Source organism: Hemitrygon akajei, chromosome 3 (assembly GCF_048418815.1).
Source record: "Hemitrygon akajei chromosome 3, sHemAka1.3, whole genome shotgun sequence".
Lineage (NCBI taxonomy): Eukaryota > Metazoa > Chordata > Chondrichthyes > Myliobatiformes > Dasyatidae > Hemitrygon > Hemitrygon akajei.
This window is the reverse complement of record NC_133126.1, coordinates 109,741,142-110,029,499: the sequence shown is the minus strand read 5'-3', so window position 1 is coordinate 110,029,499 and position 288,358 is coordinate 109,741,142. Positions and strand designations below refer to the sequence as shown.

The 288,358-nt window shown below is 47.6% G+C and overlaps 1 long non-coding RNA gene and 1 other non-coding gene across 2 annotated transcripts; both read right to left on the bottom strand.

The window, feature by feature from the left end:
• Positions 1 to 84,869: 84,869 nt before the first annotated feature.
• On the bottom strand, positions 84,870 to 244,092 carry LOC140723567 (uncharacterized). The gene is made up of 3 exons (XR_012097925.1): positions 243,912 to 244,092; positions 92,722 to 92,923; positions 84,870 to 85,119 (listed from the first exon to the last, which is right to left on the bottom strand). It is a non-coding gene; the product is annotated as an uncharacterized lncRNA (long non-coding RNA).
• LOC140725826 (U1 spliceosomal RNA) lies at positions 162,332 to 162,495 on the bottom strand. The gene has a single exon (XR_012098477.1). It is a non-coding gene; the product is annotated as a U1 spliceosomal RNA (small nuclear RNA).
• Positions 244,093 to 288,358: the final 44,266 nt, after the last annotated feature.

Here is a 288,358-nt window from a genome sequence, read left to right as displayed (position 1 = left end):
AACGGGGAGTCTGTGTGTTCCCAGTGACGAAGCGGGAGTCTGTGTTCCCAGTGACGAACGGGGAGTCGGGGTTCCCAGTGACGAACGGGGAGTCGGTGTGTTCCCAGTGACGAACGGGGAGTCGGTGTTGGCAGTGACGAACGGGGAGTCGGTGTTCCCAGTGACGAACGGGGAGTCTGTGTGTTCCCAGTGACGAACGGGGAGTCTGTGTTCCCAGTGACGAACGGGGAGTCTGTGTTCCCAGTGACGAACGGGGAGTCTGTGTTCCCAGTGACGAACGGGGAGTCGGTGTTCCCAGTGACGAACGGGGAGTCGGTGTTCCCAGTGACGAACGGGGAGTCGGTGTTCCCAGTGACGAACGGGGAGTCGGTGTGTTCCCAGTGACGAACGGGGAGTCGGTGTTCCCTGTGACGAACGGGGATTCGGTGTTCCCTGTGACGAACGGGGACTCGGTGTTCCCAGTGACGAACGGGGACTCGGTGTTCCCAGTGACGAACGGGGAGTCGGTGTTCCCAGTGACGAACGGGGAGTCGGTGTTCCCAGTGACGATCGGGGAGTCTGCGTTCCCAGTGACGAAGGGGAGTCTGAGTTCCCAGTGACGAAGGGGGTGTCTGCGTTCCCAGTGACGAACGGGGAGTCTGTGTGTTCCCTGTGACGAAGGGGGAGTCTGTGTGTTCCCAGTGACGAACGGGGAGTCTGTGTTCCCAGTGACGAACGGGGAGTCTGTGTTCCCAGTGACGAACGGGGAGTCGGTGTTCCCAGTGACGAACGGGGAGTCTGTGTGTTCCCTGTGACGAACGGGGAGTCTGTGTGTTCCCAGTGACGAAGCGGGAGTCTGTGTTCCCAGTGACGAACGGGGAGTCGGTGTTCCCAGTGACGAACGGGGAGTCGGTGTGTTCCCAGTGACGAACGGGGAGTCGGTGTTGGCAGTGACGAACGGGGAGTCGGTGTTCCCAGTGACGAACGGGGAGTCGGTGTGTTCCCAGTGACGAACGGGGAGTCGGTGTTGGCAGTGACGAACGGGGAGTCGGTGTTCCCAGTGACGAAGGGGGAGTCTGTGTGTTCCCAGTGACGAACGGGGAGTCTGTGTTCCCAGTGACGAACGGGGAGTCTGTGTTCCCAGTGACGAACGGGGAGTCGGTGTTCCCAGTGACGAACGGGGAGTCTGTGTGTTCCCTGTGACGAACGGGGAGTCTGTGTGTTCCCAGTGACGAAGCGGGAGTCTGTGTTCCCAGTGACGAACGGGGAGTCGGTGTTCCCAGTGACGAACGGGGAGTCGGTGTGTTCCCAGTGACGAACGGGGAGTCGGTGTTGGCAGTGACGAACGGGGAGTCGGTGTTCCCAGTGACGAACGGGGAGTCTGTGTGTTCCCAGTGACGAACGGGGAGTCTGTGTTCCCAGTGACGAACGGGGAGTCTGTGTTCCCAGTGACGAACGGGGAGTCTGTGTTCCCAGTGACGAACGGGGAGTCGGTGTTCCCAGTGACGAACGGGGAGTCGGTGTTCCCAGTGACGAACGGGGAGTCGGTGTTCCCAGTGACGAACGGGGAGTCGGTGTGTTCCCAGTGACGAACGGGGAGTCGGTGTTCCCTGTGACGAACGGGGATTCGGTGTTCCCTGTGACGAACGGGGACTCGGTGTTCCCAGTGACGAACGGGGACTCGGTGTTCCCAGTGACGAACGGGGAGTCGGTGTTCCCAGTGACGAACGGGGAGTCGGTGTTCCCAGTGACGATCGGGGAGTCTGCGTTCCCAGTGACGAAGGGGAGTCTGAGTTCCCAGTGACGAAGGGGGTGTCTGCGTTCCCAGTGACGAACGGGGAGTCTGTGTGTTCCCTGTGACGAAGGGGGAGTCTGTGTGTTCCCTGTGACGAAGGGGGAGTCTGTGTGTTCCCTGTGATGAAGGGGGAGTCTGTGTGTTCCCTGTGACGAAGGGGGAGTCTGTGTGTTCCCTGTGACGAAGGGGGAGTCTGTGTGTTCCCTGTGACGAAGGGGGAGTCTGTGTGTTCCCTGTGACGAAGGGGGAGTCTGTGTGTTCCCTGTGACGAAGGGGGAGTCTGTGTGTTCCCAGTGACGAACGGGGAGTCTGCGTTCCCAGTGACGAACGGGGAGTCTGCGTTCCCAGTGACGAACGGGGAGTCTGCGTTCCCAGTGACGAACGGGGAGTCTGCGTTCACAGTGAAGAACGGGGAGTCTGTGTGTTCCCAGTGACGAAGGGGGAGTCTGCGTTCCCAGTGACGAAGGGGGAGTCTGCGTTCCCAGTGACGAAGGGGGAGTCTGCGTTCCCAGTGACGAAGGGGGAGTCGGTGTTGGCAGTGACGAACGGGGAGTCGGTGTTCCCAGTGACGAACGGGGAGTCTGTGTGTTCCCAGTGACGAACGGGGAGTCTGTGTTCCCAGTGACGAACGGGGAGTCTGTGTTCTCAGTGACGAACGGGGAGTCTGTGTTCCCAGTGACGAACGGGGAGTCGGTGTTCCCAGTGACGAACGGGGAGTCGGTGTTCCCTGTGACGAACGGGGAGTCGGTGTTCCCTGTGACGAACGGGCAGTCGGTGTTCCCAGTGACGAACGGGGAGTCGGCGTTCCCAGTGACGAAGGGGGAGTCTGAGTTCCCAGTGACGAAGGGGGAGTCTGCGTTCCCAGTGACGAACGGGGAGTCTGCGTTCCCAGTGACGAACGGGGAGTCTGTGTGTTCCCTGTGACGAAGGGGGAGTCTGTGTGTTTCCTGTGACGAACGCGGAGTCTGTGTGTTCCCAGTGACGAACGGGGAGTCTGCGTTCACAGTGAAGAACGGGGAGTCTGTGTGTTCCCAGTGACGAAGGGGGAGTCTGCGTTCCCAGTGACGAACGGGGAGTCTGCGTTCCCAGTGACGAACGGGGAGTCGGTGTGTTCCCAGTGACGAACGGGGAGTCGGTGTGTTCCCAGTGACGAACGGGGAGTCGGTGTGTTCCCAGTGACGAACGGGGAGTCGGTGTGTTCCCAGTGACGAACGGGGAGTCGGTGTTGGCAGTGACGAACGGGGAGTCGGTGTTCCCAGTGACGAACGGGGAGTCTGTGTGTTCCCAGTGACGAACGGGGAGTCTGTGTTCCCAGTGACGAACGGGGAGTCTGTGTTCCCAGTGACGAACGGGGAGTCTGTGTTCCCAGTGACGAACGGGGAGTCTGTGTTCCCAGTGACGAACGGGGAGTCGGTGTTCCCAGTGACGAACGGGGAGTCGGTGTTCCCAGTGACGAACGGGGAGTCGGTGTGTTCCCAGTGACGAACGGGGAGTCGGTGTTCCCTGTGACGAACGGGGATTCGGTGATCCCTGTGACGAACGGGGAGTCGGTGTTCCCAGTGACGAACGGGGACTCGGTATTCCCAGTGACGAACGGGGAGTCGGTGTTCCCAATGACGAACGGGGAGTCGGTGTTCCCAGTGACGATCGGGGAGTCTGCGTTCCCAGTGACGAAGGGGGAGTCTGAGTTCCCAGTGACGAAGGGGGAGTCTGCGTTCCCAGTGACGAAGGGGGAGTCTGCGTTCCCAGTGACGAACGGGGAGTCTGTGTGTTCCCTGTGACGAAGGGGGAGTCTGTGTGTTCCCTGTGACGAAGGGGGAGTCTGTGTGTTCCCTGTGACGAAGGGGGAGTCTGTGTGTTCCCAGTGACGAACGGGGAGTCTGTGTTCCCAGTGACGAACGGGGAGTCTGTGTTCCCAGTGACGAACGGGGAGTCTGTGTTCCCAGTGACGAACGGGGAGTCTGTGTTCCCAGTGACGAACGGGGAGTCTGCGTTCCCAGTGACGAACGGGGAGTCTGAGTTCCCAGTGACGAACGGGGAGTCTGTGTTCCCAGTGACGAACGGGGAGTCTGCGTTCCCAGTGACGAACGGGGAGTCGGTGTTCCCAGTGACGAACGGGGAGTCTGTGTTCCCAGTGACGAACGGGGAGTCTGTGTTCCCAGTGACGAACGGGGAGTCTGTGTTCCCAGTGACGAACGGGGAGTCTGTGTTCCCAGTGACGAACGGGGAGTCTGCGTTCCCAGTGACGAACGGGGAGTCTGCGTTCCCAGTGACGAACGGGGAGTCTGAGTTCCCAGTGACGAACGGGGAGTCTGTGTTCCCAGTGACGAACGGGGAGTCTGCGTTCCCAGTGACGAACGGGGAGTCTGCGTTCCCAGTGACGAACGGGGAGTCTGCGTTCCCAGTGACGAACGGGGAGTCGGTGTTCCCAGTGACGAACGGGGAGTCGGTGTTCCCAGTGACGAACGGGGAGTCGGTGTTCCCAGTGACGAACGGGGAGTCGGTGTGTTCCCAGTGACGAACGGGGAGTCGGTGTTCCCTGTGACGAACGGGGAGTCGGTGTTCCCTGTGACGAACGGGGAGTCGGTGTTCCCAGTGACGAACGGGGACTCGGTATTCCCAGTGACGAACGGGGAGTCGGTGTTCCCAGTGACGAACGGGGAGTCGGTGTTCCCAGTGACGATCGGGGAGTCTGCGTTCCCAGTGACGAAGGGGGAGTCTGAGTTCCCAGTGACGAAGGGGGAGTCTGCGTTCCCAGTGACGAACGGGGAGTCTGTGCGTTCCCTGTGACGAAGGGGGAGTCTGTGTGTTCCCTGTGACGAAGGGGGAGTCTGTGTGTTCCCAGTGACGAACGGGGAGTCTGTGTTCCCAGTGACGAACGGGGAGTCTGTGTTCCCAGTGACGAACGGGGAGTCTGTGTTCCCAGTGACGAACGGGGAGTCTGCGTTCCCAGTGACGAACGGGGAGTCTGCGTTCCCAGTGACGAACGGGGAGTCTGAGTTCCCAGTGACGAACGGGGAGTCTGTGTTCCCAGTGACGAACGGGGAGTCTGCGTTCCCAGTGACGAACGGGGAGTCTGCGTTCCCAGTGACGAACGGGGAGTCTGTGTTCCCAGTGACGAACGGGGAGTCGGTGTTCCCAGTGACGAACGGGGAGTCGGTGTTCCCAGTGACGAACGGGGAGTCGGTGTTCCCAGTGACGAACGGGGAGTCGGTGTGTTCCCAGTGACGAACGGGGAGTCGGTGTTCCCTGTGACGAACGGGGAGTCGGTGTTCCCTGTGACGAACGGGGAGTCGGTGTTCCCAGTGACGAACGGGGACTCGGTATTCCCAGTGACGAACGGGGAGTCGGTGTTCCCAGTGACGAACGGGGAGTCGGTGTTCCCAGTGACGATCGGGGAGTCTGCGTTCCCAGTGACGAAGGGGGAGTCTGAGTTCCCAGTGACGAAGGGGGAGTCTGCGTTCCCAGTGACGAACGGGGAGTCTGTGTGTTCCCTGTGACGAAGGGGGAGTCTGTGTGTTCCCTGTGACGAAGGGGGAGTCTGTGTGTTCCCAGTGACGAACGGGGAGTCTGTGTTCCCAGTGACGAACGGGGAGTCTGTGTTCCCAGTGACGAACGGGGAGTCTGCGTTCCCAGTGACGAACGGGGAGTCTGCGTTCCCAGTGACGAACGGGGAGTCTGCGTTCCCAGTGACGAACGGGGAGTCTGAGTTCCCAGTGACGAACGGGGAGTCTGTGTTCCCAGTGACGAACGGGGAGTCTGCGTTCCCAGTGACGAACGGGGAGTCTGCGTTCCCAGTGACGAACGGGGAGTCTGAGTTCCCAGTGACGAACGGGGAGTCGGCGTTCCCAGTGACGAACGGGGAGTCTGCGTTCCAAGTGACGAACGGGGAGTCGGTGTTCCCAGTGACGAACGGGGAGTCTGTCTGTTCCCAGTGACGAACGGGGAGTCTGTGTTCCCAGTGACGAACGGGGAGTCTGTGTTCCCAGTGACGAACGGGGAGTCTGTGTTCCCAGTGACGAACGGGGAGTCTGTGTTCCCAGTGACGAACGGGGAGTCGGTGTTCCCAGTGACGAACGGGGAGTCTGTGTGTTCCCTGTGACGAACGGGGAGTCTGCGTTCCCAGTGACGAACGGGGAGTCTGAGTTCCCAGTGACGAACGGGGAGTCTGCGTTCCCAGTGACGAACGGGGAGTCGGTGTTCCCAGTGACGAACGGGGAGTCTGTCTGTTCCCAGTGACGAACGGGGAGTCGGTGTTCCCAGTGACGAACGGGGAGTCTGTGTTCCCAGTGACGAACGGGGAGTCTGTGTTCCCAGTGACGAACGGGGAGTCTGTGTTCCCAGTGACGAACGGGGAGTCGGTGTTCCCAGTGACGAACGGGGAGTCTGTGTGTTCCCTGTGACGAACGGGGAGTCTGTGTGTTCCCAGTGACGAAGCGGGAGTCTGTGTTCCCAGTGACGAACGGGGAGTCGGTGTTCCCAGTGACGAACGGGGAGTCGGTGTGTTCCCAGTGACGAACGGGGAGTCGGTGTTGGCAGTGACGAACGGGGAGTCGGTGTTCCCAGTGACGAACGGGGAGTCTGTGTGTTCCCAGTGACGAACGGGGAGTCTGTGTTCCCAGTGACGAACGGGGAGTCTGTGTTCCCAGTGACGAACGGGGAGTCGGTGTTCCCAGTGACGAACGGGGAGTCGGTGTTCCCAGTGACGAACGGGGAGTCGGTGTTCCCAGTGACGAACGGGGAGTCGGTGTGTTCCCAGTGACGAACGGGGAGTCGGTGTTCCCTGTGACGAACGGGGATTCGGTGTTCCCTGTGACGAACGGGGACTCGGTGTTCCCAGTGACGAACGGGGACTCGGTGTTCCCAGTGACGAACGGGGAGTCGGTGTTCCCAGTGACGAACGGGGAGTCGGTGTTCCCAGTGACGATCGGGGAGTCTGCGTTCCCAGTGACGAAGGGGAGTCTGAGTTCCCAGTGACGAAGGGGGTGTCTGCGTTCCCAGTGACGAACGGGGAGTCTGTGTGTTCCCTGTGACGAAGGGGGAGTCTGTGTGTTCCCTGTGACGAAGGGGGAGTCTGTGTGTTCCCTGTGACGAAGGGGGAGTCTGTGTGTTCCCTGTGACGAAGGGGGAGTCTGTGTGTTCCCTGTGACGAAGGGGGAGTCTGTGTGTTCCCTGTGACGAAGGGGGAGTCTGTGTGTTCCCTGTGACGAAGGGGGAGTCTGTGTGTTCCCTGTGACGAAGGGGGAGTCTGTGTGTTCCCTGTGACGAAGGGGGAGTCTGTGTGTTCCCTGTGACGAAGGGGGAGTCTGTGTGTTCCCAGTGACGAACGGGGAGTCGGTGTGTTCCCAGTGACGAACGGGGAGTCGGGGTGTTCCCAGTGACGAACGGGGAGTCTGCGTTCCCAGTGACGAACGGGGAGTCTGCGTTCCCAGTGACGAACGGGGAGTCTGCGTTCCCAGTGACGAACGGGGAGTCTGCGTTCCCAGTGACGAACGGGGAGTCGGTGTTCCCAGTGACGAACGGGGAGTCGGTGTTCCCAGTGACGAACGGGGAGTCGGTGTTCCCAGTGACGAACGGGGAGTCGGTGTGTTCCCAGTGACGAACGGGGAGTCGGTGTTCCCTGTGACGAACGGGGAGTCGGTGTTCCCTGTGACGAACGGGGAGTCGGTGTTCCCAGTGACGAACGGGGACTCGGTGTTCCCAGTGACGATCGGGGAGTCTGCGTTCCCAGTGACGAAGGGGGAGTCTGTGTGTTCCCTGTGACGAAGGGGGAGTCTGTGTGTTCCCAGTGACGAACGGGGAGTCTGTGTTCCCAGTGACGAACGGGGAGTCTGTGTTCCCAGTGACGAACGGGGAGTCTGCGTTCCCAGTGACGAACGGGGAGTCTGCGTTCCCAGTGACGAACGGGGAGTCTGCGTTCCCAGTGACGAACGGGGAGTCTGCGTTCCCAGTGACGAACGGGGAGTCTGAGTTCCCAGTGACGAACGGGGAGTCTGTGTTCCCAGTGACGAACGGGGAGTCTGCGTTCCCAGTGACGAACGGGGAGTCGGTGTTCCCAGTGACGAACGGGGAGTCTGTGTTCCCAGTGACGAACGGGGAGTCTGTGTTCCCAGTGACGAACGGGGAGTCTGTGTGTTCCCAGTGACGAACGGGGAGTCTGTGTTCCCAGTGACGAACGGGGAGTCTGTGTTCCCAGTGACGAACGGGGAGTCTGCGTTCCCAGTGACGAACGGGGAGTCTGAGTTCCCAGTGACGAACGGGGAGTCTGAGTTCCCAGTGACGAACGGGGAGTCGGCGTTCCCAGTGACGAACGGGGAGTCTGCGTTCCCAGTGACGAACGGGGAGTCGGTGTTCCCAGAGACGAACGGGGAGTCTGTCTGTTCCCAGTGACGAACGGGGAGTCGGTGTTCCCAGTGACGAACGGGGAGTCGGTGTTCCCAGTGACGAACGGGGAGTCTGTGTTCCCAGTGACGAACGGGGAGTCGGTGTTCCCAGTGACGAACGGGGAGTCTGTCTGTTCCCTGTGACGAACGGGGAGTCTGCGTTCCCAGTGACGAACGGGGAGTCTGAGTTCCCAGTGACGAACGGGGAGTCTGTGTTCCCAGTGACGAACGGGGAGTCTGCGTTCCCAGTGACGAACGGGGAGTCGGTGTTCCCAGTGACGAACGGGGAGTCTGTCTGTTCCCAGTGACGAACGGGGAGTCTGTGTTCCCAGTGACGAACGGGGAGTCTGTGTTCCCAGTGACGAACGGGGAGTCTGTGTTCCCAGTGACGAACGGGGAGTCGTGTTCCCAGTGACGAACGGGGAGTCTGGGTGTTCCCTGTGACGAACGGGGAGTCTGTGTGTTCCCAGTGACGAAGCGGGAGTCTGTGTTCCCAGTGACGAACGGGGAGTCGGTGTTCCCAGTGACGAACGGGGAGTCGGTGTGTTCCCAGTGACGAACGGGGAGTCGGTGTTGGCAGTGACGAACGGGGAGTCGGTGTTCCCAGTGACGAACGGGGAGTCTGTGTGTTCCCAGTGACGAACGGGGAGTCTGTGTTCCCAGTGACGAACGGGGAGTCTGTTTTCCCAGTGACGAACGGGGAGTCTGTGTTCCCAGTGACGAACGGGGAGTCGGTGTTCCCAGTGACGAACGGGGAGTCGGTGTTCCCAGTGACGAACGGGGAGTCGGTGTTCCCAGTGACGAACGGGGAGTCGGTGTGTTCCCAGTGACGAACGGGGAGTCGGTGTTCCCTGTGACGAACGGGGATTCGGTGTTCCCTGTGACGAACGGGGACTCGGTGTTCCCAGTGACGAACGGGGACTCGGTGTTCCCAGTGACGAACGGGGAGTCGGTGTTCCCAGTGACGAACGGGGAGTCGGTGTTCCCAGTGACGATCGGGGAGTCTGCGTTCCCAGTGACGAAGGGGAGTCTGAGTTCCCAGTGACGAAGGGGGTGTCTGCGTTCCCAGTGACGAACGGGGAGTCTGTGTGTTCCCTGTGACGAAGGGGGAGTCTGTGTGTTCCCTGTGACGAAGGGGGAGTCTGTGTGTTCCCTGTGACGAAGGGGGAGTCTGTGTGTTCCCTGTGACGAAGGGGGAGTCTGTGTGTTCCCTGTGACGAAGGGGGAGTCTGTGTGTTCCCTGTGACGAAGGGGGAGTCTGCGTTCCCAGTGACGAACGGGGAGTCTGCGTTCCCAGTGACGAACGGGGAGTCTGCGTTCACAGTGAAGAACGGGGAGTCTGTGTGTTCCCAGTGACGAAGGGGGAGTCTGCGTTCCCAGTGACGAAGGGGGAGTCTGCGTTCCCAGTGACGAAGGGGGAGTCTGCGTTCCCAGTGACGAAGGGGGAGTCGGTGTTGGCAGTGACGAACGGGGAGTCGGTGTTCCCAGTGACGAACGGGGAGTCTGTGTGTTCCCAGTGACGAACGGGGAGTCTGTGTTCCCAGTGACGAACGGGGAGTCTGTGTTCTCAGTGACGAACGGGGAGTCTGTGTTCCCAGTGACGAACGGGGAGTCGGTGTTCCCAGTGACGAACGGGGAGTCGGTGTTCCCTGTGACGAACGGGGAGTCGGTGTTCCCTGTGACGAACGGGCAGTCGGTGTTCCCAGTGACGAACGGGGAGTCGGCGTTCCCAGTGACGAAGGGGGAGTCTGAGTTCCCAGTGACGAAGGGGGAGTCTGCGTTCCCAGTGACGAACGGGGAGTCTGCGTTCCCAGTGACGAACGGGGAGTCTGTGTGTTCCCTGTGACGAAGGGGGAGTCTGTGTGTTCCCTGTGACGAACGCGGAGTCTGTGTGTTCCCAGTGACGAACGGGGAGTCTGCGTTCACAGTGAAGAACGGGGAGTCTGTGTGTTCCCAGTGACGAAGGGGGAGTCTGCGTTCCCAGTGACGAACGGGGAGTCTGCGTTCCCAGTGACGAACGGGGAGTCGGTGTGTTCCCAGTGACGAACGGGGAGTCGGTGTGTTCCCAGTGACGAACGGGGAGTCGGTGTGTTCCCAGTGACGAACGGGGAGTCGGTGTGTTCCCAGTGACGAACGGGGAGTCGGTGTGTTCCCAGTGACGAACGGGGAGTCGGTGTTGGCAGTGACGAACGGGGAGTCGGTGTTCCCAGTGACGAACGGGGAGTCTGTGTGTTCCCAGTGACGAACGGGGAGTCTGTGTTCCCAGTGACGAACGGGGAGTCTGTGTTCCCAGTGACGAACGGGGAGTCGGTGTTCCCAGTGACGAACGGGGAGTCGGTGTTCCCAGTGACGAACGGGGAGTCGGTGTTCCCAGTGACGAACGGGGAGTCGGTGTGTTCCCAGTGACGAACGGGGAGTCGGTGTTCCCTGTGACGAACGGGGATTCGGTGTTCCCTGTGACGAACGGGGACTCGGTGTTCCCAGTGACGAACGGGGACTCGGTGTTCCCAGTGACGAACGGGGAGTCGGTGTTCCCAGTGACGAACGGGGAGTCGGTGTTCCCAGTGACGATCGGGGAGTCTGCGTTCCCAGTGACGAAGGGGAGTCTGAGTTCCCAGTGACGAAGGGGGTGTCTGCGTTCCCAGTGACGAACGGGGAGTCTGTGTGTTCCCTGTGACGAAGGGTGAGTCTGTGTGTTCCCTGTGACGAAGGGGGAGTCTGTGTGTTCCCTGTGACGAAGGGGGAGTCTGTGTGTTCCCTGTGACGAAGGGGGAGTCTGTGTGTTCCCTGTGACGAAGGGGGAGTCTGTGTGTTCCCTGTGACGAAGGGGGAGTCTGTGTGTTCCCTGTGACGAAGGGGGAGTCTGTGTGTTCCCTGTGACGAAGGGGGAGTCTGTGTGTTCCCTGTGACGAAGGGGGAGTCTGTGTGTTCCCTGTGACGAAGGGGGAGTCTGTGTGTTCCCAGTGACGAACGGGGAGTCGGTGTGTTCCCAGTGACGAACGGGGAGTCGGGGTGTTCCCAGTGACGAACGGGGAGTCTGCGTTCCCAGTGACGAACGGGGAGTCTGCGTTCCCAGTGACGAACGGGGAGTCTGCGTTCCCAGTGACGAACGGGGAGTCTGCGTTCCCAGTGACGAACGGGGAGTCGGTGTTCCCAGTGACGAACGGGGAGTCGGTGTTCCCAGTGACGAACGGGGAGTCGGTGTTCCCAGTGACGAACGGGGAGTCGGTGTCTTCCCAGTGACGAACGGGGAGTCGGTGTTCCCTGTGACGAACGGGGAGTCGGTGTTCCCTGTGACGAACGGGGAGTCGGTGTTCCCAGTGACGAACGGGGACTCGGTGTTCCCAGTGACGATCGGGGAGTCTGCGTTCCCAGTGACGAAGGGGGAGTCTGTGTGTTCCCTGTGACGAAGGGGGAGTCTGTGTGTTCCCAGTGACGAACGGGGAGTCTGTGTTCCCAGTGACGAACGGGGAGTCTGTGTTCCCAGTGACGAACGGGGAGTCTGCGTTCCCAGTGACGAACGGGGAGTCTGCGTTCCCAGTGACGAACGGGGAGTCTGCGTTCCCAGTGACGAACGGGGAGTCTGCGTTCCCAGTGACGAACGGGGAGTCTGAGTTCCCAGTGACGAACGGGGAGTCTGTGTTCCCAGTGACGAACGGGGAGTCTGCGTTCCCAGTGACGAACGGGGAGTCGGTGTTCCCAGTGACGAACGGGGAGTCTGTGTTCCCAGTGACGAACGGGGAGTCTGTGTTCCCAGTGACGAACGGGGAGTCTGTGTGTTCCCAGTGACGAACGGGGAGTCTGTGTTCCCAGTGACGAACGGGGAGTCTGTGTTCCCAGTGACGAACGGGGAGTCTGTGTTCCCAGTGACGAACGGGGAGTCTGCGTTCCCAGTGACGAACGGGGAGTCTGAGTTCCCAGTGACGAACGGGGAGTCTGAGTTCCCAGTGACGAACGGGGAGTCGGCGTTCCCAGTGACGAACGGGGAGTCTGCGTTCCCAGTGACGAACGGGGAGTCGGTGTTCCCAGTGACGAACGGGGAGTCTGTCTGTTCCCAGTGACGAACGGGGAGTCGGTGTTCCCAGTGACGAACGGGGAGTCGGTGTTCCCAGTGACGAACGGGGAGTCTGTGTTCCCAGTGACGAACGGGGAGTCGGTGTTCCCAGTGACGAACGGGGAGTCTGTCTGTTCCCTGTGACGAACGGGGAGTCTGCGTTCCCAGTGACGAACGGGGAGTCTGAGTTCCCAGTGACGAACGGGGAGTCTGTGTTCCCAGTGACGAACGGGGAGTCTGCGTTCCCAGTGACGAACGGGGAGTCTGCGTTCCCAGTGACGAACGGGGAGTCGGTGTTCCCAGTGACGAACGGGGAGTCTGTCTGTTCCCAGTGACGAACGGGGAGTCTGTGTTCCCAGTGACGAACGGGGAGTCTGTGTTCCCAGTGACGAACGGGGAGTCTGTGTTCCCAGTGACGAACGGGGAGTCGGTGTTCCCAGTGACGAACGGGGAGTCTGGGTGTTCCCTGTGACGAACGGGGAGTCTGTGTGTTCCCAGTGACGAAGCGGGAGTCTGTGTTCCCAGTGACGAACGGGGAGTCGGTGTTCCCAGTGACGAACGGGGAGTCGGTGTGTTCCCAGTGACGAACGGGGAGTCGGTGTTGGCAGTGACGAACGGGGAGTCGGTGTTCCCAGTGACGAACGGGGAGTCTGTGTGTTCCCAGTGACGAACGGGGAGTCTGTGTTCCCAGTGACGAACGGGGAGTCTGTGTTCCCAGTGACGAACGGGGAGTCTGTGTTCCCAGTGACGAACGGGGAGTCGGTGTTCCCAGTGACGAACGGGGAGTCGGTGTTCCCAGTGACGAACGGGGAGTCGGTGTTCCCAGTGACGAACGGGGAGTCGGTGTGTTCCCAGTGACGAACGGGGAGTCGGTGTTCCCTGTGACGAACGGGGATTCGGTGTTCCCTGTGACGAACGGGGACTCGGTGTTCCCAGTGACGAACGGGGACTCGGTGTTCCCAGTGACGAACGGGGAGTCGGTGTTCCCAGTGACGAACGGGGAGTCGGTGTTCCCAGTGACGATCGGGGAGTCTGCGTTCCCAGTGACGAAGGGGAGTCTGAGTTCCCAGTGACGAAGGGGGTGTCTGCGTTCCCAGTGACGAACGGGGAGTCTGTGTGTTCCCTGTGACGAAGGGGGAGTCTGTGTGTTCCCTGTGACGAAGGGGGAGTCTGTGTGTTCCCTGTGACGAAGGGGGAGTCTGTGTGTTCCCTGTGACGAAGGGGGAGTCTGTGTGTTCCCTGTGACGAAGGGGGAGTCTGTGTGTTCCCTGTGACGAAGGGGGAGTCTGTGTGTTCCCTGTGACGAAGGGGGAGTCTGTGTGTTCCCAGTGACGAAGGGGGAGTCTGTGTGTTCCCAGTGACGAACGGGGAGTCTGCGTTCCCAGTGACGAACGGGGAGTCTGCGTTCCCAGTGACGAACGGGGAGTCTGCGTTCCCAGTGACGAACGGGGAGTCTGCGTTCACAGTGAAGAACGGGGAGTCTGTGTGTTCCCAGTGACGAAGGGGGAGTCTGCGTTCCCAGTGACGAAGGGGGAGTCTGCGTTCCCAGTGACGAAGGGGGAGTCTGCGTTCCCAGTGACGAAGGGGGAGTCGGTGTTGGCAGTGACGAACGGGGAGTCGGTGTTCCCAGTGACGAACGGGGAGTCTGTGTGTTCCCAGTGACGAACGGGGAGTCTGTGTTCCCAGTGACGAACGGGGAGTCTGTGTTCTCAGTGACGAACGGGGAGTCTGTGTTCCCAGTGACGAACGGGGAGTCGGTGTTCCCAGTGACGAACGGGGAGTCGGTGTTCCCTGTGACGAACGGGGAGTCGGTGTTCCCTGTGACGAACGGGCAGTCGGTGTTCCCAGTGACGAACGGGGAGTCGGCGTTCCCAGTGACGAAGGGGGAGTCTGAGTTCCCAGTGACGAAGGGGGAGTCTGCGTTCCCAGTGACGAACGGGGAGTCTGCGTTCCCAGTGACGAACAGGGAGTCTGTGTGTTCCCTGTGACGAAGGGGGAGTCTGTGTGTTCCCTGTGACGAACGCGGAGTCTGTGTGTTCCCAGTGACGAACGGGGAGTCTGCGTTCACAGTGAAGAACGGGGAGTCTGTGTGTTCCCAGTGACGAAGGGGGAGTCTGCGTTCCCAGTGACGAACGGGGAGTCTGCGTTCCCAGTGACGAACGGGGAGTCGGTGTGTTCCCAGTGACGAACGGGGAGTCGGTGTGTTCCCAGTGACGAACGGGGAGTCGGTGTGTTCCCAGTGACGAACGGGGAGTCGGTGTGTTCCCAGTGACGAACGGGGAGTCGGTGTGTTCCCAGTGACGAACGGGGAGTCGGTGTTGGCAGTGACGAACGGGGAGTCGGTGTTCCCAGTGACGAACGGGGAGTCTGTGTGTTCCCAGTGACGAACGGGGAGTCTGTGTTCCCAGTGACGAACGGGGAGTCTGTGTTCCCAGTGACGAACGGGGAGTCTGTGTTCCCAGTGACGAACGGGGAGTCGGTGTTCCCAGTGACGAACGGGGAGTCGGTGTTCCCAGTGACGAACGGGGAGTCGGTGTGTTCCCAGTGACGAACGGGGAGTCGGTGTTCCCTGTGACGAACGGGGATTCGGTGTTCCCTGTGACGAACGGGGAGTCGGTGTTCCCAGTGACGAACGGGGACTCGGTATTCCCAGTGACGAACGGGGAGTCGGTGTTCCCAGTGACGAACGGGGAGTCGGTGTTCCCAGTGACTATCGGGGAGTCTGCGTTCCCAGTGACGAAGGGGGAGTCTGAGTTCCCAGTGACGAAGGGGGAGTCTGCGTTCCCAGTGACGAACGGGGAGTCTGTGTTCCCAGTGACGAACGGGGAGTCTGTGTTCCCAGTGACGAACGGGGAGTCTGCGTTCCCAGTGACGAACGGGGAGTCTGAGTTCCCAGTGACGAACGGGGAGTCTGTGTTCCCAGTGACGAACGGGGAGTCTGCGTTCCCAGTGACGAACGGGGAGTCGGTGTTCCCAGTGACGAACGGGGAGTCTGTGTTCCCAGTGACGAACGGGGAGTCTGTGTTCCCAGTGACGAACGGGGAGTCTGTGTTCCCAGTGACGAACGGGGAGTCTGCGTTCCCAGTGACGAACGGGGAGTCTGCGTTCCCAGTGACGAACGGGGAGTCTGAGTTCCCAGTGACGAACGGGGAGTCTGTGTTCCCAGTGACGAACGGGGAGTCTGCGTTCCCAGTGACGAACGGGGAGTCTGCGTTCCCAGTGACGAACGGGGAGTCTGCGTTCCCAGTGACGAACGGGGAGTCTGTGTTCCCAGTGACGAACGGGGAGTCGGTGTTCCCAGTGACGAACGGGGAGTCGGTGTTCCCAGTGACGAACGGGGAGTCGGTGTTCCCAGTGACGAACGGGGAGTCGGTGTGTTCCCAGTGACGAACGGGGAGTCGGTGTTCCCTGTGACGAACGGGGAGTCGGTGTTCCCAGTGACGATCGGGGAGTCTGCGTTCCCAGTGACGAAGGGGGAGTCTGAGTTCCCAGTGACGAAGGGGGAGTCTGCGTTCCCAGTGACGAAGGGGGAGTCTGCGTTCCCAGTGACGAACGGGGAGTCTGTGTGTTCCCTGTGACGAAGGGGGAGTCTGTGTGTTCCCTGTGACGAAGGGGGAGTCTGTGTGTTCCCTGTGACGAAGGGGGAGTCTGTGTGTTCCCAGTGACGAACGGGGAGTCTGTGTTCCCAGTGACGAACGGGGAGTCTGTGTTCCCAGTGACGAACGGGGAGTCTGTGTTCCCAGTGACGAACGGGGAGTCGGTGTTCCCAGTGACGAACGGGGAGTCGGTGTTCCCAGTGACGAACGGGGAGTCGGTGTTCCCAGTGACGAACGGGGAGTCTGTGTGTTCCCTGTGACGAACGGGGAGTCTGTGTGTTCCCTGTGACGAACGGGAAGTCGGTGTTCCCAGTGACGAACGGGGAGTCGGTGTTCCCAGTGACGAACGGGGAGTCGGTGTTCCCAGTGACGAACGGGGAGTCGGTGTTCCCAGTGACGAACGGGGAGTCTGTGTTCCCAGTGACGAACGGGGAGTCTGTGTTCCCAGTGACGAACGGGGAGTCGGTGTTCCCAGTGACGAACGGGGAGTCGGTGTTCCCAGTGACGAACGGGGAGTCGGTGTTCCCAGTGACGAACGGGGAGTCGGTGTTCCCAGTGACGAACGGGGAGTCTGTGTGTTCCCAGTGACGAACGGGGAGTCTGTGTTCCCAGTGACGAACGGGGAGTCTGTGTTCTCAGTGACGAACGGGGAGTCTGTGTTCCCAGTGACGAACGGGGAGTCGGTGTTCCCAGTGACGAACGGGGAGTCGGTGTTCCCTGTGACGAACGGGGAGTCGGTGTTCCCTGTGACGAACGGGCAGTCGGTGTTCCCAGTGACGAACGGGGAGTCGGCGTTCCCAGTGACGAAGGGGGAGTCTGAGTTCCCAGTGACGAAGGGGGAGTCTGCGTTCCCAGTGACGAAGGGGGAGTCTGCGTTCCCAGTGACGAACGGGGAGTCTGTGTGTTCCCTGTGACGAAGGGGGAGTCTGTGTGTTCCCTGTGACGAAGGGGGAGTCTGTGTGTTCCCTGTGACGAAGGGGGAGTCTGTGTGTTCCCAGTGACGAACGGGGAGTCTGTGTTCCCAGTGACGAACGGGGAGTCTGTGTTCCCAGTGACGAACGGGGAGTCTGTGTTCCCAGTGACGAACGGGGAGTCGGTGTTCCCAGTGACGAACGGGGAGTCGGTGTTCCCAGTGACGAACGGGGAGTCGGTGTTCCCAGTGACGAACGGGGAGTCTGTGTGTTCCCTGTGACGAACGGGGAGTCTGTGTGTTCCCTGTGACGAACGGGAAGTCGGTGTTCCCAGTGACGAACGGGGAGTCGGTGTTCCCAGTGACGAACGGGGAGTCGGTGTTCCCAGTGACGAACGGGGAGTCGGTGTTCCCAGTGACGAACGGGGAGTCTGTGTTCCCAGTGACGAACGGGGAGTCTGTGTTCCCAGTGACGAACGGGGAGTCGGTGTTCCCAGTGACGAACGGGGAGTCGGTGTTCCCAGTGACGAACGGGGAGTCGGTGTTCCCAGTGACGAACGGGGAGTCGGTGTTCCCAGTGACGAACGGGGAGTCTGTGTGTTCCCAGTGACGAACGGGGAGTCTGTGTTCCCAGTGACGAACGGGGAGTCTGTGTTCTCAGTGACGAACGGGGAGTCTGTGTTCCCAGTGACGAACGGGGAGTCGGTGTTCCCAGTGACGAACGGGGAGTCGGTGTTCCCTGTGACGAACGGGGAGTCGGTGTTCCCTGTGACGAACGGGCAGTCGGTGTTCCCAGTGACGAACGGGGAGTCGGCGTTCCCAGTGACGAAGGGGGAGTCTGAGTTCCCAGTGACGAAGGGGGAGTCTGCGTTCCCAGTGACGAACGGGGAGTCTGCGTTCCCAGTGACGAACGGGGAGTCTGTGTGTTCCCTGTGACGAAGGGGGAGTCTGTGTGTTCCCTGTGACGAACGCGGAGTCTGTGTGTTCCCAGTGACGAACGGGGAGTCTGCGTTCACAGTGAAGAACGGGGAGTCTGTGTGTTCCCAGTGACGAAGGGGGAGTCTGCGTTCCCAGTGACGAACGGGGAGTCTGCGTTCCCAGTGACGAACGGGGAGTCGGTGTGTTCCCAGTGACGAACGGGGAGTCGGTGTGTTCCCAGTGACGAACGGGGAGTCGGTGTGTTCCCAGTGACGAACGGGGAGTCGGTGTGTTCCCAGTGACGAACGGGGAGTCGGTGTGTTCCCAGTGACGAACGGGGAGTCGGTGTGTTCCCAGTGACGAACGGGGAGTCGGTGTTGGCAGTGACGAACGGGGAGTCGGTGTTCCCAGTGACGAACGGGGAGTCTGTGTGTTCCTAGTGACGAACGGGGAGTCTGTGTTCCCAGTGACGAACGGGGAGTCTGTGTTCCCAGTGACGAACGGGGAGTCTGTGTTCCCAGTGACGAACGGGGAGTCTGTGTTCCCAGTGACGAACGGGGAGTCGGTGTTCCCAGTGACGAACGGGGAGTCGGTGTTCCCAGTGACGAACGGGGAGTCGGTGTTCCCAGTGACGAACGGGGAGTCGGTGTGTTCCCAGTGACGAACGGGGAGTCGGTGTTCCCTGTGACGAACGGGGATTCGGTGTTCCCTGTGACGAACGGGGAGTCGGTGTTCCCAGTGACGAACGGGGACTCGGTATTCCCAGTGACGAACGGGGAGTCGGTGTTCCCAGTGACGAACGGGGAGTCGGTGTTCCCAGTGACGATCGGGGAGTCTGCGTTCCCAGTGACGAAGGGGGAGTCTGAGTTCCCAGTGACGAAGGGGGAGTCTGCGTTCCCAGTGACGAAGGGGGAGTCTGCGTTCCCAGTGACGAACGGGGAGTCTGTGTGTTCCCTGTGACGAAGGGGGAGTCTGTGTGTTCCCTGTGACGAAGGGGGAGTCTGTGTGTTCCCTGTGACGAAGGGGGAGTCTGTGTGTTCCCAGTGACGAACGGGGAGTCTGTGTTCCCAGTGACGAACGGGGAGTCTGTGTTCCCAGTGACGAACGGGGAGTCTGTGTTCCCAGTGACGAACGGGGAGTCTGCGTTCCCAGTGACGAACGGAGAGTCTGAGTTCCCAGTGACGAACGGGGAGTCTGTGTTCCCAATGACGAACGGGGAGTCTGCGTTCCCAGTGACGAACGGGGAGTCGGTGTTCCCAGTGACGAACGGGGAGTCTGTGTTCCCAGTGACGAACGGGGAGTCTGCGTTCCCAGTGACGAACGGGGAGTCTGCGTTCCCAGTGACGAACGGGGAGTCTGCGTTCCCAGTGACGAACGGGGAGTCTGCGTTCCCAGTGACGAACGGGGAGTCTGAGTTCCCAGTGACGAACGGGGAGTCTGCGTTCCCAGTGACGAACGGGGAGTCTGCGTTCCCAGTGACGAACGGGGAGTCGGTGTTCCCAGTGACGAACGGGGAGTCGGTGTTCCCAGTGACGAACGGGGAGTCGGTGTGTTCCCAGTGACGAACGGGGAGTCGGTGTTCCCTGTGACGAACGGGGAGTCGGTGTTCCCTGTGACGAACGGGGAGTCGGTGTTCCCAGTGACGAACGGGGACTCGGTGTTCCCAGTGACGAACGGGGAGTCGGTGTTCCCAGTGACGAACGGGGAGTCGGTGTTCCCAGTGACGATCGGGGAGTCTGCGTTCCCAGTGACGAAGGGGGAGTCTGAGTTCCCAGTGACGAAGGGGGAGTCTGCGTTCCCAGTGACGAACGGGGAGTCTGTGTGTTCCCTGTGACGAAGGGGGAGTCTGTGTGTTCCCTGTGACGAAGGGGGAGTCTGTGTGTTCCCTGTGACGAAGGGGGAGTCTGTGTGTTCCCAGTGACGAACGGGGAGTCTGTGTTCCCAGTGACGAACGGGGAGTCTGCGTTCCCAGTGACGAACGGGGAGTCTGCGTTCCCAGTGACGAACGGGGAGTCTGCGTTCCCAGTGACGAACGGGGAGTCTGCGTTCCCAGTGACGAACGGGGAGTCTGAGTTCCCAGTGACGAACGGGGAGTCTGTGTTCCCAGTGACGAACGGGGAGTCTGCGTTCCCAGTGACGAACGGGGAGTCGGTGTTGGCAGTGACGAACGGGGAGTCGGTGTTCCCAGTGACGAACGGGGAGTCTGTGTGTTCCCAGTGACGAACGGGGAGTCTGTGTTCCCAGTGACGAACGGGGAGTCTGTGTTCCCAGTGACGAACGGGGAGTCTGTGTTCCCAGTGACGAACGGGGAGTCGGTGTTCCCAGTGACGAACGGGGAGTCGGTGTTCCCAGTGACGAACGGGGAGTCGGTGTTCCCAGTGACGAACGGGGAGTCGGTGTGTTCCCAGTGACGAACGGGGAGTCGGTGTTCCCTGTGACGAACGGGGATTCGGTGTTCCCTGTGACGAACGGGGACTCGGTGTTCCCAGTGACGAACGGGGACTCGGTGTTCCCAGTGACGAACGGGGAGTCGGTGTTCCCAGTGACGAACGGGGAGTCGGTGTTCCCAGTGACGATCGGGGAGTCTGCGTTCCCAGTGACGAAGGGGAGTCTGAGTTCCCAGTGACGAAGGGGGTGTCTGCGTTCCCAGTGACGAACGGGGAGTCTGTGTGTTCCCTGTGACGAAGGGGGAGTCTGTGTGTTCCCTGTGACGAAGGGGGAGTCTGTGTGTTCCCTGTGACGAAGGGGGAGTCTGTGTGTTCCCTGTGACGAAGGGGGAGTCTGTGTGTTCCCTGTGACGAAGGGGGAGTCTGTGTGTTCCCTGTGACGAAGGGGGAGTCTGTGTGTTCCCTGTGACGAAGGGGGAGTCTGTGTGTTCCCAGTGACGAAGGGGGAGTCTGTGTGTTCCCAGTGACGAACGGGGAGTCTGCGTTCCCAGTGACGAACGGGGAGTCTGCGTTCCCAGTGACGAACGGGGAGTCTGCGTTCCCAGTGACGAACGGGGAGTCTGCGTTCACAGTGAAGAACGGGGAGTCTGTGTGTTCCCAGTGACGAAGGGGGAGTCTGCGTTCCCAGTGACGAAGGGGGAGTCTGCGTTCCCAGTGACGAAGGGGGAGTCTGCGTTCCCAGTGACGAAGGGGGAGTCGGTGTTGGCAGTGACGAACGGGGAGTCGGTGTTCCCAGTGACGAACGGGGAGTCTGTGTGTTCCCAGTGACGAACGGGGAGTCTGTGTTCCCAGTGACGAACGGGGAGTCTGTGTTCTCAGTGACGAACGGGGAGTCTGTGTTCCCAGTGACGAACGGGGAGTCGGTGTTCCCAGTGACGAACGGGGAGTCGGTGTTCCCTGTGACGAACGGGGAGTCGGTGTTCCCTGTGACGAACGGGCAGTCGGTGTTCCCAGTGACGAACGGGGAGTCGGCGTTCCCAGTGACGAAGGGGGAGTCTGAGTTCCCAGTGACGAAGGGGGAGTCTGCGTTCCCAGTGACGAACGGGGAGTCTGCGTTCCCAGTGACGAACAGGGAGTCTGTGTGTTCCCTGTGACGAAGGGGGAGTCTGTGTGTTCCCTGTGACGAACGCGGAGTCTGTGTGTTCCCAGTGACGAACGGGGAGTCTGCGTTCACAGTGAAGAACGGGGAGTCTGTGTGTTCCCAGTGACGAAGGGGGAGTCTGCGTTCCCAGTGACGAACGGGGAGTCTGCGTTCCCAGTGACGAACGGGGAGTCGGTGTGTTCCCAGTGACGAACGGGGAGTCGGTGTGTTCCCAGTGACGAACGGGGAGTCGGTGTGTTCCCAGTGACGAACGGGGAGTCGGTGTGTTCCCAGTGACGAACGGGGAGTCGGTGTGTTCCCAGTGACGAACGGGGAGTCGGTGTTGGCAGTGACGAACGGGGAGTCGGTGTTCCCAGTGACGAACGGGGAGTCTGTGTGTTCCCAGTGACGAACGGGGAGTCTGTGTTCCCAGTGACGAACGGGGAGTCTGTGTTCCCAGTGACGAACGGGGAGTCTGTGTTCCCAGTGACGAACGGGGAGTCGGTGTTCCCAGTGACGAACGGGGAGTCGGTGTTCCCAGTGACGAACGGGGAGTCGGTGTGTTCCCAGTGACGAACGGGGAGTCGGTGTTCCCTGTGACGAACGGGGATTCGGTGTTCCCTGTGACGAACGGGGAGTCGGTGTTCCCAGTGACGAACGGGGACTCGGTATTCCCAGTGACGAACGGGGAGTCGGTGTTCCCAGTGACGAACGGGGAGTCGGTGTTCCCAGTGACTATCGGGGAGTCTGCGTTCCCAGTGACGAAGGGGGAGTCTGAGTTCCCAGTGACGAAGGGGGAGTCTGCGTTCCCAGTGACGAACGGGGAGTCTGTGTTCCCAGTGACGAACGGGGAGTCTGTGTTCCCAGTGACGAACGGGGAGTCTGCGTTCCCAGTGACGAACGGGGAGTCTGAGTTCCCAGTGACGAACGGGGAGTCTGTGTTCCCAGTGACGAACGGGGAGTCTGCGTTCCCAGTGACGAACGGGGAGTCGGTGTTCCCAGTGACGAACGGGGAGTCTGTGTTCCCAGTGACGAACGGGGAGTCTGTGTTCCCAGTGACGAACGGGGAGTCTGTGTTCCCAGTGACGAACGGGGAGTCTGCGTTCCCAGTGACGAACGGGGAGTCTGCGTTCCCAGTGACGAACGGGGAGTCTGAGTTCCCAGTGACGAACGGGGAGTCTGTGTTCCCAGTGACGAACGGGGAGTCTGCGTTCCCAGTGACGAACGGGGAGTCTGCGTTCCCAGTGACGAACGGGGAGTCTGCGTTCCCAGTGACGAACGGGGAGTCTGTGTTCCCAGTGACGAACGGGGAGTCGGTGTTCCCAGTGACGAACGGGGAGTCGGTGTTCCCAGTGACGAACGGGGAGTCGGTGTTCCCAGTGACGAACGGGGAGTCGGTGTGTTCCCAGTGACGAACGGGGAGTCGGTGTTCCCTGTGACGAACGGGGAGTCGGTGTTCCCAGTGACGATCGGGGAGTCTGCGTTCCCAGTGACGAAGGGGGAGTCTGAGTTCCCAGTGACGAAGGGGGAGTCTGCGTTCCCAGTGACGAAGGGGGAGTCTGCGTTCCCAGTGACGAACGGGGAGTCTGTGTGTTCCCTGTGACGAAGGGGGAGTCTGTGTGTTCCCTGTGACGAAGGGGGAGTCTGTGTGTTCCCTGTGACGAAGGGGGAGTCTGTGTGTTCCCAGTGACGAACGGGGAGTCTGTGTTCCCAGTGACGAACGGGGAGTCTGTGTTCCCAGTGACGAACGGGGAGTCTGTGTTCCCAGTGACGAACGGGGAGTCGGTGTTCCCAGTGACGAACGGGGAGTCGGTGTTCCCAGTGACGAACGGGGAGTCGGTGTTCCCAGTGACGAACGGGGAGTCTGTGTGTTCCCTGTGACGAACGGGGAGTCTGTGTGTTCCCTGTGACGAACGGGAAGTCGGTGTTCCCAGTGACGAACGGGGAGTCGGTGTTCCCAGTGACGAACGGGGAGTCGGTGTTCCCAGTGACGAACGGGGAGTCGGTGTTCCCAGTGACGAACGGGGAGTCTGTGTTCCCAGTGACGAACGGGGAGTCTGTGTTCCCAGTGACGAACGGGGAGTCGGTGTTCCCAGTGACGAACGGGGAGTCGGTGTTCCCAGTGACGAACGGGGAGTCGGTGTTCCCAGTGACGAACGGGGAGTCGGTGTTCCCAGTGACGAACGGGGAGTCTGTGTGTTCCCAGTGACGAACGGGGAGTCTGTGTTCCCAGTGACGAACGGGGAGTCTGTGTTCTCAGTGACGAACGGGGAGTCTGTGTTCCCAGTGACGAACGGGGAGTCGGTGTTCCCAGTGACGAACGGGGAGTCGGTGTTCCCTGTGACGAACGGGGAGTCGGTGTTCCCTGTGACGAACGGGCAGTCGGTGTTCCCAGTGACGAACGGGGAGTCGGCGTTCCCAGTGACGAAGGGGGAGTCTGAGTTCCCAGTGACGAAGGGGGAGTCTGCGTTCCCAGTGACGAACGGGGAGTCTGCGTTCCCAGTGACGAACGGGGAGTCTGTGTGTTCCCTGTGACGAAGGGGGAGTCTGTGTGTTCCCTGTGACGAACGCGGAGTCTGTGTGTTCCCAGTGACGAACGGGGAGTCTGCGTTCACAGTGAAGAACGGGGAGTCTGTGTGTTCCCAGTGACGAAGGGGGAGTCTGCGTTCCCAGTGACGAACGGGGAGTCTGCGTTCCCAGTGACGAACGGGGAGTCGGTGTGTTCCCAGTGACGAACGGGGAGTCGGTGTGTTCCCAGTGACGAACGGGGAGTCGGTGTGTTCCCAGTGACGAACGGGGAGTCGGTGTGTTCCCAGTGACGAACGGGGAGTCGGTGTGTTCCCAGTGACGAACGGGGAGTCGGTGTGTTCCCAGTGACGAACGGGGAGTCGGTGTTGGCAGTGACGAACGGGGAGTCGGTGTTCCCAGTGACGAACGGGGAGTCTGTGTGTTCCTAGTGACGAACGGGGAGTCTGTGTTCCCAGTGACGAACGGGGAGTCTGTGTTCCCAGTGACGAACGGGGAGTCTGTGTTCCCAGTGACGAACGGGGAGTCTGTGTTCCCAGTGACGAACGGGGAGTCGGTGTTCCCAGTGACGAACGGGGAGTCGGTGTTCCCAGTGACGAACGGGGAGTCGGTGTTCCCAGTGACGAACGGGGAGTCGGTGTGTTCCCAGTGACGAACGGGGAGTCGGTGTTCCCTGTGACGAACGGGGATTCGGTGTTCCCTGTGACGAACGGGGAGTCGGTGTTCCCAGTGACGAACGGGGACTCGGTATTCCCAGTGACGAACGGGGAGTCGGTGTTCCCAGTGACGAACGGGGAGTCGGTGTTCCCAGTGACGATCGGGGAGTCTGCGTTCCCAGTGACGAAGGGGGAGTCTGAGTTCCCAGTGACGAAGGGGGAGTCTGCGTTCCCAGTGACGAAGGGGGAGTCTGCGTTCCCAGTGACGAACGGGGAGTCTGTGTGTTCCCTGTGACGAAGGGGGAGTCTGTGTGTTCCCTGTGACGAAGGGGGAGTCTGTGTGTTCCCTGTGACGAAGGGGGAGTCTGTGTGTTCCCAGTGACGAACGGGGAGTCTGTGTTCCCAGTGACGAACGGGGAGTCTGTGTTCCCAGTGACGAACGGGGAGTCTGTGTTCCCAGTGACGAACGGGGAGTCTGCGTTCCCAGTGACGAACGGAGAGTCTGAGTTCCCAGTGACGAACGGGGAGTCTGTGTTCCCAATGACGAACGGGGAGTCTGCGTTCCCAGTGACGAACGGGGAGTCGGTGTTCCCAGTGACGAACGGGGAGTCTGTGTTCCCAGTGACGAACGGGGAGTCTGCGTTCCCAGTGACGAACGGGGAGTCTGCGTTCCCAGTGACGAACGGGGAGTCTGCGTTCCCAGTGACGAACGGGGAGTCTGCGTTCCCAGTGACGAACGGGGAGTCTGAGTTCCCAGTGACGAACGGGGAGTCTGCGTTCCCAGTGACGAACGGGGAGTCTGCGTTCCCAGTGACGAACGGGGAGTCGGTGTTCCCAGTGACGAACGGGGAGTCGGTGTTCCCAGTGACGAACGGGGAGTCGGTGTGTTCCCAGTGACGAACGGGGAGTCGGTGTTCCCTGTGACGAACGGGGAGTCGGTGTTCCCTGTGACGAACGGGGAGTCGGTGTTCCCAGTGACGAACGGGGACTCGGTGTTCCCAGTGACGAACGGGGAGTCGGTGTTCCCAGTGACGAACGGGGAGTCGGTGTTCCCAGTGACGATCGGGGAGTCTGCGTTCCCAGTGACGAAGGGGGAGTCTGAGTTCCCAGTGACGAAGGGGGAGTCTGCGTTCCCAGTGACGAACGGGGAGTCTGTGTGTTCCCTGTGACGAAGGGGGAGTCTGTGTGTTCCCTGTGACGAAGGGGGAGTCTGTGTGTTCCCTGTGACGAAGGGGGAGTCTGTGTGTTCCCAGTGACGAACGGGGAGTCTGTGTTCCCAGTGACGAACGGGGAGTCTGCGTTCCCAGTGACGAACGGGGAGTCTGCGTTCCCAGTGACGAACGGGGAGTCTGCGTTCCCAGTGACGAACGGGGAGTCTGCGTTCCCAGTGACGAACGGGGAGTCTGAGTTCCCAGTGACGAACGGGGAGTCTGTGTTCCCAGTGACGAACGGGGAGTCTGCGTTCCCAGTGACGAACGGGGAGTCGGTGTTCCCAGTGACGAACGGGGAGTCTGTGTTCCCAGTGACGAACGGGGAGTCTGTGTTCCCAGTGACGAACGGGGAGTCTGTGTTCCCAGTGACGAACGGGGAGTCTGCGTTCCCAGTGACGAACGGGGAGTCTGCGTTCCCAGTGACGAACGGGGAGTCTGCGTTCCCAGTGACGAACGGGGAGTCTGAGTTCCCAGTGACGAACGGGGAGTCTGAGTTCCCAGTGACGAACGGGGAGTCTGTGTTCCCAGTGACGAACGGGGAGTCTGCGTTCCCAGTGACGAACGGGGAGTCTGTCTGTTCCCAGTGACGAACGGGGAGTCTGTGTTCCCAGTGACGAACGGGGAGTCTGTGTTCCCAGTGACGAACGGGGAGTCTGTGTTCCCAGTGACGAACGGGGAGTCGGTGTTCCCAGTGACGAACGGGGAGTCTGTGTGTTCCCTGTGACGAACGGGGAGTCTGTGTGTTCCCAGTGACGAAGCGGGAGTCTGTGTTCCCAGTGACGAACGGGGAGTCGGTGTTCCCAGTGACGAACGGGGAGTCGGTGTTCCCAGTGACGAACGGGGAGTCTGTGTGTTCCCTGTGACGAACGGGGAGTCTGTGTGTTCCCTGTGACGAACGGGAAGTCGGTGTTCCCAGTGACGAACGGGGAGTCGGTGTTCCCAGTGACGAACGGGGAGTCGGTGTTCCCAGTGACGAACGGGGAGTCTGTGTTCCCAGTGACGAACGGGGAGTCGGTGTTCCCAGTGACGAACGGGGAGTCGGTGTTCCCAGTGACGAACGGGGAGTCGGTGTTCCCAGTGACGAACGGGGAGTCTGTGTGTTCCCAGTGACGAACGGGGAGTCTGTGTTCCCAGTGACGAACGGGGAGTCTGTGTTCTCAGTGACGAACGGGGAGTCTGTGTTCCCAGTGACGAACGGGGAGTCGGTGTTCCCAGTGACGAACGGGGAGTCGGTGTTCCCTGTGACGAACGGGGAGTCGGTGTTCCCTGTGACGAACGGGCAGTCGGTGTTCCCAGTGACGAACGGGGAGTCGGCGTTCCCAGTGACGAAGGGGGAGTCTGAGTTCCCAGTGACGAAGGGGGAGTCTGCGTTCCCAGTGACGAACGGGGAGTCTGCGTTCCCAGTGACGAACGGGGAGTCTGTGTGTTCCCTGTGACGAAGGGGGAGTCTGTGTGTTCCCTGTGACGAACGCGGAGTCTGTGTGTTCCCAGTGACGAACGGGGAGTCTGCGTTCACAGTGAAGAACGGGGAGTCTGTGTGTTCCCAGTGACGAAGGGGGAGTCTGCGTTCCCAGTGACGAACGGGGAGTCTGCGTTCCCAGTGACGAACGGGGAGTCGGTGTGTTCCCAGTGACGAACGGGGAGTCGGTGTGTTCCCAGTGACGAACGGGGAGTCGGTGTGTTCCCAGTGACGAACGGGGAGTCGGTGTGTTCCCAGTGACGAACGGGGAGTCGGTGTGTTCCCAGTGACGAACGGGGAGTCGGTGTTGGCAGTGACGAACGGGGAGTCGGTGTTCCCAGTGACGAACGGGGAGTCTGTGTGTTCCCAGTGACGAACGGGGAGTCTGTGTTCCCAGTGACGAACGGGGAGTCTGTGTTCCCAGTGACGAACGGGGAGTCTGTGTTCCCAGTGACGAACGGGGAGTCGGTGTTCCCAGTGACGAACGGGGAGTCGGTGTTCCCAGTGACGAACGGGGAGTCGGTGTTCCCAGTGACGAACGGGGAGTCGGTGTGTTCCCTGTGACGAACGGGGAGTCGGTGTTCCCTGTGACGAACGGGGAGTCGGTGTTCCCAGTGACGAACGGGGACTCGGTGTTCCCAGTGACGAACGGGGAGTCGGTGTTCCCAGTGACGAACGGGGAGTCGGTGTTCCCTGTGACGATCGGGGAGTCTGCGTTCCCAGTGACGAAGGGGGAGTCTGAGTTCCCAGTGACGAAGGGGGAGTCTGCGTTCCCAGTGACGAAGGGGGAGTCTGCGTTCCCAGTGACGAACGGGGAGTCTGTGTGTTCCCTGTGACGAAGGGGGAGTCTGTGTGTTCCCTGTGACGAAGGGGGAGTCTGTGTGTTCCCTGTGACGAAGGGGGAGTCTGTGTGTTCCCAGTGACGAACGGGGAGTCTGTGTTCCCAGTGACGAACGGGGAGTCTGTGTTCCCAGTGACGAACGGGGAGTCTGTGTTCCCAGTGACGAACGGGGAGTCTGCGTTCCCAGTGACGAACGGGGAGTCTGCGTTCCCAGTGACGAACGGGGAGTCTGAGTTCCCAGTGACGAACGGGGAGTCTGCGTTCCCAGTGACGAACGGGGAGTCTGCGTTCCCAGTGACGAACGGGGAGTCGGTGTTCCCAGTGACGAACGGGGAGTCTGTGTTCCCTGTGACGAACGGGGAGTCGGTGTTCCCAGTGACGAACGGGGACTCGGTATTCCCAGTGACGAACGGGGAGTCGGTGTTCCCAGTGACGAACGGGGAGTCGGTGTTCCCAGTGACGAACGGGGAGTCGGTGTTCCCTGTGACGAACGGGGAGTCGGTGTTCCCAGTGACGATCGGGGAGTCTGCGTTCCCAGTGACGAAGGGGGAGTCTGAGTTCCCAGTGACGAAGGGGGAGTCTGCGTTCCCAGTGACGAACGGGGAGTCTGTGCGTTCCCTGTGACGAAGGGGGAGTCTGTGTGTTCCCTGTGACGAAGGGGGAGTCTGTGTGTTCCCAGTGACGAACGGGGAGTCTGTGTTCCCAGTGACGAACGGGGAGTCTGTGTTCCCAGTGACGAACGGGGAGTCTGCGTTCCCAGTGACGAACGGGGAGTCTGCGTTCCCAGTGACGAACGGGGAGTCTGCGTTCCCAGTGACGAACGGGGAGTCTGCGTTCCCAGTGACGAACGGGGAGTCTGAGTTCCCAGTGACGAACGGGGAGTCTGTGTTCCCAGTGACGAACGGGGAGTCTGCGTTCCCAGTGACGAACGGGGAGTCGGTGTTCCCAGTGACGAACGGGGAGTCTGTGTTCCCAGTGACGAACGGGGAGTCTGCGTTCCCAGTGACGAACGGGGAGTCTGCGTTCCCAGTGACGAACGGGGAGTCTGAGTTCCCAGTGACGAACGGGGAGTCTGAGTTCCCAGTGACGAACGGGGAGTCTGTGTTCCCAGTGACGAACGGGGAGTCTGCGTTCCCAGTGACGAACGGGGAGTCGGTGTTCCCAGTGACGAACGGGGAGTCTGTCTGTTCCCAGTGACGAACGGGGAGTCTGTGTTCCCAGTGACGAACGGGGAGTCTGTGTTCCCAGTGACGAACGGGGAGTCTGTGTTCCCAGTGACGAACGGGGAGTCGGTGTTCCCAGTGACGAACGGGGAGTCTGTGTGTTCCCTGTGACGAACGGGGAGTCTGTGTGTTCCCAGTGACGAAGCGGGAGTCGGTGTTCCCAGTGACGAACGGGGAGTCGGTGTTCCCAGTGACGAACGGGGAGTCGGTGTTCCCAGTGACGAACGGGGAGTCTGTGTGTTCCCTGTGACGAACGGGGAGTCTGTGTGTTCCCTGTGACGAACGGGAAGTCGGTGTTCCCAGTGACGAACGGGGAGTCGGTGTTCCCAGTGACGAACGGGGAGTCGGTGTTCCCAGTGACGAACGGGGAGTCGGTGTTCCCAGTGACGAACGGGGAGTCGGTGTTCCCAGTGACGAATGGGGAGTCTGTGTTCCCAGTGACGAACGGGGAGTCTGTGTTCCCAGTGACGAACGGGGAGTCTGTGTTCCCAGTGACGAACGGGGAGTCTGTGTTCCCAGTGACGAACGGGGAGTCGGTGTTCCCAGTGACGAACGGGGAGTCGGTGTTCCCAGTGACGAACGGGGAGTCGGTGTTCCCAGTGACGAACGGGGAGTCGGTGTGTTCCCAGTGACGAACGGGGAGTCGGTGTTGGCAGTGACGAACGGGGAGTCGGTGTTCCCAGTGACGAACGGGGAGTCTGTGTGTTCCCAGTGACGAACGGGGAGTCTGTGTTCCCAGTGACGAACGGGGAGTCTGTGTTCCCAGGGACGAACGGGGAGTCGGTGTTCCCAGTGACGAACGGGGAGTCGGTGTGTTCCCAGTGACGAACGGGGAGTCGGTGTTCCCTGTGACGAACGGGGAGTCGGTGTTCCCTGTGACGAACGGGGAGTCGGTGTTCCCAGTGACGAACGGGGACTCGGTGTTCCCAGTGACGAACGGGGAGTCGGTGTTCCCAGTGACGAACGGGGAGTCGGTGTTCCCAGTGACGATCGGGGAGTCTGCGTTCCCAGTGACGAAGGGGGAGTCTGAGTTCCCAGTGACGAAGGGGGAGTCTGCGTTCCCAGTGACGAACGGGGAGTCTGTGTGTTCCCTGTGACGAAGGGGGAGTCTGTGTGTTCCCTGTGACGAAGGGGGAGTCTGTGTGTTCCCTGTGACGAAGGGGGAGTCTGTGTGTTCCCAGTGACGAACGGGGAGTCTGTGTTCCCAGTGACGAACGGGGAGTCTGCGTTCCCAGTGACGAACGGGGAGTCTGCGTTCCCAGTGACGAACGGGGAGTCTGCGTTCCCAGTGACGAACGGGGAGTCTGCGTTCCCAGTGACGAACGGGGAGTCTGAGTTCCCAGTGACGAACGGGGAGTCTGTGTTCCCAGTGACGAACGGGGAGTCTGCGTTCCCAGTGACGAACGGGGAGTCGGTGTTCCCAGTGACGAACGGGGAGTCTGTGTTCCCAGTGACGAACGGGGAGTCTGTGTTCCCAGTGACGAACGGGGAGTCTGTGTTCCCAGTGACGAACGGGGAGTCTGCGTTCCCAGTGACGAACGGGGAGTCTGCGTTCCCAGTGACGAACGGGGAGTCTGCGTTCCCAGTGACGAACGGGGAGTCTGAGTTCCCAGTGACGAACGGGGAGTCTGAGTTCCCAGTGACGAACGGGGAGTCTGTGTTCCCAGTGACGAACGGGGAGTCTGCGTTCCCAGTGACGAACGGGGAGTCTGTCTGTTCCCAGTGACGAACGGGGAGTCTGTGTTCCCAGTGACGAACGGGGAGTCTGTGTTCCCAGTGACGAACGGGGAGTCTGTGTTCCCAGTGACGAACGGGGAGTCGGTGTTCCCAGTGACGAACGGGGAGTCTGTGTGTTCCCTGTGACGAACGGGGGAGTCTGTGTGTTCCCAGTGACGAAGCGGGAGTCTGTGTTCCCAGTGACGAACGGGGAGTCGGTGTTCCCAGTGACGAACGGGGAGTCGGTGTTCCCAGTGACGAACGGGGAGTCTGTGTGTTCCCTGTGACGAACGGGGAGTCTGTGTGTTCCCTGTGACGAACGGGAAGTCGGTGTTCCCAGTGACGAACGGGGAGTCGGTGTTCCCAGTGACGAACGGGGAGTCGGTGTTCCCAGTGACGAACGGGGAGTCTGTGTTCCCAGTGACGAAACGGGGAGTCGGTGTTCCCAGTGACGAACGGGGAGTCGGTGTTCCCAGTGACGAACGGGGAGTCGGTGTTCCCAGTGACGAACGGGGAGTCTGTGTGTTCCCAGTGACGAACGGGGAGTCTGTGTTCCCAGTGACGAACGGGGAGTCTGTGTTCTCAGTGACGAACGGGGAGTCTGTGTTCCCAGTGACGAACGGGGAGTCGGTGTTCCCAGTGACGAACGGGGAGTCGGTGTTCCCTGTGACGAACGGGGAGTCGGTGTTCCCTGTGACGAACGGGCAGTCGGTGTTCCAGTGACGAACGGGGAGTCGGCGTTCCCAGTGACGAAGGGGGAGTCTGAGTTCCCAGTGACGAAGGGGGAGTCTGCGTTCCCAGTGACGAACGGGGAGTCTGCGTTCCCAGTGACGAACGGGGAGTCTGTGTGTTCCCTGTGACGAAGGGGGAGTCTGTGTGTTCCCTGTGACGAACGCGGAGTCTGTGTGTTCCCAGTGACGAACGGGGAGTCTGCGTTCACAGTGAAGAACGGGGAGTCTGTGTGTTCCCAGTGACGAAGGGGGAGTCTGCGTTCCCAGTGACGAACGGGGAGTCTGCGTTCCCAGTGACGAACGGGGAGTCGGTGTGTTCCCAGTGACGAACGGGGAGTCGGTCGTGTGTTCCCAGTGACGAACGGGGAGTCGGTGTGTTTCCCAGTGACGAACGGGGAGTCGGTGTGTTCCCCAGTGACGAACGGGGAGTCGGTGTGTTCCCAGTGACGAACGGGGAGTCGGTGTTGGCAGTGACGAACGGGGAGTCGGTGTTCCCAGTGACGAACGGGGAGTCTGTGTGTTCCCAGTGACGAACGGGGAGTCTGTGTTCCCAGTGACGAACGGGGAGTCTGTGTTCCCAGTGACGAACGGGGAGTCTGTGTTCCCAGTGACGAACGGGGAGTCGGTGTTTCCCAGTGACGAACGGGGAGTCGGTGTTTCCCAGTGACGAACGGGGAGTCGGTGTTTCCCAGTGACGAACGGGGAGTCGGTGTGTTCCCTGTGACGAACGGGGAGTCGGTGTTCCCTGTGACGAACGGGGAGTCGGTGTTCCCCAGTGACGAACGGGGACTCGGTGTTCCCAGTGACGAACGGGGAGTCGGTGTTCCCAGTGACGAACGGGGAGTCGGTGTTCCCTGTGACGATCGGGGGAGTCTGCGTTCCCAGTGACGAAGGGGTGAGTCTGAGTTCCCAGTGACGAAGGGGGAGTCTGCGTTCCCAGTGACGAAGGGGGAGTCTGCGTTCCCAGTGACGAACGGGGAGTCTGTGTGTTCCCTGTGACGAAGGGGGAGTCTGTGTGTTCCCTGTGACGAAGGGGGAGTCTGTGTGTTCCCAGTGACGAAGGGGGAGTCTGTGTGTTCCCAGTGACGAACGGGGGAGTCTGTGTTCCCAGTGACGAACGGGGAGTCTGTGTTCCCAGTGACGAACGGGGAGTCTGTGTTCCCAGTGACGAACGGGGAGTCTGCGTTCCCAGTGACGAACGGGGAGTCTGCGTTCCCAGTGACGAACGGGGAGTCTGAGTTCCCAGTGACGAACGGGGAGTCTGCGTTCCCAGTGACGAACGGGGAGTCTGCGTTCCCAGTGACGAACGGGGAGTCGGTGTTCCCAGTGACGAACGGGGAGTCTGTGTTCCCTGTGACGAACGGGGAGTCGGTGTGTCCCAGTGACGAACGGGGACTCGGTATTCCCAGTGACGAACGGGGAGTCGGTGTTCCCAGTGACGAACGGGGAGTCGGTGTTCCCAGTGACGAACGGGGAGTCGGTGTTCCCTGTGACGAACGGGGAGTCGGTGTTCCAGTGACGATCGGGGAGTCTGCGTTCCCAGTGACGAAGGGGGAGTCTGAGTTCCCAGTGACGAAGGGGGAGTCTGCGTTCCCAGTGACGAACGGGGAGTCTGTGCGTTCCCTGTGACGAAGGGGGAGTCTGTGTGTTCCCTGTGACGAAGGGGGAGTCTGTGTGTTCCCAGTGACGAACGGGGAGTCTGTGTTCCCAGTGACGAACGGGGAGTCTGTGTTCCCAGTGACGAACGGGGAGTCTGCGTTCCCAGTGACGAACGGGGAGTCTGCGTTCCCAGTGACGAACGGGGAGTCTGCGTTCCAGTGACGAACGGGGAGTCTGCGTTCCCAGTGACGAACGGGGAGTCTGAGTTCCCAGTGACGAACGGGGAGTCTGTGTTCCCAGTGACGAACGGGGAGTCTGCGTTCCCAGTGACGAACGGGGAGTCGGTGTTCCCAGTGACGAACGGGAGTCTGTGTTCCCAGTGACGAACGGGAGTCTGTGTTCCCAGTGACGAACGGGGAGTCTGCGTTTCCCAGTGACGAACGGGGAGTCTGCGTTCCCAGTGACGAACGGGGAGTCTGAGTTCCCAGTGACGAACGGGGAGTCTGAGTTCCCAGTGACGAACGGGGAGTCTGTGTTCCCAGTGACGAACGGGGAGTCTGCGTTCCAGTGACGAACGGGGAGTCGGTGTTCCCAGTGACGAACGGGGAGTCTGTCTGTTCCCAGTGACGAACGGGGAGTCTGTGTTCCCAGTGACGAACGGGGAGTCTGTGTTCCCAGTGACGAACGGGGAGTCTGTGTTCCCAGTGACGAACGGGGAGTCGGTGTTCCCAGTGACGAACGGGGAGTCTGTGTGTTCCCTGTGACGAACGGGGAGTCGAACGGGGAGTCTGTGTGTTCCCAGTGACGAAGCGGGAGTCGGTGTTCCCAGTGACGAACGGGGAGTCGGTGTTCCCAGTGACGAACGGGGAGTCGGTGTTCCCAGTGACGAACGGGGAGTCTGTGTGTTCCCTGTGACGAACGGGGAGTCTGTGTGTTCCTGTGACGAACGGGAAGTCGGTGTTCCCAGTGACGAACGGGGAGTCGGTGTTCCCAGTGACGAACGGGGAGTCGGTGTTCCCAGTGACGAACGGGAGTCGGTGTTCCCAGTGACGAACGGGGAGTCGGTGTTCCCAGTGACGAATGGGGAGTCTGTGTTCCAGTGACGAACGGGGAGTCTGTGTTCCCAGTGACGAACGGGGAGTCTGTGTTCCCAGTGACGAACGGGGAGTCTGTGTTCCCAGTGACGAACGGGGAGTCGGTGTTCCCAGTGACGAACGGGGAGTCGGTGTTCCCAGTGACGAACGGGGAGTCGGTGTTCCCAGTGACGAACGGGGAGTCGGGTGTGTTCCAGTGACGAACGGGGAGTCGGTGTTGGCAGTGACGAACGGGGAGTCGGTGTTCCCAGTGACGAACGGGGAGTCTGTGTGTTCCCAGTGACGAACGGGGAGTCTGTGTTCCCAGTGACGAACGGGGAGTCTGTGTTCCCAGGGACGAACGGGGAGTCTGTGTTCCCAGTGACGAACGGGGAGTCTGTGTTCCCAGTGACGAACGGGGAGTCTGTGTTCCCAGTGACGAACGGGGAGTCGGTGTTCCCAGTGACGAACGGGGAGTCGGTGTTCCCAGTGACGAACGGGGAGTCGGTGTTCCCAGTGACGAACGGGGAGTCGGTGTTCCCAGTGACGAACGGGGAGTCTGTGTTCCCAGTGACGAACGGGGAGTCTGTGTTCCCAGTGACGAACGGGGAGTCTGTGTTCCCAGTGACGAACGGGGAGTCTGTGTTCCCAGTGACGAACGGGGAGTCTGTGTTCCCAGTGACGAACGGGGAGTCTGCGTTCCCAGTGAGGAACGGGGAGTCGGTGTTCCCAGTGACGAACGGGGAGTCGGTGTTCCCAGTGACGAACGGGGAGTCTGTGTTCCCACTGACGAACGGGGAGTCTGTGATCCCAGTGACGAACGGGGAGTCTGTGTTCCCAGTGACGAACGGGGAGTCGGTGTTCCCACTGACGAACGGGGAGTCTGTGTTCCCAGTGACGAACGGGGAGTCTGTGTTTCCCAGTGACGAACGGGAGTCTGTGTTCCCAGTGACGAACGGGGAGTCTGTGTTCCCAGTGACGAACGGGGAGTCGGTGTTTCCCAGTGACGAACGGGGAGTCTGTGTGTTCCCAGTGACGAACGGGGAGTCGGTGTTCCCAGTGACGAACGGGGAGTCGGTGTTCCCTGTGACGAACGGGGAGTCGGTGTTCCCAGTGACGAACGGGGAGTCGGTGTTCCCAGTGACGAACGGGGAGTCTGCGTTCCCAGTGACGAACGGGGAGTCGGTGTTCCCAGTGACGAACGGGGAGTCGGTGTTCCCAGTGACGAACGGGAGTCTGTGTTCCCAGTGACGAACGGGGAGTCGGTGTTCCCAGTGACGAACGGGGAGTCGGTGTTCCCAGTGACGAACGGGGAGTCGGTGTTCCCAGTGACGAACGGGGAGTCTGTGTGTTCCCAGTGACGAACGGGGAGTCTGTGTTCCCAGTGACGAACGGGGAGTCTGTGTTCTCAGTGACGACGGGGAGTCTGTGTTCCCAGTGGACGAACGGGGAGTCGGTGTTCCCAGTGACGAACGGGGAGTCGGTGTTCCCTGTGACGAACGGGGAGTCGGTGTTCCCTGTGACGAACGGGCAGTCGGTGTTCCCAGTGACGAACGGGGAGTCGGCGTTCCCAGTGACGAAGGGGGAGTCCTGAGTTCCCAGTGACGAAGGGGGAGTCTGCGTTCCCAGTGACGAACGGGGAGTCTGCGTTCCCAGTGACGAACGGGGAGTCTGTGTGTTCCCTGTGACGAGGGGGGAGTCTGTGTGTTCCCTGTGACGAACGCGGAGTCTGTGTGTTCCCAGTGACGAACGGGGAGTCTGCGTTCACAGTGAAGAACGGGGAGTCTGTGTGTTCCCAGTGACGAAGGGGGAGTCTGCGTTCCCAGTGACGAACGGGGAGTCTGCGTTCCCAGGACGAACGGGGAGTCGGTGTGTTCCCAGTGACGAACGGGGAGTCGGTGTGTTCCCAGTGACGAACGGGGAGTCGGTGTGTTCCCAGTGACGAACGGGGAGTCGGTGTGTTCCCAGTGACGAACGGGGAGTCGGTGTTGGCAGTGACGAACGGGGAGTCGGTGTTCCCAGTGACGAACGGGGAGTCTGTGTGTTCCCAGTGACGAACGGGGGAGTCTGTGTTCCCAGTGACGAACGGGGAGTCTGTGTTCCCAGTGACGAACGGGGAGTCTGTGTTCCCAGTGACGAACGGGGAGTCGGTGTTCCCAGTGACGAACGGGGAGTCGGTGTTCCCAGTGACGAACGGGGAGTCGGTGTTCCAGTGACGAACGGGGAGTCGGTGTGTTCCCTGTGACGAACGGGGAGTCGGTGTTCCCTGTGACGAACGGGGAGTCGGTGTTCCCAGTGACGAACGGGGACTCGGTGTTCCAGTGACGAACGGGGAGTCGGTGTTCCCAGTGACGAACGGGGAGTCGGTGTTCCCTGTGACGATCGGGGAGTCTGCGTTCCCAGTGACGAAGGGGGAGTCTGAGTTCCCAGTGACGAAGGGGGAGTCTGCGTTCCCAGTGACGAAGGGGGAGTCTGCGTTCCCAGTGACGAACGGGAGTCTGTGTGTTCCCTGTGACGAAGGGGGAGTCTGTGTGTTCCCTGTGACGAAGGGGGAGTCTGTGTGTTCCCTGTGACGAAGGGGGAGTCTGTGTGTTCCCAGTGACGAACGGGGAGTCTGTGTTCCCAGTGACGAACGGGGAGTCTGTGTTCCCAGTGACGAACGGGGAGTCTGTGTTCCCAGTGACGAACGGGGAGTCTGCGTTCCCAGTGACGAACGGGGAGTCTGCGTTCCCAGTGACGAACGGGGAGTCTGAGTTCCCAGTGACGAACGGGGAGTCTGCGTTCCCAGTGACGAACGGGGAGTCTAGCGTTCCCAGTGACGAACGGGGAGTCGGTGTTCCCAGTGACGAACGGGGAGTCTGTGTTCCCTGTGACGAACGGGGAGTCGGTGTTCCCAGTGACGAACGGGGACTCGGTATTCCCAGTGACGAACGGGGAGTCGGTGTTCCCAGTGACGAACGGGGAGTCGGTGTTCCCAGTGACGAACGGGGAGTCGGTGTTCCCTGTGACGAACGGGGAGTCGGTGTTCCAGTGACGATCGGGGAGTCTGCGTTCCCAGTGACGAAGGGGGAGTCTGAGTTCCCAGTGACGAAGGGGGAGTCTGCGTTCCCAGTGACGAACGGGGAGTCTGTGCGTTCCCTGTGACGAAGGGGGAGTCTGTGTGTTCCCTGTGACGAAGGGGGAGTCTGTGTGTTCCCAGTGACGAACGGGGAGTCTGTGTTCCCAGTGACGAACGGGGAGTCTGTGTTCCCAGTGACGAACGGGAGTCTGCGTTCCCAGTGACGAACGGGGAGTCTGCGTTCCAGTGACGAACGGGGAGTCTGCGTCCCAGTGACGAACGGGGAGTCTGCGTTCCCAGTGACGAACGGGGAGTCTGAGTTCCCAGTGACGAACGGGGAGTCTGTGTTCCCAGTGACGAACGGGGAGTCTGCGTTCCCAGTGACGAACGGGGAGTCGGTGTTCCCAGTGACGAACGGGGAGTCTGTGTTCCCAGTGACGAACGGGGAGTCTGTGTTCCCAGTGACGAACGGGGAGGTCTGCGTTCCCAGTGACGAACGGGGAGTCTGCGTTCCCAGTGACGAACGGGGAGTCTGAGTTCCCAGTGACGAACGGGGAGTCTGAGTTCCCAGTGACGAACGGGGAGTCTGTGTTCCCAGTGACGAACGGGGAGTCTGCGTTCCAGTGACGAACGGGGAGTCGGTGTTCCCAGTGACGAACGGGGAGTCTGTCTGTTCCCAGTGACGAACGGGGAGTCTGTGTTCCCAGTGACGAACGGGGAGTCTGTGTTCCCAGTGACGAACGGGGAGTCTGTGTTCCCAGTGACGAACGGGGAGTCGGTGTTCCCAGTGACGAACGGGGAGTCTGTGTGTTCCCTGTGACGAACGGGGAGTCTGTGTGTTCCCAGTGGACGAAGCGGGAGTCGGTGTTCCCAGTGACGAACGGGGAGTCGGTGTTCCCAGTGACGAACGGGGAGTCGGTGTTCCCAGTGACGAACGGGGAGTCTGTGTGTTCCCTGTGACGAACGGGAGTCTGTGTGTTCCCTGTGACGAACGGGAAGTCGGTGTTCCCAGTGACGAACGGGGAGTCGGTGTTCCCAGTGACGAACGGGGAGTCGGTGTTCCCAGTGACGAACGGGGAGTCGGTGTTCCCAGTGACGAACGGGGAGTCGGTGTTCCCAGTGACGAATGGGGAGTCTGTGTTCCCAGTGACGAACGGGGAGTCTGTGTTCCCAGTGACGAACGGGGAGTCTGTGTTCCCAGTGACGAACGGGGAGTCTGTGTTCCCAGTGACGAACGGGGAGTCGGTGTTCCCAGTGACGAACGGGGAGTCGGTGTTCCCAGTGACGAACGGGGGAGTCGGTGTTCCCAGTGACGAACGGGGGAGGTCGGTGTGTTCCCAGTGACGAACGGGGAGTCGGTGTTGGCAGTGACGAACGGGAGTCGGTGTTCCCAGTGACGAACGGGGAGTCTGTGTGTTCCCAGTGACGAACGGGGAGTCTGTGTTCCCAGTGACGAACGGGGAGTCTGTGTTCCCAGGGACGAACGGGGAGTCTGTGTTCCCAGTGACGAACGGGGAGTCTGTGTTCCCAGTGACGAACGGGGAGTCTGTGTTCCCAGTGACGAACGGGGAGTCGGTGTTCCCAGTGACGAACGGGGAGTCGGTGTTCCCAGTGACGAACGGGGAGTCGGTGTTCCCAGTGACGAACGGGGAGTCGGTGTTCCCAGTGACGAACGGGGAGTCTGTGTTCCCAGTGACGAACGGGGAGTCTGTGTTCCCAGTGACGAACGGGGAGTCTGTGTTCCCAGTGACGAACGGGGAGTCTGTGTTCCCAGTGACGAACGGGGAGTCTGCGTTCCCAGTGAGGAACGGGGAGTCGGTGTTCCCAGTGACGAACGGGGAGTCGGTGTTCCCAGTGACGAACGGGGAGTCTGTGTTCCCACTGACGAACGGGGAGTCTGTGATCCCAGTGACGAACGGGGAGTCTGTGTTCCCAGTGACGAACGGGGAGTCGGTGTTCCCACTGACGAACGGGGAGTCTGTGTTCCCAGTGACGAACGGGGAGTCTGTGTTCCCAGTGACGAACGGGGAGTCTGTGTTCCCAGTGACGAACGGGGAGTCTGTGTTCCCAGTGACGAACGGGGAGTCGGTGTTCCCAGTGACGAACGGGGAGTCTGTGTGTTCCCAGTGACGAACGGGGAGTCGGTGTTCCCAGTGACGAACGGGGAGTCGGTGTTCCCTGTGACGAACGGGGAGTCGGTGTTCCCAGTGACGAACGGGGAGTCGGTGTTCCCAGTGACGAACGGGGAGTCTGTGTTCCCAGTGACGAACGGGGAGTCTGTGTTCCCAGTGACGAACGGGGAGTCGGTGTTCCCTGTGACGAACGGGGAGTCGGTGTTCCCAGTGACGAACGGGGAGTCGGTGTGTTCCCTGTGACGAAGGGGGAGTCTGTGTGTTCCCTGTGACGAAGGGGGAGTCTGTGTGTTCCCAGTGACGAACGGGGAGTCTGCGTTCACAGTGAAGAACGGGGAGTCTGTGTGTTCCCAGTGACGAAGGGGGAGTTTGCGTTCCCAGTGACGAACGGGGAGTCTGCGTTCCCAGTGACGAACGGGGAGTCGGTGTTCCCAGTGACGAACGGGGAGTCGGTGTGTTCCCTGTGACGAAGGGGGAGTCTGTGTGTTCCCTGTGACGAAGGGGGAGTCTGTGTGTTCCCTGTGACGAAGGGGGAGTCTGTGTGTTCCCAGTGACGAACGGGGAGTCTGCGTTCACAGTGAAGAACGGGGAGTCTGTGTGTTCCCAGTGACGAAGGGGGGAGTCTGCGTTCCCAGTGACGAACGGGGAGTCTGCGTTCCCAGTGACGAACGGGGAGTCTGCGTTCCCAGTGACGAACGGGGAGTCGGTGTGTTCCCAGTGACGAACGGAGAGTCGGTGTGTTCCCAGTGACGAACGGGGAGTCGGTGTGTTCCCAGTGACGAACGGGGAGTCGGTGTGTTCCCAGTGACGAACGGGGAGTCGGTGTTGGCAGTGACGAACGGGGAGTCGGTTTTCCCAGTGACGAACGGGGAGTCTGTGTGTTCCCAGTGACGAACGGGGAGTCTGTGTTCCCAGTGACGAACGGGGAGTCTGTGTTCCCAGTGACGAACGGGGAGTCTGTGTTCCCACTGACGAACGGGGAGTCTGTGTTCCCAGTGACGAACGGGGAGTCGGTGTTCCCAGTGACGAACGGGGAGTCGGTGTGTTCCCAGTGACGAACAGGGAGTCGGTGTTCCCTGTGACGAACGGGGATTCGGTGTTCCCTGTGACGAACGGGGAGTCGGTGTTCCCAGTGACGAACGGGGAGTCGGTGTTCCCAGTGACGAACGGGGAGTCGGTGTTCCCAGTGACGAACGGGGAGTCTGTGTTCCCAGTGACGAACGGGGAGTCTGTGTTCCCAGTGACGAACGGGGAGTCTGTGTTCCCAGTGACGAACGGGGAGTCTGTGTTCCCAGTGACGAACGGGGAGTCTGCGTTCCCAGTGACGAACGGGGAGTCTGAGTTCCCAGTGACGAACGGGGAGTCTGCGTTCCCAGTGACGAACGGGGAGTCGGTGTTCCCAGTGACGAACGGGGAGTCTGTCTGTTCCCAGTGACGAACGGGGAGTCTGTGTTCCCAGTGACGAACGGGGAGTCTGTGTTCCCAGTGACGAACGGGGAGTCTGTGTTCCCAGTGACGAACGGGGAGTCGGTGTTCCCAGTGACGAACGGGGAGTCTGTGTGTTCCCTGTGACGAACGGGGAGTCTGTGTGTTCCCAGTGACGAAGCGGGAGTCTGTGTTCCCAGTGACGAACGGGGAGTCGGTGTTCCCAGTGACGAACGGGGAGTCGGTGTTCCCAGTGGCGAACGGGGAGTCTGTGTGTTCCCTGTGACGAACGGGGAGTCTGTGTGTTCCCAGTGACGAACGGGGAGTCGGTGTTCCCAGTGACGAACGGGGAGTCTGTGTTCCCAGTGACGAACGGGGAGTCGGTGTTCCCAGTGACGAACGGGGAGTCGGTGTTCCCAGTGACGAACGGGGAGTCGGTGTTCCCAGTGACGAACGGGGAGTCTGTGTTCCCAGTGACGAACGGGGAGTCGGTGTTCCCAGTGAGGAACGGGGAGTCGGTGTTCCCAGTGACGAACGGGGAGTCGGTGTTCCCAGTGACGAACGGGGAGTCTGTGTTCCCACTGACGAACGGGGAGTCTGTGATCCCAGTGACGAACGGGGAGTCTGTGTTCCCAGTGACGAACGGGGAGTCGGTGTTCCCACTGACGAACGGGGAGTCTGTGTTCCCACTGACGAACGGGGAGTCTGTGTTCCCAGTGACGAACGGGGAGTCTGTGTTCCCAGTGACGAACGGGGAGTCTGTGTTCCCAGTGACGAACGGGGAGTCTGTGTTCCCAGTGACGAACGGGGAGTCGGTGTTCCCAGTGACGAACGGGGAGTCGATGTTCCCAGTGACGAACGGGGAGTCTGTGTGTTCCCAGTGACGAACGGGGAGTCGGTGTTCCCAGTGACGAACGGGGAGTCGGTGTTCCCTGTGACGAACGGGGAGTCGGTGTTCCCAGTGACGAACGGGGAGTCGGTGTTCCCAGTGACGAATGGGGAGTCTGTGTTCCCAGTGACGAACGGGGAGTCTGTGTTCCCAGTGACGAACGGGGAGTCGGTGTTCCCTGTGACGAACGGGGAGTCGGTGTTCCCTGTGACGAACGGGGAGTCTGTGTTCCCAGTGACGAACGGGGAGTCTGTGTGTTCCCAGTGACGAACGGGGAGTCTGTGTGTTCCCAGTGACGAAGCGGGAGTCTGTGTTCCCAGTGACGAACGGGGAGTCGGTGTTCCCAGTGACGAACGGGGAGTCTGTGTGTTCCCTGTGACGAACGGGGAGTCTGTGTGTTCCCAGTGACGAACGGGGAGTCGGTGTTCCCAGTGACGAACGGGGAGTCGGTGTTCCCATTGACGAACGGGGAGTCTGTGTTCCCAGTGACGAACGGGGAGTCTGTGTTCCCAGTGACGAACGGGGAGTCTGTGTTCCCAGTGACGAACGGGTAGTCGGTGTTCCCAGTGACGAACGGGTAGTCGGTGTTCCCAGTGACGAACGGGGAGTCGGTGTTCCCAGTGACGAACGGGGAGTCTGTGTTCCCAGTGACGAACGGGGAGTCTGTGTTCCCAGTGACGAACGGGGAGTCGGTGTTCCCAGTGACGAACGGGGAGTCGGTGTTCCCAGTGACGAACGGGGAGTCGGTGTTCCCAGTGACGAACGGGGAGTCGGTGTTCCCAGTGACGAACGGGGAGTCTGTGTTCCCAGTGACGAACGGGGAGTCTGTGTTCCCAGTGACGAACGGGGAGTCTGTGTTCCCAGTGACGAATGGGGAGTCGGTGTTCCCAGTGACGAACGAGGAGTCTGTGTGTTCCCAGTGACGAACGGGGAGTCAGTGTTCCCAGTGACGAACGGGGAGTCGGTGTTCCCTGTGACGAACGGGCAGTCGGCGTTCCCAATGACGAACGGGGAGTCGGCGTTCCCAGTGACGAACGGGGAGTCTGCGTTCCCAGTGACGAAGGGGGAGTCTGAGTTTCCAGTGACGAAGGGGGAGTCTGCGTTCCCAGTGACGAACGGGGAGTCTGCGTTCCCAGTGACGAACGGGGAGTCTGTGTGTTCCCTGTGACGAAGGGGGAGTCTGTGTGTTCCCTGTGACGAAGGGGGAGTCTGTGTGTTCCCAGTGACGAAGGGGGAGTCTGCGTTCCCAGTGACGAACGGGGAGTCTGCGTTCCCAGTGACGAACGGGGAGTCGGTGCGTTCCCAGTGACGAACGGGGAGTCGGTGTGTTCCCAGTGACGAACGGGGAGTCGGTGTTCCCAGTGACGAACGGGGAGTCTGTGTTCCCAGTGACGAACGGGGAGTCTGTGTTCCCAGTGACGAACGGGGAGTCTGTGTTCCCAGTGACGAACGGGGAGTCGGTGTTCCCAGTGACGAACGGGGAGTCGGTGTGTTCCCAGTGACGAACGGGGAGTCGGTGTGTTCCCAGTGACGAACGGGGAGTCGGTGTTGGCAGTGACGAACGGGGAGTCGGTGTTCCCAGTGACGAACGGGGAGTCTGTGTGTTCCCAGTGACGAACGGGGAGTCTGTGTTCCCAGTGACGAACGGGGAGTCTGTGTTCCCAGTGACGAACGGGGAGTCTGTGTTCCCAGTGACGAACGGGGAGTCTGTGTTCCCAGTGCCGAACGGGGAGTCGGTGTTCCCAGTGACGAACGGGGAGTCGGTGTTCCCAGTGACGAACGGGGAGTCGGTGTTCCCACTGACGAACGGGGAGTCTGTGTTCCCAGTGACGAACGGGGAGTCTGTGTTCCCAGTGACGAACGGGGAGTCTGTGTTCCCAGTGACGAACGGGGAGTCTGTGTTCCCAGTGACGAACGGGGAGTCTGTGTTCCCAGTGACGAACGGGGAGTCGGTGTTCCCAGTGACGAACGGGGAGTCGGTGTTCCCAGTGACGAACGGGGAGTCTGTGTGTTCCCAGTGACGAACGGGGAGTCGGTGTTCCCAGTGACGAACGGGGAGTCGGTGTTCCCAGTGACGAACGGGGAGTCGGTGTTCCCAGTGACGAACGGGGAGTCGGTGTTCCCAGTGACGAACGGGGAGTCTGTGTTCCCAGTGACGAACGGGGAGTCGGTGTTCCCTGTGACGAACGGGGAGTCGGTGTTCCCAGTGACGAACGGGGAGTCGGTGTGTTCCCTGTGACGAAGGGGGAGTCTGTGTGTTCCCTGTGACGAAGGGGGAGTCTGTGTGTTCCCTGTGACGAAGGGGGAGTCTGTGTGTTCCCAGTGACGAACGGGGAGTCTGCGTTCACAGTGAAGAACGGGGAGTCTGTGTGTTCCCAGTGACGAAGGGGGAGTTTGCGTTCCCAGTGACGAACGGGGAGTCTGCGTTCCCAGTGACGAACGGGGAGTCGGTGTTCCCAGTGACGAACGGGGAGTCGGTGTGTTCCCTGTGACGAAGGGGGAGTCTGTGTGTTCCCTGTGACGAAGGGGGAGTCTGTGTGTTCCCTGTGACGAAGGGGGAGTCTGTGTGTTCCCAGTGACGAACGGGGAGTCTGCGTTCACAGTGAAGAACGGGGAGTCTGTGTGTTCCCAGTGACGAAGGGGGAGTCTGCGTTCCCAGTGACGAACGGGGAGTCTGCGTTCCCAGTGACGAACGGGGAGTCTGCGTTCCCAGTGACGAACGGGGAGTCGGTGTGTTCCCAGTGACGAACGGGGAGTCGGTGTGTTCCCAGTGACGAACGGGGAGTCGGTGTGTTCCCAGTGACGAACGGGGAGTCGGTGTGTTCCCAGTGACGAACGGGGAGTCGGTGTGTTCCCAGTGACGAACGGGGAGTCGGTGTTGGCAGTGACGAACGGGGAGTCGGTTTTCCCAGTGACGAACGGGGAGTCTGTGTGTTCCCAGTGACGAACGGGGAGTCTGTGTTCCCAGTGACGAACGGGGAGTCTGTGTTCCCAGTGACGAACGGGGAGTCTGTGTTCCCACTGACGAACGGGGAGTCTGTGTTCCCACTGACGAACGGGGAGTCTGTGTTCCCAGTGATGAACGGGGAGTCGGTGTTCCCAGTGACGAACGGGGAGTCGGTGTGTTCCCAGTGACGAACGGGGAGTCGGTGTTCCCTGTGACGAACGGGGATTCGGTGTTCCCTGTGACGAACGGGGAGTCGGTGTTCCCAGTGACGAACGGGGACTCGGTGTTCCCAGTGACGAACGGGGAGTCGGTGTTCCCAGTGACGAACGGGGAGTCGGTGTTCCCAGTGACGATCGGGGAGTCTGCGTTCCCAGTGACGAAGGGGGAGTCTGAGTTCCCAGTGACGAAGGGGGTGTCTGCGTTCCCAGTGACGAACGGGGAGTCGGTGTTGGCAGTGACGAACGGGGAGTCGGTGTTCCCAGTGACGAACGGGGAGTCTGTGTGTTCCCAGTGACGAACGGGGAGTCTGTGTTCCCAGTGACGAACGGGGAGTCTGTGTTCCCAGTGACGAACGGGGAGTCTGTGTTCCCAGTGACGAACGGGGAGTCTGTGTTCCCAGTGCCGAACGGGGAGTCGGTGTTCCCAGTGACGAACGGGGAGTCGGTGTTCCCAGTGACGAACGGGGAGTCGGTGTTCCCACTGACGAACGGGGAGTCTGTGTTCCCAGTGACGAACGGGGAGTCTGTGTTCCCAGTGACGAACGGGGAGTCTGTGTTCCCAGTGACGAACGGGGAGTCTGTGTTCCCAGTGACGAACGGGGAGTCTGTGTTCCCAGTGACGAACGGGGAGTCGGTGTTCCCAGTGACGAACGGGGAGTCGGTGTTCCCAGTGACGAACGGGGAGTCTGTGTGTTCCCAGTGACGAACGGGGAGTCGGTGTTCCCAGTGACGAACGGGGAGTCGGTGTTCCCAGTGACGAACGGGGAGTCGGTGTTCCCAGTGACGAACGGGGAGTCGGTGTTCCCAGTGACGAACGGGGAGTCTGTGTTCCCAGTGACGAACGGGGAGTCGGTGTTCCCTGTGACGAACGGGGAGTCGGTGTTCCCAGTGACGAACGGGGAGTCGGTGTGTTCCCTGTGACGAAGGGGGAGTCTGTGTGTTCCCTGTGACGAAGGGGGAGTCTGTGTGTTCCCTGTGACGAAGGGGGAGTCTGTGTGTTCCCAGTGACGAACGGGGAGTCTGCGTTCACAGTGAAGAACGGGGAGTCTGTGTGTTCCCAGTGACGAAGGGGGAGTTTGCGTTCCCAGTGACGAACGGGGAGTCTGCGTTCCCAGTGACGAACGGGGAGTCGGTGTTCCCAGTGACGAACGGGGAGTCGGTGTGTTCCCTGTGACGAAGGGGGAGTCTGTGTGTTCCCTGTGACGAAGGGGGAGTCTGTGTGTTCCCTGTGACGAAGGGGGAGTCTGTGTGTTCCCAGTGACGAACGGGGAGTCTGCGTTCACAGTGAAGAACGGGGAGTCTGTGTGTTCCCAGTGACGAAGGGGGAGTCTGCGTTCCCAGTGACGAACGGGGAGTCTGCGTTCCCAGTGACGAACGGGGAGTCTGCGTTCCCAGTGACGAACGGGGAGTCGGTGTGTTCCCAGTGACGAACGGGGAGTCGGTGTGTTCCCAGTGACGAACGGGGAGTCGGTGTGTTCCCAGTGACGAACGGGGAGTCGGTGTGTTCCCAGTGACGAACGGGGAGTCGGTGTGTTCCCAGTGACGAACGGGGAGTCGGTGTTGGCAGTGACGAACGGGGAGTCGGTTTTCCCAGTGACGAACGGGGAGTCTGTGTGTTCCCAGTGACGAACGGGGAGTCTGTGTTCCCAGTGACGAACGGGGAGTCTGTGTTCCCAGTGACGAACGGGGAGTCTGTGTTCCCAGTGACGAACGGGGAGTCTGTGTTCCCACTGACGAACGGGGAGTCTGTGTTCCCAGTGATGAACGGGGAGTCGGTGTTCCCAGTGACGAACGGGGAGTCGGTGTGTTCCCAGTGACGAACAGGGAGTCGGTGTTCCCTGTGACGAACGGGGATTCGGTGTTCCCTGTGACGAACGGGGAGTCGGTGTTCCCAGTGACGAACGGGGACTCGGTGTTCCCAGTGACGAACGGGGAGTCGGTGTTCCCAGTGACGAACGGGGAGTCGGTGTTCCCAGTGACGATCGGGGAGTCTGCGTTCCCAGTGACGAAGGGGGAGTCTGAGTTCCCAGTGACGAAGGGGGTGTCTGCGTTCCCAGTGACGAACGGGGAGTCTGTGTGTTCCCTGTGACGAAGGGGGAGTCTGTGTGTTCCCTGTGACGAAGGGGGAGTCTGTGTGTTCCCTGTGACGAAGGGGGAGTCTGTGTGTTCCCTGTGACGAAGGGGGAGTCTGTGTGTTCCCTGTGACGAAGGGGGAGTCTGTGTGTTCCCTGTGACGAAGGGGGAGTCTGTGTGTTCCCTGTGACGAAGGGGGAGTCTGTGTGTTCCCTGTGACGAAGGGGGAGTCTGTGTGTTCCCAGTGACGAACGGGGAGTCTGCGTTCCCAGTGACGAACGGGGAGTCTGCGTTCCCAGTGACGAACGGGGAGTCTGCGTTCACAGTGAAGAACGGGGAGTCTGTGTGTTCCCAGTGACGAAGGGGGAGTCTGCGTTCCCAGTGACGAAGGGGGAGTCTGCGTTCCCAGTGACGAAGGGGGAGTCTGCGTTCCCAGTGACGAAGGGGGAGTCGGTGTTGGCAGTGACGAACGGGGAGTCGGTGTTCCCAGTGACGAACGGGGAGTCTGTGTGTTCCCAGTGACGAACGGGGAGTCTGTGTTCCCAGTGACGAACGGGGAGTCTGTGTTCCCAGTGACGAACGGGGAGTCTGTGTTCCCAGTGACGAACGGGGAGTCGGTGTTCCCAGTGACGAACGGGGAGTCGGTGTTCCCTGTGACGAACGGGGAGTCGGTGTTCCCTGTGACGAACGGGCAGTCGGTGTTCCCAGTGACGAACGGGGAGTCGGCGTTCCCAGTGACGAACGGGGAGTCTGCGTTCCCAGTGACGAAGGGGGAGTCTGAGTTCCCAGTGACGAAGGGGGAGTCTGCGTTCCCAGTGACGAACGGGGAGTCTGCGTTCCCAGTGACGAACGGGGAGTCTGCGTTCCCAGTGACGAACGGGGAGTCTGTATGTTCCCTGTGACGAAGGGGGAGTCTGTGTGTTCCCTGTGACGAAGGGGGAGTCTGTGTGTTCCCTGTGACGAAGGGGGAGTCTGTGTGTTCCCAGTGACGAACGGGGAGTCTGCGTTCACAGTGAAGAACGGGGAGTCTGTGTGTTCCCAGTGACGAAGGGGGAGTCTGCGTTCCCAGTGACGAACGGGGCGTCGGTGTGTTCCCAGTGACGAACGGGGAGTCGGTGTGTTCCCAGTGACGAACGGGGAGTCGGTGTGTTCCCAGTGACGAACGGGGAGTCGGTGTGTTCCCAGTGACGAACGGGGAGTCGGTGTGTTCCCAGTGACGAACGGGGAGTCGGTGTGTTCCCAGTGACGAACGGGGAGTCCGTGTTGGCAGTGACGAACGGGGAGTCGGTGTTCCCAGTGACGAACGGGGAGTCTGTGTGTTCCCAGTGACGAACGGGGAGTCTGTGTTCCCAGTGACGAACGGGGAGTCTGTGTTCCCAGTGACGAACGGGGAGTCTGTGTTCCCAGTGACGAACGGGGAGTCTGTGTTCCCAGTGACGAACGGGGAGTCTGTGTTCCCAGTGACGAACGGGGAGTCGGTGTTCCCAGTGACGAACGGGGAGTCGGTGTTCCCAGTGACGAACGGGGAGTCGGTGTGTTCCCAGTGACGAACGGGGAGTCGGTGTTCCCTGTGACGAACGGGGATTCGGTGTTCCCTGTGACGAACGGGGAGTCGGTGTTCCCAGTGACGAACGGGGACTCGGTATTCCCAGTGACGAACGGGGAGTCGGTGTTCCCAGTGACGAACGGGGAGTCGGTGTTCCCAGTGACGATCGGGGAGTCGGTGTTCCCAGTGACGAAGGGGGAGTCTGAGTTCCCAGTGACGAAGGGGGAGTCTGAGTTCCCAGTGACGAACGGGGAGTCGGTGTTCCCAGTGACGAACGGGGAGTCTGTGTGTTCCCTGTGACGAACGGGGAGTCTGTGTGTTCCCAGTGACGAACGGGGAGTCGGTGTTCCCAGTGACGAACGGGGAGTCGGTGTTCCCAGTGACGAACGGGGAGTCTGTGTTCCCAGTGACGAACGGGGAGTCTGTGTTCCCAGTGACGAACGGGTAGTCGGTGTTCCCAGTGACGAACGGGGAGTCGGTGTTCCCAGTGACGAACGGGGAGTCGGTGTTCCCAGTGACGAACGGGGAGTCGGTGTTCCCAGTGACGAACGGGGAGTCTGTGTTCCCAGTGACGAACGGGGAGTCGGTGTTCCCAGTGACGAACGGGGAGTCGGTGTTCCCAGTGACGAACGGGGAGTCGGTGTTCCCAGTGACGAACGGGGAGTCTGTGTTCCCAGTGACGAACGGGGAGTCTGTGTTCCCAGTGACGAACGGGAGTCTGTGTTCCCAGTGACGAACGGGGAGTCGGTGTTCCCAGTGACGAACGGGGAGTCTGTGTGTTCCCAGTGACGAACGGGAGTCGGTGTTCCCAGTGACGAACGGGGAGTCGGTGTTCCCTGTGACGAACGGGCAGTCGGCGTTCCCATGACGAACGGGGAGTCGGCGTTCCCAGTGACGAACGGGGAGTCTGCGTTCCCAGTGACGAAGGGGGAGTCTGAGTTTCCAGTGACGAAGGGGAGTCTGCGTTCCCAGTGACGAACGGGGAGTCTGCGTTCCCAGTGACGAACGGGGAGTCTGTGTGTTCCCTGTGACGAAGGGGGAGGTCTGTGTGGTTCCCTGTGACGAAGGGGGAGTCTGTGTGTTCCCTGTGACGAAGGGGGGAGTCTGTGTGTTCCCAGTGACGAACGGGGAGTCTGCGTTCACAGTGAAGAACGGGGAGTCTGTGTGTTCCCAGTGACGAAGGGGGAGTCTGCGTTCCCAGTGACGAACGGGGAGTCTGCGTTCCCAGTGACGAACGGGGAGTCGGTGTGTTCCAGTGACGAACGGGGAGTCGGTGTGTTCCCAGTGACGAACGGGGAGTCGGTGTGTTCCCAGTGACGAACGGGGAGTCGGTGTGTTCCCAGTGACGAACGGGGAGTCGGTGTGTTCCCAGTGACGAACGGGGAGTCGGTGTTGGCAGTGACGAACGGGGGAGTCGGTGTTCCCAGTGACGAACGGGGAGTCTGTGTGTTCCCAGTGACGAACGGGGAGTCTGTGTTCCCAGTGACGAACGGGGAGTCTGTGTTCCCAGTGACGAACGGGGAGTCTGTGTTCCCAGTGACGAACGGGGAGTCTGTGTTCCCAGTGCCGAACGGGGAGTCGGTGTTCCCAGTGACGAACGGGGAGTCGGTGTTCCCAGTGACGAACGGGGAGTCGGTGTTCCCACTGACGAACGGGGAGTCTGTGTTCCCAGTGACGAACGGGGAGTCTGTGTTCCCAGTGACGAACGGGGAGTCTGTGTTCCCAGTGACGAACGGGGAGTCTGTGTTCCCAGTGACGAACGGGGAGTCGGTGTTTCCCAGTGACGAACGGGGAGTCTGTGTGTTCCCAGTGACGAACGGGGAGTCGGTGTTCCCAGTGACGAACGGGGAGTCGGTGTTCCCTGTGACGAACGGGGAGTCGGTGTTCCCAGTGACGAACGGGGAGTCGGTGTTCCCAGTGACGAACGGGGAGTCTGTGTTCCCAGTGACGAACGGGAGTCTGTGTTCCCAGTGACGAACGGGGAGTCGGTGTTCCCAGTGACGAATGGGGAGTCGGTGTGTTCCCTGTGACGAAGGGGGAGTCTGTGTGTTCCCTGTGACGAAGGGGGAGTCTGTGTGTTCCCTGTGACGAAGGGGGAGTCTGTGTGTTCCCAGTGACGAACGGGGAGTCTGCGTTCACAGTGAAGAACGGGGAGTCTGTGTGTTCCCAGTGACGAAGGGGGAGTCTGCGTTCCCAGTGACGAACGGGGAGTCTGCGTTCCCAGTGACGAACGGGGGAGTCGGTGTTCCCAGTGACGAACGGGAGTCGGTGTGTTCCCTGTGACGAAGGGGAGTCTGTGTGTTCCCTGTGACGAAGGGGGAGTCTGTGTGTTCCCTGTGACGAAGGGGGAGTCTGTGTGTTCCCAGTGACGAACGGGGAGTCTGCGTTCACAGTGAAGAACGGGGAGGTCTGTGGTGTTCCCTGTGACGAAGGGGGAGTCTGCGTTCCCAGTGACGAACGGGGAGTCTGCGTTCCCAGTGACGAACGGGGAGTCTGCGTTCCCAGTGACGAACGGGGAGTCGGTGTGTTCCCAGTGACGAACGGGGAGTCGGTGTGTTCCCAGTGACGAACGGGGAGTCGGTGTGTTCCCAGTGACGAACGGGGAGTCGGTGTGTTCCCAGTGACGAACGGGGAGTCGGTGTTGGCAGTGACGAACGGGGAGTCGGTTTTCCCAGTGACGAACGGGGAGTCGGTGTTGGCAGTGACGAACGGGGAGTCGGTTTTCCCAGTGACGAACGGGGAGTCTGTGTGTTCCCAGTGACGAACGGGGAGTCTGTGTTCCCAGTGACGAACGGGGAGTCTGTGTTCCCACTGACGAACGGGGAGTCTGTGTTCCCAGTGACGAACGGGGAGTCGGTGTTCCCAGTGACGAACGGGGAGTCGGTGTGTTCCCAGTGACGAACGGGGAGTCGGTGTTCCCTGTGACGAACGGGGATTCGGTGTTCCCTGTGACGAACGGGGAGTCGGTGTTCCCAGTGACGAACGGGGACTCGGTGTTCCCAGTGACGAACGGGGAGTCGGTGTTCCCAGTGACGAACGGGGAGTCGGTGTTCCCAGTGACGATCGGGGAGTCTGCGTTCCCAGTGACGAAGAGGGAGTCTGAGTTCCCAGTGACGAAGGGGGTGTCTGCGTTCCCAGTGACGAACGGGGAGTCTGTGTGTTCCCTGTGACGAAGGGGGAGTCTGTGTGTTCCCTGTGACGAAGGGGGAGTCTGTGTGTTCCCTGTGACGAAGGGGGAGTCTGTGTGTTCCCTGTGACGAAGGGGGAGTCTGTGTGTTCCCTGTGACGAAGGGGGAGTCTGTGTGTTCCCTGTGACGAAGGGGGAGTCTGTGTGTTCCCTGTGACGAAGGGGGAGTCTGTGTGTTCCCAGTGACGAAGGGGGAGTCTGCGTTCCCAGTGACGAACGGGGAGTCTGCGTTCCCAGTGACGAACGGGGAGTCGGTGTGTTCCCAGTGACGAACGGGGAGTCGGTGTGTTCCCAGTGACGAACGGGGAGTCGGTGTTCCCAGTGACGAACGGGGAGTCTGTGTTCCCAGTGACGAACGGGGAGTCTGTGTTCCCAGTGACGAACGGGGAGTCTGTGTTCCCAGTGACGAACGGGGAGTCTGTGTTCCCAGTGACGAACGGGGAGTCGGTGTTCCCAGTGACGAACGGGGAGTCGGTGTGTTCCCAGTGACGAACGGGGAGTCGGTGTGTTCCCAGTGACGAACGGGGAGTCGGTGTTGGCAGTGACGAACGGGGAGTCGGTGTTCCCAGTGACGAACGGGGAGTCTGTGTGTTCCCAGTGACGAACGGGGAGTCTGTGTTCCCAGTGACGAACGGGGAGTCTGTGTTCCCAGTGACGAACGGGGAGTCTGTGTTCCCAGTGACGAACGGGGAGTCTGTGTTCCCAGTGCCGAACGGGGAGTCGGTGTTCCCAGTGACGAACGGGGAGTCGGTGTTCCCAGTGACGAACGGGGGAGTCGGTGTTCCCACTGACGAACGGGGAGTCTGTGTTCCCAGTGACGAACGGGGAGTCTGTGTTCCCAGTGACGAACGGGGAGTCTGTGTTCCCAGTGACGAACGGGGAGTCTGTGTTCCCAGTGACGAACGGGGAGTCTGTGTTCCCAGTGACGAACGGGGAGTCGGTGTTCCCAGTGACGCACGGGGAGTCGGTGTTCCCAGTGACGAACGGGGAGTCTGTGTGTTCCCAGTGACGAACGGGGAGTCGGTGTTCCCAGTGACGAACGGGGAGTCGGTGTTCCCAGTGACGAACGGGGAGTCGGTGTTCCCAGTGACGAACGGGGAGTCGGTGTTCCCAGTGACGAACGGGGAGTCTGTGTTCCCAGTGACGAACGGGGAGTCGGTGTTCCCTGTGACGAACGGGGAGTCGGTGTTCCCAGTGACGAACGGGGAGTCGGTGTGTTCCCTGTGACGAAGGGGGAGTCTGTGTGTTCCCTGTGACGAAGGGGGAGTCTGTGTGTTCCCTGTGACGAAGGGGGAGTCTGTGTGTTCCCAGTGACGAACGGGGAGTCTGCGTTCACAGTGAAGAACGGGGAGTCTGTGTGTTCCCAGTGACGAAGGGGGAGTTTGCGTTCCCAGTGACGAACGGGGAGTCTGCGTTCCCAGTGACGAACGGGGAGTCGGTGTTCCCAGTGACGAACGGGGAGTCGGTGTGTTCCCTGTGACGAAGGGGGAGTCTGTGTGTTCCCTGTGACGAAGGGGGAGTCTGTGTGTTCCCTGTGACGAAGGGGGAGTCTGTGTGTTCCCAGTGACGAACGGGGAGTCTGCGTTCACAGTGAAGAACGGGGAGTCTGTGTGTTCCCAGTGACGAAGGGGGAGTCTGCGTTCCCAGTGACGAACGGGGAGTCTGCGTTCCCAGTGACGAACGGGGAGTCTGCGTTCCCAGTGACGAACGGGGAGTCGGTGTGTTCCCAGTGACGAACGGGGAGTCGGTGTGTTCCCAGTGACGAACGGGGAGTCGGTGTGTTCCCAGTGACGAACGGGGAGTCGGTGTGTTCCCAGTGACGAACGGGGAGTCGGTGTTGGCAGTGACGAACGGGGAGTCGGTTTTCCCAGTGACGAACGGGGAGTCTGTGTTCCCAGTGACGAACGGGGAGTCTGTGTTCCCAGTGACGAACGGGGAGTCTGTGTTCCCAGTGACGAACGGGGAGTCTGTGTTCCCACTGACGAACGGGGAGTCTGTGTTCCCAGTGACGAACGGGGAGTCGGTGTTCCCAGTGACGAACGGGGAGTCGGTGTGTTCCCAGTGACGAACGGGGAGTCGGTGTTCCCTGTGACGAACGGGGATTCGGTGTTCCCTGTGACGAACGGGGAGTCGGTGTTCCCAGTGACGAACGGGGACTCGGTGTTCCCAGTGACGAACGGGGAGTCGGTGTTCCCAGTGACGAACGGGGAGTCGGTGTTCCCAGTGACGATCGGGGAGTCTGCGTTCCCAGTGACGAAGGGGGAGTCTGAGTTCCCAGTGACGAAGGGGGTGTCTGCGTTCCCAGTGACGAACGGGGAGTCTGTGTGTTCCCTGTGACGAAGGGGGAGTCTGTGTGTTCCCTGTGACGAAGGGGGAGTCTGTGTGTTCCCTGTGACGAAGGGGGAGTCTGTGTGTTCCCTGTGACGAAGGGGGAGTCTGTGTGTTCCCTGTGACGAAGGGGGAGTCTGTGTGTTCCCTGTGACGAAGGGGGAGTCTGTGTGTTCCCTGTGACGAAGGGGGAGTCTGTGTGTTCCCTGTGACGAAGGGGGAGTCTGTGTGTTCCCAGTGACGAACGGGGAGTCTGCGTTCCCAGTGACGAACGGGGAGTCTGCGTTCCCAGTGACGAACGGGGAGTCTGCGTTCACAGTGAAGAACGGGGAGTCTGTGTGTTCCCAGTGACGAAGGGGGAGTCTGCGTTCCCAGTGACGAAGGGGGAGTCTGCGTTCCCAGTGACGAAGGGGGAGTCTGCGTTCCCAGTGACGAAGGGGGAGTCGGTGTTGGCAGTGACGAACGGGGAGTCGGTGTTCCCAGTGACGAACGGGGAGTCTGTGTGTTCCCAGTGACGAACGGGGAGTCTGTGTTCCCAGTGACGAACGGGGAGTCTGTGTTCCCAGTGACGAACGGGGAGTCTGTGTTCCCAGTGACGAACGGGGAGTCTGTGTTCCCAGTGACGAACGGGGAGTCGGTGTTCCCTGTGACGAACGGGGAGTCAGTGTTCCCTGTGACGAACGGGCCGTCGGTGTTCCCAGTGACGAACGGGGAGTCGGCGTTCCCAGTGACGAATGGGGAGTCTGCGTTCCCAGTGACGAAGGGGGAGTCTGAGTTCCCAGTGACGAAGGGGGAGTCTGCGTTCCCAGTGACGAACGGGGAGTCTGCGTTCCCAGTGACGAACGGGGAGTCTGCGTTCCCAGTGACGAACGGGGAGTCTGTATGTTCCCTGTGACGAAGGGGGAGTCTGTGTGTTCCCTGTGACGAAGGGGGAGTCTGTGTGTTCCCTGTGACGAAGGGGGAGTCTGTGTGTTCCCAGTGACGAACGGGGAGTCTGCGTTCACAGTGAAGAACGGGGAGTCTGTGTGTTCCCAGTGACGAAGGGGGAGTCTGCGTTCCCAGTGACGAACGGGGAGTCGGTGTGTTCCCAGTGACGAACGGGGAGTCGGTGTGTTCCCAGTGACGAACGGGGAGTCGGTGTGTTCCCAGTGACGAACGGGGAGTCGGTGTGTTCCCAGTGACGAACGGGGAGTCGGTGTGTTCCCAGTGACGAACGGGGAGTCGGTGTGTTCCCAGTGACGAACGGGGAGTCCGTGTTGGCAGTGACGAACGGGGAGTCGGTGTTCCCAGTGACGAACGGGGAGTCTGTGTGTTCCCAGTGACGAACGGGGAGTCTGTGTTCCCAGTGACGAACGGGGAGTCTGTGTTCCCAGTGACGAACGGGGAGTCTGTGTTCCCAGTGACGAACGGGGAGTCTGTGTTCCCAGTGACGAACGGGGAGTCTGTGTTCCCAGTGACGAACGGGGAGTCGGTGTTCCCAGTGACGAACGGGGAGTCGGTGTTCCCAGTGACGAACGGGGAGTCGGTGTGTTCCCAGTGACGAACGGGGAGTCGGTGTTCCCTGTGACGAACGGGGATTCGGTGTTCCCTGTGACGAACGGGGAGTCGGTGTTCCCAGTGACGAACGGGGACTCGGTATTCCCAGTGACGAACGGGGAGTCGGTGTTCCCAGTGACGAACGGGGAGTCGGTGTTCCCAGTGACGATCGGGGAGTCGGTGTTCCCAGTGACGAAGGGGGAGTCTGAGTTCCCAGTGACGAAGGGGGAGTCTGAGTTCCCAGTGACGAACGGGGAGTCGGTGTTCCCAGTGACGAACGGGGAGTCTGTGTGTTCCCTGTGACGAACGGGGAGTCTGTGTGTTCCCAGTGACGAACGGGGAGTCGGTGTTCCCAGTGACGAACGGGGAGTCGGTGTTCCCAGTGACGAACGGGGAGTCTGTGTTCCCAGTGACGAACGGGGAGTCTGTGTTCCCAGTGACGAACGGGGAGTCTGTGTTCCCAGTGACGAACGGGGAGTCGGTGTTCCCAGTGACGAACGGGGAGTCGGTGTTCCCAGTGACGAACGGGGAGTCGGTGTTCCCAGTGACGAACGGGGAGTCTGTGTTCCCAGTGACGAACGGGGAGTCGGTGTTCCCAGTGACGAACGGGGAGTCGGTGTTCCCAGTGACGAACGGGGAGTCGGTGTTCCCAGTGACGAACGGGGAGTCTGTGTTCCCAGTGACGAACGGGGAGTCTGTGTTCCCAGTGACGAACGGGGAGTCTGTGTTCCCAGTGACGAACGGGGAGTCTGTGTTCCCAGTGACGAACGGGGAGTCGGTGTTCCCAGTGACGAACGGGGAGTCTGTGTGTTCCCAGTGACGAACGGGGAGTCGGTGTTCCCAGTGACGAACGGGGAGTCGGTGTTCCCTGTGACGAACGGGCAGTCGGCGTTCCCAGTGACGAACGGGGAGTCGGCATTCCCAGTGACGAACGGGGAGTCTGCGTTCCCAGTGACGAAGGGGGAGTCTGAGTTTCCAGTGACGAAGGGGGAGTCTGCGTTCCCAGTGACGAACGGGGAGTCTGCGTTCCCAGTGACGAACGGGGAGTCTGTGTGTTCCCTGTGACGAAGGGGGAGTCTGTGTGTTCCCTGTGACGAAGGGGGAGTCTGTGTGTTCCCTGTGACGAAGGGGGAGTCTGTGTGTTCCCAGTGACGAACGGGGAGTCTGCGTTCACAGTGAAGAACGGGGAGTCTGTGTGTTCCCAGTGACGAAGGGGGAGTCTGCGTTCCCAGTGACGAACGGGGAGTCTGCGTTCCCAGTGACGAACGGGGAGTCGGTGTGTTCCCAGTGACGAACGGGGAGTCGGTGTGTTCCCAGTGACGAACGGGGAGTCGGTGTGTTCCCAGTGACGAACGGGGAGTCGGTGTGTTCCCAGTGACGAACGGGGAGTCGGTGTTGGCAGTGACGAACGGGGAGTCGGTGTTCCCAGTGACGAACGGGGAGTCTGTGTGTTCCCAGTGACGAACGGGGAGTCTGTGTTCCCAGTGACGAACGGGGAGTCTGTGTTCCCAGTGACGAACGGGGAGTCTGTGTTCCCAGTGCCGAACGGGGAGTCGGTGTTCCCAGTGACGAACGGGGAGTCGGTGTTCCCAGTGACGAACGGGGAGTCGGTGTTCCCACTGACGAACGGGGAGTCTGTGTTCCCAGTGACGAACGGGGAGTCTGTGTTCCCAGTGACGAACGGGGAGTCTGTGTTCCCAGTGACGAACGGGGAGTCTGTGTTCCCAGTGACGAACGGGGAGTCGGTGTTCCCAGTGACGAACGGGGAGTCTGTGTGTTCCCAGTGACGAACGGGGAGTCGGTGTTCCCAGTGACGAACGGGGAGTCGGTGTTCCCTGTGACGAACGGGGAGTCGGTGTTCCCAGTGACGAACGGGGAGTCGGTGTTCCCAGTGACGAACGGGGAGTCTGTGTTCCCAGTGACGAACGGGGAGTCTGTGTTCCCAGTGACGAACGGGGAGTCGGTGTTCCCAGTGACGAATGGGGAGTCGGTGTGTTCCCTGTGACGAAGGGGGAGTCTGTGTGTTCCCTGTGACGAAGGGGGAGTCTGTGTGTTCCCTGTGACGAAGGGGGAGTCTGTGTGTTCCCAGTGACGAACGGGGAGTCTGCGTTCACAGTGAAGAACGGGGAGTCTGTGTGTTCCCAGTGACGAAGGGGGAGTCTGCGTTCCCAGTGACGAACGGGGAGTCTGCGTTCCCAGTGACGAACGGGGAGTCGGTGTTCCCAGTGACGAACGGGGAGTCGGTGTGTTCCCTGTGACGAAGGGGGAGTCTGTGTGTTCCCTGTGACGAAGGGGGAGTCTGTGTGTTCCCTGTGACGAAGGGGGAGTCTGTGTGTTCCCAGTGACGAACGGGGAGTCTGCGTTCACAGTGAAGAACGGGGAGTCTGTGTGTTCCCTGTGACGAAGGGGGAGTCTGCGTTCCCAGTGACGAACGGGGAGTCTGCGTTCCCAGTGACGAACGGGGAGTCTGCGTTCCCAGTGACGAACGGGGAGTCGGTGTGTTCCCAGTGACGAACGGGGAGTCGGTGTGTTCCCAGTGACGAACGGGGAGTCGGTGTGTTCCCAGTGACGAACGGGGAGTCGGTGTGTTCCCAGTGACGAACGGGGAGTCGGTGTGTTCCCAGTGACGAACGGGGAGTCGGTGTTGGCAGTGACGAACGGGGAGTCGGTTTTCCCAGTGACGAACGGGGAGTCTGTGTGTTCCCAGTGACGAACGGGGAGTCTGTGTTCCCAGTGACGAACGGGGAGTCTGTGTTCCCAGTGACGAACGGGGAGTCTGTGTTCCCAGTGACGAACGGGGAGTCGGTGTTCCCAGTGACGAACGGGGAGTCGGTGTTCCCACTGACGAACGGGGAGTCTGTGTTCCCAGTGACGAACGGGGAGTCTGTGTTCCCAGTGACGAACGGGGAGTCTGTGTTCCCAGTGACGAACGGGGAGTCTGTGTTCCCAGTGACGAACGGGGAGTCGGTGTTCCCAGTGACGAACGGGGAGTCTGTGTGTTCCCAGTGACGAACGGGGAGTCGGTGTTCCCAGTGACGAACGGGGAGTCGGTGTTCCCTGTGACGAACGGGGAGTCGGTGTTCCCAGTGACGAACGGGGAGTCGGTGTTCCCAGTGACGAACGGGGAGTCTGTGTTCCCAGTGACGAACGGGGAGTCTGTGTTCCCAGTGACGAACGGGGAGTCGGTGTTCCCAGTGACGAATGGGGAGTCGGTGTGTTCCCTGTGACGAAGGGGGAGTCTGTGTGTTCCCTGTGACGAAGGGGGAGTCTGTGTGTTCCCTGTGACGAAGGGGGAGTCTGTGTGTTCCCAGTGACGAACGGGGAGTCTGCGTTCACAGTGAAGAACGGGGAGTCTGTGTGTTCCCAGTGACGAAGGGGGAGTCTGCGTTCCCAGTGACGAACGGGGAGTCTGCGTTCCCAGTGACGAACGGGGAGTCGGTGTTCCCAGTGACGAACGGGGAGTCGGTGTGTTCCCTGTGACGAAGGGGGAGTCTGTGTGTTCCCTGTGACGAAGGGGGAGTCTGTGTGTTCCCTGTGACGAAGGGGGAGTCTGTGTGTTCCCAGTGACGAACGGGGAGTCTGCGTTCACAGTGAAGAACGGGGAGTCTGTGTGTTCCCTGTGACGAAGGGGGAGTCTGCGTTCCCAGTGACGAACGGGGAGTCTGCGTTCCCAGTGACGAACGGGGAGTCTGCGTTCCCAGTGACGAACGGGGAGTCGGTGTGTTCCCAGTGACGAACGGGGAGTCGGTGTGTTCCCAGTGACGAACGGGGAGTCGGTGTTCCCAGTGACGAACGGGGAGTCGGTGTGTTCCCTGTGACGAAGGGGGAGTCTGTGTGTTCCCTGTGACGAAGGGGGAGTCTGTGTGTTCCCTGTGACGAAGGGGGAGTCTGTGTGTTCCCAGTGACGAACGGGGAGTCTGCGTTCACAGTGAAGAACGGGGAGTCTGTGTGTTCCCAGTGACGAAGGGGGAGTCTGCGTTCCCAGTGACGAACGGGGCGTCGGTGTGTTCCCAGTGACGAACGGGGAGTCGGTGTGTTCCCAGTGACGAACGGGGAGTCGGTGTGTTCCCAGTGACGAACGGGGAGTCGGTGTGTTCCCAGTGACGAACGGGGAGTCGGTGTGTTCCCAGTGACGAACGGGGAGTCGGTGTGTTCCCAGTGACGAACGGGGAGTCCGTGTTGGCAGTGACGAACGGGGAGTCGGTGTTCCCAGTGACGAACGGGGAGTCTGTGTGTTCCCAGTGACGAACGGGGAGTCTGTGTTCCCAGTGACGAACGGGGAGTCTGTGTTCCCAGTGACGAACGGGGAGTCTGTGTTCCCAGTGACGAACGGGGAGTCTGTGTTCCCAGTGACGAACGGGGAGTCTGTGTTCCCAGTGACGAACGGGGAGTCGGTGTTCCCAGTGACGAACGGGGAGTCGGTGTTCCCAGTGACGAACGGGGAGTCGGTGTGTTCCCAGTGACGAACGGGGAGTCGGTGTTCCCTGTGACGAACGGGGATTCGGTGTTCCCTGTGACGAACGGGGAGTCGGTGTTCCCAGTGACGAACGGGGACTCGGTATTCCCAGTGACGAACGGGGAGTCGGTGTTCCCAGTGACGAACGGGGAGTCGGTGTTCCCAGTGACGATCGGGGAGTCGGTGTTCCCAGTGACGAAGGGGGAGTCTGAGTTCCCAGTGACGAAGGGGGAGTCTGAGTTCCCAGTGACGAACGGGGAGTCGGTGTTCCCAGTGACGAACGGGGAGTCTGTGTGTTCCCTGTGACGAACGGGGAGTCTGTGTGTTCCCAGTGACGAACGGGGAGTCGGTGTTCCCAGTGACGAACGGGGAGTCGGTGTTCCCAGTGACGAACGGGGAGTCTGTGTTCCCAGTGACGAACGGGGAGTCTGTGTTCCCAGTGACGAACGGGTAGTCGGTGTTCCCAGTGACGAACGGGGAGTCGGTGTTCCCAGTGACGAACGGGGAGTCGGTGTTCCCAGTGACGAACGGGGAGTCGGTGTTCCCAGTGACGAACGGGGAGTCTGTGTTCCCAGTGACGAACGGGGAGTCGGTGTGTTCCCTGTGACGAAGGGGGAGTCTGTGTGTTCCCTGTGACGAAGGGGGAGTCTGTGTGTTCCCTGTGACGAAGGGGGAGTCTGTGTGTTCCCAGTGACGAACGGGGAGTCTGCGTTCACAGTGAAGAACGGGGAGTCTGTGTGTTCCCAGTGACGAAGGGGGAGTCTGCGTTCCCAGTGACGAACGGGGAGTCTGCGTTCCCAGTGACGAACGGGGAGTCGGTGTTCCCAGTGACGAACGGGGAGTCGGTGTGTTCCCTGTGACGAAGGGGGAGTCTGTGTGTTCCCTGTGACGAAGGGGGAGTCTGTGTGTTCCCTGTGACGAAGGGGGAGTCTGTGTGTTCCCAGTGACGAACGGGGAGTCTGCGTTCACAGTGAAGAACGGGGAGTCTGTGTGTTCCCTGTGACGAAGGGGGAGTCTGCGTTCCCAGTGACGAACGGGGAGTCTGCGTTCCCAGTGACGAACGGGGAGTCTGCGTTCCCAGTGACGAACGGGGAGTCGGTGTGTTCCCAGTGACGAACGGGGAGTCGGTGTGTTCCCAGTGACGAACGGGGAGTCGGTGTGTTCCCAGTGACGAACGGGGAGTCGGTGTGTTCTCAGTGACGAACGGGGAGTCGGTGTTGGCAGTGACGAACGGGGAGTCGGTTTTCCCAGTGACGAACGGGGAGTCGGTGTTGGCAGTGACGAACGGGGAGTCGGTTTTCCCAGTGACGAACGGGGAGTCTGTGTGTTCCCAGTGACGAACGGGGAGTCTGTGTTCCCAGTGACGAACGGGGAGTCTGTGTTCCCACTGACGAACGGGGAGTCTGTGTTCCCAGTGACGAACGGGGAGTCGGTGTTCCCAGTGACGAACGGGGAGTCGGTGTGTTCCCAGTGACGAACGGGGAGTCGGTGTTCCCTGTGACGAACGGGGATTCGGTGTTCCCTGTGACGAACGGGGAGTCGGTGTTCCCAGTGACGAACGGGGACTCGGTGTTCCCAGTGACGAACGGGGAGTCGGTGTTCCCAGTGACGAACGGGGAGTCGGTGTTCCCAGTGACGATCGGGGAGTCTGCGTTCCCAGTGACGAAGAGGGAGTCTGAGTTCCCAGTGACGAAGGGGGTGTCTGCGTTCCCAGTGACGAACGGGGAGTCTGTGTGTTCCCTGTGACGAAGGGGGAGTCTGTGTGTTCCCTGTGACGAAGGGGGAGTCTGTGTGTTCCCTGTGACGAAGGGGGAGTCTGTGTGTTCCCTGTGACGAAGGGGGAGTCTGTGTGTTCCCTGTGACGAAGGGGGAGTCTGTGTGTTCCCTGTGACGAAGGGGGAGTCTGTGTGTTCCCTGTGACGAAGGGGGAGTCTGTGTGTTCCCTGTGACGAAGGGGGAGTCTGTGTGTTCCCAGTGACGAAGGGGGAGTCTGCGTTCCCAGTGACGAACGGGGAGTCTGCGTTCCCAGTGACGAACGGGGAGTCGGTGTGTTCCCAGTGACGAACGGGGAGTCGGTGTGTTCCCAGTGACGAACGGGGAGTCGGTGTTGGCAGTGACGAACGGGGAGTCGGTGTTCCCAGTGACGAACGGGGAGTCTGTGTGTTCCCAGTGACGAACGGGGAGTCTGTGTTCCCAGTGACGAACGGGGAGTCTGTGTTCCCAGTGACGAACGGGGAGTCTGTGTTCCCAGTGACGAACGGGGAGTCTGTGTTCCCAGTGCCGAACGGGGAGTCGGTGTTCCCAGTGACGAACGGGGAGTCGGTGTTCCCAGTGACGAACGGGGAGTCGGTGTTCCCACTGACGAACGGGGAGTCTGTGTTCCCAGTGACGAACGGGGAGTCTGTGTTCCCAGTGACGAACGGGGAGTCTGTGTTCCCAGTGACGAACGGGGAGTCTGTGTTCCCAGTGACGAACGGGGAGTCGGTGTTCCCAGTGACGAACGGGGAGTCTGTGTGTTCCCAGTGACGAACGGGGAGTCGGTGTTCCCAGTGACGAACGGGGAGTCGGTGTTCCCTGTGACGAACGGGGAGTCGGTGTTCCCAGTGACGAACGGGGAGTCGGTGTTCCCAGTGACGAACGGGGAGTCTGTGTTCCCAGTGACGAACGGGGAGTCTGTGTTCCCAGTGACGAACGGGGAGTCGGTGTTCCCAGTGACGAATGGGGAGTCGGTGTGTTCCCTGTGACGAAGGGGGAGTCTGTGTGTTCCCTGTGACGAAGGGGGAGTCTGTGTGTTCCCTGTGACGAAGGGGGAGTCTGTGTGTTCCCAGTGACGAACGGGGAGTCTGCGTTCACAGTGAAGAACGGGGAGTCTGTGTGTTCCCAGTGACGAAGGGGGAGTCTGCGTTCCCAGTGACGAACGGGGAGTCTGCGTTCCCAGTGACGAACGGGGAGTCGGTGTTCCCAGTGACGAACGGGGAGTCGGTGTGTTCCCTGTGACGAAGGGGGAGTCTGTGTGTTCCCTGTGACGAAGGGGGAGTCTGTGTGTTCCCTGTGACGAAGGGGGAGTCTGTGTGTTCCCAGTGACGAACGGGGAGTCTGCGTTCACAGTGAAGAACGGGGAGTCTGTGTGTTCCCTGTGACGAAGGGGGAGTCTGCGTTCCCAGTGACGAACGGGGAGTCTGCGTTCCCAGTGACGAACGGGGAGTCTGCGTTCCCAGTGACGAACGGGGAGTCGGTGTGTTCCCAGTGACGAACGGGGAGTCGGTGTGTTCCCAGTGACGAACGGGGAGTCGGTGTGTTCCCAGTGACGAACGGGGAGTCGGTGTGTTCCCAGTGACGAACGGGGAGTCGGTGTTGGCAGTGACGAACGGGGAGTCGGTTTTCCCAGTGACGAACGGGGAGTCGGTGTTGGCAGTGACGAACGGGGAGTCGGTTTTCCCAGTGACGAACGGGGAGTCTGTGTGTTCCCAGTGACGAACGGGGAGTCTGTGTTCCCAGTGACGAACGGGGAGTCTGTGTTCCCACTGACGAACGGGGAGTCTGTGTTCCCAGTGACGAACGGGGAGTCGGTGTTCCCAGTGACGAACGGGGAGTCGGTGTGTTCCCAGTGACGAACGGGGAGTCGGTGTTCCCTGTGACGAACGGGGATTCGGTGTTCCCTGTGACGAACGGGGAGTCGGTGTTCCCAGTGACGAACGGGGACTCGGTGTTCCCAGTGACGAACGGGGAGTCGGTGTTCCCAGTGACGAACGGGGAGTCGGTGTTCCCAGTGACGATCGGGGAGTCTGCGTTCCCAGTGACGAAGAGGGAGTCTGAGTTCCCAGTGACGAAGGGGGTGTCTGCGTTCCCAGTGACGAACGGGGAGTCTGTGTGTTCCCTGTGACGAAGGGGGAGTCTGTGTGTTCCCTGTGACGAAGGGGGAGTCTGTGTGTTCCCTGTGACGAAGGGGGAGTCTGTGTGTTCCCTGTGACGAAGGGGGAGTCTGTGTGTTCCCTGTGACGAAGGGGGAGTCTGTGTGTTCCCTGTGACGAAGGGGGAGTCTGTGTGTTCCCTGTGACGAAGGGGGAGTCTGTGTGTTCCCTGTGACGAAGGGGGAGTCTGTGTGTTCCCAGTGACGAAGGGGGAGTCTGCGTTCCCAGTGACGAACGGGGAGTCTGCGTTCCCAGTGACGAACGGGGAGTCGGTGTGTTCCCAGTGACGAACGGGGAGTCGGTGTGTTCCCAGTGACGAACGGGGAGTCGGTGTTCCCAGTGACGAACGGGGAGTCTGTGTTCCCAGTGACGAACGGGGAGTCTGTGTTCCCAGTGACGAACGGGGAGTCTGTGTTCCCAGTGACGAACGGGGAGTCGGTGTTCCCAGTGACGAACGGGGAGTCGGTGTGTTCCCAGTGACGAACGGGGAGTCGGTGTGTTCCCAGTGACGAACGGGGAGTCGGTGTTGGCAGTGACGAACGGGGAGTCGGTGTTCCCAGTGACGAACGGGGAGTCTGTGTGTTCCCAGTGACGAACGGGGAGTCTGTGTTCCCAGTGACGAACGGGGAGTCTGTGTTCCCAGTGACGAACGGGGAGTCTGTGTTCCCAGTGACGAACGGGGAGTCTGTGTTCCCAGTGCCGAACGGGGAGTCGGTGTTCCCAGTGACGAACGGGGAGTCGGTGTTCCCAGTGACGAACGGGGAGTCGGTGTTCCCACTGACGAACGGGGAGTCTGTGTTCCCAGTGACGAACGGGGAGTCTGTGTTCCCAGTGACGAACGGGGAGTCTGTGTTCCCAGTGACGAACGGGGAGTCTGTGTTCCCAGTGACGAACGGGGAGTCTGTGTTCCCAGTGACGAACGGGGAGTCGGTGTTCCCAGTGACGCACGGGGAGTCGGTGTTCCCAGTGACGAACGGGGAGTCTGTGTGTTCCCAGTGACGAACGGGGAGTCGGTGTTCCCAGTGACGAACGGGGAGTCGGTGTTCCCAGTGACGAACGGGGAGTCGGTGTTCCCAGTGACGAACGGGGAGTCGGTGTTCCCAGTGACGAACGGGGAGTCTGTGTTCCCAGTGACGAACGGGGAGTCGGTGTTCCCTGTGACGAACGGGGAGTCGGTGTTCCCAGTGACGAACGGGGAGTCGGTGTGTTCCCTGTGACGAAGGGGGAGTCTGTGTGTTCCCTGTGACGAAGGGGGAGTCTGTGTGTTCCCTGTGACGAAGGGGGAGTCTGTGTGTTCCCAGTGACGAACGGGGAGTCTGCGTTCACAGTGAAGAACGGGGAGTCTGTGTGTTCCCAGTGACGAAGGGGGAGTTTGCGTTCCCAGTGACGAACGGGGAGTCTGCGTTCCCAGTGACGAACGGGGAGTCGGTGTTCCCAGTGACGAACGGGGAGTCGGTGTGTTCCCTGTGACGAAGGGGGAGTCTGTGTGTTCCCTGTGACGAAGGGGGAGTCTGTGTGTTCCCTGTGACGAAGGGGGAGTCTGTGTGTTCCCAGTGACGAACGGGGAGTCTGCGTTCACAGTGAAGAACGGGGAGTCTGTGTGTTCCCAGTGACGAAGGGGGAGTCTGCGTTCCCAGTGACGAACGGGGAGTCTGCGTTCCCAGTGACGAACGGGGAGTCTGCGTTCCCAGTGACGAACGGGGAGTCGGTGTGTTCCCAGTGACGAACGGGGAGTCGGTGTGTTCCCAGTGACGAACGGGGAGTCGGTGTGTTCCCAGTGACGAACGGGGAGTCGGTGTGTTCCCAGTGACGAACGGGGAGTCGGTGTTGGCAGTGACGAACGGGGAGTCGGTTTTCCCAGTGACGAACGGGGAGTCTGTGTTCCCAGTGACGAACGGGGAGTCTGTGTTCCCAGTGACGAACGGGGAGTCTGTGTTCCCAGTGACGAACGGGGAGTCTGTGTTCCCACTGACGAACGGGGAGTCTGTGTTCCCAGTGACGAACGGGGAGTCGGTGTTCCCAGTGACGAACGGGGAGTCGGTGTGTTCCCAGTGACGAACGGGGAGTCGGTGTTCCCTGTGACGAACGGGGATTCGGTGTTCCCTGTGACGAACGGGGAGTCGGTGTTCCCAGTGACGAACGGGGACTCGGTGTTCCCAGTGACGAACGGGGAGTCGGTGTTCCCAGTGACGAACGGGGAGTCGGTGTTCCCAGTGACGATCGGGGAGTCTGCGTTCCCAGTGACGAAGGGGGAGTCTGAGTTCCCAGTGACGAAGGGGGGTGTCTGCGTTCCCAGTGACGAACGGGGAGTCTGTGTGTTCCCTGTGACGAAGGGGGAGTCTGTGTGTTCCCTGTGACGAAGGGGGAGTCTGTGTGTTCCCTGTGACGAAGGGGGAGTCTGTGTGTTCCCTGTGACGAAGGGGGAGTCTGTGTGTTCCCTGTGACGAAGGGGGAGTCTGTGTGTTCCCTGTGACGAAGGGGGAGTCTGTGTGTTCCCTGTGACGAAGGGGGAGTCTGTGTGTTCCCTGTGACGAAGGGGGAGTCTGTGTGTTCCCAGTGACGAACGGGGAGTCTGCGTTCCCAGTGACGAACGGGGAGTCTGCGTTCCCAGTGACGAACGGGGAGTCTGCGTTCACAGTGAAGAACGGGGAGTCTGTGTGTTCCCAGTGACGAAGGGGGAGTCTGCGTTCCCAGTGACGAAGGGGGAGTCTGCGTTCCCAGTGACGAAGGGGGAGTCTGCGTTCCCAGTGACGAAGGGGGAGTCGGTGTTGGCAGTGACGAACGGGGAGTCGGTGTTCCCAGTGACGAACGGGGAGTCTGTGTGTTCCCAGTGACGAACGGGGAGTCTGTGTTCCCAGTGACGAACGGGGAGTCTGTGTTCCCAGTGACGAACGGGGAGTCTGTGTTCCCAGTGACGAACGGGGAGTCGGTGTTCCCTGTGACGAACGGGGAGTCAGTGTTCCCTGTGACGAACGGGCCGTCGGTGTTCCCAGTGACGAACGGGGAGTCGGCGTTCCCAGTGACGAATGGGGAGTCTGCGTTCCCAGTGACGAAGGGGGAGTCTGAGTTCCCAGTGACGAAGGGGGAGTCTGCGTTCCCAGTGACGAACGGGGAGTCTGCGTTCCCAGTGACGAACGGGGAGTCTGCGTTCCCAGTGACGAACGGGGAGTCTGTATGTTCCCTGTGACGAAGGGGGAGTCTGTGTGTTCCCTGTGACGAAGGGGGAGTCTGTGTGTTCCCTGTGACGAAGGGGGAGTCTGTGTGTTCCCAGTGACGAACGGGGAGTCTGCGTTCACAGTGAAGAACGGGGAGTCTGTGTGTTCCCAGTGACGAAGGGGGAGTCTGCGTTCCCAGTGACGAACGGGGAGTCGGTGTGTTCCCAGTGACGAACGGGGAGTCGGTGTGTTCCCAGTGACGAACGGGGAGTCGGTGTGTTCCCAGTGACGAACGGGGAGTCGGTGTGTTCCCAGTGACGAACGGGGAGTCGGTGTGTTCCCAGTGACGAACGGGGAGTCGGTGTGTTCCCAGTGACGAACGGGGAGTCCGTGTTGGCAGTGACGAACGGGGAGTCGGTGTTCCCAGTGACGAACGGGGAGTCTGTGTGTTCCCAGTGACGAACGGGGAGTCTGTGTTCCCAGTGACGAACGGGGAGTCTGTGTTCCCAGTGACGAACGGGGAGTCTGTGTTCCCAGTGACGAACGGGGAGTCTGTGTTCCCAGTGACGAACGGGGAGTCTGTGTTCCCAGTGACGAACGGGGAGTCGGTGTTCCCAGTGACGAACGGGGAGTCGGTGTTCCCAGTGACGAACGGGGAGTCGGTGTGTTCCCAGTGACGAACGGGGAGTCGGTGTTCCCTGTGACGAACGGGGATTCGGTGTTCCCTGTGACGAACGGGGAGTCGGTGTTCCCAGTGACGAACGGGGACTCGGTATTCCCAGTGACGAACGGGGAGTCGGTGTTCCCAGTGACGAACGGGGAGTCGGTGTTCCCAGTGACGATCGGGGAGTCGGTGTTCCCAGTGACGAAGGGGGAGTCTGAGTTCCCAGTGACGAAGGGGGAGTCTGAGTTCCCAGTGACGAACGGGGAGTCGGTGTTCCCAGTGACGAACGGGGAGTCTGTGTGTTCCCTGTGACGAACGGGGAGTCTGTGTGTTCCCAGTGACGAACGGGGAGTCGGTGTTCCCAGTGACGAACGGGGAGTCGGTGTTCCCAGTGACGAACGGGGAGTCTGTGTTCCCAGTGACGAACGGGGAGTCTGTGTTCCCAGTGACGAACGGGGAGTCTGTGTTCCCAGTGACGAACGGGGAGTCGGTGTTCCCAGTGACGAACGGGGAGTCGGTGTTCCCAGTGACGAACGGGGAGTCGGTGTTCCCAGTGACGAACGGGGAGTCTGTGTTCCCAGTGACGAACGGGGAGTCGGTGTTCCCAGTGAGGAACGGGGAGTCGGTGTTCCCAGTGACGAACGGGGAGTCGGTGTTCCCAGTGACGAACGGGGAGTCTGTGTTCCCAGTGACGAACGGGGAGTCTGTGTTCCCAGTGACGAACGGGGAGTCTGTGTTCCCAGTGACGAACGGGGAGTCTGTGTTCCCAGTGACGAACGGGGAGTCGGTGTTCCCAGTGACGAACGGGGAGTCTGTGTGTTCCCAGTGACGAACGGGGAGTCGGTGTTCCCAGTGACGAACGGGGAGTCGGTGTTCCCTGTGACGAACGGGCAGTCGGCGTTCCCAGTGACGAACGGGGAGTCGGCATTCCCAGTGACGAACGGGGAGTCTGCGTTCCCAGTGACGAAGGGGGAGTCTGAGTTTCCAGTGACGAAGGGGGAGTCTGCGTTCCCAGTGACGAACGGGGAGTCTGCGTTCCCAGTGACGAACGGGGAGTCTGTGTGTTCCCTGTGACGAAGGGGGAGTCTGTGTGTTCCCTGTGACGAAGGGGGAGTCTGTGTGTTCCCTGTGACGAAGGGGGAGTCTGTGTGTTCCCAGTGACGAACGGGGAGTCTGCGTTCACAGTGAAGAACGGGGAGTCTGTGTGTTCCCAGTGACGAAGGGGGAGTCTGCGTTCCCAGTGACGAACGGGGAGTCTGCGTTCCCAGTGACGAACGGGGAGTCTGCGTTCCCAGTGACGAACGGGGAGTCGGTGTGTTCCCAGTGACGAACGGGGAGTCGGTGTGTTCCCAGTGACGAACGGGGAGTCGGTGTGTTCCCAGTGACGAACGGGGAGTCGGTGTGTTCCCAGTGACGAACGGGGAGTCGGTGTTGGCAGTGACGAACGGGGAGTCGGTGTTCCCAGTGACGAACGGGGAGTCTGTGTGTTCCCAGTGACGAACGGGGAGTCTGTGTTCCCAGTGCCGAACGGGGAGTCGGTGTTCCCAGTGACGAACGGGGAGTCGGTGTTCCCAGTGACGAACGGGGAGTCGGTGTTCCCACTGACGAACGGGGAGTCTGTGTTCCCAGTGACGAACGGGGAGTCTGTGTTCCCAGTGACGAACGGGGAGTCTGTGTTCCCAGTGACGAACGGGGAGTCTGTGTTCCCAGTGACGAACGGGGAGTCGGTGTTCCCAGTGACGAACGGGGAGTCTGTGTGTTCCCAGTGACGAACGGGGAGTCGGTGTTCCCAGTGACGAACGGGGAGTCGGTGTTCCCTGTGACGAACGGGGAGTCGGTGTTCCCAGTGACGAACGGGGAGTCGGTGTTCCCAGTGACGAACGGGGAGTCTGTGTTCCCAGTGACGAACGGGGAGTCTGTGTTCCCAGTGACGAACGGGGAGTCGGTGTTCCCAGTGACGAATGGGGAGTCGGTGTGTTCCCTGTGACGAAGGGGGAGTCTGTGTGTTCCCTGTGACGAAGGGGGAGTCTGTGTGTTCCCTGTGACGAAGGGGGAGTCTGTGTGTTCCCAGTGACGAACGGGGAGTCTGCGTTCACAGTGAAGAACGGGGAGTCTGTGTGTTCCCAGTGACGAAGGGGGAGTCTGCGTTCCCAGTGACGAACGGGGAGTCTGCGTTCCCAGTGACGAACGGGGAGTCGGTGTTCCCAGTGACGAACGGGGAGTCGGTGTGTTCCCTGTGACGAAGGGGGAGTCTGTGTGTTCCCTGTGACGAAGGGGGAGTCTGTGTGTTCCCTGTGACGAAGGGGGAGTCTGTGTGTTCCCAGTGACGAACGGGGAGTCTGCGTTCACAGTGAAGAACGGGGAGTCTGTGTGTTCCCTGTGACGAAGGGGGAGTCTGCGTTCCCAGTGACGAACGGGGAGTCTGCGTTCCCAGTGACGAACGGGGAGTCTGCGTTCCCAGTGACGAACGGGGAGTCGGTGTGTTCCCAGTGACGAACGGGGAGTCGGTGTGTTCCCAGTGACGAACGGGGAGTCGGTGTGTTCCCAGTGACGAACGGGGAGTCGGTGTGTTCCCAGTGACGAACGGGGAGTCGGTGTGTTCCCAGTGACGAACGGGGAGTCGGTGTTGGCAGTGACGAACGGGGAGTCGGTTTTCCCAGTGACGAACGGGGAGTCTGTGTGTTCCCAGTGACGAACGGGGAGTCTGTGTTCCCAGTGACGAACGGGGAGTCTGTGTTCCCAGTGACGAACGGGGAGTCTGTGTTCCCAGTGACGAACGGGGAGTCGGTGTTCCCAGTGACGAACGGGGAGTCGGTGTTCCCACTGACGAACGGGGAGTCTGTGTTCCCAGTGACGAACGGGGAGTCTGTGTTCCCAGTGACGAACGGGGAGTCTGTGTTCCCAGTGACGAACGGGGAGTCTGTGTTCCCAGTGACGAACGGGGAGTCGGTGTTCCCAGTGACGAACGGGGAGTCTGTGTGTTCCCAGTGACGAACGGGGAGTCGGTGTTCCCAGTGACGAACGGGGAGTCGGTGTTCCCTGTGACGAACGGGGAGTCGGTGTTCCCAGTGACGAACGGGGAGTCGGTGTTCCCAGTGACGAACGGGGAGTCTGTGTTCCCAGTGACGAACGGGGAGTCTGTGTTCCCAGTGACGAACGGGGAGTCGGTGTTCCCAGTGACGAATGGGGAGTCGGTGTGTTCCCTGTGACGAAGGGGGAGTCTGTGTGTTCCCTGTGACGAAGGGGGAGTCTGTGTGTTCCCTGTGACGAAGGGGGAGTCTGTGTGTTCCCAGTGACGAACGGGGAGTCTGCGTTCACAGTGAAGAACGGGGAGTCTGTGTGTTCCCAGTGACGAAGGGGGAGTCTGCGTTCCCAGTGACGAACGGGGAGTCTGCGTTCCCAGTGACGAACGGGGAGTCGGTGTTCCCAGTGACGAACGGGGAGTCGGTGTGTTCCCTGTGACGAAGGGGGAGTCTGTGTGTTCCCTGTGACGAAGGGGGAGTCTGTGTGTTCCCTGTGACGAAGGGGGAGTCTGTGTGTTCCCAGTGACGAACGGGGAGTCTGCGTTCACAGTGAAGAACGGGGAGTCTGTGTGTTCCCTGTGACGAAGGGGGAGTCTGCGTTCCCAGTGACGAACGGGGAGTCTGCGTTCCCAGTGACGAACGGGGAGTCTGCGTTCCCAGTGACGAACGGGGAGTCGGTGTGTTCCCAGTGACGAACGGGGAGTCGGTGTGTTCCCAGTGACGAACGGGGAGTCGGTGTGTTCCCAGTGACGAACGGGGAGTCGGTGTGTTCCCAGTGACGAACGGGGAGTCGGTGTGTTCCCAGTGACGAACGGGGAGTCGGTGTTGGCAGTGACGAACGGGGAGTCGGTTTTCCCAGTGACGAACGGGGAGTCTGTGTGTTCCCAGTGACGAACGGGGAGTCTGTGTTCCCAGTGACGAACGGGGAGTCTGTGTTCCCAGTGACGAACGGGGAGTCTGTGTTCCCAGTGACGAACGGGGAGTCTGTGTTCCCACTGACGAACGGGGAGTCTGTGTTCCCAGTGACGAACGGGGAGTCGGTGTTCCCAGTGACGAACGGGGAGTCTGTGTGTTCCCAGTGACGAACGGGGAGTCTGCGTTCCCAGTGACGAACGGGGAGTCTGCGTTCCCAGTGACGAACGGGGAGTCTGCGTTCACAGTGAAGAACGGGGAGTCTGTGTGTTCCCAGTGACGAAGGGGGAGTCTGCGTTCCCAGTGACGAAGGGGGAGTCTGCGTTCCCAGTGACGAAGGGGGAGTCTGCGTTCCCAGTGACGAAGGGGGAGTCGGTGTTGGCAGTGACGAACGGGGAGTCGGTGTTCCCAGTGACGAACGGGGAGTCTGTGTGTTCCCAGTGACGAACGGGGAGTCTGTGTTCCCAGTGACGAACGGGGAGTCTGTGTTCCCAGTGACGAACGGGGAGTCTGTGTTCCCAGTGACGAACGGGGAGTCGGTGTTCCCAGTGACGAACGGGGAGTCGGTGTTCCCTGTGACGAAGGGGGAGTCTGTGTGTTCCCTGTGACGAAGGGGGAGTCTGTGTGTTCCCTGTGACGAAGGGGGAGTCTGTGTGTTCCCAGTGACGAACGGGGAGTCTGCGTTCACAGTGAAGAACGGGGAGTCTGTGTGTTCCCAGTGACGAAGGGGGAGTCTGCGTTCCCAGTGACGAACGGGGAGTCTGCGTTCCCAGTGACGAACGGGGAGTCGGTGTGTTCCCAGTGACGAACGGGGAGTCGGTGTGTTCCCAGTGACGAACGGGGAGTCGGTGTGTTCCCAGTGACGAACGGGGAGTCGGTGTGTTCCCAGTGACGAACGGGGAGTCGGTGTGTTCCCAGTGACGAACGGGGAGTCGGTGTGTTCCCAGTGACGAACGGGGAGTCGGTGTTGGCAGTGACGAACGGGGAGTCGGTGTTCCCAGTGACGAACGGGGAGTCTGTGTGTTCCCAGTGACGAACGGGGAGTCTGTGTTCCCAGTGACGAACGGGGAGTCTGTGTTCCCAGTGACGAACGGGGAGTCTGTGTTCCCAGTGACGAACGGGGAGTCTGTGTTCCCAGTGACGAACGGGGAGTCTGTGTTCCCAGTGACGAACGGGGAGTCGGTGTTCCCAGTGACGAACGGGGAGTCGGTGTTCCCAGTGACGAACGGGGAGTCGGTGTGTTCCCAGTGACGAACGGGGAGTCGGTGTTCCCTGTGACGAACGGGGATTCGGTGTTCCCTGTGACGAACGGGGAGTCGGTGTTCCCAGTGACGAACGGGGACTCGGTATTCCCAGTGACGAACGGGGAGTCGGTGTTCCCAGTGACGAACGGGGAGTCGGTGTTCCCAGTGACGATCGGGGAGTCGGTGTTCCCAGTGACGAAGGGGGAGTCTGAGTTCCCAGTGACGAAGGGGGAGTCTGAGTTCCCAGTGACGAAGGGGGAGTCTGCGTTCCCAGTGACGAACGGGGAGTCTGTGTGTTCCCTGTGACGAAGGGGGAGTCTGTGTGTTCCCTGTGACGAAGGGGGAGTCTGTGTGTTCCCAGTGACGAACGGGGAGTCTGTGTTCCCAGTGACGAACGGGGAGTCTGCGTTCCCAGTGACGAACGGGGAGTCGGTGTTCCCAGTGACGAACGGGGAGTCTGTCTGTTCCCAGTGACGAACGGGGAGTCTGTGTTCCCAGTGACGAACGGGGAGTCTGTGTTCCCAGTGACGAACGGGGAGTCTGTGTTCCCAGTGACGAACGGGAAGTCGGTGTTCCCAGTGACGAACGGGGAGTCGGTGTTCCCAGTGACGAATGGGGAGTCTGTGTGTTCCCTGTGACGAACGGGGAGTCTGTGTGTTCCCAGTGACGAACGGGAAGTCGGTGTTCCCAGTGACGAACGGGGAGTCGGTGTTCCCAGTGACGAACGGGGAGTCGGTGTTCCCAGTGACGAACGGGGAGTCGGTGTTCCCAGTGACGAACGGGGAGTCTGCGTTCGCAGTGAAGAACGGGGAGTCTGCGTTCACAGTGAAGAACGGGGAGTCTGTGTGTTCCCAGTGACGAAGGGGGAGTCTGCGTTCCCAGTGACGAAGGGGGAGTCTGCGTTCCCAGTGACGAAGGGGGAGTCTGCGTTCCCAGTGACGAAGGGGGAGTCGGTGTTGGCAGTGACGAACGGGGAGTCGGTGTTCCCAGTGACGAACGGGGAGTCTGTGTGTTCCCAGTGACGAACGGGGTGTCTGTGTTCCCAGTGACGAACGGGGAGTCTGTGTTCTCAGTGACGAACGGGGAGTCTGTGTTCCCAGTGACGAACGGGGAGTCGGCGTTCCCAGTGACGAACGGGGAGTCTGCGTTCCCAGTGACGAAGGGGGAGTCTGAGTTCCCAGTGACGAAGGGGGAGTCTGCGTTCCCAGTGACGAACGGGGAGTCTGCGTTCCCAGTGACGAACGGGGAGTCTGTATGTTCCCTGTGACGAAGGGGGAGTCTGTGTGTTCCCAGTGACGAACGGGGAGTCTGCGTTCACAGTGAAGAACGGGGAGTCTGTGTGTTCCCAGTGACGAAGGGGGAGTCTGCGTTCCCAGTGACGAACGGGGAGTCTGCGTTCCCAGTGACGAACGGGGAGTCGGTGTGTTCCCAGTGACGAACGGGGAGTCGGTGTGTTCCCAGTGACGAACGGGGAGTCGGTGTGTTCCCAGTGACGAACGGGGAGTCGGTGTGTTCCCAGTGACGAACGGGGAGTCTGTGTTCCCAGTGACGAACGGGGAGTCTGTGTTCCCAGTGACGAACGGGGAGTCGGTGTTCCCAGTGACGAACGGGGAGTCGGTGTTCCCAGTGACGAACGGGGTGTCGGTGTTCCCAGTGACGAACGGGGAGTCGGTGTGTTCCCAGTGACGAACGGGGAGTCGGTGTTCCCTGTGACGAACGGGGATTCGGTGTTCCCTGTGACGAACGGGGAGTCGGTGTTCCCAGTGACGAACGGGGACTCGGTATTCCCAGTGACGAACGGGGAGTCGGTGTTCCCAGTGACGAACGGGGAGTCGGTGTTCCCAGTGACGATCGGGGAGTCGGTGTTCCCAGTGACGAAGGGGGAGTCTGAGTTCCCAGTGACGAAGGGGGAGTCTGAGTTCCCAGTGACGAAGGGGGAGTCTGCGTTCCCAGTGACGAACGGGGAGTCTGTGTGTTCCCTGTGACGAAGGGGGAGTCTGTGTGTTCCCTGTGACGAAGGGGGAGTCTGTGTGTTCCCTGTGACGAAGGGGGAGTCTGTGTGTTCCCAGTGACGAACGGGGAGTCTGTGTTCCCAGTGACGAACGGGGAGTCTGTGTTCCCAGTGACGAACGGGGAGTCTGTGTTCCCAGTGACGAACGGGGAGTCGGTGTTCCCAGTGTCGATCGGGGAGTCTGTGTTCCCAGTGACGAACGGGGAGTCTGTGTTCCCAGTGACGAACGGGGAGTCGGTGTTCCCAGTGACGAACGGGGAGTCGGTGTTCCCAGTGACGAACGGGGAGTCGGTGTTCCCAGTGACGAACGGGGAGTCGGTGTGTTCCCAGTGACGAACGGGGAGTCGGTGTTCCCAGTGACGAACGGGGAGTCGGTGTTCCCTGTGACGAACGGGGAGTCGGTGTTCCCAGTGACGAACGGGGACTCGGTATTCCCAGTGACGAACGGGGAGTCGGTGTTCCCAGTGACGAACGGGGAGTCGGTGTTCCCAGTGACGAACGGGGAGTCGGTGTTCCCAGTGACGATCGGGGAGTCGGTGTTCCCAGTGACGATCGGGGAGTCGGTGTTCCCAGTGACGAAGGGGGAGTCTGAGTTCCCAGTGACGAAGGGGGAGTCTGAGTTCCCAGTGACGAAGGGGGACTCGGTATTCCCAGTGACGAACGGGGAGTCGGTGTTACCAGTGACGAACGGGGAGTCTGTGTGTTCCCTGTGACGAACGGGGAGTCTGTGTGTTCCCAGTGACGAACGGGAAGTCGGTGTTCCCAGTGACGAACGGGGAGTCGGTGTTCCCAGTGAGGAACGGGGAGTCGGTGTTCCCAGTGACGAACGGGGAGTCTGTGTTCCCACTGACGAACGGGGAGTCTGTGATCCCAGTGACGAACGGGGAGTCTGTGTTCCCAGTGACGAACGGGGAGTCGGTGTTCCCACTGACGAACGGGGAGTCTGTGTTCCCAGTGACGAACGGGGAGTCTGTGTTCCCAGTGACGAACGGGGAGTCTGTGTTCCCAGTGACGAACGGGGAGTCTGTGTTCCCAGTGACGAACGGGGAGTCGGTGTTCCCAGTGACGAACGGGGAGTCTGTGTGTTCCCAGTGACGAACGGGGAGTCGGTGTTCCCAGTGACGAACGGGGAGTCGGTGTTCCCTGTGACGAACGGGGAGTCGGTGTTCCCAGTGACGAACGGGGAGTCGGTGTTCCCAGTGACGAACGGGGAGTCTGTGTTCCCAGTGACGAACGGGGAGTCTGTGTTCCCAGTGACGAACGGGGAGTCTGTGTTCCCAGTGACGAACGGGGAGTCGGTGTTCCCTGTGACGAACGGGGAGTCGGTGTTTCCTGTGACGAACGGGGAGTCTGTGTTCCCAGTGACGAACGGGGAGTCGGTGTTCCCAGTGACGAACGGGGAGTCGGTGTGTTCCCTGTGACGAACGGGGAGTCGGTGTTCCCAGTGACGAACGGGGAGTCGGTGTTCCCAGTGACGAACGGGGAGTCGGTGTTCCCTGTGACGAACGGGGAGTCTGTGTTCCCAGTGACGAACGGGGAGTCGGTGTTCCCAGTGACGAACGGGGAGTTGGTGTGTTCCCAGTGACGAACGGGGAGTCAGGGTGTTCCCAGTGACGAACGGGGAGTCGGGGTGTTCCCAGTGACGAACGGGGAGTCGGTGTTCCCAGTGACGAACGGGGAGTCGGTGTTCCCTGTGACGAACGGGGAGTCGGTGTTCCCAGTGACGAACGGGGAGTCGGTGTTCCCAGTGACGAACGGGGAGTCGGTGTTCCCAGTGACGAACGGGGAGTCTGTGTTCCCAGTGACGAACGGGGAGTCTGTGTGTTCCCAGTGACGAACGGGGAGTCTGTGTTCCCAGTGACGAACGGGGAGTCGGTGTTCCCAGTGACGAACGGGGAGTCTGTGTGTTCCCAGTGACGAACGGGGAGTCGGTGTTCCCAGTGACGAACGGGGAGTCGGTGTGTTCCCAGTGACGAACGGGGAGTCGGTGTTCCCTGTGACGAACGGGGATTCGGTGTTCCCTGTGACGAACGGGGAGTCGGTGTTCCCAGTGACGAACGGGGACTCGGTATTCCCAGTGACGAACGGGGAGTCGGTGTTCCCAGTGACGAACGGGGAGTCGGTGTTCCCAGTGACGATCGGGGAGTCGGTGTTCCCAGTGACGAAGGGGGAGTCTGAGTTCCCAGTGACGAAGGGGGAGTCTGAGTTCCCAGTGACGAAGGGGGAGTCTGCGTTCCCAGTGACGAACGGGGAGTCTGTGTGTTCCCTGTGACGAAGGGGGAGTCTGTGTGTTCCCTGTGACGAAGGGGGAGTCTGTGTGTTCCCTGTGACGAAGGGGGAGTCTGTGTGTTCCCAGTGACGAACGGGGAGTCTGTGTTCCCAGTGACGAACGGGGAGTCGGTGTTCCCAGTGACGAACGGGGAGTCTGTGTTCCCAGTGACGAACGGGGAGTCTGTGTTCCCAGTGACGAACGGGGAGTCTGTGTTCCCAGTGACGAACGGGGAGTCTGTGTTCCCAGTGACGAACGGGGAGTCGGTGTTCCCAGTGACGAACGGGGAGTCGGTGTTCCCAGTGACGAACGGGGAGTCGGTGTTCCCAGTGACGAACGGGGAGTCGGTGTGTTCCCAGTGACGAACGGGGAGTCGGTGTTCCCAGTGACGAACGGGGAGTCTGTGTTCCCAGTGACGAACGGGGAGTCGGTGTTCCCAGTGACGAACGGGGAGTCTGTGTTCCCAGTGACGAACGGGGAGTCTGTGTTCCCAGTGACGAACGGGGAGTCTGTGTTCCCAGTGACGAACGGGGAGTCGGTGTTCCCAGTGACGAACGGGGAGTCGGTGTTCCCAGTGACGAACGGGGAGTCGGTGTTCCCAGTGACGAACGGGGAGTCGGTGTGTTCCCAGTGACGAACGGGGAGTCGGTGTTCCCAGTGACGAACGGGGAGTCGGTGTTCCCTGTGACGAACGGGGAGTCGGTGTTCCCAGTGACGAACGGGGAGTCTGCGTTCCCAGTGACGAACGGGGAGTCTGAGTTCCCAGTGACGAACGGGGAGTCTGTGTTCCCAGTGACGAACGGGGAGTCTGCGTTCCCAGTGACGAACGGGGAGTCGGTGTTCCCAGTGACGAACGGGGAGTCTGTGTTCCCAGTGACGAACGGGGAGTCTGTGTTCCCAGTGACGAACGGGGAGTCTGTGTTCCCAGTGACGAACGGGGAGTCGGTGTTCCCAGTGACGAACGGGGAGTCGGTGTTCCCAGTGACGAACGGGGAGTCGGTGTTCCCAGTGACGAACGGGGAGTCTGTGTGTTCCCTGTGACGAAGGGGGAGTCTGTGTGTTCCCTGTGACGAAGGGGGAGTCTGTGTGTTCCCTGTGACGAAGGGGGAGTCTGTGTGTTCCCAGTGACGAACGGGGAGTCTGTGTTCCCAGTGACGAACGGGGAGTCTGTGTTCCCAGTGACGAACGGGGAGTCTGTGTTCCCAGTGACGAACGGGGAGTCTGTGTTCCCAGTGACGAACGGGGAGTCGGTGTTCCCAGTGACGAACGGGGAGTCTGTGTTCCCAGTGACGAACGGGGAGTCGGTGTTCCCAGTGACGAACGGGGAGTCTGTGTTCCCAGTGACGAACGGGGAGTCTGTGTTCCCAGTGACGAACGGGGAGTCTGTGTTCCCAGTGACGAACGGGGAGTCGGTGTTCCCAGTGACGAACGGGGAGTCGGTGTTCCCAGTGACGAACGGGGAGTCGGTGTTCCCAGTGACGAACGGGGAGTCGGTGTGTTCCCAGTGACGAACGGGGAGTCGGTGTTCCCAGTGACGAACGGGGAGTCGGTGTTCCCTGTGACGAACGGGGAGTCGGTGTTCCCAGTGACGAACGGGGAGTCTGCGTTCCCAGTGACGAACGGGGAGTCTGAGTTCCCAGTGACGAACGGGGAGTCTGAGTTCCCAGTGACGAACGGGGAGTCTGCGTTCCCAGTGACGAACGGGGAGTCTGCGTTCCCAGTGACGAACGGGGAGTCGGTGTTCCCAGTGACGAACGGGGAGTCTGTGTTCCCAGTGACGAACGGGGAGTCTGTGTTCCCAGTGACGAACGGGGAGTCTGTGTTCCCAGTGACGAACGGGGAGTCGGTGTTCCCAGTGACGAACGGGGAGTCGGTGTTCCCAGTGACGAACGGGGAGTCTGTGTGTTCCCTGTGACGAAGGGGGAGTCTGTGTGTTCCCTGTGACGAAGGGGGAGTCTGTGTGTTCCCTGTGACGAAGGGGGAGTCTGTGTGTTCCCAGTGACGAACGGGGAGTCTGTGTTCCCAGTGACGAACGGGGAGTCTGTGTTCCCAGTGACGAACGGGGAGTCTGTGTTCCCAGTGACGAACGGGGAGTCGGTGTTCCCAGTGACGAACGGGGAGTCTGTGTTCCCAGTGACGAACGGGGAGTCTGTGTTCCCAGTGACGAACGGGGAGTCGGTGTTCCCAGTGACGAACGGGGAGTCGGTGTTCCCTGTGACGAACGGGGAGTCTGTGTTCCCAGTGACGAACGGGGAGTCGGTGTTCCCAGTGACGAACGGGGAGTCGGTGTTCCCAGTGACGAACGGGGAGTCGGTGTGTTCCCAGTGACGAACGGGGAGTCGGGGTGTTCCCAGTGACGAACGGGGAGTCGGGGTGTTCCCAGTGACGACCGGGGAGTCGGGGTGTTCCCAGTGACGAACGGGGAGTCGGTGTTCCCAGTGACGAACGGGGAGTCGGTGTTCCCTGTGACGAACGGGGAGTCGGTGTTCCCAGTGACGAACGGGGAGTCGGTGTTCCCAGTGACGAACGGGGAGTCTGTGTTCCCAGTGACGAACGGGGAGTCTGTGTTCCCAGTGACGAACGGGGAGTCGGTGTTCCCAGTGACGAACGGGGAGTCTGTGTTCCCAGTGACGAACGGGGAGTCTGTGTTCCCAGTGACGAACGGGGAGTCTGTGTTCCCAGTGACGAACGGGGAGTCTGTGTTCCCAGTGACGAACGGGGAGTCGGTGTTCCCAGTGACGAACGGGGAGTCGGTGTTCCCAGTGACGAACGGGGAGTCGGTGTGTTCCCAGTGACGAACGGGGAGTCGGTGTTCCCAGTGACGAACGGGGAGTCGGTGTTCCCTGTGACGAACAGGGAGTCGGTGTTCCCAGTGACGAACGGGGAGTCTGCGTTCCCAGTGACGAACGGGGAGTCTGAGTTCCCAGTGACGAACGGGGAGTCTGTGTTCCCAGTGACGAACGGGGAGTCTGCGTTCCCAGTGACGAACGGGGAGTCGGTGTTCCCAGTGACGAACGGGGAGTCTGTCTGTTCCCAGTGACGAACGGGGAGTCTGTGTTCCCAGTGACGAACGGGGAGTCTGTGTTCCCAGTGACGAACGGGGAGTCTGTGTTCCCAGTGACGAACGGGGAGTCGGTGTTCCCAGTGACGAAGGGGGAGTCTGTGTGTTCCCTGTGACGAAGGGGGAGTCTGTGTGTTCCCAGTGACGAACGGGGAGTCTGTGTTCCCAGTGACGAACGGGGAGTCTGTGTTCCCAGTGACGAACGGGGAGTCTGTGTTCCCAGTGACGAACGGGGAGTCGGTGTTCCCAGTGACGAACGGGGAGTCTGTGTTCCCAGTGACGAACGGGGAGTCTGTGTTCCCAGTGACGAACGGGGAGTCTGTGTTCCCAGTGACGAACGGGGAGTCGGTGTTCCCAGTGACGAACGGGGAGTCGGTGTTCCCAGTGACGAACGGGGAGTCTGTGTGTTCCCTGTGACGAAGGGGGAGTCTGTGTGTTCCCTGTGACGAAGGGGGAGTCTGTGTGTTCCCTGTGACGAAGGGGGAGTCTGTGTGTTCCCAGTGACGAACGGGGAGTCTGTGTTCCCAGTGACGAACGGGGAGTCTGTGTTCCCAGTGACGAACGGGGAGTCTGTGTTCCCAGTGACGAACGGGGAGTCTGTGTTCCCAGTGACGAACGGGGAGTCGGTGTTCCCAGTGACGAACGGGGAGTCGGTGTTCCCAGTGACGAACGGGGAGTCGGTGTTCCCAGTGACGAACGGGGAGTCGGTGTGTTCCCAGTGACGAACGGGGAGTCGGGGTGTTCCCAGTGACGAACGGGGAGTCGGGGTGTTCCCAGTGACGAACGGGGAGTCGGTGTTCCCAGTGACGAACGGGGAGTCGGTGTTCCCTGTGACGAACGGGGAGTCGGTGTTCCCAGTGACGAACGGGGAGTCGGTGTTCCCAGTGACGAACGGGGAGTCGGTGTTCCCAGTGACGAACGGGGAGTCTGTGTGTTCCCAGTGACGAACGGGGAGTCTGTGTTCCCAGTGACGAACGGGGAGTCGGTGTTCCCAGTGACGAACGGGGAGTCTGTGTGTTCCCAGTGACGAACGGGGAGTCGGTGTTCCCAGTGACGAACGGGGAGTCGGTGTTCCCAGTGACGAACGGGGAGTCGGTGTTCCCTGTGACGAACGGGGAGTCGGTGTTCCCAGTGACGAACGGGGAGTCGGTGTTCCCAGTGACGAACGGGGAGTCTGTGTTCCCAGTGACGAACGGGGAGTCTGTGTTCCCAGTGACGAACGGGGAGTCGGTGTTCCCTGTGACGAACGGGGAGTCGGTGTTCCCTGTGACGAACGGGGAGTCTGTGTTCCCAGTGACGAACGGGGAGTCGGTGTTCCCAGTGACGAACGGGGAGTCGGTGTGTTCCCTGTGACGAACGGGGAGTCGGTGTTCCCAGTGACGAACGGGGAGTCGGTGTTCCCAGTGACGAACGGGAGTCGGTGTTCCCTGTGACGAACGGGGAGTCTGTGTTCCCAGTGACGAACGGGGAGTCTGTGTTCCCAGTGACGAACGGGGAGTCTGTGTTCCCAGTGACGAACGGGGAGTCGGTGTGTTCCCAGTGACGAACGGGGAGTCGGTGTGTTCCCAGTGACGAACGGGGAGTCGGTGTTCCCAGTGACGAACGGGGAGTCGGTGTTCCCTGTGACGAACGGGGAGTCGGTGTTCCCAGTGACGAACGGGGAGTCGGTGTTCCCAGTGACGAACGGGGAGTCTGTGTTCCCAGTGACGAACGGGGAGTCTGTGTGTTCCCAGTGACGAACGGGGAGTCTGTGTGTTCCCAGTGACGAACGGGGAGTCGGTGTCCCCAGTGACGAACGGGGAGTCGGTGTCCCCAGTGACGAACGGTGAGTCGGTATTCCCAGTGACGAACGGGGAGTCTGTGTTCCCAGTGACGAACGGGGAGTCTGTGTGTTCCCAGTGACGAACGGGGAGTCTGTGTGTTCCCAGTGACGAACGGGGAGTCGGTGTGTTCCCTGTGACGAACGGGGAGTCGGTGTTCCCAGTGACGAACGGGGAGTCGGTGTTCCCAGTGACGAACGGGGAGTCGGGGTGTTCCCAGTGACGAACGGGGAGTCGGGGTGTTCCCAGTGACGAACGGGGAGTCGGGGTGTTCCCAGTGACGAACGGGGAGTCGGTGTTCCCAGTGACGAACGGGGAGTCGGTGTTCCCTGTGACGAACGGGGAGTCGGTGTTCCCAGTGACGAACGGGGAGTCGGTGTTCCCAGTGACGAACGGGGAGTCGGTGTTCCCAGTGACGAACGGGGAGTCGGTGTTCCCAGTGACGAACGGGGAGTCTGTGTTCCCAGTGACGAACGGGGAGTCTGTGTGTTCCCAGTGACGAACGGGGAGTCGGTGTCCCCAGTGACGAACGGGGAGTCGGTGTCCCCAGTGACGAACGGGGAGTCTGTGTTCCCAGTGACGAACGGGGAGTCTGTGTGTTCCCAGTGACGAACGGGGAGTCTGTGTGTTCCCAGTGACGAACGGGGAGTCGGTGTCCCCAGTGACGAACGGGGAGTCGGTGTCCCCAGTGACGAACGGGGAGTCGGTGTCCCCAGTGACGAACGGGGAGTCGGTATTCTCAGTGACGAACGGGGAGTCGGTGTGTTCCCAGTGACGAACGGGGTGTCTGTGTTCCCTGTGACGAACGGGGAGTCTCTGTTCCCAGTGACGAACGGGGATGAAAGGTTGATTTTCATGCTATCATGCTATGATTGTTTTGTTTTGATTAGCCTTCAATACTTGAATTTATAGTTATAGCTTCAGGTCAGAGAAGATTCATGATCCTTTTACCCAGCAATCCCAATATTTCTATGATTCCCTTTGATTCACTGTATTTCTTTTCACAGACTTCCAACATTTTCAGGTTTTGCTTTGATTTTTTTTTGTGTATTCTTTGCTCTTCCACTCAAAGCAGTACCTCCTGCATGTCCAGTAGTTTGTAGCATAAATTCCCTTCAGTGTTTAAGAAGAGCCTTTGACAATTTCTTAGAACTATAAGCAAACCAGTGGATACCAATTCACCAAGGTAGGAAGGAAACATTGTAAGGTGGTTCTTAAACCTAGAGAGACAGAGGGGACTGCTGTTGGATTTGTGGAGGATGGAGCCATATCTTTCATACAATCAATTATTGAATAAGAAGAAAGGTGGGTGGAAGTCAAATTAGGAATTATAGAGAGTATGGAAGAGCATTATGGAACTTAAAGAAGTTATGGAGATGGGAAATGTCAGAGAAAGGATGGAAACTGAAGAACGATCATTCTGACAGAACCCTTATCTTGTTCATACATCTCTACTCACCCTTCTCCTCTCAGAGAATGCAAAAGCAGAGTTCTGGCACCCCAACTGCCTTTGCACTCAGCAGTTCATCCTTTACCAGAAATATTCCATTCCTTACTGTGCTCTTTCAGTACCATTTACTAATCTCCATTGCAGAGCACATTCCCATGCAACCCCAGGAAGTATAACTCCTGTCCTTTCACTACTTCCCTTTCTACTATTCATGGTTCAAAACTTTCAGTCCAGATAATGCAGCTGTGTGGCCTCTTCTGTACTGGATTAGTGATTGATTTGTGGATTACTGTCAATCTACAGGAATGACCCTGGACTCCCAGTTGCCTTCCACTTTAATTCCCTATCCCATCCCTACTCTGGCCTCTCTGTCTGTGACCGCCTATATTTTTGCAATGAGTCCCAAGGAATCTTGGGAAACAATACTTCATCTTCTCTCTGGAGATGCTGTAGCCTTCAGGACTTAATATCAACCTTTCTAACTTTAGCTTTTTTGCACTTTTTTCATTTCTATCAGAACAGACTATTTTCACTGTCATTTCTCTCTTTCCTCTTTCTTTCATTTGTCATTTGTTGCAGTAGACCAAGCTAAACTATAAAGCATTACCCAGATTTCACAACAGTAGCAACGCATTATATACTTACTGCCTATTTCATGTCTTCGTTATTTCATCCTATTACCAAGATTCTCCTTATTCTACCAAATACCCTTCTCTACATTCCCTATTTTGTTTTCTTTTTTTATCAGGTCTTTAACGTGAAACATTAACTTTTTCTCTGCATAGATGCTACCTGGTCTGCTGAGTATTTCCATCATTCTGTTTATTCTCAATTTTCAGCATCTGCATTTTTTTTTCACTTTTTTATTGAGTTATGAAAGCAAAAACATAGATGAAAAGAGCATTACAAAGGTTAAGAAAAATGAGAACCTGGCTCTTCCCCCTTGCTTAACAGTCCTGAAGATGGGTCTCAGCCCAACGCGATGACTGTTTATTCTCCTCCACAGATGCTGTCTGATCTGCTGAGTTCTGACAAAACTTTTTTTGTGTGTTGCTGAAGATTTCCAGCATCTGCAGAATCTCTTGTGTTCAGGATGTATACTTTCTGTTATTGTTGCCAGAAACCCTCTGTTGAGAGGGCAATAGAATTACCATATCTATTGTTGATATCTTCTGTCAGAATTGAAAACTCAATAGTCTGAACTCATAGAGTTATACTCTAGAAAAACAGACCGCTCAACCAAACATCCATGCCAATCAAGATATCTTCCTAGGCTAGCCCCTTTTCAGAATCAGAATCAGGTTTAATACCACTGGCAAATGTCATGAAGTTTATTGTTTTGTAGCAGCAGTACATTGTACAACATAACAATAAATGGTGGGGTGTCACAGTAGCGTAGTGGTAGATGCAACACAATTACAGCACAAAGCATTTGAGTTTGGAGTTCAGTTCCAGCATCCTCTGTAAAGAGTCTCTGTATGTCCTCCCCTGGAATGTGTGGGTTTTCTCTGGGTGCTCCAGTTTCCTCCTACAGTCCGAAGACGTACCGGGCAGATTCATTGCTCATTGAACATTGTTCTATGATCTGGGTAGAGTTAAATTGGGGCTGTAGGGGTTACAATAAGAAGTGTAAATATACATAGACATACACACATACGTATACACACGCACACACATATATATAATAAGTTGTGCAAAAAGGGAGGAAAATACTGAGGTAGTACTTATGGGTTTATTGTTCATTCAGAAATCTGGTGGCAGAGGGAAACAAGCTGTTTCTGAAATATTAAGGGTATGTCTTTTGGCTCCCGTTCCTCCTCTTTGATTGTAGCTAAGAGAAGAGGGCACATCCAGGGTGATATAGGTCCTTAATGATGGATACTGCCTTTTTGAGTCATCGCCTTTTGAAGCTTCCTGGATTCAGGAGAGGCTGCTGCCCATGATGAAGCTGGCTAAGTTCAGATCTTTCTGCTTTTTTCTGGCCTTGGGCAGCAGCCACTCCAGACAGTGATGCAACCAGTTAGAATGCTCACCACGGTACATCTGTAGAAACTTGAGAGCGTCTTTGATGACGTTCCAATTCTCCTGAAACTCAGAATGAAATACAGCTGCTGTCATGCTTTCTTTGTAATTGCATCAATATGTTGGGCCCAGGAAAGATCGCCAGAGATGTTGATACCCAGAAACTTGAAACTGTCCTTTTACATATGTGCAGAAACTAAAGGCCACAGCACCAATGGAAAGGACCAAAAGGTCTACTTCTACTCCCAGCATATAGGCAGAGACTAAAGAATGCAGCACCTGTGGGAAGACCAAGAACATATGGTCAAGGAAGGCGGAGGAGTGCTTACAAGACTGCTTTGAGTCCATGGACTTGAAAATATTCAGGGATTCTCTATGAGTCTGAACAAATATGCCACAGTTGTCACCAACTTCATCAAAACATACATGGATGAGTGTGTGCCTTTGAAAACATACTAGACAGACCCAAATCAAAACCCATTGATGAGTCAGGAAATTTGTAGTCTGTTGAGGGCTAGATTCGGAGCAAGAAGACTGCGAGTGAACGGCTGATTTTTTGGAGTGAAGGAAATGTTTTACCACTCGGTAAAAGAGAGGCGAGTCTGCGCAGGTGCATGACATCAGCCAGTAGAACACGAAGGGTTTAAAAAGAAGACCACTCTATCTAGCAGGCAGTGTTCAGAGCCGGCAGCAGAGTGGTAGGGCTTTGGCTCAACGGGCTTAGGTGGTAACGGGATGAGGTGAGGTAGGTTTAACTGTGTTATTTGAGGAAAGAAGGAACTATGTGTGTGAGGCAGTTTTCTGTTCTTAGTGTCAGATGTGGGAGGTCCTGGAGTCTCCCAGCCTCCCGGACGGCATATCTGCACCCTGTGTGTTGAGCTGCAGCTCCTGAGGGATGGAGTTAGGGAACTGGAGTTGCAGCTCGATGACCTTCATCTGGTCAGGAAGAGCGAGGAGGTGATAGAGAGGAGTTATAGGCAGGTGGTCACACCGGGGCCATGGGAGATGGACAAGTGGGAGTAGGGGAAGAGTCAGGTACTAGAGAGTACCCCTGTGGCTGTACCCCTTGACAATAAGTACTCCTGTTTGAGTACTGTTGGGGGGGACAGCCTACCTGGGGGAAGCCGCAGTGGCCGTGCCTCTGGCACAGAGTCTGACCCTGTGGCTCAGAAGGGTAGGGAAGGGAAGAGGAAGGCAGTAGTGATAGGGGAACTCTATAGTTAGGGGGTCAGACGGGCGATTCTGTGGACACAGGAAAGAAACTCAGTTGGTAGATTGCCTCCCAGGTGCCAGGGTCCAGGATATTTCAGATCGCATCCAAGATATTCTGCAGTGGGAGGGAGAACAGCCAAAGGTCATGGTACATATTGGTACCACTGACATAGGTAAGAAAAGGGAAGAGGTCCTGAAAAAAGACTACAGGGAGTTAGGCAGGAATTGAGAAGCAGGACCACAAAGGTAGTAATCTCAGCATTACTGTCTGTGCCACGCAACAGTGAGAATAGGAATAGAATGAGGTGGAGGATAAATGCACGGCTGAGGGATATTAAGAAAGAGGATGTGCTGGAGCTTTTGGAAAGCATCAAGTTGGATAAGTTGCCGGGACTGGATGAAATGTACTCCAGGCTACTGTGGGAAGCGAGGAAGGAGATTGCTGAGCTTCTGGCAATGATCTTTGAATCATCAATGGGGATGGGAGAGGTTCCTCAGGATTGGAGGGTTGCGCATGTTGTTCCTTTATTCATAAAAGGGAGTAGATATTGCCCAGGAAATTATAGAGCAGTGAGCCTTACCTCAGTGGTTGTTAAGTTGATGGAGAAGATCCTGAGAGGCAGGATTTATGAACATTTGGAGAGGTATAATATGATTAGGAATAGTCAGCATGACTTTGTCAAAGGCAGGTCGTGCCTTACGAGTCTGATTGAATTTTTTGAGGATGTGACTAAACACATTGATGAAGGAAGAGCAGTAGGTGTAGTGTATATGGATTTCAGCAAGGCATTTGATAAGGTACCCCATGCAAGGCTTATTGAGAAAGTAAGGAGGCATGGGATCCAAGGGGACATTGCTTTGTGGATCCAGAAATGGCTTGCCCACAAAAGGGGAAGAGTGGTTGTAGACGTGTCAAATTCTGCATGGAAGTTAGTGACCAGTGGTGTGGCTCAGGGATCTGTTCTGGGTCCCTTACTCTTCGTGATTTTTATAAATGACCTGGATGAGGAAGTGGAGGGATGGGTTAGTAAGTTTGCTGATGACACAAAGTTGGAGGTGGTGTGGGTAGTCGAGGGCTGTCAGAGGTTACAGTGGGACATTGATAGGATGCAAAACTGGGGCAAGAAGGGCTATTTTATTACAATGGAAAGATACCTCTGTCCCTACATTAATTGAATGGTTTTCTCAAGTAATGTTATGTCTCAGTTTGGAAAAAATTAGTAGAACTTTTGATCCTCGATTCGATTTTGAGAGAAGATGGGGCTCTTTTGCCAAATATTATCATTTAATTTGAATTATTTTATATGGTTTCCTTCCAATCTTATTCTATATAAACATGAATTGGCAGTTGATGATTCTTTTTCTTTATATATATAGATGATGGTAAGACGTATTGCTCTGGGGGTTGATTCCTAATGGGCTTTTTTCCCCTTTTTTGTAGTTAGTGGGTTTTTTTTAGTTAGTTGGGGTTCTCTTTTTTTCCTCCTTTTCCTTATATAAAAAACTTTTTTTTTCATTTTCATATATTACGATCAGCTTTTTTTCTCTTCAGCTTTATTAATTGTATATATATCAATTTGTTGAAGTTTTATATCATTTCATAGCTGTAGAAGATTATGTACCAATAAAAAGATTCTAAAAATGAAAATGACAAAACTGGGCTGAGAAGTGGCAGATGGAGTTCAACCCAGATAAGTGTGAAGTGGTTCATTTTGGTAGGTCAAATATAATGGTAGAATATAGTGTTAATGGTAAGACTCTTGGTAGTGTGGAGGGTCAGAGGGATCTTGGGGTCTGAGTTCATAGGGCACTCAAAGCAGCTGCGCAGGTTGACTGCTGTTAAGAAGGCATATGGTGTATTGGCCTTCATCATTTGTGGAATTGAACTTAGGAGCCGAGAGGTAATGTCGTAGCTATATAGGACCCTGGTCAGACCCCACTTGGAGGACTGTGCACAGTTCTGGTCGCCTCACTACAGGAAGTCTGCAGAAGCCATAGAAAGGGTGCAGAGGAGATTTTCAAGGATGTTGACTGGATTGGGGAGCATGCCTTATGAAAATATGTTCAGTGAACTTGGCCTTTTCTCCTTGGAGCGAAGGGGGATGAGAGGTAACTGATAGAGGTGTATAAGATGATGAGAAGCATTAATCGTGTGGATAGTCAGAGGCTTTTTCCCCAGGGCTGAAAGAGGACACAGGTTTAAGGTGCTGGGGAGTAGGTACAGAGGAGATGTCAGGGGTAAGTTTTTTTTTTACACAGAGTGGTGAGTGCATGGAATGGGCTGCCGGCAACGGTGGTAGAGGTGGATACAATAGGGTCTTTTAAGAGACTTAGATAGGTACATGGAACTTAGTAAATAGAGGGCTATAGGTAAACCTAGTAATTTCTAAGGTAGGGACATGTTCGGCACAACTTTGTGGGCTGAAGGGCCTGTATTGTGCCGTAGGTTCAGTGTTCTGTCTGTGGCATTCAAGACTGGGGATCCAGAACTATACAAGAAATCCAGGTACAACCTATCTTAAGAGCAAAAATAGCAACTTTGATTGAGGTTAGAGACAGAATCGGATGCATATCGGCTCTGGCCAGGCCATTACTTGCTACACAGCAAAACCTAACATCACGAATTGCTGTGGTGCTTCACTCCAAAATGAACTCAATGCTTTTATGCACACATTGGAAGGGAGAATAAAACTACATCTCCCAATAAAAATATGGCATCCAGTGACCCTGAGTCTCGGTCTCAGAGGCCGATTCCAGAAAATCTTTCAAGAGGGTAGACCCTCACAAGGCTTCAGACATTGATGTTGTACCTGGAAGGGTTCTGAAAACCTGTGCCAATCAACTGGTGGAAGTGTTCAATTTCTCGCTGCTGCAGTTGGAGGTTTCCACCTGCTTCACAAAGGCAACTTTCATACCAGTACCCAAAAAGAGCAGGGTGAAATGCCTCAAGGACTATCAGTGGCACTTACCTCTACTGTGACCAAGTGCTTTGAGAGATCGGTCATGGTTAGAATCAACTACTGCTGAAGCAAGGACCTGGACCCACTGCTATTTTCCTATCACCACACAATAGGTCTACAGTGGATGCAGTCTCACTGGCTCTTCACTCAGCCTTGGATCGCATGGACAATTGTAATATTTATGTTTATTGACTACAGATTGGCGTTCAACACAATCATAACATCAGTTCTAATCAAAAAGCTCCAAAACGAGTTTCTTTACCTCCCTCTGCAAATGCATCCTTGCCTTCCTCATCAGGAGATGATAGTCTGTGTGGATTGAAAATAACATCTCCTCACTGACAATCAGCAATGTCACACTGCTCTTCTCTCTCTTCACCCATGACTGTGTGACTAGGCACAGCTTAAACAGCATCTATAAATTTGCTGATGACACAACTAAGGTTGGCAGAATTTCTGATGGTGATGATGAATTGATTGTGGATTTTAGGAGGGGTAAATCGGCTAACACACGCCAGTTCTCATTGAGGGATCAGAAGTGGAAAGGATGAGCAGTTTCAGAATCAGAATCAGGTTTAATATCACCACTATATGTTGTGAAATTTGCTAGTAATAAAAATCTATAAATTACAATAAGTATTTATAAAAATAATTTAAATAAAAAGAGGGGAGAAAAATTCTGAGGAAGGGTTCCTGGGTTCATTGTCCATTTAGAAATCTGATGGCTGAGGCAAACAAGCTGTTTCTAAAACATTGAGTGTGTGTCCTTAGGCTCCTGTACTTCCTCCTTGATTCCTTGATGGTAACAAAGAGAAAAGGACCCATTCTGGGTGACGGTGGTCCTTAATGATGGATGTTGCTTTTTGAAGCATCGCCTGTGTGTCCCAGATGTGGGGGAGGCTCACACCCATGATGGAGCTGGCTGAATTTACACCTTTCTTCATTTTCCGATCCTGTGCAGTTGACCCATTAATACCAGACGGTCAGGCAATCAATTAGAATGCTCACCAGAGTACATCTGTAGAAATTTGCGGGAGTCTTTGGAGACATACTAATTCTCCTCAAACTCCTAATGAAACATAGCCACTGTCATGCCTTCTTTGCAATTGCATCAATATGTCGGTCCCAGGATAGATCCTCAGAGACGTTGACACCCAGAAACTTGAAACTGCTCACCCTTTCCGTTCTGGTCCCTAAATGAGGATTGGTGTGTGTTCCCTCGACTTAACTTTTCTGAAGTCCACAATCAATTCCTTTATATTACTGACATTGAGTGCAAGGTTGTTGCTGTGACACCATTCAACCAGTTGATCTGTCTCACTCCTGTACGCCTCGTCATCATCAGAAATTCTGCCGACAGCAGCTGTGTATAGAGGATACCTGAGCTACACAGTTGTGAGTATAGGGAGAGTAGAGCAGTGGGCTGAGCACGCATCCTTGAGGTTGATTGTCAGCGAGGAGGAGACATTATTTCCAAACCACACAGACCGACATCTCTCAGTAAGGAAGACAAGTCTCCAGTTACTGTTTACTTCACCCCTCCCCCCCATCCTCCCGTTTTCACCTCTCACCTTGTGTTTCTTCCTCCCCTCCGCCCACCCTCTAACTCTGACTCCTCATCTTTTTCTCTCCAGTCCTGATGAAGGATCATGGCTGGAAACATTGACTGTTTTCTCTTTTCATTAGATGCTTCCTGGCCTGCTGAATTCCTTCAGCTTTTTGTGTGTGTTGCTTGGACTTCCAGCATCCGCAGATTTTCTCTTGTTGCAGGGGCAGGTTTTGAAGCTTGTTAATTGCAACTGAGAGTATTATTGTATTGAACATGAGCTGCTGTCAATAAACAGTAGGTATTGGTATTGTCCAGGTAGTCTGATGCTGAGTATAGAGGCAATGACATTGCATCTGCAGTGGGTCCAGGTCATTGCTTCTGCAGGGGTTGATTATAGCCATGACTGACTTCTCAAAGCACTTCATCACAGTAGATGTGAGTGCAACTGGGCAATAGCCATTGAAGTAGCTCACCCCGCTCTTTGTAGGCACTTGTATGATTGTTGCCCCTTAAAAGTAGATGGGGACCAGAGAGATTGCAGCAGTGAGAGATTGAGGATGTCCTTGAACAGTCCCACCAATTGGTTGGCACAGGTTTTCAGAGCCCTAGCAGGTACATCATCAGGGCTGTACCTGAAGGTTCACCCTCATGAAAGATGTTCCGATGTCGGCCTCCGCGACAGAGATCACAGATGCTGCAGGGATGGCTTTATTCTCTCTTTCTGAGCACACATAAAAGGTGTTGCATTCATTTGGGAGTGAAAAATCACTGCTTTTGCTTTGTAGAAAGTAATGGCCTGTGAACCCTGCTGAGGCTGTGTTTTCCTTTGAAATAATTTAATGTTTTGAAGCTACAAAACTTAACACCAATATTTTCATAAAAGCTCATGATTGCACCTGCTAGAAATCTGAAATAAAAATCAGAAAATTTGGAGAGAGTCAGCAGGCCAGGCATATACGCGGAGAGAGAAGTAGAGGGAACTTCAGCTGAATAATCTTTCATCAGACCAGGCTGTTGGCCTGTGGAATTGATCAAGGTACTCTGGGGTTAATGTGGGTGTCTGTTTATTTATATGTCTTATTTATTTATTATTATTTTTGTATCATATTTGTACAATTTGTTGTCTTTTGCACATTGGTCATTTGTCTGTCTTTGTGTACAGTTTTTCATTGATTCTATTGTGTTTCCTTGTATTTACTGTGAATGCCTGCAAGAAAATGAATCTCAAGGTAGTATATGGTGACATATATGTACTTTGATAAATTTATCAAAGTGCACACTGTTGTTGCTGAAGATTAGTTACAGTATCTCACTCTGCACCCTGCATTAACCCCCAGATGACCATAGGTGTGATGCCTCAACATAAGTAATACAAACTGGATGAGTCATATGCAAATACAAACAGGCAAATCAAGGGCTGGAAAAGCAAATTACACAGATGCGGGTTGTGGTGAACTACATATACCTGTCTGGACACGCCCCCTGCTGACTGCTCCTGTGGCCCCTCCCACAGACCCCGGTATAAAGGCGATTGAGGCCTGAGCCCGGCCCTCAGTCTCCAGGATGTAGTATGGTGGTCAACTACTGCTTTTTCTTTCTTCCAGTCAATAAAAGCCGATATCTCGTCTCACGTCTCAGAGAGTTATTGATGGTGCATCACGGGTGATCTGAAATAAAGACAGAGAATGCTGAGAATCCATAACTGATTAGGCAACACGAGGAAGAATTAATGTTTGGAATGTATTTATTTCGAGATACTGTGCAGAATAGGCCCTTCTGGCCCAGTGAGCCACGCCACCCAGCAGCCCTCCTATTTAACACTAGCCTAATCACCGGACAATTGACAATGACTAATTAACCTACAGCTTCAGAACATGGGAGGAAACCCACATGTTCCACAGGAAGAACGTTCAAACTCCATTGCATACAGTGTTGGAATTGAATTCAGAACTCTGATGCCCCGAGCTATAATAGTGCTGCTAACTGCTCCACTACCGTAGCGCCCTAGAGTAAATAGCTGCTTATTTTTATTGTTAATTTTATTTTTCTCTATAAAAATAAACTCTTTCTATAAAGAGTTCTCAACCAAAAAAAAACAAATTACTTGCTATACTTGCCTCTTAGATTTCTGTGTTTCATGTACAAGAATTCCTAGTCCCCAGGCACCAGAAACACTGCAGACTCTCAACACTTAAATAATAATCTTTTTCTATTCTTCCTAACAAAGTTGACATTCCCCAAATTCCTCTTTATCTACCTGATTTTGGCCTACTCCCTTAGCCTAGCAACTGTACATCTCTTTGCTGACTCTTCATGCTATTTTCTTCCTAACGTTTCATCATCAGTAAAATAGGCTGCATCCAAGTACCCAACATGGAGATGTAAACCCAGCATGTGTTCTCATGACACCTTCCTTGCCTGCCAATTAGACAATTGCCTGTTTATCCCCATGTTCTGCTTTCTGTTAGTTAGCCAGTTCCCCCTCTGCAAAATTAACTGCGCTTTAAATGACAAACTTTTGAAATGCCTTTTGGTTCCTCTTTGTTCCCCTTGCTGATTACATTCTCAAACACCTAGATTTGTCAAATATGATACCGCTTTCATGAACCATAATTCTGCTTAATTATATTAGAAGTTTGTAAGTAAGTTGCCAATTTTTTTATAATCAGCTAAATAATGACATTAGACATTGCAAAGGCATTTTATTTTATAAAGGGATTATTTAATTGTATTGTCTTTGCTTCTTTCTTCTCTCTGTCTAATTATTTACCCTTTGTACTTGTGACATTGTGTTGTAAGAAATTAACTCTGAAGTGCTCTATTAAGTCTGTTTGCTGTTGACTTTTTCACTCTATATGAAAATTACAAATGCTATTATTATAACTCTATCTTTCTAAAAAAAATTATTACTTTTTTCTTTTTATTTTGTTCTACTTATGGGTACTCCACTCCCTTTTAACTTACCTTTAATATTTCTTGCTTCAACCAGCCACCTTCTACATTCTGCTTTCCTGATCTTATGCAAACTATTTCTATTGAACTGAGACCTCCATTAATTAATAGATACCCCTCACCAACATTAGCCCAACACCTTGATTTTCCTATTTGTCACGATCCTAGTCTGTGATATGCTGCAGCCTTATTTGTCACATATTTATGTACTTTAACAGAGAGTGAGGAAACAAAGCTTGTCAGATTGAAGCTCAATGTCAAATCTATTAAACAAACTCTAATGTGATCATATATCTGATTATGATGGAACAGATGGTCCATTACCTTAACACAACAGTTACACATTTAAAATAAAAACCAAACAATCAATTTTAAGTGAAAAGTGACCAGACCTTGTAATTTATATTTACTAATCCTAGAATGGTGGAAAATATACAATAAATTGACTTTTTTAAAGCCTTCAAATACTGATGGAGATACTATGGAAATAAGCTTAGTTAACATGGGGGATAGAGCTTAACCTCAGACCAGTCCAAACCTTATACTTATGGATGTGAAGACTCATTCCTATTCACCCTCTGGACTCAGCCTGTTCATTTCTCCCTGTGGAAGATTTTATTTGGCAACGTTATTAATGCTTATGCACTTGTGATGCCTTTGTTGAGGAACCTTACATCATTTCATGTCCTGAACCAGCTAGAAAAGATGAATCACCTATTCTCAAGATTCAAGATTCAAAGTGCATTTATTATCAAAGAATGCATGAATTATACAACTCTGAGGTATAATTTCTCAAAGCTATGACCAAGGAGAAACAGATGAGGTTTGTGTGGCTGAGATTTTGAGACACTGACCCTGTCACTATAACAGAATCTATCTGAACTAAGCTACGACCAAAGCTAAAGGGATATGATGACACTAAAAAAAGATACTAGATGCTAGAGAGCTTCAACTTTGAATGTTCACAAAAGTGAAAGCAACCAAGAGTGAGGAAAAGTACTGAAGGCAGCAAGAGGACATATAAAGAACCTAGTTCTGGATTTGATAATAAACCAAATGGAAATATACCAAGGTCATTGAAAAATAAGAAAAAAATGATACACCAAGAGCTATACAAACTCTTTACTTGTCCATCAGTTAAATCACAGTGCCTGTGGCAGAAGGCAAAATACAAAGGAATGAAAAGCTCAGATTTAATACACGGAGTAAACAGAGCAGCTGGTACATTGAGATGGCAGTGAACTAGGCAAAAATAAGAACAGTGTGACTAACAGGGAGTTCTCCAAGAGGAACATGGAAGTTACTAAAGGACTATGGTCCAATGATTGAAAGAGAGAGTATCAATAACCAACTACTCATGGTCAAATGAGAGCATAGTAAAGGATGTAAGACTTAGGTGGGAGTTGTTAACAAATCTGCTGGTGGTGGTGGTGGCGGCGGCCCGCCCCCCTCCCTTCATCGGCCGTGGTCGACCATGGGTACTGCGCCTCTGGTAGTCATCGGTTTGTCCAGCAGTGTCGACTGTAGCTCTTGAGGCCCATCTTGGAACGGTAGGCTCTGCCACAGTTGCTGCATGTGTAGGGCGATGTGGAATTGTTGTCTGCCGTGTTCTTCGTTTAGCTCTCCACTCCTCAAACTGACTCGGGATCACTCTTTCACCTTGCTCTAGGTGTTCAACAGGGTGCTCTAGGCACACAGGGTTGAACAGCTGCCCATCAGACCTGGTGTGAATGCCTTCTGTCGACGTCCAAAACGCATGCTTCAATAGCATAGAAAAGAAGATGCCGAATAATGTTGGGGCCAACATGCATCCTTGTTTGACTCCATTACGAATACCGAAGGGTTCTGATGAGCTGTCATTGTACTGAACAGTACGATGTCATCATGGAATGACTTGATGATACTTTGGACTTTCGGGGAACAGCCAATCTTGAGGAGAATCTGAAAGAGCCCATCCCTGCTGACAAGGTTAAATGCCTTGGTCAAGTCGATGAAAGCCACATAGAGAGATTATTAATAACCGACTACTCATGGTCAAATGAAAGCATAGTAAAGGCTGTAAGACTTAGGTGTGAGATGTTAACAAATCTCCTAGCAGTGGTGGTGTAGTTGTACAATATATACAGTCCCTTCAGAAGTTTAGCAAAGCTTGTGGCAAAGACAAACATTTATAATGAAAAACTTTAATTTTTACATTGCTTTGGAGATGATAAATATCTCCAGTCACAAAGGCAAAGTACTTGTGGAATGTTTCCAGGAAGGTCTAATGAAACCATGCCCTCAGTTTTAAGCCACCCATGATTGCCAAGAGAGAGTAAGCCAATGGAGATGGCAGGAGGTGCGAAAGACAAATACCAGGAACTGATACCCAAATTCACCACCTTTCTCATGGCTGGAGTTAAATATATTTTCGATTGCCTAATCATTTAGAAGACAGGATCCTTAACACACTTAAGACTGGTCTCTAATGACACATTTAAGTTGCTCAGTTTGAACTGGGCAGATTCAGCAGGCAATGGGAAAGGCAATTGTGAAAGGGGAGAGAGGAGCTCTTGGCTTCAAAAGGTAAGTTGTGCATTTCTTGACTTTGAGTCTTGCAGCTGGCCTTCTCCCCTAGACCTGAAAACCATCCCAACCCAACATAAATTGATTGTACCTTGCTGGATTCTTTATCTATTTTCAGCCTAACCTGTTCCTTCCCTGCCTCCCTGTAAAATCTGAGCCCTATATGTGTTTGATATGATAAGAGAATCAGTTGTGATATATTTAATAAAGACAGAATTTATAATCTGGCCTGTCAGTGAGAGAGCATCAAACAAAAATAACCAGCACATGGCATGGTTTGACATGAAGTTTGAGACAGAGACAGAAAGTACAATAAGGAAAACTTTAAACTTAAGTGAGACTGATCCTCAGGTGTAAGGCATAAGCTAAGCAACATTAAATAGGGGAGAGCTGTTTGCAGGTGAATACATAAATATGACATCTACAGAGATCAGAAAGGTAGTTATATTACCGCATAAAACCAAGAAAACCATAAACTTTCTCTTGTACTGTCAGACAACATGGTCAACCAACGAACCATAAAATAAATGAAAATGCCTTACATGAATACCAGGAACAACAATAATCTGGGCAAAGGAAGGATACATCAAAGTTTCACAGGCAAAATACTAAAATATTCCAAATGGGAGATGTGCAAGTAATATAGAAGCTACTAAGCATATGAGAAGTCAGAGGAGCTGAGGGAATTTTGAATTAGTTAAGGAAAGGAGCAGCTAGTAGGTAACAGTCAAGGTACAACACGTTGGATAATTGGTAGTTCATAACGGTTTACTTAGAAGAGGGAGAAACTAAACAGTGCTAAAAAGGGAAGGTAGAAATCTTGAAAACTGAGGATCCTATTGAGTGTACTATATGTAAAAATATGACAATGGTCAAAATATAGGATTTCAGACATTTCCAAGTTTTGGAATTAAAAAGTGCTGAAGTGCTCATTTAAAACTCTTGATTCAGAGATTGAGCAGTAAGAAAGAATGTTTGCAAATGTAATTTCACTGGTTGAAAACAATCGGACTAAGAAAGCAGGTAAAGACATTCCTAGTTAGAACAAGAGATATAAAGACCTAGGAATTAGACCACGTCAGTAAACAATTTGTGCCCCATGCAATTTAATTTCAAAGAAAACTGGGGACATTGCAAGTCTATGATTTGAAACTGAAGCTGAAGTTGTTCATATGTAGAATTGTTGGGATGCTGAGAGCACCATATACTAAGATAGTCTGTAGGTAGTTGGGTGACTACTCGGAGAGGTAAGGGGATGAGATAGATAGTTCAGGGTCTCCCTGCAGTTGTTCCTTTCAACAAGTATAAAACGTGCTTACTTCTGGGGGTGTGGGAGAGGGGCAGACCTTTCTAGCTGCAGCAGAAGTAGCCAGGCTGGTGGCACTGGGACCATCTTTGACGCTTCATGGGTAAGGGTGGCAGTAGTAAGAGACTCAATAGTTAGGGAGTGAGATAGGAAATTCTGTGGCCCCAAAAGAGATGCCAGGATGGAATGGTGCCAGGGTCAGGATATGTCAGAGTGGCTGAAAAACATTCTCAAGAGGGAGAGTGAATAGCCAGAGGATGTGGTACAGGTTGGTGCCAGCAACATAGGTAGAACATGGAATGATATCCTGCACAGTGAATATGGGAGTTAAGAGAGAACCTGAAAAACAGACCTTAATGTTAGTAATCACTAGTTACTCCTTGGTTTCTATTTATGCTAGTAAAGACATAAATAGAAAGATAGCTCGGATGAATGTGTAGCTGATTGACTCTTTGCAGGGATTCAAGATCTTTGATCATGGGGATCTCTTCTGGGGTAGGTATGACCTATACAAGAGAGAAAGGTTGACCCTAGAGAGTGACCAATATTCTCAATGGAAGATCTGTTAGAGCTACTCAGGTGGGATTAAACTGCAGTGGAGGGGTGGATATGAGAAATCGGGATAATACTGTAGCCAATGAAAACAAGGTCATTAGGATAGACAGGAGCACAGTAAAGGAGTGAAAGGACCATTGGTTTGAGCTGCAGTTATTTCAATGCAATAGGCTTGACAGGTAAGGCGGGTGAACTCAGGGTCTACGTTGGCTTTGGGAGCAAGATTATCATAGCCAGGACAGAAATGTGGATGAGGAAAGAGCTGGATTGGCAGTTCAGTGTTCCAGGAATCAGATACTATAGTTGCAACTGATGTGTAGGCAAGAGAGGCATGGAAGGGGATGTAGAGATCATTCAGTGAGACCATATGGGTAGAATTTAGAAACAGAAAGGGAATGCACTGATGCAGTTGTATTCTAGGTCCCACAGTAGTCAGTAGGAATTAGAAAGCCGGATAGGCAGAAATATTGCAGATAGTTGTAAGCATAATAAGGTAATATTAATGGGAAATTTTAACTTCCCTTATTTTGACTGAGCCAACCACCATGTAAGCAGCTTGGACAGTAGGGAATTTGTGTCCAGGAAAGTGATTTAGATGGGGCAAAATTTCATAGGTGCATCCAGGAGGCTTTCTTAAATCAGTATGTCGAAAGGTCTAACAAAAGGACAGGTTGTACTGGATCTGGTGTTGGATAATGAGCCTGGCCAGGTGAGAGACCTTTCAGTGGGTGAGCAGATAGGGAAGAGTGACCACAACTCCTTAAGTTTTAATTAATCACACGTGTTCTGGAAAAAGATCACTTCAGCCTGTAATTTCCCTTGTGGAGTTGAGCTTTCAAACCACCTGTACAACTGGGCATCTTCGCAGTCTGAACTGAAGACAGTTCATTGAGCTGTGGACAGGCCAAATTGAGGGGATGGGGCCCGAGCCCAAGAGTGAGGAATGAACCGGTTTGGCCATTGCTGGAGTGGGCTTGGAGCCTAATCAAAGAGGCAGATTTGAAGTGAAATGAGACGAGGCAGTGTTGAGGCAATGGGGCCCAGGCCCGAGAGTGAGGAAAAAGCCAATGCTTAATGATTTAAGCAGCAGGCCAGACTGAAAAGGTGGGTGTTGGGGCCAGAGGAGCAGGACAGGCCAGTGTTCAGTTCACTGCTCAGTGAGGTTTACTCGTCCCTGTGCTATACTGAGGCTGGAGCATGCAACTAGCAGGCTCCTGGACTGGCTACAGTGAAGACTGTCAACTCACTATCATGAACTTTACTTCTGAATGTTATTTGCTTACTTTTTATTGTTTACACAATTTGTTTTGTACACGGGGTGTTTGTTGATCTTTTTAATAGGTCCTATTGGGTTTCTTTGTTTTGCAGCTGACTGTAAAGAGCCGAATTTCAATGTTGTATTTTGGACACATACTTTGACAATAAATGAATTTGAACTTTGAAGCTTTAAGATAGCTATAGATAAGAATATGTATCCTTGCAAGAGAGTATGGAACAGGAACAGGGCAAAATGTGAGAGCATTAGGCAGGACTAGTGAAAGTTCCTTGGCAACAGCTGCTTTTGGGCAAGTCCACATCTGACATGCAGAAGATGTTTAGAGACCATCTGCACAGAGTACAGGACAGGTATGCTCCAGTCAGAAAGAAGGACAAAGATAGCAAGGATGTTGAGAGAGGTGCTGAATTTAGTCAAGAAGTAAAAGGAAAGTATGTAAAGCTTGGGAAGCTAGATCAAGCAGAGCCCTGAAGGATTAGAAAGAAGCCAGAAAAGAAACTGAAGAGTATTAGGAAAGCCAGGAGGGGCCATGAAAAAACCCTTGGCAAGTAGGATTAAAGAGAATCAAGACATTCTAGACATATATCAAGAACAAGAGGATAACTAGGGAGAGAGTGGGACTATCAAGGATAAAGGGGGGAACATTTGCTAGGATGCAAAAGATATGAGTACTTTTCACATTTAAGGTGAAAAACATAAACAAAAGAAGTAAAAAAGACATTTCAGTGGCTATCTGGAAGATATCAACTGAGGGAACGTTGTACGATGGCACCATTTTGATCAGAGATGTATATAAAGCCATGATGCAGTTTCAAAACCCTACCCAAAATTCCCTTTTCATCCATCAACTTCAACAAATATCCACACCTTTCCTTAATATCCGCTCCTTTGTCCTGTTATTTCACACAAAAATTTAAAAGAATAACAGCCCTTGTTATAACACCAATAGTTATCCCATAATACTAAATGGTTGCCTACATTCCTCTCAGCATCTGGAATGGCCACCATCCTCCTCCTGGAGTGTAATTGTGTGATACTGATCCCCTACTTATTTACTCTCTTTGGTGGCTTCTCAGATTGGTTTGCCAATATAGTTATATTTTTTGATTCATTATTGATATAAGAACATTATTCTTGCCCTGTTAGGGCATAAGTGCCTGTTTTTCTGACAGATCTCCATTTCTTGTTCTATAGAAGCTGACTGACTTATTGAGTGTTTCCATTTTTTTTATATTCACCACTTCTCATCTCTGCAGCCCTTTGTCTGTCTGAGCTTATCCCAGCCGTGGAATGGACACTTCAAACCTTCCTTGAGAACATCTGATTTAAGCAACAGACTTAACTGTAGCTCTCCAGCTCTCTTCCCACATTCACGATTGGAAGGGGGACAGACATTCCTTTTGTGGAAGATCGACAGGATCACAAAAGAATGCAGTAGAAATTGCAAAAGTGAAACAGCGCAATGATGCTTAATGTAACCAAGAATGGATGTGATGAGAGCAGTCTGCAGGAGAAAGTGTTGGGGCAGATTTTTCAGAGAAAATTATGGTAATTCAAGCAAAATGATTTTTCAATGAGCAGGAAATGTCTTCTGACACTTCACTACAGCTAAGGGAATCAATACCAATAATGCGCATGGCTTTCAAGCTGCTGGAGCCATTTGTATTAAATGAATGTTAATGCAGCTGGAAATATCTGTTGAGTAAACACTTTGCCCTTATTCCACACTGCACTGTGCTTACATTAATGTGACTTGTTTTTCCACGTGGTAATTACTTCGGAATACCTGCAATAGGACTGATTATGCTATGATCTGCTGGCAATTACCAGCCCTATTTCTTGGCTTTTCATGGTGGGAGACACTGTGCTCAAGTACTCTTTCATCAACCTGCACTTTATCTTCCCACTGATGCTGTAATAACTTTGATCTCTCGATGAACCTCAGAATTCTACTGGTATCATCCCAGTCAGTGTAGACAGTACCATTGTGATTTGGCATAGTTGGGCTGTGTGTCTATTTCTGTCGGTCATTATTCTACTCCTGAATGTACTGGCTTTTGACCTGAAGCTACCCTTGGCTCAGTGTGGTGTGTCCTGGTTACTCCCAGGGAAAGGAAGGGAAGAAGAGAATGAAAGAGGAGGGAAGAAGAAAAGAATGGGAAGGGAAAGGAAGTGTAGAGAGGAGGGGAGAAGTGAAGGGGATGAAAGTGAAAGGAAAGAAAGGAATGTGAAGGTGAATGGGAGAAAAGTGAATGGAGAAGAGAAGGAAAGTGAAGGGAAGGGGAGGAAAGTGAAGGGGAGAAAGGGGGAGCAGCATCTCCAGTAAGGCAGGGTACATTCATTGCTACACTGAAGCTTCAATCACAGAAATCTGTGTGTGACAGGAATGAATGGGATTTAAATTCTCAAATGTATGATTTTGCTGGCAATTGAACCAGAGACGACAGCAACTGCCATGTGTCCATCTACAAACAGCTCTGTAGTTACTCAGACTGCTTATCCAGCATCTCCTGAACTCTTACCACTAATACAGACAGCTGAATGAAAACTACGGATCACTTTCCAAGTCTTACAATCTCAACTTAGAAATATCACCATTCATTCCTCTTCACTGGATCTAGACCCTGAAAATTCCTCACTAAAGCTCTGTAGGAGCTTATTTTTTTTAGCCGAGGTTTGAAAAAGTGTCTCATTGCCGCCTTCTCTAATGCAGGAAGAGTTGGGCAATAAACACTGGCCTTGTCTGGAATCTTGAAAATGAGTCTTTTACTCAGATCAATGAACTGCACATTCCTACCCATGTTACCTCCGTTGTTTGTCGCTGTCTCTCAACCACCAATTCACTTGCTGTGCACCATCAGGTACCTTCAACCATCAGACTTCAAACAACATAGCTTCTTGAGTCTGAGAGATCCAATTACATTTATATTTTGTGAAGCAAACATAATCTCACCAAATAGACAACATGATCATATCAAGAATACCATTGTCAGTTTTGGTCTCCATACTGAAGGAGGTATTTACTTGGAGAGAGTACAAAGAAGTTTACTTAATGATTTATGGGATAAAGGGAGTTAGCTAATAGGTTATGTTGAGCATGGTGGGTTTATACTCATTGGAATTTAGAGTCATATAGTGTTAGAGAGATACAACCCAGAAACAGGCCCTTCGGTCCACTGAATACATGTCTATTTTCAACCACCAATCTACATTAAAGTGATTTTGTTATTCATCAGATCCCCTCCATTCTGACAATGCTGATTTACAGTGACCAGTTGAGACCATGCTTGCTTTACACTGCTTTTGGAATTGTGCAGAAAGCAGAGAGCTTGCAGGAAACCTGTGCAGTCACAGGTAGAACTTGCAAATTCCACACAAAAGAAGGAGAGGTGATCTGGCAAAAATGCATAAGATCCTGAGGGATCTTGACAAGGGTAGGTGCTGAGAAGATGCTTTTTCTAGTTGGGATATCTGGAAATGGAGGCTCGGTTTCAGGATAAAGGAATTCCCACTTAAGATTGAGGTGAGCAGGAACTTTTATTAGCAGATGGCTATGAATCTTTGGAATTTCCTACTCCAGAGGGAGATGAAGGGACTCAATTGGGAACTGGCAGGAAAATGGAGCCACAGAAGATTCAAATGCATCACATCCATTAGTCTCTCCTTATTAGCTGGTTACATATAAACTTAAATTTATCAGATTTATCAAATATAATTTCCATTTTATAAATCCATACTCATTCATTCATTAATCATTTTCTGAATACCTTGCTATCAGCTGCTTAGTAATAGATTCTAGCATTTTACTTACAACTGATACAGATCAAGAGGTCAGTCATTCACTATTTTCTCTCTGGCAGTGAGGGTTACTTTTACTATGTCCAAACTATTGGAATGTTGTAGCATCTTTGTTATGCTAATCTTCTTTACCTCCTTCTACTGACTGTCAAACCCTTACCCTGAGATTCCTTCCCACAAGCCGTGCATTTCTCCAATACTTCTTCCTCAGTAAAGCTCTTCCGTAAAGTGCATCGCTCTACGTTATAGCTCCTTTTGACAAGTGATTTTCCACTCTCTTAAGTTTTTATATTAAAGATCCTGTATAAATCCAGGCTTTTGCAATCATTTGCAAAAGTGACACTTACACATGAATGAACTCAAAATGAAAGAAATATTTTAAGTGCCATCTTTCACCTCTAAAGCAGCAGCAATGTTCAGGCAAATGACTTAGATCATACAGACAGCCATTGCTATTTTCCATCTCCTCTTTATTATATCCTAATATATTAAACGTTTTCAGGCTCAGATCATTTGTGATAGTTTCTTCTGATAAAGTGCACTTCAAGTACATGAAACACAAAAAGATATTCTGTCCTGTGACTTTCTTCAGATAATGGCCATTAAATTCATAACTTTCTTGCGAAGTGACTTAGTTTTGGTCATATATGTTCTCTCATGTCTGTTGAGAGCCTGATTTTGGTGATGATTCTGTTACGCTTAGGTATGGAAAATCAGAAATGTGCCTTGGTGTTTAGTTCAGTAGAAGGCATAAGGTTTCCTGAAGAAAACGTTCTATCATTCTCCACACCTTTCATCTACTAGAGTTAGAATGCAATTGTCAAACCCATAAGGCCAATTTTCCCTATCAGACTTGCATCTCTCCAACTCTTTCTTCTTGTTGGAGATGTTCTATAAAATTTATTTCTATGACCATTCTTTCTGAATTAGTTTGTGGCCTCAAAGTCCAAGGGAAAACCTCACTTCTGTCCTTAACATTTGGGGATTGATGTCCACAATTTTTTTGGAGTATGTCTCATTAACATCTTATTCCTGTCAGTTTCAGTCATGTAATTTGAATCAGATCAAATTAAGTACAAACCTAAGGTAAGATTTCCTTTCAGACACAAAATAAGCCTTTAGGTCTCCCTGTAAATGTTGGTAAAAGAGAAATAATTTTCTGTGGCTGCCTTTGGTAATTGAATTCTGTTAATGATTAATCACAATGCAAGTCCTCTTGGGCCATCTCATTTGTAGTTTGTTCATATACTCTCCTTCAAGACAAAAGTTCAGCTGAAAATCTAAATTACAGACTCCTAACGTAGAACCTTCATAATAGGACTCAATTAAGCAAGAGTACAGACAAGGAAACTTATTGTGACAACTTCTAATAACAGTTTTTGCACTAATCATTGCAATAAATAATTCATACCTGCTCCAAATGACACACTATTAAAGAATAATAATGATTTTTCAACCGGAAAGCTAACCCTCATCTATTATCTTTTAGAAAACAGCTATTAGGTAGCAGTAATTACAAAGCAAGTTACACATTTAAGGATGTAATTAGGAAAATGAATAGTAAACTCTAAGAATGGTCAGGTTTGTCCTTTCAGTGTGTATTACTGGTTTCAAAATGATGTTTGATTTCCAATGCATTTTTATTCTGTTTAATAATATTAATCAAATAATTCTTCTTCACTGTTTAAGAGGTAATGGAGGGGTATATGGAATCCAAGTTCTTGAAATTGTAGTTGTGTAGCTGTGTGTGCTGGTATTATCTATCCTTAGCTATAGAGCTGGATGATAATCAAAGGAAGCTGGTAGTAACACAATATTGTCCTCACCAAAGGAGCTGCTGTAGAGATAGTTGACAGCTTCAAGGTCTTTAGCATCCATATTAACAACAACCTTACTTGGTCCGTTCACACTGATGCAGTGATCATGAGAACATGTCAGCGTGTGCACTTGATTAGGATTCTGAGAAGATTTGAGTGGCTCATGAGGGTTCTCTCAACCTTCGACAGATGCGCTATAGAAAGTACCCTGATGGGTTGCATCTCAGCCTAGTATAGCAACTGCTCTGCTTTGGATCAGTGTTTACAGAGAGTGGTAAACTTGGCCTCATCTATCACAGGCTTATCCCCTCATTCTAACCAGTCAATCTTCAAGGCAATTTACTTAGGAAGCCTGACAATATTATCAAGGATACCTGTTACTCTGCCCATTCTCTTTTCTCTCTTTAACCTTAAGAGAAAACGTATAGAAGCTTGAAAGTCCAGACATCCAGTATTAACAACAGCCTTGTCCCCAAAGTCATCAGACTCCTGAACCAATGACTTCTATTAAACCTCCTTCCCAGTTATGCTGCTCACATTCTTGTACCCTTAGCACGACCTCTCTTGGTTATTTGGTATTGTCTTCTTCAGCAATTACCTTACACTACTTCAGATTGCACTATAGCCTTGGTACTGTCCTGCTGCTTTCTGCTCATTGTTGTACTTATGCTTGTATGTATTATTGCCTTGCATACTGCCTGCTCTGTGAGATCCATGCAGATAACGTATGTCATTGCACCCCGTAGTGTGAAGCAATAAACTCAAGTGAATGTGAATTGCAATCTGATTCTAAATCAATAGCTGGGAAGTAGACTGATTTGGCTGAGCTATTTTTCAAGGGAAATGCATATAAATATATTTTAAAAAATCAAATTCAAAATGATATAGTAAATTTGAAATGGTTTAATGAATAAATAAAATATGGAATTTCTGTTGTGCATTTTCTACAATCTCAGGGATTCCCTAAGTGTTTCGGCAGTCAATAGAGCATTTTAAATCATTTGTTTTTGGAATTTAGAAACACATTTCAAGAAATGCACAGGTGATAATACTAGCAGCTGGTTTTCCCACACAAGTACTGACCAGGCCTGAATCAGCTGACTCTGCACTCTCGGGGTGGGTGACAAAAACACGGATCGTTACCTCCCACAAACTGCACTTGGATGAATGAAGTAGAATTCCGATGTGGGCTAAATGTTGGTGAGGTATTAGGAGGAACCTCCTGTTTAGTCATGCTACAAGAAGTGGAGGAGCAGTGTGGGTGAGGGGCATACATTCTTCTCCCATTGATGGCTCCAGTATTCAGCTCACCCCAAGCCAATAAGGCCTTTGACTTTTTTCCAACCTCCCAATGAACTCACATTACTGTGCTTTAGTCATTCTCCTCAACATTGTCCTTATAATAATATGGAATAATTTTAAGCTTTTGGGCAGGTGTGCGGTGTTGTGTATGAGGGGTGGGGGCTGATAAGAAAGAAGCATCATATAAACAAGAAATAGGGATCATACCTCAATGCTCTCACTTGCATTGAAGAAGCCATGATGGGTGATCAATCCCTTCTCAAGAGGTGAAGGGTGTGACTTCTTCATCTACTTCTTCTTGTGAAGTTTAATGGCAGTTGGCAGACCAGCATAAAGTGGATTACTATCACCTGCTGTGTGTAAGTGGGGAGCAAAGAGACAGGGAGCGTACCCATTAAACCACCCCCCCTCCCAAAAAAAACTCAAGTAACATGAAAAGGTTGAATATTTTTCAGAAAGTCAAATACGTACTTATATACATTCCGATGGCAGTGATATCCTAACAAACTTTCCATGTCTCTCCCAAATATCTCAATTGAGCAATTAAATGTTTCCTCTGCACATCATAGGAGCTCCATTCAAACAATATATGCAGCACTGTTTCTTGAAAGGTGCACTCCACACAGATGCCAGTATCATGCATATTAATTCTGTACAGGGAATTATTCAACCTAGTATGCCCAATACGTAAATGTATAAGTGTAACTTCTTCTCTCCTTTTATACCCATCTCCTGGTTGAGTTCCCAACATCCTCTGAAGTTTATATAACTACCACTTTTTTGTTTCCTTATTCCAACTTTGTTACCACAGTGATCAAATTAACTTTTTTAAGTATGCCTTTCACCACTACAATTACATTCTTGATTTTAAGTGATTGCTTGGCCAGAATATGCTCCATGACCAATTTCCTCTCTGAAGACAGGTGGGGATATACAGTCTACTCACAAGTGACAGGTAGAGCAACCAATCCATTCCCAGGTAAGAGGCAGCATGACCAATCCACTTCCAGTTGACAAGTAAAGCAACCATTTGCAGCTAACAGGCTGGGCAGCCAGGTTATTCCAAGGTGACACGTAGACTAGTCAACCTGCTCTTAGGAGGCAGGTAGAACAACTGATCTCAGGAAGTGTGCTGTCATGTCAAAGGGATGTTTTCATTCATAAACTGATTTCTTTGCATCAGGACATAACTTGGTAAGGGGTAAATTACTGCTGTGTCCCGAAACTCCCCAAGGGCAATAATTGTTCTCCAAGACTTAAATGTTACTCTTAAATGTATTTTTCAGGGGACAGGTGGTTTGGAATAAAATGACAATAGTGGAATAATCTGTTACTTAAGAACAAAACTATGACCAGTTCATGCCAATTGACTGAATAGTGCTTTCCTTGTATCTAGAATTTCCTTTTGACATACAATGAGGCCCTTCAGTTTATCCAATCTATGCAACCCCAATCCTATGTCAATGATTTCCCTCATAGCCAATTCTGTCAATACTCCATGATTTTCATTCCACAGACCTACATTAGGAGTAAATTATAGCAGCCAATAAATCTTTGGGACATGGGCAAAATTGGTTCACATGTGGTCAAAGGAAGAATGTGTAAACAGGACAAGGTTTTAGCACTGTATGCAGGACGCTGGAACTGTGAGGCAGCTTGTTATGTCACCCTTATTACTGTTCTCTTTCATTGATTGTTACCCGAGGACTGGAGCAAAACAAGGAGATCTCAGGCCATTATCTCACCTCCTGCTGTGGTGTGGCGCTATGCATGTCTTGCCAAGTTTCACAGTTACATAAACAGAAGCAGCCCACGTGCAGCCACTTTGAGCTTGCCCTGCTGACTGCCAGCATGTTTTCTGTTTACACTCTAGAAAAGGTGAGAGTTGGAAAGGAAGACGGTGATGTGACTGGGGAGAAGGCTGAGTAATCCCATAACCATGGTGTTCACACCTCAACACAAGCTGTCACATCCTTGGCTGAAATCAAGAGAATCCTGGAAGGAACAACATTGTGAATCTATCACTGTTTTCAGTCACCATTATTCACCAGCCTCTCTGTTCCCTTTCACCTTCCCCTGGAATTAAAGCAATCCTAACAGTTAGATTCCAGGCTTAGGGAGCAGGCCTTTTCCACTGTTGTATCCACAAATTGTGCTGCTTAGGGTATTTATTCCCACTTTCCAAAGTCAAAGTTGAGATTATTGTCTTAATCACAAGTACCTGGATGCACAGGTGCAATGCAAAACTTACTTGCAGCAGCATCTCAGACACATAGCATCAAATACATAATATTCACACAAAATACAAAAACTAAACAGAAGCTCAGTAGCCACTTTATTAGGTACACCTGTACACCTGCTTATTACTGCAAAATCTAAGCAGCCAATCATGTGGCAGCAACTCAACCCATAAAAACCTGTAGACATTGTTAAGAGTTTCATTTGTGCAAATCAAACTTCAGAATGGTGAAGAAATGTGATCTAAATAACCTTGACCATGAAATGATTGTTGAGTATCTCAGAAGCTGCTGATCTCCTGGGATTTTCACATATGACAGTCTCTAGAATTTACATAAAATAATGTGCAAACCAAAAATAAAGCATCCGGTGAGCTGCAGTTCCGTGGCTGTAAACACCTTGTTGATGGGAGAGGTTAGAACGGCCAGACTGGTTCAAGCTGACAGGCAGACAAAAATAACCATTTGTTACAGTGGTGTGCAGAAGAGCATCGCTGAATGCACAACGTGTTGAATCTTGAAGTGAATAGAACACAGAACAGTACAGCATAGGAACAGAACCAGCTAAAAAGCAAATCAAAAACACCCAAACATTAATCCCTGCTACCTACACAATGTCCATATCCCTCCATCTTCCTCACATCCATGTTCCTATCTAAATGTTTCTTAAAAACCTCATGTATTGGCCTCTACCACCATAGCAAGAAGTGCATCCCAGGAATCCACCACACTCTGAGTATGCTTTCTGGTATTAGACATTTCAACCCTGGGAAACAGATACTCAATGTCTACTCTTATAATCTTACAAACCTCTATCAGATCACTCCTCAGCCTTGACCATTCAGAGAAAACAACCTAAGTTTATCCAACCTCTCATGCCCTCTAAACCAGCAGCATCCTGGTAAACCTCTTCTGCACCCTCTCCAAAACCTCAACACCCTTCCTATAGTGGGGTGACTACATGTGATACTCCAGATGTGGTTGAGCCATAGTTTTGTAAAGTTGCAACATAACCTCTTGACTTTTGAACTCAGTGCCTTGACTAATATTTTCAAGCATCCCATAAGCCTTCCTAACCACCTTATTGACCTGTGTATCAACTTTCAAAGAATCATGAACTTGGATCCGAAGGTCTCTTGCTCAAACAACACTGTTAAGAATCTTGCCCTTAACAATATTCTGTCTCCTTGCATTTGCCCTACCAAGGTGCAACACCTCACATTTATCGAGGTTAAACTCCATCTGCCATTTCTCGGTCTATATCTGCAACTGATCTATATTGTGCTGTATACTTTGCTAATCTTTTACACTATCCACAACTCCTCCTGTCTTGGTATCATCCATAAATTTGCTAACCCACTCATCTACATTTTCATCCAGGTCATCTATATACATCACAAACAGCAGAGGTTTGAGCACAGATCCCTGGGAGCACCATTAATTACAAGCCTCCAGCTTGAATCAGTCCCTTCAATCACTACCTCCTGTCTTCTTTGTGCAAGCCTGTTTTGAATCCAAACAGCCAATTTGCCACACACCCCATGCATCTTAATCTTCAGGATGAGCCTCCCATGAGGGACTTGGTTTTCAGCAGAAGAAGACCACAATCTATATTAGCGATAGGAGGTAGCTAAAACATTGAAGTTCATCAGATATGACTTTCCTTTAACAAACCAACATTGACTTGCCTTGTTTAATCCATAGCTCTCTGTTAATTATAGAATCATAGAGTTTTATAACATCAAACAAACCCTTTGGACCAACCTGTCCAAGCTAACCATCTGGGCTTGTCCCATTTGCCTACAAATCCTTGCAAACATGCATTTTTCTAAAAGTCTTTTAAATGTTGCAATTAAACCCATCTCTATCACCTGCTGTTTTGCAGAATTCTTTTTCCAATTATCTGTCTACCAGCAAAACTCAAGTTGATTAGAACTACTCCATCTATTTCTTTCTCCCTCTTTAATTAGCCATCTTCAATCCACCAAAAACTTGTAGTAAAGAGGATTGGTAAATAAAAGTCAGAGCCTTTGATATTCAGATAGATTTTATCTCAGTCTGGTGCATAATCCATCTTTAAGGATGTTTTACCCTTTAATATGTCCTTGTACAATACTTCACATTCTCTCCCTATTGTCATTGCCTCATCCTCTTGTCAATGAAGACAGTCACATCTTTTGCCTCCACTTTTTGTGGGTCTGCATTAGGACCTCTTGTCCTTGTTATTTTCTATTCCTGTAAGTATATAGACATGAAAGGAATTCTATTATGCCCTTTAATATTCTGCCTTTTGAAGAAGTTCTAGGTCTGCAATGATGCAAGTTACTTTAAAGGGAATTTGGAGGGTAACTATCAGGGCAATGATGATGTCATTTTCAGGTGAAAAACCCAGACACCATCTTCTATTCTCTCATTGAACTCTCATTTTCAGCTATTTCAAATACACTAAACATTAAGTTCCACTTGCTTGTGAAATGGAACAGTACAATTCAAGGTACACTATGTTAGGCAGCTTATCAGTGTTGATAAGTATGATGTTTCTACCAAGAAGTTCCAGTGTGTTAAAGTGAAGAGACAGTTACTGCATTAGTGTCCCTTCATGCATTACTGTGAGGGAGGCTGGTAAGCACAGAGGGAAATTAAATGGAATAAGCTATAAACAAACTTCAATCATTTTTTCTGAAGTTATCCTCTAAGTTGCTCATCATTATCTCCCGTACAGTCAAAACTCCTTGGATTCCTGTTCTCACAGAGCTTCACAGAATCAGGGCTGCTCTCCTTTCATCTGCTTGCTGCCACAAGATCAAAGAGAATTTCAGATGCAACAAGCAGACCCAGTATCAGAGAGCATTTTATAAGCACCCCTCAGTATTCTGTCGGAGTAGACTTCATACAGCTCTGTTACATCTAGAAGAAAGGCAAAGACAGAAGAAGACTCAGATCTTAAGCAACAGCTGGCCCATCAGTAAAAAGGCCCTCTTCAACCTTGGGGCAAGAAGGAAAAGTGCAAGCAAGAAAGTTTCTTTTATTCTTCATCACACTTCAACATTTCCTTAGTGAGACCTGCTGGTGATTTTAATTCTTGTGTCAGGAATCTGGGCAACAAAATTAAATTGAATTGTAACCAACTGAAACTGTAATCAATTGAAACATTAGTACGTGCTGCATGACCGAATGCTTGAATGTACAGTATACACTGGCAGTAATACTTGCATGCTCCTTGCAGCACATAATGTTTTATGCAGAATATCTGTACCTGATACACTGTACACATGGAGAAGCAATACATGGTGTGTAGAGAGCACAAGGAAAGCAACGATCCCGTAGAAACTACTTATGTTTTTATCTTGGCAGAGAAGGAAGTTGGCCACTCCTCAGGGCAGAACGCCCAGCTCACTGCACTTTCATTCAAAGGGCTACTCTCCACTTTCCACTTTGTTAAGGATTATGTTGTACCTAAATCTGAAGATAACATGGCACACAGGGGTGAATCCATGCTGCAAAATATACTTTTGTTGAAGTGCACACTCACATCCTCAGTTGTTACTAAATAATAAGCCTCCTTTCCAATTCTGATGAAAGATTAGTGATGTTTCTCCTTAGCCAATAGCAAAACCTCCGCACAGTCCCATCAAGTATACTCACTTCCTACCAGTGTCCAACCCACTGGCTTTTCGGATCTGGGAAAAATCTTGAGCACCCAGGTAAAAATCATGTGATCTTGGAAGACTGTGCAAACTCCATACGAGCACCAGCGGTCAGGATTATACCCAGGTGACAGGAGCCCTGAGGCAGTAGCTTGACTAGATTAGACACTGCTCCTTGCAGATTTAATGTTCTGCCAGCTTCCAGAACAACATCACAGCCCAATCACCCAAATTTTACTCTGAATTTGGTTCTAAAAGTTTTAAACCTAATTTTATTTCAGCTATTGCAGTTAGCATGATCTTTAACAACTTCCATTATGCTTTGATACTTGACCTTATGGTATTTTAATAGGGTTACTATATACCATATTTGCTTTGACAAGTCTGGAGGGCGGAGCTTAGTCATGACGGCACTAAATGATGACACCTTTGCTTGCATCTTCGAAAACACATCTATTTCCATCTTTAATATTTCTATTTTTCCATTTCAAGGTTCTTTTGAAGACCCTGACCTGGAGTTACATACTGACTTTGGTTCTTTCTGGGAATGGGACCCACTCTCGGGGTTTCAGGACTGGTTGTTATTTGACATGCCAAGGACGTGGTCTAAGAGCTTACTCGCCTTCAGAGGTCCAAGATCATGTGGCTCTGGAGATGGGCGGATCGGAGGTTGGTGTCTCAGCAGGAGATCGGTGTGTCATGGGAGTCAGAAGTTCTATAGCTGTGTACCCAGAGACCCGAGACCTTTGGGCACAGAGCTCGGAAAAAGCAATGCAATGGACTTTTAACATCGTAAACCAATGAGTTGTTTGTTATGTGTCCCCTCTCGCTGTGAAATGGTGACACCTCTTTCTCCCTTATTAGGGAGAGAGAGAGAGCCTGTGGTATGTCAAATACTGAGTGAACAAGCAGTCCTTGGGGTAACTACAAGTCTGTGTCTTTGCTATTGCTTTGCTGCACACTTGAGTGCTCGGTGGTGAGTGCTGATGCTTTTTCTTTTGCCAGTGGGGGGAGGGGGATCATTGCTTGCTGCTGCTTATGCACAGGAGGGAGGGGAGCTGGGGGGGGGGTTCTTTGGGATTCTAACATTTATCTGTCATTCATTCTTTTGGGGCACTCCTCTGTTTTTGTGGATGGTTGCGAAGAAAAAGCATTTCAGGGTGTATATTGTATACATTTCTCTGACATTAAATGTACCTTTGAAACAATCATTGCAATACAGCTGTCATTATAAAACAATATTAACAATTTGAATATTTGAAAATAGGATTAAATATTTTAAATATTTTACTATCCTTTTATGATCTTCCATTAATGACCATTTTGCCCAAGGGGTCTTGGTGACAACCTCAGTGGATTTGCAGGTGGACAGGATATTGCCAGTTGTAGGGTGGGAATAAAGGAGGAGAGCTTATTTTCCTGGACCATACTCCAAGGAGGATTTGTCTTCAGGAGTAGAGATAACACTTGAAGTGTGAGGAATAGAAGATGATGAAGAATGACTCTGAATATTTAAAGAAACAATTCATCAAAAATAGGCAACAGGATTGTTTTTAACTCATTTTATAAGGTCATAAGATCATAAGACACAGGAGCAGAATTAGGCCTTTTAGCCCATCGTGTTTGCTCCACCATTTCATCATGGCTGATTTATTATCCTTCTCAACCCCATTCTCCTGCCTTCTCCGTAACCTTTGATGCTCTATCAACTCGACGTTAAATATTCTCAATGACTTGGCTCCCACAGCCATCCGTGCAATGAATTATACGGATTCACCACTCTCTGGCTTAAGAAATTCCTCCTCATCTCTGTTCTATATTGATATCCCTTTATTCTAAGGCTGTATCCTCTGGTTCTAGACTCACCCATTATAAGAAACATCCTCTTCACATCCACTCCATCTGGGCCTTTCAATATTTGATAGGTTTGAATGAGATCCCCCCCCTTCATTCTTCTAACCTCCAGTGAGCATAGGCCCGGAGCCAGCAAGTACTCCTCATATATTAATACTTCCATTCTCAGAATCATTCTCATGAAGCTCCTCTGGATACCAATCCCAGCACATCCTTTTTAAAATAAGGGGCACAAAATTGCTCACAATACTCCAAGTGAGGCCTCACCAGTGTCTTATAAAACCTCAGCATTATATCCTTACTTTTATATTGTAGTCCTCTCAAAATGAATATTGCACTTGCCTTCCTCACCTCCAACTCAACCTGCAAAATAACTTTTAAGGACTCTGAAGTCTATTTGCACCTCTGAATTTTCTTCTTGTTTAGCAAATAGTCTCTCCCTTAATTTCTTCTACCAAAGTGCATACACTTCCATGCACAGTATTCCATCTGCTACTTCTTTGCTCATTCTTCTAAACCATCTAAGTCCTTCTGCAGGCTCTCTGCTTCTTCAACACTACCTGCCCTTCCACCTATCATCTGCAAACTTAGCCACAATGCCATCAATTCTGTCATCCAAATCATTGACATCTAGCGTGAAAAAGGTCCCATTACTGACCACTGCTGAACACCACTAGTACTGGCAGCCAACCAGAATAAACCTCCTTTATTCTGACTCTTTGCTTACTGCCAGTTAAACAATCTTCTGTCTATACTAGCATTTTCCTGTGGTGCCCTATTTTGTTAAGCAGCTTCATGTGCAGCACCCTGTGAAAGGCCTTCTGAAAATCCAGGTAAACAACATCCACCACTTCTCCTTTGTCTATCTTGTCTGGTATTTCCTCAAAGAATTCCAACAGATTCGTCAGAAAAGATTTCCACTTAAGGAAACCATGTGGACTTTGGCCTATAGAATCAGAGAGGACAGAAAAATTCTTATTTGGGGAAAGGCAAATTATGAGGCTATAAGGCTAGAACTTGCGGGTATGAATTGGGATGATGTCTTTGCAGGGAAATGTACTATGGACATGTGGTCGATGTTTAGGGATCTCTTGCAGGATGTTAGGGATAAATTTGTCCCAGTGAGGAAGATAAAGAATGATAGGGTGAAGGAACCATGGGTGACAAGTGAAGTGGAGAATCTAGTCAGATGGAAGAAGGCAGCATATGTAAGGTTTAGGAAGCAGGGATCAGATGAGTCTATTGAGGAATATAGGGTAGCAAGAAAGGAGCTTGAGAAGGTGCTGAGGAGAGCAAGAAGGGGTCATGAGAATGCCTTTGTGATAAGGTAAAGGAAAACTCAAAGGCATTCTTCAATTATGTGAAGAACAAAAGGTTGACAGGCGTGAAGATAGGACTGATTAGAGAAAAGGGTAGGAAGATGTGCCTGGAGGTTGTGGAAGTGAGTGAGGTCCTCAATGAATACTTATGTATAACCATATAACAATTACAGCACGGAAACAGGACATCTTGGCCCTTCTAGTCCGTGCCGAACATTTAATCTCACCTAGTACCACTGACCCGCACTCAGCCCATAACCCTCCATTCCTTTCTTGTTCATATACCATTCCAATTTTACTTTAAATGACAATACGGAACCTGCCTCTACCACTTCTGCTGGAAGCTCGTTCCACACAGCTACCACTCTCTGAGTAAAGAAATTCCCCCTCGTGTTACCCTTAAACTTTTGCCCTCTAACTTTCAACTCATGTCCTCTTGTTTGAATCTCCCCTACTCTCAATGGAAAAAGCCTATCCACGACAACTCTATCCCCCTCATAATTTTAAATACCTCTATCAAGTCCCCCCTCAACCTTCTACACTCCAAAGAATAAAGACCTAACTTGTTTAATCTTTCCCTGTATCTTAGGTGCTGAAACCCAGGTAACATTCTAGTAAATCTTCTCTGTACCCTCTCTATTTTGTTGACATCTTTCCAATAATTCAGTGACCAGAACTGTACACAATACTCCAAATTCAGCCTTACCAATGCCTTGTACAATTTTAACATTACATCCCAACTCCTATACTCAATGCTCTGATTTATAAAGTCCAACATACCAAAAGCTTTCTTTACCTCCCTATCCACATGAGATTCCACCTTCAGGGAACTATGCACCCTTATTCCTAGATCACTCTGTTCTACAGCGTTCTTCAATGCTCTACCATTTACCATGTATGTCCTATTTGGATTATTCCTAACAAAATGTAGCACCTCACACTTATCAGCATTAAACTCCATCTGCCATCGTTCAGCCCACTCTTCTAACTGGCCTAAATCTCTCTGCAAACTTTGAAAACCTACTTCATTATCCACAACGCCACCTACCTTAGTATCAACTGCATACTTACTAATCCAATTTACCACCTCATCATCCAGATCATGAACGTATATGACAAACAACATTGGACCTAGTACAGATCCCTGAGGCACACCACTAGTCACCGGCCTCCAACCTGCCAAACAGTTATCCACACTACTCTCTGGCATCTCCCATCCAGCCACTGTTGAATCCATTTTACTACTTCAATATTAATACCTAACGATTGAACCTTCCTAACTAACCTTCCATGCGGTATTCACTTCTCTTCGGTATTCACCAGTGAGAGGGAACTTGATGATGGTGAGGACAATATGAGTGAGGTTGATGTTCTAGAGCATGTTGATATTAAGGGAGAAGAGGTGTTGGAGTTGTTAAAATACATTAGGACGGATAAGTCCCCGGGGCCTGACAGAATATTCCCCAAGCTGCTCAACGAAGTGAGGGAAGAGGTTGCTGAGCCTCTGGCTAGGATCTTTATCTCCTCGTTGTCCACAGGAATGGTACCAGAGGATTGGAGGGAGACGAATGTTGTCCCCTTGCTCAAAAAAGGTAGTGGGGATAGCCTGGGTAATTATAAACCAGTGAGCCTTACGTCTGGTGGGAAAGCTGTTGGAAAAGATTGTTAGAGATAGGATCTATGGGCATTTAGAGAATCATGGTCTGATCAGGGACAATCAGCATGGCTTTGTGAAGGGCAGCTCATGTCTAGCAAGCCTGATAGAGTTCTTTGAGGAGGTGACCAAGCATATAGATGAGGGTAGTGCAGTGGATGTGATCTACATGGATTTTAGTAAGGCATTTGACAAGGTACCACATGGGAGGCTTATTCAGAAAGTCAGAAGGCATGGGATCCAGGGAAGTTTGGCCAGGTGGATTCAGAATTGGCTTGCCTGCAGAAAGCGGAGGGTCGTGGTGGAGGGAGTACATTCGGATTGGAGGGTTGTAACTAGTGGTGTCCCACAAGGATCGCTTCTGCGACCTCTACTTTTCGTGATTTTTATTATCGACCTGGATGTGGGGGTAGAAGGGTGGGTTGGCAAGTTTGCAGATGACACAAAGGTTGGTGGTGTTGTGGATAGTGTTGAGGATTGTTGAAGATTGCAGAGAGACATTGGAGAGGATGCAGAAGTGGTCTGAGAAGTGGCAGATGGAGTTCAACCCAGAGAAGTGTGAGGTGGTGCACTTTGGTAGGACAAACTCCAAGGCAGAGTACAAAGTAAATGACAGGATACTTGGGAGTGTAGAGGAGCAGAGGGATCTGGGGTACATGTCCCCAGATCCCTGAAAGTTGCCTCACAGGTAGATAGGGTAGTTCAGAAAGCTTATGGAGTGTTAGCTTTCATAAGTCGAGGGATAGAGTTTAAGAATCGTGGGGTAATGATGCAGCTCTGTAAAACTCTGGTTAGGCCATATTTGGAGTACTGTGTCCAGTTCTGGTCGCCTCACTAGAGGAAGGATGTGGAAGCATTGGAAAAGGTACAGAGGAGATTTACCAGGATGCTGCCTGGTTTAGAGAGTATGCATTATGATCAGAGACTAAGGGAGCTAGGGCTTTACTCTCTGGAGAGAAGGAGGATGAGAGGAGACATGATAGAGGTATACAAGATATTAAGAGGAATAGATAGAGTGGACAGCCAGCACCTCTTCCCCAGGGCATCACTGCTCAGTACAAGAGGACATGGCTTTAAGGTAAGGGGAGAAAAGTTCAAGGGGGATATTAGAGAAAGGTTTTTTACTCAGAGAGTGGTTGGTGTGTGGAATGCACTGCCTGAGTCAGTGGTGGAGGCAGATACACTAGTGAAACTTAAAAGACTACTAGACAGGTATATGGAGAATTTAAGGTGGAGGGTTATATGGGGGACAGGGTTTAAGGGTCAGTACAACATTGTGGACTGAATGGCCTGTACTGTGCTGTATTGTTCTTTGTTCTTTGATCATATGTTTCTGAGTGCCTTGAACCCTCATCCCTCATTATGGACTCCAACATCTTCTCAACTTCTGAAGTCAGGCTAGCTGTGTTGGTCATGGTGGATTTAAAATATGCAAGAAAACGTTGAACTCAAATGAGTAAATGACAATGGAAGCAGACAAATCAATTGTCTTTGTTCTTGCCATATGCGTGAATATGGAGGTTGCCATTTTGTGGAACTGTTTTACGTCCTCCATTTTGTCAGATGGAGTTGCTTTGCTTTCTGTGTTTTAATGTGGATGCATTGATGTTTCAGGTAATCTGCTGAACTGGAGATAATTTCCAAAGAAGTTATTTGTGAGGTGTTCTTTGGTTGGACATAACATGCAGGTTTGTGAGTGTTGGGGTTGGTGCCTGCCTGGAGTGATTGGATCTGGTTACTGAAGAGAACAAACAGCTATAAATTACTGACTGTCTCTTGCTGGGAAGAGGGCCATAAATGGATGCTGGCCTTAAACACGTTTAAGGTCAATCAGATAACCTACAGCTGGAATGCAATATTTGAATTGGTAAAGAATGAATATAAAAGTCAACACTCCAAGTGTGCTATCAGCAATAACTCTCTCATGAGAACCCACCACCGCAAGGAAGAACCACTACGCTAGGGGCTGGGAAAGAAAGAATCGATCACCTGGCTATTGGAGATCCTCTACTAGAAACGTAGAAAACCTACAGCACAATACAGGCCTTTCAGCCCACAAAGCTGTGCCGAACATGTCCTTACCTTAGAAATTACCTAGGTTTACCCATAGCCCTCTATTTTTCTAAGCTCCATGTACCTATCCAGGAGTCTCTTGAAAAACCCTATTGTATCTGCCACCACCACTGTTGCCGTGAGCCCATTCCATGCATTGACCACACTCTGCGTTAAAAAAAACTTACCCCTGACATCTCCTCTGTACCTACTTCCAAGCACCTTAAAACTGTGCCCTCTTGTGCTAGCCATTTCAGCCCTGGGAAAAAGCCTCTGACTATCCACATGATCTATGCCTCTCATCATCTTGTACACCTCTATCAGGTCACCTCTCATCCTCCATCGCTCCAAGGAGAAAAGGCCGAGTTCACTCAACCTATTCTCATAAGGCATGCTCCCCAATCCAGGCAACATCCTTGTAAATCTCCTCTGCACCCTTTTTATGGTTTCCACATCCTTCCCGTAGTAAGGTGACCAGAACTGAACACAGTACTCCAGGTGGGGCCTGACCAGGGTCCTATATAGCTGCAACATTACCTCTTGGCTCCTAAATTCAATCCCACAATTGATGAAGGCCTGATTATTTCAGTGTTATAAATTGGAAAAGTGGTCTGAGTGAGTATTGGAATAGAGGAAACAGTAGAATTCATGTTCTTAGCTGTTGGCCTGGAGTCAACATAGTTACATTATTGTTTGTGTAGAGACAATAAAGTGCGAGCTCCAATTAATTATGAGTTGCATGGTGAATTTCCCAACCAAATTCCATTGACGAATGGTTAACAACTGGCCTATAATTTCCTTTCTTCTGACCCCCTCCCTTCTTAAAGAGTGGAGTGAAATTGCAATTTTCCAGTCTTCTGGAACCATTCCAGAATGTAGTGATTCTGGAAATGTCTCTAGTGCCTTCACAATCCCTTCTACTACCTGTTTTAGAACGCTGAGGTGTATTCCATATTGTCCAGATGACTTATCTACCTTAAGATCTTTCAGTATTCCATGCACCTTCTCCTCACACTACACTCTCTTCTGCTCCCTGACACTCTTGAGTTTCTGGCATTCTGTTAGAGAATTCCACAGTAAAGACTGAAGCATAGACTTATTCAGTTTGTTTGCCATTTCTTTGTTCCCCATTACTACCTTTGTTTTTCAGCAATCCAATATCCACTATCACCTCTCATTTACTTTTATATCCTCTTATATTATTACCTAGGTTACCTTCATATTTCATCTTTTCCCAATCCTCTAACTTCCCACTATTTATTATATGTTCTTCTTTTGCTTTTATGCTGTCTTTGATTTCTCTTGTTAGCCATGGTTGCCTTACCCTCCCTTTAGAATACTTCTTATTTAACATGCATCTATCCTGTGCTTCTGAATTGCCCCCCAAAAAACAGCCATTGCTGTTCTGCCATCACTCCTGCTAGTATTACTTTCCAATCAATTTCAGCAGCTTCCCTCTTACGCTTCTGTAATTCCCTTCACTCCGCTGTAATACTGATACATTCGACTTTATCTTCTCCCTCAAAAACTGCAGGTGAATTCTATCATAATGTGATCACTGTCTCCTACAGGTTCCTTTACCTTAAGCTCCCTAATCAAATCTGGTTCATTACACAATATCCAATCCTTGTGGGCTCAACCACAAGTTGCTCTAAAGAGACATCTTGAAGGCATTCTACAGATACCCTCTGTTGGTATCCAGCACCAACATGATTTTCCCAATCTACCTGCATTTTGAAATCCCCCATGACTATTGTAATAGTGTCCTTTTTACATGCATTTTTCTATCTCCCATTGTAATTTATATAGCACATCCTGGCTACTTTTTGGAGACCTGTATATAACTTCCTTCAGGGTCTTTTCACCCTTGCAGTTTCTTAACTCTATCCACAATCATTCTACATCTTTTGATCCTATGTCCTCTCTTTCTAAGGATTGGATTTCATTTTTTACCAATACAGCCACCCCACTTCCTCCGACTACCTGCCTGTCCTTTTGATACAATGTCTATCCTTAGACGCTAAGCTCCCAACTGTGATCTCCTTTCAGCCACGAATCAGTGATGCCCAACACATCGTACCTGCCAATCTCTAACTGCGCTACAAGATCATCTACCTTATTCTGTATACTGCTTGAATTCAAATATAGCATCTTCAGTCCTGTAGACAGACAGCAGACAGACATACTTTATTGATCCCGAGGGAAATTGGGTTTCGTTACAGCTGCACCAACCAAGAATAGTGAAGAAATATAGCAATATCCATCAGTCTTTTCAATTTTGACCCCACATTACACTTCAACTCAACCAACACATTGCAATTGTGTCCTAACATTTCCTTGTCATTCCTCTCAGTCTCACTGCACACTGAATCTACTTGTATACCAATTGCCCCATCCTCTGTTCTATAATTCTGGTTCCCATCCACCTGCCAAATTAGTTTAAACCCTCGCCAACAACTCCAGCAAACTTGTCTACAAGGATATTGGAACCCCTGGTTTCAGGTATCACCTGTCCATTTTCTATAGGTTATGTATTCCCTAGAAGAGATCCCAATGATGTAGAAATCTGAAACCCTGCCCCCTGCACCAGTTCTTCAGCCACTCATTCATCTGTACCATCATTCTGTTCCTGCTCTGATGAGCACATGGTACTGGGAATAATCCAGAGGTTATTACCATGAAGGCCCAGCTCTTTAGCCTCCTTCCTAACGCCCTATACTCACTGTGCAGGACCTCTTCCCTTTTGTCATTGGTGCTGATGTCCACCATGACCACTGGCTGCTCACTCTCCCTCTTGAGAGTCTTCTGCAACTGCTCTGAGAGATCCTGGACCCTGGCACATGGGAGGAAACACACCATCCTGGACCCTGGGTCATGGGAAGCAGCACACCATCCTGGTATCTCTTTCATGGAGACAGAATTTCCTGCCATCTGTCTAACTATCGGATCACCTACCACTATCGCTGTGTCTGAATTTATCCTTCCCAGCTGAGTCTCTGATCCAGCCACAGGGCCACTGGCCGGCTGCTTCTGCTGTGTCATCCCAGCAGTATCCAAAGGGGAGTACTTGTTGCTGAGGAGAATGGCCACGGGGAACCCTGCACTGACTGCTTACCCCCCTTATTTCTCCAGGTGTTCACCCATCTTCTACCTGAAGCCTGCTCCCTGGGTGTGACCTCCCCAGTAAAAGTCTCACCTATGAGATTTTCTGCCTCCTGGAGGTCCTGAGTACATCCAGCTCTAGTTCCAGTTTCTTAACCTTGTCAGTCAGGAGCTGAAGTTGGGTGCACTTCCTGCAGATATAGTCATCAGGGACACTGCCAGGTATCCAGAAATCCCACATCTCACAGGAGGAGCATTCCACTGCCTCAACTATCATCATGCCTACACTTGTTACTCCTCTAACTTCTCAAGCTTAAGTTCGAGCCTGCTCCTGTTGAGCCAAAGCCTAGCCACTCTTAGACTATCCACTCCAACAATGGCTGCTGCGTAAATGGCCACTCTGCTGACACCTTGTTCTTTTTATTGGCCCCCAATCTAGTCCCTAAGGGATCGTTATGATTGCAGCCCACCAATAAGTTCCAAGAGGCCTCGAGCTCACACTGCCTCACCAACAAACATCTCACAATAATTGCAGCCCACCAAAAAAACAATTAACTTCCCTGTGTACTTATCAATTTCCCTTACGTACGATGGAGCACAAATATACGTATTAATTAGTCCTGACGAAGGGTCTCGGCCTGAAACGTTGACAGTGCTTCTTTCTATAAATGCTGCCTGGCCTGCTGTGTTCCACCAGCATTTTGTGTGTGTTGTTGTTTGAATTTCCAGCATCTGCAGATTTCCTCGTGTTTGGTCTTCACCATCAATCTTCTTTGCTGTGGTAATGGTTGGACACCACTTTATATGCCTAACCTGGGATAAGACATGATTTTCTGATCAAGTGTAAGGTTGTGTTAATCACATTATCCTGCTTGAGGTTTTTGGATAATAAGTAGAGAGTGTTTGAAAAGAGAGTTGTTGCAGTTAAGGGTTAAAGTCTTGTCAGGGTCAAGTCACACTGAGTCAGTGGCAGAATAGTCTGAGTGGTCAATGTGCCTCATGTCATCTACAGTTAGAGGATAAGCAATGTTATAGGAATAAATAATTTTGGTTAAAATGCAAGTTAAAAGGCAAAGTGAGCCTACTATTCCACAGATGGGGGGGGGGGGGGGAGGACAAGGGGCAAGTTCTCTGAATGGAGTGTGAGCCAGGCACTGAGTCACTCAGTGACTCCCACTTATTGACACTGGAAGCCTCTGTCTGCAGCCGTGGTTGCGGAAGAGGGGTTGAAGATGAAATGAGAGAACAACATGGCACAATGAAAGAAATAGTAAGTTTGGAAAGTTTCCAAATTACAAACTAAAAGAAGTATGATTCCACATGAGTGGAGATAGATTGAACATTATTTGCTTATGAATGGTATGAGGCAGGAAGTGGAATTAACAGATAATGCTACAGTGAGAGTGGGTAAGGAGGGAAGGGTGTGTAGAGTCGAGGGCACAAAGTGTTGCTGCAGGGTACAGTCTTGTGGGGTTATTATTCAGGGGTATGAAGCCCATTTGTTTATTAAACTACAGAGAGTCACAATGGAGATACTGGAGACTGCAGCAGCAAACAATCTGCAGGCCGAGGGGCATCCCCATAGGGACAGAAGGTCATACTCCTGTAAAGGGGGTTTCTTCTTTTTCTTTGTTACTGTGTATGTAATCAAAATGGCGTCTTTGTTTTGTTAACAGTAGGAATGCTGGCGCCTTTGTTAAAAGTAGGAATGCTGGCGTCTTTGTTATGATAAGTGCTGGAAGCTTGTTTGGGACTGTAAACTGATTGTTGGCGGGGATTTTGGGGAGTCGGCGCGATGGAGTGAGAGAGAGAGGACGGGATGCTGGAAGCTGGGCGACGGAACGGACCCCGAGCGGGAGTCCCCGGCCCAAGGTTTTCGGTGAGGAGAGGAGACGGAGACAGAGGAGTGTGGAGCGTCTGGTTGACCACCGTGGGTGGTCCCAGGAGGCGGGTCGAGGAGTTCGGAGGGGATCGAATGCCAGAAGACTTCAGTAATTGAGCTCCAACGGTTGTGCACGAAGTGGTTTGGACTTTGATAAGTTTGGCGCCTTTTCTTTTTTTTTCTTCGTCATATATATTGTATCGTTAGTAATCGCTTAGTTATAGTAATCTTTATAAATTGTACTCATTTAATCACACATGGTGTACTGTCTGTTTTTGGGTGAGGCGGGGACATCACACAGCATCCACACCAGCTGATTACCCAGTTTGGCGGGGCCGAAGGCTGCTCCCCCTAGACGAGAATGAGCTGAGCGAGCCTGAGGCGACCCAGGGGTTACATTGTGGGGTGCTCGTCCGGGATTGATTTCTGTGGAAGCTGTGTGATCGCCCTCTTTAAATTATGTCTGCGGCGAAGAGCTGGTGTGCCTTTGTGGGTGTGCGATTGCCGGTTATCTCTGCATGTGTGTTGGGTGGGGTGGCTGCTGTTGGTAGCCCGGAGATCGTTGTTCGAGTTCCGACTAGCGCTGACGAAAAGGTGGTGGGGCCATGGGCTGTCCATGCTGTTAAGAGTGCGAGGAAGGTCTGGTTGGAATGTTTCAGCAGTGGTAGGCGCCGCCCGGTTGTTGGAATAATGTCCAGCCCTAAAGGGGCGGAGACGTGGGCGGAGCAGACCTCTCAGTTGTTGGGTGAGTGGCAGTGCTTGGCTGAGGGAAAGCGACAGGGATTGGCTGAAAGTTTGAGTAGGCGGGCTGGTGACGTTGTTAGAACTGTCGGGCGCAATTACCTCGAAGTGACAGCTGCCAGTTCTGGGAAAGTGTGGGAAAATGCGTGTGGTTCGACTGGAAGTCAAATGCCGCAGCTGGGGGGCTTCTCATATCCGTGGCAGGAGATTGGTGGGAAGTTTTTAGGGTATCCCTTTTGGTTAGGAGGGCAGATAAATTGCTTACGGAGCCAGGGGGATCTGTCAAGGGGATCAGTTGTTCCGTTGATCCGAGAGGTGTCGGGAAACTTAGAGGAGGCCCAGTGGGGGAACGGCTTGGGGTCTCTGGGGGAGCACGTTCCCAGCAATGTACCAAGGAACTCCCGCAAGGAACAGACCCTATCCCTGAAGGCTCAGAGGGACCACGCACTCAGGTGTTGTTACGGATGGATGGAAGTCAAGTTAAAGCCATCCTCGGCACCGGGGCACCGATTAAGTTGCTGTACAGTTTGTTTTATAACCGTTTTTGGAAGCCTTTACCCTTGACGACATTGATGGCACTGGAGATTTGGGGTACCAGTGCCGGTGATTATAAAGACGACGGTTGTTGGTCAGTGAAAATGGAGTTCTTAGAGGCAAATGTGGAGGTGACTGAGGTTCGTGAATTGTTAATGCTGATGTGTCTGGACACTGTTGAGACGGGCAGCGTTTCGGTTATGGAGAGAACCAATATCCTGTTGGTGCGCTTGGGGGCCTGCCCGGAGGAGACGGGTGAGCGCTGTTTGGAGGCATTATCGATGCACCCAGAGTTTCGAGCTGCTTGTGCGGATGTGTGTAGCAGCATTGGGCCGATACCAAATTCAAACAAGAGCCGGTGGTGGTATGGCCTGGGGGAGTATCTGAGGGTGAGACCCTCTTAGTGGACGCTGCGAAATACCACCAGGGAGGGGAGTTGACTGCTGAAGACACCTCGGTGGAGACAGAGGTTGCGGCGACTGGCCCCTACAGCCGTGGCAGACGTAGGCAGCGTGTGTGTGGATTATATTGGGCCGTAGAGGCGATGGCCTATCTGAGTGGTGCGAAGAGGTTTAAGGTGCTGGATCTGAGGAGTGGATGTTGCCAGATCCCGATGAGTGAGGCCGACAAGGAGAAGACGGCGGTTATAAGTTCCCTAGGAGTCTTCCGGTCCGAAAAGATACCACAGGGTATCTCCGGAGCCCTTGCAACCTTCCTGCAGGGCATGTTGAAGATCATGGGGGATGTGGAGGCGATTGGAGTTTTGGTGTATGTGGATGATCTCTTGGTATTTGGATTTGCCTCAGGAGAATATGAAGTGAGGGTGTTGCAGGAGCGGCTATGAACTACAGAGTTAAAGTGTTTTCTGGACACGTGCCAGGGCTGGCGAAGGTCGCAGCTCGTGAGTGTCTGTCTCTACGGAATCAAGTTTGAAATGAAGACTGAGAGACCAGAGAGAGTGATCTGGAACCATTTGAAAGACTTACAAGTTGGAGAGAACGAAGAAAGTTGTTTGACTGAGGGCCACAGCAAACTGAGAGCCTGGAGAAGGGAGTTTGCGGAGGTGAAGAAATTGCGGACAAATCTCGGAAGGGGGAAGCGGTAGCTTGAAGGGAACCTGAAGATGACCATCGACAGTTCAAATGAAGTGCAAAACCTAAAGGTTGATCTGGAAGAAGTCATGAGGAGAAAAAAAGCTGGAGAGAAGTGCAGTGAATACTGAACTGGAGGGTGACCCATCTTTAACTGCTGCTTTTCAGGTCGGGGTGGAAGAAGCTGTTGGAGTAACTGCATTCCAGATTGAGATGGCCGGGATGCGGGAGTCAGAACTGCTGAGCCAGGGGCCAGAGAAGATGATAATCTCAATTGCAGGAGGCTGAAGAGACTGCAGGAGCAGTGCAGGTCACGTGTTTCCGTTTGGAGAAGATCAAATAGCAGCTACCGATCAAAGAAATGAGGAAGAATACGGATTCAAAGGCTGATGTGCTGGATGTGTGGTACATGCTGCCTTTTGCTGACTTTCCCTCGATTGAGGAAGAGACCTTTGGCCCTTCTTCCACTGAGTCAGGTGTAGTGGGGAGGGTTAGCTGTGTGCAGTGTGGGGCATGAGTGAGAGGTTGAAAGAGGAGTTGGTAGTGGACCCAAGGTATCCCCCGCTGTGTCCTAGCCTAAGGGTTTAGGTGAGGGGGGTATGGAGGTCTCAGAAGGGTTAGGGAACGCCCAGATAGTTGGCCTATATAGCGCCTAAGGAACAGGGCGTGAGGTTTACTGTGTGGGGAGGAGATGTCACTGCTTGTGCTTGGGTTATGGTGTGTTGGCAGGAAAGGTGACGAGTTATCTAATAGTCATGAGGACATGACTTTTATTTGGTGGGGGGAGAGTGTAAAGGGGGTTTCTTCTTTTTCTTTGTTACTGTGTATGTAATCAAAATGGCGTCTTTGTTTTGTTAACAGTAGGAATGCTGGCGCCTTTGTTAAAAGTAGGAATGCTGGCGTCTTTGTTATGATAAGTGCTGGAAGCTTGTTTGGGACTGTAAACTGATTGTTGGCGGGGATTTTGGGGAGTCGGCGCGATGGAGTGAGAGAGAGAGGACGGGATGCTGGAAGCTGGGCGACGGAACGGACCCCGAGCGGGAGCGGGGGTCCCCGGCCCAAGGTTTTCGGTGAGGAGAGGAGACGGAGACAGAGGAGTGTGGAGCGTCTGGTCGACCACCGTGGGTGGTCCCAGGAGGCGGGTCGAGGAGTTCGGAGGGGATCGAATGCCAGAAGACTTCAGTAATTGAGCTCCAACGGTTGTGCACGAAGTGGTTTGGACTTTGATAAGTTTGGCGCCTTTTCTTTTTTTTCTCTTATTCATATATATTGTATCGTTAGTAATCACTTAGTTATAGTAATCTTTATAAATTGTACTCATTTAATCGCATAAGGTGTACTATCTGTGTTTTTTGGGCGAGGCGGGGACATCACACAGCATCCACACCAGCTGATTACCCAGTTTGGCGGGGCCGAAGGCTGCTCCCCCTAGACTAGAACGAGTTTGAGCGATGCCTGAGGCGACCCAGGGGTTACACTCCATAGGCAGTATCTATGGAGAAAAACGCAGAGACGACCGCGTCTGTATATGCGGCTCGACCCAAGGGGTTCCTCTGCTCCAGACGCCAGCATCCTCAGCTCTATGTTTCAGCATCAGTGGGGTAGTGAGATGAAGAATTGTTGTGGTTTCAGGCTGACGCTCTGCATCAGGTCAGAGAGTTGTAACATGGAAGCAAGGCCATTAACCCGATCAAAGATTTGATACAACTGAGGAGGACCCTCATTATGTGGAAAGCTTCTGGCTGCAGGAGAGGCTGGAAGCTATCTGCTGATGCTTTTTCCTCAGCAGCTGGCGGTTGCCTGCTCTGTTGCTATGGGTTATGCTGTGGCTGATGAGGCTTCTGTAGTACACAAGTGGGCAGTTTCAGCAGTGCACACTCCTGCTGCCGATTCCAGTGGATTCCTGTATGTTCTTGGCATAGGGCTTCAGGGTTCTCACTACCATTCCAATACTCCTTATGCATTTTTGACAGTCCTGGTGCATGGATTACCAAGAAATAATAGGGATGTTCCCCAGAATGCGTGGCTAATGTCCCTCCCCACAGATCTCCCACCTGGTACTTATCCCTGCAAGCGTAAGTGCTATACCTGTCCCTACACCTCCTCTCTTACCACCATTCAGGGTCCCAAACAGTCCTTCCAGGTGAGGCGACACTTGTGAGTCTGTTGAGGTAATCTATTGCATCCGGTGCTCCCGGTGTGGCCTCCTCTACATCGGCGAGACCCGACGCAGATTGGGGAATCGTTTCATCGAGCACCTCCGCTACGTCCGCCACAACCGACAGGATCTCCCGGTTGCCACCCACTTCAACTCTCCTTCACATTCCCATTCAGATATGTCCATACATGGCCTACTCTACTGCCATGATGAGGCCAAACTCAGGTTGGAGGAGCAACACCTCATATACCATCTGGCTAGTCTCCAGCCCCTTGGTATGATCATCGAATTCTCCAACTTCCGGTAACTTCCTCCCTCTCCCTTCCACCATCCCACTTTCACTCTGCCTCCTCTTCTAGCTGCCTATCACCTTTCTCATGATTCTGTCTTCTTCTACTACCCATAGTGCTTTCCCCTTACATTCCTTCACCTCTCCAGCCTATCCTCTCCCTGCTTCCCCTCCCCCACCCCTTGATCTTTCCTCTGATTGGTTTTTCACCCGGCACCTTCCCCACTCCCCCCACCTTCTTTATAGGGCCCCTGCCCCCTCCTCCTTCAGTCCTGACGAAGGGTCTCAGCCCAAAAAGTTGACTGCTCATTTCAACAGATGCTGCCCGACCTGCTGAGATCATCCAGCTTTTGTACGTGTTGACTTAACTGCTGGGTATTCCAGCATTTTTAATTTCAGATCTGCTGTGTTTTGCACAACCTGCAGTCCCCCTCATGATGAGCCGACACCTGAATATTTGATGCTCGTCATTTCACTGATCCATGTAGTAGCACACTCCACATTCAAACTACTCCCTGGGTAAAGTCCCCTGTTAGATTTATAACTGATGATCACATCCAAGGCTTTTGATCTTCATTCAACAGTTAAACATTCAGGGTTTGCACAAAGCAGGAGCTGTTTCCTGGCTGGGGGGCAGGAGCAGGAGTCATTGGATTATGGAAACGTATGGCAGAGGGAGGTGGCCATTTACTAGACAAGTCCCTGATTGTGACGGGATGCATCCAAGGTCACTGAAAGAAATGGCTGAGCAGACATATGTAGAAGTTATAGTAGAGGTTACCTCATTAAATGTAGTTAGGACACAGATTTTTGCATAGTAAAAGGATCAATGGTTATGGAGAAAATGTAGGTAGGTGGACCTGAGTCATCAGCCATGATCTCATTGAATTGGTACAGGCTCAACTGGCCAGATGACCAACTCCTGCTCCTGGTTCTTACGTTCTTATGTTTGTAGAAGAATGCAAAATAATTGTGAAGAGGATTGAGCACCTGTCAGGAGAAAGAGGCCAGAGGCAGCATTAGGGATTTAATAGGTCCTATTATGGTGCAATCATTTGTCATATTTTATATCACAGATTTAGTAATCTCATGTAACCTTGTCAGTAATATCATTTGTAATGCATCTATTGATATCATTTTACTTATGGCACTTGTTTGAGTTTTAATAAACTGTGTGAAAAAGTAAACACAAGGAAGTCTGCAGATGCTAGAAATCCAAGGCAACACACACAAAATGCTGGAGGAACTCAGTAGGTCAGGCAGCATCTATGGAAATGAATAAACAGTCAACATTTCGGGCCAAGACCCTTCTTCAGGACTGTAGAAGAATTTGGGTTGAGCTGTTCTGTGAACATTATCTCAGTTTTCTCATCCAATGGTTTCAGACTTAACTCTGAGAGAAACTACCTTCATTATCTTAGTTGATGGGGACTGAATTGTGACATAGATCACAATTTGTGTCTCAGCAGTGCATTTCTCAACAAGGGACTTCATCTCATGAGCAGACATTATAGCCTGAGGGGGCTGAAGAGAGCTGGTCTATGCAGAGTAGTACTCATGATCTTCTGAAGATGCATAGTTGGGAGCATCCTAACGTGCTGCATCACAGCATGGTACAGAAACTGCTCTGTGCTGGACAGGAGGGCTCTACAACTGGAAGTCAAAACTGCCAGTGCATCACTGGTGCCAGCCTAACCACCATCAAGGACAGGAGCCAGACAAAGGCCAGTAATATCATGATGGATTGTACTGACCCTGCTCATCGAATGTTCACCCCACTCCCATCAGAGAAGTGGTTACTCAGCACCCACACCAGGGCCACCAGACTTAAAAAGAATTACTTCCCCCAAGCCATCAGGCTGATCAATACTTCCACCCCATTAACACTCCCCACCACCACTACAAACATATGACCTAGTGTCACTTTACGTCAGTACATACCATCAGTCTTTGTATATAACAAATACTTGTTCATTCTGCTTCATAGGATGACTTTTATATTTCTCCTGATGAAGGGTTTCGGCCCGAAACATCGTCACTACCTCCTATCATAGATGCTGTCTGGCCTGCTGAGTTCTGCCAGCATTTTGTGTTTATGTTGTTGATTGTTGTGTTGGTTCTGTTTATTGTATATGTTATGCTGCATCAGATACAGAGTCACAATCATTTCTCTCTCCTTTACACTTATCTGCATTAAACAATCTTCAATCTTGAAGTGGAAGAGTGGCTTGCAAAGAATTTTATGCTTTGCAGAGTTTCAGGCAGTGACAGGCTACACTGACAGATTGCCTGAGATTCCCCGTAAGAACTTGCAACTGAAGCCGCATTTGGGATTTAGCTGGCTCCAGGCTATGTCCATCATTCCTCAAACTGCTTTACTGTCATGCAGACATTCAGCACAGAAACAGAACTTTTGGCCCACCAAGTCTGTGCCAACCATTTGGCGCACATCCACAATTTGACAGCAATCCACAAATTTATTCCCCCACATTCCTCTCAGCGATTGCTGGGTTCTACATTTATTTACAGAGACTAATTAACCACCCAAGCAATGAAATTGGTACAGTTTATGGTCTCCGTGATACAAAATGGACATTTGTACTGTTATATGATCAATCTGATACATAATGGGCACCTGTGATTTGTATGCTGTTTGTGATACACAGTGGATATCTGTGATGGTGTATTGTCTATGTGATACACAGTGGATATCTGTGATGTTGTATTGTCTCTGTGATACACAGTGGATATCTGTGATGTTGTATTGTCTCTGTGATACACAGTGGATATCTGATGTTGTATAGTCTCTGTGATACACAGTGGATATCTGTGATGGTGTATTGTCTCTGTGATACGCAGTGGATATCTGTGATGTTGTATTGTCTGTGTGATACACAGTGGATATCTGTGATGTTGTATTGTCTATGTGATACACGGTGGATATCTGATGTTGTATAGTCTCTGTGATACACAGTGGATATCTGTGATGGTGTATTGTCTCTGTGATACGCAGTGGATATCTGTGATGTTGTATTGTCTCTGTGATACACAGTGGATATCTGTGATGGTGTATTGTCTATGTGATACACAGTGGATATCTGTGATGTTGTATTGTCTATGTGATACACGGTGGATATCTATGATGTTGTATTGTCTCTGTGATACACAGTGGATATCTGATGTTGTATAGTCTCTGTGATACACAGTGGATATCTGTGATGGTGTATTGTCTCTGTGATACGCAGTGGATATCTGTGATGTTGTATTGTCTCTGTGATACACAGTGGATATCTGTGATGTTGTATTGTCTGTGTGATACACAGTGGATATCTGTGATGTTGTATTGTCTGTGTGATACACAGTGGATATCTGTGATGTTGTATTGTCTGTGTGATACACAGTGGATATCTGTGATGTTGTATTGTCTATGTGATACACAGTGGATATCTGTGATGTTGTATTGTCTGTGTGATACACAGTGGATATCTGTGATGTTGTATTGTCTATGTGATACACAGTGGATATCTGTGATGTTGTATTGTCTATGTGATACACAGTGGATATCTGTGATGTTGTATTATCTGTGTGATACACAGTGGATATCTGTAATGTATTGTCTCTGTGATACACAGTGGATATCTGTGATGTTGTATTGTCTATGTGATACACAGTGGATATCTGTGATGTTGTATTGTCTATGTGATACACAGTGGATATCTGATGTTGTATTGTCTATGTGATACACAGTGGATAGCTGTGATGTTGTATTGTCTCTGTGATACACAGTGGATATCTGTGATGGTGTATTGTCTCTGTGATACACAGTGGATATCTGATGTTGTATTGTCTATGTGATACACAGTGGATAGCTGTGATGTTGTATTGTCTCTGTGATACGCAGTGGATATCTGATGTTGTATTGTCTATGTGATACACAGTGGATATCTGTGATGTTGTATTGTCTATGTGATACACAGTGGATATCTGTGATGTTGTATTGTCTGTGTGATACACAGTGGATATCTGTGATGGTGTATTGTCTCTGTGATACACAGTGGATATCTGTGATGTTGTATTGTCTCTGTGATACGCAGTGGATATCTGTGATGTATTGTCTATGTGATACACAGTGGATATCTGTGATGTTGTATTGTCTCTGTGATACGCAGTGGATATCTGTGATGTATTGTCTCTGTGATACACAGTGGATATCTGTGATGGTGTATTGTCTCTGTGATACGCAGTGGATATCTGTGATGTTGTATTGTCTGTGTGATACACAGTGGATATCTGTGATGTTGTATTGTCTGTGTGATACACAGTGGATATCTGTGATGGTGTATTGTCTCTGATACACAGTGGATATCTGTGATGTTGTATTGTCTGTGTGATACACAGTGGATATCTGTGATGTTGTATTGTCTGTGTGATACACAGTGGATATCTGTGATGGTGTATTGTCTCTGTGATACACAGTGGATATCTGTGATGTTGTATTGTCTCTGTGATACACAGTGGATATCTGATGTTGTATAGTCTCTGTGATACACAGTGGATATCTGTGATGTTGTATTGTCTCTGTGATACACAGTGGATATCTGATGTTGTATAGTCTCTGTGATACACAGTGGATATCTGTGATGTTGTATTGTCTGTGTGATACACAGTGGATATCTGTGATGTTGTATTGTCTGTGTGATACACAGTGGATATCTGTGATGGTGTATTGTCTCTGTGATACGCAGTGGATATCTGTGATGGTGTATTGTCTCTGTGATACACAGTGGATATCTGTGATGTTGTATTGTCTCTGTGATACACAGTGGATATCTGTGATGTTGTATTGTCTATGTGATACACAGTGGATATCTGTGATGGTGTATTGTCTGATACGCAGTGGATATCTGTGATGTTGTATTGTCTGTGTGATACACAGTGGATATCTGTGATGTTGTATTGTCTGTGTGATACACAGTGGATATCTGTAATGTATTGTCTCTGTGATACACAGTGGATATCTGTGATGGTGTATTGTCTCTGATACGCAGTGGATATCTGTGATGGTGTATTGTCTCTGATACGCAGTGGATATCTGTGATGTTGTATTGTCTCTGTGATACACAGTGGATATCTGTGATGTTGTATTGTCTATGTGATACACAGTGGATATCTGTGATGTTGTATTGTCTGTGTGATACACAGTGGATATCTGTGATGGTGTATTGTCTCTGTGATACGCAGTGGATACCTGTGATGTATTGTCTATGTGATACACAGTGGATATCTGTGATGGTGTATTGTCTCTGTGATACACAGTGGATATCTGTGATGTTGTATTGTCTCTGTGATACACAGTGGATATCTGTGATGTTGTATTGTCTGTGTGATACACAGTGGATATCTGTGATGGTGTATTGTCTGATACGCAGTGGATATCTGTGATGTTGTATTGTCTGTGTGATACACAGTGGATATCTGTGATGTTGTATTGTCTGTGTGATACACAGTGGATATCTGTAATGTATTGTCTATGTGATACACAGTGGATATCTCTGTGATGTTGTATTGTCTATGTGATACACAGTGGATATCTGTGATGTTGTATAGGCTCTGTGATACACAGTGGATATCTCTGTGATGGTGTATTGTCTATGTGATACACAGTGGATATCTGTGATGTTGTATTGTCTCTGATACACAGTGGATATCTGTGATGTTGTATTGTCTCTGTGATACACAGTGGATATCTGTGATGTTGTACAGGCTCTGTGATACATTAAATAGCATGGAAAAGCATTTCTAAGTATTACCCCTTTCCTCTCCCAACCAGGCACAGGTTCTGCTCCTCCTTACCTCTCTCATACTGAAGCTAAAGCCAGTACAGTTTGTTGGTCTTCAGGAAATCAATACTGCCTGAGTGCTGGGAGAAATCGCAGCTCACAAAAGCTCTGCTTCCACATAGACACTTCATTTCTTTTGATAAGTATTGTCTAAATCTGTACATTCCTTTTTAAATATTGGTTAGTATGAGATTTATGCAAACATATAGGCAAATTAAGTGTTCTTGAGCTCACTGAATGACAGTGATTGGGTGCTTTGATGCCCACAGCAAATGGGCTCCTCATCCATCTCCACTTATTCTGGGAAATCACTGTCTGATCCTGCACCATGTTAAATCTGAGGATCATTGATCCTAATGATTTTACTGAGGATTGAGAGATGTGGGGAAATAAAATGGAAAATAATTTATCATAATAAAATATTACTAGTGTTTAAAATTGTAATGTTGCAAAATATAGTTTACAGATTTTGTTATTGTAAAATCAATGACATGCTCTTGATAACTCAGTGGCATGTTAATTGTTCAGCACCACCACAAATGAAGGGCATGTCTGATCCGATCACCAGTCAGGTGATCAGGCTTAAGATGGCCATCCAGAAGAGGAAGATATCATAGTCACTTATGTCTGTTTATACTCACAATAGGGAAAGAAGTTTGAAGTAAGTGCCTTTGTGGACACGTCAAACTATGACCCTACAGCCATAATGGGAGAACCAGTCACTGGCAGCTTATTGATACAAAATTAATTCATCTGATTAAAGGACAAAATATTGATATCCCCTTAGTGTCATTCCCAATTGTCACTGCACACTCCTTGTCAATGGGTCTAAATCTTGGAGCTTTCTTCTTAGTGTCTCTCTCTTTCTCTCTCTCTCTCTCTCTCCCCTCACTCTCTCCCCCTCTTCTCCTCTACCCCTCTCTCTCTCCCCCTGTCTCTCTCCCTTTCTCTCACTCTATATATCTATCTCTATCTCTAACTCCTTCTAGCTTCCATTGTTTCAGGTGTGCTGAGCCACTGTCACTCTCTATTTAAAGTGTTCTTGGACCCATCCCTTGTCAGAACTGCTCCTATTGTGATTTGGAGAGCGCACTTTAAAAAATGGATCCCGGAAGAGGAGACAGAGAAAGAGAGAGAGAGATAGAGCCACTAGGGAGATCTGACTGCTCAAGAATCAAGCCAGTTTTCAAATTAACAAATTTATCTTTGTGTTCTAACCTGTGTCTTCGTATTGTGGACTTTGACTTTTGGATTTCTCCCTTGGATTTGGTTGCCCTGGGTATGTTGCTTCTCTGAACCCCTGGACTAGAGCCAGCAATAGTGAGAATGTATAATTGACAGCCTACGTTTCCATTAATCCACAGTGTTTAAGCATGACATATTATCTTCTGTCTACCGTTTGCACTTCTGTAAGAACATGATTACTGAAACATTTAAATGACGGGTTTATTGTGTGGTCCCGTCTGGATGCATTGGTTCATTTTGTGCTGGGAGTCTCTGTGTGTCAGGCTGGGCTGCCAACTAGAGTGGATAAGTTCTCTCATGGGCATCCAACATCCCAGCAAAAATACTGGGTCTCAGTTCCACATGTGCAATGATCTGTCATATCTCCAAGTTAGCCACAAATTAATTTCTTCACTCATCGATCTTCCACCCCATGATATACCAACCTCTGCTCATATTTATTCATATCCCAGTCAAATAATGAAGGAAGAAGTTCTCTTTGAGAAGTGGGGTTGGATGTAATTGTGCTGGTGTCTGGCATCGACACACTAAAGGCGACACTGTTAGCTGCTACTTTAATTCTCCTTCCTATTCCCACTCTGGCCTGACTGGGTGCTCTATAAAGAGGCTTAATTATAAAATGAGGATAGTGCTGCACCTTCATTTTCAGGCTTAATCTTCAATTCCTCGTCAGCTTGTTAACAGACTCTGTCTGGCCCTTTTGGTTGTAAGTCACCCACCTGTAATAGTTCTCATTTCACTCTCTTCATTAGCACTGTCTGACCTTCTAGGCAGTGTTATGTTTTGTCACTTCAAAACATTAAACTAAATCAAAGGAAGACATAGGATTCCGAAATGTGAGTCCAACTTTGTGTGTTCTTTAAGTACACATGTATGATGTGGTAGCGTGATGGCGTGTGCCCCATACGAAGTCAAGCTGGCTCTCTATAATTAGGCCATAGTTCTCCAAATGCTCATCAATCCTATCCCTAGGAATTATCTCCCATAACTTCCCTGCCACTGACATGAGACTCACCAACCAAACAACATTGCTACTTGCCAGTCCTCTGGGACCTCAACTATGGCTAGAGAGGACACAAAGATATCGGTCAAGGCAGCAGCATTCTTTTCAGTTGCCTCTCTCAATAACCTGGGGTATATCCTGTCAAGCCCTGTGGACCTATTCACCTTAATGTTCTTTAAGCTTCTTTTACTTCCAAATGCCCATGCATAGTAGTACTCCTGGCACTGCTCTCCCCATCCTCCATGTCCTTCGCCATTGTAAATACTGATATGAAGTACTCATTGAGTTCCTCACTCACATCAGCAGCATCTAAGCAAATGTTTCCCCCTTTATTCTTGAATGGTCTCATCCCGTCCCAAGTTATCTATTTTTTTGTGCCTGATGTATGTATGGAATGCCTTGGGATTCTCTTTAATCCCACTTGCCGAGGGCTTTTCAAGGCCCCTCCTGGCTTTCCTAATTCCTTTCTTCAGTTATTTTCTGGTTTCTTTATAATCCTGTTAAGCCTTTAATCCTTTATAACCTGTTACATTTCATTATCTGTATTCTTGCTCTTAGCTTTTGTTCACTTTTTTCTCTCTAACTCCCCCATTAACCCACTGACCAGACAACCTGCACAACTTATTCCTATGGAAACCCTGACTTCATCCTCGCTCAGATATTTTCTTTGTCCTCCCATCTCCCCTGCAAATTGGTTCCTTTCCAGTTCTGATGAAGTGTTAGCACTGTTTCACTTTCAGAGTTGCTGCCTAAGCTGCTGACCATTTCCAGCATTTTTTGTTTATATTTCCTGTTTCTAGCATCAGCAGTTTATTGACTTCCTATTCCAGAGATATGACCAACCCTCCAAATTCAACAGCAGGATAAGCAGGAAACTCCAGTTTCCTCTCCATGGGCAATATCACCTACAATAAGATTATGCCAATCACATCTGAAACCACCCCCCCCCCCCAAACACACTCTTCTGAACTCTGTCAGGGCATAAGATAATAAGGTGTATGGATGAAAAGCTTCAAGGATGTTTGCAAAACCTTCTTGAAAAAATGTGACATCCCTTCCCACTCTTGAGTCTGCAACCATTCAAAATGGAAATAGACAGTTTAAAACAGGGATCAAGAAACTACAGTCCATTCATAAGGGGTACATATAATATCTGCAGAGAAAGTCCATTCATAAGGGGTACATATAATATCTGCAGAGAAAGTCCATTCATAAGGAGTACATATAATATCTGCAGAGAAAGCAGAAGCAGTACATAATCTCCCTGTCTACTCACACACCCAGTCTACCTCCACCATGTTGGGCTCATGTTGCGGACAGTGGTTCAATTCCCACTGCTGCCTGTAAGGAGTTTGTACATTCTCCTGGTGACTGTGTGGGTTTTCTCCAGGTGCTCTCACTTCCTCCCACAGTCCAAAGATGTATGGTTAGTGTCGGTGAGTTGTGAGGTACTGGCCATGTCGCGATACCTGCGGAGCTGCCCAGAACAATCCTCCCTGATTTGAATTGCTGCAAATGATGCATCTTTTACTTTATCTAACCTTTATCATTAGTCATCTCAAACCCTACAGAACAGGAGTGGAAGCATCAACCTTGATCATGAGAGATGACAAAGAAGAGAAGAGGTTTGAACTATGAACTCATCGTCCAGATTCCATGTATGAAATAAGGTAGAAGGGTTAGTTATTGGGTTCAGTTGAGGAGTTACAACATTCTAGTAACTCCTAGATATGACTTGCACACACAAGTTGGTGTTTTTTTTCCATTTTTACAACTGAACAGGACACAATAAAAACATAATATTTACACAGAGACTAGCATGACTTCAGGAAATCCCAAGGTGCTCTTCAACCAGTAGAATATGTTTGAAGGTAAAATGCAGGAAGTAGGGCAAAAAATGCATTTAGCAAAGCTCCACAAACAGAAATTGGATAATGACCAAAATATAATTTGAGTTTTGGTTGAAATACCATATTCTTTTCCGACTAAATCCTCAGGATCTTTCACAACCACTTGAGGATATAAACAGGGCATTACATTAGTGTCTCATCTGGAAAACAATGCTTCAATTCCCCAGTACAGCACTAGAACATCAGGTTAGAATTATATCTATGAACATCTGGAGTGGGATTTGAACACACAATACCTTCAGCTTCAGAGATCATTTTGCAACGGTAAGCCCGAGGCCGTACGGACAGCATCAGGATGTCAGCTTATCAGTTGGATCAACATTAACATCAACACTGGCTCTCAACTCAGCAGTGACCCAGTGCTCAAATAGTCCTTTTCCAAATATGGCCACCTCCATCAGACACCAAGTCCACACATCATTGTCCCCACTTCTGACAATTTAACCATCCCAAATTCCCTCATCTCACCACTGACAGCCTTGCCTCATGCTACTAGTTTCCTCCTTAAATAACTCCTTAAGATTTTCTTTAAAAAATACTGAATAAGCTTTGTGCGACCTATTCAAAAAGAAAAATCCAGTATTGCCATGATTAAAAGCAACAGAGAAACTGCTGGAGGAATTCAGTGGGTCAGGAGGAATTGGGCATCAGGAAAGAAGGTCATAATTAAACTCAACTGGGGCCTGTTAAAAGCATAAAATAAATGCATGTTGTTTTACAATCAACCAACCTTTTTGGATCCAGATCTTACTGGTGCAGTTAATAAGGACATCATTAGCATCTAACTGGGAATAACTTCCATATTTCTATTACCCTGTTGGAGAGATGTTACCTTTGATTTGAATCCTCAGCAGAGCCTTGTTCATTTTCTGCCTGCCTGCTTCTGTTCTCTCTCACTGTTCAGTAACCTGCTTACATCTACATTATCAGCATTTTGAAAGAACTATAGGTTGAATTTTTACAAGAGCATTCCTGATACTTGGCTGCAACTTCAACAGAAGGTGGCATCCTTGGAGAAAAGTTGTGAGCACCCCGTCTGTACTCCCTCTGTGCCAGAATCTGTGTTCAGCTAAGTGATGGATGTGGATCGAGGACTCCCACAGAAATTCAATATGTTGATTTATTTTTGAGCCATCAGAGAGATCTGATTATTCCTGCGGATTGAATAAATAGAAATAATAGCTGTGGGAGGAAACCAGAGCACTGGGAAAACCCGTATATTTCATGGGGAGGATGTACAGAGACTCCTTACAGAACGGCACTGGTATTGAACTTTGAACTCCAGAACCACTATGTTACCATGGCACCACAGACTATTCTCACAGATATTTGTTACACAGTGTATTGATGCTATGCAATGTAAAATGATAATGCAGAATAAAGTGTAACAGCTACAGGGAATGTGCAGTGCAGGTAAGCAATAAGCTATAAGATCATAACAGCCTTCACTCAAAGGCACAACTTTATTAGGCACACCCCTCCACCAGCTTGCTGATGCAAATATCTAATCAACCAATCATGTGGCAGCAGCTCAATGTATGAAAGCATGCAGATATGGTCGTTGTTCAGACAAAATATTAGAATGGAGAAGAAGTGTGATCTAAGTGACTTTGACTGTGGTTTGAGTATCTCAGAAAATGCTGAGCTCCTGGACAGCTGTCTCTAGAGCTTACAGAGAATGGTGTGGGAAGCTTTCAGTGAGCGGCAGCTCTGTGGTGAAAGCACCTTGTTCATGAGAGAGGTCAGAGGAGAGTGGCCAGACTGGCTCAAGCTGACAGGAAGGTGACGGCTACTCAAATAATCGTGTTACAATAGTGATGTAGAGAGGAGCATCTCTGAATACACAACATGTTGAAACTTGAAGTGGATGGACTACAGCAGCAGAAGATCATGAACAGGAGCTAGCTAATAAAATGGAAACTGAGTGTAGATTGTAGGGTTAAGAGACCTTTTTTTATACTAGGGAGGTATTCAATAATCTTATAACAACAGGGTAGAAGCTGTCCTTGAGCCTGGTGCTATGCAATTTCAGGCTTTCATATCTTGTGCCCAATAGAAAAGGGAACAAAAGAGAATGTTGGGGAAGGGTGGTGTCTTTGATTATGCTGTCTGCATTACTCAGGCAGTAAGAAGTATAGGCAGAATCCATAAAGAGGAGGCTGCTTTCTCTGATGTGTTGAGCTGTATCTACAACTCTGCAGTTCCTTGAGGTCACATGCGGAACTGTTGGCTTAGCAAGCTGTCGTGCAATCAGATTGGATGCTTCCAATGATGCATTAATCAAAATTGGTAACGGCTTATGGGGGCATTACAAATTTCTTTATCCTCCTGAAGAAGTAAAGGCACTGATGAACTTTCTTGCTGTGGTGTCAAAGTGGTTGGACCAGGACTTGAAGCTCTCAACCCCTCTTGATCTCAACACTATTGATGTGGACAGGAACATGTACACTGCAACCCCTCACCCACAGACCCACCCCTGTCTTCCTGAAATCAAAAAGCATCTCTTTTACTTGTCCTGACATTGAGGGAAAGGATATTGTCATGTCACCACATTACTAATCACTCTATCTCCTTCCACACTCCAACACACCAATATGTGGCATTTGGCCCACTCTAGTGGTATCATCTGCAAAAGTGTAGATGGAGTTGGAGCAGAATCTGGCCATGCAGTCATGAGTGACATGGAGTAGAGTAGGGAGGATGGAGGCTGAGGAGACAACCATCTTAAGCACCAATGATCCGACCAATGATGGCGAAGGTGTGGCTGATCGCAATCTGTCTGTCAGGAAGTTGAGAATCCATTGTAGAGAGAAGTTTTGACACCCAAGTCTTGAAGTTTAGAGATGAAATTGATTGGAAATATAGCATTGAAGATGCATCTGTAATCAAGGAATGATAGTCTAATTTGGTGTCTTTATTGGCTGAATGCTCTAGAGATGAGTGTAGGGCCAGGAAAATGGCACCCACCGTAGACCTGTTTCAATAGTAGGTTAATAGCAATGGGTTAAGATTGTCTGGGAGGCTGGAGTTAATACATGCCATAACCAGCCTCTCAAAATACTTCATGGGAAAAGATAGGTAACAGAGCCACTCTATCTAGTGGCCTAGCTATCAAGACCACTTTTAGTTGGCTTCTTAAAGCAGTTTGAATCGGAATTGTCCATTTCTGATACAAAGCAGCCCAGTTGATAAACACCCCATCCACAACCATTCCACCACCATCACACAACAGCAGCAGTTTGTACCATCAACAGAACACACTGCAGCTACTTAGCAAGACTCGTTATGCTCCGCCTTCCAAATCCACCAGTCTTACCGGCTAGGGCAGCAAACGCATGGGAATATCACCACTAGAAAGCTTCCCTCCAACCCTCACACCATCCTGACTTGGAAATATATCCTTCACAATCACTGGGTCAGAATCCCCCCTTACAGCACTGTGGGCTTACCACACCTCAAGGACTGCAGCACTTATAGAAGAGAGCTCATCACCGCCTTCAAACTCAACAAGAGTTGAGCAATTAAACATCAGCTTAGCCTGTGAAATCAACATCCTCTGCACTATTTGTCTATATATTTGTTTGTGTATTTCTTATTGTAACATATAGATTTTTAATGCATTACACTGTACTGCTGCCACAAACAACAAATAGTCAGTGATAATAAACCTGATTCTGAATTTCCAACCAGGTACTCTGTTTGCCTGCAAAAAAATTGCAGCACATGCGGGCTACAAGGGATGACCATAAAAAGGTCAAAATTCAAAAGGGCTCCCTCATTACTCCCTGTTCTGAGGCCATTCCTGGAGCTAAAAATTCTCCTTTCTGTTAAGCAATCCAATTATTTGCCCGCCTCCATGCCATTTGAATGAGCTTATAATTCATTGCACAGTTTCAAAGGATGCTGCTGAGTTTTCAAGTTATTCCACTGAACCTCTGCAGCTTTCTGCAGTTATAATCAATGCTGGTCAAAGACCCAAGGAATATCTCTGATTTGGAAACAAAATAAAATAATAATGCTGCCTTTCAGTCTTGTAAAGAAAATTAAACTTTTACTGAGTAGACCTCAGGAGCTATCCAAGTCACTGACAGATCGGTTGTTGTAGGTACTGCGTCCTGTTCTAGATTTTGAGCTTGTCATTCAGAGGAACTTTTGCATTCTGCCTGCTCATTCTCTTGAAATATGTTTGCTACATCACACTCCTCTAGGGGGTAAGATAAGGCACAGGTCAGACTTCCACATCCCGTGGATGTAATCTTGATACCTTTCAAAATACCTGGGTGTCTGTTGTAAAAACTGTCTTTTCAGAATTGAAAGGTGTTTTGACAGTAGAGGCTAAGAATGTAAACTTAGTTAATTGAACACTTACATTTTAGGTTGTGTTGTTACTTATATCGTGGGAATGGCTGTGCTGAGAGAGAACCACACTGTGGTTAAGGTGTTGATGAGGGAGCACCTCATTATGGAAGTACCACTGTTGAGGGAGCTCTGTACAGTAAAAATAGAATGCAGACCGGGTTAATACTAATGCATTGACCTGAGTTAAAAAGCTGATGTGACCAGCAGGAGAATTTCGGACCAGCAACACACTGTACATTGGTTGCAGTTCTAACCTCATGGGTCACAACAGTGAGACATTACCTGTTCTGCACATTCCGGATTTCTTTTTAGGACTCTTGACATTTTGATAAGGAGAATAGGCAGGCTGCATTTTACTTGAAAGTAAGGTTCCAGAGAAGCATAATAATCTGGGAGTACAAATGTACAAAACTTACACCAACTACAAAGGGATCCAACCACTAAGCACATCTTTCCCTCTGCCATACTCACTGCTTTCCATAGGGATCTCTCTCTATGTCACTCCCTTGTCCACTGCTCTCCCTCCTGGCATATATCCCTGTAAGCATGACATTTATTATAGCTACCTTTACACCTGTAGATTGGGGGATTGCTTCATCGAGCACTTTGACAACTTGTGAGGGTAGGGGTAAGAAAACAGAAGAAGTGATGGGGTGATAGGGTACAGGTAAAAACAAAGGAGGATGATGGAGGGGTGTGGTTATCAAAAGTTAAATAAATAAATAATGGAGATTTCCAAGAGTATACCGATGCCAATCTCCCATCAGTTCACTCAGTCTCCAAGCCTCATCCACATACTAACCCCATTTCAACCTCGCATCAGTTGCCCCAGACTCCAACCCTCATCCACATATTCTGGGCAATTTGCAACAACATAAATGGTTTACAACTTTTGGATGAAGAAGGAAACCAGATGATGACAGAGGAAATGCACCCCGAGAGAAGATGGACACCCCACACTAACAATGCATTGAACCCCTAGTCACAGGAGCTGTGAGGCAGTCCAACAGTCACAGAGTCAGAGTCCTAGCAAAGTATTGCACAGAAACAGGGGCCCTTCAGCCCATCTAGACTGTGCTGAACTACTGAAACTGCCTACACCCATCGACCTGCACTGGGACCATAACCCTACGTACCCCTACTATCCAATGCCTATCTAAACTTCTCTTCAACATGGAGACTGAGCTTGCATACACTACCTGTACTGGCAGCTCGTTCCATTCTCTCACCACTCTCTGAGTGGTTTCCCTTCAAGTTCCTATTAAAATTTTCACCTTTTACCCTTAACCCATGACCACTAACCTCAGTGGAAAAAGACTGCGTGCATTTACTCTATCTCTGTCCTTCATAATTTTGTATACTTCTGTCAAATCTCTCCTCAGTTTTCTACATTCCAAGGAATAAAATCCTAACCTATTCAATCTTTCTTTATAGCTCAGGTCCTCCAGTTGGCAACATTCTTATAAACTTTCGTTGCACTTTTTCTACTTTATTTATGTAACCCTTGGGGCTATCGGCTTGTGTTTGTCTAGGGGAAAATCCGTCCACCCGCCAAACCGTGTCTCCCGTTTGCATAGATGCTGTGTAATGCACACTGGTACAAACCCACACATACAATATCAGACAGAACACAATGTACATTTTACAGATTACACTTTATAAATCTTACTGGAACTAGGTAATTAATAGCGATACAATATAAAAAGAAAGAAAAGGACGCCAAAACTTATCAGAGTTCAATCAGTTTGTGCACAACCATTGGAGTTCAATTATCGAAACCTTCGGTCCGCTGTTCGATCTTTTCCAACCTCCTCGACCCACTGCCTGGGACCAACCTCAGTGGTCGACCAAAGCACATCCAGCACGTCCTTCCTCTCCGGTTCCCCTCCCGAAAATCCGGCCACTCACTCCAGGTTCCCACACAGACAGATAGAACAACATTGCTTCTATTGGTTAGTTCCATTATAACCCAAACATTTCAACTAAACAGAGCATTACCTCATCAGTTACCTACAAAGAAGCCATTTCATTATAAAGCTACAGAGAAGCCATTTTATATAAGCAGTTAACAGTTAACATTACAGTTAATAATCTGAGAACCCTGCATTCTCTCCACCGAATTAAGTCATACCCTCATGACGTTCAGATAATTCACCAACCCCTCCTGCAGAACACAGCTCAATCCAATTGCAGAAAGCAGTGGCATAGCTCCCCATCACAGTAGCTCCCTCACACCCAGTTCCCCAGGTGCCACATAGGCCAACCTATCTGGGGGATGCCTACTTCTCTGAGACCTGCGCACTCCCTCTTCTAACTCCTCCACCTCAGACGATACAGGAGACTCATCGGAACTACGAAGCGATCCCTCCCATGAGCAGTCACCCAAACCCCTCTGCACCTCGGAACCCTCACTCTTTTGCTTGGGCCCCACATCCTCCTCCCCAATGCCCTGTGGTACCCCAGACTGCCCACCACTAGCCCCCCCTTAACCCATCTAACCCAGTGGGGGAGGGTCCAGGAGCCTACCCCTCCATCACAGGAGCATCAGCGAACGGCAGCATGTACCAGTCGTCCCGAGTCATCACCCTCCAAGTCAGTATCCTTCACAGTGGCTGGGCCCGGGCCCGCCTCTCCCGGGGTGGGCTCTTCCTCCACCCTACGCGGATGCAAAGTCCTGGTACGAGGTGCAGCTGGCATCTTGGTCTCCCGCTCTACCTGTACATCTCGCCCCAGGTGCAGCAATTGATTCCGATGGAGAATCTTGATGGGCCCCCTCCCATCTTCAGGTCTCACCCGGAAAACCGGTAGATTTGGCATCTGACTCTTGGAGTGCTTGAGCATACCTGGTGTAGTGGCCTGCGATGACTAAATCATTCACCGTATTACTGGCATCGGGTTCTATGGCCAAGAAATCCAAACACACCAGGACCGATGACCCCTCACTTTGCAAATGTGACAACGGAGCAGCCTGCACAGGTAGCGTCTTCCAGCATATGCAGCAAATGCACGAATTTGCAATACTTTTCCACCTCTGCCTTCATTCGGGGCCAGTAAAACCTGTCTCCGAGTAATCCATAGGTCTTCTCCACCCCCAACTGTCCAGAATCATCGTGCAGGGACTTCAACACAGTCTTCCGATACTTCTCAGGCAGGACCAGCTGCCAACGCCGAGGTCGATCCGGGGGTGACGTTACCCGATATAAAACTTGTTCTCACACAAACCAGGGCAAGACATCCTAACCTCACAGGTTTGGCGGGACCAAAGTCATATACACCCTTGACGTACGAAGCCTGCGAAAGGTGGGTTTCTCGCCGTGGAAGTCCAGTGACTGTTAGCGAGTGGCTAATGAGCCACGTTTCCAAAGATGCCCAGTAAAAAGGGGTTTCATGACTTTTTTAGTTGCCTTCTGCTGGTTTTTAAAAGCTTCCCAATCCTCTAACTTCCCACTAATTTTGGCTCTATTATATGCCCTCTCTTTAGCTTTTATGTTGGCTTCAACTTCTCTTGTTAGCCTCGGTTGTGTCATCTTTCCTTTAGAATACTTTTTCCTCTTTGGGATGTATATATCCTGTGCCTCCTGATTTGCTTCCATAAATTCCAGACATTGCTGCTCCCCTTCCAGTTCAGGTGCAAACTGTCCCTTCTGTACAGGTCTCATCTTCCCTGGGAGTCCAATGATCCAAAAATCTTATGCCTTCCCTCCCACACTAACTCCTTAGCCACCTGTTAAACCATATTATCTTCCTATTTCTTGCCCGATTAGCACGTGGCATAGGTAGCAATCCTGAGATCACAATGTTGGAGGTCCTGCTCTTTAGCTTAGCACCTAATTTCCCAAACTGCCTCTGCAGCATCTCATCACTCGTCCTACCATGTCATTGATACCTACATGGACCACGACTTCTGGCTGTTCAACCTCCGCTTAAGAACACTGAGGACTTGATCCGAGATATCCTGGACCCTGGCTCCCAGGAGGCAACATATCATTCAGGAATCTCATTCTCGCCCATAGAACCTCCTGTCCATTCCCCTAACTAGCGACTCCCCTATCACCACAGCGTACCTCTTCTTCCCCATTCATTCTGAGTCATAGAGGCAGACTCAGTTCTAGATACTGACCACTGTGACAGTATCCAAAGTGATATACCTGTTGTTGAGGGGGGATGGCCACAGGGGTACTCTACACTGGCTCCTTAACCTCTTTCCCCTTCCTGACTGTCACCCAGTTTCCTGTCTCCTACACCTTGGGTGTAATTACCTCTCCATATGTCCTATCTATCACTTCCTTGGCCTCCTGAATGATCTGGAATTTGTCCAGTTCCAGCTCCAACTCCTTATCACGAGTGTTAGAAGCTGCAGCTGGATGCACTTCTCACAGTTGTAGTGGTCAGGGACACTGGAGATCTCCCTGTCCTCCCACATCCTGCAAGAGGAGCATTTCACTACCCTGCCTGACATCTCTACTGTCTTAGCTGAACAGATATATAGAACAGAAGGAAAAAACACTTGATCTTTTCTTTCCTTTGCTGTCTCTTAGTGAAGCCTCGAAGAGCTAAAGCCTTAAGATCACCGCTCTATGTCGACTCAGATGATGGCTGTTGTGCATGCTGCTGCCTTAGTTTAATTTGTTCTTATTAATCAATTCCAAACACCGATTGGCTGCTGGTCATAGTTCTATGATGCTGCTGCGACCTATCCGTGCCTCAGGCAGTGGATCTAATTGAAGTCCCCTCCTCTCCGGACTCTGATGTCCAGATTGGCCTGTGGTCAAAGCTCTATGTGCTGATTTGTCAGCACCTTTAATTCGGCCAACAGTGGTATCAGCAAACTTGAATATGGTATTGGAGCTGTGCTTAGCCTCGCAGTCATTAGTATAAAGTGAGTAGAGCAGGGTGCTAAGCACACAGCCTTGTGGTGCACCAGTGCTGATGGAGACCGTGGAGGAGATATTGCCAATCTGAAAAGACTGGGTTCTGCAAGTGAGGAAATCGAGGATCCAGTTGCACAAGGAGGTATTGAGGCCTAGGTCTCGGAGCTTATTGATTAGTTTTGAAACAATGTTAGTATTGAACGTCGGGTTGTATTCAATGAAGAGCATTCTGATATATGCACCTTCACTGTCCAGATGTTCTCACAAAAACTCTGATAAGTCACACATCTGTTGATGCAGGAATTCATTATTTGATATTTAATAAATTGTTGAGAGGTTGGCTCCCCTTACAATGTACTAATACTCAAGAAGAGATGAGTTATCAAAGCAAGAACTGTCGACTATGAGAGAGCTCAGTGACGGGCCTCCCTTTTTCAAATGATTTTCCTAACCTTCTGTTTACTTTTGATTTAAAATATTTAACTTGTCCTGATTCTTCAAATTGCTGCTTCTCCTTTCCATTTTGGGGGGATTATTGTTAGGTTGCAGTTAGTCCCCTGGATGGTGGTAGAAAGTTAGCATGACAAGTAACTACAGTGCTTGTCTCAGCATATAGCAGACTTCCAAGCCTGCCCACTTCAGCACAGAATTACCAGGAACACCAAAGGCTGAATATAAATCCCTTCTCAGCTCCATGTTCCAGCCCCTGATATCCCACTGAGTACACACTATAGGAATCCTTAGCAGGCAGTGATCAAAATATGGCAGAATTCACTCAGCCATTTGAAAGGAAAGGTAAAATCAGATGTATCCATACAACAGTGAAGTAAAGAAAACTACAGAGGCATGAGAGGGGAGATGGCCAAAATTGATTTGAAGTGGACACTAGCAGGGTTGATGGTAGACAGACAGACAGACGTACTTTATTGATCCCGAGGGAAATTGGGTTTCGTTACAGTTGCACCAACCAAGAATAGTGTAGAGATATAACAATATAAAACCATAAATAATTCAATAATAATAAGAATAAGAAGAAGTAAATTATGACAAGTGGAAATAAGTCCAGGACCAGCTTATTGGCTCGGGGTGTCTAACCCTCCAAGGGAGGAGAACAGCAATGGCTGGAGTTTCTGGGAAAAATTTGGAAGGTGCAAGATAGATATATCTCCAAGATGAAGAAGTATTCTGAAGGGAGGATAAAGCAACATGGGTGATGAGGGGAAGTCAAAGATAACATAAAAGCAAAAATGAGAGATTATAATATAACAAAAATTGGTGAGAAGTTAGAAGATTGGGAAACTTCTAAAAACCAACAGAAGGCAACTAAAAACACCAAAAGGAGGGTAAAGATGAAATATGAAAGTATGCCAACCAATAATATAAAAGAGAATACCAAAAGATTTTTCCAAATATATGAAGAGTGAAAGAGAGGTGATAGAGGATTTTGGAGTACATTGCCACAAATGACTGGAGAGCAAGTCATTGGCTACATCTGAAGTAGAATCTGATAGGCTTTTGATTAGCAAGGACATCAAAGGTTCTGGGGAGAAGGCAGAAGAATGGGATTGAGAGGGATAATATATCAGCCATAACTGAATGGTAGAACAGATTCAATATGCTGAATGGCCTAATTCTGCTCCTTGTCTTGTGTTTTTATATTCTTATATATACATATACATACATCAGTAGTTGAACATTTCGGAGACAGTGGCCACAACTCCCTGACCTTTACTATCACCTTGGACAGCAATAGGAGCAGGCGGTATGGGGAAGTATTTAATTTGGGGAGTGCTCATTATGATGCCATTAGGCAGGACCCTAGCAGCATAAAATCAGAACAAATGTTGTCAGGAAATGTTTAGAGAGCGCTTGCCTGGGTTTCTGGACAGGGTTGTCCCATTGTGGCAGGGAAAGGTTGGTAGGGTGAAGGAACCATATTGAAAGCTGAAAAGGAGTAGGTATTCAATAAGAAGAAGGAAACTTCCTTAAAGTTTAGGAAGCAAAAATTAAGCAGAGCTCTGGAGAGCGATAATGTAGCTGGGAATGATCTTAAGAAGGGCAAGAATGTTCTTCTAGCAGGGCAAGAAGAGGGCATGAGAAGGTCTTAGTGAATAAGATTAAGGAAAACCCAAGCATTTCTGAAGAATAGGAGGATGACTAGATTCTTGGTGGGTTAGAAGAGGAAACACATGCCTGGAGTCAGAGGAGGGAAATCGTTGCTTCAAACTTCACCAGTGAGAGGGACATTGATGAATGTGAGGTCATCAAATAATTAGCTAATGTGCTGGAATATGCCAAGGTTACAAAAGAGGATGTGCTAGAACTTTTGAAAAGCATTAAGATAGATAAATCCCCAAGGCCAGATGGGATATACCTCAGGTTACTACAGGAATCAAGTGAATCAATTCCTGAAGATCTCTGTGTCCTCACTGCCCACAGGAGTAGGAGTAGGGCTACAAGATTGGAGTTTGGCAAACATTATTCATTCATTCAAGAAAGATAGAGAAAACTTTGCAAATTATAGACCAATGAGTCTTATGTCAGTAGTGGGAAAACTGATTGAGGTTTTCAAAAAAGTGACATAAATGGATGAAGATAAAGAAGTGGATGTGGTGTGTATGGATATTAGTAAAATGTTTGATAAGGTTTTTCATGGTACTGTCATTCAGAAAGTCAGAAGGCATGGGATCCAAGGAAACTTGGCTGCATGGATTCAGAATTGGTTTGTCCATGGAAAGCAATGGATGGTAGTAGATGGAGTGTATTCTGCCTGGAGGTTAGTGACTAGTGTTACTCTATTCTGAAGCCTGTGCTCCCTGTCATTTTTATAAATGACTTTGATGAGGAAGTGAAAGTGTGTTGTGGATAGTGTGGAAAGTTGTCATAGGTTAGAAATAGATGTTGATAGGATGAAGAGCTGGTTTGAGAAGTGGCAGATGGAGCTCAATCTGGAGCAGTGTGAACTGATTCACTTTGGAAGGCAGAATACAATTATTAACTGGATTCTTAGCAATGTGGTGGAACAAAGGGATCTTGGGGTCTGTGTCCATAGATCCCTCAGTGTTACTGTGTAAGTTGGTAAGATGACTTGTTAGGGTTAATGTTAGGGTTAATTTGAGACTGCCATTACAGGTCAGGAGTGGCTCACGTAATGCGAGGGAGGGGGGAAGCGAAACTGGGGACTCCGCTACACCGAAACTACTAGTGTCACGCGATTCAGTAAACAAAAGAAACAGGTAACTCGTGCGTGTATGGCATCGGGCCAATAAGATGGACACAAGTGCCCGATGTTACCTAATATGTAGCGGGGGATTGTGCTGGGGGGAAAAAGGGATATAAATAAGAGCAGATTGTAAGGGGAAGTTGGAACGCGCCTTCTCCAGCGACTCCGTCGATTCGCTGTGCCAGTTACGAATTCTGCAATAAACCCAAGTTTTGTAATATTCCGGTGTTGGTTGTCTCTCTTCCTAAACAAACACAGGGCTCTTAGCAATGTGGTGGAACAAAGGGATCTTGGGGTCTGTGTCCATAGATCCCTCAGTGTTACTGTGTAAGTTGGTAAGATGACTCTTGTAATATTGTGTTCTGCTCTGGTTGCCTCATCATAGGAAGAATGAGGAAGCTTTAGAGAGGGTGTGGAGGAGATCACCAGAATGTTGCCGGGATTAGAGAGCATGTGTTAAGAGGAAAGATTTAGCAAAGTGGGGCTCTTCTTTTTGAAGTGAAGAAGCACAAGAGGTGACTTTATAGAGATGTATAAGATGGTAAAAGGCATATATTGAGTGGACAGCCTACACCTATTTCTCATATTTGCAATGGAAGCAATTATAGGGGATATGTCAGAGAGTGGTAAGTGCTTGGAACATCCTACCAGAGTGGTGGTTGAAGCAGATACATTACAGACATTTAAGAGACTCTTAGATGAGTACATAAATGGAAGAGAAATGGAGGACTATGTGGAAGGGAAGGATTAGATTGACCTTGAAATAGGTTAAAGTGTCAGCACAATACTGAGGGCTGAAGGGTCTGTACTTCACTGTACTGTTCTTGTTCTATTTTCATATCCAGTTTTTCTGGAGGGTTTACTGCATTTCAATGTGGTAGTGATTGTTGTGTATTTAATATTTCAGTAATATTTGAATAACTTTGTATCTACAGTATATAGCATTCTTGATTAAGCATTCTTGTTCATTTAAATAATTCATTGTGGGTTACATGTGTAAGTACATGTGATACATGAACTCCTCTCTTAATGTAAAGAATAAAGTTAGACTCACATTTTGGATTCCTGTATCTTCCTTTGAATTAGCTTAATGTTTTGAAGTTACAAAACATAAAAGTGGTGACAGGGTACTTTTAAAATGAATTTGAGATAGCTAGTAACCCATTGAAGTGCAACGAGATGTTTGAACTAAAAATAAATGCAGCCCAGCATGTGCAGAGACTGATGAGTTCAAAAAGGCAGCACAGAAGGGAAGATATAGAGTTTTTAAAAAGTCAGAAAATGGAAGAATTCACAGGTTCATAAAAAGCGAGTAACAGGTGATAATAATGATTAAAAAAAAGAGCAGAAATGTCTGGCTACATTGGAAAGATTGGCATGTTTGATTCCACAGGAGATAACTGGCTCATGTATACTGAGCTAATTGAATAGTACTTTGAAGCAAATGAAATAGTCAATGAGAAATGAGTACCAATTTTGCTTGGTGCATCGGGTTTAAAGGCATACAGTTTGCTTCAAAGTTTAACTGCTCCAACCAAACCATCCAAAAGAAGCTTTGCTGATATACTGAAAGTGATGCAGGAACATTCAGAACTGAAACTATTGTTGATTGCAGAATGCTTTAGGCATCATAAGTGGAACAAAAAAAGGACAGAATGGGGCGGAGCTTAGGATGATGGCATCTAATGGCAACTCCTTTGCTTGCATCTTTGGAAACAACTTTATTTCTATCTTTGATATCTCTTTTTTCCTTTCCAGGGTTCCTTTGAAGACCCTGACCTATAGTTGCACGTTGACTTCGGTTCTTTGCGGATATGGGACCTGCTCTCAGGGCAGCTATCTCCCCCGTTTCACAGTGAGAGGGGAGGCATAATAAAACAACTCACCAATTTATGGTGTTAAAAGTCTGCTGCGTTGCTTTTTCCGAGCTCTGTGCCCAAAGATCTCAAGTCTCTGGGCACACAGCCAACAGCCAGCTTGCTGCTTTTGTTCTTCCATTTACTCCCACAACCCACCAGTTTTCTGCAGCGGCACCAACCTCGAATCGCTCACCTCCAGAGCCACGAAAATCCGACACCCTGAATGTGCACTAGTCTTCCAGGCCTCATCCTTGGCATGTCGAAAAGTGGCCGGTTGTGAGGCCCTGAGAGCAGGTCCCATTTCCGCAAAGAACCGAAGTCAACGTGCAACTCCAGGTCAGGGTCTTCAAAGGAACCCTGGAAAGGAAAAAAGAGATATCAAAGATAGAAATAAAGTTGTTTCCGAAGATGCAAGCAAAGGAGTTGCCATTAGATGCCATCATCCTAAGCTCCGCCCCATTCTGTCTTTTTTCCTTATTAGAGAGAGCCTGTGGTGTGTTGAATTACTGGATGATTGAGTAGTATTTGGGAGTCAGCAAGTCTGTGTCTTTATTGATGCTTGACTGCTTGAGGGTGCCGATACTTTTTTGCTGGTGGAGGGGGATCATCGCTTTGCTGCTGTTTATGCGTGGGAGGGGGATCTGGGGGACTTTGGGGTTCAACATTTAACTGTAATTCATTCTTTGGGGCACTCCTCTGTTTGAGAAGCAAAAGAATTTCAGGATGTATATTGTATACATTTCTCTGACATTAAATGTACCTATTGAGTCTATTTCAGTGTACGTGGCTGAACTGGAGATTGTCTTTGCATTGTCAGTTTTGTAACAGGCTTTATAATGCATTGAGAAATCAATTAGTTTGTGGAAGTTTAAAAGAAAACATTCAAAAATGGCTGTTGACAGAAGCACAACTCACTTTCAAAGGAGTAGTTGAAATTGCTGTATCGATAAAAACAGACAGAGACAAAATTGATTTGCAGTCAGGAACGAAAGGTAGCATGAATGAAATTGCAACGTTCAAACAGAAACCTGTGTTGCCAAAAAAAAAGAGTTACCATTATGGCAGGGCTCATATAAAGAACAAAGAACGATACAGCACAGTACAGGCCATTCGGCCCACAATGTTGTGCCGACCCTTAAACCCTGCCTCCCATATAACCCCCCACCTTAAATTCCTCCATATACCTGTCTAGTAGTCTCTTAAATTTCACTAGTGTATCTGCCTCCATCACTGCCTCAGGCAGTGCATTCCACGCACTAACTACTCTCTGAGTGAAAAAACCTTCCTCTAATATCCCCCTTGAACTTCCCTCCCCTTACCTTAAAGCCATGTCCTCTTGTACTGAGCAGTGGTGCCCTGGGGAAGAGGCACTGGCTGTCCACTCTATCTATTCCTCTTACTATCTTGTATACCTCTATCATGTCTCCTCTCATCCTTCTTCTCTCCAGAGAGTAAAGCCCTAGCTCCCTTAATCTCTGATCATAATCCATACTCTCTAAACCAAGCAGCATCCTGGTAAATCTCCTCTGTACCTTTTCCAATGCTTCCACATCCTTCCTATAGTGAGGCGACCAGAACTGGACACAGTACTCCAAAGTGTGGCCTAACTAGAGTTTTATAGAGCTGCATCATTAACTCACAACTCTTAAACTCTATCCCTCGACTTATGAAAGCTAACACTCCATAAGCTTTCTTAACTACCCTATCTACATGTGAGGCAACTTTCAGGGATCTGTGGACATGTACCCACAGATCCCTCTGTTCCTCCACACTCCCAAGTATCCTGCCATTTACTTTGTACTCTGCCTTGGAGTTTGTCCTTCAAAAGTGTACCACCTCATACTTCTCCGCGTTGAATTCCATCTGCCACTTCTCAGCCCACTTCTGCATCCCATCAATGTCTCTAAGCAATCTTTGACAATCCTCAACACCATCCACAACACCACCACCTCCACATCCAGGTCATTAATAAAAATCACAAAAAGTAGAATTCCCAGAACCGATCCTTGTGGGACACCACTCCAATCTGAATGTACTCCCTCCACCATGACCCTCTGCTTTCTGCAGGCAAGCCAATTCTGAATCCACCTGGCCAAACTTCCCTGGATCCCATGCCTTCTGACTTTCTGAATAAGCCTACCATGTGGTACCTTGTCAAATGCCTTACTAAAATCCATGTAGATCACATCCACTGCACTACCCTCATCTATATGCCTGGTCACCTCCTCAAAGAACTCTATCAGGCTTGTTAGACACGATCTGCCCTTCACAAAGCCATGCTGACTGTCCCTCATCAGACCATGATTCTCTAAATGCCCATAGATCCTACCTCTAAGAATCTTTTCCAACAGCTTTCCCACCAAAGATGTAAGGCTCACTGGTCTATAATTACCTGGACTATCCCTACTACCTTTTTTGAACAAGGGGACAACATTTGTCTCCCTCCAATCCTCCAGTACCATTCCTGTGGACAACGAGGACATAGAGATCCTAGCCAGAGGCTCAGCAATCTCTTCCCTCACCTCGTGGAGCAGCCTGGGGAATATTCTGTCAGGCCCCGGGGACTTATCCGTCCTAATGTATTTTAACAACTCCAACACCTCTTCTCCCTTAGCATCAACATGCTCCAGAACATCAACCTCACTCATACTGTCCTCACCGTCATCAAGTTCCCTCACATTGGTGAATACTGAAGAGAAGTATTCATTGAGGACCTCGCTCACTTCCACAGCCTCCAGTCACATCTTCCCACTTTTATCTCTAATCAGTCCTACCTTCACTCCTGTCAACCTTTTGTTCTTTACATAATTGAAGTATGCCTTGGGGTTTTCCTTTACCCTACTCGCCAAGGCCTTGTCATGCCCCCTTCTTGCTCTCCTCAGCCCCTTCTTAAGCTCCTTTCTTGCTACCCTATGTTCCTCAGTAGACTCATCTGATCCTTGCTTCCTAAACCTCATGTATGCTGCCTTCTTCCATCTGACTAGATTTTCCACCTCGCTTGTCACCCATGGTTCCTTCACCCTACCGTTGTTTATCTTCCTCACCGGGACAAATTTATCCCTAGCATCCTGCAAGCGATCCCTAAACATCAACCACATGTCCATAGTACATTTCCCTGCAAAAACATCATGCCAATTCACACCCGCAAGTTCTAGCCTTATAGCCTCATAATTTGCCCTTCCCCAATTAAACATTTTCCTGTCCTCTCTGATTCTATCTTTTTCCATGATAATGCTGAAGGTCAGGGAGCAGTGGTCACTGTCCCCCAGATGCTCACCCACTGACAGATCTGTGACCTGACCCGGTTCGTTACCTAATACTAGATCTAGTATGGCATTCCCCCTAGTCGGCCTGTCAACATACTGTGACAGGAATCCATCCTGGACACACTTAACAAACTCTGCCCCATCTAAACCCTTGGAACTAAACAAGTGCCAATCAATAGTAGGGAAGTTAAAGTCACCCATGATAACAACTCTGTTATTTTTGCACCTTTCCAAAATCTGCCTCCCAATCTGCTTCTTGGTATCTCTGCTGCTACCAGGGGGCCTATAGAATACCCCCAGTAGAGTAACTGCTCCCTTCCTGTTCCTGACTTCTACCCATACTGACTCAAAAGAGGATCCTGCTATATTACCCACCCTTTTTGTAGCTGTAATAGTATCCCTGACGAGCAATGCCACCCCTCCTCCCTTTTGCCCCCTCTCTATCCCTTTTAAAGCACTGAAATACAGGAATATTAAAAATCCATTCCTGCCCTGGTGCCAGCCAAGTCTCTATAATGGCCACGACATCACAATTCCAATTATGTATTCAAGCTCTCAGTTCATCACCTTTGTTCCTGATGCTTCTTGCATTGAAGTACATGCACTTTAGTCCTTCTACCTTACTACCTTTACACCCTTTATTCTGTTTCTCTTTCATCAAAGCCTCTTTATATGCTCGATCTGGCTTTACTCCATGCACTATACTTGCAGCTCTTGCATGACCTTTATCCTCCTCCATCTCACTGTCTGCTCTAACACTCTGGTTCCCCTCCCCCCGCAAATCTAGTTTAAACCCCCCGGAGCAGCACTAGCAAACCTTCCCGCAAGGATGTTAGTCCCCCTCCAGTTCAGTTGCAACCTGTCCCGTCAGAACAGGTCCCACCTTCCCTGAAACAAGGCTCAATTGTCCAGAAATATGAAGCTCTCCCTCCTGCACCAACTCCTTAGCCATGTATTTAGCTGCATTATCTTCCTATTTCTAGCCTCACTAGTACGTGGCACGGGTAGCAATCCTAAGATTGCAAACCTTGGAGGTCCTGTCCTTCAACTTTGCACCTAACTCCCTAAATTCTCTTTACAGTACCTCCTCCTTCTTCCTATCCATGTCATTGGTCCCTACATGGACCCGACATCGGGCTGCTCACCCTCCCTCTTGAGAATACTGAGAACTTGATCCGAGATATCACGGACCCTGGCACCAGGGAGGCAACAGACCATCCGGGATTCTCAATCACTCCCACAGAACTTCTTATCTGTCCCCCTAACTATCGAATCCCCTATCACTACTGCTCTCCTCTTTTCCCTCCTTCCCTTCTGAAGTTAGACTCTCATTTCAGGCTCCCATGTCTTCCTTTGAATTAGTTTTATGCTTTTAAATTACAAAACCTAACTGTAATCATCTCATAAACAATTACTTTGGTATTTTCAATCCATTAACAGAAGTTGAATCTGAATTTAAATCAATGTACTGTATTGTGGTTCTTATTCTTTAATTGTTTTTCACTTATTTAGTTCCTGGGAGAGTCTTTACTTATGGTGTCTTTGTTTGCTGATGGTGGATTTCCCTGCCTCATAAACTAGCCACCACAGCCATCTTGGGAGCTATTGGGAACATTGTCGCAGAGGACCAGCATTCATCATCAGGGATACCCATCATCCAGGATATTCTCTCTTCTTACTGCCTCCATCAAGAAGAAGATACAGGAGCCTTAGGACTCACATCACCAGGTTCAGGAATAGTTACTACCCCTCAATCATCAGGCTCTTAAACCAGAGAGGATAACTTCACTCAATTTCACTTCATCATTGAAATGTTCCCACAACCTATTGACTCACTTTCAAGGACTCTTTACCTCATGTTCTCAATATTTATTGCTTCTTTGTTTATCATTATTATTTATTTATTTTTGTATTTGTACAGTTTGTTGTCTTTTGCGCACCGGTTGAACACCCAAGTTGGTGCAGTCTTTCATTAATTCTATTATGGACTTATTGGGTATTCCCACAAGAAAATGAATCTCAGGATTGTATATGATGACACATATATACTTCGATGATAAATTTACTTTGAGCTATGTGGTCGTAAGTTGATAGTAGGATTACTGGCATCCCATGAAAGGTGAACATGAGGCAGGCAGGTTAGTTCCAGTGCAAACTTGCCTAACATATGCTCCATTCATCTTCAGTACAGATAGATGACAAAAGGAAGGTAAACACATCAACACCACCAGCAGCAAACATCGAGACATATGTTCTTTATGTTGTCCATGGATTCACATGCTTCATTTAAAGCAAAAGTCATGAAGTAGACGGGGTGGATCAATTGCACAGCCAGAGGTCTGGGTTCAACCCTGACTTTGGGTGCTCTTTGTGTAGAATTTGCACATTTGGCTTTGGCTTTCATTCGCATGGTCCAGTTTCCTTGCACATTCCAAGGACATAGAAATAGATAGGTTAATTAGCTGCTGTAGATTGTCCCTAGTATGTAGGTCAGTGATTGAATTTGCAGGAGAGTTGATGGGAGTATTGGAGAACAAAATGTGTGAATACTGTAGGATTACTATAAGGTTCAGTGCAGTCTTGATTAGCTGAAGAGCCTGTTTCTTTGCTGTCTCTGTGCAATATGGAGCAGATCTATGCAATGCAGAAACATGGAGCTTAGACACTCTATGTCCGACGTATACCAAATGATGTGAACTGCGTCTCAAGGCTCAATGACATGCACACTTCACTTTTTCAGTCTTGTAATTGAAACACAATTCTGCTGCTTTGTGCTTGTTTTTCCAATTCAGAACAGAATCAGATTCATTTATTTATTATATGTACATCAAAACATATAGAAAAATACATCATTTGCGTAAACAAACAGCACAACCCAAAGATATGCTGGGGGCAGTCCGCAAGTGCCCCACTCATTCCAGCGCCAACACAGCATGCCCATAGTGTTCAGCAGAACAACACAGGCAACAAACAGAACACAACAAGCAATAAAACGACTGCCAGTCAATTCCCTTTCCTCCTTCGCACACATTCACAGATAGTCCACCAACCCCAGGACAGGCAGTGGATTCGGGGACATAAGCCTTTGACTTCCCAAGTGAACTTCGGACTCAAAAACCCAGGGCTTCAACTTGTGTACTTCCAATAGACCTTTTGGATGTACAACCATTGGTATCAACCCCAGTATTAGCTGATCGCAGGACCCCGGACTCCAGGATTTCAACTCTGGGCCCACCACCTTGCCTATCTATCTCGTGCCCCCTGCTCACATGACTTGTATTTATTGTCATGGGGAATTTCAATAGGCAGTAGATTGGAAATATCAGGTTGGTACTGAATCACAAAAGGGGGAGTTTTGAGAGTGCCTTTGAGATGACTTTTTAGAGCAGCTTGTGTTTGAGCCCACTCAGGGATCAGCTATTCTAGGTTGAATGTTGTGCAATGTTCCAGAATTGATTAGAGAGCTTGAAGTAAAGGAACCCTTAGGGGTGAGTGCTTATAATATGATAGAATTCACCCAGCAATTGAGAAGGAGAAGCTAAAAGTCAGGTGGATCAGTATTACAGTGGAGTAAAGGGAATTACAGAGGCACGAGAGAGGAGCTGGCGAAAATTGATTTGGACAAGAACACTAGCTGGGACAATGGCAGAGCAACAATAGCTGGCATTTCTGAGAGCAATTTGGAATGTGCAGGATATATACATCCCAAAAAAGAGCAAGTATTCTAAAGGCAGGAGGACATAACTGGGGCAAACAGGAGAAATCAAACCAACATAAAAGCCAAAGAGAGGGCATATAATAGAGTGAAAATTAGTGGGAGTTCAAGGATTGGGAAGCTTTTAAAAACCAACAGAAGGTAAATAAGAAAGTCAGAAATAAGGAAAAGATGGAATATGAAGGTAAGCTAGCCTATAATATTAAAGAGGATTCCAAAAGTTTCTTCAGAAATATTAAGTGTAAAAGAGAGGCAAGAGTTGATATGGGACCACTGGAAAATGATGCTGGAGAGGCAATAATGGAGACAAGGAAATGGCAGACAAACTGAGTAAGTATTTTGCATCTCTCTTCACTATGAAAGACACTAGTCCTATGCCTGAAGATCGAGAGTGCCAGGGGGCAGATGTACGTGAAGTTACCATTTCTAGGGCAAAGGTTCTTGGGAAACTGAAAGTTCTAAAGGTAGAAAAGTCACCTGGATCAAATGTGATACACCCCAAGGATCTGAAAGAGATGGCTGAAAAGATCATGGAGGCATTAGAAATGGCGTATGGAATACAGTGTTGGGAAGTATATAGTCATGCACTTTAGTAGAAAAAATAAAAGGGTAAACTATTTTCTAAATGAGAGAATATTCAAAAATCTGAAGTGCAAAGTGACTTAGCAGGATTCCCTGAAGGTTATTGTGCATGTTGAGTTGGTGGTGAGGAAGGCAATTGTGATGTTAGCACTCATTTCAAGAGGACTGAATATAAAAGCGAGGATGAGCAGTTTTAGTCCCCTTATCTAAGAAAGGATGTGCTGAAACTGGAGTGGTTCAAAGGAAGTTCATGAAAATGATTCCAGGATTAAAGTCCTGTCTTATAATAAGCATTTGATGGTCTGGGGCCTGCATTCACTAGAATTCAGAAGAATGAAGCATGACATCATTGAAACTTATCAAATGTTGAAAGGCCTTGATAGAGTTGATGTGGAGATGATTTTTTTTTGTTTGGGGTCTGTCTAAGAATAGAGGACTCAACTTCAGAATTAAGGGGTGTCTTTTTAGAACAGAAATTAAGAGAAATGTTTTAGCCAGTGAGTGGTGAATCTGTGGAATTCTTTGCCACAGGCAGCTGTGGAGGTCAAGTCTTTATGTATGTATTAAGACAGAGGTTGATAGACTCTTCATTGGTCAGGGCATGAAGGGATACGGAAAGAAAGCAGGAGAGGGGCTGAGAGGAAAATAGGATTAGCCATGATGGAGAAGACTCAATGGGCCAAATGGCCTCATTCTGCTCCTATATCTTATTGTCATAATCGTATTTATTATTACTGTTTACTCTGTGAGCTTCATGTGAACAAGAAAGTTTGTTACATCCTGATATTTATGACAATAAACTAATCCAATTTGTTCTGACTGTGGTAAAAATATTGCTGCAATCAGCAAAGTGCACAAGGAAAACAGAAATATTAAATCTGATAACAGTGTGTTACTATGCAGATATAAAAGTAAGGTGATTGTGTTACAACTTATGGAGGAAGATCATCAAACATGCCAGGTAGTACCCAGTGTAATGTGATTTTCCTGCTACAGAATCATCAGGGAATGTGTTGATAATATACCTACTTTCTTCCAAGTAGTTTGGCAAGAAAGAAAACCCTTTTTTTTCAGGGGAGAGTGCGAACGCAGTCCCCCACTACCACAAATTTTGCAGTCGAGTATCCCGCATTTGGGGACATCGCAGGCGTCAGCACACCCGAAGTGCAATGGGATAGCCTCATCCTGGGAGAACCACCTTCATGATCACGGTCTCTCCCCTGCCAGGTAAGTATAGAGCAGCAACCCTTATAAGGGCATCAAACTAGAGACTGGACTCTCTACTAGGTGATTGTCATTCTCGCAGCCAACCTCTCTTCCATGATGCCCAGCTTATTTCTTTTGGGCAGCTCGGTGAACTTCTGGGTGGTCTAAAGTCACAGCTATCTTTCCAAGGAAGAATTTCTACGTTCCCAGGCACTGTTCATGCAGCAGTCTCTCAAACTCTCTTCCTAATTAACTACAATGTATGGCATTCTACACCATGCCTCTAAAGCATACACCTCTTCTGGCATGCAGAGTAATGAGCCCTGCATGGACTGGGACCATCTTAATGAGCACAAACTTAATGAGTCTTCTTTCTAACAATTAGCACAATCTTTTATTCACCCCCCCCCCAAACAAAAATCAAATTCCTGGGCACGATTCACTTGAAAGAGATTCCTTGCTGTTTTCATTAATATGTTCTTTTGGGGTTTTATTGGTTATGGAAGCCAAACTTCATAAGTTGAATCTTTCTTTTCTTTGGACTGCGGGTAGTGGGTGGGGTGGTGTTAATGGGCTGTGTTTCAAAAGAATACTCTCCCACATATTCTGCAAATGAGATGTGCATCATGCTGTTTTGTTCCAGTAATGATCCCTAATTACGTCTGCAAAGCTGGTCGTCTAATCAGATCTAATTAATTCTGTTTAAGTATGTGACAGACTAAGTATAGATTTCACACAGGGGCAGTCAGACATAATACTCTAGCTAGGTTTACCATTTTAACTCTAAACACACCAGCACACAACTGTTGGCCTTTTAAAAAAAATATGGTGAAAAATGTTCCTTAAACCTCACCATCGTTTTCAGGTTAATTGGGTCAGTTCTCCTGAATATCCTTGAGAACTGCTTATGTGTGATTCTTTTACACATTCTCTTTGCATTCAATCACACCCACGCCATTCTCCTGAGTTCCACCAGCAACATCAGTCACACTGTGCAAGAAACTTCATCATTCGGATAGGTAATTTAATTACTTAAGATAACGAATGACAAAAAAATCAGTTCGTCTCTACTCTGCAAATGTTTCTTGCAAGTATTCTCCTCAGCTGGTTTCAATCTTTCGAAGCATTTGGAGTTGCATTCCTGTGTCCTCAGTACCCTTTTTACGCCCCTGACAGCTTCCTTTTCTCTCATCCAGGAATGGTGCTTAAGACTCGGTGCACAGTTAATGGCTTAAAGGGCCTGTTTCCATGCGGTATAACACTATGACTCCATAAAACTTCCTGGACTGCAGGATGAGAATGGTTGTGTGGGACTGAGTAGTGGACAGTGGACAGATTTGAACTAAATGCTATGGTTATTTACTTACTAGTACACATTGCCACATCAGCCCAGCTTGCTGCTACCTCTTGCTGTGTGGTGACTAAATATCATACAGTCATGGCTGAAGGACAATGATAGTTGGGAGCTTAATATCCAAGGGTGCACTATCTGTTGAAAGATCAGACAGGTAGCAGAGGAGGAGTGGCTCTGCTGGAAAAAAATGAAATCAAATCTTTACCAAGAGGTGACATGGGATTGAAAGATGTAGAATCCTTGTGGATTGGGTTTAGAAACTGTAAGGGTAAGGAGACCCTCATGGAAGTTTACAGGCTTCTAAGCAATAGCCAGGATGTGGTCTACAAATTACAGTGGGAAATAGAAAATGCACGTCATAAAGGCAATGCTGCGCTACTCATGGGGGCTTTCAGTATGCAGGTAGATTGCGAAACTCAAGTTCACACAAGAGTTCATTTGTGGAATGCCTCCAAGATGGCTTTTTGAAGCAGCCTGTGGTTGAGCCCACTATGGGATCAGCAATTCTGGATTGGGCATTGTGTAATGAACCGGATTTGATTCGGGAGGTTAAGGTCAAGGAACCCATAGCAAACGGAGACCATAGAATTCATCCTGCAATTTGAGAAGGAGAAACTAACGTTAGATGTATCAGTATTAAGGCTGATTTATTAAGGCTATTGTCCTGTTTATTATTTATTGTAACACCTGCACTGTTTTTGTGCATTTTACGCAGTCCTGTGTAGGTCTGTAGTCTAGTGTAGTTTTCCTCTGTTTTTTTTTACGTAGTTCAGTCTAGTTTTTGTACTGTGTCATGTAACACCATGGTCCTGAAAAACGTTGTCTCATTTTTAACTATGTACTGTACCAGCAGTTATGGTTGAAATGACAATAAAAGTGACTTGACTTGACTTATACTTGTGCGTCGCATCGACGCTGTAGGTAATGCTTACCCTATGCCATTCCTACACCATACCCTACACTGTAGGGTGACACACACTTCTCCAGAAAAGTTACTCACACGTTGCGGTGACGCAGACCACAACAACTGTGATTGGTCCGCTTGGTAGCATCGCATTTCCTCCTACACATGTCCGGTTGCTTCTTCTGCACCATGTCTGTACACCGATGCGAAATAGATGAACCAAATTGTCAAATCTACCTGCCAACATGTGAAAATGTTTGAAATGCATTTCCTCGTCCATGTTTCTCACACAGTGGCATAGAAACCCCACCGCCAACTAGCGTTTTGGCACACACCAACGCATGCTCGCTATGGCGTAGAGCAATGCAGAAGTGAAAATCAGGGTTACGGCGTAGGCTGTGGCATAGCCCATACGCACAAGTATAAATCATCCTTTACAGTGGAGTAAAGCGAATTACAAACACATTAGAGGGGTGCCTGTCAAAGTTGATTGGAAGGGGACACTAGCAGCAATTTGGAAAGTGCAGGATAGCTACATCCCAAAGAACAAGAAGTATTCTATAAGGGGGGTGAGGCAACTCTGGCTGATGAGGGAAATCAATGACAGCATAAAAACTAAAGAGAGGGCACATAGTAAAGCTAAAATTAGTGGGAAGATAGAGGATTGGGAAAATTTTAAGAACCAGCTAAGAAAACTATAAGGGGGAAAAGATGAAATATGAAGGTAAGCTAGTCAATAATATCAAAAATGATACCAAAAGTATTTTTGGATACATAAAGAGCAAAAGGGAGTTGATAGTAGATATTGGACCACTGGAAAATGAGCTGGACAGCATAATGGTGGACAAACTGAAGAAATATTTTGCATCAGTCTCCGCTGTGGAAGACACTAGTAGTATGCCAGAGGTTCAAGAGTTTCAAGGGGCAAGATGAGTGCAGATGCTATTACATGGAGATGGTTCTTGTGAAACTGAAAGGTCTGAAGTTGAGTCATGTGAACCTGATGGGCTACAGGGTTCTTCTAAAAGAGATAGCTGTAGAAATTGTGCAGGCATAAATAGTGATCTTTCAAGAATCAATAGATTCTGGCATGGTCCCAGAGGACTAGAAAATAGTAAATGTCACTCCACACTTCAAGAAGGGAAGGGGGCAGAAAGAGAAAATGATAGGCTTGTTAGCCTGAACTCAGTGGTTGGGAAGATGTTAGGGTTGATTGTAAAGGATGTGCTTTCAGGATACTTCAAGGCACATGACAAAATTGACCAAAATCAGCATGGTTTCCTTATGGGAAAATCTTGCCTGACAAATCTGATGGAATTCTTTGAAGAAATTACTAGCAGGATAGACAAAGGAGAATTGGTTAATGTTTTGTACTTGGATATTTAGAAGATATTTGTCAATGTGCTGTACATGAGGATTCCCAAACAAGAAAAGAGGGTGTTACAGGAAAGATACTACCATGTATAGAGAATTGGCGGATTGGCAGAAGGCAAAGAGTGGGAAGAAAGGGATCCTTTTCTGGCTGGCTGTCAGTGAATAGTGGTGTTCCACAGGGTTCTATGGAGGGACCGTTTCTTTTTACATAATATGTTAACGATTTAGATGATAAAGTTCCTGGTTTTGTGGCCAAGCTTGCAGACAATATGAAGATACTGTAGGTGGAAGAACTGGTAGTGTTGAGGATACAGAGAGGCTACAGAAGGACTTAGAAAGATTAGGAGAATAGGCAAAGGGGTTGGAGGTGTCAAAAAAATGTATGGTGATGCACTTGTAGAAATAATTAAAGTGTAGACTATATTCCAGATGGGGAGAAAATTCAAAAATCTGAAGTGCTAAAAGATTTGGGAATCCTCTTGCAGGATTCCATAAAGAAAATTTCACTGGTTGAATAGGTGGCAAGGAAGGCAAATGCCATGTTAGCATTCATTTCAAGAATACTAGAAAATAAAATCAAGGATGTAATGCTGAGGCTCTATAATGACACTGGCGGGGCCTCACTTGGAGTATTGTGAGCAGTTTTGGGCCCCTTATTTAAGAAAGAATGTGCTGACATTGGAGAGAATTCAGAGGTAGTTCCCAAGAATGATTCTGGGAATGAAAGGGTTATCATATGATTCTGGGCCTATAATCACTGGAATTTAGAAGAATGAGGTTGATAGGTTCTTGATTCGTCAATGCTTGGAATGTTATGGGGAAAAGGGCAGGAGAATGGGGTTGAGAGGGTAATGGATAGCTATGATGAAATGTCAGAGCAATTTTGATGGGCTGAGGGGCCTAATTGTGCTCCTGTGTCTTATGGCAGGGGTTCTCAACCTGAGATCCATGACCCTTGCTTGATAGTGTTGGTCCATAGCATAAAAATGTTTGGGAACCCCTGTCTTATGGTCTTGTGGTCATATGTCCAATCAGTTTACTCTCTATCAACAGCAATGTGATTGAAGGGATGTGGGGGAGTTACAGGATAGATTAGGAATTACGGACAAGGATTGTTATGTTTTATAATTACAGGAACTAATTGCAAGAAAAACACAAGAGCCAGGATGTGTGTGTACTTAGTTTTCCTTTAGTAAGGCATTCATATAGGATGTGGTGGTGTATGCCATTCACATACATGTGTAACCCATAATAAATTATGTAAACAAACAAATAATGTTTAATCAGCAATATATTTACAGTATCACTCAAATATTACTGAAATGTTAAATAGACTACACTCCTCCCTGTTTAGCTATAAACTGCAACTCAATACAGAATGAATTTCAACTCAGATATGTAACACATTGTTCTCTCATCATCATATATACTGTACTCTTGTACTTTCCTGACAATGTCACTCTGTCAGAGCAATGCAGGCCATTCCCAGCGGAGCTGCACTGCTGTTGGTATCTTCTGGCCGTGTCGGCATCCTAGATGATTCATGGCAAGCTATATAATCTGCTGATCTATCCTCAGCTACAAGAGAATTCTACTTGCCAGTGCTTTCATTTTGACCATGCCTAGATGACCAGTGTGTAGCCCCTCCAAAACTTGGATGGTGTAACAACTCTCAATCCCACAAAAGGCAACCCCATCAAGGGCAAGTTCATCCCCACCCTGGTAAAAATGGGGAAAATGCAATTTCTGCTGCATATTACAGCCATTTGAACCTGAGATCATCTAGACCAGAGATGGTGTGGGGTCTTTTTGGGTTTCCCTTTGGATCATCTTTGCTGTAATAGGGAAACTTTTGATTTGCAATAGGAAGAATATGTCAAGAGGTGTGTCCTCTTTTGTAAATGTTTCAAGTATTTCCTTTTCCAAGGGTAAACGGGACAACCATCAGCATTTCCATGATAAGTTGTCCTCTTGAATTTGATTTGGTATATGTGTCCTCCACCAGTCTGGGCATAACTTTTCTCTACAGCAGTAAGGGAATGTGATGCAAATGCAAGGAGTGTTCACTTCCATCACTCACAACATGTGATAACACTGCACCTGTACCATAAGGCGAGCTGTTACAAGCAAGCTTCACTGGACAATGTTGATTAAAAAAGTGTAAGCACTGTGACTGCCATCACCATTTCCCTTGGCTTTTGGAAAGTCACCTCACACTGCTTTGTCCATTATCAGTTCTTCCCAATCTATAGTAATGAGTTCAAGGGATGTAGCCAGGTTTGGCCAGAAACCTTTTATAGTAATTGACAAATGCTAAAAAGCATCACATCTGTGACACGTAATTTGTCCTTAGGGCATTCACTACTGCATGAATTTTCGCAGCACACGGGTGCTTCCATAGTGTTAACCATGGTAGAATGATACTTAGTTTAAAGAGATCACATATGTTGTGTCGTGCTCTGAGCCCAGAAACTTCTGATGTTTTTAACACCGTATTGAGATTTTGCAGATGTTCGGTGTCATCGTCACTAGCAACAATGATGTTTCCAAGTAACACTGAGTGCTGGGCAGTCTTGTAACACCTGGTCCATCACTTTCTGCCAAAGTGCAAGTGCAGTTCATACTCCAAAATTAAGCCTAGTATAATTATGAGCTCTTGGTGCATGCTTTTGGTGAGAAACACTTTGGACTCATCTTCCATTTCCATCAGTAGGTAGGATTCAGCTAAGTTCACTCCAGAAAGGTTTGCAAAGATATCCTCTATCCCAGGCAGAGGGTATTGATCAGTACTGGGTTGATGGTGATTTTAAGATCACCACAGATCTTGACAGACCCATCCTTTTTGGCTACTGGGACCATTGGCATTGCCATGGGCCCCAGTCAACCTTGGAAAGAATTCTTTCTTGTAAATCAGATCAATGAGAGTTTTATTTTGGATGGTATAGGAACTGGATGGGCTTTGTAAAAATTGAGTGTGGCATTTTCATTCAACACTATTTTAGCCTTGATATGTTTGAGTTTTCCAATGTCATCCTTGAACACTGCCATTCTTGAAATGTACTTCTAGTACGTTTCTTAATTTGTTTTCAATTGACTCTTTGATAGGGTGTGTGGCATGCAGATATTGAATGAATTAGCAATCAAGTTGCAGTTGTCTCAGCCAATAACAGCCGCACAATGCTGGCCCCCCTGTTTTTACCACATACAAGGCCAATGAGGTTTGTTGGTTGTTATCATTCCCACCAGAATTATATGTTCTCCAGTGTATGTTCTTAGATGGGTATCTGCAGGCTTCAGTACAGTATCTTTGAAATAACGTTCGATCAAATTTTGTGGAATGACTGTAACAGCCAAGCCAGTGTCCAATTCCATTTTAATTAACTTGCTGTTTACTTCTGGTGTAAGCCATATTGTTTGTCTCCTGTTCGTTTTCATATTTAAATCTCAAGGCTACTCAGTCCTGTGTCACTCTCACCATTATTAGATTTCTCATCATCAACATGCAGATTAGTACTCTTTTTGAAACTTGAAATTTTACTTTCTCTTTTTCTCTTTTTATGTGGTTGAATTATTTTTGTCTGCCCAACATGCTCTTTGTAAGTCTCCTGCACTGTAGTATTTTCTGCACGTTTTACCTTTAAAGCTCCAATGATCTGGTGTATGTGAGCCCCTGTCTCAATGGTAACACAATTTGTTCAGCCAGACAGGTTTTCATTTAGATGTTGCAATTTTGTTCACACTCACTTTCATTCCTGACTGCAACTCAATTGTGAATCTGGCAACTGTTTCCATTGATACAACAATTTCAACTGCTCTTTTAAATGTGAGTTGTGCTTCAGTTAGGAGCTGTTTTTGAAAGATTCCACAAACTAAATAATCTCTCAGTGCATCATTAAGCCTATTACTGAACCCACAATGCTCAGACAATTTCTCCAGTTCAGCCACGTAAGCTGGAATGGACTCCCCTTCCTTTTGATTCCACTTATGAAACCAGAAACATTCTGCAATCAGCAATGATTTTTGTTCTAAATGTTCTTGCATTATGTTCATGATATCAACAAAGTTCATTTTGGCTGGTTTGGTTGGAACAGATAAACTTCTGAGCAAGCTCTGTGTTTTTCCACCTATTTCACTCAGTATCATTGCCATTGGCTTTTCCTAGTCATTTTATTTGTTTAAATACTGCTTCTACATCATCTAGTTATTTGTTGTGCAATCTAACACATCTATCTTTCTGATGTAGTCTGTCATTTCTGCCTTTTAAAAATTTATTGTCCATTTTCTATCTTTATAACATCTATCAATGACCCATTGTAATCGCTGACAGCCCTCCACACTATCCACAACACCCCCAACCTTTGTGTCATCAGCAAATTTACTAACCCATCCCTCCATTTCCTCATCCAGGTTAATTTATAAAAATCACAAAGAGTAGGGGTCTCAGAACAGATCCCTGAGGCTCACCACTGGTCACCAGCCTCCATGCAGAATATAACCTGTCTACAACCACTCTCTGCCTTCTGTGGGCAAGCCATTTCTGGATCCACAAAGCAATGAGCCCTTAGATCCCATGCCTCCTTACTTTCTCAATAAGCTTTGCATGGGGTATCTGATCAAATGCCTTGCTGAAATCCATATACACTACATCTATGGCTCTACCTTCATTAATGTGTTTAGTCACATCCTCAAAAAATTCAATCTGGCTCGTAAGGCACTACCTGCCCTTAACAAAGCCATGCTGACTATTCCTAATCACATTATGCCTCTGCAAATGTTCATAAATCCTACCTCTCAGGATCTTCTCCATCAACTTACCAACCACTGAAGTAAGACTCACTGGTCTATAATTTCCTGGGCTATCCCTACTCCCTTTCTTGAATAAGGCAATAATATCCACAACCCTCCAGTCCTCCAGAACCTCCCGTCCTCATTGATGATGCAAAGATCATCGCCAGAGGCTCAGCAATCTCCTCCCTTGCTTCCCACAGTAGCCTGGGATACATCCCATCTGGTCCCAGTGACTTATCCAACTTGATGCTTTCCAAGAGCTCCAGCACATTCTCTTCCTTAATATCTACATGCTCAAGCTTTTCAATCCGCCATTCAGTGCCTCCGATTCCAGTGTCAACTTTGCAGCAAACGAAGCAGTGTCAGTTTTGGTCTCCAAATTTGAGGAAGGACATTCTGACTATTGAGGGAGTGCAGCGTAGATTCACGAGGTTAATCCCCAGGATGGCGGGACTGTCATATGTTGAAAGATTGGAGCGATTGGGCTTGTATACACTGGAATTTAGAAGAATGAGAGGGGATCTGATTGAAACATACAAGTTATTAAGGGATTGGACATGCTAAAGATAGAAAACATGTTCCCGATGTTGGGGGAGTCCAGAACCAGAGGCCACAGTTTAAGAATAAGGGGTAGGCCATTTAGAACATTGTTCAGGAAAAACTTTTTCACCCAGAGAATTGTGGATCTATGGAAGGCTCTGCCTCCAGAAGGCAGTGGAGGCCAATTCTCTGGATGCTTTCAAGAAAGATTTAGATAGAGCTCTTAAAGACAGTGGAGTCAAGGGATATGGGGAGAAGGCAGGAAAGGGGTACTGATTGTGGATGATCAGCCGTGATGACAAAGAATGTCGGTACTGGTTTGAAGGGCCAAATGGCCTACTCCTGCACCTATTGTCTGTTGTCTTCAGGGCAAGTAGCTCAGTACACTAAAGAAGACAGTTCTCTGCTACATCCTGGGGAAGATACATTGCACCGTCAAGTTGGAGGAGCAGATTATTTGGTTTTTATTATCATGATTCATGGAATAATAAGTGCAGTAATTGCAAAAACAACAGCAAACGCATCTTCAAATATGTTAGCTTTATGAATTTCAGGTAAAATTTTCAGTGGAATATTGTACTCATAAGCCTAATTCTTTGATGCTGAAATTTCTTACCTTAAAAGGATATATTTAGTATAACTAAGTTGGATAGCCTTTCCTGGCAATGCTTGCTTCCTTTTCATATTATTAACATTTACTACAGAAGTACAGATCATTCAGCACAGACGGTCCATGCTGGATTGTGCGCTTCACCCAAGCCTCCTCCTCTTCACTAATATATGCGTCTCTTCCTATTTTCCTCTAGAGTTCAGCCAACTTTGCTTAGTTGTTGTCCTTAGCATCACATCAACATTATAACCATGCTCTGGGCAATGTTCCCTCAATTTCCAACAGGATTTTGGAGTTATTGTAGTATACGTGGAGATAGCATGTTAGTCTCCATTGTAGAGCTGGTGAGTACTGCCTTAAATAATCTCTGGGAGACACCTGGAGCTTCAAACTTGTTTGCACCTCAGTGAGTACTAACAACAGCTGCCACGTGTATTTACACCGATACATCACAAAGTGACATGCACTTATGTCTTGTTTATATAATTACATACAAATGTAGCATACTGCTTCCCTCTTGGAGATGGTGTTTCACATATGTAAGGCAGTTATATTGTCACTCTCTCAACTGGCTTTCTCAGATGCTTGGATATTCTTTAACGTGTGGATGGCCCTAGTGTTGCCATTGTTTTCATAGACCTAGCTTGGTTTTCTATTGACCTGTGACCTCTCTTCAGCAGTTGGATCTCAAGTCCATGTAAGGAATATTATTAGACTGTGCCCAGGTGCTCGTCAACATGAACCCTCTGTCATTTCTTCTGATTCACACTTTTCAACTCTTGGTACTTCCACTGTCTCAGCAAGATCCCACCACTGAATCCCATACTTGTTCAGCAGTCTTAAAGCTCTCACTTTTATCTGAACTGCTTCTCTCCAAATGAGTCATTAGGATGTGAATCCATCATTCACCTGTTACCTCTACACAATCTCCTTCAGGTAGGACTGTAGTAAATTCACCCATGTTCAGAGTGGCCCTGCTGAGGCAATTCAATTGGATATGTGGTTTTGATTTCAGAAACTGAAGTCAGAGAAAACAATGGCTCATAGTTGGACACAGATATTGTTGGAATATTTTCTTCTCAAATTTTCCTTAAGAACAAGTATAAACCTTCCAGCTGCTCTGTGAGAGGCCAGACAGTACTGGGAATTAATGATGGTCTGATTGCATCGTACTTCATGAAGCATTTGAACAATTATGGCCTGACTGGAGGTCTGTCATCTGACACCAGCTTTTTGGGTGTACCAGGGACTGTGGTCTCAGCTGTTCACTGTTTTGCAAGATTCCATCATTTAGAATAAGGACCAGTAAAGACCAGAAGGCTGTTGTTATGCCACATTTTAATGCAAATCATTGAAGGTTTGTATTAAATACTTTGTTACAATCCAGCAACAATGAATATAGAATTGAAACAGGTTTTTTTTTAATAACAAATAAAATGTTAAACTCTGCTAAAAATAAACCCAAAAGTAAACAAACAACTAACTTAACTGGAAGTCGGCTGCTATATGGCAGCTCGAACAGTTCTTAAAGTGATAATGCAAATACAGTTCTTAGAGTGATAATGTAAAACGTCCAAGTGATTTATACAGTCAGTTAGGAGAGACTTAACTTGAAGTGATAAATTCTCTTACGACGTGACATTACTGCTGATCCCAGCCGAAATATGCACTGCCCGAAGGATTTACGATGAAGGAAATAAAATGGCTTAAATGAACTGACCTTTTCCTCTTGGCAAATAACTCACTGCCCCAGTCCTTTCTGCTCTTCCAGCAGGGACTATCATGGGTGCAGGTTACTAATTCCCTCCAAGTGAGGATCAAATAAGGTCGAACCTGTTTTAATAGCTGACAACACCAAATTTTCTTGATCCTTCAGCTTCCCGAACTTCGATAATTCAAAGGCTGTGTTGGCATAATCAAGGTGATGTTGAATTTCATGTTCAGCATTTGCCTTCACTGAGGTGAGTTGTTAAAGGGGAGTTATTATCCACTGGCTTTATGTTAAAGATCATGTTCTTGTCCATATAACAGACTCACAAGGTGTATGGATAAGATGGATGATCAGAGTCATTTCCACAGGACTGGGAGGTCCAAACTAGAGGATAAAGATAAGAGAGACTGCTAGAGGAAGTAGGTACAATTGCAATATTTCACAGACATTTGAAAGGAGAAGCTTGGAGGGTTATGCACTGAGTGAAAGGGAACTGGGATGAGTATTGAGGGTAGTATGGTTGGCGTGGACCAGTGAGCTGAAGGGCCGGTGTCCATGCTGTATTACTCTGTGAATATACTCCAAAACTCTAGTAATATATTCTGCATCCTTTTTGCTGTCAACAAACTCTGTGCACTTATGCATGGAATAACCTCTCCAGATGGCATGCAAACCAAAGCGTTACACTGTATTTCAGTACATGTGACAATAATAAACCAATTATTCTGTCTCTTTATATACTTATTTATGGGTACAGTGTGGAAAAGGCTCTTCTGGCCCTGAAACCTATATAGCTAACTCTAGCCTAAACACAGAATAATTTACAATGACCAATTAACCTACTAACCATTGTCTTTGGACTACAAGAGGAAACTGACCACCTGAAGGAAATGGACACAGCTCATGGGGAGGATGTACAAACTCCTTACAGAGGATGCAGGAATTGACTCCAAACTCTAATGTCATGAGCTGTAATGGTGTTGCAATAACCATTGCACTACAGTTAGCTGTAATTATTGGACATTCAAGTTGCTGGCCATGATAATAGATGGTGCATTGTACTTCAACTGTTGCTTTTGGAACATTTATGTCTGGAGAATAGTTTATATTTTGTCAAAAGTATATTGTCTGAATTTCCTACTGTAGGTATTTTTACCGATGGTGGAATAGTCCACTGCTGCATTTACATGATCCTTATTATTGAGGGGTTGTGATTGATAGTTTGATCTTGCTGTTGAAATTTGGTCTCCATTTACACTTATACCATAGAATTTTACAAGTCCCGATTGTCTCTTTTGGTTTTCCAGACTGCACTCTGCATTCCCCTATTGGATGTGCGATAGTGTTGCAATGGTAAAATTGAGTTTGTTAGTTGGTTTGTATTTGATTTACATACCCTTCCCATTTGTCTCTTGATCTGAGATAAGATCATATGACCCGAGAGAAGTCCCAGCTGTCTATATGATACCCAAGCCAGGGCAATATGATATGAAGAGCAAGCTGTTTCCCATGTAGCAGGCTCCCACTCTCCTCTCAGCTGATGAATCCAAAGGAACGGCAGATATCAGTACAATTTGGCACCAGTGGCATCACAAGAGTTGTCAGTCAGCGTTGAATTCAATGTAGGACTGCCTTAGGGACATCAGCTCCAGACTTTTCCTGGGGTTATACTCTTCCTCATGAATAGGTACAAGCACGAGGTAGTGGAGATTTGAGATTAGAGTTTTATTTCTCCTAGTTGAGCTGCCAACCATGGCTGATGAACCCCAATTGCCCAAAGCGACCGATTTTAAGGTGCCAGTATCATCATCTTTGACACCTATACTAATCAAGAATCTATCAACTTCCGTTTTAAATTTACCATTGACTTGGCCTCCACAGTTGTCCATAGCAATGATTTCTAAGATTCACCACGCTCTGGCTAAAGAAATTCCTCATCATCTCTGTTCTCAAGGATGTCCTTCCATTCTGAGGCTCTGCCTGCTGGTCCTAAACTCACACAGTAGGAAACATCCTCTCCACATCCACTCTATCTAGGCCTTCTGATACTGGATAGATTTCAATAGGATCTTCCCCTTATTCTTCTAAACTCTAGCAAGTGCAGGACTGGAGCCATCAAATGATCCTCATACATTAACCCTTTCATACTTGGGTTGTTCTCATGAATCTCCTCTGGACCCTCTCTATTGCCAGCACATCATTTATAAGGGGCCCAAAACTGATCATCATATCCCATGTGATCTGACTAATGCCGTATAAATCCTCTGCATAATGTACTTGCTTTTATATTCTAGTCTTCTTAAAATGAGTGCTAACATTACATTTGCCTTCTTTACTACCGACTCAACCTCAGAATCAGAACAAGGTTTAATATCGCCAGCATTTGACCCTAAAACCACAAGATGTAAGATGTAGGAGCTGAATTGGGCCAAATGGCCCATCAAGCTTGCTCCACCATTTCATCATGGCTGATCTACTTTTCCTCTCAGCCCCAATCTCCTGCCTTCTCCCCGTATCCCTTCTTGCCCTGACCAATCAAGAATCTATCGACCTCTGCCTTAAACATGCATAAAGACTTGGCCTCCACAGCTGCCTGTGGAAACAAATTCTGCAGATTCACAACTCTGGCTAGAGAAATTCCTCCTCATCTCTGTTCTAAAAGGACACTATTCTGAGACTGTGTGCTCTGATCTTAGACTCTCCCACCGTAGGAAATATACTCTTCACATCCACTCTATCAAGGTCTTACTCCATTTGATAGGTTTCAATGAGGTCACCCCTCATTGTTCTGAATTCTGGTGAATACAGGCCCAGAGCCATCAAATGCTCTTCATATGACAAGCCATTCAATCCTAGAATCATTCTCATGAGCCTCCTTTGAACCCTCTAAGAAAGGGGCCCAAAACTGAATTTGAAAAGTGAATTTTCTCCCAATTTAGAAAATAGTCAACACCTTTATTCTTACTGCCAAAGTGCATGACCATGCTACTTCCCCGTGCTATATTCCATCTGCCCCTTCTTTGCCCGTTCTGTAGTCTCTCTACTTCCTCTAATCAACATACCCTTCCACCTATCTTCATATCATCCACAAACCTGGCCACAAAGCCCTCAATTCCTTCATCCAAATCATTGACATATAATGTGAAAACAAGCAATCCTATCATAAACCCCTGTGGAACACTACTCGTCACCAGCAGCCAATCTAAAAAGGCCCCCTTTATTCACACTCTTTGCCTCTGGCCATTCAACCAGTCTTCTATCCGTGCTTGTAGCTTTCCTGTAATACCATGGGCTCTTATCTTGTTTAGCAGGCTGTTGAGCAGCACCTTATCAAAGGCCTTCTGAAGATCCACCGATTCTCCTTTGTCTATCCTGTCTATTATTTTCTCAAAGTATTCCTACAGATTTGTGACCTTGGCCTATTATCATGTGCTTCCAAGTACCCCGAAACCACATATTTAATAATGGAATTCAACATCTTTCCAACAACTGAAGTCAGACTAACTGACTATAATTTCCTGCCTTTTGCCCTCCATCCCTTCTTAACGTGTAGAGTGACATTCGCAATTTTTTAGACCTCTGGAACCATTCCACAATATAGTGATTCTTGAAAGATCACTACTAAAGCTGCCATAATCTCTTCAGTCACCTCTTAACACGGGAGTATAGTCTGCCTGATCCAGGTGACTCGTTCACTTTGAGACCTTTCATATTTTCCAAGCACCTTCTCCTTAGTAATGTTGATAACACTCACTTCTGCTCCCGACTTTTTGCAATTTCTGGCATACTGCTGGTATCTCCTCAGTGAAGACTGGCACAAAATGCTTATTGAATTCATCTGCCATTTCTTTGGGAGGAAAAGTTTAGAGCTGGCTTCCTTAAGGCAGTCCTATGTTGAGTTCAACAATGACTGGCAGCTCCTGTGATGCCACTGGTGCCAATTTGTACTGGTTCCTGCCGTTCCTTTGAGTTTATCATCTGTGTGGAGAGTAGGAGCCTGCTACATGGGCAAGAGCTTGCTCTCCATATCTACCTCTCCAGCATCATTTTCCAGCTTTCCATTATTCACTCCTACCTCACTTTTATTCTCTATATATCTGAAAAAATATAACCATATAACAATTACAGTATGGAAACAGGCCATCTTGGCCCTTCTAGTCCGTGCCGAACTAGAATGGTATCTTCTTCTACATTATTGGCTAGCTTGCATACATATTTCACCATTTCTCTCCTTGTTGCTTTGTTAATTGCCTTCTGTTGGTTTTTAAAAGCTTCCCAATCCTCTAGCTTCCCACAAATAATTATATGCCCTCTCTTTTGCTTTTATGCTGTCCTTATTGTTTTCAATTCTGGTCACCTCATTATAGGAAGGATGTGGAAGCTATGGAGGGGGTGCAGAGGAGATTTACCAGGATGTTGCCTGGTTTGGAGAACAAGTCATATGAAGCAAGGTTAGCAGAGCTGGCACTTTTCTCTTTGGAGTGTAGAAGAATGAGAGGGGACTTGATAGAGGTCTACAAGATTATGAGAGGCATAGATAGGGTGGATAGTCGGTACCTGTTTCCCAGAGCACCAATAGCAAACATCAGAGGGCAGATGTACAAAATTAAGGGACGGAAGTTTAGGGGAGACATCAAGGGTAAGTTCTTTTCACAGAGGGTTGTGAGTGCCTGGAATGACTGGCCAGGGGTGGTGATGAAGGCTAAAATGTTAGGGGTATTTAAGAGCCTCTTAGACAGGCACATGGATGAAAGAAAAATGGAGGGTTATGAGTAGTGTGGGTTTATATTTAAGGATTATATGGGTCAGCACAACATGGACGGCTGAAGGGCCTGTACTGTGCTGTAGTGTTTTATGGTTCTATGACTACCCTTGTCAGCCATGGTTGCTTCTTTCTCCCTTTAGAATACTTGTTCTACTTTAGGATGAATCCATTATGCACTTTTCTAATTGTTCCCAAAAATTCCAGCCATTTCTGTTTTGTCTTCATCCCTGTTAGTGCCCCCTTGCAGTCAACTTTGGCCAGCTCCCCTTCCATCCCTCTATAGTTCCCTTTACACCATTGAAATACAGCGTCATCTGATTTCAGTTTCTCCCTCTCAGATGTATTTGGGTTTTTTGACTCCTTAAATAACATATGGTAGCTAATGGTTAGCACAACACTTTACAGTACAGGTGACCCAGGTTCAATTCCCATTGCTGCCTGTAAAGCAGTTGTACATCATCCCTGTGACTGCGTGGGTTTCCTCCCACATTCCAAGAAATACGAGTTGGTAGGTTGAATGGCCATTGTAAATTGTGCTATGATTAGGCTTGGATTACATCAGGGGACTGTCAGGCCAGAAGGGACTATTCCGTGTAGTATCTCAATAAATAGTCACATGGCGAATGGTAGCCAGCTCATCTGCAGGAAAACATCATGTAACTTGCAACAGAACAGGTTTAATCTACATGGTATGGACACAGAGCAGGAAAGTAGTGTTGAGGCCGAATTTAGATTATCCATGACTTATGAAATGGCTGAATAGTCTGACGTTTTCTTTCATCTGCATTATCCTTAATCATGATGCTGCCTAACTTGCTGACTATACTGTGCTCTTTCAGTTCCCTGATGTGTTTATTCTACAGGAGTAAACTCTCCGACCACCTCTGTCTCATCAATCTGCACTGATTCCGTGCACCTGGAACCCTTGAATGAGCCAGCTATTTTCTCATTTTTGGTTGTGCAGTTTGGAGGTCATACATCAGTGGACAAAGACTTTGCTTCCTGAATACTTTTGGGTCCACCCTTCAGTACAAATCGGCGATGCCCACCCTGTAATACCAGTCAGCAATGCCCATAATTCAACAGCAATTGGTGATGCCCACCTTTTAATACCAATCAGAGATGCCAACCCTTCAATACCAATGTCTATGTAGTCACCCTTCAATACCAATCATCTCTACAGTCACACTTAAATACCAATTGTCTGTGCAGCCACCCATCAATACCAATCGGCAATGCCCACCCATCAATACCAATCGGCAATGCCCACCCATCAATGCAACCGGAAGTGTCCACCCTTTCAACACCAATCGGCAATGCCCACCCATCAATACCAATCGGCAATGCCCAATCTTGTATACCAATCAGCAATATCCACCCTTTCAACACTAATTGGCAATATCCACCCATAAATACAATGCCCACCATTCAATACCAGTCAGCAATGTTTAACGTTTCAACACCAATTGGCAATGCCCACCCTTCAATATCAATTGAAGATGTCCATCTTCAATACCAATCGGCAATGCCCACCTTTCTATACCAATTGTCTGTGCAGTCACCCTTCAATCAATACCAATCAGCAATACCCACCTTTTAATACCAATTGGCTATGCACACCCTTCATCACCATTTGGCAATGTCCACAATTCAATACCAATCACTAATGCCCACCCTTCAATACCAGTCGGGAATGCCCATTCTTCAATACCATTCAGTGATGCCCACCCTTCAATACCAATCATCTGTGCGGTCACCCTTCAATACCAATCGGCAATGTCCACCCTTCAATACAATCAGCAACATCCATCCATTAATACGATCAGCAATGCTCACTCTTCACCACCAATTGGCAATGCCCACCTTTCAATACCAATTGTCTGTGCAGTCACCCTTCAACACCAGTCAGCAATTCCCACCCTTCAGTACCAAGCAGCAGTGCCTGCCCTCAATGCCAGTCGGCAATGCCCACACTTCAATACCAATTATCTGTACAGTCATCCTTCAATACCAATGGTCTGTACAGTCACTTCAATAACAAACTGCGATGTCCATCTTCAACACCAAACGGCAATGCCCACCCTTCAATACCAATTGTTTGTGCAGTCACTCTTCAATACCAAACAGCAATGGACACCTTTCAATACTAATCAGGAATATCCACCCTTCAATACCAATCGGCAATTCCCACCCTTCAATACCAGTCAGGACTGCCCACACTTCAACATCAATTGGCAATGTCTACACTTCAATAACAATCAGTAATGCCCACCCTTCAGTACCAGTCGGGAATGCCCAGCCTTTAATACCATTCAGCAATGACCACCCTTCAATATCAATTGGCAATGTCCATCCATTAATATGATCGGCAATGCCCACCCTTCGATACCAATTGGCAATGACCACCATTCAACACCAATCAGCAATGCTCACCCTTCAGTACCAATCGGCAATGTCCACCTTTCAATACCAATTATCTGTACAGTCACCCTTCAATCAATACTATCTGCAATGTCCACCTTTCAATACCAATCGGCAATGCCCACCCTTCAACATCAATTGGCAAAGTCCATCCTTCAATACCAATCAGTAATGCCCACCCTTCAATACCAATTGTCTGTGCAGTCACCCATCAATACCAATTGGCAATGTCCACCCTTCAATACCAATCAGCAATGTTCACTCATCAATACAATCAGAATTGTCCACCCTTTCATCACCAATCGGCAATACCCACCCATCAGTACAATTGGCAATGCCCACCCTTCAACACCAATCGTCTATGTAGTCACCCATCAACACCAATTGGCAATGCCCACCTTTCAATATCAATTGACAATGTCCATGCTTCAATACCAATTGGTGATGCCCACCCTTCAGTACCAATCAGCTAATCAGTACACATGAAAATAAACTACCGACATTTGGAAGTCTTGTTGAAACACATACGGTACAGCAACTACAGCTGGGACATCTGTGATGATCTGAAAGTAGCAGCGCTGCTACGAGGAATGCAGCTCGGATACACCAAGTACTCATTTCATTTGTAATTGGGTCAACCATGCTAAAGAGTCTCATTACTTCATAAAGGATTGGACACTCCATAAAGCAGCTGGTTCCAGGGCAGAAAAGTGTGACTCATAAACCTCTTATAGACCCAACAAATATGTTTGCTTCCTCTTCATATAAATCTGGGGGTTATAAAAAGTTTTGCATAAATGATGAACAAGGAAGGTGAAAGATTTCAATATTTGAAAAAGATGTTTCCTGGAATAACTGATGCCAAGATTAAGGAAGGCATTTTTGATGGTCTACAGATGAAACAGGCAATTTGAAACCTGAGTGGGACTGGAGCAAATCACATGGAAGACATTCAAGGACGTTGTTGAATATCTTCTGGCCAACAACAGAGCATCAAATTACATGCAGCTGGTTGACAACATGCTTCAAGCATACAAAACCATGAAGTGCAATATGTCACAAAAGATTCATTTCTACACTCCCATTTAGACTTCTTCCCTGCAAATCATGGTACTGTCAGAGACGAGCACGGTGAACGGTTTCACCAGGACATTGCGCGGTCGTGGAGGAACAGTATCAGGGCAACTGGAATCCATCAATGCTGGCTGATTATTGTTGGACACTTAAGCAAGAAGCCTCAGACACTGAGTACAAATGAAAATCGTCAACAAAGCATCTTAGCTTAGTTGAACTATTGCAAAGTGTTGCACCATTATGCAATTAAACACATTATATTTAATAAAAGTTAATTTCATGTTCCTCCAAATCCCCATGTGATACAAGTTGTATGAAATTATATTTGTGTTCAGCTTCAAGCAGTCTATCAAAACCACAAAAATTCTAAGGAATCAACATTTTTGAAAAAAATTGCTGTCCAGTGCTGGTAATTATGGTAACAGAACTCAGTTGATGATTTGAATGAGCTTTCTTTTACTGGGCATCACAGGTCAGTTGAGTTTACTGTCCTCATCATCAGTTGTATTGCATTTGGGGGTGGGTCTGTGAGTTACTGGTGAGGACTACAGAATACACCCTCCGCCTATTTGATCTACACCACTGTATATATTTCCAGATGACTAATGATCCCTTGCAGACTGTAGACTGATGAGAGGCCCCTTAAACATCTGGTCCAAGGTCACAGCTGAAGAGCAGCTTCTGTCCTTTTTAGGTTTGCACATAAGTCTCCATAAAGAAACAATTAGAATACATCATCTCTATTTTGCCTGGAATTAATTATAATTCTGCAAGACCCAATCACTCAACCAGACAAGGAGGTCACTGATCACATTGTGTTGTTTTATGCTCCTTTTCTAACTCATTTTCTTACCCATAAACCAGTCATTAATCTTTATCAGGGACACCAATGTGACAGCTAATCACTGACTCCAAAATGCTGACAGTGCTGACACTTCAGCCTACAATTTATCCAGTCTGTTCATTGCTCGGAGGGGTCAAAGCACACAGGAACAAGGGTGCATGATCTGCTGACTTCCCTGAGAGGGATTTACAGTTACCTCGGTCAGTCTGCCTCGCCCAAAGCTACAGAGCAGACACAGAATCAAGCAAGGGTAATGAAGCATGAATCTATTGAAGCTCAGAAAATAGCCACACTGATCTTTGCCAGCTTTGAGGTCTATCTTCCACAGCTCTGTCCTTCTGTTAACCTTGACCTGTCAGGTTTATTTTTACCAGTTGCTGAGAATTTGCATAGTGACAAATCTTCTTACCATGTCATCGCTGACACAATTGGGGTCAGAGCACATTCCTCTGAGAGAGACATCTGTCCAATCCAGGCAATAAAGCTGTTTATTTATGCATTCAGAATGATTCTCCCATGGAACCTGAACCTCATGTCACATCAGCAGCAAGTTCGCTGAATAAACTAAGTGAAATTTGGATTTGGTTTATGAATCGCTGGCAGATATTTCCATGTAGTTTACCCACTATTTAGGAATTGGAATTATTGCATTAATTGTGATTCAAAGAGGCTCCTAAAATAATTCATTAATGATTTTAAATATGCTTTTAAATGACTCTCTATCAGCCCATGAGCAAAACTGTCAAATGATTCAATATAGATTTTACATTGATCTTCATTTTTTTTAAATCAGCTCATTTCAAAACTGATGCAGAAAAAATACCTCTTCCATGTAATGAACCTATCTTAAACTGTATTAAACAACAGATTACAATTCTTATTAATATCAGGAAATATTCTTTAACCCACAGGTGTTCAGCTGTAAAGCTGCTGCTTCAATCCTGACCTCTGGGGCTGTCTGCAATGACTTCGTATGCTCTCCCTGTGACCGTGTGGAGTTTCTCTCACATTTCAAAGATGTGCTGATTTGTAGACTAATTGGCCACTGTAAATTGTCCCTAGTGTGTAGGTAAGTGGTAGAATCTGGGGGAATTTGTTTAGGATTAGTGGTTGGAGAAATGGTTAGGAAAATGTTTGATTCAAACATCCAAAGTACATTTATTATTAATGTATGTTGTATACAACCCTGAGATTCGCCTTCCCACAGACAGCCATGCAACAAAGAAAACCACGGAACCCGTTCAACGAAAAACATCACCCTCCCCGACACGCCAAAATTAAACAAACAAATCACACAAACAGCAAAAAATAATGGGTGAAAAATACAGAATATAAAACACAAGATCAATACAGTCCAGGCATATTCAATGTAGTGCAATATAGTGCTGTGTTGTTCATTATCTGCAGGTCGCCCAGGTCAAAATCACCAAAAATAGTAACAAAAAAAAAGGAGTGACCAGAAACCAGAAACACATCATAACGTGAACTACACTCCAATCCACAAACCGTGTCAATTAAACCTTACCCAAGGCCCAGGGCTCCGGCATGATCCTCCTGCAGCATCAACGAGAGGGAAAGAGACCATTTAAACACAGGGACCTTCCTCTGGGAGCAGCAAGCAGGAGGGAGAGAGACAGTCCCATACAGACACCTTCCTTCGGCAGCAACAAGCGAGAGGCTGGTAGATGTCAATGAGCATCTGCACACCTTCCGCTCTTGCCTCGATGACACTCGATTTTAAAATTCCTCAACTATACTGGTTCCCTCCAGTTTTTACAATAAGTAATGGAATTAGACTTGGAATTGGAAGTGGAACTGGTTTATTATTGTCTGTCATACTAAGATACAGTAAAAAGCTTGTCTTGCATACTGCTCATCCAGTTCAAAGTGTTACACAGTGAATTGAGGTAGTACAAGGTCAAGCAATAACTTGGCAGAATGACGTGCAACAGCTACAGTTAGGTATAGTACAGGTCAACGATAAGGTGGAAGATGATAACAATGTTGGTGGTGAGGTCCAGAGTCAATCTTATTGTACCAGTGAATTATTTGATAATCCTATACCAGCAAGGTAGACTCTATCCTCGAGCCCGATGGTATGTGCTTTCAAGTTTCCGTATCTTCAGCCGTACAAGAAAGGGGACGAGAGAGAATGTCCAGGGTGGGTGGGGTCTTTCTTTATGCTGGCTGCTTTACTGATGCAGCAAGAATTGTAGACAGTGTCCCTAGAGGGGAGGCTGGTTTCCAGGATGTTCTGTGTTGTGTCCACAATTCTCTGCGATTTCTTGCAGTTAAGTGCACAGCAGTTGCCATACCAAGCTCCTATGCACCCAGGTAAGATGCTCTCTATACTGTATCAATAAAAATTGGGGAAATGCCGAATTTCTTTAGGTATTTGAACTTTCTTGGCTATGATTTTTATTTTTTATTTAGAGATACAGAACAAAATAGGCCCTTCCGGCCCTTTGAGCCATGTCACCAGCAGCCCCTGATTTAACTCTACAATAATCATGGGACAATTTACAATGACCAATTAACCAACTGGACTGTGAGAGGAAACAGGATCACCCAGAGAAGACCCATGTATTCCACAGGGAGGAAGCACAAACTCCTCGCAGAAGGTGCCTGGATTGAACTCCGAACTCCAACGCCCCGAACTGTAAGTGTGTCACGTTAACTACTACATTACTGTGGTGATGTCTATATGGTTGACTGTTGATGACCTGCATTCCTAGGAGCTGGAAGCTCTCAACCCTCTCAATCACAGCATTGATGTAAATAGACTCACCACTGCATGCCCCCCCCCCTCCAATCAAAGCTAATGATTAGCTCTTTGTTTTGGCTGATATTGCGGGAAAGGCTCTTGTCATGGCACCATATTAACTCTCTCTCTCCTCTGATTCATCATTTTTTGAGATATGGCCTAAGATGGTGGTAGCATTTGCAAACTCAGTTTAAGTTAGCTCTTGGGCAAACAATTATTACTTGATGGTGGAAAGATCCTGTTTCTGTATGACTCTTAAGACTCATGTAACTTTATATAATCACTGGTTACACCCCAAGATTGTCAACCTGAAATTTCAATCTATGTACAAAATGATATTTCACAAAATTACACTGATTTATTTTCTTTGAATAGCTACAGGTTTCCAGTAATCTTACAATAATCTAATTTTGATGTTTGGCTCAGGAGTCTGATGTAAAAAGTTTTTGAATAGTCATAATATTTCACAAAGTTGGGAAACATTTCTCATGAGAATGTAATACAAACAGAGAACACTGAAAATACTGGAGTTGGGTAGTAACTATGGAGAGAGAAGGACATACTTAACATCTCAGGTCAATGACCTTTCATCAGATCGGAATTATTATTTAAACATGGTAACAGTAATGCCATGCATTTCAGTAGGATCTTGTGGCAGTGAGCATTCTGAAATTAGTGAAGAAATTGGAACCATTCAGACTCTCAAATGCCAAATGTCAAAACTTGAGAGTTCCATATGCAGACACACAGTAAGTGAACTTTACATCCCAAGGCAATCTGATTATAAGCCGTTCTTTGCTTAGTAAACCTCAGCAAAACAACACAGAACAAGCAGCTTATGACATCAGTCAGTTCACTGTTCAGACTCTGAACACATTTTCAAACTCTGTGGTCCAAAACATGCCCTCAATTAACCTCATGCAGCAGAGCACTGGTTTAACAGCATCCCCCTGGAAAGACCACTTAAAAAAGCCATATAAAACTTGCAGGTTAGTTGGCAGATACCATTTTCCATCTGTTGTGGAATTTTGCAGATGTTTCAATGTCCCTAAACCAGCTTCAAAGTTCAGTAGGCTATGGACAGAGTTCTGAAGTTTTATTCCAAATGCCATTTCATATTTTCCAATTGCCATTTTCCCAACCAGCATCAATTATACATCCAAATTTTTGGAAGAGGGTCTACTTTTATTGTGAATAAACTTTGAGCTTTCAGCCAGGTACGGGTATTGATTATAACCAACATTTTGATACAAACTCTGCCATCTTCTTCAGGATGATACCAGGATATGTCTAGTCCAGTGGTATTTATACCCCTGTAGTCTGTCCCTCCTAATTTGTAAGTCCTCATCCAATTAGGTTTCTGCTCTCCCACTTTGTTTACAATCAAATTCCAGTTCTTACTTAGAACAAGACTTTCAACTTAGCTAAAGTTATTTTCCTCTTGTTTTATTTCAATGGCTTCCTTCACCAGGCAGTCCCAAAACCCACTGGTGCAGCACAGTAGTTTTGTGCCGTCAAAGTCAATCCTGTGGCCATTGCGAATGCCGTGTCTGTTACTGCCAATTTTTCCAGGTAACCCAAACGGATATATCTCCTGTGGTCCTTGATGTCGGTTGCCACCATGCGTCCCATCTGAATGATATATACTGCTCTGCACTCACAGCGAATCCTATAAACACCCCCATCCTGAGACCCAGGTCATCTTTGACCCACATAAGCTGTGTTTGAGCTTCCTTACGGGTTTGTGGTTGGTACTTAGCTGGTTTTTCTTCAAGATTCTGGCAATCCTTCCAGAAACTGTGGAAATATTGGGAAGACAGGCGGTAGGGTCAGGTTCCTCCTTGTTGTTAGCTTTCCTGGTTTCTCTATTGGCCCTTTTAAGGGCCCAATTAATTTTCATCACCTTGTAGCCATTTTGTGGGTCTCCAGGTCTGAATTAGTTTTTTCACAGTTAATCAAAGTAGAAGGAACTACTCTATGTTGGGAGGCATGATGGTGGCTGTTATTATTGAGGTTTAAGTCCGTGTGAGTGGGTTTCCGATAGATTCCATGTCTGAGGCTGCTGTCTGCTTTGCATCATATTAGAATTTCCAGGAACAAGAGGCTGCCATTTTCGCCATCTCCATCATAAATTGAATATTTGGATGTGTGCTGTTCAGATGGTTGTGGAACCACAGGAGTGCCTGGAGTCCATGAGGCCACACTATGATGGTGTCATTGATGTATCTGAGGCATAAGGGCGAGCCCTCTCCTCAAAGTCCTCCATGTAGAAATTATCAATAGCCAGTGACAAGGGCGACCCCATGGCCACTCTATCCATTTGTTCATAGTAGCTCCCCTTATAGAGAGAGTACGTCGATGTAAGGGTCTGTTCAAAAAAGTCAAGGGTACCCTGACCACAGGAGCACCAAGCTGTCCTTAATGGAAACTCTTGTGAACAGGGACACTGCATTGAAACTGATCATTATGTCCTCTGGGTTCAGAAAGATGTCGGTTATTGCTTTAACAAAGTCAGTCAAATTCGTAATGTGATGCTCACAGTCCCCAACAAAGGGAGTGAGTCGAAAGATAACCTGGGACTCAGGTCAGCAGGCACTTACAGGATTCCCTGTGAATCTTGAGCAACGTATATCGGTCAGACAGGATGCACAGTGGAAACCCACATCAAGGAGCACACGAGGTGTATCCGTTAGGGTTACCTTGGAAAAAGAATTGGTGGTAACAGACACTACATTCGCAATGGCCATAGGATTGACTTTGACAGCACAAAACTACTGTGCAGCACCAATGGCTTTTGGGACCGCATGGTAAAGGAGGTCATTGAAATAATACCAGAGGGAAAGAATTTTAACAAAGACAAAGGTCTGGTTTTCAGGAAGAACTGGAATTTGATTGCAAACATGGTGACAAAGCCGAAACCTGATTAGATGAAGGCTAACCAATCAGGAGGGATGGACTACAGGAGTATAAATAACACAGGACTAGACATACCCAGGCATCATCCCTGATGAAGATGGCAGAGTTTGACATTGAAACGTCAGTTATAATCGATACCTGTACTCAGCTGGTAGCCCGAAAAGAGTTTATTCATCATATACACTGGGAAAACTACTAGGTCCTTTTTTTACTTTTATTGTGTTTAAATTTGTTAAATAACTCTCAAAACTGCTCCAGTTCTTTCTGCTTGCCACCTGTAAACTGAGTAATCACTTCACATTTCCAAAGACTGGCCTGTTTTATCTGAAACTTTGTTTACCTGTTCTGCCTCTCCCCAGTTCATCTCTGAATAACTGTGAATGCATCCAATCATACTAGAACTGTTTGGAAGGACAAGATCTAATGATACTGGTTACTAATTCAACCCATTTGAGATCTGGCACATTTCACAATTCTAACAAAGAAATCTACAGTAGGAGTGAGATCTAACAAATAGCACCAAGCGGAAGCACCACACAGTATGGTTATAATGTTATTTCTTGACTAGCAGAACCTGTAGAGCAGTAAACACAGCCCAGTCCATCACAGGTTGTGTTTGTCACCTCATTCATTACAGACCATCTTCAAAGTGATTTGCTTCAGGAAGGCTGATCATTCCCTGTTCTCTTTTAACTTCTGTGAGAAGATACAGGAACTTGAAAGCCCGGATGTCCTGAATTAAAAACAACTTTTTCCCCAATGCCATCAGATTCCTGAACCAGTTACATCTTTCACACCCCCTTCCCCACTCCTGCTTCCAATTTTTCAATAGTCAATCGTCAATAGTTCCATTTAACATCAGAGAGCGTATACAATATACAGCCTAAAATTATTGTTCTTCACAGAGATCTGTGAAAACAAGAGTTCCCCAAATGAATGACAGTAAAAACATTAGCAGCCCTAAGTCCCCGCTACTCCCCCGACAAGCAGCACAAAGCATCAACCCTCCCCTCCCCACTTACTTCAGCAAAAAGCATCAGTGCCCTCCACCCACCAAGCAAGCAATAGCAAAGCTCCCAATAAAGACCATGATTGTTCACCAGAGAATTCAACATACCACAGGCATTCTCTCTCTCTAATAAAGGGACAGAGAGGTGCCACACAGCAAGAGGGGAGACATAAGCAAAGAAGCTGCTGATATATGGTGTTAAAGTCTGCCGCGTCACTTTTTCCAAGTTCTCTGACTCGAGAATCAGCAACAAACTCTCCCATACCAATGAGAGAAAGAGAGCGAGCCCACGATTTGCTGAGTACAGAGCCCCTGATAGCTACTCCACTGTTCCTAATGTTCCATTTTCTCACGCAACACTTCAGTCAGTGGCACTGGCATAGAATCAGCTCAACCCCCAGGGCTACAAAGCCTCAGGACGCCGAAGGCATGCTTGTCTTCTAGGCCACACCCTTGAGATATCGAAAAATGGCTGGCCAGTGAGTCCTGGGAGCGGGAACCACTCACCGTAAATAACTGAAGCTTGGGTGCAGTTATAGGTCAGGGACTTTGACAGAACCCCATTTCACGTTGAAAAGGAGAAAGAGAGACATTAAAGCTACTTCCACACACGATCTCGAAGAAGTCACTGTCTAGCCCTGCCCATCTCTCTTCATTCTCTTTTTCAGTTATTCTGTTATTGCCACTTCAGATGTATTTTTGTGGTACTTCACATTACACAGTATTCTTTGAGCCATTTTGTTTGTGTTTGAATCAAAGGTGATGAATCGATGAAAGGAGGGAGACTGAAAATCTGCTTGAGTGGTACCACAACAGCAAGCTCTTACTCAAAGTCAGCAAGACCAAAGAGCTGATAATGACTACAGGAGGAAGAAATCGGGCTCCCATGAGCCTGTCCTAGTAGGGGATTAGGGGTGGAGAGGGTCGAGAGGGACATTCACTTTAAATTTCTGGGTGTTATCATATCAAAGGATCAGTATGTAAATGCCATTTCAAAGGCGGCACAACAACACCTCTACTTTCTTGGATGTTTACACAGATTCCTCATGCCATCTAAAACTTTGACAAACAGTGGAAAGTATCCTCACTGATTGCATTACAGCCCGATGTGGGAACACCAAAGCCCAAGAATGGTAAAGCCTACAAAATGTGTTGGATGCAGCCCAGTCCATCACAGGAAATCCCCCCTCCCACTACTGAACATATCTACAAAGAGCACTGTCACTGATCTATTATCAAAGACCCCAGCAACTGGACTATGCTCTCTTCTCACTGCTACAGTTGGGAAGGAGATACAAGATCCCCAAGTCCAGCATCATCACATTCAGGAACAGTTGTTATTCTTCAACCATTAGGCTCCTGAACTGGTGTGGGTTACTACAACAACACTATACAGATCACTTATGAGAATCTATGGACTCACTTTCAAGGAGTCTACAACTAATGTTTTCAGTAATATTTATTTATCTATAATATTTGTATTATTATTAGCTTATTTCTATTTATACAATTTGTTTTTGGTTCATTAGTTTTTATATGCAGGATTTTCATTGATTCTATTGTCTTTCTTTGTTCTACTGTGAATGCCTTCAATAAATGAATCTCATGGTAGTGTATGATAACACTTTGATAATAAACTGACTTTGAACTTATTGTTGTATTTCTTATTACTGTGCATACTGTTCACTCTATGAGCTCCATTTGACCAAGGAATTTCATTGCAGCTACGTGTGTAAAATAATAATCCAATCAAATCCAATTCTTTGCGCTCTTTGGTCAACATACGCATTACAATAGTAAAATAACAGTTGCGCTGTTTTAACTTCTACCTTTGCCAGCCGACAAGCCTCATGCCTGCTGAAAACCCTAGCTTTAAGCTGTTCACAACAATGTATGGAATGTCAATATCTGAGCTGGTTGATAGCTGTCACCTTCCTGACTCTCTTCTGCTTCAGCAGTCAGGGCCCAGATGGGTAAGAGTCTTTATTGGAAAGAAAGGCATCGAGGTAATGTTGATACATGTCATCAAGCATGTAAGTCACGATGTTCACGTCCTCTGCATCTTGCAAGTTAAATGAAGGGCAAGTGTAATTTAAGGCAGTGAATTTTACTGAAGCTTGCCAATACCATCAATGATCTCAGCATGCTGGTCACCAACTCTGTGGTCAAGCCACTGATAACAAATACTTGTTCAGATTTCTGAGCTGACAGAAATGGTGTAAATTGGTAAATAGCATTTTTTTAAAAAACTTTTACCACATTTACTGACGTTCAGTGAAAAACTGTTTTGAATGCTATCCATAAAATTTATTTCATCACAACAGTACATTGAGGGAAAACAATAACAGAATGAAGTGTTACAGTTTGAGAGACTGTGGAGTACAAATGGACAGTAAGGTGCAAGGGCTATGCTGAGGTAGATCAGAGGGCCAAGAGATCCATTGGCTAATAACGGGATATAAGGTCTCCTTCAGCCTCATGGTAGATCTTCTGTCCAATGGGAGGGAATAGAAGGGGAATGTCTGGGATAGGATGAATCTTTGGTTCTGTTGGTTGCTTTACTGATGTAGTGAGAACTGTAGACAGAATCAATGGAGGGGAAGTTAGACTGTCTGATGGACTGGGCTATAGCTACAGCTCTCTGCAGTTTCTTGCTTCTTGGGCAACATAATAGTCACACTAAGTCATGATGCAACCAGAAAAATCCATTCTAAGAGTCTGATAACAGTGGGATGGAAGATGTCCTTGAATCTGATGATAACTGCTTTCAAACTTTGGTATCTTCTTCCCAATGGGACAGTGGAGAAGAGAGTGTCTGGGGTAGGCTGGGTGTTCAATTAGATTGGCTGCTTTATCAAGGTCGTGGGAAGAGAATAGAATCTATGGAGGGGAGCCAATCACAAACAAGAGAAAATCTGCAGATGCTGGAAATCCAAGCAACACACACAAAATGCTGGAGGAACTCAGCAAGCCAGGCAGCATCTAGGAAATAGTACAGTTGATATTTTGGGTCAAAACCCTTTGGCAGTCCTGCTGAAGGGTTTCGGTCCAAAACATCAACTGAACTCTTTTCCTAGATGCTGTCTAGCCTGCTGAATTACTCCAGCATTGTGTGTGCTTCTGGAAAGGGGAGTATGGTTCCATGATATTCTAAGCTGTGTTAACAACTCTCTGCAGTTTCTTGTGCTCTTGTTCAGAGTAATTGTGCAAAACTCTGGGGGATAATGGATAAATATTTCCCTTCATCCTGGTTGTCATCAAAATATGCCTTAAAATCTTTTGTATCCCTTTGAGAAAGTACCATCTTATCAGAGGTATTGTCAGTGACCTCCTTCTAGCACTCCCCCTCAGATAATTCCAGATACTTATTGTTCTCTGGATGAAAAGTGTCCCCCTCTCTCTATGCAGATATATACTTACCTGCAAGTAAATGCTCCCATTCTACCTTGGCCAAGTTCTGTCTTATATTAATGAAATTGCCCTTCCCTCTATTAAAACCTGGTCTATGGCTATCTTTTTCCATAAGCACTTTGAAATAGTGGATTCCAGTTAATTGGGACATATTGGGACCAGAACATTTTGGTCCAATTAAACAGCTGCACCAATTAGCTGAAATTTTCATGCAAATAGTTAAAAAGCTATATAAAGAGAAACTCCCATTTAATTGAGTAACAAATTATGTATTTAAACAAAATACAGAGCAAGTTACAACACTATTGATACTACTACAGTACTATAAAAGTGTGTATTAATTCCTAATAGTTACTGACAGAGGAACTCATCCAGTGTATGTGTTCTTTTGATTGACAGTAAATGAACAAAATCAGCACACACACCTAACATACATGATGGACTGTCTTCATACAATGCTGTTGATGATTGCATCATCCAAATCTTCATTTTCATTGTAACATTCAAGACAATTGTTGATACCATCAAATTGTTCATAGTCCTAACTTGTTGAAGTTGTGAAATCATTTCATTTTCACTTCCAGCTGTTTCTGGTGTTACGTACCCCGTAACTGGGTGTCTTACCAGCAAAGATAGAAGTATCCATTGGAGTCTGGTACTATTTTCAAAACAGTGTTTATTAGTAAAATATACAAATCAATATCAACAATGCAGATAAATATACAGATAATACACGTTAGCAATACTAAACCTAAAAGTGTGGGTATAATAATAATAATCAATAACAAGCTCTATCGTTGTCTAGGGGATAATGAATTATCATGGGAAAGTCTAAAGTTCAGTTCATGTAGGCTGAGGTAGTTGTTGATTCTTTTGTTGTAACCGTTAGGGTGGGGGGGGGGGGGAGAGCGAGCAAACAGTGACAGCTACAGTCATTCAAACCTTCCTTTACTTTCTTGATCCATCGATGTGTTGTTGTGGCCATTCAGGTATGACCCCTCTGTCCTTTAGCTAGACCGTTCTTCTATGGTGGACTCGTCACCCAGGCAAGGGTGGACACACACACAAGCCCCCACCGGTCTCGCTATAAACACTGCATTAAAATTGACAGATCCTTCGTTCGGTCTCCGATGCCCCACACTTTTCTCGTGGGTTCCAACACTTAAACAGTGCTCACTAGTGTGTCTCTTGGTGCGTCTCAGGGGTGTCTCCCCAGACCTCACTTTTATCCCTACTCATGGGGTCTCAGGTGTCAATCAGTTTTGAATGGCTTAGCCCATCAAACCAGCCCACTCCAGCTGTCCACTGAGGAATTTTAATGAACAGAATAGTACCAAGTAAACAGCCCTCTCCGGAGCCGTGAGTCTTACAGGAGTCATAATATGGTCTCTCTCTCCCGGTGTTATCTCGCCCTTGTCTGAAGCAAATGTTCCAGTCCCAGTATATTTTGTTCCATCTCTTTCTCTCTCATTAGCAGCCTGGCAACAGTAACGGTTTGTAATTCTCCCAGGGGAGGGGGACATGGGCAACCCTGCACCCTTCTGTCCATCAGAGTTGTTCATCCTTCGTAACACTGGCATCTTCAAGCCTGAATGCTTAAACTGCTGTGAGCAAAACAGTTCTGAATTGTCTTCCTGCTTATTTCTCACCAACTATCAGTGACAAATTGTTGCTTTTTAAACACAAGCACACTAATGGACATCAAGTGCATGTGTCTGATGCAAGTTAGAAACTGTTCAACAACATTCTCCTGCCCCAATTAAACAAAGCAATTCCCAGTTATTTTCTTGACTAGTTTTTGTATTTAAGGGTTGTCCCAAATAAGTGGCTGCCCCAACTAAATGGTGCCCCAGTTGACAATAATGTACTGCCTATGGAGTTATAGTCACTGTTTCTGTAATATTCCCCCTTGACACTCTCTTCACCAGACTAACTATGTTCCCCATGACAACACCCAGTAACTCTACTACCCTTATTGGTCTATCTGCAGTGTACCAAAGGCTCTCCTGGACACACCTCACACTCCTTTTCTCTTTTGTAAAGACAATTGTGGATAACACTTAGGAAACTGAAATCCCCTTGTACTACAACACATTATAATCATATTTCTGCTATTTGCTTACATATGTCCCTCTAGCTTTTTCTGCCTGCTGGAATTTCTTTATGTCATAATGGGGGACATTGGGAGTGGACCCAAAAGCAAGACACAGACACTGAACTACAAGGGACAGGACTAGGTGTGAGAAGGAAACAAGGGAAGTGGGGAAGGAAGGACACTGGACATGACACAGGCCCTGGATGAGACAAGGATTCCAGGCCTGGGCTAGGACCTGACAAGGATAGCTGAACCAGGACATGGAACTGGGAACTAGGAGCCTCGGCTTGGACTCCGAGCCAGAGACTGGACAAGGACACAGAACCTGGGTCTTGACTCGGGCTCAGACTCCAGAACCAGGCGAGGACAAGACGTGGCTACAGGACAAGGAGAGGCACAGGACTGGACGCGAGACTCCTGGACAGGACAAGGGAATCCCAGCTCTGGGCTGGGTGAAGCACATCAACAAGACAAGAACACAGAGCCTTGGTCAAGGGAGAGACAGGAACACAAAACACAGCCAGGACCCCTCCATGGGTACAGGACATAGGGCTGGGACTCTACACAGAACACTGAACACAAGGAGACAGTTCCCAACACGAGGTAGTAGCAAAATGGCTGGACCTACCTAGCAAAGGCACAGACACAGAGAGGCAGTTCCAAACAGAGCGAGGCAAGGCAGAGGCAAGGCTCCAGGTGTAGATTGCAGGGCAGGGCAGGGCTTCAGAGGGAAGGAAGGGAACAGTCCAGCCTCAGAGTAACAGTAATGACAGCCTGACTTACCCCACAGAGGCAAGGACAGGCTAAACCCCACCAAGACCAGGACAGGATACTGACAAGACAAACCAGCAACTAGCCTCTAACCCCAGGCCACTTATATTCCCGGAACCAATGATGAGAATCAGGTGCCTACGATTAAGCCCAAATAAGACAAGGGGACGCCGGAAGACCCGGAGTCTGGAGTCCACGGACCAGACCGTGAGCCGGAACTCGGACTTCACGGACCAGACCATGACACTTTAATACACCCGTAGCAAAATATAGACACCAGTTCTATTCCTAATCTCTACTCAAATGGTCTCATTTCTGGGGCCTTCTAAAATATCGTTTGTCTATACTGAAGTAATCCAATCTTTGATCCTTTTGCATGCCCAACCCTGTCTTGTCTAAAAGTTCTAACAACAGGACACTACGTTGTTATCCTTGACCTGAGTTTCAGTGTTGACAACACTGTTGTAGTCCCTTATGTTAATTAAAGCTTTGAGTTCATCTAGATTACTAGTTAGACCTCTTGCATTAAAATAGATGCAATTTAGTTTTGTATTCCCCTTATGTGCATTAACCAACCTGTGCTGCCTACTAGACATTTCTCCTCATCTGACCATTTACTCTGAGCCCAGTTCTCCTGCCAAGTCAGTTTAAACCTTTCCCAACAGAATGAACAAATCTCTCCACAAGGATATTGTTTCCATCCTGATTAAGGTGGAACCTACCTGTGCAAGTCCCACCTTCCACAGAAATGGTCCCAGTGATCCAGGACCCAGAGCACTTGTCCCTGCACCATTCCTCCAGTCATCCATTCATTGGATCTAGCTTTCGTTTCCTGTACTCACTTTCTCACTGCATCAAAGAAGCAATTGAGAGATTACATCCTTCAAAATCTCTCTCTATAAATGTCTATCCAGCTCCCTAAACACATGTAAGACCTTATCCCTTTCCAACATACATTCCATGAGCATTCGTTGCTGTTCCCTCCATCAGATTGTTCTGCTGCTGTGTTACGATAGCCTTAACCTGACTACCAAGGAGGCAATGTATTACCTTGCTGTCTCATTTACAACCTACAGCCCTCTTACAAAAGAATTTCTGAACACTATCACTCTCACAGTCTTATTTCTGTACAGCACAGTCCTTTATGATGACTGTAATTGGGCTATTATTGCTATTTTCCTCTGGAAGGCCACTCCACCAGCAGTGCTAGAAAAGGGAATGAGCACATGGATTTCCTACACATCTGTCTACCCTGCCTAATCATCACCCATTCCCTCTCCTTCTCTGCTTATGGTGTGATCAAATCACTAAGCCTACTATCTACCTCATCTGCGTATGGGATGCATCCAGGAAGAGGCTTCGTGGTACAGAGTCAAACAGCATGGTAACAGGACCTTCAGCTCACATGTCCTTGCTGACCATCAAACAGCCCCTAACAACAATCCCGAGTATATTCCATTTTAATCCTTCCACATTCTCCTAGATTCCACCCCTCATCAACACACTAGGATCTGTTCACAGTTTACAATTCGCCTATTAACCTGAACATCTTTGGGATGTGAAAGGAAACAGACCACCCCCCCCACCCCCCCCAAGCACAGGATTAACCTGAGCTGCAGGAATTCCATCAGCCGCACGACTGCCCTGCCTCATTCTGGCCTACCCTTCGCAACACTGCTCAGAGAATACCCACTCAGACACTAACCGGGTGAACCTTCCCTCCACTTCCTGTGGCAACTGAACACAGATCTCCAGGCTAATCGTACAATAGTCCTGGGCAATATCAACAAGAGTTCCTTATAGCTTATTCTGCACTCCACCTGCAGTTAAAATCTAATTGCTTTCCAAGGCTCAACACGAGGAAATCTGCAGATGCTGGAAATTCAAACAACACACACAAAATGCTGGTGGAACACAGCAGGCCAGGCAGCATCTATAAGGAGAAGCACTGTCGACGTTTCGGGCTGAGACCCTTCGTCAGGACTAACTGAAAGAAAACATAGTAAGAGATATGAAAGTGGGAGGGGGTGGGGGAAATCCAAAATGATTGGAGAAGACCGGAGGGGGTGGGATGAAGCTGAGAGCTGGAAAGGTGATTGGCAGAAGTGATACAGAGCTGGAGAAGGGAAAGGATCATGGGATGGGAGGCCTCGGGAGAAAGAAAGGGGGAAGGAGGGAGCACCAGAGGGAGATGGAGAACAGGCAGAGTGATGGGCAGAGAGAGAGAGAAAATAAAACAAACAACTAATATGTCAGGGATGGGGTAAGAAGGAAAGAAGGGGCATTAACGGAAGTTAGAGAAGTCAATGTTCATGCCATCAGGTTGGAGGCTACCCACCCAGCCAGTATATAAGGTGTTGTTCCTCCAACCTGAGTTTGGATTCATTTTGACAGTAGAGGAGGCCATGGATAGATATATCAGAATGGGAGTGGGACGTGGAATTAAAATGTGTGTCCACTGGGAGATCCTGCTTTTTCTGGCGGACCAAGTGTAGGTGTTCAGCGAAACGGTCTCCCAGTCTGCGTCGGGTCTCACCAATATATAAAAGGCCACACCGGGAGCACCGGACGCAGTATACCACACCAGCCGACTCACAGGTGAAGTGTCGCCTCACCTGAAAGGACTGTCTGGGGCCCTGAATGGTGGTGAGGGAGGAAGTGTAAGGGCAGGTGTAGCACTTGTTCCACTTACAAGGATATGTGCCAGGAGGGAGATCAGTGGGAAGGGATGGGAGAGACGAGTGGACAAGGGAGTCGCGTAGGGAGCGATCCCTGTGGAAAGCAGAAAGAAAGGGGGAGGGAAAGATGTGCTTGGTACTGGGATCCCGTTGGAGGTGGCGGAAATTATGGAGAATTATACATTGAACCTGGAGGCTGGTGGGTATACACTTACACTTCCTCCCTCACCTTCACCTGTGAGTCGGCTGGTGTGGTATACTGCGTCCGGTGCTCCCGGTGTGGCCTTTTATATATTGGTGAGACCCGACGCAGACTGGGAGACCGTTTTGCTGAACACCTACGCTCGGTCCGCCAGAGAAAGCAGGATCTCCCAGTGGCCACACATTTTAATTCCACATCCCATTCCGATATGTCTATCCATGGCCTCCTCTACTGTCAAAATGAATCCAAACTCAGGTTGGAGGAACAACACCTTATAACTTATAACTTATAACTTCTGTTAATGCCCTCCTCCCCTTCTTACCCCATCCCTGACATATTAGTTGTTTGTTTTATTTTCTCTCTCTCTGCCCATCACTCTGCCTGTTCTCCATCTCCCTCTGGTGCTCCCTCTCTGCCCCTTTCTTTCTCCGGAGGCCTCCCGTCCCATGATCCTTTCCCTTCTCCAGCTCTGTATCACTTTCGCCAATCACCTTTCCAGCTCTTAGCTTCATCCCACCCCCTCCAGTCTTCTCCTATCATTTCACATTTCCCCCTCCCCCCACTACTTTCAAATCTCTTACTATCTTTCCTTTCCGTTAGTCCTGACAAAGGGTCTCGGCCCAAAATATCGACAGTGCTTCTCCTTATAGATGCTGCCTGGCCTGCTGTGTTCCACCAGCATTTTGTGTGTGTTGTTTTGCTTTCCAAGGCTGTATATCAGCTTTCTAAACTTCATTTGCAAAAGAACAAAAAACCCCAGAATGCAAATTTGAATAACCTCACAATTTACAAGCTTTCCATGCTAGAAGACTTTTATCCCTTCAATGCACACATTAAAGTGCCACTTGTATAATGGACCCAAATCTGTTTGTCTCCTCTTGCTAAAGGTGTATTTTCTCTGTGCCTCTCTTCATGTTTGAATCATACAGATGTTTTACTTCCCTATTCCGGCATACCTCGGGCTTGTTAGCTAAGAAATACTGCGTCTGTCAAACTGGTACTGTTTCAGTTGGAGCTAATTGGATTTTATTCTCTATAGCTTAAAATGGAGTTGATTGCTCATTCATATCACAGCTGGAAGTTATTCTGGAACTTTGCGTTAACAAGGCTGCTCTACATATACATTCATATACACACACACCTTTACTCATGCACACACACATGCCGATACATATACAGTGCCTTCTAAAAGTATTCAAACCCAAACCCTTTGTTCACATAAATGAGTATTACAACCAGAGATTTTGATCAACTTAATGGAGATTTTTTATTCGTGAATCATAGGCTCCTTTTCTCACAGTAGAGCCCAAAAAACAGTAAATTGAAAAGCATGTAAAACTAAAAGTTGAAAAACTGAAATGTCAGCAGTTCCAAAGTATGCATCCCCTTTTGCTCAGCAGTTAGTTGAAGCACCTCTCACAGTAAATGCAGTCAGTAATCTTTCTGGGATGTTTCTGTTAGGTTTGCACAACATGATGGAGCAAGACTTTTCCATTCTTTCTTGCAAAATGGTCAAACGGTGGCAGGTTAGCAGGGAAGCAGCGGTGGACAGCAACCTTGAGGTCTGGCTAGAGATCCTCGATTGGGGTAAGGTCATGACTCTGTTTGGACCACTCAAGGACTTCAATTTTTTCACTTGAAGCTACTCCATCGTTGCTTTGGGTCACTGTCCTGCTGAAAGACAAACTTCCTCGCCAGTTTAAACTTTCTGGCAGAGGCTGCCTGGCCTCAACACTATTTTCCAGCAAATGGACTTTTGTCTCCTCCACTGTAGTTAGACCATAAGACAGAGCAACAGAATTAGGCAATTCGGTTCATTGTCTGCTTTGCCACTCCACCATGGCTGACTTACTATTTATTACATATATTTATTTATATATTTATCATCCCTCTCAACCCCATTCTCTTACCTTCTCTCTATAACCTTTGACACCTTACTAATCTGCTTTAAATAACTGAGTAAGTATTTTGTATCGATCTTCACTGTGGAAGACACCAGCAGTGTGCTGGAAGTTCGATAGTGTCAGGGGGCAGAAGTTACCATCACTGGGGAGAAGGTTCTTGGGAAACTGAGAGGTCTGAAGGTAGATAAGTCATCTGGACTGGATGGTATACAACCCAGGATTCTGAAAGAGGTGGCTGAAGAGATTGTGGAGGCATTAGTAATGATCTTTCAAGAATCAATGGTTCCAGAGAGTTCATTCCACTCTTCAAGAAGACAGGGAGGCAGAAGAAAGGAAATTATAGGCCAGTTAGTCTGACCTCAGTGTTTGGGAAGATGTTGGAGTCAATTGTTAAGGAAATAGTTTTGGTGTCCTTGGAGGCACATGATACAACAGGCCAGGGTTTACTTAAGGGAAATCTTGCCTGATAAATCCGTTAGAATTCTTTGAAGAAATAACACTCAGGATAGGCAAAGGAGAAACTGTGGGTGTTGTGTCCTGGATTTTCAGAAGGCCTTTGACAAGGTGTCACACATGAGGCTTTTTAACAAGCTACAAGCCTATGGCATTACAGGAAAGGCAATAGCATAGACAGGACAGTAGCTGAGTGGCAGAAGGCAAAGAGTGGGAATAAAGGGAGTCTTTTCTGGTTGACTGCCGGTGAATGGTAGATTTCCACAGTGTCTGTGTTGGGAGCACTTCTATTCATGTTATATGTCAATGACTTGGATGACAGAATTGACAGCTGTGTGCCAAGTTCATGAATGATATGAAAATAGGTGGAGGAGCAGGTGGTTTTGAGGAAGTAGAGAGAGGCTACAGAAGGACTCGGACAGATTAGGAAAATGGGCAAAGAAGTGGCAGATGGAATATAGTGTCAGGAAGTGTATGATCATGCACTTTGGTAGAAGAAATAAAAGCGTAGACTTTCTAAATGGAGAGAAATTTCAAAACTCTGAGGTGCAAAGGGACTTGGGAGTCTTTGTGTAGGATTCCCTAAAGATCAATTTTCACATTATGTGTGGTATGGAAGGCGAATGCGATGGTGGCATGTGTTTCAAGAGGACTAGAAGATATAATTTGAAACTTCATAAAGCACAGGTGAGGCCTCACTTGGAGTATTATGAGCAGTTTTTGGCCTCTTACCTAAGAAAGGATGTGTTGATACTGGAGAAGGTTCAAAGGAGGTTCATGAAAATTATTCTGGGAATGAAAGGCTCGTCATATGAGGAGCATTTGATGCTCCGGGCCTCTACTCACTGGAATTCAGAAGAATGAGGGGTTGACCTCATTGAAACCTATTGAATGTTGGAAGGCCTAAATAGAGTGGATGTGGAGAGGAGGTTTCCTATGATGTGGGAGCCTAAGATCAGAGTACACAGCCTCAGAATAGAGGATGTCCTTTAGAACAGAGATGAGGAGGAATTTCTTTAGCCAGAGAGTGGTGAATGTATAGAATGTGTTGCCACAGAAGGCTGTGGAGGCCAAGTCATTGGCTATATTTAATTGAGAGATTGATAAATTCTTGATTAGTCAGGGCATGAAGGGACATGAGGAGAAGGCAAGAGAATGGGGCTGAGAGGTAAACTGGATCAGCCATGATGAAATGGCAAAGCAGACCCAATGGGCCAAATCGACTAATACTGCTCTTATATCTCATGCTCTTAAGGTCTTAAATATACTCAATGACTTGGTCTCCACAACCAACTGTGGCAATAAATTACACAGATTCACCGCCCTCTGTCTAAAGAAATTCCCCCTCATTTCAGTTCTAAGGGACATTCTTCTATTCTGAGGCTGTGCTCTCTGATCCTACATCTTCCTACTATATTTTATGCTATCTATATTTTGAATTTTAAAGTATATACTTCTGACTGAGCAACCTTGCAACAATAATTTCTGCTGGGAAGAGTAAAGTTTTATTTTATTTTATAAGAAACATTCTTCTTATATCCACTTTATTCAGGCCTTTCAATATTCAATACATTTCAATGAGATTCCCCCCCCCCCATTCTTCTACACACCAACGAGTGCAGGCCCAGAACCATCAAATACTGCTCATATGTTAATCCTTAACATATGAGGAAGATGTAGCTTAAGTAACCATGGCAGTCAGTGGTTTTGTGGAAGATATTCATGGATAATCTGTCTATGAGGATGGAGACAGAGCGATCAAGGGGAGAGAGATGTCAGAGATGGACCAAGTGAATTTGAGGGCAGATTTGAAGGTGGCAGTGATGTTGATGAATTTGTGAACTTGCACTCATCAATGTAGCAGAGAAGGAGTCGAGGTGTGATATCAGAGAAGGTTTGGAACAAAGACTGCTTCATGGTAGCCAATGAAAAAACGGCAAATTTCTTGGCTCCATGCGAGAGTTCATGGTTACAGCTGGGATTTTTAAGAAGTGTGAGGATTCAAAACCGAAGTTGTTCTGGTTTTAAGAACAAGTTCTGAATAGTGATGATGGCTATTAGTAGATGAGAACTCATTGGATCCATATTCTAGAAAAACTGGAGAGCCCTGAGGTAGGGTGAATGTATTCAGGGACTGGATGCCCATGGAGAAAATGAGGTAGCAGGGATCAGGGAAATAGACATTGTTAAAATGGTAGAAAGCATATGAAGTATCCTGAATGTAGGTGGAAAGGAACTGGACCAGAGGGGACAAAATACTGTTGAGGTATGAGGGGATAATCAGAGCAGGCAGAAACAATGTGTCCACAAGGACAGCCCTATCTGAGGATCGTTGGTAGGAGATAGAAACAAGCCTTACAGGACTGATGAACTATAAGCATGGAGGGTTTGAAAGGGAATTCTTCTGAACTGATAAGTCCTGTGATCTGGGAAATTACTCTTAGATATTATTAGATCCATATAGGAAACTTATGACGTTGCCAGTAAAAACCAGCAGACCTGAGGATCAGGAGTAAATTAGAATTCAAAAGGCAAAAAGATTCACAGGGGAAATTTGGATATGAGAGTAAGCTTGCACGGGACATAAAAATAACTGTAACTGTATCAAATGAGTATGTAAAGAGAAAATGGTTAATAAATACAATGTGTACCACCAGACTCAAGGAGTGTAGCTATAAGACTATTGATGGCTCCATATTATGATAAGATGGACTCTTGACCTCACAATCAACTTCTGAGGATGTTCTACGAGTCTGTGGTGGCCAGTGCTATTATGTTTGCTGTTGTGTGCTGGGGCAGCAGGCTAAGGGTAGCAGACACCAACAGAATCAACAAACTCATTCGTAAGGCCAGTGATGTTGTGGGGGTGGAACTGGACTCTCTGACGGTGATGTCTGAAAAGAGGATGCTGTCCAACTTGCATGCCATCTTGGACAATGACTCCCATCCACTCCATAATGTACAGGTTAGGTACAGGAGTACATTCAGCCAGAGACTCATTCCACCGAGATGTAACACTGAGCGTCATAGGAAGTCATTCCTACTTGTGGCCATCAAACTTTACAACTCCTTCCTCGGAGTGTCAGACACCCTGAGCCAATAGGCTGGTCCTGGACTTATTTCCACTGGGCATGATTAACTTATTATTATTTAATTATTTATGGTTTTCTATTGCTATATTTCCTCACTATTCTTGGTGCAGCTGTAATGAAACCCAATTTCCCTCCGGATCAATAAAGTATGTCTGTCTGTCTGTCTGTTTATATTCTTCTATTGTTATTGTTTACCTGCACTGCACTTTCACTGTAGCTGTTATACTTTATTCTGCATTGTTATCTTTTTTTCTGTTCTCCCTCAGTAATTTGATCTGTCTGTATGAACAACATGCAAGACAAGGTTTTCACTGTATAGAACATTGAAATCTACAGCTCATTACAGGCCCTTCAGTCCACAATGTTGTGCCGACCATATAACCTGCTCTAGAGACTGTCTAGAATTTCCCTACCACATAGTCCTGTATTTCTGCAAGCTCCATGTGCCTACCTAAGAATCTCTTAAAAGACCCTATACCCTATACTCTATACACCTGTACCACAGTGGCTGGCAGTGCAGTCCACAGACCCACCACTCCATGTGAAAAATTCACCTCTGACATCCCTCTAGTACCTACTTCCAAGCACCTTAAAACTATGCCTCCTCATTTTAGCCATTTCAGCTCTGGGAAAAAGTCTCTGACTATCTACATGATCAATGCCTCTCATCATCTTATACACCTCTATCAAGTCACCTCTCATCTTTTGTCGCCCCAAGGAGAAAAGGCCGAGTTCACTCAACCTATTCTCATAAGTCACACTCTCCAATCCAGGCAACATCCTTGTAAATCTCCTCTGCACTCTCTCTATAGTATCCACATTCTTCCTGCAGTGAGGTGACCAGAACTGAACACAGTACTCCAAGTGGAGTCTAACTAAGTTCTTATGTAGCTGAAATATCGCCTCACGGCTCTTGAACTCAGTCCCATGGTTGATGATGGCCAACACACCATACACCTGCTTAACAACACTGTCAATCTTGGTTTCTTGGTACATGTGACAATATTAAACCAATCCCAATTCAGGAAAAAATCAAATTCTCCTAGAGTCAAAAAGGAGGGAAATTTTAACTGGGGACAAACAAATAGCAGAACAAATAACACACACAAAAATGTTTGGGAATCAAAGGTCTAGTGAAAGGGAGAGACTGAATAAAATTTAAACTTTAATTAAAATAGTACTTGGGAAGTAAACAGGGCTAAATTCTGACAGATTCCCCAGGTTTTATAACCTGCACTCCAGAGTATTGGCCCGAGAGTTGGCAGAATCTTTGGTAGTGATCTTCTCAAAAATCTTTAGACTCTGGAGCAGCACCTACAGATTGGAGGGTAGGAAGGGTAGCCCCCACTGTTTTAAAAGAAAGGCACAGTAAGCTACAGATAAATAAACCAGACATCAGAAATGGGAAAATATGTGACTCATTTACAAAAGTTGAAATGAGAAGGCACTTGTAAAGTATTTGTGTGATTGAAGAAAACCAGCATGTAGTTATGAATGAAGTCATGCTTAACAATTCTACTGGAGTCTGTTAGGATAGATAATCAGAACTAGTGAATATGGACTCTCAGAAAGCTTTTGGTAGGGTTCCACTAAGGGATTACTATATAAAATTAAAGCACATTGGGTTGTGGAAATATTGGTCATAGATTGAGAAATGGATAATAAGTGAGAAGAAAAGAGAATGGGATGATAAAGTGGTCAAGAATAACATCAAGATAATAATAAAGCATGAAATCAGCAATATTTGCAATGGTGTTCAACAGAGTGTAGAATAAATATAAATAGAAAGAACAAACTAAACACCCTCATTACTACATTAAGGAACAAAGAGATAACGGAACAAGTATAGCAGAGAAGTGTGCGATAGGAGAAAATATCAAGGGATTAGGAGAGAAAATAATAATAAGGAAAGCAAAAGAAACTATATTATTAAACTATCAATAAATAATTTCCAGGTGCATTAATAGAAAGGAAGCTTGGAATGGGAATTGGGACTTTAGTGCATAAACAGAACAATACTTCAGGTGATGAAAGATAGTTGGCTGAAATATGAAAATATTGTTTTTCTTTAGCGTTTTTCATGGAGGTACAATAGATGGGTGTGTAATACTGGATGGTGAAGTGAGCACTAAGATGTAGATTCAAAATAAAAAATGCTGAAAAAATAAACAAAGCAAAGTCAACAAAGTCACAACCACACGTGATTAGTAATTTGTAAAAAAGATATAGTGGGTGACGATCAAATAACCAACTTATTACCTCTCTTTAAGAAAGGGAGAGAACCTACTCAGAGATTATCGACCAGTCAGTTTAACATTGGTAGTAGAAAGCTATTGGCATCTTTACTAAAGAATAGAAAAGCATCTTAAAATGTAAAGTATAATAATGAGCACTCAGCATGGATTGTGAATATTGTTTGATGAGTGTAGATAATAATAGATCTAGATTATCTAAAGGTTTCTGACTCATAAATGTCACCAGATAATACAGAATTGGGTGATAGGTAGCAGAAAACACTTCAGCTGTGATGAGAGCTCATTGATCTAAAACATTAACTCTGTTTCTCTTTGGACAGACGCTGCCTGACCTGGTGTATCTCCAGTCTTGTCTCAAATTTCCGGCATTTACTTTGGAGAATATATTGGCTGTTGTCGTTGAGAAGAGAATGGGAGTAAAGACGATTTTTCCACGGTAGAGAAAGGTAGGTGGAGGATCACTGATAGATCCACTACTCACATTAATGATTCATACTCAGGAATTAAAAACACAATATCTAAATTTGAGAATTATTCTGAATCGGGTCATGGGGGCATAGTCAACACTGAGGACACTTCTGGAGGATTACCAAAATTCACAGAAAGGACAAACAGTTAGCAAATGGAATTTAATACTGATGAAAGTGCAGTGGTACTTATTGGTGGGAAACATGGGATATACTTTACTTGGAAAATTAAATATAGGGCTAATACCGAGGGTTGCATTCTTAGAAAACAGTCCACATCATGATCTACTGTATAACAAAACTGCATTAGCTGTACATCAAGAAAAGCAAGCTGGAAAAGATTGTACTTATTTATTTATTTTTTTATTTAGTGATAGAGCACAGAATAAGCCCTTCCATGCCTTTGAGCAGCACTGCCCCGAAACACCGCCACCCCCCTCGCCCAACAACCCCAATTTAACCCTAACCTAAGCACAGGACATTTTACAATGACCTCAGTATGTGTTTGGACTGTGGAAGGATATGGGAGCACCCTGCATTCCACGGGGAGGACATACAGGCGCTGGAATTGAAGTCCGATGCTCCAAGTAATAGTATTGCACTAACCGCTACGCTACAATGGCGCACATCACAAAAATATATTTATCATCCCACATATTTACCACACACATATTTACCATATTGATCATATAAAAATTATTTCATATCTCAAATTCTTGGATAGTGATTTGTGAATTCTGCATGGGTGAATTTTCATAATCCACATGTCTGTAACATGGGTGTCACATATATTCCAAATTATCTGGATATAATGCAGAAGTGCCTGATAGGCTCTCGGCCTGAAACGTCGACTGTACTCTTTCCATAGATGCTGCCTGGCCCGTTGAGTTCCTCCAGCATTTTGTGTGTGTTGCTCGGATTTCCAGCATCTGCAGATTTTCTCTTGTTTGTACCTGATGGACATTGTTTTCAGACTTACATTCAGCAACAACTGGTCTTTGTTCCTGCAGATATAAAACAAGCTGGTGTGCTTCTGTGGGAGGACATTCACCAGAAAGACTGCAGTGGTTCAGGCAGGCAGCACACCATCTCCTGTACCTGACAGACCCAAAAAATCGACAAGTTGAAATATTCCAAATGTCAACTGTGCAGTGAATCCTGCTGTTTATGGGGATACCAGAGCAGTCCAGCTCTACACCCTTGCATAGTAAGTCTTGCCTCCTGGGTTGTGACGGTACAACCCTCTAGTGTTTAGCTCTAGAAATGCATTACCAGGGATTTAAATGAGATTGACTTTACACAAAGTAAACCTCACAATAACCTGTAGAATACTGCAGTCAAATCTAGCAAAATATCTGTTCGAGAAAAAGCAGACTGCAAAATAACATGGTTGGGATCCTTTGGTTATCGGCATATTATATTTTACATGCCAATCAACAGACCTCCTGTTCTTCAATGTTTAATTATTTATTTGCTTGCTCAGAGGGCAGAGACTGGTGGTTTAAAAGGCTGAAAAGCAAAAATGTGGGAATAGTATGAAAAGTAACTGTATTAACTGTAGGAATCACAAGAAATAAACATTTGCCATGGAACATTCTCTCTAGAAACAAAACTGCTTAATTTACCAGCTAAAGACTCTAAAACTAAAAAAAATTGCAACAGCAAATTACTTAATATTCTCTTTAAGCTCTTTAATACAAACAGACTATTACTCACTGTGTTAAACTCCAGTCTTTGACAATCCTTAAAGAAATTTGATTCATTTGGATTTCACAGTTGATGGGGATTTTTCAGTGTGTAACTCTTTTATAAATCAAACAATGCCTGTGGATTTAAAGGCATCCTGAATGTTTTTAATTTCTTATCATACTCTGAGTTCTGTGCAGCCCTCATTTTCTCATGTTGCAGTACTTGTGTCAAATCAGTGTAAGCTTCTGCAATGTAGTTATAATGATAGTGAAAGCAAAAAAGCTGTCAATTTGCACACAAGCATATTCTTCAAGCCTTGCACAAAGGCAGATCATCATGGTCATTACAGAGCAGCCAACTCAGTCCTGGGGTATTGTTGCAGAGGTTGGAAGGCACAATCACCTAAAGCAGAGGGCAGAGACTGGTGGTTTAAAAGGCTGAAAAGCAAAAATGTGGGAATAGTATGAAAAGTAACTGTATTAACCGTAGGAATCACAAGGAATAAACATTTGCCATGGAACATTCTCTCTAGAAATAAAACTGCTTAATTTACCAGTTAAAGACTCTAAAACTAAAAAAAATTGAAAATTTAAAAAAAAATGTTCATTAAACATCAGAACAGCACAGTGGCGTAGTTGGTAGAGCCACCAACTTGCAACACCAGAGATCCAGGTTCAATCTCCAATGTTGTCTGTAAGGAGGTTCTCCCTGTGACCACATGTGTTTCCCCTGGGTGATCCAATTTCCAACCACATCCTACAAACATGGTAAAAGGCCATTGTAAATTGACTGTAGTGTGTAGATGAGTGGCAGGATCAGAAGGAGAATTGATAAGAATGTGTGAGAATGTGAAGACAACAAATATTGGGATTTATGTGGGATCAGTGTAAATTGGTGGTTGATAGTCAGTGAGGACTTGGGGGGCCAATGGGCCTGGTTCCCTGCTGTTTCTCTCCATGACTCTTTTGCATCATCCTCTGAATTCAAGGTAAGGTTAAATGTGTTCATAACCATGTGATTACAGCTTCCAAACATAGTCTTGCTTTGCATGAAGATGGATTTATTTCAGAAGCAAGTGCTGACCATTCCCAGACACCCATACCTGGATGCCTAGTGATCTAACTGCCAATAAGAACATTATTACATGTAACTGTAGCACATAGATGAATCACTCTCTCAAGGAGAAGCAGCTTTGTATTATAACTATACATCAATAGTTAAATGAGTCATGTACATCGCAGAGAATGATGCTTGGATATTTTTGGAGAAGTTGATGTGTTTAACACATACAAAATGCAGAAGGAACTCACAGCCAGACAGCATCTATGGAAAAGAGTACAATTGATGTTTTGGGCAGAAACCCTTGACCTGCTTATTTACATTGCTTTAACATATCCAGTGAGAGTATCTCAAAGGAGAGCAGGAATATTTGCTCAGAGCCCTGACCAATATTTAGAATCTCATTACCTCCTTGCCACCCATCCAAACCCCATACACCAGCACTTGGATCAATGTCTTCTCTGCGATGGTGATTCTCAGTACTTCATAAGCACTATGAAACCACACGTTTAAGTCCATTCCAAATTCTTCCTTAGATCTGGATAACAGATATATTTTTTTCAGCGTCTGTACATAGAGTAAAAGAGAGGTGAGAGTGGATATCGGACTGCTGGGGAGTTAGTAATGGGAGACAAAGAGTTAGAAGGTGAACTGAACAAGTATTCTGCATCAGGCTTCACTGTGGAGGACACGAACAATACGCCAGAAATTTGAGAGTGTCAGGGCAGATGTGAGTACACTAAGGAGATGGTACTTTGAAAGCTGAAAAGTCTGAAGGTAGATAAGTCATGTGGACCAGATGAACTACACCTCAGCGTTCTGAAGGAGGAAGCTGAAAATATTGTGGAGGCATTAGTAATAACCTTTCAACAAACATTCCAAAGGACTAGAACATTGTAAATATCACTGCATCCTTTAAGAATGAAGGGAGGCAGAAAAAAAGAAATTATACACTAGTTAGGCTAATTTCAGTGGTTGGAAAGATGATAAGAGTCCATTATTAAGGTTGAAGTTTTGTAGTACTTGAAGGCAGACAATAAAATAGACCAAAGTCAGCATGGTTTCCTTAAGGAAAAACCTTTCCTGACAAATCTGTTGAAATCAACTCCTGCTAAAGCAAGTACCTGGACCTACTGCAATTTGCCTATTGTCACAATAGGTCTACAACAGAAGTGATTCCATTGGCTCTTCACACAGTCTTGGATCACCTGGACAATACTAATACATCAGGCTACTTTTTATTAACGATAGCTCAGCATTTAACACAATCATTCCGACAGTTCTGATCAAAAAGCTCCAAAACCTGGGCCACAATACCTTCCTCTGCAACAGGATCCTCATTGAGAGACCAGAGTCTGTGTAGATTGGAAATAACATCTCCACCTCGCTGATAATGAACACTGATGCACCTCATTATGCGTGCTAAGCCACTGCTCTACTCTGTTACAACCATGGCTGTGTAACTAGGCACAGTTCAAATACCATCTATAAATTTGCTACTGTCACAACTATTATTAGCAGAATTTCAGATGGTGATGAGAAGATGTCGAGGGGTCTGATAGATCACCTAGTTGAGTGGTGTTGCAGCAACAACCTGGCACTCAACGTGAATAAGACCAAAGAATTGTTTGTGATTTCAGAAAGAGTAAGATGAGAGAATACACACTATTAAGGGATTAGAAGGGGAAGGAGTGAGCAATTTCAAGTTTTTGTCTGTCAACATCTCTGAGGATCTATCCTGGGCCCAACGTATTGATGCAGTTACACAGAAGGCATGACAGTGGCTGTATTTCATTCATAGTTTGTGGAGATTTGGTATGTCTACAGATGTACTGTGGAGAGCACACTAACTGGTTGTATCACCAACTGGTATTGGGGGGGGGGGTGGCACTACTCATGATCAAAATAAGCTGCAGAAAGGTGAAAACTCAGTCAGCTCCATCATGGGTGTTAGCCTCCCCAGCATCCAGGATATCTTCACAGAGCAATGTCTCAAAAAGGCAGCATCCTTCATTGAAGACCTCCATCACCCGGACATGCCCTCTTCTCATTGTTAGCATCATGGAGGAGGAACAGGAACCTGAAAGCACACACTCAGTGATTCAAGGATAGCTTTTACCTCTTTACCATCTGTTTTCTGAATGGATATTGAACCCATGAACACTACCTCACTACTTTTAATTCTCTTTTTGCACTACATATTTAATTTAACTTTTTAAATATACTATATATAGGTCAGGTCTCATCAGGTCTTGGCCTGAAACAGAGACTTCTTGTTTCCCTCCATAGACGTCACTTGGCTTGCTGAGTTCTTCCAGCATTTTGTGTGCATTGCTGTGGACTTCCAGCAGCTGCAGAATCTCACAAGGAGAAGAACAAGGTGAATCAAGAAGTGTTGCTGCTCTGATCCTCAGCCTGGGGTTGGACCAGAACAGGCTCTTATTTCTGGGCTGGGATTGTTGAGACCTGACACTTGGGTGCTTGGAATAGAAGAGTGGGCCACATTTCCTGGCACTGATGTTGATCCCTGAGCTCTGCAGCAAGGTTTGCCCAAAGGAAAACAAGGTACAAAATGTCAGAGGAGTCCAGACATTTACCAGTTTACCAATTTGCCTGTCTTACCAAGCCTCTTTGTAGCTGTTCTTTGTCCCACTGAATCCACACTAAACATCAAGCACCTTTTCTTCAATTATTTCCTTCCTTAATCTATTCTCCTCACATTACCATCAACTCCCTCCCCCCACAACCACTCATTGTGGGCAATCTACAGTGCTTAATTAACGTGCAAAATCACAAATGTGGGAGGAACTCCTCAAGGACTCTGTGCTGGAGGTCAGGATAGAAGCCAGGTTGCTTTCTTCAGCTACTATATGGGGTTCTATCCACACCAGAAGTCTACATTAAAACCATCCATATGATCTCTGAGGGCATACCTGGTGTCGAGACCATGATGGATGACATCATTGCCTGGAGATCCACCAAGGAAGAACATGAAGTGACATGGAATGTGAACGTGAAATTAAATAAAGAGAAGTCAGTTTGGTGTTAAGATACTGACTTTTATAGGAGATGTCATATTGAAAGAGGGAGTAAGGCCTGACCCAATAAAGACATCAAGCACTAAGAACATGGTGAGGCTCCAAAACAAAGAGGAGGTGAGACATTGCCTGGTGACTTACCTGGCTAAGGTCATCCCTCGACTGTCTATTGAATCAGCACCATTTAGGTCACTCCTTGAGCAACAGAATGAGTGGATTTGGTCTCAAGAGCAAGAAGAGTGTTTGCAGAAGCTGAAAAGAATCCTAACTGAAGAGCAAGTGCTGAAGTTTTATGACCTGGAGAGGTGGACTAGGACCCCGGGGGTGCATCCTGGAGCAGCATATGACACATGGCAAACTGTGGCCTATACCTTAGGGGCTTTAATAAGTAAAGAAGCCAACTATGCACAGATAGAGAAAAAGAGCTTCTTGCCAGCACATATACATTCAAAAGGTTTCATCAGTAAATCTATGGACAAGCCTTTGAAGTGGAGACAGACCATAAACCTCTGGTCTCAATTATGTCCAGACCACTGAATGACTGTCCCATGAGGATGCAGTGCATGTTGATAAGGCTGCAAAATATGATGACCTGAAGATGCACCATCTCGAGCAGTCAACAACAAGAGTGACCAAGAGATTAATAACCTATGTTGTGCTGGCCAGTGGAATAGTGGCATTAGCACCAGACTTTGAGGTGAATGGCTCCAAGTTCAAATCCAGCCAGCTCCTTGCTCACCTTCTATCTGTGCTGGGTTGAACATCGAGCTAGCAACTCGGCCAAAACAGTAAAATGCTACAGAATGGCAAAAATGTCACCTGATGTGCCACAAGGCATGAAAAGGAACAACATGCACTGCCTGCATTGACATGATTGTCATCCCCAGTCCAGTATCTCCCAGCAGAGCAGAGAAGATTAGGACAGCAGCAGAGACAGATGAAACAATGAAAGTACTCAATACAGGAAGGATGGCCAGCAACTCAGAATGACTTCCAATGTGTATTCAGAATTGTTGGGCTAAACTGTCAGTAGTGGCTGATATGCTCTTCAAAGGGAACAGGTTTGTGATTCCAGTGTCATTGTGCAAGGAAATGCTCTAGAAGGGCACCTTGGAGAGAAAAAAATGTAAACAAAGAGCTCGTGAAGCGATGTAATGGCCAAGAATGAACCAAGACATCAACAAATCCACTGCTTCATGTGAAATATGTCTTACCTACAGACGAAAGCAGCAACCAGAACCGCTTACACCTCACCCTGTACCAGACAGGCTGCACTTCAAAGTTGGAGTGGATTTGTTTGAATGTAATGGGAAGAGTCATATTGTTGTAATAGACTACTTTTCCAGTTACATAGAGATTACGACACTGCAAATGAGATCCAGCAAAGTGGTCATCACCTTTCTGAAAGCTGTTTGTGAGGCATGGAGTTGCATGTGAAGTGGTATCAGACAATGGTACACAATTTTCCAGCTTTGAATTTGAGTCCTTCTGCCAGTGATTAGGTGTTTTGTCATATAACTTCAAGCCCACATCACCCAAAATCTAATGGCCTAGCAGTGAGTTTGGTCAAGGTAGTGAAGGGATTCACGAAGGAGGCGCATGGTGGATGAAAGGATTTCCTCAAAAGTCTGTGGCTTCACAGGAACATGCCACTGCAGAATGTCCTTTCATCGGCTCAAATGTTGATGTGTTGATGCATATGCACTAATCTTCCAGTTAACGAAAACCTGTTGACACCTAACGGAGCACATAAAGGTAAAATTGGCAAAAAAGAAAGGGAAAGAAAAACAGAAGCTGTATCATGATAAAACTGCAAAATGCCTGCCAGTTCTGAAGCCTAGAGATCAAGTGTCAATCTGAGATCACAATTCTGGCACATAGTCATTACAAGGATATGTGTAAGAAGAAGTTGCTCCAAATGCCCAGCAGATGCAAACAGAGTGAGGTACGCCTCGGAGAAGGAATTGTGTGGATCTACAGCCATAAGTTCCAACCCATAGCTGTGACACACCACCTGTCCGTACACCAAAGGGGCCAGCAGATGCAAAAAATAAACTTGTTGCCAGAGTTCTCAGAAAGACACTAATAACAACACTGCAAGTGGAAGCAATATGTTTGTGGAGACAAAGAGCAGACCAAAAAGGATCATCAAACCACCTCAGAGACTGATTGAGAGTTATTGAGTGAATAATGGACTGAATTTGCTTTTTACAATTGAAGTTAACATAATATATTTGTTGGAAAGAATTATTGTTTTTGCAGGTCTATGAAGACATAGTATTGTTTTTGTTTTTTCTTCAAAGAGAGAAAATGTATTACTATGTGTGTAGATAATACAGAACTTCAATTCCCAAAGGGCAATGCAGGCCATTCACTCAGAAAAGGACACCTCTCTAGAACAGAAATGAGGAGGAATTTCTGTGAATCTGTGTAATTCTTTGTCATAGATGATTGTGGAGACAACGTCACTGGGTATATTTAAAGTGCAGTTTGATAGGTTCTTGATTAGTAAGGGTGTCAAATGTTACAGGGCGAAAGCAGGAGAATGGGATTGAGAGGGATAATAAATCAGCCATGATGGAATGGTGGCGCAGACTCACTGGGCCGACTGTCTAATTCTGCTCCTATGCTTTATTAGTCTTTTTGTATAGATTTCTTTTCCATTAATCTGAAGTTTTATCATCTAGCTTCAGAGAGGTCTGCTATGGAGAGTTTCCTACTGTCAGCACCATCTTTGCCTATTTCAGGCTACATTCACCCGCCCTCCCACCACCTCCTTGCTCCGTGAAAAACAAACCAGTCAATCCAGCCTCTCTTAACTGAAGCACTCCCTCCCAGACTTCACATTCAACTTCTGTCACGGCAGGATGCATTATGCCGATTACTGAGTTCACTTCATTAATTGTAAATGTGCATACTCTGAGGTTGGGTAAGGACTGCAGAAATACAATCGAATATTTGTCTCAGCTGTTCCGCACAGATTTAGGTTCATTTTGCAGGACTGTGCTGCAACATAGCAAACAGATTTGAAATTCCAGAACAGAATTCCTCTCCTGATTGAAATCAAGATAATGCTTGTTCATCCACCCAGGGAATCAGATGAGTGGTAGGCTCTCTCAGGGTAACAGTTCCCACAGAAAGTGAAATCAAACACAGACTTCTCAGTGCATTACACACTCCCCTTGTTTAAATCAGGACAACGAAAGTCAAATCTGAAATGTTTGTATTGCTGAATATTTCACACTTAATTAGGTTATTTCATCAGAATCAATTTCCATCGGCAGCTTGTAGTAAAATAACTGAGTGTGTTTTCCTGCTGTGAGGCACAAGTTTGCATCAAAGTGAAATACCAATATGCAATAAGCCAGCTGTTACAATACAAATGGGTCTTGTTTTTCTTTCTGAATATAAACTGAAAAGATGGACTTGTCAATAGGAAGTTCCCTTTTCTTGTTATTCTTTGTTCACTCTTTGAGTCCATGTTTCTTTTTCCTCATCTCCTGATGGATTAGGACACAAATATATAAATTTCCACGCACACCTGATGCAGGTTCTTGATCCGAAATGTTGACCATCCCGATGTCTCTGCAGATGCTGCCTGACCCAAAGTCCCTCCAGCAGTTCGATATGAGCTCTGACTTCCAGATCTGTCATCGCTATGTCTCTCCATCACACAAAATGATGCACTCTGTTACACACACACACACACACACACACACACACTCATACGCACACACACCTCACTTCTCTCTAAGCTCTACTTCACATGCTCCCACTTCTCCTTCAAATATCCAACTACCCCACATCCACGATTGTTCCCTTCTTTCACCTCAGCTTCTTGGTTCCAAAGATCTACTTATTCAGCAGCTTTTCAGTCTAGCCTCAGCCAAATATGAGAAGTAAACAATGTTAATCAGATTCTGCTGTTCAATGTGGCAGGACCTGAGGGAGACGCATTTGTCCAGCTTTCAAAGATTTACTATCAATGTATGTATGCTGTATACAACCCCTCTCACACACACACACACACTCACTGCCTAGCACCAGTCACAGTGCATGGTTAAATAGACAACTTACACTGATGCTTGAGTATCTGTTCCACTGAATCTGGGAATGACTGCAAGAGTTAGTGCCCTTTCCCACTGAAGGTCTACTCTCCAAAGACCATTATAAGCCAAGTTGGACATTGAAACTGAAGACATTTATTTTCCACTGGCACAACATGACTAATATAACCACAGCACATAAAACAAATCCATTTGGTTCCATATTACTTCCTTTACTTGATTAAAGTTCCTCATCAGCAAACTGCTCACCTGAAAATGATTTGTTGAGGGCAGGATGAATAAAAGTGACTAATGATTAGTTATGAAGCTTGCAAATGGCTCAGATTGCATTGTATCAGACTCTTTTGTAACAAATAATGATTTCATGTTGCATTTTAAGTAAGAAAATGTGTATTCTATTTTAATCAATTCCCCCTTGAGGCTGTGCATTATAATGCATAAGTTAAAGTTGGCCTGCTCGTCTATGCTTTATAATGTATAAATATCCTGATGTATTTTTTATAGGGGATAGGATATTGCTTGTTTTGGCAAGAAGTCCAATGCCTGGATAAAATCTTGCCTTTGCACAAAATAACCTCAACAGTTTGAGACTGTAGCTGGGATTGATATGAGATTTACTTGGAATTCTGGACTTGTAATTCCACACAAAGCCACACTGTTCTCAGTTTCCCACTGGCTTCACCTCCCAACACGTGAGATATTCCCTCAGAACCAGGGCTACCGTGATGTAACAGTAACAGAGAAAGTACAGAGCAGATAAACAACTAACAGGCATGGGCTATGACAAGATAGACTGGGAAATCAGTTCATCTTTGTGTATAAGAGGTCTGCCCAAGAATTTAGGTAGGCTTAGGATAGATGCTGTCTTTGAGTCTGGTGGTTCATGATCTTAGGCTTTTTTATCTTCTGCTTGATAGGTTTGGGGAGTAGAGACAATGTCCAAGGTGGGATGGATTCTGTCATCCTCTATCAATTTGGTCCACTCTATTTTTCTTGCTAACACTTATCCCTAAAACCTGATGTTGGCATATCTGATATGTGGGATCTTGCTATGCATTTCTGATCATGGAACAGCAGCAACATCTTGGAACTGGCAGATGTCATGAAAGCAATCCTTTTCCTACTTGAGTTATTTCTGAAGCTAGGTGGACATTTGTCTCACAGGGAGGGTAGGTATTGGTGCCAGTAACAGCAAAGTGGTGTGTTAAATGGAGTTCACTCACCCAAGTCACAGAAGGTGAAAGAAGAAATGCCTCACAGATGCAAATGTCATGACCATCCCTGCTCGCTTCTTTTGAACTTGCTGCCGCTACGCAGTCCAACATTTCCTGAGGATTTGTGACACGCAGAATACCCTGACTGTCCCCACTCACTTCTTTTGAACTCTCTCTCCTGCTATGCAATCCAATGTCCCCTTGGGAACTGTGACACACAGTTCTTGTACACCTCTATTAAGTCACCTCTCATCCTCCTTTGCTCTGTAGAGAGTTTGCTCATCCTTTCCACATAAGACATGCTCTCTTATCCAGAGGCAAACAGAAGGATGCAACTTAACGTGGGCAAAAAGGATTGGTTGGTATGGTAACTGGCGTGATACTACGTGAACATGGTAGGGCAGAGGCTCTGGTTCTTTGCATTGTGACTATGATTCTTTGACAAAGAGGGAAATCTAACATTAATAATTGCAGTACATTGGTTAAGATATCTGTGTGGTGATATAGAGTTACAGCGAACCAAGATACATCTTCCGAAGAGACACTTAGGGATGAACAATTTAGGAATGGGACTCTGTCCCAGGTTGGAGGTCCATGCAGGCGGGAGGTATGAAGGCCAATGGCATCCCTGGAGTCAGTGAGTCCCGGGGTCGGATGTTTGTGAGTCCAGAAGTCAAAGCCTGAGGTCGGGTCTGCAGCACCGAGGATGAAGATCGTGATCCCTAGGTCAAGGAGTCCTGTGTCAAAGGTCTGTCCAGGTCTGGAAGTCGAGGGTTAAGGAATTGAAATTTAAAAATTGAGGATTTTTAAAACTCACCACTGTACTGTTGCTGTAAAGCAACAAAGCATGTCATATGTCAGTGATTATATATCTAATTCTGATTCTGAATCTAATTCCAAATCCAACTCTGTTCTGAACCTGATTCTGCTTCTGAAGGACTATCAAACACATTAATTAAAATATAATCTTTTAAAAACTTATTGAACTTCTGTTAATTACTTAAAAACATAGAAGTGCAGTGAAAGGAAGAAAATATAAAGAAAACTTATCAAAATTTACCTTTCTGATGAAGATCGGCTAATTCTAAAAATGTACCTGATCCCTCAGCTCACCATGTTTTAAACTGGATCTGGATCCACAGTGTGTCCAGGCAGACACATACAGCACAGATAGCTGCTGGGTTAGCGTTAATCTGCTGGCTGCCTATCTGTAAAATCTCTCTTACAAAAACATTCATATTATTAACGACCATTATTATTTTATTGTTTTTCCAAAGTCCATGGGAAATATCAATCGCAAAGGAAAAATGCTGACTTTTTTGGAACATCGTGACAGAAGGTGGTTATAGATTTAAAATCTCAATCAGATAATCACACTACAATGTATGGATATTGTAGCCATACCTTTCCCCATAAGAAGCATGAGCATTGCAGTTTTTAATGGAAAGTATGACACACATATGAATTTACAATGTAAATATCTGCAGGTACAAATTACCTGCATTAATTTATAATGTCTTCCTCCAAACTGCAAGTTTTTGTAACATCTTTAGCTTCCTTTATGCTCTATTTTCTCTATCCCTCCAAGTGGATGGCTACTGAAGTAACATCTCATATAGCCTCTATTTTAAATTGCTTATCACTGCTCTTGGCTTTGCTCATGCTGGCTAGATTCTTATTTCACTAGAATGTCACAGTTATGGAACACAACTGTGGAGTTCATTGAAACCTCAGCACTGTATTGAAATAGCTATCTCTCAGTGGGCTTGGACCCAAAGCAGCCATCAAAGAGTAAATATCACCTCACGTCCTTGGCCAAATTTACACCCGGGTGCTCAGTAATGACTGGAAGCTCAAGAGACTCCAGATTCTGGAATCTGGAGCAACAAGCAAGATGCCAGGGGACGTTCGGGTCCGAGTTTCAGGATCTGAAATCTTTTATGTCTCTTTCTGCTGGACTAACTCAAGGGGTCAAGCAGCATTTGTGAAGGGAAATGGACCGCTGACATTTTTGGTCAAGACCGTTCATCTGGACTGAAGTGCACAGGATTAAGCTATACTAGTTCTTTCTCTTGCATTTATCTTTAAAATGAAGAGGTCTCAATCATTAATTCTTTGAAGGAACCCACCAACTCAATGTCACGCAAAACTCATTGTCTCATCTGATATTACCTAAAACCTAATCATGTATTTAAGTATAAAAAATTACAATTCTTTGAAGTAAAAAACAATAAACTCAACGAGAGTCATAAAATAGAGACAATACAGAAGAGACATGCCTGCTGTCCATGCTGAGCCATCACACTAATCCTACATTCAAATACGGGATCTCAGAGGCCACCCATTTCAGTTCTACTTCACATTCCCATTTCGCCATGTCAGTCCATGGCCTCCTCTACTGCCACAATGAGGCCACATTCAGGTTGCAGAAGCAACACCTTATGTTCTGTCTAGGTAGCCTCCAACATGATGGCACAAACATCAATTTCTCAAATGTCTGGCGATTGACCGCACAGCCCATCCCCTTCACCATTCCCCCATTCCCATTTCCCTCTCGCACCTTATCTCCTTATCTGCCCACCATCTCTCTCTGGTCTTCCTCCCCCTTACCTTTCTTCCATGTTCTTCTACCCTCTCCTATCAGATTTCCCCTTCTCCAGCTTTTTATCCCTTTCACCAATCAACTTCCTAGCTCTTTACTTCACCCTATTCCCTCTCCTAGTTTCACCTATCACCTACCACCTTGCACTTCTTCCTCCCCTCCCCCCACCTTCTTGCTTTAACTTCTCATCTTTTTTCCCAGTCCTGATGAAGGGTCTTGACCTGAAACATTGACTGTTTACTCTTTTCCATATATGCTGCCTGGCCTGCTGAGTTCGTCAAGCATTTTGTGTGTGTTGCTTGGATTTCCAGCATCTGTAGATGTTCTTGTCTTTGTGCTATATTCATCCCACTTTTAATCCTTGCCACATTCTCATCAACTCCCCCCCATGTACACTCTGGAAGCAATTTACAGTAGCCAATTAACCTTTTAACCTGCACACCATCAGGGTATTGGACACCCAGGGGAATCCCAAGCAGGTTTAGCAGAGAACCCTGGTCATGGGAGCTGTGAGGCAGCTGCTCCACGAGATGGTTTATGACTTTATCAATGTTATGATCAAAGAAACAGATAGACTCTTGCTCCAGGTGCTGGTATTAACTAACTTGATCTGGAGATTTGAACATGTATTCTAGGCTGACGCTCCAGGACAGTAATTAAGGAGTTATTCTACAGATGAGATGCTGAACTGGGCTCCTAGTTGCCCAAACAACAGACAAAAATATCTTAATGCATCTGTGTCTCAGATTATGAAACTGGTCTCCTGTTGCCTTAGCCAACATTTATCCATGGGCCAACATCAGTGAAACATTGTTGATTAAATCCTGCTCTCTGCACTACCACCTGTTGCATTGAGAATGCAACAGTAATTTGCAAAGAATGAGGGATCAAGCGTTATTTGAGGTGGAAACGACGGGCGGTGGCTCCTTCTACTGAGTTTACCTCACACCTGCAAGAACAGCAGTGCCATAGAACCCAAGGACTAAAGAGAGAGATGCTGCTTTCAAGACACGGGCATCAAAGTGCTTTGACAGCAACTTCCTTGATTCCAAACTCTTGCATCCGGTCTTTCATCAAGTTGCCCTGTGATCTGTAATGAAGGAGTTGAATGTATCGTTATCTCAGCATCATTAGTACTGTGTATTGCGAATCTCTAAAACTGATCTTCCATCTGCTGCACACAGAATGTCTTTGGGGTTTTATAGAGAGAATTCAGAAGCCATTGGTTTTCCACAGGAAGGAATGATGGGGCATATTGACTTCCAGCAGGACTAGAAAGAAGATTCTAAAACTAGTACTTGGGCTTGGGCATTTCTAACAAGGTTATGATTTACTGACAATTCCAAGCTGCCTCTGAGTGAGCCTTCTTCATGAGCTTTGCTCCTAAGGTAGTTTGGTCGGACTGATAAGATGGTTGGCAATGATCCTAATACTGCAACATTAGACAATATTGAGGGGAGTTGTGTTCAAAGGTTGGCTTGATGAAAATTGACATTGTTATGTTAGTGAGTATGGCCATAATGGTCCAATGCAACAATTGCTTTTGATGTTGGATGATGTTAGATCATGTGATGGGAAAAGCTGATAAGTGAAATTTCTTAGATGGACAGAGAGAGATATAACACAGAAAGAAGCCCTTCAGCTCAAGTGCCTTCACTGTACCTCAGCCACCTGCCCACACTGATTCTCCCAATTTTATCTCCACATTTTCATTGATCCCACCACTCATCTGTAGAAGCAATTTCTAGTTGGAAGTTAGCCTGCCAACCTGCATACTGTGGGGATGTCTGATGAAACCAGAGCACCAGGGGAATCCCATACTGGCACAGGGAAAACATGCAAATCACACAGACTGTATCAAAGTTCACAGTTCAAAGCATACTTATTATCAAAGTATGTATACGTTATACAACCTTGAGATTTGTTTCCTTACAAACACCCAGAAAACAAAGAAACCCCAAAGAACCAGTACAAATATAGAAACATAGAAAACCTACAGCACAATACAGGCCCTTCGGCCCACAAAGCTGTGCCAAACATGTCTTTACCTTAGAAATTACTAGGCTTACCCATAGCCCTCTATTTTTCTAAGCTCCATGAACCTATCCAGGAGTCTCTTAAAAGAGCCTATCGTTTCCACCTCCACCACCATCACCAGCAGCCCATTCCACACACTCACCACTCTCTGCGTAAAAAGCTTACCTGTGATATCTCCTCTGTACCTACTTTCAAGCACCTTAAAACTGTGTCCTCTCATGCCATTTCAGCCCTGGGAAAAAAGCCTCTGACTATCCACACAATCAATTCCACTCATCATCCTGTACATCTCTATCAGGTCACCTCTCATCCTCTGTTGCTCCAAGGAAAAAATGCTGAGTTCACTCAACCTATTCTCATAAGGCATGCTCCCCAATCCAGGCAACATCCTTGTAAATCTCCTCTGCACCCTTTCTATGGTTTCCACATCCTTCCTGTAGTGAGGCAACCAGAACTGAGCACAGTACTCCAAGTGGGGTCTGACCAGGGTCCTATATAGCTACAACATTACCTCTTAGTTCCTAAAATGAATCCCACGATTGATGAAGGCCAGTGCACCATATACTTTATTAACTTTATGCACCATATACTTTGTCAACCTGCACAGCAGCTTTGAGCGTCCTATGGACTTGGACCTCAAGATCCCTCTGATCCTCCACACTGCCAAGAGTCTTACCATTAATACTCTATTCTGTCATCATATTTGACCTACCAAAATGAACTACCTCATCTGGGTTAAACTCCATCTGCCACTTCTTAGCCCAGTTTTGCATCCTATAATGTCCTGTTACAATCTCTGACAGTCCCCCACACTACCCACAACACTTCTAACTTTTGTGTCATTAGCAAACTTATTAACCCATCCCTCCATTTCCTCATCCAGGTCATTTATAAAAATCATGAAGAGTAAGAGTCCCAGAACAGATCCCTGAGGCACACCACTGGTCACTGACCTCCATGCAGAATATGACCCATCTACAACCAGTCTCTCCCTTCTGTGGGCAAGCCAGTTCTGGATCCACAAAGCAATGTCCCCTTGGATCCCATGCCTCCTTACTTTCTCAATAAGCCTTGCATGGGGTCTTATCAAATGCCTTGCTGAAATCCATATACACTACATCTACTGCTCTTCCTTCATCAATGTGTTTTGCCACATCCTCAAGTAAAATCCTAAAATAAATTAGACTGTCAAACACCAAATTTTCAGAGAGATAAAAAAAGCAAATCATGCAAACAATAAAAGTAAGTAAATAGCATTCAGTATGAAAGTGAATCTACAGGCAGGAAGACTGGCTCAGCCTCGGTTCAGCGCAGTAAGTGTTGCAGAGCAGTGAGCAGAACCAGCCTGACCCTCATCTCATCCCAGCACTCTGCCTTTTCAATCCGTGTGGCCCAGCATTTCAATCATCCCAACAACAACGGGTTGTTCCTCGCCCTGTCACATCAATATGCTCTGGACTTGGACCCCACCACCAGGTTTCGGCCTGTACGTGACCTTTCCAAATTGGTCTAATGAGGAGATTGATCAAACCTTGCTCTCAGTTGAGTTGGACAGGCTTCAAAGCTGCCTCTCCTCCACTCTGCCTGCCCGAACCTTGCCTCAAACATGCCTTGACCTTGCCTCGCACCTGTACACTTCAATCTTTGACCCAGGCTTATCTTCACTCACCTTTCCACTGTTTGTGGTGATCATTTATCAAAAATTTTACAAGAAGTGTTATTAATAAATTATTTAATTGTATTCTTTGTTTTTTGCTACTGGTATGTAGACGCTGGACTCCACCAGTGCCATTTTAAACTGGAAGTCAGGATTGAACCTGGGCTGTCACGCAGTAGTTTGAGTGGCTATGCCACAGTGTTGCTAGGTGATAGTATTTACTTGAATTTAGAGAAAATTCTCAATAAAGTGCACAAGAAGGAATCCTAAATAAACCCTCGATGAAACTGTGTCGATAGTTGCACAAGTATGGCTAAAACACACTGGCAGTTCACTATGCAGGCAGAAATCTGGGGTACTGAATGTGCAAGAATCTGTTCTTCACTGACTTCCAATTTGCCAAAGGAGAAAGAATTTGCTAACATAATTAAAAAGGGGAAGCAGTGGGATCAGAGGATGCAGCAAAGAGCAGAAATTATCTTTCTGACAAAAGTAAGTGATGTTTAAAACAGATGACTGTAGAGTGCTCTGTCTGTATCTTTGGTGTCCAAAGGACCGCACTTGGTTTAAACATCACTGGAAAAAGATCTTGATTGTGAATTCAGAATCATTCAGTATGATTCTCAACAGTTTCTTAGGAGTTAAAGAGTCTCAAAGATGAATAATAAGATGAAATATTGATTTACTCTCATTTAGCATCAGATAATGTGTTAAGCAGGAAGTTGCAGCATGAAGGGTGATGTTGCAGAAATGCACTATCAGTGTTCTTTAAGAATTGGAGATTCATGCTTGATCTATGATCTACCTCTAATACCTAACCCCCAAATAGGGCAAAGGAGTTACAGTAAGACTGCTAACTGATTGTTTGGAAATCCTGATGATTCAATATCAATAGTTCAATGATTCTGTATAATATCAGAGAACATATACAATATACAGCCTGAAATTCTTACTCTGCACAGACATCCAAGAAACAAAAGAAAACCCCAAAGAATGAATGACATAAAACATTAGAACCCCAAAGCAACCTTACCTCCACATGGAAAAGCAGCAGTAAAGCATCAACTTTCCTCCCTGCCACACCCACCACTTCCTCCAGCAGGAAGTGTCAGCCATCACCACCAAGCAATATCAAGCCCCAAAGACCATGATCTATTGCCCATGACGCAGCACTTTGACATGGTACAGGCTCTGTCTCTCTCAAGGGAGAGAGGTATCACTCCTGCCACGGACAGAGGGGAGACTAACAGCTCATTGTTTCGATGTTACAGTCTGCAGCACCACTTTGTTTCAAGTTTCCCTGACTTGAGGATTGTCAGCAAACTCTCTCTAATGAAAGAGAGAGGAGAGAGGAGAGAGGGGGAGGGGGAGGGGGAGGGAGAGAGAGAGAAATCTCGAGTGCAGAGGCTGCCGACAGCCTCTTTTCTCAGACGAACTCGTCTGTTTCTCAGATGAACTCGCAGAAGTCACCCTCTGGCGTCATCTTAGCTCCTCACACCCTCCCATCCAGCTCCCACTGCTGATTTTGCATTTCTTCTAAGACAAGGGGGCCCCACTTCCTACATTCCATCAAACACACTGGAATCCCATGTTCCATCGAATACAGTAGACCCCCTGTTCGCATTCTCCGCTAACATATCAGGTGCCCAGCAAGCACACTTCATCTCACATACTGGGATACCAGTACTCACTCCCTCTCGTACACCAAGTCCCCAGTGTCCACTCTCCAGTAACACACTGGCATCTCAGTCTCTGTGTCCATCTAATTTGTGTAGTCATCAGAGAAACTGGTTCCAAACATGAGCATGGACCACAGAGTAGGAGGAACGTGATTTGGATTAAAGTGATAAACTCAGTTTATCTTTCAAACCTAATCTTTCTTTCATGACTCAGAGCAAAATTTCTTACTTAAATTTTGTTGGCATGGTTTCTCTTGTATAAGCAGCTAAATAATGTGGCTTTAGAAGTTAGATTAGGCTTTAAGGCAAATCTTGTGCTGAATTTGGTGATGTGCCACAGTGTAACATTAGCATTAAATTATATAAACCTGTGGGCTAACATTTTCCTTTTTCATGGGGTTTTGTCACTTCAGGTGAAATTGAGTATAAACTCAGGCTGAATGTGTACCTGGTCTGAGTTGTCCAGACTGGCAACACTGTTTAGCCATGCGTAGTCAGAGACCAGATGGTGGAATTAAGCATGTTTGAGCATGAAAATAAACAGATGGGGTTGAATGGGACACAGACGTAGAAAGTCAGATGAGCACATATCCCTCTAACACGTTGACTGAAGTTTGTTTGCCTCTTAGCTCTTTATACAGGGATTAATCCATCATTTTTCAATCCCTAACCTCTGCCAACAAAGACTCTTTGATTTTCAAGGCAACTCCCATCTCTGCTGTGCTTTTCCAGCCTTCTGTTCACACAAGTAATCTCAGTTTTGCCATAAATGCTTCAGAATACGAGAATTAATACATCAAATGAGGGATTTCCCTTACCCACCTTCCCTCCCTCCCAGTCAAGTTGGTGTCTAAGAACCCTTTTTAAGAGAAGTGTACAGAATGAGCAGAAAACTGATAGAAGCATTGCTGAAACCAGGGTTGAATTCTCTGAACAAAAGGGTCTCCTTTAGGCTTCAGTTTGCAGTTTCAGTCTGGCTACCTAAATGAGTCACAAGAATGAAGGGAAGCAGGAGAAATTCCATCTTTCGTGATGGATAAAAATGCCACTGGCCATTACAGTAACCCAAGATTAATGGCTACCTATTTTATTTTTGCTTCACCCTTTCTACACTTTAGTCATTGCAATTTAGCTCAAGTTTTCTGTAGCTGTACTGTGAGGCAGGGAGGTATAGTGTACATGCATAGAATATAGATCACTGTGTGTGTGACTAGATTCAGAGCAAGCATCCCTGATGAATTTCAAACACATTTTTACTAGCAACAGTGCCTCAATCTCTTGATCAAGAATTTGAATTGTCCAGGATTCAGTTTAAGTGCAAACAGATTTATTTTCAAATAGATGTAAAATAGAAAATAGGTTATTCGACATTGTAGAAGCTTCATCAGATGATTTTTTTTGCATCTGAAAATTAGCTAAAGAATAGAGCATGTGCATAACTATGCCGTTTTTAATCCAATTTGCACTGCATTTGCCTTGAAGATACCCATTGGATGCTTTTTTTTCTGAAGTAATCTGTATGTTTTAGATAAGCATGAGCCCGGGTAATGAATAGTAGCATTCATGTCATCTGTGTGAGGCAACACTGTTGGCTTAATATGCCCACATTTGAAATTCTCACATCTTCTACTGCAATGGGTTTAAGAACAGAAATCATTTTTGAATCCACTCCTTTGCCACCCAAGGCTAAAATGATCACCCTAATCATCCTAGCTCAAAACAAATGGAGCTAGTCAGAGAAAGAAACATAGAAACAGAAATCAGGATAAAATAGATACAAAGGCAGAGAGTGCTGAAAATGCTCAAAAGGTCAGGAACCACCTGTGGAGACAGAAACTGAGCTAATTTTTCATTTCAATAGCAGTTCATGAGAATTAGAAAAAGGTAGAAATCAAGCATAATTAAAATAGAGATGTGTAAGAGGTGAAGAAAACAAAGAACATAGAAACCCAAAAAAGTGGGAGTAGGCCACTCGGCCCCTCAAGCCTGTCCCACTATTCACAGTGATCATGGCTGATCTCCAGGCAACCTCATTATATTGACATAAATATCCATACAAACTTGTTATAATTGATCCCAAATCAAAGACCTTAAGTTTGTGAATACTTTGTTTCTTTTGTACTCAACCCTCAATACAACTTGCAATACTGAAATGGGGGAATGTTCTTTTGGCCAGATGATTGATCTTTCTTTCTGGCCCAGACATGGAGGATTTCCTTGTAAAAGTTTCTGGAGTTCTGACTGCTCTAGACCCAAAATATTTCATTACTTTTCTATTTTCTTATCAGTTTGTCACTGTCATATTTCATTTCATTTCTATTGGTTCTGGCCAGCCTGTGTGCACTTTGTATTGGTTCTGGCCCAAGGTTATTGGTAGGGACATTGTTATGTCCACTTTTAGTCACTCTGATCCAGTAGAAACCATAGTTCACAAAACAGTCACAAAATTCGGAGTAGTCTCACAAACAGTGGCCTCCATTGCTTCCACCGCAAGGCAAAAACAAATATATTTGTTTTGACTACTTCTGCTCTCTATTCAGCTGGCTTGAAGATTTTCAATTTCTTCATGGCCAACAGAGTAAACACATATGGTTGCAGGGAGAACCTTCAACCTCCACACAGTCGTATTCAGTATTCAGGAATTCAAATGCATTCCTGAATTTAGGAACTTGATTCACTGAGCAGGGGTCAATTATAAAAAGTTTACGAGGATATTTACATTAGAACAATAATGTGTGAGTTTTGAATTAATCTCAAAGTCAGGATGGAATCCAGGTCTGTAGTGCTAGGAGACAGTAGCTTTATTAAATTCTAAATTAGTTTATTTTTGTCACAGGTACCAAGATACAGCGGAAAAACTTGCCTTGCATACTGTTCACACAGATCAATTAATAACATTAATTTGTGCATTGAAGTATGTGCTGAGGCTGAGAGTGTGGGGAAGATTAGTTGTCTTCAGCTGACTGAGGAGGAAAATGTAGAGAGAAGATATGGTAGTGCTGGAATAATGTTTTGCAAAATGCTGCTGGTATAAAAAATCTAAAATAAAATTAGAGAATGGTGGAAATAGTCGGCAGATCAGAAAGCAGCTATTGAGAGAAATGCAGAGCTAATGTCATAGATCACTGCCATTACATCATAAGTGACTGGTCCTGATTCAAATAGGAAAGGCTAGTAATCCAGAATGGGTAATTTCAACATTGGGACCTGATGACTGTTACCTGAACAACCAGCACACAAGGTTTTGTTCTTTGAGCTTCTCTGAATCAGAGTGGGAGGCTAAAGGCAGAGTGGGACGGGTGTAGAAAATGAAAATGATAGACAGCTGAAAGCTGCTTCCACAAAGCCATTGTTTCTCCAAAATCCATGGTCTCCAATGGTCACCCATGGGCAGCAAATACAGCGTACTAAATTGGAAAAGGTATTTATAAATTACTGCTGCTTCACCTGGAAGGAATATCTAGGTCTCTGGATTGTGTCTTGAGCAAGTTTAGAAATCACATCTTCGATGGCTTCAACCAGTTCATTTTTATGAGCTGTGGAAGTTAAGGCATCAGTGCTGATCTGTGTGGTACACCACTCATTGTACCAAGCAAACCTGGTACCTGTGTTCTTGTCTGTCCTATTTCCTTTTAACTAACCAATCTTCCATCCAAGCCAATATATTACACCCAACACTATCACTTATTTTCAGCAATAACTTTTATTGCTGATCTTTATCGAATGTTTTCTGAAATCTTTGTAGATTGACCAGTTCCCATTTGCCCACAGCACATTACTGCTTCAGTGAACTACTCAAACATGATTTCTCTTTTTTCAAATGATGTTGACTTTACATGGGTATCTTGACTTTAACCAAGTGCGCTGTAACAGCAGCTTCCCTGTGCAGATGTTAAATTAATGTTTATTGCTTCCTACTTTCTGCTTCTGTCCTGTTTTGAACAAAATCTGTTTATCCTGTTACACTGATCCAACAGTAATCTCACTTTATTTTATCCAATCCCCCCCCCCCCCCCAGATACTACAACTTGCCTACACATTAGGGGCAATTTACAGTGGCCATTAACCTACTAACCCATGTTTATGGGAGGAGCTCACTGCCCCTACTGGAAACCTATGCAGCACCGAAAAAACATGCAGCTTCATTCAGCCAACCCCAAGATCAAACCAGGTGACTGGAGTTACGGCTGCACCAGTAATTTTGGAATAGAAGTTAGAAAGATCAGAGACCATCATAGCAGCCTCTGGAGAACAATACAGAGTGTCACCATCCAGAATGAAACTCAGCTTCTCTCTGCCTCTATTCCTCAGCAAATTTCATATCCACATTGACACTATTCCTTTCACTATTTGATAACTTATATTGCTTAGAATAAAAGTTTTAGAAGTTGGGAGTAATACGGATGGATAACTGAAAAACTAACAGAAAATAAAGTTAGGATAGATGGTCATTTCCAGCTATGTGATTCATAGGATACCACAGGGATCAGTGCTGTGGCCTCAACTATTTACAATAAATATTAATGAGTGTGAGGAGCAGATCAGATGCATTGCAGCAAAGCTTTCTGATGGTGCAAACTGAAGTAAGAAAACAAGTTGTGAGAAGGACAGAAAATACTTAGGAATTGTATGTAAATATTTCTGCTGCACTGAATGAGCACCAAGTACAGTGTACCATGTATGAGCACCAAGTAAAGCCAAATTAGAAGGAAATGCAAAACTGGAACATCTTAGCTGTAAGTGTATTGTCATAATTACTCCACTGAGAGAAGTACAATCCAAATCTATGTGTTTCACAGCCTGCATTGCCAGCTGGCCTGTTGCTGCTCCTCTTTCTTATGTTTGTATTTAATTCCATGGGTTTCACTCTTGCCAGCATTTATTGTCTTTGATTTTATTAATCATCTTTGAAATTTCTAATGCAAAGCAGCAGAAGACCATAACAGATAGGAGCAGATTTAGGCCATTCAGACCATTGAGTCTGCACTGCCGTCTTATCATGGCTGATCAACCTCATTTCCAGCCTTCTCCCCATAACCTTTCACACCCTGACTAATCAAGAATTTATCAACAACCTATTTAAATGCACTCAATGATTTGGCCTTCACAACCATGCAGCAGAGAATTCCACAGAATCACCATCTTCTGGCTAAAAAAAAAAATCCTTCTCAGCTCTGTTCTAAATGGATATCCCTCCAATCTGAGGCTGTGCCCTCTGGCCCTAGACTTCCCTCAGTATAGGAAACATCCTCGTCACATCCACTCTATCTAGGGCTTTCAACATTCAATAGGTTTCAATAAGATCCCTCCATCATTTTCCTACATTCCAAGAAGTGCAGGCCCAGATCCATCAAACACTTCTTTCATTCCCCGAATTCTCATGAACCTTCTCTGAGCTCTCTCCAATGTCACCACATCCTTGCTTAGATAAGGAGCATAAAACTGCTCACAATACTCCAAGTGAGGCTCATCTGTGACTTATAAAGCCTCAACATTACATCCTTGTTTTTATATCCTAGTCCTCTTGAAATTAATGCTAACATTGCACTTGCCTTCCTCATCACTGACTCAACCAGCAAGTTAACCTTTAGGTAATTCTGCAGGAGGGCTCCTAAGTTCCTTTACATATTGGATTTTTGAATGTTCTCTCCATTAGAAGGTAGTCTACACTTTTACTACTTCGACCAAAGTGCATGGCACTGTATTCCAACTGCCACTTTTTGGCCCATTCTCCCAATCTGTCCATGTCCTTCTGCAGATACCCTGCTTGTGCAACACCACCTGAATGTCCACATGTTTTTATCATCCACAAACCCAGCCATCAATTCCATCATTAACATATAATGTGAAAAGAGCTGGTCCCAACACCAGCCCCTGTGGAACACCATTCGTCACTGACAGCCAACCAGAAAAGGCTCTCTTTATTTCTACACTTTGCCTCCCACCAATAAGCCAATCTTCTATCCATGCTAATCCTTTTCCTGTAACACTATTGACTCCTATCTTGTTTTGCAGTCTCAAGTCTGATATTTTTAAAGCCCTTCTGAAAATCCAAGTACACATCATCCACTGACTCTCCTTTTTCTTTCTTGCCTGTTCTTCCTCAAGGAAGTCCAACGTTTTGTCATGTGCCTCCAAGTACTCCAAAACCTCATTTTTAATAATAAGACCATAAGACATAGGAGCAGAATCAGGCCATCTGGCCCATCAAGTCTGCTCCGCCATTCAATCATGGCTGATCCTTTTTTTTTAAATCTCCTCCTCAACCCCATTTCCCAGCCTTCTCTCTGTAAGCTTTGATGCCATGTCCAATCAAGAATCTATCAATCTCTGTCTTAAATACACCCAATGACCTGACCTCCACAGCTGCATGTGGCAACAAATTCCACAAATTCACCAACCTTTAGAAAAAGAAATTTCTCCGCATCTCTGTTTTGAAAGGGTGCCCCTCTGTCCTGAGGCTGTGCCCTCCTGTCCTAGACTCTCCTACAATGAGAAACATCCTTTCTACATCTACTCTGTTTAAGCTTTTAAACCTTTTGAAAGGTTTCAATAAGTTCCCCTCTCATCCTTCTAAATTCCAGCAAGTACAGACCCGGAGTCATCAAACGTTCTTCATATGATAACCCTTTCATTTCTGGAATCATCTTTGTAAACCTCTTCTGGACCTTCTCTAATGCCAGCACATCTTTTCTAAGATGAGGGGCCCGAAACTGTTCACAATATTCAAGGTGAGGCCTCACCAGTGCCTTATAAAGCCTCAGCATCATATCGTTGCTCTTATATTCTAGACCTCTTGAAATTAATGCTAACATGGCATTTGCCTTCCTCACCACCAACTCAACCTGCAAGTTAACCTTTAGGGAATTCTACGCAAGGACTCCCAAGAACCTTTGCATCTCAGATTCCTGGATTTTCTCCCTGTTTAGAAAATAGACCACACATTTATTTCTACTACCAATCCATAGCCATGCATTTTCCAACATTGTCACTTTCTTGCCCATTCTCCTAATCTAAGTCCTTCTGCATCCTATCTGTTTCCTCAACACTACCTTCCACCAATCCTCGTATCATCTGCAAACTTGGCAACAAAGCCATATATTCCATCATCTAAATCATTTATATACAGCATAAAAAGAAATGGTCCCAATACTGACCCTACGGAACACTGCTAGTCACTGGCAGCCAACTAGAAAAGGATCCTTTTATTCCTATTCACTGCCTCCTAGCAATCAGCCAATGCTCTAATCATCTTAGTAACAGTACTTTCATGTAATACCATGGGCTCTTAACTTGGTAAGCAGCCTCATGTGTGGCACCTTGTCAGAGGCCTTCTTAAAGTCCAATATAAAACATCCACAGCATCCCCTTTATCTATACTACCTGTAATCTCCTCAAAGAATTCCAATAGGTTCATCAGGCAAGATTTTCCCTGAAGGAAACCATGCTGACTTTGTACTGTCTTGTCCTGTGTCACCGAGTACTCCATCACCTCACCCTTAACAATTGTCTCTGACATCTTCCCATCCACTGAGGTCAGGCTAACTGGTCCATAATTTCCTTTCTGCTGCCTTCCTCCTTTCTTAAAGAGTGGAGTAACATTTGCAATTTTCCAGCACCATGCCTGAGTCCAATTAGTTTTGAAAGATCATTTCCAATGCCACCACAATCTCTAAAACTACCTCTTTCAGAACCCTAGGGTGCAGTTGCTCTGGACCGGGTGACTTGTGTACCATTAGGTCTTTCAGCTTTTTGAGTACCTTCTCTCTTGTAAAAGTAACTGCACTCACTTCTCTTCCTTCATACACTACAACATCAGGCAAACTCCAATGTTTTCCAAACCACTGAAGTCAGGCTAAATGGCCTATAATTTCTTTTATTCTACCTCCTCCCTCCTGAAAGACTGGAGTGATGTTTGCAATTTCCCAGTCCTCCAGAACTATTCCAGAATCTAGTGATTCTTGAAAGATCAATCCTGGGATGCAGTCCATCTAACACAGTTGTCTTAGCTACCTTCAGACCTTTCAGCTTCCTAAGCACCTTCTCCTTAGTAAAAGCAACTACCCTCTCTTCTGCCCCTCAACACTCTTGCATTTCTGGCATACTGCTGGCACCTTCCACAGTGAAGACTGATGCAAAATATTTACTAATCATTCGCCATTTCTTTGTGTCCCATTACTACCTCTCCAGCATAATTTTCCAGTGGTCCGATATTCACTCTCGCTGCTTTTTCACTCTTTATGCAGTATTATCCCTTTTATTTTATTGGCTAGCTTACCTCTATATTTCATCTTTTTTCTTGTTATGGCTTTTAGTTGCCTTCTGTTGGCTTTGAAAAGCTTCCCAATCCTCTAACTTCCCACTAATCTTTGCTATATTATATGCCTTCCCTCTTCTTTTGTGATGTCTTTGACTTCCCTTGTCAGCCATGATTGCCTCATCTTCCCTTTTGAATACTTCTTCATCTTTGGGATCTATCCATCGTGGGCCTTCGGATTGCCCCCAGAAACTCCTGTAGGAGCCATGCAACTGTTTTCTATCAGCATTGTATTCTGTGTTGTGTATTTATTATGATAACTAGTTATGTAGGTGGGACATGGTAAAAGCAAAAGGTTTAGCTATGTATTCATGCTTTGTTCTGGGCAGTATAGTGCTGGGAACTGCTGTATGTTACATCTTTTGTTGACTGCTTAACTTTGTTTAAGTCCACTTAAGTACAGTCGTCCCTCAGTATCTGGGGGAGGGGGGGATTGGTTCCAGGACCCCCCGCAGGTACCAAAAAACGCAGATGCTCATGTCCCTTATATAAAATGGCGTAGTATTTGCATATAACCCACGCACATCCTCCCGTATACTTTAAATCATCTCTAGATTACTTATAATACCTAATACAATGTAAATGCTATGTAAATGGTTGTTATACTGTATTTTTTAGGGAATAATGACAAGAAAAAAAAAGTCTGTACACGTTCAGTACAGACACAACCATTGTAGCTCTTCTGGGAACACTGATGCCATCTCGGCATTAATCAATCCCAATTCTCCCGTGATCTTTAAGTTCTCGAGGCTGTAGCGCTTTACATAGCTAGCCAGCCATCCCTTACTAGCCTTAAGCTCCTTCCTCTCGCTCACAACACAAGTAGTGAATGAACGAGATGTGAGGCGAACAATGCTCAAACAACGAGTGCTGGAGAGAGACTGAGGATCCGTGAAAGGGCGGGCGGCTACAGCCGGGTATGCCTACACATCATTTCATTCGTGTGGATTCAGCTTAGTGCTCGGCACGCGGCAAATTCGAGTTTTGCTTTTTGGAACTTCCTGGAATTTTCTTTGAATATTTTCGATCCGCTGTTGGTTGAATCCACGGATACGGAGGACCGACTGTATGCTTAATATCTCTATATTTGGTTTCATAAGTTTTATCACTTCAAGATTGCATGTTTTGCTAATTGCTAATAAAGGATCAAATGCATTTCTTTGACTTTTTGGAACATTTTGATAAGAGGGCATGTCATAAAAGGTAACTCCCCATGTTCTGTCACTAGCCCTGGCACTGGTTTGTTCAAGTTGCTGCGACATTCTGTCCACAGACAAATTGGACAGTTAGACAGAACAGATGTCAGCTGATGATTTTCAGGATGATGTACAGCCTGCAGACAGAGTGTCCCATGTGTCTGATACCTCCTCAGCATGCATTATAAGGGAGGCTGATTTAGCTGAGTTATGCATAAGACAACAAATATTGAAGGATAAACATGCATTGGAAGTAAGACAAACAGATGGAAGAACAGCTTCAGAGAAATAAAGAGCAACTTTGGAGAGGAAAGAAGCAGATACAATGAAAGACAGAGCAGCTTAATTTGCAGGAAGAACTTGCAGCCAAGATGGCCAAACCAAAAGTGCTGAAGACTTCAAGCGCTGTGGATGTTAAAAGTGCTCCAGCAGGAGAGTTCTGTGGTGAGAGTTCCTATGTTAACATGGCTGAAAAATCCAACATAATCAATGTCAATGTGGATACATTTGTTCCTCAGGCGTCTGTGAACCACAGATTTGGACCCCAAGGGGTAGTTCAGGGTGTTCACTCTCAGCCTTTCTGAATCTATGCCATAACCAATAGCAGATGCTTCTTCAGAAGACAATAATCTACAGTATGGTGACACTCGTATTTCAGCCGATAAAAGTCTAAATCGTACGCTGGAGGCCATAAGGACGCAAAAGGAAATAGCAAGCCTAGTGGTTCAACAACAATGCATTGCATCTCTGCCTAAAAGAGAGATTCACATCTTTGATGGCAATCTATTGCAGTAGTATTCATTTATGAGGGCTTTCAAGAATAGCATTGAAGGCAAAACTGATCATTACAGTGACTGCCTCTGTTTTCTTGAACAGTTCACTGGAGCTTACTCTAGAGAGTTTGTCAAACATTTCTAGCGAGCCAACCTGGAGAAAGGATATCTAAAGGCTAAGAGCTTTACTACAGGAATGTTTTGAAATTGAGCAGAAAATTGCTGCAGCCTGCATGGAAAAGGCTTGCGTATCAAATCAGAAGACGTGAAAACTGTAGAATTTTTCTTAGAGGCTGTTGTAATGCCAGGACATGTGTGAGCTGGACGTGCCTGCTAATATGATAATTATTGTAAAGAGATTGCCCCATAAGGTAAACAATAAATGGAGATCAGTGGCCTGTAAGCAGTAAGATTAATTTCACTGATATTGTTGGTTTTATTGAAAGGCAGGTAAAGATTTCTACACACCCAATGTTTGGGAATTTATACAACACTACATCACCAGCAGCAAGCAAAGGTGTGAACAGAACTAAGTTACAAAGCCATTCTAAGGCGAAAGGAAGCAGCACTTTTCACTGTGAAAAGTGAACCTAAAGCTGAGCCTGGAACTAATGGAAGGGAAATGCTCAAGGATTTGTCTGCTCTGCCAAGGTTAACATACTTTGGATCTGTGCTCTCAGCTGGAGAAAAGGGTTCATAACAAGAAGATTGCTTTCCTAAAAGAAAATGATACCTGCTTTAGCTGTTTGTGTGTGGGACACATCAGGAAGGATTGAAGGAAACTTCTTTCATACAAGGTATGCAGCATACTTCATATTTACTCTGATGAAAAGGGTGTAGATTTGAAATAAGCCATGAAAGAATCAACTACAGAGCAAGTAACACCCTGGTATCTAATGGGTGTAAGGGGGCTAGCGATCATGATTGTAAACTTCCTTTCATTCCAGTTCTAGTCAAGTCTACAAAAGATAACAAAACAGTGGTTAATTATGCTTTCTGAGATCAAGGAAGTACAGCACAGTTCTGCACAGCGAGCCTCGTGAACAAGCTCAACCTGACAGGAAAAGGAACACGATTTCTCTTACGTGCCATGGGTCAGGAGAAGGTTGTGAGCACCTTCATTGTTTGAAGATTAGAAATGGCTGTCTTAGATATTTTAAACTATTATGAAATGCCTAACCTCTATATGCAGGAAACTATGCCTGTCTACAAAGGAACATTCCTTGTCAGAGAGATCTTCAGGAATGGTCTCACCTAAAGCATATTCATTTGCCAGAAATTGAGCTGCTGATAGAGACGGATCTGCCTGAAGCATTGGAGCCATTGTAGATGATTTTCAGTGTTAATGACTGGCCCTACGCAATCAGAACAATGTTGGGTTGGACTGTTAATGGACCATTAAAAGGAGACCATGGTGGTAGAAGAGATTACGCTGACAGTTAACAGGGTTTCAGTTTTCCACTTGAATGAGCTTTGGCAGCAGCAATTCAAAACCGATTTCCCTGAACACAGTCAAGAGGAACAACCTGGTTTGTCAAGAGAAGATCATGACCCAAAATAGATCGCCTACCAGACAGAGGACATTTATGTGAATGTTAAGATTTCATGTCTCCTGTATTTTGGTAGTATATAGTTGATTTTATAATGAATAAGGGGCTGGAATGGAGGTGTCAGGCATCTGCTTTCTATTAGCATTGTATTCTGCATTGCACATTTATTAAAGCAACTAGTCATGTGAGTGGAGGCGTGTTAAAAGCTAGGAGAAGAAGTTAGGTATTCATGCTTTGTTCTGGGAAGTTTAGTACTGGGGACCACTAGGTATGATATCTTTCATGAACTGCTTAACTTCACTTAAGTCTGCTTAAGTACATTTAATATCATTAGTTTTAGTTTTGTCAGTTTCACTAGTTGCTAATAAAGAAACAAATACTTTTCTTTGACTTTTTGGAAGACTACTATTGGGTTGATTGAAGGGTGTATGATTACCAGCAGCAACGTTATTTTGTTCAAGTTGCTGTTGCAGTCCTCTTCCGATCAGTTGTGGCCAGCTGCTCTTTCATGCCTCTCTCTGCAATTCCGTTTACATCACTGTAACACTGAATTTATCTTCTCCCTGTCAAACTGCAGAACAAATCCAGGGCATTGGAAGTGGAGGCAAGGAATGGACTGGCTCAGCTTGCTACTCTGCCACATTTACTTGTCCTGTGCTGAACTGATGCTGTGACTTCATGTCCGTGGAGTTTCACTTTCATAAAGTTCAGTTCTGAATGCTATTTGCTTACCTTTATTGCCTGCTTGATTAGATTTTTTTCTCTGCTCACTGAGTGTTTGATGGTCTTTTTTTCCATCAGTTCTTTTGGGTTTCTTTGTTTTGTGGCTAACTGTAAGGAAACGAATCCCAAGGCTGTATAATGTATACATACATTAATAAATGTACTTTGAACTTGAATTTTCTCATATTGTGATCACTGTCTCCAAAGGGTTTCTTTACCTTAACCTCCCAAATCAAATCTACCTTATTATACAACACCCAATACAGAATTGACTTTTCCCCAGTGGACTCAACTACAAGCTGCTCGAGAAAGTCATCTCGTGGACACTCTACAAATTTCCTCACAGTACCAACCTGATTTTCCTAATCTACTTGCATACCAAAATCACCCATGACTATTGTAACATTATCCTTTTTAAATGTCTTTTCTATCTCCCATTGCAATTTGTATCCCATATCCTGGCTACCGTTTGGGGGCCTGTATATAACTTCCATCAGGGTTTCTTTACCCTCTCAGCTTTTTAACCCTATCCACAAGGATTCTACATATTCTATTTCCAGTAACATGGAGGTGCAATTGGTCGCAGCAGCTTCTACGGGGTCAACCAACAGTGTTACTGTCTTTGTTAAATGTGTTTTTTTATGACATTAAGAACTTAAAGGTCTACTCCATAAGCAAGTTTCCCGTTGGGAGAGAAACTGAAGGAGCTGCACTTGGTGTGGATCATGGACTCAAGGTCTTGGATTTTAGTGTGTGTGACTGTATTTTATTGATATCTTATATGGGCCTTGTGCTGTGTATGACTGTTGGGTCTGTGTTTTGCACTTTGCCCCCGGAGTAGCGCTGTTTCATTTGGCTGTATCCATTGGTATTCATGTATGGTTGAATGACAATTAAACTTGATCTTCTGATCCTATATCACCTCTTTCTAAGATCTGATTTTATTCTGTATCAATGGAACCACCCCACCCCCTTGCGTGTCCTTTGATGTTGAAATGCGTGCAGCAGTGGCTAAGCCACAGCCTGAGTATGACACACCATTATAGTCACCACATTACAGAAAGGTATGATTACAACAGACCAGAGTTACTAGCTTGTGGCCTGGATTTAAAACCTGTCACCTGAACTAAGTTTAGATAGGCTAGGTGTGTTTTCAATGGAAGAGAGGAGGCTGAAGGAAGAGTTAATTACAATGTAAAATATGTCAGAAGGTATCATTCACCAACATCAGCACTACCTGAGGTCAAGCTCAAGGAAGCTACCTTCACAGAGGATATGTTCTGCCAGTTGCTAACTGCAGGTTTACCACTTGAGTGAAGGAGAGAATCTAAGAATTATTTTGCTCAACATGGGTCCTAAATCATCAAGATTACTGAATCCCAACTCTGCTAACACTTGTGTAATTCATAACTCTTCTTTACAATCCGCTGACACAATAGACATCTCAATATTGTTCCCAGTTGATACAATGTGGCAGTTTTTCTTCTTCTTGAGTTACTTGAGTTTTTCACCTATTGCAACAGAAACTCATCCCAAATTACAGTGAAGTCCAAACAAGATATTCAGTGACAATGGCATCCATGCACTCAGTAATTTGCAAATTATTTTCTCTGCATGACATATTCTTTTATCATGACACTCCCACTTGTATATTTTTTTACCTGCGTGTGGAGTGTTTAAGAACTGAATTAGATAGCTCAGTATTTCATGATCTGCAGTTGCCGTGGTGACAATGGACTTCTGCAGGGCATAGGGATGGTTTTATAGCCTGAGAGGATGAGTTTTTGACTTGGGTATGCTGATGCAGCAGGTGTTGAGGTGAGGCTGACTCCTTCTCCTCAAAGTTGTAAAAAGCAGCAGGAGCTGTTCCAGCTGCCCCCACTCATCCAGTTGGCAACTCATTTGGAAAGACACGTGAATAAGATTTGGGATAAAAACTTGGGCAAAGTGGGAGAGCTTAGATGGTTCATTTGGGCTGAAGGACCTGTTTCTATTCTGTATGACACTATGATTCATAAAGAAGTCCCGAAATTTGAAAGCACATTGCCATTTTTTTCAGTGTTGTGCAGTCTAAAATTAATTTCCTTTTCCTTCATGAAGCAAGTCATTAACATCTAAACTGGGTATTTCCAGCAATTTCCATCTTTATCTCTGGCTACTTCCACGTCCCTTATAAAATTCAACTAGATGCTTCCTGTTCACCCTTGTAAGTCTGAAATGATTTGCCTCATTAACATCACATGGGATCATGTCCCTGCTGTACTGCAGAGTTAACTGGAATATATTATCCTGGAGAAACTTGGTAACTGGTAATTGGTTTAATGTGCGGAGATACATACAGTGAAAAACTTTTGTTTATGTGCCATCCAAACAGATCATTCCATCATCATGTCTTTTGAGCTAGAACAAGAGGGAAAAAAGCAGTATGCAGCAATAGAACACAGGGATAAATTAAATGGAACATCCCACCATAATCCCACAAAGGCATTTTAGTACAAGAACAGTAAATAGTGCTGGTCATCAGAAATGCGGGGGTGGAATGTCAACTATGCCCCCCACGGAAAGGTCACAATATGCTTCCTTTTTTATAATTTTCCTGGCAAAATTTCAAGTGTCACATTTTCCTTCATTATGCCCATCTGACAGATCATTGCCCACTTTGTTGATCTAGTTCTAGAGTCACATAGTCTGATACAGCAGAGAAACTGACTCTGATCCAACACGTTCATGCTGATCAAGTTGCCTGCCTGTGTTAGCCCAACATGCCCACAGTCCACCCATGTCCTTCTAAACCTTTCCTAACCATGTACCCTTCCACATGAGTTATAAAAATGCATAACACAGTTAATAAGGAAATCTAAGTATCTTTTAAAAGTTATAATTGCATTCACCTCTATCAATTCCTCTGGCAGCTTGTTCCATATACCCAGCACCCTCAATGTGAAAATGTTGCCCCTCACCTTAAAGCTATGGCCCTAGTTTCACACTCCCTTACCTTAGTGCCAACACATGTGAGCAACAGCTGCAAGTAAGGCTGCCCAGGACCATGGGGGCATCTGAAATGAGTTGTTATGCATGGTTCAGCAGCATTTCAGCAGTCTGGGTTCAGTAAAATTCTCTCCCAAGGAGATACTTGTTATAGAGCAAAGTTCATTGGAGTGGTTCCAGGAATGGCAGGTTCCTCAGGTAAGGTGACCAGAACTACACACAGTACTCCAGGTGCGGCCTCACCTGTATCCTGTACAGTTGCAGTGTAACCACCATGCTCTTAAATTCAATCCCTCTAGCTAAGCAACAAGAATCTCAGAATAAATGGTCAGTTAGGATGAAGATGAGGAGAAACACAGAGGTTAGTAATTCTTTCGAATTCTGTACTTTGAAAGGCTTTTGAGATGGAGTTATTAAATTTATTCAGGATGATATTACCTCCTTATGTTAAGGATTCTTCTGAAGTTATGAAGTTATTCGGTAATAGCTTCAGTCCTTCCATTGTGTGACCTGTTCTTTGGTTCCCATCCCCATGCCAGTGACTTTAAACCCTCCCAGGTAGAAGCTGCAAACCTCCTTTCTGGGATATTGGTTAAATTTCAGTTTAGTTATAACCCATACCTCCTATAGAGGTCAACTCTGCCCCTTAAAGAGGTCCAAATGATTCAGAAACCTGAATCCCTGCTCCCTGCACCAGTTCCTCAGTTGCTCTAACTTTCAGTCCCTCAGTAGCACGTGGCACTGGGAGTAACCTAGCAATTACCACCCTCGATGACCTGCTCCCTAACCCTATATTCACTGTGCAGAAGCTTATCTCTCTGTCTGTACTGTTTGGTACTAATGTACACAACTTATCTCTCTTTCTATCTGTACTGCTGGTCCCTGAATTCAGGAGCAATACACCATCTTCACATCTCTATGCAGAACCTCCTTTCCACCATAATAGCTTCAGTCCCCCCATAATCAGAGTCTAAATTTTAATTGGGATGGGGGGAATGGGAGGGCAAATGTTGGGAAGCACAGTGGTACATCTGGTAAAGCCACTGACTCACCAGAGACTCAGGTTCAGTCCTGACCTTGTGTACTGATCTTTCTACACTGTCCCTGTGCTATATGGATTTTATCTGGGTGTTCATTTATTTTCCACATCCCAGATATATGTGGGTTGGTGGGTTAATTGACCACTGTAAGTTATTGCTTGTGAGTGTTCAGTTTGATGGGAATGTGGGGGAATAAATGGGATGAATGTAGGATTAGTGTCAGTGAGTGATTGACAGTGGATACCTACTTGGCGAGGGATGTTGAAGGGCCTGATTCCTCCCCCCCCATGATTCCATGACAGAGAACCATGAACCTATCAAACACCCGGGAAGTGTATGGAAGGAGCTGAGACTGGGGAGACAGGAGGTCAGGTACCTTGGTTATTCATGGTTGCAGGTCCTCAGGTTGAGGGATCTGTTCCAAACTGCAAATTGGAGATAGATCCTACCTGATTTGCTGATCTCCTCCAGTATTATTTTTGTGTTGCTCAAGATTTGCAGCATCTGCAGAATCTTGTGTGCGTGTGACTACTTAAAGAAGTGCAGTCTCTGGGCCTGACTGACAAGTGAATTATCCAATTGTCAGTATGCACCACCTTTAAACGAATCACAAATTCAACTTTATTCATGTGACTCTTTATCTTACTCTCTTGAACTGGAAATGTGATTTAGTATTTGACTCCAGGAAAAAAATTCATTGCACAATTAATTGTTTTAATGGATTCCAGGCTCACAGGTCAGTACTGTCACCCAGTGATGACTGCCGAGCGGGATCTAGCAGTCTTCCATCAGAACCTCTCACCTTTTGACTGTCATTTGACTCGTGTTTATTTCTTTGAGGCTAATTTATATACAGGCTTTAAAAGGAAAGGATGGTAAATGATAGATACAATGCTATAATTAATGTCCAGATTTCTGTGCCACTTGCAAAGCAATCAAGCCTTATTCTTGAGATGTATGATGTGATTGAGTCATTGCATTAAGTGACATCCTATAACGCCCCCAACAATTTGTGGTTCTTATATTGTTTGACTAATTAAAGGGAATGGAATCTACATCATACGAAAGCAGCATTGTATCCTTGATGCTTTTATACAGCATCTTTTTTTTAAATAAAATTAATGCCAGACAGCATTTAACTGATGAATCCCTAATGTGACTTTCTGTGAATAGCAAACCTTAATTTTTTTAAGCATTCTCAGCATCAGTCGAAGTTGAGAATATTTTCAGCAAGGTTCATAACTATCAGTATTAGGACCTTCTCCCAAGAATAAAAGCACATGGTTTAATTTTATCAGACAATAAGAATATGACAAAATGGCTGCATTCTATAACACTTTGCAGAAAGCTTTCAACTCTATCAGGCAATATTCTGCATTCAATGGATTATCCCATGATGTTGCAAAGTACTTACCAGGCCAGCTGGTTGACATTGCATGGAAAATTATAGAAAATGACTGTTTGCAATGCAGTCTTTGAGATGATAAATGGCTTCATTTCACTTCTTAAAGGCTTGTGTCACTGCACAGGCTGATTCAGGTCATTTGCATCACTGTCTGCAGAGCCCAGGTCGTTTGCTTCTTTCCCTTTCAATGTTCATCAGGGTAACAGGAAGTTGCTTTAGGGAGTGAAAAGATGGCAACACTTTGATATAGATCATGTGTAGACAGAAGGGATTGATTTAGACTGGCATCATCATCAGCACAGACATGGTGGGCTGAAGGGCTGTTCTTGTGCTGTACTCGCAAAACATCTTATGTTTCACATTTGGTAACTAGCTGAGAGTCACAGTGATATACAGCATGGAAACAAACCCTTTGACCCATCAACTCCATGCTAATCATTAATATCCATCTACACCAATCCCTTATGCTATTCCTCCCACATTCCCGTTGTTGTGCCTGTGCACAACTACATGTAAATTAAATAAAAGCACACGGGAGATAGCTTTAACTGGTGTATCCACATCACAACGAGAGAGAGAGAGAACTGCCCACGTGTAGACAATAGTACATGTTGGACGACAGCTCAATATATAGTCCTAAGGGGGAGAGGTGTCATTGCTCTGAAAGAAATAGATCCATATATTACACTTCCTCCCCCTTTAGATTAATGCAACATCAACTGTATATGTACAAAGCATTAAATGTCCCTTTCATAAACCCATATTCCAAATAAACGTGTGTGCACAATAGCAGTCCATAACTAATTTCACAGTTCTAAAGATTCGGTCTTTTGGGTGGTACTGCATTTCTTTCAGGATAGTGCCTCTGAACCTGTGGGGAGGCATCAGGTTTGGCAGGTGTCTTGTCAAAGGTAATGTTCTCTTCACACCTCTGGTTCTGTGGAGTGGCATAGGATGCCTTGTGTTGGTTTCTGGTGTCACATTGCTGTCAGTGACTGTAATGTGTCCATCTTGTTGGATGCAGTCGACTCAGGTGTGTTCTTCGGCTGAGCATCCAGTATCTGGTCCACACGACGTCTCCATGTCTGATCTCCAACATCCACTGTGTACATCAGGGTTCCAGTTCTTGTAGCTATCCTACGGGTGTCCACTTGGCTTCTCAGTAAGTACGTATTAGTACTTCCTGTCCAATCTGAAAGCTCCTTGCTGCTTCACTTGGCAATTGGCTGAACTGTTTATTCTGCACTTTACTCCATAGATCTGGTTTCAGGAGGTCTATGAGAGATCTCAGATTCCTGCTCGGGAAGAGCATTGCAGGTGTTTGATTTGTCATTGCATGAATAGAGTTCCAATACACAAAAAGGAGGTTAGCCACCTTGTGCTGTAGAGAAATGTCCATTCCTTTGAAGGTTTGGATAAACCTTCCAGCTAACTCATTCATTGCTGGGTGTTGAGGAGCTGACAGTTAGAATTCTTCTGACATGTATTGTGGTCTGTTGTCACTCCCTATTTGTTCTGGTAAGCCATTTCTGGCGAAAATAGTCCTCAGGGCAAAGACTTCTCTGAGGTGGTTGACTTCATTGGTATGACCCCTGGCCACTTTGAATGAGTGTCCACAGCAATCAAACATGGAGTTACTGAATGACCCAGCAAAGTCAATATGTACTCTTTGCCATGGTGACAATGGCCACTCCCCGGTGTAAAGCTGCCTATGAAGGTGCATTTTATCCAGAACAGCTTTTGGCCAAGTCTTCAATCTGTTTATCTATTCCCTTCTCAAACACCTTCTGATTAGCATTGAGCAGCTATGACAGCCTTTGGTTAGTGCTACCATTTGGGCTGCAGTTGCCTGTCACACTGAGAGCTCTGACTGAGTGCCAGTCTAGTTGGATTTTTCTCAACTATTCACATCTAAGAAGTTCTGGCCCTCCACTGTTCAATACTTAAAGCATTAACTGCTGTGTTTGGACTCCATATGTCACACTTACCTTCAGTTTGCCTTTGGGGAAACAATTTTTCACCTGTGACGGTTTTCAGCATCACTGAGGTCTTCTCTAGTGGTATCTTAGAAAACAGTCTGTTGCAGTCAGCCTCTAGAATTATAGACAAAGCTGACCCTGTATCCAGCTCCATTTTCAGTTTTACACCAGACACATCAGTTGTAATCCAGATAATTTTGTGATCTGCTCTATTGTACTATGCAGTTCTAGGCATAACATTTCACCTTTGTCAGACTTTATCTTGGCTAATTCTGTTTTACATTCAATAACTTTATGCTTTTGCTTAGTTTTACATTGGAGACTTTTCACTCGGTTGTGCATTGTGTCTGCCTTGCACGCTCTCTCTATGTCACACTTTCTGCAGACTTTCTCTTTGAACCAACAGTCATCTGCATGATGAGAGGATTTGCCACATTGATAACACTTTTTGCCTTTTTGCACTATTTAGGGATATTTTGTGCAGTTCAATATTCTAACGATATTGCAATGGTCAATGCCGTTCTACAATTAGGTCTCTTTCTGACAGTAGCCTCTTTTGAGTCCTTTGACAAGACATGCCACATATCAGCCTGTTCCTTAATACATCAGAAAGCGCATCTGTAAAGTCACAATAGGGGGAAAGTTTGCATAGTTCTGCTTTCAACTTTTGACTGGTTACTTTAGTAAAACCAAAATTTCCTAGCCGTTACCAACAGGTTAGGGCTCAAGTGATTTTGTAAAATAGTAACAATTTCGTTAAACATCTTGCTTGCTGGCATTTCAGGGGTTACTAAATTCCGTAAGAGATTGTACGTCCTTGGGCCCATTAAGCTAAGAAGTGCAGGGGCTTTCTTTTGCTCCTTCACGTTGTTTTGCATTACAATACAGTTCAACCTTCTCGACATACAACTCCCAGACTTAATTAGTGCTATCAAATTGGTCCTTACCCGAATAAAGCCATCATCATGTTATTTTCAATTTAAATTCAGAACATCTTTCACTGTTACTCATCCATTTGTTGGTCTTTTCTGTACTGTTTAATTCTCGCTGTTTCATCCGTAGTCGTGCTATAACTGACTGTGCAGTTCACGGTATTTTCTGACATTCAGGTTCATACTTGTCGCGAATTTGCTGTGTCTGTGGATAACTACATATCAATTAAGTAAAAGCACGTACGAGGAAGATAGCTTTAACTGGTGTATTCACATTGCAGCGAGAGAGAGAGAGAGAGCAATGCACATGTGCAGACAATAGAACAAAGAGGTGGGAGTGGGGGCTCATGGCTCTAAAAGAAATAATCCATACATTATATTCATCATCTACCCTTGGGTTCTGCTACTCACTTCTACACTAGGGGAACATAGAACATAGAATAGTACAGCGCATTACAGGCCCTTCGGCCCACAATGTTGTGCTGACCCTCAAACCCTGCCTCCCATATAACCTCCCACCTTAAATTCCTCCATATACCTGTCTAGTAGTCTCTTAAACTTCACTAGTGTATCTGCCTCCACCACTAACTCAGGCAGTGCATTCCACGCACCAACCACTCTCTGAGTGAAAAACCTTCCTCTAATATCCCCCTTGAACTTCCCTCGCCTTACCTTAAAGCCATGTCCTCTTGTACTGAGCAGTGGTGCCCTGGGGAAGAGGTGCTGGCTGCCCACTCTATCTATTCCTCTTAATATCTTGTACACCTCTATCATGTCTCCTCTCATCCTCCTTCTCTCCAAAGAGTAAAGCCCTAGCTCCCTTAATCTCTGATCATAATCCATACTCTCTAAACCAGGCAGCATCCTGGTAAATCTCCTCTGTACCCTTTCCAATGTTTCCACATCCTTCCTATAGTGAGGCGACCAGAACTGGACACAATACTCCAAGTGTGGCCTAACTAGAGTTTTATAGAGCTGCATCATTATATCGCATCTCTTAAACTCTATCCCTTGACTTATGAAAGCTAACACCCCATAAGCTTTCTTAACTACCCTATCTACCTGTGAGGCAACTTTCAGGGATCTGTGGACATGTACCCCCAGATCCCTCTGCTCCTCCACACTACCAAGTATCCTGCCATTTACTTTGTATTCTGCCTTGGAGTTTGTCCTTCCAAAGTGTACCACCTCACACTTCTCCGGGTTGAACTCCATCTGCCACTTCTCAGCCCACTTCTGCAACAATCCTCGACACTATCTACAACACCACCAACCTTTCTGTCGTCTGCAAACTTGCCAACCCACCCTTCTACCCCCACATCCAGGTCATTAATAAAAATCACAAAAAGTAGAGGTCCCAGAACAGATCCCTGTGGGACACCACTAGTCACAACCCTCCAATCCGAACGTACTCCCTCCACCACGACCCTCTGTTTTCTGCAGGCAAGCCAATTCTGAATCCACCTGGCCAAACTTCCCTGGATCCCATGCCTTCTGACTTTCTGAGTAAACCTACTGTATGAAACCTTATCAAAGCCTTACTAAAATTCATGTAGATCACATTCACTGCACTACCCTCATCTATATGCCTGGTCACCTCCTCAAAGAACTCTATCAGGCTTGTTAGGCACGATCTGCCCTTCACAAAGCCATGCTGACTGTCCCTGATCAGACCATGATTCTCTAAATGCCCATAGATCCTATCTGTAAGAATCTTTTATAGAATAACCCCAGTAGAGTAACTGCTCCCTTCCTGTTCCTGACTCAAAAGAGGAACCTGCTACATTACCCACCCTTTCTGTAGCTGTAATAGTATCCCCGACCAGTAATGCCACCCCTCCTCCCCTTTCTCCCCCCCCTCTCTATCCCTTTTAAAGCACTGAAATCCAGGAATATTGAGAATCCATTCCTGTCCTGGTGCCAGCCAATTCTCTGTAATGGCCACTACGTCATAATTCCATGTATGTATCCAAGCTCTCAGTTCATCACCTTTGTTCCTGATGCTTCTTGCATTGAAGTACACACACTTTAGCCCTTCTACCTTACTACCTTTACACCCTTTATTCTGCTTCTCTTTCCTCAAAGCCTCTCTATATGTTAGATCTGGCTTTACTCCATGCACTTCTTTCACTGCTCTATCGCTCTGGGTCCCATCCCCCTTGCAAATTAGTTTAAACCCTCCCGAACCATGCTATCAAACCTACCAGCAAGGACATTGCTCTCCCTCGAGTTCAGATGCAACCCATCCAATCTGTACAGTTCCCACCTTCCCCAGAAGAGATCCCAATGATCCAAAAATCTAAAACCCTGCGCCCTGCACCAACTCCTCAGCCACGCATTCAACTGCCATCTCCTCCAATTCTTACCATCACTCTCACGTAGAACTGGCAACAACCCAGAGAACGCCACCCTTGAGGTCCTGTTCTTCAGCCTTCTGCCTAGTTCCCGAAACTCACACTTCAGGACCTCATCCCTCTTCCTGCCTATGTCGTATCACGACTTCTGGTTGCTTTCCATCTCGTACCAGGATGTCATGCACCCGGTCAGAGACATCCCGGACCCTGGCACCGGGGAGGCAACAAACCATGCGGGTGTCCTTCTCACGTCCACAAAATCTCCTGTCTGCTCCCCTGACTATAGAGTCTCCAATGACGACAGCTCTCCGCTCTTCTCTTCTCCGTCCCATCCTTCTACACCACAGGGTCAGTCTCAGTGCCAGAGGCCCTGCAACTGTGGCTCACACCTGGTCGGTCGTCCTCACCAACAGTATCCAGGACGGTAAAGTTATTATTCAGGGGAATGGGTACAGGGGTGCTCTGCACTACCTGTCTACTCTCCTTTGCTTTCCCCCCTCGGACTGTCACCCAATGACCTGCTTCCGGCAGCCTAGGTGTGACTACCTCCCTGTAGCTCTCATCTATGACTGCCTCATTCTCCCTTATGAGTCGAAGGTCATCCAGCTGCTGCTCGAGATTCCTCACACGGTCTTCCAGATCGCCCAGCCGCATGCACTTCTGGCAGATGTGACTCTGCGGGAGAGGGGAGTTCCCCCAAGACTGCCACATCTCACAGGAGAGGCACATCACCATCTCAAGAGGCATTGTAAAGACTAACTGGGAACAAGCTCGTCCTCCGCCTCTTCTTGTCGAAGCCTCTCGAGTGAAAGCCTCAAATCTCCACTCCTTCACTGGCCACTTTCCACAGTTTGAGCTCCCCCTCTATTTATTTGTTTGAGCTTTTCAAACTGTTTGGTCACCTGACCTCGATTGCCCAATCAGCTGCTTTCTGCTGAGTCTGCGCTATTCAAATCTTGATTGACTTGATTGCACAGTCCAACTGCCAAAACTGCCAGAATCTCTCGAGTCGAAGCCTCAAATCTCCACTCCTTCACTGGCCCACTCACTCACTGGCCGCTTTCCACTTACAGCAGACATTAACCTACCAACCCATACAATTTTGGAATGGGAGAGGAAATTGGATCACGTGGAGGAATCGCTGCAAACCCCACGAGACAGCGCCAGGTTCAGGTCTGAACCCTCATGCTGGTACTGTGAAATGGCAGCATGTCTGCAAGCCTGTAAAAAAGGCAATGAACATTTGCACAGCTCCAAGCCCAGACAATCCCCAAGAGGAGGCCCCTCCAATCAGCATAACTCAGAAAGGCACTGTCGTTACTGAGTATCCTCAACGTCGCCCTGCTGGGGACTCAACTGGTCCAGCTATTAGAGAGTACAGCAGAGTACTCCGTGAAAAATAACCCAGTTCCATACTCTCTGAAACCATCCGCATGCCAACTGAAGTGCATCACCGTCCACGTGCAGCCTCTGCACCATCCGCAGGTGACATTTACACGACGCACTGCTCTGATTCACCAGGCTGCTTTGACAATACCTCTGTATTTGAACATCCTGGAGCCACACCTGACAAATAAGAAACCAGTTGTGAGTACTAGAGGCCTACCGACCCTGGCCCAGGACATTGTTGCAGGAGTTTGCCAGGGAGGACACAGTTCTTCCAACCAGCTGCGTCATCAGTAACCTTCTCTCAGAAGGTCAGACATTAGGATATTCACTGTGACTGTAAAAATGGTCAGTTCCATTCACAACTCCTCAGTAAATGAAACAGTCTACGTTTGCATTCAACAAGGCCGATATGACTTTCAAACACGTGGTAGGAAATCTTCCTGCTGCAGAAGTGCCAGAGAATGAATTTGCTAACACGAGCATGTCCAACTACTTGCCCTTGATGTTCCTTACCACCATCACACTCCCTAGCATTATTATGCTGGTAATCACGGTCAGGACAGAGGCAGAGTATCCTGCAGAAAGTGACTTATCTCCTGATCACAGCAAAACATTTCAACCACCTGCAAGGCAGAAGTTATAAGCAAATGTGAAAAGCTATCTCTGCGTGCACAGGTGAGTGCCATTCCAACAACACTTACGAAACTCAACAGAGTCAGAACAAAGCAGACATTTGATTAGCTCCACACACAAAACGCTGCAGGAACTCAGCAGGTCAGGAAGCCCTCTGCATTTCCTGTGGGCTGAGCCCTTTCTTCAGGAGGCAGGGGATTGGTGCTGAAAGGGAAATGGATCAGCCATGAAGAAATGGCGGAGCAGTCTCAATGGGCCAAATGGCCTAATTCTGCTCCTATATCTTATGGTCTTCAGGACTGGCATTCTTCAGGATTAGCACTTCATGAGCCACCCTAAACAGTCATTCCCTCCATGACAATAGCCGTGTGTACAATCAGTGTGTACATCTACAGAAATCAATGCAGTTACTTGTTTAGGCTACTCTGTCAACACTTCACAAACCGTCACCTCTTCCAGCAGAAAGAAAAAGGATGACAATGTTTGAGCACACAGCACCTGCATGTTCCCCATCAATCACACACCATCCTTCATTATTGCTGGGATTAAATCCTAGAACTTCCTTCGCCAACAGCACTGAGGGAGCACCTTCATCAGCAGAACTGTGGCGGTTCAATTGGGTGACCACCACCATATTCTCAAGGGAAATGCATGATCAGCAATAAGTGCTGGTCTCCCTGCAACCCATACCTCCGAAATGTATTAGAAAACATCTTGTCTCCGAAAGGAGGAAGAGCAGTAGGGACCTGGGAAAATTATTAGTTAATCTCAGCATCTTAAATTGAACATTATTTTGCCTGTAACTGTGCCTCAGCAGGGTCTCAACCTGAAAAGTCGAATATTCTTTTCCTCCACAAGTTTTTTAAAAAAGTTTTTGCTCCATATTCCAGTAATCTCCAATCACTTGTCTCTGCATTATTTTGCCTTTTCTTGTTCATTACTTGGTAAAACAATTTACTGCCTTAATTCAGAGGGGTTCCTTCAACACAAGAACTGCAGTTCAATAAGGCAGCTCAGGTAAGTGTGACAATTACATAGAACAGTACAACACAGGAACAGACACTTTGGCCAACCATGTCCCTGCCAGCAATCTAAGTAACCCCATTCTCCGGCACATGGTTCATATTATGGATTCACTGTCTATCCATGTGTCTGTCTGATTCACCTTAAACACTGCTATTGCATCAGCTTCCACACTTACACTCTGCCATGTACCAGGTACCAACTGCTCTCTCTGAAAGAAGTTGTCGCGCACACCTGCTTTAAACTTCGCCTCTCATCTCAAGCCTATGACCTTTGATATTTAACATATCCACCATGGGAAAAAGTTTCTAACTATTTACCCCATTTATGCTTTTCATAATATACTTCCATCAGGTCTCTGATAGTGAAGGCATTAGTAAAGATCTTTCAAGAGCCACTAAATTCTGTCAAGGTTCCAGAGGACTGGTAAATTGCAAATGTCACTCCACTCTTCAAAAAGGGAGGGAGGCAGAGGAACAGAAATTATATGCCAGTTAGCCTGATTCCAGTGGCTGGAGAGATGTTGGAGTTGATTATTGAGGATAAAGTTTCGGGGTACATGGAGGTACATGATAAATTAGCCCAAAGTTAGCACAGTTCCCTAAAGTGGAAATCTTACCTGACAAACCTGTTGGAATTCTTTGAGGAAATGTTGTTTATTTGGATTTTCAGAAGGTCTTTGTCAAGATAACACATATGAGGCTGCTTAATAAGATAACAGCTCATGGTACTGCAGGAAAGGTTGCAGCATAGATAGAGGATTGGCTGACTGGCAGGAAGCAATGAGTGGGAATAAAGGGGACCTTTTCAGGTTAGAGAAAAGTGGTGTGCCGCAGGAGTCTGTGTTGAGACCATTTCTTTTCACGTTATATCTCAGTGACTTGGATGAAGGAATTGATGGCTCTGTGGCCAAGTTTGCAGATGATATGGCAATAGATGGAGGGGCACGTAGTGTTGAGGAAGCAGCATGTCTGCAGAAGGACTTAGACAGATTAGGAGAATGGAAAAAGAAGTGGCAAATGGAATACAATACAGGGAATAAAGGTGTGGATTATTTTCTAAATTGGGAAAAAAATCAAAAATCATGGTGCAAAGGATCCTGGGAATTCTCATGCAGGATTCTCTGAAGGTTAACTTGCAGGTTGAGTTGATGGTGAGGAAGGCAAATGCAATGTTAGCATTCAGTTCGGGAGGACTAGAATACAAAAGCAAGGATGTAATACCGAGTCTTTATAAGGCATTGGTCGGAACGTACTTGCAATGTTGCAAGCAGTTCTGGCCTGTTTGTGCTGGTGTTGGAGAGGATCCACAGGAGATTCATGAAAACTATCTGAAGAATGGAAGGGTTAACATATCAGTAGCTTCTGATGGCTCTGAGCCTGTACTTGTAGGAGTTTAGAAGAATGGGGGGTGGGGACCTCATTGAAACCTATCAAATACTGAAAGGCCTAGAGGATGTTTACTACAGTGGGTGAAGGACATCCATTGAGAACAGAGATGAGGAAAATTTTATTTAGCCAAAGGGTAGTGAATCTGTGGAATTCAATGCCACTGACAGCTGTGCCGGCTAAGTCATTAGGTACATTTTTTATGGGAAGAAGGCAGGAGAATGGGGCTGAAAGGAATAATAAATCAGACATGATGGAATGGCGGACCAGACTCGATGGACTGAGTGGCCTAATTCTGCTCCTCTTACTGTCTTATGGTCTCCACTCATTGTCCTATACTCCAGATAAAACAATCACAGTTATTCCAACCTTTTTTTATGGCTAATACATTCCAGACTGGGTAATATTATGGTGAACCTCTTTTACACATTCATTTAATGCTGTCTTTACTTTAATTGTCTTACCCAAGAATTAACATGTAAAAAATTATATATATATTAAAGTGATGGAATAGATTTAAGTGCCAATTTAAAATTAGTTTGCAAGGAGAGGGATCATCGGTTGATGTGGAGAGTGAGTTATGAGCAATGCTAAGGCTTGTGGAGTCATATGGGATTTTGGTTCTTGTAGGGTCATATGGGATTTTGGTTCATTAATGAAATGCTTAATTCACTTTCATGAGCTTTGCAAGATTAAAAGAAAGCAAAACTGTGGTGCATAATTCACTCCATGAATGTTAACGTTTCAATTGCTGCTAATGAACAATTCTCAAAAATATTTAAAGTGAAACTAATTAATAGAACTTATAACTTGTGCATACAAATAATTATTCTGAGCTATTAAATCATTAAAATTTCCCCTTCAATTATGTTTTCTGACACTTTGATTTAACCTTTGGATTTCAGAAGGATTTAACACTAGCCAAAAGAATTTTTAAATTTAAGTCCTTTGCTGTGCTTTCATCAACAGAGTTGAGAGAGTGTCTGAGCATCCCTCAGCTAAAAAGTATGCATTAAGAAAGAGACAGATAAAACCCCTCACAATTAAATCATTGAAAGAGGATTATTACACTGGCCAAACTTTGAACTCTCCGATTAAAATTGCTTACATTAATTTGAGTCCCACAATGACAGAAATCTGGGAGCATCCCGAATCAGCTCTTTCACCACTTTTGCAAGGCTGCCAAGCAAGGTTTCACCATTGGGACCAGAGTCATCCACCTTTCTCACTGTCCTAAAAAAACTGACACATTTCAGGCCTCTTTTACTCCAGCCGCACTTTTGTTCCTCTGCAAACTGCTGCACCCTAATTGGTAGGCCCTAAACAGTTAGTGTGTCACATATTATTCAGAAAACCCCAAAAATAATAGGCATAGACTTTCATTGTTGACATACCCTCCTCTTCATTTCTGTCTGCTGATTCAAATCATGATCATTGGTTTATCACCCAGCATGTGTAAAAAAGATCACATCAAAAATGTTAGAAATTAAGTGTAAAAAACACAGGCTTAAAAGGATAGGAACCCAAAAGGGAAAGTGGTGCACAAAGCTTTCATCTTAATCAGGAGCAATTGTATGTAATTGTTCAGTCTCTGGCAAACCTTCCTTATGTATGAAGAGAATCTTCTAACAAATGGACCTTCAGTACAGCCCAGATGGTCCTCCCCAGTTATTATTGTGAAATCTTTTATTCTCACATAATTGGATTTCACAGGGTATTTTGCAATTGAGGTGAGGCCCATTCAGAGCTTGTCCTTTTCCATTTCAGCAAACAAGGAAAAAGCTAATGTTCCCAGAGGTGAATGCTAATTATAGTAGGTTCCGTCTTTTCCTTTCCATTTGCACAGATTTCTTCCCGAGTGCACAGATTCAATAGATTTGTGAAAAGCATCACTTTTCACCAAGGTTTGCAAACACGATGAAAAGCATTTTCAATTCTGTTATTTTCCAGATTCAAGCAAAAAGATTATAAAATCTTGGTACACTCTTTACTGCTCCCCGGAACAGTAGATGTACATTTTTTAGCTTTCTGAAAGACGTCGTTACAAATAGAGTTTCCTCTGTGCTTTGCACATGTCTTAGATAAAAGCACACAGCTAAGACAGAGTATGCAAACTATAAGTAATGAAAACTGATGTGGACTGTATAGATTGATGAAACAGTTCCCCTCATCAGCCATCTCTCCCTCATTCCAAACATGCAGTTACTGGACTGGAACTTAACGTAAAAGTAACACTGTGTAAATAATATGCACTGCAGTTAATGGAAAAGAACGTTAACAAGGTTGGAGATTAAATCAAATTCCATAAATGCAAATCTTTAACATTTATTGACACATGAACAGGATCTTTCCCTCAGCCTCCTTGTTATTTCAAGAAATTGTGGGATTTGCACATGCTTTATGTCTGATAATTAACAGCATTTCACCTTTTCAATGACTGGTAATTCAAGTCCAATTCAAGCTCGAAGAAATCAGTTTTGAACTGATTCTTTCAGCAAACAAACTTTTAAAATGTTGCATTTAAAATTTTGTGTTTTTATTACTATTTTCATTATCCCCTTTCTTATTTCCTCTTAAACTTAAGAACATAAGAAATAGGAGCAGGAGTAGGCCATCAGGCCCATCGAGTCTGCCCTGCCATTCAATAAGAACATAGCTGATCTGACTATGGACTCATCTGCACCTACCTGCCTTTTCCCCGTATCCCTTAATTCACCTAATATGCAAAAATTTATCCAACCTTGTCTTAAATATATCTACTGCTTCATTGGGCAGAGAATTCCACAGATTCATCACTCTCTGGGAAAGGCAGTTCCTCCTCATCTCCATCCTAAATCTACTCCCCCAAATCTTGAGGCTATGTCCCCTAGTTCTAGTCTCACCTACCAGTGGAAACAACTTTCCTGCCTCTATCTTATCTATCCCTTGCATAATTTTATATGTTTCTATAAGATCTCCCCTCATCCTTCTGAATTATAGCAGGTACAGTCCCAGGCGACTCAATTTCTCCTCATAATCTAACCCCCTCCTCTCTGGAATCAACCTGGTGAACTTCAATCCATACTAATGCATCACTCCCAACTCTATACATCCTCATCTTATGGATAAGTCTTTTTTGCAGCACCTTATAGACGGCCTTCTGGAAATCCAAATAAATAATGTCCATTTGTTCCCCTCTATCCTCAGCGAACTCCAGTAATTATCAAACAGGACCTGCCTTTGCTGAATCAATGCTGTGTCTGCCTGATGGCTCCATTTCTTTCCAGATGTCTCGCTACTTCTATTTTAATAAGCTTCAAGCATTTTCCCAACTACAGATGTTAAACTATGTAGCCTATAGTTACCTGCCTTTTGCCTATATCCATTTTTGAACAGTGGCATGACATTCGCCATCTTCCAATCCGCTGGGACCTGCCCAGAGTCCAGAGAATTTGGTAAATTATTACCAAAACCTCTTCTATAATTCCTGCGATTTCCTTCAGTACCCTGGGATGCATTCCAACAGGACCAGGGGTCTTATCTTCAGGCCCACCATTTTGCTCAGCTGTACCTCTTTAGTGATAGCTGTTGTATCGAGGTCTTCACCTCCCATTGTATCCATAACATCTCTCTTTGGCATGTTAGATGTGTCTTCCACTGTGAAGATCAACACAAAATAGTCATTCAAAGCCTCTGCCATTTCATCATTACCCAATATCAATTCCCCCTTCTCGTTCTGCAAGGGACCCACATTCACTTTAGCCACCCTTTTCCGCTTTATACAATTACAAAAACTTTTCTATCAGTTTTTATATTTTGTGTTAGTTTATTTTCATAATCTAGCTTCCCTTTCTTTATTGCTCACTTAGTGGTTCTTTGTTGCTTTTTGAAGTTTCCCACTACTCTTGGCGACTTTGTGTGCACAAGTTTTTAGTTTGATGCCCTCTTTTCTTTCCTTGGTCATCCAAGGCTGGCTCTCCCCACCCTTACTGTCCCTGCTTTTAACTGGAATATACTTTTGTTGAATACTGTAAAAATCCCTTTGAAAGTCTTCCACTGTTCCTCAACTGTCCCACCATATAGCCTATTTTCCCAGTCTATACTAGCAAAATCTTCCCTCATCCCATTGTAGTCTCCATTGTTTAGGCATAATACACTGGTTTTAGATTGAACTACTGCACCCTCCATTTGTATGAGAAACTCATTCATACTGTGATCACTCTTTCCAAGAGGATCTCTAACTACAAGATCACTAATTTTACCTGTCTCATTGCACAGCACCAGATCTAAGGTAGCACGTGACTCCCCTTCCCCCACCACCACTCTGCATTCCCCTCTCCGGCAGATCCCATCATCAGCTCCTGGGCCCTCAGAGGCTCCATCTTCCTCTCACCCTAACCCTCCCCTCGTCACTGACACTACCAGCCTCCCTCCCCCCTCTGATCCCATCTCTCATCCGTGCCGGGTCTTTACCATTCCCTCCGACCTTCAACTCTCTGAGGCAGAGCGCTCTGTCCTCAGTAAGGGCCTCAGCTTTGTCCCCCTTCACCCACACCTCAGTGAGTTCCGCGTATGCCATGACGCTGAACTCTTCTTCCGCTGGCTCCGTCTCTGAGCTTACTTCTTTGACAAGGACTCTCCTACACCCACCAATGACCCCTTCTCCCATCTTCAACCCTCCTCCTCTTCATAGACACCCCGCTCTGGTCTTCTGCCTGCTCTGGATCTCTTTATTGCTAATTGCCGACGGGACATCAACCGTCTCGACTTCACCACACCCTGTTCCAATTCCAACCTAACTCCTTCCGAACGCTCTGCTCTCCGCTCTCTCCGCACCAATCCCAACCTCACTATAAAACCTGCTGATAAGGGGGGGAGCTGTTGTTGTCTGGCGTACTGACCTCTGCCTGGCCGAGGCACAGTGACAACTTTCTGATACCTCCTCTTATTTACCCCTTGATCATGACCCCACTAAGGAGCACCAGGCCATTGTCTCCTATACCATCACCAACTTTATCAGCTCTGGGGATCTCCCATCCACTGCCACCAACCTCATAGTTCCCACACCCCGTTTCTATCTCTTACCCAAGATACACAAACCTGCCTGTCCAGGTAGACCTATTGTCTCAGCTTGCTCCTGCCCCACTGAACTCATTTCTGCATACCTTGACACTGTCTTATCCCCCCCCGTTCAATCTCTTCCCACCTATGTTCGTGACACTTCTCACGCTTTGAATTTTTTCAATGATTTTAAGTTCCCTGGCTCCCACTGCCTTATTTTCACCATGGACATCTAGTCCCTATATACTTCCATCCCCCACCCGGACGGTCTCGAAGCTCTTCGCTTCTTTTTGGATTCCAAACCTAACCAATTCCCCTCTACCACCACTCTCCTCCATCTAGCGGAATTAGTTCCTACTCTCAATAATTTCTCCTTTGGCTCCTCCCACTTCCTCCAAACCAAGGCTGTAGCCATGGGCACCCACATGGGTCCCAGTTATGCCTGCCTTTTTGTTGGCTTTGTGGAACAGTCCATGTTCCAAGTCTATACCGGTATCCATCCCCCTCTTTTCCTTCGCTACATCGACGACTGCATTGGCGCTGCCTCCTGCACGCGTGCTGAGCTCGTTGACTTCATTAACTTTGCCTCCAACTTTCACCCTGCCCTCAAATTTACCTGGTTCATTTCCGACACCTCCCTCCCCTTTCTTGATCTTTCCGTCTCCATCTCTGGAGATGGCTTAACTACTGATATCTACTATAAGCCTACAGACTCTCACAGCTACCTGGACTATTCCTCTTCCCACCCTGTCTCTTGCAAAAATTCTATCCCCTTCTCACAATTCCTCCATCTCCGCCGCATCTGCTCTCAGGATGAGGCTTTTCATTTCAGGACGAAGGAGATGTCTTCCTTTTTTAAACGAAGGGGCTTCCCTTCGTCCACCATCAACACTGCTCTCAAACGCATCTCTCCCATTTCCTGCACATCTACCCTCACCCCATCTACCCGCCACCCCACTCGGGATAGGGTTCCCCTTGTCCTTACCTACCACCCCACCAGCCTTCAGGTCCAATGTATAATTCTCCGTAACTTCTGCCACCTCCAACGGGATCCCACTACCAAGCACATCTTTCCCTCCCCCTCTCTTTCTGCTTTCCACAGGGATCGCTCCCTACGTGACTCCCTTGTCCACTCGTCCCCCCCATCCCTTCCCACCGATCTCCCTCCTGGCACTTATCCTTGTAAACGGAACAAGTGCTACACCTGCCCTTACACTTCCTCCCTCACCACCATTCAGGGCCCCAGACAGTCCTTCCAGGTGAGGCGACACTTCACCTGTGAGTCAGCTGGTGTGGTATACTGCGTCCGGTGCTCCCGGTGTGGCCTTTTATATATTGGTGAGACCCGACGCAGACTGGGAGACCGTTTCGCTGAACACCTACGCTCGGTCTGCCAGAGAAAGCAGGATCTCCCAGTGGCCACACATTTTAATTCCACGTCCCATTCCCATTCCGATATGTCTATCCATGGCCTCCTCTACTGTCAAAATGAATCCAAACTCAGGTTGGAGGAACAACACTTTATATACCGGCTGGGTAGCCTCCAACCTGATGGCATGAACATTGACTTCTCTAACTTCTGTTAATGCCCCTCCTCCCCTTCTTACCCCATCCCTGACATATTTAGTTGTTTATTTTTTCTCTCTCTCTCTGCCCATCACTCTACCTGTTCTCCATCTCCCTCTGGTGCTCCCCCCCCACCTTTCTTTCCCCGAGGCCTCCCGTCTCATGATCCTTTCCCTTCTCCAGCTCTGTATCACTTTCGCCAATCACCTTTCCAGCTCTTAGCTTCATCCCACCCCCTCCAGTCTTTTCCTATCATTTCGCATTTCCCCCTCCCCCCACTACTTTCAAATCTCTTGGTATCTTTCCCTTCAGTTAGTCCTGATGAAGGGTCTCGGCCCGAAACATTGACCGTGCTTCTCCTTACAGATGCTGCCTGGCCTGCTGTGTTCCACCAGCATTTTGTGTGTGTTGTTATAGCACGTTCCCATGTAGGTTCAGTAACAAGCTGTTCAAGAAAACCATCACGGATCCATTCTATGAAATCCTCCTCAAGACTGCCTCGACCAATTTGATTCACGAAATCTATGTGCAAGTTAAAGTCCCCCATAATAGCTGTTGTTCCACTCTTACGCGTCGGTGCGGGCAGCGGAGTGGGAGTAAGGGGTGCTCATGATCGACAGACGACTGGAGATCGGAGGATCGGAGGATCAGCCATTGTAGGTAGGCCGAGACTCTCGGACCTACCTGGAGAATACCTGAGGAGGAAGGTAAAGCTGCGCAAGCGCGGGTGACGTCAGCGGTGAGCACGGGCTTTAAAAAGAGGCCCACTTTCAGGAGCGGGCAGCGGAGTGCACAGGAGCACAGTGCTGGGCTTTGGCTCAGAGGACTTCGGCAAGTAGCCTGCTTTTCATTTATTCTGACTAATCTGGGATCAGGTAATGGGGGAGACGGTTAGAGCAGTGGTGTGCTCCGTATGCAGTATGTGGGAGGTCAGGGTCAACACAGTTGTCCCTGATGACCACACCTGCAATAGGTGCATCCAGCTGCAGCTCCTATCAGACCGAGTTAGGGAATTGGAGCAGGAGCTGGATGAACTACGGATCATTTGGGAGGCAGAGGCAGAGAGAGATAAGAGTTATCGGGAGGTAGTCACACCGAAAAGACAGGAGGTAGGCAAATGGGTGACAGTCAAGAGAGGCAGGGGGAGCAGACAGAGAGAGAAGAGCACCCCTGTGGCCATTCCCATCAAAAATAAGTATACTGTTTTGGATACTGTTGGTGGGGATGACCTACCAGGAACAAGCTGCAGTGGTCCTGTCTCTGGCACTGAGGTTGGACCCTCGACGAGGAAGGGGAGGAGGGAAGAGAAGAGAGTGGTATTGATAGGGGATTCTATAGTCAGGGGGGCAGATAGGAGATTTTGTGGGGAAGATCGGGAGTCTCGGATGGTATGTTGCTTCCCTGGTGCCGGGGTCCAAGACATCTCAGATCGGGTGCAGGTTATCCTCGAGAGGGAGGGCAAGAATCCAGATGTTGTGGTCCATGTAGGGACCAATGAAGTGGGTCGGATGAGTGAGGGGGTCCTGCGTAGGGAGTTCAGGGAGTTAGGTGCGAAGCTGAAGAGAAGGACCCCCAGGGTAACAATCTCTGGATTGCTACCTGTGCCACGTGCGAGTGAGGCAAGGAACAGAAAGATTATACAGATTAATACTGGCTGAGAGGATGGTGCAGGAGGGAGGGCTTCAGGTTTGTAGATAATTGGGCTTTGTTCCAAGGAAGGTGGGATCTGTTCCGACGGGACAGTTTACACCTGAACTGGAGCGGTACTAACATTCTTGCAGGAAAGTTTGCTAGTGCTTCTTGGGGGGGGGGGGGGTTTAAACTAAATTTGCAGGGGGCGGGGATCCAGAATGTGAGAGAGGATAGCGAGAGGAAGAATAAAGGACAGGTGGGGACTACACGGTTCTGGAATATTAAGTGTGTAGTAGAGAAAGGTGAGGCGGAACAAGTGATAAGGAGGACACATGTACAGAGAGATGGTCTGACGGAACATGGAGTTAAATGTGTTGAAAGAATAAGTAAATTTAGGAAGGACAACAAAATTCTAGGGGCGTATAGCCCAATGGGAGTTCAGGGAGCTGGGTTAAGCACAATAAGCAGCGATTCAAACAGAGAGAGGAGAAATGGGCTAAAAATTCTATATCTGAATGCACGAAGTGTCAGAAATAAGGCGGATGAGCTTGAAGCTCAGGTGCGAATGGGTAACTATGATGTTGTTGGGATAACGGAGACATGGCTGCAGGGAGATCAGACCTGGGAAATGAATGTACAAGGGTATACGTGCTATTGTAGGGACAGAAATGTGGGCAGAGGGGGTGGGGTGGCCTTGTTGGTGAGGAATGAGATTCAGTCCTTTGCAAGGGGGGACATAGGGTCAGGAGAAGTAGAGTCTGTGTGGATAGAATTGAGGAACAGTAAGGGCAAAAGGACCCAAATGGGTGTTGTCTACAGGCCACCAAACAGTGGCATGGATATTGGGTGCAAGTTGAATAGGGAGTTAACATTGGCATGTGGCAAAGGTAATGTCGCAGTAGTTATGGGGGATTTCAACATGCAGGTGAACTGGGAGAATCAGGTTGGTGCTGGACCACAGGATAGGGAGTTTGTAGAGTGCCTACGGGATACATTCTTGGAACAGCTTGTACGAGAGCCGACCAGGGACAAGACCATTCTGGATTTAGTGTTATGTAATGAACAGGATTTGATAAGCGATCTTGCAATAAGGGAGCCATTAGGAGGTAGTGATCATAATATGATAAGTTCTTATCTGCAATTTGAGAAGGATAAGGGCAGCTCGGAGGTGTCAGTGTTGCAGTTGAACAGGGGAAACTATGTAGCCATGAGGGAGGAGCTGGCCAAAGTTGACTGGACAGATAGCCTAGCAGAAAAGACAGTGGAACAGCAATGGCAGGTATTCTTGGGAATAATGCACAAGGTGCAAAATCAGTTCATCCCCCAGAGAAGGAAGGATTCAAAGGGGGGAAAGGGGCCACAGTGGCTGACAAAGGAAGTCAGAGATTGCATAGCATTAAAAAAAAGGAAGTATGACAGAGCTAAGGTGAGTGGGAGGACAGATGATTGGGAAGTTTTTAAGGAACAACAGAACTTAACTAAAAAGACAATACGGGGAGAAAAAATGAGGTACAAACGCAAGCTAGCTAGGAATAAAAAGGAAGATAGCAAAAGCTTTTTTAGGTATGTGAAGAGAAAGAAGATAGTTAAGAACAAAGTTGGGCCCTTGAAGAATGAATTAGGTGAAACTGTTATGGGAAACAGAGAAATGGCAGAGGAATTTAATGAGTACTTTAGATCTGTTTTCACTAAGGAAGACACAAGCAATCTCCCAGATGTATGGATGGGCCAAGGACATAGGGTAACAGAGGAACTGAAACATATTGACATTAGGAAGGAAACGGTGTTGAGAAGACTGATGGGACTGAAGGCTGACAAATCCCCAGGTCCAGATGGTCTGCATCCTAGGGTACTAAAGGAGGTGGCCCTGGAAATTGCAGATGCATTGGTAATCATTTTCCAATGTTCCTTAGATTCAAGATCAGTTCCTGAGGATTGGAGAATGGCTAATGTTATCCCACTTTTTAAGAAAGGAGGGAGGGAGAAAACAGAGAAATATCGACCTGTCAGCCTGACATCGGTGGTGGGAAAGATGCTAGAATCCATTATTAAGGATGAAACAGTGGCATATCTAGATAGCAGTGATAGGATTGGGCCGAGCCAGCATGGATTTACCAAGGGTAAATCATGCTTGACTAATCTGTTGGAGTTTTTCGAGGATGTAACCAGGAAGTTAGACTGGGGAGATCCAGTGGATGTAGTGTACCTCGATTTTCAGAAGGCATTTGATAAGGTCCCACATAGGAGATTGGTGGGTAAAATCAAAGCTCAGGGCATCGGGGGGAAGACATTGACATGGATAGAAAACTGGTTGGCAGATATCTCCCGACTAGGTAGCTTCCTACCTGCCAGCATGAACATTCAACTCACAGACCTCCGTTGATACCCCTGCCTCCCCCCTTACCCTATCCCTATCTATAATTTTAGTCTGATTCTCTTTCTCTCTCTTTTCCCCCCTCACTATAATCTCCCCCAGCCCTACCTTTCTTTCTCTTTTATTTCCCATAATTCTCCACCTTCCCCCTAGCCCATTTCCCTCCAGCCTATCACTTCCCAGCTCTCTACTTTATCCCTCCCCCCAGTTCTTATCCCCCCTTGACCATCCCATGTTACTTCACTTCTGATGAAGGGTTTCGGCCCGAAACGTCATCACTACCTCCTCCCATAGATGCTGTCTGGCTTGCTGAGTTCTGCCAGCATTTTGTGTTTTTATTTATTTCCAGCATCTGCAGATTCACTCGTGTTGCCTTTGACCCACAGTGCTGTGCCAAAGTTATAACACTTAATCCCTTCTGCCAGGATATGATCCATATCCCTTCATTTTTACCTATCCATTTGCCCATCTAAGAGCCTCTTAAATGCCTCTATTTATTTGCCTCCACGGCGATCCTGGTAGCCTGTTGAAGGAACCCACCAAACATGCTACCAACTCCTTAGAAACCTTCCCAAGTGATCATGCCTAAGTGGATTATTTTAAGATTTCTCTGGAATAGCCCAACACCCTGTGCAGTTCCAAATTAGGTTTCTTCTTCCAGAAGAAGATAGTAAATATTGCATTCAGGTTTACAAACTTTAGATAATGCAAGTGTGCACACCTTACTTGAAATCTTCCACTTGTAACCCTTCCCTTCTATAGCCAGGAACCTTCAGCCAGTCGGGGAGCAGCTGTTCAGCACAAAGATATTGGTGAAGGAAGCACCAACTCGAATGACTGGTTTGTTGCACACTTTGTTCAAACAGCAAGAAGAGCTCTGAGCTTGTCGCTGCCTGCTGCTGTTATTGCCCACCCCATTCCCATTCTAACCTCTCTGTCTGTTGCCTCCTTCTAACAGGACCCAATGCAAACAAGGATAAACACCTCATCACCCAATTGCAGTCCTATTAAAACTACAACTTCAGGCAACTTACTTTCTCTGTCTATATCACCTCTGTCAAAAGCTATCCATCTGTGTGATATTGTGTTGGTTTTTCTCTGTCGACAGCCGGACCTGTGGAGCATTTATGACAGCTCTGCATCTCACAGTTTTTTACATTCCTTTGTTTGTATTCCCTCTCACTATATCCCCTTATGCATCAGATATTTTTCAATATCCTTTCCTCAATATGACCCCAGGCTCACCTTATCAGAGACATTCCTCTTCTTTACCCCTTCACCAGCCTCTTTCTCAATTATGTCCACATTCAGACTTAAACATTAGCTGTTTCTCTCTCCACAGGCCGAGCATTTTTACCATGTTTGTTTTTAGTCACTCCTTTCCGTTGTATGGCAATCACGGAGAGTAGTTCTGAAACTGACACTTTCTACATTACAGTAGAGAGATCTTCACACAGTATGTCTCTGAGCTCCACTGATTTACAAGGAGGAAAATGGAAAAGGTTGACCTTCTGGGAAAAATCTGTGTATGACACTATTACAGCTTGGAGCATTCCGGAGTTCAATTCCACCTCTGTTCAGTAAAAAGTCTCTGTACGTTTCCCCCATGGAATGCGTGGGTTTTCCCAGGAGTTCTGGTTGCCTCCCACAGTTCAAGGACATAACAGGAAGTTGTTGTAAATTGTCCCATGGATAGGTTAGAGTTAATTGGGTTTGTCAGGGCTTTGCTGGGGCAGCAGAACTCAAAGGCAGGTTGTGATCTTATGGACTAGGTTGCCATAAGAGAAGAACTCACCTACAACCACATTTTCCAATTAGAGTCCTATCTGTGGAGAGGTTGATGGGTATGTGTCATTCTAATGTCAACTGATTTGTCAATTCCTGGAAGTGTGCTAAAATTACAAGGAAGATGGGTGGGCCATCCATTCCTGCAAGAGAGTAGAGGCCAACTGCATTCTAATATTTGCACACCCATCATGCTGTTCAAAGGCAGGTTAGATCTGTTCCAGGAATACAGTGTGTGGTTTTGGTCTCTCTGTACAAGAGTACAAACATATACAATGTACAAACAAAGAAGGATAAAGGTCATGCAAGAACTGCAAGTATAGTGCATGGAGTAAAGCCAGATCTAACATATAAAGAGGGTTTGAGGAAAGAGAAGCAGAATAAAGGGTGTAAAGGTAGTAAGGTAGAAGGGCTAAAGTGTGTGTACTTCAATGCAAGAAGCATCAGAAGGTGATGAACTGAGAGCTTGGATACATACATGGAATTATGATGTCGTGGCCATTACAGAGACTTGGCTGGCACCAGGGCAGGAATGGATTCTCAATATTCCTGGATTTCAGTGCTTTAAAAGGGATACAGAGGGGGGAAAAGGGGAGGAGGGGTGGCATTACTGGTCAGGGATACTATTACAACTACAGAAAGGGTGAGTAATATAGCAGGATCCTCTTTTGAGTCAGTATGGGTAGGTCAGGAACAGGAAGGGAGCAGTTACTCTATTGGGAGTATTCTATAGGCCTTCTGGTAGCAGCAGAGAAACCGAGGAGCAGATTGGAAGGCAGATTTTGGAAAGCTTCAAAAATAACAGGGTTGTTATCATGGGTGACTTTAACTTCCCTAATATTGATTGGCTCCTGATTAGTTCCAAGGATTTAGATGGGGCAGAGTTTGTTAAGTGTGTCCAGGATGGATTCATGTCACAGTATGTTGACAGGCCGACTAGGGGGAATGCCATACTACATCTAGTATTAGGTAACGAACCGGGTCAGGTCACAGATCTGTCAGTGGGTGAGCATCTGGGGGACAGTGATCGCCACTCCCTGGCCTTTAGCATTATCATGGAAAAGGATAGAATCAGAGAGGACAGGAAAATGCTTAATTGGGGAAGGGCAAATTATGAGGCTATAAGGCTAGATCTTGCAGGTGTGAATTGGGATGATGTTTTTGCAGGGAAATGTACTAAGGACATGTGGTTGATGTTTAAGGATCTTTTGCAGGATGTTAGGGATAAATTTGTCCCGGTGAGGAAGATAAAGAATGGTAGGGTGAAGGAACCATGGGTGACAAGTGAGGTGGAAAATCTAGTCAGGTGAAAGAAGGCAGCATACATGAGGTTTAGGAAGCAAGGATCAGATGGGGCTATTGAGGAATATAGGGTAGCAAGAAAGGAGCTTAAGAAGGGGCTGAGGAGAGCAAGAAAGGGGCATGAGAAGGCCTTGGCGAGTAGAGTAAAGGAAAACCCCAAGGCATTCTTCAATTATGTGAAGAACAAAAGGATGACAGGAGTGAAGGTAAGACAGATTAGAGATAAAGGTGGGAAGATGTGCCTAGAGGCTGTGGAAGTGAGAGAGATCCTCAATGAATACTTCTCTTCGTTATTCACCAGTGAGAGGGAACTTGATGACGGTGAGGACAATATGAGTGAGGTTGATGTTCTGGAGGATGATGATATTAAGGGAGAGGAGGTGTTGGAGTTGTTAAAATACATTAGGACGGATAAGTCCCCGGGGCCTGACAGAATATTCCCCAGACTGCTCCACGAGGTGAGGGAAGAGATTGCTGAGCCTCTGGCTAGGATCTCTATGTCCTCGTTGTCCACAGGAATGGTACTGGAGGATTGGAGGGAGACAAATGTTGTCCCCTTGTTCAAAAAAGGTAGTAGGGATAGTCCAGGTAATTATAGACCAGTGAGCCTTACGTCTGTGGTGGGAAAGCTGTTGGAAAAGATTCTTAGAGGTAGGATCTATGGGCATTTAGAGAATCATGGTCTGATCAGGGACAGTCAGCATGGTTTTGTGAAGGGCAGATCGTGCCTAACAAGCCTGATAGAGTTCTTTGAGGAGGTGACCAGGCATATAGATGAGGGTAGTGCAATGAATGTGATCTACATGAATTTTAGTAAGGCATTTGATAAGGTTCCATACAGTAGGTTTATTCAGTAAGTCAGAAGGCATGGGATCCAGGGAAGTTTAGCCAGGTGGATTCAGAATTGGTTTGCCTGCAGAAAGCAGAGGGTCATGGTGGAGGGAGTACATTCGGATTGGAGGGTTGTGACTAGTGGTGTCCCACAAGGATTGGTTCTGGGACCCTTACTTTTCATGATTTTTATTGACGACCGGATGTGGGGGTAGAAGGGTGGGTTGGCAGGTTTGCAGACGACACAAAGGTTGGTGGTGTTGTGGATAGTGTAGAGGATTGTCGAAAATTGCAGAGAGATATTGTTAGGATGCAGGAGTAGGCTGAGAAGTGGCAGATGGTGTTCAACCCGGAGAAGTGTAAGGTGGTACAATTTGGAAGGACAAATTCCAAGGCAGAGTACAAAGTAAATGGCAAGATGCTTGGTAGTGTGGAGGAGCAGAGGGATCTGGGGGTTGCCTCACAGGTAGATAGGGTAGTTAAGAAAATTTATGGAGTGTTAGCTTTCATAAGTCAAGGGATAGAGTTTAAGAGTCGCGAGGTAATGATGCAGCTCTATAAAACTCTGGTTAGGCCACATGGAGTACTGTGTTCAGTTCTGGTTGCCTTACTATAGGAAGGATGTGGAAGCATTGGAAAGGGTACAGAGGAGATTTACCAGGATGCTGCCTGGTTTAGAGAGTATGGATTATGATCAGAGATTAAGGGAGCTAGGGCTTTACTCTTTGGAGAGAAGGAGGATGAGAGGGGACATGATAGAGGAGTACAATATATTAAGAGGAATAGATAGAGTGGACAGCCAGTGCCTCTTCCCCAGGGCACCACTACTCAATACAAGAGGACATGGCTTTAGGTAAGGGGTGGGAAGTTCAAGGGAGATATTAAAGGAATGTTTTTTTACTCAGAGAGTGGTTAGTGCGTGGAATGCACTGCCTGAGTCTGTGGTGGAGGCAGATACACTGGTGAACTTTAAGAGACTACTAGACAGGTATATGGAAGAATTTAATGTGGGGAGATATATGGGAGGCAGGGGTTAAGGGTCAGCACAACATTGTGGGCTGAAGGGCCTGTAGAACACAGAATATATTCTATGTTCTATGTTCTATTCTGTACAAGAGTTTCCTGGATTAGTATACCCTGTCTGAAAATCCAAATTTTATGCCAATTTGCCCATATATCCTTAAATAATTTTAATTTAATGATAATACTAATAATAATAATCATCATCATCATCATCATATGTATCATGGTATTTGTTAATGATTGGAAATATTATATATTCTGTTAGAGTAAGTATAGGTGGTGTTAGCATGATTATTCAATTGAAATGAAAGAATCATAACAAATGCGTGTAGAGTGATATGATGTGGATTACTGTTAAAAATAGACATTTCTAATAGAAGGGAAAAACAGCTTATGAAGAGTTTTAGGGAATGGAACCCTTGGCTAGTTGTCCTTACCTTGAAAAATGCAAACTGGCTTTTTCCACTATATTAGGTGAGACTACAACCAGAGGACATGGGTTAAGGATGAAAAGTGAAGCACTTGAGAGGAACATGAGGGGAAACCTCTTCACTCATAAGGTGTTGAGAGTGTGGAATAAGCTGCCGTGGACCTCTTCCAACATTTCAGGAGCATTTTTCAGTAAGATTCACCTTCAGCATGCCAACACAGCCATTGACCACCTGAAGGAATGAGCAACATACATAAAATGCTGGAGAAACTCAGCAGCTCAGGAATGTTTTGGACTGATACTCTTCATCAGGACTGGTGAAGAGTCTCGGTCTGAAACATTGACTTGTTATTCCTTTCCGTAGATGCTGCCTGACCTGCTAGGTTTCCAGCATTTTATGTTTGTTATTCTGGATTTCCAACATCTGCAGAATCCCTTGAATGAAGGAATGGGTGTTGTAGAGAAGGCTCTCAGTCCTCATGTTCTACTAGATCCTTACTGTTGTGTACCCTTCTCAAACACAACTGCCTCAAAGAACTGGAAGGTCCCTACTGGCACTGTAACTCCTCCAAATCCACTTTCAGGAGGAAGGAAATTGCATCAGTATCTCACCCCATGCCAACAACCCTAGCACTTCGGCCTGAATCACCCCCAACTGCTTTAAGTGGGCAGGCCACTTTATTTGCTACCTGATACCAATGTTTTGAACAGACACTTTCTTCTGTGTTCCCTAATTGGATGAGATTACAAGTGGCTGAAGAGAAAGATTCAAGAATATTCTGAAAAAAGGTGAGGTGAGGGCCTCCATCAGTCAGAGCCCTTTTTTTTGTGTGCCATACTCTGCCAGATCCTTGGCAACCACTTTTTTTTCAAGTGGTTGTCTTGGAGGAAAGATTCTGTGAGTGGTCCCCCACGTCCTTCTCACAGCACAGTTGTTTTTTTTTTACAAGGCCGAGTTGTGAGCTTGACACTCAACCCAGCATGGATGGAAAGTATGCCCGGGAGCGGCCTGACTGGATTCTGTTATGACCCCAGCCCCCTCCTTTGTGAGATTCGCAAGAGCCCTAGACAAGGGGGGGGGGAGTCAAATGACCCAAGAGAGAGAGGGAGACATGCTGAAGACCATGTTCCCCCGGGAAGCAGAATAAAGCGACTCTTTGACTATTGTCTCATGAAGACCACGTGTAAAGCCCTCGGGCAAAGTGGGCTGGTTGCTCAACAAGACAAAAACCTCGGACATAGCCATTGTCTTGGGAGACACCTTTGTGAGATAAGGAACTGGCCTACGTGCAAAATCTCAGGGCAATGTGAGATGGGTGATGGGGGAAGGATTGCCTCGCCCCCCACCCTGATGGACATCTACAACCCTGCCAGTCCAGATAAAAGGTGGGCTACTGAGGCGGGGCGCCAGACGCACCAGAAGATACGTGAGAATTCCTGCGACTGCGTTTAGAGAGCGACAGCCGGTGGTGGAGTTCGTGTGCGTCCTTCCCTTGCCTGGGATTGGCGACATCACCACGGAAGAACGGCCCAGCTACAGGGGAAGCCACAGATGAGAGTCCATTCCCCCAACGAGACTTCCGACTACCTCCTACAGGTTGGAAAAACTGATGGGTAAATGTTTCATTCTCTCTCTCTCTTTCTAACAAAAGTGCACCAACGCGACATCACGACAACGGCAGCGGGTGGAACTGCAGTGACCGCAAAAAGACTTTTGAATATCCAGTAAACAATATATATCTACATTACCCCTAGACAACTGTAGAGCTTATTTCTGATTGATTATTACTATACCTGTGCTTTAGATTGAGTTGTGACGACGTATATGATCTGAATGGTTTGTATTAACCATACGCTTGTGCCCCTTTATAAATAAAAACGTTTGAAAATAATAGCATCAGGCTTCGGTGGCTCCATCTATCTTTGCTGGAAAAATCCGGCGCTGATGTCACTGCGCCACCAGCCGGCCCCATATTGTGCCCTAGCTGTCTGGAAATGCAGGTCTGGGCAGTATGATATTGAGAGCAATCTGTTATCCATGTATCAAGCTCCCCCTCTCCATGCATCTGATGAACCCAAAGGAATGGCAGAGACCGATACAGTTTGGTACCAGCAGCATCGCAGGAGTTGCCAGTCAGTATTGAACTGAAAGTAGGACGGCCTTAGGGACTCCAGCTCTGGATTCTTCCCTTGAGGTTTACTCCCGAAGCCTGCTCCATGAGAAGGAGTAGCCACAAGGCAGCAGAGGTTTGAGATCAGAGTTTTCCTTCTCCTAGAGGGGCTGCCAACCACGGCTACCAAGCCCCATCTTCCCAAAGCAACTGGTTTTAAGGCACCTGTGACCTGCCTTTTCCCCTTCTCCTGTCAGTGGAAATGGTTCTGCCAGGCTTGGTAGTTAAACCATATGTGAAGGCCAGAAGCTGGACTTGGTTGTCAAAGGCAATTTGAGGCGCACGCATTGGGAGCATTTAATAGGTAGTGGGAGATTGTCCCCATTACCACCCCCAGCCATAACAACCTTATGAAACCATTCCCAAAACTACTTAAAGAAATGAATGTCTCCTAGGAAACCCTGGCCCAGGACTGCTCAAAGTGTTGGTGAAAAACTTGGGTTGGAATTGACCAACTTAAGCCAATAATTTAGGGACAGAAAGAAGCGTAGTGCAAACAGCAGAAAGAGAACATCACCATCCAGATTACCCATCTATCTGGTTTACTGTTGGAGGGTCCATTGGTTCCACATTAGCCTCGTCAATCACTACAGAACCCACTAAACTGGCATGGAAGCAATTTATGCTCAGTCCTGAGGGCCCACCTGAGAAGATCCCCAGAATGTTAAGGCTAGGATTATGGTGATGGTAAAGCCCCTGAATGCCAGAAAGAATTGTTTGCACTCTCTTGTTTATTAATTGTTTAATATGAAATTCAGAAACTCTGCATTCTATTGCTGTTTCTGGTTTCCTTGTGTTACCTCAATGTACTGGTATAATGAAATGATCTGTTTGACCATACAACCTTTTGACATTGGAGCAGAATTAGCCCATTTGGCCCGTTGAGTCTGCTCATTTGTGGCTGAACCATTTTCCCTTAACCCCATTCTCCTGGCTTCTCCCCATAACTTTTCATGCCCTGACTTATCAAGAATCTATCAACCTCCACCTTAAATACACTCAATGACCTGGCCTCCTCAGCTACCTGTGGCAATGAATACCACAGATTCACCACCCTCTGGTTAAAGAAAGTCCTTCTCATTTCCGTTCTAAAGTAACATCCCTCTATTCTGAGGTTGTGTCCACCAGTTCTAGATTCCCCCACAAGAGGAAACACATCCATTCTATCTAGTACTTTCAATATTCAATGAAATCTCTTGTTTATTCTTCTGAATTCCAGTGAGTACAGACTCAGAGCCATCAAACACTCCTTGTATGATAAGCCTTTCAGTCTTGGAATCATTTTCATGAACCTCCTTTGAACCCTCTCCAATGTCAGCACATCCTTTCTTAAATAAGGGGCCCGAAACTGATCACAATACTTCAAGTGAGGACTCACCGTACCTTATAAAGCCTCAGCATTATATCCTTGCTTTTATATTCCAGCCCTCTCAAAATCAATGTTAACATTGCACTTGCCTTCCTTATCACTGCCCCGACCTGCAAGTTGACATTTAGAGAATTGTGTACAAGGATTTCCAGGTTCCATTGCACCTCAGATTTTTGAATTTTCTCCCCATTTTATTCCAAAGCGCACGACCATACACTTCCTGACCCTGCATTCCATCTGCCACTTCTTTGCCCATTCTCCTAATCTGCCTAAGTCCTTTTGCCATGTGCAAGGCAAAGCCTTTTACTGCACCTCGATACATGTGAAAATAATCAACAAATTTATCAATTTACTTACCACTGATCACCCAATTGCTGATTGTTGTCCCATCTTCATATTGTAATTATTTAACGAATTGTCTCAATTGCAGCTTCCTTGTTTCTGTTTCAACTTTCAAAGTTTAAAAATACATGCAGTATCTGTCACCATCGACACTACTGAGATTCATTTTCTTGCAGGCATTCACATTAGAACAAAGAAATACAAATAGAATCAATGAAAAACTTCAAACTACAGAGACTGACAAGCAACCAATGTGAAGACAAACTGCAAGTACAAAATAAATAATAAATAACTAAATAATACTGAGAACATGAGTTGTAGAGTCCTTTAAAGGGAGTCCATAGGTTGTGGAATTGGTTCCATGTGAAGTTATCCATGCTGGTTCAGGAGCCTGATGGTTGAGGGGTAATAACTGCTCCAGAACTAGGTGGTGTGAATCCTAATTCACCTGTACCCAGCAGTAGTCACTTGTCATTGTCCCTTCCCTTACTCCAATCCTTTTTTGCTCGCACTGTTTAGTACACGCTACCAAGAATGGATCCTTTATAATCAGAGGGTATGTCAAGAACTGGGAGATCTTCCCTGAGTGCCTGTTTCTAGAGCAGGGGTTCCCAATCTGAGGTAAACAGAGCCCTTGCTTATTGATACAGGTCCACGGCATAAGAAAGGTTGCCAACCCCAGTTGTCGAGAGTTCAGCAACTGCAGCATTGGTGACTTTGGGGATGGCATCATTGTAAGAGCACATAAAGTATGCCCAAGTCGGAACTCTCTAGGTGGCACCTGATGGAGTGAGTTGAGTTGAAGCTTGCTCCTAAACTTTTCAATCTTTTACCACTCTTCTATTACTTACTTATACTAAAGCATATAACTTTTTTATATGCTTGAGATCTGGTCGTTATTTAGAGAAAATAAGTATCAGAGGACAAAAGAAACTAGTTGAAAGCAGTGGAGAGGGGGCGTTCACCTTGGATGCTATATCAAATTACTGGATGAAAAAATCGACCAAAACAATTCGAAACTGGAAACGAAAATTTCAAAATTATTGAATGAGAAAATCGAGCAGAGAGATTCAAAATTGGAAGAGAAAATCAACGCTGTGGATTTGACATTAAGGATGATTAATAATGCAATGGAAACATTTAAACAGGAGACCAAGGGGTTACAGGGATGTGTTTTTGAACTTGAGGAAGCCGACAAGAAGATGGAAGGCAGAGTTGAGACACTGGAAAGGAAACTGTATTCAGAAATTCAAACATTAGAGCAACAGAAAATTAAGATGATTGATCTGGAAGGCCAAAGTCGCAGACAAAATATTAAAATAATTGGTCTGCCTGAAGATATTGAAAAAGGAGAAGATCCCACTGAATTTTTCTCTCAATTTTTAAGGAAGGTGTTTGGCTCGGAAATTTTCTCAAAGTCACCGATTCTGGATCACGCACATAGAGTACTGAGAATGAAACGGGCATCAGATTCCAAACCAAGGCATATCATTTTACGATTTCATTATGTACATAATAAGGAACAGTCAAGTTGACTTGCTCATCAGAAAAGAATTATGGTATATGGAAATCACAAAGTTTGATTGGTAGAAGATTATAGTCCTGAAGTAATGCATCAGAGATTGGCTTTTAAATCGGTGATGAGTGATTTGTACCATGCTAAATTCAGACCTGCGTTATTATATCTTGCTCACCTCAGAATAATCTTATCTGACGGATCCCTCAAATGGTTCACTACAGTCGAAAAGGCTCAAAAGTTTTTCGAGGATCTAAATGCAAGTTCAACAGTTTCGATATAGTCTAACAGTTATGTGGATTTAAAATTGTCTTCGACAGAAAATGACAGTTTTCCATAGTTTAATGATAGATTTTATTTGCCTAGTGAATAAAGTCAACAGTTTGTTACAGTCTAACGGTTTCGACGATTAAAAACTACCTTTGATAGTTTAAACTAAAATGGTAATTTGCTACTGTCTACAGTTTAATGGTAGATCTTATATGATCTTATGTTCTGGTAAAATGTGTATTCTGTTTTGAATTATAAGCATTTACCATATCTTCAAGATAATTATTTCTTGTCTTTTAAAATGGCTTTCTGAAATATTTAAAAATGTTTAAAATGGCTGATCGTCTGTTTTAGTGTGTCCTATGCACTTGTTTTTACTTTGTTTAGTCTACTTGAGGCTGGTGTAAATTTAAAACATGGCAGTGCCCTACGGATTAAAGATTAACTTTGTTTATTATTACGTATTAACATACACTTGGTTTAAGTTTTTAAAAAAATTATAAAATTATAAATCTGTTTCATCGTTTAAAATTTCATCGCTTGAAATTATTTTTTCTTCTAGCTTTAGTAAAAGGTATATTCGGTTTTGAATTAAGAGTATTTGTTATATCTTAATGATAAAGCTGTTCTTTATTGATTTTTCTCCCCTTGCGACTATTTAAAATAACTACATTTGATTTGAGTTCTAATGGACTGATTGTCCTTTTCTGAATTTGTGAAACATAAATAATCTATTAACACTTTTTCTTTTTTTTTGAAATTGGCTTTTCGTGATTTTTTTGAAAACGCTTAGTAAAATGGTGGATGCTCAAACTGTGAGTGGTATGAAGCCCTATTTTAAAATTTTGGAACTTCATCACTAGAGAGATGGGGGTAGAGTCTGGGGTAGTTTGCTTTCTAACTGTCTATTGGTTAGTTTCTGGGTTTTGTGGGGTGGGGGAGGGGTGTTTTCATTTTTCTTTCTGTTTTTTTCTGGGCTGACCTGAAACTACTGTTATGAGTGATGGACAGACCTGATGGAAATGGAGTGCAGAGTTAACCATTTACCCCCCCCCCAAGAACCACGAACTATTGCTGTTGCTATGCTGCTCATGAGAGAGAGAGAGAGATGAAACACAGGCAAGAACATCTGCTACAGGTAAGAGGGGGAGAAAGACTGTTGATTTACTGTATTTTGACTCTTCCCGGATTATTTACCTGTCACTACAAGGACTTTACTTTGCTCGTTAACATTCCTCAGGAGATAGCAGGAGTGGCCTGATTTGATGGACATGGTCATTCAGAGTTGATGGATAGCTGAGACCCCATGAGTGGGGATAAAAGACAGGTCTGGAGAGACACCCTTCAGACACACCAGTGGACACTGACTGAGTGTTGGGAACCCACAGAAAGGTGGGGGCTTCGAAGACCGAACCAGGAGATCAGTCAGTAAAGCTCACAATGTTACAGCAGGGCCGGTGGGGTCTTGTGTGTGTGTCCACTCATGCCAGAGTGACGAGTCCACCACAGAAGAACGGTCTAGCTGAAGAACAGAGGGGTCATAACTGAATAACCACAACGACACGACGGATTAAGAAAGCCACAAAAAGGTTTGCCTGCCGCAGCTGTTGTTGTTACATCTCGCTCGCTCTCTCTCTCTCTCCAACGTTTTCAATACAACAACCATAACTACCTCAGCATTTATGAACTGAACTCTATACTTTCCTATGACAATTCATTTACCCCTAGACATCGATAGAGCTTGTTTATTATTGATAATTATTATTCCTACACTTTTAGGTTTATTACTGCTAACTTGTTTTATATGTATATTTGCATCTTTGACATTGTATTGTGTAGTTTACTAATAAACACCTTTAGTTTGGTACCACCAGACTCCAACGGATTCTTCTTTCTCTGCTGGTCAGACACCCAGTTATGGGGTACGTAACAAATTGGGGCCTCGTCTCCGGGATTTGATTACCAAATTGGGGGGCCAGTGAATTGGGATAAAAGTCCCTTATCTGATCTGGTTGTGTGGATAACCAGATGGGAAAGCAGCAGAGACGGAAATTGACAAATTTTTAAAAGACCCGACTTCGGGGGCATTAGAGGATGCCAAGAAGGCGGAATTGGTGAGCGTTGCAAAACGATTAAATCTCTCGGCGGTGAAATCGTTGATGAGCAAGTTGGATATACAGAGAGCAATAGCTGTGCATTATGAATCCGAGGGTGTGTTCATGTCGGATGTATTGGACCTGTTCCCTGAGAAAAAACCAGTCGAGGGTAAGCTTCAGATACAGATAGAAAGATTAAGGTTGGTTGTGGAGAAGGAGGAAAGGGAGCATGAGCTCCGGATAAAGGAGATAGAAGCTGCAAGGCAGAGGGAAGAAACTGCAAGGCAGAGAGAAGAAACTGCAAGGCAGAGGGAAGAAACTGCAAGGCAGAGGGAAGAAACTGCAAGGCAGAGGGAAGAAACTGCAAGGCAGAGGGAAGAAACTGCAAGGCAGAGGGAAGAAACTGCAAGGCAGAGAGAAGAAACTGCAAGGCAGAGGGAAGAAACTGCAAGGCAGAGAGAAGAAACTGCAAGGCAGAGGGAAGAAACTGCAAGGCAGAGGGAAGAAACTGCAAGGCAGAGGGAAGAAACTGCAAGGCAGAGAGAAGAAACTGCAAGGCAGAGAGAAGAAACTGCAAGGCAGAGAGAAGAAACTGCAAGGCAGAGGGAAGAAACTGCAAGGCAGAGGGAAGAAACTGCAAGGCAGAGGGAAGAAACTGCAAGGCAGAGAGAAGAAACTGCAAGGCAGAGAGAAGAAACTGCAAGGCAGAGGGAAGAAACTGCAAGGCAGAGAGAAGAAACTGCAAGGCAGAGAGAGGAAACTGCAAGGCAGAGAGAAGAAACTGCAAGGCAGAGAGAGGAAACTGCAAGGCAGAGAGAGGAAACTGCAAGGCAGAGAGAAGAAACTGCAAGGCAGAGAGAAGAAACTGCAAGGCAGAGAGAGGAAACTGCAAGGCAGAGGGAAGAAACTGCAAGGCAGAGAGAAGAAACTGCACGGCAGAGAGAAGAAACTGCAAGGCAGAGGGAAGAAACTGCAAGGCAGAGAGAAGAAACTGCAAGGCAGAGAGAGGAAACTGCAAGGCAGAGAGAAGAAACTGCAAGGCAGAGAGAAGAAACTGCAAGGCAGAGGGAAGAAACTGCAAGGCAGAGAGAAGAAACTGCAAGGCAGAGAGAAGAAACTGCAAGGCAGAGAGAAGAAACTGCAAGGCAGAGGGAAGAAACTGCAAGGCAGAGAGAAGAAACTGCAAGGCAGAGGGAAGAAACTGCAAGGCAGAGAGAAGAAACTGCAAGGCAGAGAGAAGAAACTGCAAGGCAGAGAGAGGAAACTGCAAGGCAGAGGGAAGAAACTGCAAGGCAGAGGGAAGAAACTGCAAGGCAGAGAGAAGAAACTGCAAGGCAGAGAGAGGAAACTGCAAGGCAGAGGGAAGAAACTGCAAGGCAGAGAGAAGAAACTGCAAGGCAGAGAGAGGAAACTGCAAGGCAGAGGGAAGAAACTGCAAGGCAGAGAGAAGAAACTGCAAGGCAGAGAGAAGAAACTGCAAGGCAGAGGGAAGAAACTGCAAGGCAGAGGGAAGAAACTGCAAGGCAGAGAGAAGAAACTGCAAGGCAGAGAGAGGAAACTGCAAGGCAGAGGGAAGAAACTGCAAGGCAGAGGGAAGAAACTGCAAGGCAGAGAGAAGAAACTGCAAGGCAGAGGGAAGAAACTGCAAGGCAGAGAGAAGAAACTGCAAGGCAGAGGGAGGACAGAGAGAAAGAGAGGCAGTTTGTGCTGGAAATGGAGAAGTTAAAGGCATCGCAGGGAAGAGACCGGGTTGCAAACCCAAATGAGGGGTTCAAGATTGGTCGGGAGATCCAGTTGGTACCTCCATTCGAAGAGATGGATGTCGATAAGTTTTTCCTTCATTTTGAGAAAGTGGCTGTGAATCAGAACTGGCCTGAGGGGAGTTCTGTTACAGAGCGTACTTAGGGGGAAGGCTCAGCAAGCGTATTCGGCATTGTCTATGGATGAGTCTAAGGATTACGAGGAAGTAAAAAGGGCTGTATTGAGGAGTTACAAGTTGGTGCCAGAGGCATACCAGCAGAAGTTCCAGAACTTGAGAAAGCCGTGGAACCACACGTATTTAGAGTTTGCCCGTGAGATGCAAATATATTGTGAGCATTGGTGCGCCTCAAAAGGGGTCATTGGAGATTATGATAAACAACTACAGTTAATACTGATGGAGCAGTTCAAAGGTTGTATCCCTGAGAGTATGAAGATGTACTTGGATGAGAAGGAGACAGTGACTCTGTCTGCGACTGCCAAATTAGCAGACAAGTATGCCTTAACCCACAAAACAAAGTTTTCCCTAAATAAGAGCTACCAGAAAGGCAGTAGGGATGGCAGAGAAAGCCCACCGGCTAAGACAGAGAATAAGCCGGGAGCTAGTGGAAAAGGTAAGAAGGAGGAAAAGCAGGCAGGCAGGAAGGTTCCCAACTTTACGTGTTATAATTGTGGGAAAGCTGGTCATATAGCATCTAAGTGCTTTGCTCTGAAGAAGGAGACGGGAAAAGGGAAAACAGCAATCCCTACAGTTTGCATTGAGTCGGTCAGTAGATCGATGGGGAAGGCAAAGGTAGATAGAGCCCAAGAGGGGCGTGAGAAGTTTATCTCAGAAGGTACGGTGTCTGTGAATGAAGGAGAAACCCCAGTTCCAGTGCGGATCTGGAGAGATGCTGGGGCTGGTCAGTCATTGATTCTAAGGAAGGTGTTAGACTTCGGTCCTGAGACTGAGACTGGGGAGGTTGTGTTAAGAGGTATCGGAAAAGGGACCGAGGTCATACCTTTGCACAGGATGTTTCTGAAATGTGACCTGGTATCTGGACCAGTCGAAATAGGGGTGCGGTCGAAACTACCGATGGACGGCGTGGACGTCCTACTTGGTAACGATCTGGCAGGTGGTGACGTGTATTCAGCAGTGAAATTGACAAGTAAGCCTGTAAGTGCTGAGGACCCGCCCATGGATTCCAAGATTTATCCCGCATGCACAGTGACTCGCAGCATGTCGAGAAAGGTGGCTGAGAAAGGAGACAGTTTAAATGAGTCCAGTGTTGCTTTAGCAGAGACATTTTTACCGACCTTGTACCAAGAGAGGTTAGAGGATGGTAAAATGGAGAATAGTGGAGCTAAGGAAAGTAAGGGAGACAAAGCAGATTTAGTGTTAGCAAGGAACAAGATTTTGAACTTGGTCACAAGATACCCCTAGGTGGACACTTAGGAGTGAGGAAGGAGGTTATGGAGGCACAGAGTAAAGATGAGAAACAGATGAAGGCAGTTGGAAGGTCCAGGGTTGCACACGGATGATCTGTCTGGCTTGACAGAGCTGTTTTCAGTCGAAGAAGTTAAGAGTGTTCCCGATGATGTGAGAGCAGTCCTAGATGAAAAGGATGCTGCTGCCTTGGGGGAGTCTGCTGGGTTAGCAGACGAGGTTGTTTTAACCCGCAAGGTTGAGTTTACTCCGAAGAGGAGTTGCCCGGAGAGTAACTGGGAGGATCAGGGGAACTTAGAATATGAAAAAGGGTCTGGTATTGAAAGCCTAGGAGAGGCAGATGTCCCATTTGCTTGTGTTCAGGATGTGAAGGATGTGGAGTCACAGAATACTGAACCTAGTGTTGAAGCTCAGGGGAAGTCTGAGGTATCTGATTTAGTTGAAAAGGAATGCAATCCTTTTGGGTCAGATAGACTTGGTTCAGTGAAGAAAGGGTTAACTGTGGCACTGGGAGAAAGGGAGAATTCTCAGTCACTTGTGTTAAAAGTCAGTGAGGAGATGAAAGCTGGTGAGATGGATGTTATTGAAGATATTGAGGGGAAAAGTGTTCCTAGACTTTTGAATAAAGAAAATTTAAAGTCTGGATTGATTTTAGAAGCCTTGACCATGCTGAAGGAACAATGGTTTGTTAACAAGGTGCCTGCGAATCAATTACAGTTTGTTTTGAAATTTAAGGGTAAACAACTTGGTGATGTTGTTCAAGGGTGTGAGTTGGAGAGGCAGAACTTGAAGTGTTGTTTTGACCAAGAGGGATCACCTGCAGATGTTAAACGAGAAACTAATAGAATTAAAGATCCTGAAGATAAAATTAATGACCTGCTTAAAAGTAATGAGTGGTGTGGAAATTCAGCAAATGGGCTTAGTTTGGTGATAAGATAGCTCCTGTGAAAGGAGTCTGTGAAGGCCTGTTCCAAGCTGGTGAGCAAGCTAACCACGTGAGAGTTAAGTGGAAAAGAGGCAAGGGTTGACCAAATGCCACTTTGAATAACAGGATCCGGTTTTGCGGGAATTTGATTTTTTTTTGAACAAAGAATGTGAATAATAAAGACAACATCATGGAAGATTGAATGTTAAGTTTGAAAGTAAAATAGAGATTAGTAATTGCACAAACCTCTGTAATGTACTACATTGTGATCACACATGTATTGGTTCACACTTTGTAATATACACCTAAGCTAAGACCACAACCCCCTTGGTATTCTTGGCTAACATGAAAAATAAAAATAGGAGCTTATTAAGTTGGAGTCTGTTGTTACAGGAATTCGATATTAAAATACAACATGTAAAGGGCAGTGATAATGTAATTGCTGATTGTTTATCCCGATGTTAATTTGAAAGTGTATTTGTATTATTCTTGTAGTTAAGACCACTCCTGTATTTTGTTAAACTCTGTAATTCAGTAATATGCTTTATTAGTTAATTTTCACTCTGGTGAAAATTCCCAGAAGGATGAGGGTGTTATGAGTGATGGACAGACCTGATGGAAATGGAGTGCAGAGTTAACCATTCCCCCCCCCCGAGAACCACAAACTATTGCTGTTGCTATGCTGCTCATGAGAGAGAGAGATGAAACACAGGCAAGAACATCTGCTACAGGTAAGAGTGGGAGAGAGACTGTTGATTTACTGTATTTTGACTCTTCCTGGATTATTTACCTTCCACTACAAGGACTTTACTTTGCTCATTAACATTCCTTAGGAGATAGCAGGAGTGGCCTGATTTGATGGACACGGTCATTCAGAGTTGATGGATAGCTGAGACCCCGTGAGTGGGGATAAAAGACAGGTCTGGAGAGACACCCTTCAGACACACCAGTGGACACTGACTGAGTGTTGTGAACCCACAGAAAGGTGGGGGCTTCGAAGACCAAACCAGGAGATCGGTCAGTAAAGCTCACAGTGTTACAGCAGGGCCAATGGGGTCTTGTGTGTGTGTCCACTCATGCCAGAGTGACGAGTCCACCACAGAAGAATGGTCTAGCTGAAGACCAGAGGGGTCATAACTGAATGACCACAACAACACGACGGATTAAGAAAGCCACAAAAGGTTTGCCTGCCGCAGCTGTTGCTGTTACATCTCGCTCTCTCGCTCTCCAATGATTTCAACACAACAACCATAACCACCTCAGCATTTATGAACTGAACTCTATACTTCCCTATGACAATTCATTTACCCCTAGACATCAACAGAGCTTGTTTATTATTGATTATTATTATTCCTACACTTAGGTTTATTACTGCTAACTTGTTTTATATGTATATTAGCATTTTTGATATTGTATTGTGTAGTTTACTAATAAACACCTTTAGTTTGGTACCACCAGACTCCAATGGATTCTTCTTTCTCTGCTGGTCAGACACCCAGTTACGGGGTACATAACACTACAAATATGTTTGACTGTCATGACGTCCGGTTCCTCTTTTGACTTGTTTTCCTTTTTTTGGGAACATGATTTCCCTACAGTAGGATTAACCCTTTATACATTATATGATTTACTTATTGAAAATGGATAAGACTATTAATTTTGTTTCATGGAATACTAATAGTTTGAACCATCCGATTAAATGGAAAAAAAATTAAAATATTTAACAGACTGAAAGCTCAAATTATTTTTGCACAGGAGACTCGTGTGAGGAAGGAAGACAATCAACATTTGTTTTAGATTTTGGAGGGGCATGCAGTGAAAGGTGTTTCCATATTTATTGATTCTTTGATTCCATTCGTTCATTAAGAGACTATTTCAGACCCAACTGGTAGATTTTTGTTGATCACCGGCTTAGTTTATAATCAAAAAGTTGTTGTGGTTCATATTTATGCTCCAAATGTTGATTATCCTGAATTTTTAAAGAAATTATTTGCATTATTCCCTAACTTAAATGAATATAAGTTGATAATGAGTGGAGACTTTAATGGCTGTTTGAATCCTTTGATGGATAGGTCTTTAGTTAAACAAATCCTACCAAATAAATCTGCATTTTTTATTAATTCTTTTTTTAGTGGACTCTGGAATATCAGACATTTGGCATCCTCTACACCCTAATGATAAAGAGTTTTCTTTTTTCTCTCATGTATGTCACAATTATTCTAGAATTGATTACTTTTTTATTGACTCCCGATTAGTACTATCTGTCATTGCTTGTGATTATGATGCAATTACTATTTCTGATCATGCACCTCTGAAATTATCAATTAAATTAGCTGATGTAAGTTTTAGAGCTAGACAATGGCGGTTCAACTAACCTTACTTCAAGACTTAAAGTTTGTTAGTTTAATTAAAGAACAGATCGCTTTTTTCTTTTCAACTAACTCTACTGAAGGAATTTCCAGCTGGATATTATGGGAAACTTTTAAAGCATATATTCATGGACAAATTATTTCATACTCTGCAGGATTATAAAAGCGAACTAATAATGAAATGTGTATATTGGTTGATAAGATTAAAGAAATTGATAAAGAATATTCAGTTACTCCCAATTTGGAGCTTTATAAAAGAGAGTTGAACTTCAGATGCAACATAGTTTGTTATTAACACCTCCCACTGGAAACCAGTTACTTAAAACTAAATCTCATTTTTACGTATATGGTGATAAATCGGGGAAATTATTGGCCAATCAATTGAAAATTGTTTTGGTTAAACGACAGATTATTAAAGTTTGTAAACAGGATGGCAATTTTACAGTTGACCATGATGACATTAATAAATCCTTTCAAGAACTCTATACCTCTTTATATCAATCAGAATTCCCTGATGATACTACTACAATGCATGAATTCTTAGGGAAATTGAATATCTCCAAACTATCATCTGATGAATGTTTACTATTAGATACACTGATTATGGAGGAAGAAATACAGAAAGCAATTTCTTTAATGAACTCCAGTAAAGCCCCTGGTACGGATGGATTTACAGTAGAATTTTTTTAATGTTTTTTTCTGATTTACTCTCTCCTTGGTTAAGTAGAACTTTTAAAGATGCCTTATTGATAAGTAAACTACCACAATCCTTTTATGAAGCATCCATTTCCTTAATTCTTAAAAAAGATAAAGACCCTACTGCATGTGCTTCATACAGACCAATATCTTTGTTGAATGTAGATTTTAAAATTCTCTCTAAAATAATGGCAATTAGATTGGAAAATATATTGCCCAAAATTGTTTCAGAAGATCAGACAGGATTTATAAAAAATTGTTACTCATACTTTAATGTTAGGAGATTATTGAATATTATATATATTTTTCGCACCTAAAATTCCAGAATGTATTATTTCATTGGATGCTGAGAAGGCATTTGACAGAATTGAATGGAAATATTTGTTTAATACACTTGAGAAATTTAATTTTAGTCCACAGTTTATATCTTGGATTAAATTGATATATCACACACCTTTTACCTCTGTAGTTACAAATAGTCAGAGATCTTTTTTTTAGGCTTTTTTGTGGTACTAGGCAGGGCAGTCCTTTAAGTCCTTTACTAGTTGACATTACTTTAGAACTCCTGGCAATTGCTTTTCGAGGTTCATCAAATATATTTAGCATTACGCAGGGCAGTGAAACACATAAGGTATTATTATATGCAGATGACTTGCTATTATATATTTCTAATCCAGAAAAATCCCTTCCTTCAGTAATATCATTACTTGCTCAATTTAGTAGCTTTTCTGGTTATAAATTAAATTTTGATAAGAGTGAGTTATTCCCATTAAATACGCAAACTTTAATTGACAAAAGTTTTCCATTTAGATTGGCTACAAATTACTTTATGTATTTTAGGGTTAAAATTACTAAGAAACATCAGGACCTATTTAAGGCTAATTTCTTACCTTTAATTGATCATGTTAAGCATTTATTAACGAAATGGTCTCCAATGTCCTAATCATTAGTTGGCCGAATCAATGCTATTAAGATGATAGTTTTACTTAAGTTTCTTTATTTATTTCAGGTAGTACCAATTTTTATTCCTAAATCCTTTTTTGATATTATTGATTCCAAAATTTCTTCATATATCTGTGGCAGGGTAAAAATCCAAGGTTGAGTAAGAAATATTTACAGAAATCCAAAAAGGATGGTGATTTGGGGATGCCAAACTTTAGATTTTATTATTGGGCAATTAATATCCAAAATTTAACCTTTTGGACCCAAGAGTTAGATAAAACCCAAAGTCCAAGGTGGTTGAATCTTGAATGTGAATCTGTGCAAGGATTTTCATTGGCATCTATTTTAGGGGCTTCGTTCCCCTTTGCATTTACTAAATTGAACAAACAAATTACTAACCCAATAATTAAATATACAATACAAAAATGGTTTCAATTTCATAAATTTTTTGATTTGAATAAATATACCCTTTCTAGTCCATCTTATTTTTTTCAACCATCTAGAATTGATCAAACCTTTCTTCCTTGGAAAACAAAAGGAATAAACTTTTCATGATTTACTTACAAATAACTGTTTTATGTCTTTTGAACAGTTATCTAATAAATACAATTTGCCTAGATCGCACTATTTTAGATATCTACAGATTAGAATTTTTTTGAATACTATTTTGCCTACCTTTCCGATGGCATATCAAACTGAAATTATGGGAAAACTTTTAAGTTTAAGTCCCTTACAAAAGAGTGTAATAGCAACTATTTACAATTTGATCACAAAAATCTCTTCAGGTATATCTGATAAAATAAAGAATGAATGGGAACGAGAATTTAAAGTATATCCATAGAAGAATGGGAAAAGATTCTTAATTTACTTAATACTTCTTCAACGTCTGCTAGACATACTTTAATACAACTTAAAGTGGTTCATAGAACATATATGTCAAAAGACAAACTAGCCCATTTTTATTCCCATATAAATCTTATGGTGACAGATGTAACTCTGAGGTTGTTTCTTTAACCCATACATTTTGTTCCTGTTCTCTTTTGAAAAAATATTGGAAAGACATCTTTGATATTGTTTCAGCAGTTTTACATATTGATTTACAATTCCATCCTATTACTGCAATTTTTGGATTACCAATGATTGATTCTAGTTATTTATCATCTTCAGCCTGCCGTTTGATAGCATTTGTTACGTTGATGGCCAGAAGATCCATTTTATTTAAATGGAAAGATTTTGATCCCCCTACTACACTTCCCTACTGGAAGAAGCTTCTGAAGATTGTGAACATACCCAGCACATCACACAAACCAATCTTCCATCTCAGTTGACACTGCATGCTGCTGGAGCAGTGCTGCCAGGATAATCAAGGACACAACCCACCCAGCCAACACACTTTTTGTCCCCCTTCCCTCTGGGAGAAGGTTCAAGAGCTTAAAGATTCGTATGGCCAGATTTGGGAACAGCTTCTTTCCAACTGTGATAAGATAGCTGAACGGATCCTGAACCGGATCTGGGCCGTACCTTCCAAATATCCAGACCTGACTTGCATTACCTTACTTTCCCTTTTCTATTTTCTAAATATGATTTATAATTTAAATTTTTATTATATTTACTTCGATTTGTACCTCAGGGAGCGTGAAGCGCAGAATCAAATATCATTGTGATGATTGTACGTTCTAATATCAATTGTTGGTGACAATAAAGTAAAGTAAATGGTTCTCTCAAACTATGGCTTGTTTAAACCTAGAAAAAATTAGGAGTGGCATGGTTAATTCCTCGATTAAGTTCGAGGAAACTTGGGAGTCTTTTATTCAATACATATGACTTAAGCTGATTTTTTTTAATCCTCTTTCCTAATACTTAACCACTTATGGAAGGAGGAACAGTGTCAAGAACAGAATAATTACAATTAACAAATTATGGCAGCCCAGTTCTTTTTTTTGTTTTGTTTTTTGTTTAGTTTAGGGGAATTTTGTTTTTTTTTTAGTTTTTTTTCTTCTGAACAAATCTTTTAAACTTTTTCCTGTTTCAATTATCGAGAGATCGGGTGGACATGTCTGGATATTATATTTGGAACTTACTTTTATATGTATTGTAGCTATTATTGTAATCCTCTTTTCTTGATATTGTTATTATTGATATGTTCATTTAACTGATTATAAAGCAATAAAAAGATTTGAAAAGAAAAGAAAGTATGCACAAGTCTAAACAGTCAGCTCCTCATGTGGCCTCTCATTAGGCTGACAGACAGAACCACAGATGAACTGAAGATTTACCTGGGCAATTTTCATGTATTGTAACTGCTGATATTGTTCGATGGGACTTACAGATTGCAGCACTAATGAACAAACATTGAGTTCAGTGATGTATTTTTTAAAACTAGGACCAGATTCAAGAGGACTCCCACCGAGCTTTTGTTTCTCTGACCATTTGTCATGATGTTTCATTTTTGCGAGTAGAAGAGCATTCATGGCACATCTTCTGCTCAGTCCTCATCAGTGAGGATGTCCACTATAGCTGGGCATCACTACTCTGGTCAGGTTTGCTACAGGGCGTCTCTTGGCAGTTGCGAAAATGACATGTTAGATTCACTTTAAGATCCAGTCTCCAGACTGTTGACTTTCTCTCTTCCTCCATTATTGCTGCCTTTATCTAATGTTTTCCAGTGTTCTCTGCTGTTATAGCACTGCATTGTAATTAGTCACCCAGGGTGCTCACAGGACTTCACCCAGATAGATCCCTAGAGTAGTGTAACATTAAGCTGCTCCTTCAGTCATCACACCCATGTCCATCTGCACTAATCCCACTCTCATATCCTCTATGCTTTGACTATTTTAGTGTCTCACTGAAAACTCCTCAAATGTAGTGATTATTTCTGAATCCAACAAGACTCTG